Below are 210914 nucleotides of genomic sequence, written 5' to 3'. Positions count from 1 at the left end.
TTCCTGAGTCACAAGTTCAGCCAGAGAACACTTGTTTTGGAACAACTGAGATTGGAGTTTAAAACCAGACACATTTTTTTTCTAAGTAGGGGGGTGGGGCAGGGAGAGGACAGATAGGAGGGGAGAAAGATGAGAAGCATCAACTCATAGTTGCAGCACTTTAGTTGTTCACTGATTGCTTTCTCCTATGTGCCTTGACTGGGGGCTACAGCTGAGCCAATGACCCCTTGCTCAAGCCAGTGACCTTGGGCTCAAGCCAGCGACCTTTGGGCTCAAGCCAGATTAACCCACACTCAAGCCGGCAACCTTAGGATTTCAAACCTGGGTCCTCAGTGTCCCAAGATGGCACTCTATCCACTGTGACACCACATGGTCAGGCAAACTAGACACAATTTTAATAACCAAGAATATGGAGGAAGAGTTTAAGTTTGTTCAAGATGTCTTTAAAGGGTTTGATACCAAGTGCTGGTTAGTCACCTAAGGATCTCATTAAAACAAAATTTCCAATTCAGTTAGTCTGGGATGGGAGCAGAGATTCTGCATTTCTAATAAGCTCCCTGGGAATGCTGATGATTCCAGGACCACACTTTGACAAACAAGGAACAAACAAGTAGGGAAGGGAGTTTCAACACAGTGCTGTTGGTAGCAAGAAATAGAGAAAAATATTAGGTTGGAACACATGAAATATCCATTACATTTTCCCCCCATTGATTTGAAAAAGAGAGAAAGGAAAGGGGAGAGAAAAAGAGAGAGAAGCATCAATTTGCTGCTCTACTTTGTTGTGTACTCATTGGTTGCCTCTCATACGTGCCCTGACCAGGGATCAAACCCACGACCTCAGAGCACCAGGACAATGTTTTATACACTGAACCTCCTGGCCAGGGCCTGAAATATCCATTTTGTAAGTCAAAAACAGTTGAAAATTGGCAACTAAAAAAAGAAAACCTTTTGTTTGTATTCTATCAAATAAAAAAAATTCATAAAGTGGGAAACACAATATTAAAATTAAATAATGTCACTGTAAAAAAAAAATAGAAGACTGGATAGATGTGGCACATATACACTATGGTGTACTGCTCAGCCATAGGAAATGATGACATCGGATCATTTACAACGAAATGGTGGGATCTTGACAACATTATGCGGAGTGAAATAGGTGGGTCAGAGGGGGCCAAGAACTGCATGATTCCATACATTGGTGGGACATAAAAACAAGACTAAGAGACATGGACAGGAGTGTGGTGGTTGCTGGGGGGGGGGGGGAAGGAAGGAGTGGGGGGGAAGGGCACAAAGAAAACTAGATAGAAGGTGACGGAGGACAATCTGACTTTGGGTGATGGGTATGCAACATAATTGAATGACAAGATAACCTGGACATGTTTTCTTTGAATATATGTACTCTGATTTATTGATGTCACCCCATTAAAATTAATAAAAATTTATTTATAAAAAAATTAAATAATGCCTCTACATTCTAACAAATATTTATACCCTGCTTAAATGAGAATGTATAAATGAAATAACATAAGGAAGCAGTGACCTGTGTCAGCGGGCACAAGTACTTGCTAGACAAACTGTGTGTGTGTGTGTGTGCGCGTTTGAAAAAGGCTGGGCTAGAATCACAACCAGCCACCTCTAACATGCTGTATTTTAGGATTCTTATAAATGTTTAAGTCTTCATGAACTGTGCTTGTGGATAAAAACTTACTGCCACCTGGTGGATTTGAGTTAAGAGTTAAAAGAAAAATATGCATCTTTCAATTCAGATATCTTAAATACTATATATTAGTACTTCTTGTGTTCATTTTAATTTAAAAAATAGATAAATATATATTTACTAAAAATGAATTACATTTAGGGGGACTTTTTGCATTTGGTTACAGTTGGAAGGGAAAATAATGTTCATACTTATATGCATTAGATGGTATTAAAGTTACATTTAAGTTTATGATTATATGGCTTTTTCCTTTCATTTCCACAACTGTTTCATCTTGAATAGAAATTTATCCATTTGTTTGTTAAAGAAAACTTCAGGAGTTGGGCCAGTATAGGTAAGTATTTCTCTTATATGCATGCAGAATGCTAAAATAAAGACCATCATGTGCAACCCCCAACTTCCCGTCACAACTTTCTTTCTCTTTATCCCAAGATGTATATTTTCAAGAGCTCTTCTTTGCTATCTCAGAAGAAAGGGATCCTCCTAATTGTTTTCAAAGTTTGATCATTTGATTTTACTCTACCTGGTGAAATAAATTATGATTACCTTGCTCAAATCTGTATTTAACTGTCCTTCCACTCCATCCCTTTTCGCAGCCTCAATGATCCCCACCTACTGTCATGAGCAACAAAGAGCCTTGTCTTGACCCCATGTTAAACTGCCTCAATTCTCATCAATTCATTTTAGTAATCTAATCATTTAAACATTGAACAATATTAGATGCTGGATTTACCACCCTTTTCTCTAAAAATGATGTTCATTATTAAGTCAAGATAAAGCATCCTGCAGGTCTTCTGCAGTATCCTAATATTGCATGTTTTCTCATGATGAATTATTCTGTGATTACTATTAAAACATAAGTAAGTTTCATAATATATTTTTCTCACTTTTCCTGATTTAAAAACTTAACATGTCATAGTTTTATGATCCTATTGCTTAAATAGTACTTATTAATTTTCTAAATTAATAATTATAACTATTAAAACAATAATAAGTGGATATGTTTTTTATGTACTTTTTAGAATCTTTATATTGCATTGTTATATTGAGTGGTTAATTTTTCTAATTGGTAAGAAATGTCAAAGAAAAGGCATATTGTCATCAATTTAAGAATTTTCACTCAGGGTCCCTAAATAATAGACTTTAAATTAATTAACATAAATTAAATGAAATTTTATGGTTTCTTTTCATCATATGCATTCATAGGTCTTTCTTAGGAAAGGAATAAAGAACACAGAGGACTTGTAATATCAGTGTTTTTGTCTAACATGGGTCAGAAAAAGATAAGGCACAGAAATATATTCAGGGTTTATTATAAATTCTGGTTTTGTTGGAGGCGATTTCTGAAATATCTGAAAATTCTTGAAATGATATCTAAGCTATAATTCTAACATAAAACTGAAAAAAAATCTATAAATTTTTTGATCTCTGATTATAAAGGCAGTGACAAATAAACACTTTAAAGCTATTTATTAACTATTTCCCTCTATTTGGTATCATCATTATCACTGTTTGAACTATTAGTGTCATCATAAATAGAAGCATTTCTAATTGAAGATTCCATCACATCGACAATGCCTTTTTTGGGGTTTTCTTCCAAATCAGTCTGTACTGCTCCAACTTCTGCCAGCTTCCATTCAAGTTCTGCAATAAATAACCCATCATTAGATTAAAATCTTAGACAAATTCAAAGAAGAATTTCTCATCTATATGAAACAGAAGTTGACTCTAATAATATTAATGTAGAAAAGGTATATTTAAAACTAGATGACAATGAAAATTACTACAATATCAAAACACACACTGGATAAGTAACAAGTGAGTTGTATAGAGATTCAGTAGTGAATAGGAAGTTAGATTATGAATTGGTCCAAAATCATAGAATGGGATAAATGGAAACTAGAAGACCCACAAAGGAATAAGATGTAGAAGCAAGAATAAAGAAGAGTAGGGGCCCTGGCCGGTTGGCTCAGCGGTAGAGTGTCGGCCTGGCGTGCGGGGGACCTGGGTTTGATTCCCGGCCAGGGCACATAGGAGAAGCACCCATTTGCTTCTCCACCACCCCCTCCTTCCTCTCTGTCTCTCTCTTCCCCTCCCGCAGCCAAGGCTCCATTGGAGCAAGGATGGCCCGGGCGCTGGGGATGGCTCCTTGGCCTCTGCCCCAGGCGCTAGAGTGGCTCTGGTCGCAACAGAGCGACGCCCCGGAGGGGCAGAGCATCGCCCCCTGGTGGGCAGAGTGTCGCCTCTGGTGGGCGTGCCGGGTAGATCCCGGTCAGGCACATGCTGGAGTCTGTCTGACTGTCTCTCCCAGTTTCCAGCTTCAGAAAAATACAAAAAAAAAAAAAAAAAAAAAAGAAGAGTAGGGTATTTGGGCACGGGGAAAGAGTATGAAACAAAGTATAAAAGAACAAATGAGTGTGTCTGTGGGTAGTGGTTGAAGATCTGCCTGGCTGCAGCAGAAACTAGAAAACACTGAGAAATAGATACTGCCCACAAAAATTAGGGGATATTTCAAAATGAATATGAAGCAACAAAAAAAAAGTAGCCTTTGATTTTTTTTTTTATTAAACAAGAACATCAAAAAAGCAAAAGATAAGTCAAAGAAAGTTCAATTATGCCAGAGGTCGGGAACCTATGGCTCACGAGCCAGATGTGGCTCTTTTGATGGCTGCATCTGGCTCGCAGACAAATGTTTAATAAAAAAAAATAATAACGTTAAAAATATAAAACATTCTCATGTATTACAATCCATTCATTTCCTACTGCTCATGTTCATGGTTGCGGGTGGCTGGAGCCAATCACAGCTGTCCTCCGGGACAACATCAAATTTTTATTGGATAATGTGTAACGTACACGGGTCGTTGTATGGCTCTCACGGGATTACATTTTAAAATATGTGGCGTTCATGGCTCTCTCAGCCAAAAAAGGTTCCCAACCCCTGAATTATGCAAATGAAATGCAAAACCAACTTTTATTTCATTGGTGAAAATGCACTAAAGGCTGAAAGTACTGGAGTATCTGCACGTTCCTTGATCCCCTAATTGTTGTGAACAGTAGATAGATAAGTGGGTTGAAATTCTCACACAAAAGATTCTGAAATTTTGACTTATTTGAGACAAGGAACCAGTAAGTATTTAAACAAGCAGGTGTTATAGTAAGCATATTATTGTAGGAAATTAATCAAGAACCATTCAAAAAGAGAAAGGAAGAAAGAGGAAAAAAACCTTATATTTTATGGCAATAAAAACATCCATGATATTTGTTAATTTAGTGACTTTTTCACCTATGTTTTTATAAACAAGTTTTTAAAATAACATCATTACCTTCTAGCCTGAGATTTATCCCTCCACATTCTATAATTCCAATGAATTTGCCTTCTATCTGACCATTTTTATAAACAAAAATTGTTGGTAAACAATTGTCATGGTAGTGTTGAATACAGCTATTCACGATGGCTTTAACAAATTTAGTTTCTGGAAACTTTCTTGCTAGAAGATTAAGATGCTGGTTGACCAACAAACACATTGGTATGCTAAAAAGAGAAACAGTACATACAATATCTTTATAAAAAAACAAACTACTCATCTCAGACTAACAAAATAAGTGAAACATATCCATAAAAAATATATCTTTAAATATTCTTTTAATAATATCTAAGAACATATCAATTATCACCCTCTATTATTTTTAGTAACAAACTGTAGAATCCTCTGATTTTCATTACAAACACCATTATAGACTGGGAATAAAGCTTTGCTACCATGGCAATTTGATGACTAACTAGGGCTAATCACATCTGACTTAGCATTAATTTAATCAAGCCAATTCCTAGTTTATGGGACACATGAGGGAAAAAAATGACACTTTTAGGGAATTTGTGGCTGTTCAGAGTTGAAACAAAGGGATCCCAACTCTTATTACCATCACAGAGTTATTTTCACACAGGATTATCAAATCCAAAATTCATCTCAAACTTCCTTGAATTTCTTTCTAACAGATATCACCCACATTTTTCTTTGGCATCCCACTTTTTGGGCAAATAAGTTTGTAAAATTTGTGTTACTATATTTGATTTTGCTCACTTTTATTATTAAAAATGGCCGCTGCCCACATGATGGCGCTGCCAGGTGACTCTGCTAATTACCTTCCTGCTTGGGAAGAGGCTTGATTATGCTAATGTTTGCTGGAGGAGGGGTTTTTGCACCAAAAGTTTGAAGAAGAAGAAGAAAAAATAGAAGGAGACCATGTTTTTAAAGAGAAGCAGCCAAGATGGTGGGGTGCTGAAGGAAAAGCCAGTTTGTGCAGAGAGAAGGAGATGGGAACCAGAGGGGATTGAGCTAGTTAGGGCCTTTGATTCTAGGAAAACTGGGAGAAAGTCAGTGGCTTTGGGAGCCCTGAATGAAAAGGGAAGTGTATTCCCACTGTGTGTATTTACTCATCCACTGGTGCAAGGCTAGAATAAAGGCATGGCCCTCCAGTTCTCAACTCCGCTGTTTCTCTACCGTCTGTCTGAATCTAATGTGAACCTGCACAAGCCTGGTGGCTGTGATGGCCACGGTTACTGGCCTTACACCACTCCATGCCACACCCTGTTCCCCATAATCCACAACTACTCCTCATTAGAAATTTAAAATTGATTAAAAGTGTGACCAAACCGTGAAATTCTTCTTCCTGCTTTATAACTTAAATCCAATTACTTCCATTCTTCAATTTTTTTTTCTCCCAGCCTATCATTCACTCAGAGCTTTATTAAAATGTTTCAAAGCTAGTCCTCTACTTTATCCCATACTTTTTCCATTTCCTATGGGAATTTTCTCTGTTATTCTGCTTCCTTCTTTTCCTATTTTCTCAATCATTCCTTCTCCACTTTAAATAAATCCATTCAAGCTAATTAAGTTTTAAAAAGTCCCTTACTATCCTCTGTCCTCTTCTAATAACTACTCTCTCTCCTTCTGTTCATAGCCCAAATGAAAAAGAAAATGAAAATCTGTATGATCTGTTCACTTTCCTTTTTCAAAGCCCTCTTGTTTTGGATTCTTTAATAACTTTTCACTAACTTCTTTTTTACTGCTTTGACTGCCTTTTCCTATCTTTGCCTCCAGTGTATATGTTCCTTGTGATAGTGTCCTGGACCCTCTTCTTAGTCCCAAAGTCCAGACACATTCACTGGGCAATTTTATCCATTTTGATATAAACAGCTAATGAACTTCGACTCTCCTCCTCTCTCAAACCTATATATATATATAAATCTAATCTTTCTTTTGTGTTGTCTTTTCTTTAATAAACCTAAATTTGATAGTAGTTTTTCTTTGTCTTTATACTCATTTCCTCATCATTCATATGGTGCATATTTGAAATAGTGTTATGACAAAAGATTAGTGTGAACTGTGTTAATCAGGGAAAGCTTCCTTGAACACACAAAATTGTTATTTTCTGTTGTACTGCTTTGTATGTCTTTTGAAATATTTATTTATTTATCATTTTAACCAAGGAGGTGAAAGACCTATCTATGTATTGAAAACTATAAGACAATAATGAAAGAAATTAAAGAAAAAAGCAAATAATTAGAGAGCTATTCCATGCTCATGGATTGAAAGAATCAAAATTGTTGAAATGGCTGTACTACCCAAAGCAATCTACAGATTCAGTGCAATCCCTAGCAAAATCCCAATGGCTTTTTTTCAAAGAAATAAGAATAAATAATCTGAGAGCAGACCAAGATGGCTGACTTGGAGGATCGGGTGTCCAATGGGGAGAAGGTACCCATAGCTGCTAAATTCATCACTCATGCACCCCCAGGGGAACTTAATGAAGTATTCAATGATGTCTGGCTACTACCTAATAATGACAATCTCTTTGGGGAGGGAAAGCACATGCATTTTCCCAGTATAACATGGATTAGTTCATGCCTGTGAAGATAGAAGGATGTGAAGATTAGGTTTTAATTACAGAACTGGTGACCTGGGTAATGGCAGATTTTTAGATCCAAGAAACAAAATTTCCTTTAAGTTTGATCTCTTATGGAAAGAAGCAAGTAACCCCAGCCAGAGGAAGCAGATGGAGGTCTGAAGTCTTGGAGAGAATCATGCAACAGCGCTTTACGGGTCTACGTGAAAGACCATTATTCCAATGGCTTCTGTACTGTTTATGCTAAAATTATAGATGGCCAACAGGCCATTATTGCGTGTAGTGAAAGCCACCAGTTTCAGCCTAAAAATTTCTGGATTGGAGATCAGAATGGAAGTTCACCATCACTCCACCTACAGCCCAGGTGGTTGGAGTACTTAAAATTCAGGTACACTATTATGAAGATGGCAGTGTTCAGTTGGTTTGGTTAGTCATAAAGATGTACAGGATTCAGTAACTGTTCGAATGAAGTCCAAACTGCCAAGGGGTTTATTAAAATCATAGAGCATGCAGAAAATGAGCATCAGTCAGCAATTAGTGAAAACTATCAAACATTGTCAGACACCACATTCAAGGCCTTGCGCCGGCAGCTTCCAGTTACCCGCACCAAAATCGACTGGAACAGGATACTCAGCTACAAGATTGGCAAAGAAATGCAGAATGCTCCCTGGCCGGTTGGCTCAGCGGTAGAGCGTCGGCCTGGCGTGCGGGGGGACCCGGGTTCCATTCCCGGCCAGGGCACATAGGAGAAGCGCCCATTTGCTTCTCCACCCCCCCCCCCTCCTTCCTCTCTGTCTCTCTCTTCCCCTCCCGCAGCCAAGGCTCCATTGGAGCAAAGATGGCCCGGGAGCTGGGGATGGCTCCTTGGCCTCTGTCCCAGGCGCTAAAGTGGCTCTGGTCTCGGCAGAGCGACCCCCCGGAGGGGCAGAGCATTGCCCCCTGGTGGGCGTGCCGGGTGGATCTCGGTCGGGCGCATGCGGGAGTCTGTCTGACTGTCTCTCCCCGTTTCCACTTCAGAAAAAGACCAAAAAAAAAAAAGCAGAATGCTTAAAGGCTGAATGTAGGATTCTTCAGTACATGGTCTCAGCGTATGGTCATATGAGAAATATGTGATTTATAAACAAGAGTGATATTTTGCTAGGGTTTTCAAAGTTAACAGGTTTTCTAGTCTCATGGAATACTGTTGAACCTATAGCATTGTCTTGATACTTTTGTGCTCTCTGCCTTGTAATTTTGCTTTCACTTTATCTACTTGTAAATTTTTTTTTTTTTAATTCTGCCACATTTAATGATGGAGAGAGAGGTCTATCCTGGAGTCATTTTACTATTTAGGACATTTTCCTAGCCACAAAGCCCTGTCACTCATATGGACAGGTAATGTGTCCAGTGCTTCTCTCCCCCCGTCCCTAGAGTACTCCTGGTACTTCCGTGGTTTATCTGATCCACCGGCAGCTGCAGGGCTTTGCTACCAGCGATAGCCAGACGGGAGGCACATTCATCCTTCTCCCCTCGACTGCTTTGATCATCAATCACAGCATTCTGTAACTGTAGTTTTCAAAAGTTTAGATTGGGGCTTTTCAGGTTCTTTTTTTGGGCAAAGGAAGTTTTTCTGGAAATACCACTATAGCCAGCTTCTCTGGGGAAGTTGTCTTTACATTCAAAGACTTGAACCACACACATTCCCTGCACGTGAACATGTTTGCTTTCTTCCCTCCCTCACTGTCGGTCTCCTTCCCATCTAGGACCATTATAGTTGTAGACATCTGCATTTTTAGCAGAGTTTTACCCGTTTGTTTGTTTTTTTTTTAATATTCAAGAACTGCTGACATATGAGCGATGTAGCTGAGTATCAGACTTGAAACATGCAGATGAAGAAACAATAGGAATCTTGTGTTTTAATACATTGTGGCAGGATTGTACTATAAGCAAATGAATCAAACAACTCTGTAAATCACAGACAAAACCTAAAAACAAACCAAAGTGAAAAGGATAACTTCCAGGCAGTATCTTTCTATTGTAACCTATTGTTTGAGGGAGTACTAATGATTTGTTCTAAATAGGATGTAAAACTTGTTCCAAATTACTTTTCCTCAGTCTTACCTGCCAAGAACTTATGTAACTATGATATAGCAACCCTTCCCAGGTATATTGGCAGGCGTATGTGTGATCTCAGAATACACAGGTGACACAGATATGATATGACAACTGAAAAGGTGGATTCATTTACATTACACTTCTATGACCAGGTCTTAAAGGAAGGTCAGTTTTTAAAAAACTAAGTAGTGTCTTCCTACCTATCTCCATATAGTCAAAAAAGGAGGATGTGTGTGCTTCAGCTTTGTTTTTGTTCAGTAATACAGTCAAGCAAGAGTTTGTTGCCAAGTGACCTATTGAGCTTTGTAAGCATTTTTGTTTATTTTAAATAAAATATATTTGTATTATTTGTCATTCATACTATCCATCCATACCACACTATCCTTGTATCAGGTAGTCCAATAGAAATATACGTGTTTTAAAAGAAAAGAAAATTTAAAAAAAGAATAAATAATACTAAAATGTGTATAGAACTACACACAGAAAAGAAAGAAAAACCCTGAATAGCCAAAGTAACCTTGAGAAAGAACAAAGCAAGAGGCATCACACTCCCTTATTTAAAACTATACTACAAAGATACAGTACTGGTAATTAAAACAGTATGGTATTGGCATAGAAACAGACACATAGATCTGAGGAACAGAATGGAGAGCCCAGAAATGAACCCAGACATATATGGTCTATTATTTTATGACAAAAGAGCCCACCAAGAATATACAACAGGGAAAGAACAATCTGTTCAATAAATGGTATTGGTAAAGTTGGACAGCCACATGCAAAACAAGGACACGTGATCACTGTCTTAATCATAGGCAAAAAATTAACTCAAAATAGATAAAAAATTTGAACCTGAGACCTAAAACCACAGATATCCTAGAAGAAAACATAGGTGGTAAGCTTCTTGACATAGGCTTGGCAATGATTTTTTTGAATCTGAAACCAAAAGCAAAAGCAACAAAAACACAAATAAATAAATGGGACTACATCATACTAAAAAGCAAACAAATCATCCACAAAATGAAAAGGCAATTGACTGGAAGAAAATATTTGACAAACATATATCTGATAAGGGGTTAATATCCAAAATGTATTAAAAATAAAACCCATACAACTCAATAGCAAAAAAAAAAAAAAAAAACCCAAAAAACAATCAAACCAAAAAACAGGCAGAAGATCTAAATAGATATTTTTCCAAAGAAGACATGCTGATGGCCAACAAGTACATGAAAAGATGTTCCACATCATTAAACATCATGGCAATGCAAATCAAAACCATAATGAGTAATCATTTCATACCACCTAGAATGGCTGTTATAAAAAAGACAAGAAGTAACAAGTGTTGCCCTGGGCAGGTATCTCACTCAGTTGGTTAGACACTGCTCTGACATATGAGGATTGCAGGGGATCAATGGTGATTACTGAAGACTTGACTTGTGGCGTAGTGAACACACGATATGGTTTACAGAGATGGGTTGTAGAATTGGGCACCTGAAACCTGTATAATTATGTTAACCAGTGTCATCTCAGTAAAATTCAATTAAAAAGTAATAAAGCTAAAAAACGACAACAACTAATGAATGCATAAATGGGTGAAGCAATAAATTGATGTTTTTCTCTCTCTTCCTTTCTCCCTCTTTAAAATCAATCAATAAAGAAAAGAAAATAATAATAAAGGAATAACAAATCTTGGAGAAGATGTGGAGAAAAGGGAACCATGTTGGTAAGAGCAGTCACTATGGAAAACAGATCTAAGTTTCTCATAAACTAGAAACAGAACTATCATATGACCCTGAAATTCTACTTCTAGGTATTTATAGAGAGAAAATGATAACATTAACTTAAAAAAAAAAAACATATGTACCTCCATGTTCATTGCAACATTATTTACAATAGCTAAAATACTAAAACAACCTAAGTGCCTATCAATGGATGAATGGATAAAGAAATGTGTGTATATATAATGTAATAGTATTCAGCCATAAAAAAGAATGAAATTTATCCATTTGCAACAACATGGATAAACCTTGAGGACTTTATGCTATGTGAAAGAAAGACAAGTACCTAATGATCTCCTTAAATGTGGAATCTAAGAAAAACAAAAACTAAACAGAAAATAAGCTCATTGATACAAAAAACAGACTGGCAGTTGCCAGAGGTGGGGGGTGGGGGAGGGAGAAACAGGTGAAGGAGATCAAAAGGTGAAAAAAAAAAGTCAAAGCAGGGAATTACACCAAAACAAAATCTTTTTTTATCTTCAGCTGACATATATAAACATTCATTTACTAATCTTGATATTGGCCCATGCGCTGCTTGTTGGAGTTCTCCATAGTTTATCTCATCTAAAGTATACCATAATTCATTGTCTTCTGTATTTTCTTAGTCCTGCACTCAGGCCAAAAATCTCCCTTTCTTCTACAACAGCTAATCAGTAATAGAATATTGATTACATTGGTTTAGTGGATGGCCTACTAAAAGTATTATTAGAAAAGTATATACTGCCTAACTTAAATATCAATTATAAGTTTCAATTTTCTGGCCCTGGACAGTTGCCTCGGTGGTAGACTGTCAGCCTGGCGTGTGAATGTCTCAGGTTGAATTCCCAGTCAGAGGACACAGGAGAAGTGACCATCTGCTTCTCCACCCTTCCCCTCCCCCTTCTCTCTCTCACACTTTCTCTCTCTCTTCCCCTTCTACAGCCATGGCTCAATTGGTTAAAGCACATCAGCCCCAGCGCTGAGGACGGGTCTCCATGAAGCCTCTGCCTCAGGTGCTAAAAATAGCTCAGTTATGAGCATGGCCCCAGATGGGCAGAGCATCAGTCCCAGACTCAAGTGGCCGGGTGGATCCTGTTCAGGGTGCATGCGGAGTCTATCTCTCCTCCTCTCACTTGGAAAAAGAAGAAAAAAAAGTTTCGATTTTTCTCAAATAGGTGAACTGAATCCACTAATATCTAATGTAGATTCATATTAGTATTATGGTCAGAATGAGAGCTGAGTCAGTAGTACAACAGATACTTAAGAGGTGGGTGGTGTGAATGGCAGAAGGCAGTGGACATTGGTGGTGGCAGGGAGAAGTATGAAATTAAGAGGATATGATATAACAGATTGTGGTGCAAGGAGAAAGTAGTTGCTTGAAGACAGTTATGACAGCAAGTGGTAAGGGAACCAATTTGGATTTGGGGTTCAGGGACCCAAATAAAAGTTATAAAATATAAAGGACAGCTCTGATTTCAGAAAACAAGAGCCTAACCTGACCAGGTGGTGGCATAGTGGATAGAGCGTCAGACTGGGACCAGAGGAGCCATGTTTAAAGCCCTAAGGTCGCTGGCTTGTGCGCAGGCTCATCCAGCTTGAGCACAGGCTCACCAGCTTGAACACAGGGTCGCTGGCTTGAGTGTGAGATCATAGACATGACCTCATGGTCGCTGGCTTGAGCCCAAAGTCACTGGCTTGAGCAATGGGTCACTCAGTCTGCTGTAGCCCCCCTAGTCAAGGCACATATGAGAAAGCAATCAATGAGCAACTAAGGTGCCACAATGAAGAACTGATGCTTCTCATCTCTCTCCCTTCCTGTCTGCCTGTCCCTATCCATCCCTCTCTCTTACTCTCTCTGTCTCTATCACAAAAAAAAAATCAGTTGGGTGTAAAATAATGTAAAAGCACTATTCCTTCAAAATCAGAATTTGGGAACATGTATAATAAGATCGAATAAAAACAGAAACAAGCTGACCCTAAGCTCAGTCAGGGTTAGTTAGATCCCTCTAAGGTGCCCTAAATAGGCTGAGCCTTCACTTGGATGAAGAATGGGCCCAGTTCTGTAAATTTAGTGGCAAAGAAATATTAAAATTATAAAACTTAGGAACCTAGTATAAAAGCAAATTCTTACCCTCTCATAATTATAAAAGGCAGCTAGAAATACAAACTTAATAGTTATACTTCACTTTCCAATATGAAAATTTTAAGTAAATCCATTATTAAAACCTAAACTTTTATAAAATACAATTGTAACATAATTTTTTCTGTTTTTCAAATTTGATTATAATTTTCTTTTTTTTAAAGTTTATTTTTCTTTTTTTTTTTTTTAGATTTTTTATTTATTCATTTTAGAGAGGAGAGAGAGAGAAGTGGGGAGGAGCAGGAAGCATCAACTCCTGTATGTGCCTTGACCAGGTAAGCCCAGGGTTTCGAACCAGTGACCTCAGCATTCTAGGTCGAAGCTTTATCTACTGCATCACTACAGGCCAGGCAGATTAATTTTCTTAAAATGTATATTTAACACTGACACATGAATGCACTTTTTCCCTTCTTTTCCAAGAGAGAGGAGGGAAGGTAGACAGATTCCCGCATGCGCCCTGACCAGGATCCACTTAGCAAACCCTATCTAGAGCTGATACTCTGCCCATCTGGGCCATGCTCACAACAGAGCCATCCTCAGTGCCCAGGGCCAATGCACTTGAACCAATTAAACTATGACTGCTGGAAAGGAAGAGAGAGAGAGAGAGAGGGAAAGAAGAGGGGTGGAGAAGCAGATGGTTGCTTCTCCTGTGTGCCTTGACAGGGAATTGAACCCAGGACATCCATATGCCAGGCCAACACTCTATCACTGAGCCCAGCTGGCCAGGGCCAGATGAAAACATTTTCTTAATATCAAGAAAACTAATATTTTATATAACTTTCTTAGAATGCAGAAAAAATCCTTCTGAGTTCACAAATATTTAAAATATTATAAAAACAAATCCTTACTCTTTTAAGTTCATCAAAGCATGTGACAGTTTTTAAAACCATGAGACTGAAATGCATTCAACCTCTTCTATGAGCTTTTGAAAATTATTGGTCAAACGTAGTAATTTATCTAGTAATAACCATTAAAATAATTGTATACCAGGGTATGGTAATTCAGAACCAATATCTATTCTGCATATCCTAATGGGTCTCAGGAAAGACATCCAATGTATATAACACTTCGGTATATAACATTTATGACATACAAATCCTAGTATTATAAATGTTACTATTTCACATACTTACTATGAAGAACCAAAAGCAGTAAATCTCCAAGTTGATAGGAAAAACAGGAAATGATTATTTTTAAGACTTTAAACTACTAAAAAATTATTTACTAAGCATTTTAGTTATAGTAAAAATAATGTCTTCTTTTATGGGGTATGACTCCTATCAAAATTTGTCTGAGGAACCAATGAGCTGGTGGTAAACAGCAAGACTATCATTTGCATAAATTGCTCTGTACAGAATTTCTCTGAGGACCTGAAGAGAGAACGCATTTTTTATTCAAATAATGAAATAAAGACAATGAGGGCTTTTGTCATGGCCTCTATTCCTGGATTGGCTTGGAGCTCAGGCAGAGGGCCTGGGACCTAACACTAGAGGTACTGTCTCTATGAGAGATTTGTGAAACTATGGGAACTTGCAGCTTCTCTGTGGCACAGAGTTGGGGATAAAGTCCCTTCTTCTCAGTTATCATCATATCAGGCTGAGGAGGCAAGGGGACATATGGATTATACTTAGTACAGCTAAGCACTCTAAAATTAACTATTGGGAATAGTTAACTACCAGGGGAATGCAAGAGAATTGTACTGTAAAAAGAGATAAGAGATATGATATATCCAAATGCACTGCATGATTCTTGATTGGATCTTGTTAAAAAATATATGTATTTATTTAATTTAAAAAAAAATTATTAAATTTATTGGGGTGACATTGGTTAAAAATGTTATACAGGTTTCAGGTGTACAATTCTATAACACATCATCTGTATCTTGCATTGTGTGTTCACTACCCCAACAAAAATATAAGTACTTATAAAAGACATTTTGAAGTTAGTTGGGAAAATTTAAGTAAGAACAGGGTATTTGATGCTATTGAGAATTACTGTTAATTTGTTAGGTGAGAAAATGCTATTGTTACGTTAGAAAATGCTATTATGGTTATAGAAAAATGCACTTATGTTTTGAAAATATATACTGAAGTACTTAGGATAAAAGTGTCAAGCTGTGTGTAATTTACTTTGAAATGGTTCTGCAAATATACACACACACACAAATGATATAAATATGGCAAAATGATAACTATTGAATCTACCTAGCCAATATTTAGGGGGCTCATTTTATCCTTATTTCTACTTTAAAAATTTTCTGTAAGTTTTATTTAAATTAACTGCCAAAGCATGCTTACTTTTTTCTAAAAAGTGTGACAAGTTCTTTAAGTTAGAAAATATATTAATATACCTAATTTAACCCCTGGAGCCAATGACTCTATACTTGTATGTACATGTATATACATATATTTCCTTTTTGTGAGTACTCTTTGCTATATGCTTTATAAAACTAGAATATGTATCTTAAAACATTAGCATATTAATATTTTGCAAAAAAAAAAAAAAAAAAACCACAACGGTAATTGCCTTGATCTGTATAGATGAATTACAACCCATACATCTTTGTCTGCATTTGTGACTTCATTCACATACTGATTTCCAGAAATTTCTCTTAACTCTCCAAATTTTTGTTTTTTCTTAAGAGCTTTCCATTCCTGTAACCGCTTCTCTCTAAGTAAAAAAAAAATGAAATAAAATTACATAAGAAAATTATTATATTCTTAAGTTCATTCCCATACACAGTAATAATTTAGGGCAGTGAGTGTAATGCTAGTACATACCAAGCACTTTTGATTGAATTAAGGTCCTGGCCGGTTGGCTCAGTGGTAGAGCGTCAGCCTGGCGTGCAGGAGTCCCGGGTTCAATTTCCGGCCAGGGCACACAGGAGAAGCGCCCATCTGCTTCTCCACACCTCCCCCTCTCCTTCCTCTCTGTCTCTCTCTCCTCTTCCCACAGCCGAGGCTCCATTGGAGCAAAGTTTGCCTGGGCGCTGAGGATGGCTCTGTGGCCTCTGCCTCAGGCGCTAGAATGACTCTGATTGCTGCAGAGCGACGCCCCAGATGGGCAGAGCATCACCCCCTGGTGGTCATGTTGGGTGGATCCCGGTGGGGCGCATGCGGGAGTGGATCTGACTGCCTCCCCGTTTCCAACTTAAGAAAAATACAAAAAAAAAAAAAATAATGATTGAATTACTATTAATGATAAGATAATGCCAAGTTCTATGTTTATATGGGAATTTGTGTTATCATGGGTATTGCAAGTAATAGAAGTTAGCTACTGACTTAAATTTATTTTTATTTAATACTAGGTCTTCATCCTAGCTATAAAGGGTTTATTTAGACATTGAATCAACAAATTCTCATATACAGAATTCTTATATACTTAAGGGAGAATATATAATAATAATAATGGCTAACATTTACTGAGTGCTTATTATGTTGCCAGGCACTGTTATAAGTGCATTACATTAACTAGTCCTTGCAAAAGTTTTATAAAGTTAACACTATTATTATCCCCATTTACATGCTCTTAACTATCATGCTTACCTGACCTTCAGTCCAAGGCCTTTCTGAATATGTATAATTACTTGTTATAAAATTTATTGCAGGTAAAAAGGTGATAGAGAGGAATGAGAAGTTTGAACCCTAAGGGCAGACTAAACTGGGTTTAAACACCAGTTCCCATCTACTAGCAGCATGAACTTGGGCAAGTTATTTGATCTCTCTAAGCTTCAGTTTCCCCAGCTGCTATGGGAATAATACCAATACCTTCTTGCATAAGACTTTTGGGAATTAAATGAGATAATACATGTAAATTTCTGAGGATGGTGCCTAGCACACAGTAAGCATTTCATGTTACCTCTTCATCTATAGGGAGCCTTAACACTTTCTTAACTCTCCAAATTTACCTACTCTGATTCCATTGTTGAATGCTTGGATTCCTGAAGCAAATCCAAATGGTTTCTTATTCATGTGCTAGGTTCTTCAAAGTTACTAGTTCTATATCCCTAAGTTATATTGGAACTACTTCCCTTCTTTCTGTATATTAACTATATTTTTCTTATTTTCTATATTCTTGATGCTCTGGCTTTTGGGGCCTTGCTGATGCTGGACAGACTGCCCCTCCCAGGTCTAGCTGGTTCTGAAAGATAGCAACCTCTTGCTGGAGAGCAGATTCTTCAAATGCAAACCAACCAGTCCAGAGTCCAGTCCCTCAACCAACTCCTTATTAAACTGAACCATTATCCCTCTGCCCTAATTGTCCATGGGCCAGGTACCAGACAGCTGGAGACAGGAACTGTAGCTCACACCCTGCCAGAATTATTCAAACTAGCCAATCCTAAACCTGCTTGCCTGCTTTGCTTGCCTTTCCCATGAAAAACACATGAAGGCTGGTGCCCACGCTATCCCCTCACTCCTGCCTCTCGTCCAGTGTGAGTGCTTCTCCGTGTGGCCCTGCGTTGTGGTGCAGTGAGTAAAAAACTATCTTTTCAATGGAAATTATATCCTGATCTGTTGGCTTCACTATACCTAATACAAAATCCTGGGTATAATTTAAAACACTTTGTCCTTATTTCACATATTAGAAACATGTCAGGTGAAATCACTCTACAAAACAAGTAATCCAAGCAAAACTGAAGCCTAGAGGAAAATGCCAAGAATAACAATTCACGTCTAGGACTCGCCCTCTCACAATGTTCAAACTGAACTCCTTCAATTTTCCCTCTCCTGACCCAGATATTCAGAATTTACAGTTATTCCAAAGGTCTTCTAGGAGCCAGACTTTATTTGCAATGAGTATTTAGCACCATTATCACTAACTTTCCTCAATTTTATCTCACAGGCTTAATAGTTTTCAAAATTTTGAAGAAGTTTTTGTTCCAGTGATGTCACCATGCCCTACAGTACAACTATTAACTATATCTCTTCCTCCTCCCTTCTAATACCTTCCCTTTCTCATTTTTCTTTGTTACTTCAATGGAATTAGTAAAAGACCTGGGTTAGTTTTGCCATCAGCAAGTGACTAAGAGCTCAGTGGCTGCATTTTATACGCAACAATCATATCAGTTAGGATTAAGTTGAATGGACAGAACACCCTCTAACTATTTTAAGCAGCAACAAATTTAATCTACAGAATTAAGTGCTTTAAAAACTCAGTGGAAAGATGGAGGAGGCTCTAAGTTGGGCTACCAAGAATGGCTCAAAGCATGTTACAAAACTGGTCTGCCAAGGGAACAGGTTTTTCTGCTGCAATTCAGAAACTTGGGGAATATGGAACTACTGTTCCAATTGTGCCCTAGTATAAAACTCCTCTGAGGATCAGAAAACTGGTGTAACAATTGTTCTCTCTAGGAATCTATTTCCTTAGTAAAGATGGGGATAAAATAATTGCAAAAGACGTATCTGATCAAGAACTGTTATCCTTAATATATAAAAGCTCTAAAAACTCAACAGTAAGAACAAACAGTCTGATTAAAGAATGGGCCAACAACCTAACAGAAACCTCACCAAAGAAGATATACAGATGACAAATAATGCATTATATGAAAGGATGCTCCACATCTATGTCTTCAGGAAAATGCATATTAAAACAAGGGACTGCTACACACCTAAGATAATGGCCAAAATCTGGAACAGTGATGCCACCAAATGCCAGAGAGGATGTGAAATAACAGGAACTTCCATTCATTGGTGGTGGCAATGCAAAATGGTACAGCTTTTGGAAGATAGTTTGAATATTTCTTATAAACTAAACATACTTACCATAGGGTCCAGCTATTGCACTTCTTGGCATTTACACAAAAGAGTTGAAAATATATGTCCACATAAAAACCTCTGTACAGGTGTTTATAGCAGCGTTATTTATCACTGCCAAAACTGGAGGTAATCAAGATATCTTTCAGTAGGTGGATAGATAAATAAATTGTGGTACATCTAGATCATGGAATATTATTCAATACTAAAAAGAAATGACCTACCTATTAAAAGACATGGAGGAAACTTAAATGCATATTGTAAAAGAGTAAGTGAAAGAAAACCATCTGAGAAGGCTACTGTATGATCCCAACTATAAACCAATCTGGAAAAAAATCCCAAAAATATGGAGACACTAAAAAGATCAGGAGCTGGCAGAAGAGAAAGATAAATAAGCAAAATACAGAGGAGTTTTAGGGCAGTGAAAATACTCTGAATGACCCCATAATGATGGATACATGTCATCATGCATTTTCCCAAACCCACAGAAAGTACAAGACCAAGAATGAAGTGCAGTGTACATGATGAACTTTGGCTGATGATGATGTATTGATGTAGGTTAATCAATTATAACAAATATATCATTCTTGCAGGGGATGCTGATAATGGAAGAGCCTATGCATATGTAAGGGCAGGAAGCATATTAGAAATATCTATACCTTCAACTCAATGAACCTAAAACTTCATTTTTAACAAAGTCTTGAAAATTTTTTGTTGCTATTTTGTTGTGGCTTTAAATGAGAAATTCACTTTAATATTCAGTACTCTATCAAAATAAATACAGAAGTTTATCTTAAGAACAAGTAAAATTTTGACCTGACCAGGTGGTTGCGCTGTGGATAGGGCATCAAACTGGGATGCAGAGGACCCAGGTTCAAAACCCCAAGGTCACCAGCTTGAGCACAGGCTCATCTGGTTTGAGCACAGCTTACCAGCTTGAACCCAAGGTCACAGGCTTGAGCAAGGGGTCACTTGGTCTGCTGTAGCCCCCCAGTCAAAGCACATATGAGAAAGCAATCAATGAACAACTAAGATGCCAAAACAAAGGATTGATGCTTCTCGTCTCTCTACCTTCCTGTCTGTCCCTCTCTATGTTTCTCTCTCTCTCTCTATCTCTGTCACATACAAAAAAGAAAAGAACAAGTAAAATTTTGAAAGTTTTCTTTTTCCTTAGATCAAAATTTACAGCAGCTATATGAAAATGCCATAATTAGGTGGCAGAGTTGAATGTTTGATGTGAAAGATGCAGGTGAAATGACTTCTTGTATAGTATCACTTTTTTTTGTGACAGAGACAGAAACAGAGACATAGAGAGGGACAGATATATAAATATTTTGTTTTATATCTCTAAAAGATGAAGATAGTTCACAGATCAGGTATTAAACAAATAATCCTATTCTTTCCATTTAAAAAAATTTATTGTGGTAAAAAACAAAACATAAAATTTACCATGTTAACCATTTTTAAATGTATAATTCAGTGGCATTAAGTACTGTGTCCATTTTTTAAAATGTTTATTTAAATGAGGACCCTATTGGATTAATACAAGTGGCTGTTATATTTCCTAAATCTCATTTAATTCACAGATTCTTTACCATGTATTTTTAGCTCTAGAAAAATTTTTTTCTAGCAATTTCTTTGTTGAAAGAAAATTGCTTGTTCAAAGTTTTCCATAGTCTCAATTTTGCTGATTGCATATCTTGAAGTCAATTTACACAGAAATCTAAATTTTTAATAACAATGCTAAGCGATTATTTTGCAACAAATTTAAGAACCGTGGGACTGGAGATCTAAGATGACAGCAGAGTAGGTGGAAGCTACACTCACCTTCTCCCAGGAACAAACTGGAATTACAACTAAGTTATAGAACAATCATCCTGAATAACTAACTGAATACTAGCTGAAGAGAAGTCTTTTGACCAAGGATTTAAAGAAACCACATCCCACATGGCCAGTGGTGGTACAGTGATAAACTGTTGGCCTGGAGTGCCAAAGTCACCATGGTGTTCAAAGCCCGAGGTTTCCAGCTTGATCCTAGGATCACTGGCTTGATCCTGAAGTCACTGGTTCAATGCCCAGTCAAGGGACATATGAGAAACAATCAGTAGCTGCACAAATAAAGCAGAATGACAAGTTTGCTTCTCTCTCTCTCTATTCCTTACTTCTCTTTCTCTTTCCCTCTCTCCCTCAAAAGAAGAAGAAGAATATGACACATCCAGACTGTTAGGAAGAGCAGAGAGAAAAGGGCTGGCCACACTCCCATGGATGGTGGCTTACATTCTGAAGGGATATCTCAGCTGCAAGGGGTTCCCCCTTAGAAGCATAGATCTTAACCACAAGCTGGGCTCCCTAGCCCAGAACATCTTAGCTAGGAATAAGTGCCCACATAACATCCAGCCATAAAAATCAGTTGGATTTCTGTCCTTCAGGGGGATTGGGAGTCTGCTAGAGACACAGGTACCCTCTTAAAGAGTCAATGCACAAAATTTTGTTCACAGCCACTCATCCTGGGCTCCTGTAGAGAGAGGGCAGACTGGACTAGAGTCACATGAGGAGAGTCTGGGGTTTTTAGTTCTGGGGAGAAAGCTGAAGAGACAGCCACCAGAATCCTTGTGCTGACTCATTCTCCAATATTGCAGATGCCATCTTTCTTGTGTGGACTACTCTCCTCCATGTAGTATCAGTCTGGGGGAAAACAATTGCCCGACACTCTGGATTCCCCTGCACTCCACTCTGCAGAGTTTATGTCCTGCTATCAGCTGCCTGGGCCAAGGTATAGAGGTCTGGTCAAACTCAAGGGGTGTCACTGACTGAGTTGAGTGGATTTGGGACTGGTGCTACCCCCCCCCCATATTACCCTAGACCTCACTGATGCTTTAACCTCATGGGAAATCCAATAGAACCACCCTCCATCCTTCTGGCAGACCCACCTGCCCCATTCTTACTGGCTGTGACCTGCTAACATCAGGGCAAAACCCAAGACAGACTTAATTGTGGCTCTGAGGCAGAGGCCACACCTTCCACCTTCCCCAAAACCTGACCAGTACCTTCCCTTCACAGGACAACCACTCACCTCTATCTAGTAACTCATTGTGAACCTACCTCCTGCAATTTGAGTACTGCCTGAGGCTCTTTTAGCTACTGAGACTAATAGGCAGCTGGTAAGTGGGGGCAGGCAGAAGTGGATGTCAAGGTACCTTGGGACTTTTTGTAACCTGCCTCCAGGCCTAGGGCTGGTAAAAGCAAGCTTTAGTGTACAGATGGTCCTTAATGCATGTACTCACGCTCAGCAGAAACAGTTACAAACTGTGGGTTACTTGTAACTCCAAATTGGTTACCCAGGAGCAGTCACAGGCAACATCTGTCATTGGCCCACAGCAGAGTCCCTTCCATGAGACCCAGAATCAACACACCTAGTGGCAAGCTTCAGAAAACATCAGAGCAGGATTCAATAAGCTTCACAAGTGGCATCTCCAATGGGTGATCTCAGCAGACATCAGACCATTCTAAGGTGAATTCATGTGGTTAACACCTGCACAGCACCTCACATACTATGATTGGGGCTGGGCCTCACAGTCAGCCAGCCTAAGAGTTGATCCCAAGCACAAATGGGATGATAGCAATCAAAGCTCAATTACAATATGAGGGCCCACATAACACACATAAGGGACATTCATGGAGCACCCAGCTCAGGTGATCAAGTGATGCACCACTTGACCTACAGGACACCCACTACTTAAGGCCACTCCACAAAGACTGGGAGTTATAGCAGACCTATCTAATATATAGAAACAAAGAGAGAGGCAGACAGACAAAGAGAGAGGGCAGCATGAAAAATAACATAGAAACCATAAATAAGGGCCAATTAGAAATGAAGAATACAATATCTGAAATGAAAAATATGCTGGAAGGAAAAAAACAGTAGGTTGGATGAGGCAGAAGATTGAATTAGCAATTTGGAAGAAAAGGTAGAAAATAAAAACACCCAATCAGAGTAGAAAAAAATTTTTTTTTAAAGAATAAGGATAATTTTGGGACCTTTGGGATAACATGAAGCATAACAACATCTGTATCAAAGGGATACCAGAAGGAGCAGAGAGAGAGAGCAAGGGATCAAGAACTTATTTGAAGAAATAATAACCAAAAATGTCTCAAACCTGGCGAAGAAAAAAGACACAGAAATCCAGGAAGCACAGAAAGTTCTAAACAAGATGAATTCAAGGAGGCCCACAGCAAGGCATATCACAATTAAAATGGCAAAGGTTAAAAGACAAAGAGAAAAATCTTAAAAGCATCAAGAGAAAGACTGTCAGCTGATTTCTCAACAGAAACATTTAAGGCTAGAAGAGATTGGCATTCAAAGTGATGAAAAGAAAAGACCTACAACCAAGATTACTTTACCCAGCAAGGCTATCATTTTTAAATTGATAGCATCAATGACAATAGTCTGGGACCCAACACAACAAAGTAATTACTGATAAGGAAGGATTTCTGCAATTTAGTTACTTTCGGTATTTGTTATATACTTTTTGTTCCTCAATTCTTCCATTATTGCTTCTTTTTGTATTTAGCTAATTTTTTTAAATACCGTTTTTATTTCCTTCTTTTTTCTTTTTTGGTATTCTTTAAGTAGTTACTTTAAGGGTTAAAATTACTATCTTACAATAACCTACTGTGAAAAATATCAACTTAGTTTCAACAGCATACGCACACTCTGTTTCCTATATCTCTCCATCCCATCTCCTCCTTTATATTTTTGTTACAGACTACATTGTTATATATTATGTGTCCATTAACATAGATTTACAATTGTTGTTTAACTAATTTTTCTTTTAAATCATATAGAAAAAAATGAGCTAAAAATAAAAAGTACAGTAATATTGGTTTTTATAATTGCCTATGTAGTTACCTTTACCTATGTTATTTATTTCTTCATATGGCTTTGAGTTACTTTCTATAGTACCTTTTAATTTCAGTCTGAATGACTCCTGTAGCTAGTTTTTAGGACAATTCTATTTATTTATTTTTAAATTGAATTTATTGGGTGACATTGGTTAATAAAATTCTATAGGTTTCAGGGGTACAATTCTATAATACCTCATTTGCATATTATATTGTGTGTTCAATGTCCCAAGTCCAGTTTTCATCCATCACCATGTATCCCCCTTTATCCTCTTCGACCTCCCCCACTCCTCTTTCCTTCTGATAATCACCATATTGTTGTCTGTCTATGAGGTGTTTTTTTCTTAATCCCTTCACCTTAGCTTTTTACCTAGGAATGTTTTAATTTCTTCATTCTTATAGCAAAGCTTTGTCAAAGATTCTTGCTTGATAATTTTTTTTCTTGTGGCACTTCAACAATATCAACACAGTCTTCTGGCCTTCAAGATTTCTGATGAGAAACTGGCTGATAGTTTTATTAAGAGTCCCTTATATGTGACAAGTACCTTTTCTCTTGCTTATTTCAAGCTTCTATCTTTGTCATTCTACAGTTTATTATGATGTGTCTTTGTGTGGTTCTCTTTGAGTTTATCCTACTTGAAGTTCATTGAATATCTTGGATTTGTAGACTTATCTATTTCATCAAGTTTGGGAAGTTTTCAGCCATTATTTCATCAAATACTTTTTCTGCCACTTTCTCTTTTCATCTGCTGGGGTTCCTAAGTTACACATATTGGTTTACTTAATGGTATGCCACAAGGCCAATTAGGCTTTGTTCACTTGCCTTTTTTTCTTTCTATTCCTCAGACTTAATTTCTATTGTCCTGTCTTCAAATTTGCTGATTCTTTCTTCTTGTTGTTGAAATGTGCTTTTGAAGCCCTAGTGAATATTTTACTTCAAATATCTTACTTTTTTGTTTCAGAATATCCTTCTGGTTCCTTTTTATAATTTCTATCTCTTTATTAGTATTTCATTTTGTTCATACAATGTTTTCCTATCTTTGTCCATGTCTACTTTTAGCTCTTTGAGCATCTTTAACTAAGTAATCTTAAAGTCTTTTCCCAGTAAGTCTGACATCTGGGCTTTCATAGGTATATTTTGAATTGATTTATTGTATTCCTATGAATGGGCTGCACTTTATTCTTTCTTTGTGATTTTTCTTCTTGAAAATTGAACATTAATATAGATAATGTGATACCTCTGGAAATCAGATTCTCTTCCTTCCCTATGGTTTGTTTTATTATTATTTATTGTTATTATTTTTAATTATTATTATTGGAGCCTCTATGCCAGGGATCAGCTTAAGGTGAAACTATTAGGTTTTCTCTGAGCCTTCGTCTTTCCCAAGACTTTAAAATTTTTCCATATACATGGTTACATATATTTTTAATGTCCATAAAACAATAGATGTGGCTCCTTTAAATGCCCTGGAAGCCTCCTTAGCCAGTGGGGATTGACACAAAGATGACCAGGCTCTGTGTCTGTACCTCTACATCACAAGCAGCAATCCACAATCAGAACACAGAACTTTGATATTTAAGGACAAAGTCCTTATTGCCCACCCTACTAGAGTAGCCTTTATCAGAAATACAGGTTTCTGTCCAAACAGCTGCCTGCAGTGAAGCTAGAGGGTGAGAGATGGATAGCTGTTAGCAACTGAAATCAACCAATACTAATTGCAATTTAGCAGCCAAGTTTAATCCTGGAAGCTGAAAGTGTTAAATAGACTTCAGAGTTCCATAGCTGTCACTTCAGACAGTTTTAGCCAATATAATTGTTGTCTAGGTAAAGAGATGAATACCTGAAGTTTTCTATTTTGCCATCTTTCCTGATGTCAACCTGGTCTGTCTTTTTAAAAACCCTCAAATTTTGGTTTCTCTGATGTATTCTTATGATTATATTGAGGTTATGAAATATTAAAAAGTATGCCACAGGCCCTGGCCAGTTGGCTCAGCGGTAGAGTGTCGGCCCAGTGTGTAGAAGTCCCAGGTTCAATTCCCAGCCAGGGCACATAGGAGAAGCACCCATCTGCTTCTCCACCCTTCCCCCTCTCTTTTCCCTCTATCTCTCTCTTCCCCTCCTGAAACCAAAGCTCCATTGGAGCAAAGTTGGCCCCAGTTCTGAGGATGGGTCCATGGCCTCTACCTCAGGTGCTAGAATGGCTCCGATTGCAGTGGAGCAATGCCCCAAAGGAGCCGAGCATCACTCCCTGGTGGGCATGCCAGGTAGATCCAGGTTAGGTGCATGCGGGAGTCTGTCTGTCTGACTCCCCCCTGCTTCTCACTTTGGAAAAATGCAAAAATACAAAATGAAAATAAAAAGTATGCCACAGATGTGATATGTCTTCCTTAGCACATCATATCTGGAGTTATGTAATGTCAATATGTATCATTCATCATTTTAACCTTGGTCATTTTCCTAAGATCATATGCACCAAAACTCACACTGGTAACTTACTATTTCCTCCTTCATAATTACTAAATATTTGGAGGAGGAGATACTTTGAGATTATGTAAATACCATGCTTCTACTTAAAATTTCACCTACCCATTTTAGCATCTATCAGCAGATCTTGCCTATGGGGAATTATTGCTGTGATGTTCAGATGGTGATTTTTCTATTTTCTTCATTTTATGCTTACTCATTAATTGGAATTCTTTAATGAGAAAGAAATGAAATTTCTTCTGAATTTTTCTTCATGTATTCAGTTAATTATTTACATCTCATGGATATTTATTTTACAGTCCAATATTATATTAATTTTGTTGTTCCATCCTGGTCGTTGAGAGATGTTTTAGTTTAGCTCCTATGCCTTAAAAATTTTTTAGCACTTCTTTACTTGCTGGCACCATAAGATGCTTAAGACTCATACTGTACTTTCTCAATTCACATTGTAGAGTAAAGCAGTTTTCCAGGGTACACTGGTCTATTTTTACAAATGCTAGGTGTGCTCATTGCTGCTTGAGTATTTCTGCTTCTAACCCAATTCACTGATTTTTGTTTTGTTTTTTTGATTTTTAAATTTTTATTGATTTTAATTTATTGTGTTTACATAGATTCTAGTGTTGCCCTGAATGTATCCCCCTTCCCCAGGATTCTCCTCAACATCTCTCTTGCCCTCCTCCCTATTGCACCCTCCCCCTTTCCCTTCATGTTTTTTTTTTTTTTTTATGTTAAAACAATCTTGCATTCCAGGGATCAGTTTTACTTGTTCAGGGTGTATTATTCTTTTTTTAAACTGATAGACTTAATTTGTTAATATTTTGTTTAAAATGTTGTGCCTATATAGAAATACTTTTTTATAGTATACCATTTTTTACAATTTTTTTTAGATTTTATTTATTCATTTTTAAAGAGGGAGAAGAGAGAAAGAGAAGAAGAAGAAGAAGAAGAAGAGGAGGAGGAGGAGGAGGAAGGGGAGGGAGGAAGAAAAAGGAAGACAGAAGACGAAGGAGACGAAGAAGACGACGAAGAAGAAGATGAAGGAGAAGGAGAAGGAAAGAAAAAGGGGGGAAAAGCAGGAAGCATCAACTCCCATATATACCTTGACCAGGCAAACCCAGGGTTTTGAACCAGAGACCTCAGCATTCCAGGTTGATGCTTTATCCACTGCACCACCATAGGTCAGGTATTTTCACATTTTCTTTGTCTGGTTTTAGTATCAAAATAAGTTGAATTTTGAGAGAATTTGTAACTGGTAATTAATTATTAAATGATAGAAACCACTGACAGACATCATGCTAGAAAGTCATGGCCCTTTTTTAATCAATCATTTATTGATATTTCCACTTTACTCATGTGTCACTTGATAAAGTTCTATGGTACATTATTGGGTAGTTTTTAATTTAAGCAAAGGCATAAACATTTCTGGAAAAATTCCAACTTATATGAGTTAGTTTTAAAATCTTATTTAAAAATTAGTTTTGTTATATTTTAACCTATTCTGCAGACAAAATAGGGCTTTATTTTAATACATTCTTACAATACTTCATTCCAAAACTCATAAATTACCCCAATTAATTACAGTACCTATATGTTTCAATAGCTTTCATATCTTCTTCATCAAATTCATCTTCAGCTTCCTTCAACTGCGTAAGAGTCATTTTTTCATATGGTTTAACTAAAACAAAATAAATTATAGACCAATTTTATTTCAGAGTCACATATCTAGAAAAAATAATATATTAGATAAATGGAAATCAAGGCTATCTTTAGTGTCATTGTGTCTGCAATGTATAAAGCTATTTTGTGGCTGACTGCTTCAGGTTTGTTCAAAGTGTTATTACTTCTTCAGAGTTCACAGAACTACCAGGCTACATTTAAAAATAGATGTAAAAATCAATTTGACCTCATAAATTTAGATTTTCCCAAGTACCAGAAATTCTTGACAAAAACTACATACTACACAGAATGATCAAAATGAAAGGTAATCACAAGGTATAGAAATATGGTAGAGAGAAAAAAAATACTCACTAGGTTAGATACCAGGACATTTCAGCTCTGTTATTAACTAGCACGTGAATTTCAATACACGAATTAGGAATTTTTGGTATTAGCAAAAATATGGATGGGACATATTAAATGATTTCTTTCCTTTTTATTTAGACAATTAAATTTAACAGGGTGACATTGGTCAACCAGAGTACATAGATTTAGTGAAAATATCTCCACATCATTTGGACAGTCGATTATGTTGTATACCCATCACCCAAAGTCAAATCATCCTCTATCACCCTATATTTTGTTTCTTTTTATGCCCCTCCCTCTCCCCTCCCCCTGGTAACCACTTTCTTTCTCCTCCCTTCCCCTCCCCCTGGTAACCACTGCACTTTTATCTATGCCCAATGAGTCTCAATTTTGTGTCCCAATTATGTATGGAATCATACAGCTCTTAGCTTTTTCTGATCTACTTATTTCATTCAGTATAATGTTATCAAGGTCCATCTATGTTGTTGTAACTGATACTATGTCATCATTTCTTACGAGATACCACCTCATATCTGTTAGATTAGCTCTTATCAACAAGACAAGTAATAACAAGTGCTGGAGAGGCTGCGGAGAAAAAGGAACCCTCATTCACTGTTGGTGGGAATGTAAATTAGCACAACCATTATGGAAGAAAGTATGGTGGTTCTTCAAAATATTAAGAATAGAACTACCATATGACCCAGCAATCCCTCTACTGGGTATATATCCCCCAAACTTGAAAACATGGGTACATAAAGACACATGCAGCCCCATGTTCATCGCAGCATTGTTCATGGTGGTCAAGACATGGAAACAACCAAAATGCCCTTCAATAGAGAATTGAATAAAGAAGATGTGGTCATGTATACAATGGAATACTATTAAATGATTTCTAATATCTTCTCTCCACTGAAGTTCATGGAATACACTGTTACTACCATAACCATATTATCCCCTTCATTCAGCCCACCAAATGCACAACTATACCCAGTGCTTCTTTCTGTAAACGTAAAACCATTTCTTCAATTTCATCTTTTGGTTCTTCTTTTGGAGGAAGAATGCCAAAATCTCTTAAAATTTCATTCCATTCTGTATCTTCATTTGGATCCTGTATAGAAATAGAACATCTACTAACATAGTTGTGTATTTCATTATGTGTAAAATTTACATGTAGCATTTTTAACTATGCAATTGTTCGTGAACTCTACAGATAACTATACAATTAGTTTTAAAGAATAACACAAAGTGGCCTACTTTTTTCCCACTTCTCAGAACTAATGGGACTATATCTGATACACAGGATGCATTCTCTGCCCTCAAAATTACACTGAGATGTTTAACACAGAACAATTTAGAACAGATACAAAATATTAATGAAATAAACTCAGAGTCTTTAACACAGAACGATTTAGAACAGATATAAAGTATTAGTGAAGTAAACTCAGAGTCATGGCATATTCTCTGATGAATATAGTAGGCAAAACCAATTTACATAACAAACAAATACTATGTTGTTTCTATTTCTAATTATATAGATTCAAGACCTCCAGGTGAACTTGCTTCCCTTTTCAGCTATATAGCTTCATACGACCTATACTCCCAGGTTAAATCTGAGAAGAGGCCAAGTATCTTTTTATACTTCAATTTCTGTCTAATCTTTCTTTCTATGAAAGTTAGCCTTTATTTCCCTGTTACTTAGAATTTGACATTTTATTTTTCTGATTTTCCAGATCTTGTCTGTCATATAGTAAGCATTGTTTCTCTAGTTTGCTGTCCACTTTTTTTTCTGATGTTTCGAGAGGAAAGGGATGAATACTGTGACAAATAAAGTATAAAATGGCCTTGAATGAGCTCCACCACCGTCTGGTATCACATCCTTGAATAATCCCCTGTCCCTGATTATAGGTAGGAACTGTGCCATATTGTCAAGCAATAGAAAATAGCAAAAGTTAAGGAATGCCATTTCTATGATTGAATTCCCTAGATTGTAACTTTTCTTGCCAGCACTCTCTCTCTCACTTGCTGGCTTTGATAAAGCAAGCTGCCACATCACTAGTGGCCCTATGGAGAAAACTATGTGACAAGGAAAATACAGCAGAAAATTATCAAGCAACTGAGGTCTTCAGTCAAATAGCCCCAAAGTAAGGGAATACTGCCAACTACTACATAAGGGAACTTAGAAATGGGTCTTTTTTCTGTTGTAACTTCATATGAGACCCCAGTTCTGATGGACAATTTGATTGCAACTTTGTGGGAGACTCAGAAGCAGGGCCAAGCTAAGCAATGCCTGAATCCTTGACCCACAAAACTCTGAGATAATAAATGGCAGAAACCATGTTTTAAGCCACTAAGTTTATGGTAATGTGTTATAAAACAATGGCTAACTAATACAAGTATCCACTTATTTCTCCTCTTCATTCTATTCTGCAGCCAAAGTTTTGTTTTTCTATCCCAATGGGATCTTTTACTGGTCTCTCTATTCATGAGGTCCTACAATCCCCCTTCTTTCTTTATGTCTTATAACAACAACAAAAATTATCACCACCAGGAGTTCTGTACTTGGTAATGGCAGACTAGATCATTTGGATCAAGCCTCTTGCTGAGAACAGGTAGTAAAACTGGACAAAATATATAAAAATCTATTTGAAAACACTGGAGAATGAATAAGACAACAAAGAGGATTATGAGGAGAAGATCTGGATGAAAAGGAGACTCAAAAAGAGGAGCTCTACATTTGGGTCCATTCCTCTTGGATCAACTGCCAATTCTGGAAGAGGCCAGGAGGCTGAGAAATTGCATAAAGGTCCACAAATGTGAGCACAGTGACCAAATACAAAAATCAATAAGAAAATAATAACTAGAAGATCATCATATATTTAGAATTTTAGGGAAAGAAATTCTAAATAAACCATGGGTCAAAGAAAAATGACAATGGAAATTTTAAAACGTTAAGAATTGAATGATAGCAACAAAGCCACATATCAAACAAATGTGAGCTACAACTAAACAGTTCATAAAAGGAACTTTATACCCTTAATTTAACATACTAGAAAATGAAAATGGTTTCAAAATTAAGATATAAGCTGCCAACCTAAAAGGTTGGGAAAAGAACATCAAAATTAGCCAAAAGTAGAGGTAAGGAAATAATAAGTGTGAAAGTAAAAACTGATAAAATAAAAAAATGATTATAGAGATTTTAAAAGGCTAAAAAATAGTTCTTAGAGAAGACTAATGAAATCGATAAACACTTGCCAATACTGATTTTTTAAAAAGTGAGAAGGCACAAATAACCAATATTAGTAATGAAAAGAGGAACTCTTGACAAGTAATACAAATATTTAAAAAGAGGTTCCTCTCTATTATATTTTGCTCACCATTTTTATTCTTGTCTTTTTAAAAAGATTTTTATTTATTCATTTCTAGATAGAGAGAGAGAAGAAAGGGGGAGGAATGCGAAGCATCAACTCCCATATGTGCCTTGACCAGGTAAACCCAGGGATTTGAACCGGCAACCTCACTCAGTGTTCTAGGTCGATGCTTTATCCACTGCGACACTACAGGTCAGGCGGCTCATTTTTTTTTTTTTAAGGTAGATGCTTAGATTATTGACTATAAATCTTTCTTTTCTAATGTAACCCCTTAAGCTATAATTTTCCCTTTAACAAATTTCTTAGCTGCATCATAAACCTTTTAATATATTATATTAATTAAAATATTTCTAATCTCACTTATGATCATTTAAATGACATTTTTATTACTTGGGAAGCTACTGTTCAATTCTTTTTCTAATTTAATTCTGCTTGTCAGGAAATATACTTTAGTAAAATTCCAACTTTTAAAAATGTATTGGGTTGTTTTATGACCCAGCATATGATATATCTTAGTGAATGTTTGAAAATAATGTATATTTTGCCACTGGTGGATATATTTCTCTATAAATCATTGAATGGTTGACAGATTTGTTCATATCTTCTATATATGATATTTTGTTAGCAATGCTTGTATTTTAGTGTTCTATCAATTATTAAGAAGGATGTTAAAATCTCAAATTATGATTGTGAATTTGCTTATTTCTTCCTTAAATTCTGTCGGTTTTGTTTTATGTGTTTGAAACTTCATTATGCAAAAGTTATATTTATGATCTTTTTAAATTTTTATTTATAATAAATCATAGTTATGATGAATTTCTCCTTCTGTTATTAAAATGTTTCTTTTTATTTCTTTTTTTCCTTTAGTTATCTTTAAGTAGTAATCCTCATCTTGATATCTATTTTGTTTGGTACTAGTATAGTTTTTCTCTAGCATATTCTTAACCACTGTTCAAGTGCAATCTTTTTCAATCCTCTTATTTTCAACCTATCTGTGTCTTTGCATTTCAAGTGTGTATCTTTTAGCAATTGTATATAGTTGCATCTTGCTTTGTTGTCTATTCTGACATTCTCTACTTTTTAACTGAAGTGTTTAGTCTACTTACATTTAATGTAATTGTTAATACTGGATTTAGAACTATTATTTTCGATTTTGTATCTGTCTCACTTACTATTTTGTTCCTCTGTTCCTTTCTTGCCTACTTTAGGTTAATTAAATATTTTTTGGAATACCATATTTTGCAATTATCTTTTTGGGTATACATCTTAGCATTATTGTTTTAATACTTGCTCTAAAAATTACAATGGGTATTTTAAACGTATTACAGTCTACTTAGATTTAATTGTACTATTTTATATAAAATAAGGACTCTTGCCTAGTATATAGTCATGTGTTACTTAATGACAAAGATACATTCTGAAAAATCAACAAAGAATTTATAGCAATGTACTCTGAAGACCATCAGTCTAGATCTGAGAGGACTGTAGCAATGGGGAGATAGGCTCCTCCATGCTGAAATAGGTCAGTAGCTGAGTCGGATGTAATCTGAACACACAAAATTAGGCTGCTGTAAGTGAGAGGATATCGACTGCCAAGCTCCCAGATATTGTTCCCATCAGAGAAAAAAAAAATCCTCCAGAACCACATGTTTTTCCATTTCTTACAGGAAATTCATCTCCATTATATTATTATGGGACCACTGTTGTAGTCCTTTATGTAGTCCATTGTTGACACAAAAGTCCTTTTGTGGCACGTGACTATATTTGTTCTTTTGTGACTGGCTTATTTCACTTTACATAATGTTTTCAAAGATCATCTATGTTGAAGCATGTATCAGAATTTCCTTTTGTTTTAAGCCTGAATAATATTCCATTGTATGTTTACGCTATAGTTTGTTTCTTTATTCATCCAATGATGGACATTTGGGTTGTTTCCACCTTCAGGCTAATGTGAATAATGCTGCTATGAACATATGTGCACAAATATGTTTGAGTCCCTGCTTTCAATTCTTTTGAGAATATACCTAGCAGTGTAATTGCTGGATCATATAATGATTCTATGCATAATTTCAAAAGGAACTACCTAATTTTTTGCATTGTAGTTGTACCATTGTACAATCCAACCAACAATGCACAAGGGTTTCAATTTCTCCATATTCTCACCAACACTTGCCATTTTTTGTTTTTAATAATAGTTTTCCTAATGAGTGTGATCTCTCATTGTGATTTTGATTTACATTTCTCTAATGATTAATAATATTGAGCATCCTTTTTATGTGTGATTTTCCCATTGTATATCTTCTTTGGAGAGTTCTTTGCCCACTTTTTTATATTTTATTTTAAAACTTAAATTAAGATCATTTTTAGGGCAGTTTTAGGTTCACAGCAAAATTAAGGGGAGGGTACAGAGATTTCCTATATACCTTCTGTCCCCACAAATGCAGAGCCGCCTCCATTTTCAGCATTTGCCACCAGAGTGATATCTTTGTTTAAAGTAAATTCTTCATTTAAAGACAAAATAAAACACACACTTTTTATTAGGACATTTTGGTTTTAAGCAGTTATAGGTTCACAGCAAAATTGAGGGGAAGGTACAGAGATTTCCAGTATACCTCCTGCCCCTACACATGCGTAGCCTGTCTCATTATCAACATCCTCCAACAGAATGACGTTTGTTACAATTGATGAAGCTACATTGACACATCATAATCACCCCAAGTCCATATTGTACATTATACTTAACTCTTGGTGTACATTCTACATCAGGGGTCCCCAAACTTTTTACACAGGGGGCCAGTTCACCATCCCTCAGACTGTTGGAGGGCCGGACTACAAAAAAAACTATGAACAAATCCCTATGCACACTGCACATATCTTATTTTAAAGTAAAAAAACAAAACGGGAAGAAATACAATATTTAAAATAACAAACAAGTAAATTTAAATCAACAAACTGACCAGTATTTCAATGGGAACTATGCTCCTCCACTGACCACCTATGAAAGAGGTGCCCCTTCCAGAAGTGTGGCGGGGGCCAGATAAATGGCCTCAGGGGGCCGCATGTGGCCCGCGGGCCATAGTTTGGGGACCCCTGTTCTACATGTTTGGACAAAAATGCATGATGACAAGTATCCATCATTGTGATATAATACAGTGATTTCAGTGCCCTAAAGATCCTCTGTGCTTCGTCTATTCATCCCTTCCCCTCTCAACCCCTGGCAACCATTGACCTTTTTTTTTTTCCTTTGTCTCCATAGTTTTGCCTTTTCTGGAATGGCATATAGGTGGGATCATCTAGTATGCACCCTTCTCAGATTAGCTCCTTTCACTTAATAATATGCACTTAAGTTTTTCATGGCTTGATCATTTCTTTTTAGTGCTGAATAATATTTCACTGTCTCGATGTACCACAGTTGATCCATTCACATACTGAAGGACATCTTCTTACTCACTTCCAAGTTCTGGCAATTATGAATAAATCTGCCATAAACATCCATGCACAGGTTTTTGTGTGGATTTTAAGTTCTTAACTCCTTTGGGTAAATACCAAAAATGTGATTTCTAGATCAAATAGTAAGAATCTGTTAAGTTTTATAAGAAATGTCTTAACAGTTTTCCAAGGGCTGTACCATTTTTGCCTTCCCACCAGCAATGAATGAGAGTTCCTATAGCTTCCACATTCTCACTAGGTATTGTCAATGTTTCAGTTTTTGGCCATTCTAAAAGGTATGCAGTGGTCTCATTTTAATTTTCATTTCTTTGATGAATCAGATGTGGAACATCTTTATATATGCTTAATTTTTCATTGTTTTATATTTTTGGTGTTGAATTTTAGAAGTTCTTTATATATTCTGGATATTAACTTTTTATCAAATATATATATATTTTGAAAATATTTTCTCCCATTCTGTGGTTTTCATTTTAATTTTATCAATAGTGTCTTTTGATGCATAAAATTTTAAATTTTAATGAAGTCCAACTTATAATTTTCTTTCACTGCCTGTGTTTTTTTGTTGTCATAGCCAAGAAATCATTGCCAATCCAATATCATAGCAATTCCCCCTTATATTTTCTTGTGTTATATAGTTTTAATTCTCACTTCTAGATCTTTTATCCTTTTTCAGTTAGTATTTGTTTATAATGTGAGTTAGGAGTCCCACTTCATTCCATTGCATATGGACATCGTTTTCCTAATACCATTTATCAAAGAGGCTATTTTTCACTTAAATGGTCTTGGCACCTTGTGGAAAATCATTTGACTATACGTGAGAGTTTCTTCATGGGCATTCTATTCTATTCCATTGATCTATATGTTTACCAGTAACACACTATTTTGATTACTGTATCTTGCAATACATTTTGAAATCAGAAATTGTGTGCCCTCCATATTTGTTCAAGACTGTTTTGGCTATTTTGGGTCTCAAGATTTCATATGAGTTTTAGAAAAAAATGTTATATTTTTACAAAAATTTCATTGGGATTTTGATAAGGATTACACTAAATTTGTAGATTGCTTTGGGAAATATTGACATCTTAACAATATTAAGTCTTCTAATCTGCAAAGTGTGATGTTTTTCTGCTTATGTCTTCTTTAATTTCTTTCAGCATTGTTTTCAGTGTTCAGTGCACAAGTTTTTTGCCTCCTTAGTTTCACTTATTCCTAAGTATTTTATTTCTTTCTGATGTGATCATACATGAAATTGTCTTAATTTCCCTTTGGATTATTCATTACAGTAAATAAAATGTACTTGCTAGGAATCTATAATTAACACAAAAAAACTATTCATTAAAATTACATGTAGTTTATGCTAAAAATATTCTAATCAATAATACGTTATACAGGGTGGGGCAAAACTAGGTTACTGTTGGGAGTACACATAACTCCTTTATTGATTGTTATTATTTTCCATCCAAACAGTTGTAAACCTATTTTTGCCCCACTCTGTATATGAATACCAAAATTAAATATGTAAAACAAGAAAAATCACAGTGGTTTTACTTTGGCGAAAGGTGGGAAGAGGTGTTTCTCTGAGTCAGAAAGTGAGAATTTTACTCTGAAAATGAAACAAAAGCACAAGCTTCTGGTTAACAAGGGCTAGGATGAGGGTTAGCCTTCTAAAGAGTAAATGGAAGTGTAACAGCTTTTGTGGTCATGTAGGAGAAACTTCAGGGACAGTCTGGTCTTCCTCACAGTCGATGCAACTATTAGAATTTTCATTATGATTGCTTAACGTAGTGGGGGGTGATTTTTAAGTTGAATTACATTTGGGCAAAAGTTGCTGCTTTATTTAAGTCAGAAACAGTGCAGCAGTAAGATTTCCAAGATTCGAGAGTGAAACGCTTTCTCAAACAACTAACCTCAAGCGGCAAACCTTTAAAAACAGATGGCACTCTCCTAGAGTTAATGTGGATTTCTCTCAAATCTTGAGAAGCACGCAAAATTTAGCTTTTATAAAAAATAAATGTTAGAACCCAACCCCTGTGGGCCGCCCTCCCCATTTGCCCTCAGCTTCAGGTCCAGCCTGGGACACCGACCTGCATGATGTCAACCTCGACCTTCAGGGGACAGCCTCCTGGCTCCGAAGTCTCCTCACGGCGGGAAGAGAGCCCGCAGCAGGGCTGACGGTTTCCGCGGCCCACCCGCAGGGCAGGGAAGAACAGGGTCCTCCAGTGCACATGCGTCCAGCGTGGCTGTTGCCAGGCAACGCGGAGGCCTAAGGGTGTTTGTAGGTACTGACGCACTAGGTCCAGGGTTATTCATCCTAAGCGGTGCCTTTTCTAGTCAACATGTGGTATTGGTGCTGGCCTTTCTCCCAACCTTTCGTACATCGCCAAGTAATCAACACGTTTCCGAGCCATCGGACACTCTTCAATCCCTTAGTCCTGTCTTCAGGGAGTAATAACAAAATCCTAGGGAGAGGGCTCTTAAGAGAAGTTCTTAGGGGATTCCTACCCCCCCAGGCCCCAATTGTACACGTTATTTTTGTTGTATATGTACAATTTGGGGCCGGAGGGTGGCAGGAGTTAAGGACCACAGCTTTCATCAATCCTCAAATGGTTCTCCACCTCCATCTTAAAACAGCACTGCATTAGGAGACAGGAGCTAGGTAGGAAACCTAGATCTTTGGGTTCCTTGGTGTTTAAGTTAAGGAATGTTCAATAGGAGTTGCCAGAATCATTGAATAAACATTTGATGTTATTGCCAAATAAGCTTAAATACACATGGGCACAGAGATATACTGATAGGATTTGGAGGGAAAAAAATGTTTTTAAGGACACAATGTTAAACTTATCATTAGACCCCTCCCTCTGTAGTGCTCAGTTAATACTTAATACAAATCCTATATTCCCAGAAGACTATATGTTTTGTTGTGTTTGTGCATAAGATACCGTAAAATATAAAATATTTTAAAACATTTACAATTTTTGTAACCATATTTTGGTATTTATTATTTTAATATCATGTGAGTCCTAAAATATGCAAGTGGCCTAAATCGGTGGATTTCTGAAAGGCCCTGGGAACCGCTGCTTAAATTAGTATTCCACTCCATTTTCTTATTTGACAATCCAAAATTCATGCTAGTTGATTACTGTGCATAGCACTGCCTACTGTCACCCTGTGCATCTGTGGAATTAGATCAGGAGGCCCTCTCAGCTTTCAAGCCCCCATCTTGTCAAGCAATTCATTTTTCAAAAATGAACGTACTTTTTGTTCTATTCTGCTCTGTACTTTCCCTGTGTTCTTCACACAGGTTGAGAAGAAGTGAAATTCTGGGACTCTATCAGTATATGGCATAACTGAAGCTATAATCAGTGGTCAACATTAACAAGACAAAGATTTGTCAGATACTCTACGGTGAAGAATGTAAGACCTAATCCTATCCACTCAGAGAGCCACCCTTCTCCAAAAGCCAGTAACCAGCTTGGTGGAGTAGGCGGTTATATAAGAGTGGGGGTATCAGAAGGAAAACCCCAAGGGAACCCGAAAGAGGATAATGTCAACATCCATCTGAGGTTAATTCTGTGTCCGCCAAACACTGACCTGAAGTAAAAAGTTCTCCCAGTGTATTCAAGATCCTTTACTAGTAAGACTGTTTTCTTTTTGGTAATGGACAAAACTGGTGACCTTTCAGGTGTTGCAAGGTTAAACAACTTATTTTAAAATAAAGTGAATGCTACTGGTTGGTAGAAAAAGCTAGTCTCTTGATAGGTCTGTAGCAATCAGACATCAATTTTACAGAACGTAAATCGGAACTTGTTTATAGGACTATTGGATGTATCATGGCCAAATTCCCCAATGGATTTATAGTAGTTGATATTCCTCCAGCAGGTTTATTTGGTATTCACATTCTAAGACTGTTAGCTACTGGGCATTCTGTATTTATAAGAGCTGGTGATTTTGTCACTGACAAAAAATCCAAATAAGATAAACTAAAATAGCTCAGTAAAACTCAACTCTCTACTGAGTGCCTTTAATAAAAATAACAAAATACAATAGTACGTGTATCAGTGCTGTCAGACGCTGAAGGTTCCAAGGAATATCGCTATTGACAGCTTTGTTTTACACTATCTTTACAACACTAAGAAAAATACTTTAGGATGCTTTCTAAATTTTCAACAAATTAAACATTTACAATTTTAACAAACTTTTACTGAGAATGTTTACAACACTGGAATTTTCAAACATGTTAGCAAGGATTCTTCTTGAGAAGAAAACAAAATATCTGTATATTTTGTATTCCATGGCATTGCTTCTGTGGAAAATAGTTGGTATTCTGTAAAAAGAGAAAAGTTTAATTTAAATTCAAGTATAAGTGAGTATGTGAATGTGCATATAATGTTTGTATATAGACATTTCTATAAATATTTTGTCATGTGATAAAACTGACATTTGAGGTATTTCTCAGCTTTTATACAGTCTGTATATTTTTAGCTATTGTTTAATCTGCCTTTGATGGAATATTTACTCTATCTGTATGTTCTGAAATTTTACAGTATTTAACTATATAAAAGTGGTTCCCTAAAGCTAATTGATATCAACAAAATTTATGAATAAAATATTTCAAAAGTTGCAATTTTTCCTCATGTATTTATTCCCTTGTGTATTTGCAATTAAATCATACTATTATATTCGTAACCACTTTATATGCCATCAGGACAAAGTAAGACCTCAAATAATCAGATGAACAACTAAGCAATTAATAAATTTTTTTAATTGACAAAATAAAATGAAATCCTGACTGAATTGATCTATGTAGACCTTAATTTTGGAAACATCCAAATACATGTAGAGCTATTTTCTCAGCTTCGGAGAGAATTTTTTACGAAATTGTTCAAATTGTAGATTAAATTCTATTTCACATTTGTGAGCACTCTAATACTTAGTTTAATATTACAATCAGAGATGTTTCCCATTTAGTATCAAACTTCTTTTGTTTATATTATGTAAATGTCTCCACATTTGTAATATTATGAAAGATAGTTTCATTTCCATTAACTCCTTGTTCTTAATTCCTTGAACAAAGAAAAAAATAAGAATATGTTGGCTCATATTTCTGATATAGACGTAACAGGCCTTTTTTGAAACAGGAGTTAACACCAGAAATAGTTTGAAAATATAAGTTCCTAATTATGCCCCGTGTGTATGTTAAGTTTTTTCTCCACTTTTCTCATATTTGTATCTTTCATTTCTTTCTTGTTCAACTGAATTGGTTACGTAAGAACCACATTAAATAAAAGATAACAGAGCATCCTTGTTTTGTTCCTCACATTAATGAAAATGCTCTGAAGTGTTTTACTATCAAGTCTGTACTGACTTTGTTTGAAACCATTATATATGGCCCAGTGTGTGGATGACCTGGGTTTGAACCCCGGTCAGGGCTTACATGAGAAGCAACCATCTGCTTCTCTTTCCCTCCCTCTCCCTCTTCTCTTTCTCTTCCCCTCTTGCAGCAGTGGCTCAATTGGTTAGAATGTCGGCTCCAGACACTGAGGACAGTTTGGCTAGTCCAAGCATCAGCCCCAGATGGGGGTTGCCAGGTGAATACCTGTCCAGGCACATGTGGGATTCTGTCTCTCTATCTCCCCTCTTCTCACTTAAAAATAAATAAATGAAAAATAATTGAAAAAAGTAAATGAAACCATTAAGACCTGGCTGATTGGCTCAGTGGTAGAGCATCGGCTCAGTGTGTGGAAGTCGCGGGTTTGATTTCCAGCCAGGGCATAGAGGAGAAGCGCCCATCTGCTTCTCCACCCTTCCCCCCCCCTCCTTTCTCTCTGTCTCTCTTCCCCTCCTGCAGCCAAGGCTCCATTGGAACAAAGTTGGCCCAGGCGCTGAGTCTGGCTCCATGGCCTCCACCTCAGGTGCTAGAATGGCTCTGGTTGCAATGAAGCAAGGCCCCAGAGGGGCTGAGCATTGCCCCCTGGTGGGCATGCTGGGTGGATCCCGGTGGGGCGCATGTGGGAGTCTGTCTGCCGCCTCCCCCCATGTCCCCCTGCCCTCCCCACTTCTCACTTCAGAAAAATTAAATAAGTAAATAAATAAATAAAACCATTATATATATAATAATGTGAAGAAAAAAAATTCATCTTTCTTCTTTTAAAACATCAGAAATTGATGTAAAATTTTAGCAAGAGCATCAATTGAAATAATCATATAATTCTTTTAATTGTGAAAATGTTTTAATAGACTCATTAATGTTGAACCATTCTGATTTGCAGGAACACCACTCTTAGGGTCATGGAATTCTTTAAATATACTGCTGAATACAGTTTACTAATATTTCTTTTAAATTTTTACATTAAAATTTCTTTTTTTTTTCTTACAGAGACAGAGAGAGAGTCAGAGAAAGGGACAGATAGGGACAGACAGGAACAGAAAGAGGTGAGAAGCATCAATCATCAGTTTTTCATTGCGACACCTTAGTTCATTGATTGCTTTCTCATATGTGCCCTGACCTTGGGGCTACAGCAGACCGAACAACCCCTTGCTTGAGCCGGCGACCTTGGGTCCAAGCTGGTGAGCCTGCGCTCAAGCTAGTGACCTCGGGGTCTCGAACCTGGGTCCTCTGCATCCCAGTCTGATGCTCTATCCACTGCACCACCGCCTGGTCAGGCTGCATTAAAATTTATAAATAACTTTGACCTTCAGTTTCTTTTTTTTATTGTACTTTTGTAAGATTTGGGCATTCGCTTTAAAAAAATATGGCTGGCTTCATTCAAAATATTTTGAGATTCTTCTTCCTTCTCTGAGTTGGAAAAAATTAAAAATCTGTTGGTCTAGGACTTTTTGAAGGGAGAGTTTCTGGATAAAGTTTTCAACTTTTTCCCATAGCCATTAGTCTGTTTAGTTGTCTTTCTTCTAAAGTGAATCTTGGCAGCACCTACTTTACTAGACAATCCTCTATAAGTTTATAAATAAGTAGACACAGAGATTTTCAAAATACTCTTTATGTCCATTTCCTCCATATCTGTCTGTTTTATGCTCAAATACATTCAGCACAAAATCTCCATTTAGGAGTACGTAAAGCAGTAGAATATGCTTTTATTTCTGTGGTATAAATTTATCAATCTGTATTTGGGCTTAATTTCAAAATTCATAGCATAATAAGATACTAGGATTAACAAATTTATTAAACATGTAGGGCCATTCAGTAGCCACTAAGTGTCCACTGTAGCTCCAGCTTTGAAGTGGGAAAAAGTAGAAGTCATGTTCTCATGTCTTTTATACCTTCTTATTCTCTAGAAATGGTAAATAAAATTGTTATAAAGAATCTTTGACTATAAATCATTTGTAAGGCACGAATACATTCATTCTAAAAGTACAGACCTGTTACTGTGGACACTGATTACCAAAATAGGAACACAATCCTTTATATGTATTTGCACAACTAATGGTGGTGAGGTCAGTGTCTACAAAATCAATGATGATGACTACTGTGGCAAAGCCTGAGGAATACATGACATGGATAAAGCAAATCTGGCCCCAAAATACTGGCATTTTCCATCATATATAGTGGTACCTTGAGATACGAACAGACCAATATACTTTTTAAGATACAAGCTGCAACTCGGTCCATATTTTTGTTCAAGATCCGAGCGAAATTCCCAGATACGAGTTGTGATTCAGGAAGCTGCCGCTAGTTGGCACATTGGCACACGGGTCCAGTATCAGCAGTTTGATATTCGAGTTGATTGACTTATGAGCTCCGTTACAGAACAAATTAAATTCATATCTCAAGGTACCACTTGTAGCTCTCAAAGCTCCTATAATTATAGTATTTTTATAGAATATCAATGTATGCATGAAATCAAATAATGGAGATATAGTGAACATAGTTTAACTTGTGGTTATCTGAAAACAACAGTAACTTTCAAACTGGGCTAAGTTATGAAACACATACCATTTTAAATGTAACCTTCTGATCTTCTTCCATTGCGTGGCTGGAAAATAACAAATTAGTAATAAATCAGTGTAACTAAGGAGGGAAGTTAATTTGCATAGAAAGCAGCCTAATAATGATCTTACTGCATTGTATTGTTTCTTCCTCTATGTTAGCTTGCTCCTTCATTCAATTTATTCTCAAATTTGTTGTTAGGATTAGTTTCCAAAATGCGAATATTACCATATGGCTCTTTTTACCTCTACAATAATGTTGAAGTTCTTTAGGTAAATATTTCATTAGCTAATTCCCATTGATTCTTCAAACCCAGCCTTAAAAGCCTCGCTGTACCTGCCCCACTCCCCAACCTGCGTTATATGCCTTTCTTTTAGAAACCATAACCCCTGGAGTGAAGGTGCATTGAACATAGTATTTTGTATTTATTTATTTATCAATTTCCTGTATGAGGCTATAAACTCCTAGAACATAGGAATAGAATCCTATCTGGCTTTATATTCCCAGCTTTTGATACATTACTCAGTGCCCAGTAAAAATTCAACAAGTAGTTGTTGAATGAGTGAATGAAAAATTTCTGGTAATGTATTAGGGATACAAACATTTTAGAAGGCATAACTACTTAGAAAGAATTTCACATTTCATAGATAATTTGGACATACAAAATACTAAATACAATGACAAAATTTTGTTTACTTATAGCCTCTATTCTGGTTGATTCTTTTACTTTAAAGAGCTTATGAAAATAGTCATATTTTCAAATCTACTGAATAAAACATTTAGCAAATGATTCCTTAGAATTTAAGGAGTAATATACATCTTTAAGACATTCATTTCCTGCACATGAAATTTTATGGAACTAAACTGTGACATAAGTGAATGTTACTTGAGGTATTTACAAATGTGAGTAATGGATTAGAGAAGAGATCACGGATGCCCTGCTATTAAAGCAATAAGTTGGTGAAAGAAGTGAGTATCAGACTATGACACTTGATAGAAAATATCCATAAATAAACATCAAACCTCACTAAAATTTATGAGTTAATGTAAATAAATGCACAATAAAAGTATTTTTCTGTTTTGACATTGATTTTTTTAAAAAAATACAGTATGTACATACCCTGAATAAAAAGTATCTTCGACTTTGGCTTGCAACAGGACCTTGGAATTCTTCCTGGAAGAGAAAATGAGGGCATTACAATCAAATAAGAGTAAAAATAAATGCAAATTCTTCTTGAGAGTATAGTGAAGCTCAAAGTTATTTTCAACTATCATAAGTAAACAAAGGAGGAATCAAGGACTTGAGTATATAATTTATAACAACTGCTAATCTTTGTATTTAGACTTGAAAATTGTTCAACAACTAGCATTATCACCAGAATGTATTTTAAAATAATTTCCTTATTAATATAATTTTCAGGATGTTTGTCACAATGTATATTCATCAATAAGTACAAAGAGAAATGATAGACACTTTATAATTAACTATATTTAAATTTTCCTTTCAGTATTTTGTTAGAACAAAATAATTTCTTTAAAAAACACATTGTGGCCCTGGCCGGTTGGCTCAGCGGTAGAGCGTCGGCCTAGCGTGCGGAGGACCCGGGTTCGATTCCCGGCCAGGGCACACAGGAGAAGCGCCCATTTGCTTCTCCACCCCTCCGCCGCGCTTTCCTCTCTGTCTCTCTCTTCCCCTCCCGCAGCCAAGGCTCCATTGGAGCAAAAGATGGCCCGGGCGCTGGGGATGGCTCTGTGGCCTCTGCCTCAGGCGCTAGAGTGGCTCTGGTCGCAACATGGCGACGCCCAGGATGGGCAGAGCATCGCCCCCTGGTGGGCAGAGCGTCACCCCTGGTGGGCGTGCTGGGTGGATCCCGGTCGGGCGCATGCGGGAGTCTGTCTGACTGTCTCTCCCCATTTCCAGCTTCAGAAAAATGAAAAAAAAAAAAAAACAAAAAAAAAAAACACATTGTATGTGCTAACACACAACAGGGAAAAATATAAAATAAAATTGTGTCAGATCTAAAGTATACCCTATTTCTATAGGAATTTAAATAGAAATTGAGGGACAACTTTGGTAAACTATACTTATTCAATAAGACTTTAGAAGAGATTTTTCCCAAAATAATTATATTTATAGAAATGGTAATGAAAAAAAATACCAAATAAGAACAAACCAATTATTCATAATAGCTATATTTTGAAGTGTTTCTTTTCTTAAAACATTTCATTTTAAACTTAATGAAAAAAATATTTAACATTTTATGGTTTCCATAAAATTGGTTCTTATATCTTCCAATTTTCATCAACTACTTATAAAATCATCAGGATGTCAATCACTTTAAAGTTTGTTAACAAGACCTTTATCAATTATTCCATAGTTTAAGTAAAATTATATTTTTTAATTCTAAGAAATAGCTCTGACATCTATTAAAATTCTGAAATCCCTGCTTTGAAACCAATATATCTTAAATTTTCAATGTTTTATACCTAATTCTCATCTTGGTGATAAATCCACTCAAATTACTTAAAAGATTGAAATTTTTCATATTTAAAATGTACACACAACCTGACCAGGTGGTGGCGTAGTGGATAGAGCGTTGAATTGGGATGCAGAGAACACAGGTTCAAGACCCCGATGTTGCCAGTTTGAGTGTGGGCTCATCTAGTTTGAGCAAGGCTTACCAGCTTGAACCCAAGGTTGCTGGCTTGAGCAAGGGGTCACTTAGTCTGTTGTAGCCCCCCAGTCAATGCACATATGAGAAAGCAATCAATGAACAACTAAGGAGCCGCAACAAAGAATTGATGCTTCTCATCTCTCTCCCTTCCACTCTGTCTGTTTCTCTCTCTGTCTCTGTCACAAAATAAATTTTAAAAAGATGTACACACAGAAACTATACATTTATATGATTATATATGAAAAAAAGAAAGGCAGGACAAAAATGTAACTTAAAACATGTTAAAATTTAAAACTTTCAAATCTAAACATACAGGTTGTTTTAGTCATCACTGGAGAGAGAACAGTATGTAAAAGAACTTGAGAGGTAGAGGTAAAAGAGATGTGGGAATGGAAGTAAGGATGTCTAGTGAACAAAATTTAAGAAAAGTCTCGGAATGTTTTAAGAACCCAAAATACTTACTTCATTATCAAAAATATGATTTAACATTAGATCACTTAGGCCCACCAAAGCTAACATAAGTTTTTCTATCCCTGTTTTACAGTTTTCTTTCATAGGTTCCTTGGAAACTTGTCTTGCTGCAATATAGGACTTATATTTGTCCAACAGAATATACTATCAAGTCACAATTTATATGTTTAGCTAGTTCTCTGGAAATATAGTCTGAAATGATATAGGAAATTTGTTGATATATTTTAAGAAACTGAATTTTTAAATTGAAATCTTTTGCTATTCACAAGTCAAGCAAACTTCAGAGAGTAGAAGTTAATTCGACAAAGGATACATTACGTCTAGAAAGCTTGGTAACAACTGATTTGGTTCATTTCATACTGAAAATCCTATAATTTTACATGGGTCCTACAGTTCCTCTTACATATTCAAGCTGGCAGCAGATACTATCTTCTTTGATGAAAGTTTAGTTTAAGAATGTGAAGAATTCAGGGAAGAAATAGTGACTATAAGTATAAATTTTGAGGAATTTATCTGCCTAAACTGTATGCATTTTTTAAAAGTATTGGAAGGGCACACTTTTCCTTTCGATCACAGACTGAAGACTGCATCTCCCAGGCTGAGTTGAAACAGCGCAGATGTCTCACCAGAGCAGAGCAGAGCAGAGCAGAGCAAGATGACCTCTGAGGAGCAGAGCGGAGCTATCCAGCCAGAGAGGGGCCTGGCCCAGGGCTGTTCTACAGCTGTGCTGTTTGCACAGCTGTGTGTATCACGACTGAGCTGTTTCACACTCAATAAAGTTTCCTTCTTCATCGCACCCCAAATGAGGGATTCTTGTTGGCCTTGAATTGGTGCCAATAACCATTGATTTTCTTGTTGGCATTGAATTGGCACCAAGAACCATTGGTTGCCCCACCAAAGCCCTAACAACCAATTTATATAACAGGGGCCAGATGGTGTTGACTGCGTTATTTCAGAAAAGTATACTTCCAGTTCCTTGTAGAAGTCCCCACCTTTCCCCTCAACAACAAAAGTATTTGAAGACGTTTGGTAGTACATTAAGAGAAATAAAATTATCATGGTATTTAAATTAAGAGAAAATATAACAGTAAAATAATAGAAGTATCCAAGATTAGACTATAACATAAATGGCATAGTGAAAAAAAATTTTGGCAAGACTAGAAGTCAGAAGAATTACTGTAATTTCTAACTTCACATACTTAGAATGATCTTGGAAGCACCCTTAACTGCTCTGAGATGATTTCCCTTTAGTAAACTGAGGAAAACAATACTTGTATATGTACCAACAGAGTTGTCAAAATAATAAAATGAGATAATGTAAGACTGAAAACTATAATGCACTGTAACAATGTGAGGCATTACTTAAAAATAATACCTAGAAACTACTTTCATCATGGAAGGAATTAGCATCCTTTTTAAATAACAATATAAATGCCACAATTTCTCATTTAGAAAGCTGTTAACAAAGTTATATCTATCTTAAACATAGATACTGATTTTGGGCCATATTTTTGTTAATTGTGGGAAAACTATAACACCTTCAATTAGTTTCTAATATATTTACTTCTTAAGCCTAAAGTATTACTTTTACTAACACTTTAATAACTTGGATAGAAAGATTGCCACGCCAGCCATTTGCCTACCTGTGCACAGAGATTTTCTTGTATCTTTTCTCCTTTTCCTACCTAATGACCAGACATATTAGTTGGGTCCTTTCCTAAACTGAGAATATGTTTCCTCACTGGAAGGAGCATGATCCTTGGAAGGGAATCTAATCCCAGCTTTCCTCACTGCCCATAGCTTGGGATAGAAGGGACATACTGTGAGGTTGGGAAACAAATTTTTTCTTCCTGAGTGTGAAAACACCTTAGCAAACAGATGTTCTTAGGCTACCTGGATGTTTACGTGGGGTTTATCCTGAAGAAAAGTGTCTTATAAAAACACCAGAACTTGGAAATCACAGGAGGGCTGCCCCACACAGAGTGGCAAAGCAGGCATGCAGTTTGTGTTACATACGTCCACTTTGAATCTCTTCATTCTTCTCTCATGCAGTTGAGGAACGAGCTGCAGCAACGGATGCACGACAGACGACTGAGAGACACGAACACACACACGTGATGAGCACAGAGGCTTCTCAGCATTGGGCATAAAGACGGTTTTCTATTTGTTTGTTTTTACCCCACTATACTTGCTCCAGACAAAAAAGAACAAGAAAGATGTTATCTAAGACAGCCCTTAATGAGCATTCCAAAGAACTGTGGTGAATGCGTCAAGAGATGGAATAAAATGTGGTAGCTCTATGCTAGGATCTTGCCATTATGCTGACGAAGCACTTTCCTAAGGGCTTCAGTTCATCATCAGCTGTTTCAAAAGTATTATAAAATCCTCACCTGCGTCTTTAAACTGGCAAAAAACAGTGTCTGCCTCCAGTCTTACTCAAAATGACTTGGGACAGATGAAAACAATGCTGAGGGAATCAGTTTTTTTATTGGGGTTTTTTAAATTATGAAAATGTTTCTCTAGAAAATTATCCTGTACGCACATCTAATAATCGCCTTTATAAATTATATGTATGTTTGATTTAAAATTCAACATACGGAACAAGACGACAGGGGACAAAAAAAGTGACAAGGTGTTGTTGATAGAGGAAAATATGACTAAGATACATTTTCTCAAAATGTAAAGATGCCAAACAGAAGGAAATGAAAACACATCCAAGACATGTGGCTACCTGCTTCAGTTTCATTTTAAAGGCATGGCTGGAATTGAGCCTTCTCACAAATATAAAAATCACTTATCAAATGGATTACTTTAAGCCCCTATAGAGTGTTATTGTTAACCAATTCAACTTGTATTTGGTTTGTAAAGCCAGTATAACCTAACTTTCAACTCCTCATATGTAAGACTATTATGTGATTAAACATTTAAAATTGAGTTTAAGATTATCGTTCCCTTTCCACAGATACATACATGTTTAAAATAGACTGGGGTCCTCATTCCCTAAATTGGTCTATGGTAGTGAGTCACAAGCTTAGAAAGAATATTATAGTCAGGTTATTATTAAATTTTCTAATTGAAACACCAAAGTAGGTCCATTAGCATTTCTTAAATCGATACATAAAAAGAAAAAACTACCACTAAGCCACACAATTAGAAGTGAACTGAATTTAAGTTATTGGTTATTGGCTAATCTTAGTAAATTCTCCCAACTAGTTACAAATAAGGAGATCTTAGGAATATAAGTAGGTATTTTTAGTTATATTTAATTATATTTTTTGACAATTATCTTTAAAAATAATTCTATTCTCAATTGATTTTATTGGGGTGACATTGGTTAATATAATTATACAGGTTTCAGTTGCCTAACTCTATAACACATCACTATATACTGTACTGTGTTCACCTCCCCTAAAATAATACTTAAAATGCCTTTGGATAAAACAATTTTTTTTGTACTAATCGCTATCGAAAACAGTAAGTTTTTCTTAATTACACTTTTTTTTTGAGCATCTAGAATGTCAGTTCCATTAGAGCAGGATTTATTTTAAATTCTATTTACTGCTATATTTCTAGTACGTAAAATTGTGATTAGCACATAGCAGACACTCAGTAAGTGTTGAATGAGTGAATAATTTTAGTATACATGTAGTTATTGAGATATAAAATGAATTAAATGTATAATAAATATTGAATGCTATTTGTTAATGCATTTATATACTTTTAAAGTAAAAAAAACCATGAATTTGATTTAGCTCTATCAGATAAACTGAAAAAACAGGTTTAGAAAAAAATACTAGTGATTACTAGTAAGAATTAATCCTACAACTTACCACAACATTTGAATTGCCCAACTTCCGTGTCTTCGAATAATGAAATAAGAACTATTAAAAAAAAATAGTGAGCTTTACTATAGATGATTAATGGTTTCTTTTATTATTTTTTAATGTATATATTTATGAAAAACACCTTACCCTTTTGGTATTAACCTTTTCATCTGTTTTCTGTTGAAAAAAAGAGACACACTATCATTATATTATGCATAACAGAAAAATATAATGTAGGTTATATATATTATATAGTATAAAATTGGTAATATAAAATCCTCATGTAAGTTTTGAAAATGTGACACATATTACATGTAAAATATAAGATTGAACTTGGTTAAGCATATATTACTCTAAAATAAATGAGATATTAAAAACTGTTCATAAATAAAGTATGTACAAGATCTTTTCTACAATATTATTCATAAAAGTAAAAAATTGAGAACATCTACAAGTTCAACAGTGGTGGAATTAGAATGATATGATTACATATGGGATATTCAGAGAGATAGACAAGAAGGAATCACATTAAAATATTTGTAGCTATTATCACTAAATAATATTATGTTATTTTTGCTTTCTTCCATAAACTTTTTTATATACCTCTCTCCCATCAAAAATCTGTTCTAAGAATGAGTCATATCATTCTTTTTTGTTCTCATTTGCTTTTAATATAAAAGGAAACTCATGGATAAATATCATTATCATTTCTTTTATTTTAATTAAAAGAAAGTTTTAGAAAATGTTACCATGAAAAACACTAGGAAAAAATACAGTCATAAACAATTAGTTTCAGAAAACATTTATGCTTTCAAAATCAAGGGGTTTCTTATGAGTTATTGTATGTGATAGGCATAGCAGTGAGAATATATTAATGATCATGGTTTAATCAGAACTGCTAATGAAAAATATAATTCTAAACTTGAGGCTCTTATTCTTAATAAGGTAGTTTAAAAATAAGTGCATTTAGCCTGACCAGCCAGTAGCTCAGTGGATAGAGCGTCAGACTGGGATGCGGAGGACCCAGGTTCGAGATCCCGAGGTCGCCAGCTTGAGCATGGGCTCATCTGGTTTGAGCAAAAAGCTCACCAGCTTGGACCTAAGGTCACTAGCTTGAACAAGGGGTTACTCGTTCTGCTGAAGGCCCACATATGAGAAAGCAATCAATGAACAATTAAGGTGCCACAACAAAAAACTGATGATTGATGTTTCTCATCTCTCTTATTCCTGTCTGTCTGTCCCTATCTCTCCCTCTCTCTGACTCTCTGTCTCTGTAAAAACAACAACAACAACAACAGTGCATCTATAAAATACAGAATATAAAATAAGGTTTGGTGCATTATGCTATTTTTCAAGTTTCCATCTATTCTCACTTCAGGACAAAAAGTTCTCCCCAAAAAGCCGAGTAATTTTAATAAGAAACCAAGACATCACAGGAAGAATATAATTTTCATACTGACAATGATAATATACTATAGTTTGCTTTTTTTTGCATTCCAAATGTCTTGCTCTCCACAAAGAAGGATGCACCTGTTCTCCAACTGTAGTATGAGTTAGCAAGAGAAAAGAAGCCGAATGACTCCACTTTTCTCTCATCAGAGAAAGAACACATCCTTGAGGGGGACATTTAACTTTTTAATTAATGACTGTAAACTCCACTGATATGACCTTAAATTCCCAGACATCAGAGTAACCGAAGTATTTGTTTCTTCTCCGAAATCAGCTTATCCTCTTCAAGCTCCTCTTGGCTTACTTCCTAAATTGGGTATGTTTTCTTCTAGGAGGAATTCTAAGATACCACTGGGCACTTTTTTGCCTACAAATAACACACTACTTCAGTCGTACCTGAGGCTTCGGTCGAGTCCCCATAATTGTGAAGCAAAGCTCTTCCAATGCTTTGGATGCCTAATGGAAATGAGAAGATACACAGGCTATGCTTCTGTTTCAACAATATTTCCATAGAAGATATAACTGTAGAATATTTGGAACACAAGGATATTCCAACTACCCAGAATAGAATCCTTCTCTTGTGACCCACTATTGGAATCCCCTGATTTCACTCATGACAAAAAAAATTTGGCTTCTAAAAATAAAACTTTCAAGAAAATGTGTGGGAAAAAAAAGTTATGTACTGTATATATGCACTGATGAAGGAGTCCATTGTGGTCCAGATACATAGTTCTCAGTACTTGCTAAGATTTCACGGAATTCTATGCCTGACAGTAATTAGGGCAGTGCAAAAAGAGGGATGATTCTTCTCAGTTGGTAGCAAAGTCTGAATCTGCATGCCAAAGCTGTGAGCCTCGCTGAATGTTACTCATTATTGGATAATTTGAAAATCCTCAATTGCTCACAAACAATGGAAGCTGGAGAGGGAAAAGCCATGAATGGGGCACCTGATCTGAGTTACCACCCTCCTAGGCTGCTGACTGCACACCCCAGGATCAGGTTTTTCAAAGCGTCTGCGCGCAGAAGTAGGGCAGGGCTCCTTGTGGTTAGCAGCCAGCTGGGTGTGGTGAGGAGTAGCACAAATGGACAAGCAGGGGCGAAACCTATTTTGCACAGAATTTAGCACAGTAGTATCATGAACAATTGATTACTTAACAAATGCACATCGGAAAAAATAAGGATCTAGAACCATGAGGGTAATATAATTAGTGGTTAACAACATGGGCTACTGATTTGAGTAGCCTGCAACTCTCCAATTCCATTTCTACTCTTTATGAGCTGTGTTATCTGGGGCTGGTTACCTAACCTCTCTCAACTTCAGCTTCTTCAGCCATAAATCAAGGATTACAACATCACTGCAGAGGGTTCTTGGAAGGATTAAATGTAAGTAAAGTGCTTAGTATACTGCCAGGTACAGAGCAATTAGTTAACAATGGCAGCATTAAAAAATGTGTGACCTGTAAAGCTTGATTTGCAGCTATAGTTGCTCATAACTTAGATGTCAGAAAGGTTTGGGGCCACCAATATCCTCAGGTTTTAAACAACAGTGCTGCTTAATATGGTTGGTTTTAGTGAAGGATATAGTTGGAGTTACAAAACAGCTTCTCTGGGCATTCTTCCTAGTATCAGAGGTCAGCTTTGTTCCCTTCCATTTGTTTGACTGCCATGCAAATCATTGGAGACATTTACTAATAATATTAAGTGGCTCATACTATGTAGTACTTCAATAAATTACTAAACACTTTCACATTCTGTCCTTAAAACACAGTTCTGGGGTATACAGGACATGAACTGTTATTCTCATGTATAAAAGAAGCAAGATTCTAAGAGACTGTCACTTGCCCAAAACCACACATGGCCAGTAGTTGGTAGAGTGTGGCCTGGGAACAAGGTCTTCTGGCCCTTAGGTATTCCTGTGTCGCACTGGCATTGACTGTTACACCTGTAATTGGGAGTTGGATGAGAGAGATAGAGTGTGGACACTGATACATCCTTTCTCACTTTTTCTCTTCAGAGATAGGGACACAGGTCACCCCATAATAATCTGGAAATAAATCCCTGAAATTTCCTTTTATAACCCATCTAGCAATGCTGCAAAATGAAACAACAAAACTATCTAGTGATGTCATTTGTCAAAGAATTATCTCTTAATTTGAAGATGACTAAGTTCAGACTATGATTGTCTCCTTAGAAAACATATTCTAAGCTGGATGAGGCTTGGCAACAAGGTTGAACTTGGACAGAAAAAGTTTCAAAACAAATGACATTTTCTCCCGCAACTCTTTACATACAGAGATTATTTAATGAGCTACAACTATTTTTTTAAGGATTTATTTTATACTTAATTTTTAATATTTCATTGTTTAATTTTTGGACCTTAAAGATCTTTTATTTTCTATTTGGTAAAAATGTCTTGAAGCACTATTCAGATAATCACATTAAAAAGAAAATAATCAATTAATGATTTTTTAAAATGGTATCAGGTAATGTAAAAGATTCATAATAAATTTACCAACCTCTTCTCAAAATGTACACAGTATCCAAATCCAATAAAAGCTTAGTTTATCTTGATGGTCTTCAGATAAGTGCTTTAAAATTTGTCCGTTTAGTACTACATAAATACAAGTGATTTGGAGGGGGTGCCTAAATTTTAAATACAATGCAAAAGCTTGTATGCTGCATCCATCATATGTTGTATATCCATCAACACTCCTAAAGTACTCTGAATTTTTCATAAACAGGTTACCTGTTACAATTCTGGTCTTGCTTTACCATCTACAAGGGTCCCCAAACTTTTTACACAGGGGGCCAGTTCACTGTCCCTCAGACCGTTGGAGGGCCGCCACATACAGTGCTCCTCTCACTGACCACCAATGAAAGAGGTGCCCCTTCCAGAAGTGCGGCGGGGCCGGATAAATGGCCCCAGGGAGCCGCAGGTGGTCCGCGGGTCCGGTCGTAGTTTGGGGACGCCTGATCTAATGCCTCTAACTTCCTGCAAGTGATCCTGGGCAGACCGAGGAATGGCTTGAGGCAGAAGAAATACAGCATTATGCAATGCTGTCTGTCTCCACACCGGCCAGGATGACATTCTGGAAGGACTGCGAAGACCATGGAACCTTGGCCAGAATATGTAAGGGGTATGCCCAAGGCACACAGCTGATTGCTCTGACAAGGGCAAGCTAGACCTCTGCTGAGCCCTCTTCCCCATCCAGAAGGCTAGTGATACTGATTAAAAAAAAATTTCAAGACACTAAGACTAACTCTACTCTCCCTAACTCAGAGATAGAGCTGCAGGCAGAAGCAGTAGCGTCCAGTAAAGCTGGTGTAAGGAGGACACACGTATACCCCACTTCTCATGTTTCCACGTACAGGAGCTAGACTAACACTCTTCTCTCCCCACCCCTCTTTTTTTTTTTTTTTTTAAAGATTTTTATTTATTTTTATTCATTATAGAGAGGGGAGGGGGGGGAGAGAGAGAGAGAGAGAGAGAGAGAGAGAGAAAGAGAGAGAGAGAGAAGGGGGGGAGGAGCAGAAAGCATCAACTCCCATATGTGCCTTGACCAGGCAAGCCCAGGGTTTTGAACCGGCAACCTCAGCGTTTCCAGGTTAACGCTTTATCCACTGCGCCACCACAGGTCAGGCTCTCCCCACCCCTCTTAACTCTTTCCTATGGGAAGAGGAGGGAGTTATCAGAGAGATGACTGACAGGAGGAAATTGGGCATGCTCCACTCAGCCCTTTCCTCTTAGAAAGCCAGCTCTCTGGTCAGCTCTTCTTGTCAGGTCTCCGCCCTGTGACAGAAAACCTGATTCTGGCAGGAGGCCCCAAGTCACATCTAACCCAGTTTAATTTTAGGGATAGTTTTAGCAAACACACTCAACGGTTCTAAGGCCACATTCACAAATTGACTTTTCAGTTACAATGATACTTAATCTCTGTAAGTCAGATTCTATAAGTTTCTCTCCCTCTATGGCTTTCATACTCAATGTAGGGAAAGGATATTAGCCCCCAAATACAGCAGCAGACATATTATTTTTAACCTAACACAGAATTTGATTTTGAAATTAGCATTTTAATTTCCAAAACATGTGTATATTATCTGCAAATCTAATTTACTTAAAGTTCTAGCATTTTACAAGATAAACTCATAGCTCTGAATATTTCCTGCAGATGACGTAATAATTTCCAATATGTTGACATGTTTTAATAAGACCATAAAGTAATGACAAGGGATAGTATAGGAAAAAATAAAGGGAAAAGGAAGTATTCAGCACTACACAAATGTCTACATCATTACAAAATACCTCTAACAGGAATTACCTGACGCTGAGGACCAATGGACAGGAATGATGAACAAGCAGCATCTATCTGTAGGAAACAAAAATGCCGGTTTCATTTTGGAAGTAGACAGAAAATAGCAGAAAATGGAAAGCAGATTTGACAAAGTCAAGTTACCTATGTAACAGTAATCCAAGTTTTGTAACAGTTTAGGACTCTTGGATTTGGGACAGAGGAGCCTCTTAAATTTTCTAAATTAAGGCCCTGGCCGGTTGGCTCAGCGGTAGAGCGTCGGCCTGGCGTGCGGAAGTCCCGGGTTCGATTCCCGGCCAGGGCACACAGGAGAAGCGCCCATCTGATTCTCCACCCCTCCCCCTTTCCTTCCTCTCTATCTCTCTTTTCCCCTCCCACAGCCGAGGCTCCATTGGAGCAAAGATGGCCCGGGCGCTGGGGATGGCTCCTTGGCCTCTGCCTCAGGTGCTAGAATGGCTCTGGATGCAACTGAGTGATGCCCCAGAGGGGCAGAATATCACCCCCTGGTGGGCATGCTGGGTGGATCCCGGTCGGGCACATGCGGGAGTCTGTCTGCCTCCCCGTTTCCAGCTTTGGAAAAATGAAAATAAATAAATAAATAATTTTTTTTTTTTCTAAACTAGCCCTGGAATTGGGATTTCCCCCAAATTCACCCCCATACCCAGTGGGTATATGTTCCCAGAACAGTTCATAAGGGATCACCAGAGAAGCATAAAGATGATTCAAACATTGGGGGGAAGGGGCTTCCTGTGTTCTTCAGCCTCCGAAATGTGAGCGGTGACTAAAAAATGGACTCGGAATTAAGGAGCACCCCGTTATCATGTGCTCCTTTATTGCACATAAATCTAATCACACCATCTAAATTAAATAATAATGGCCTAAGTGTTAAATTGGCATGACAAATAAAATACAGTAAAAACTCTTACACAACAAAGGCAATCTACTAGTTTGCTACCAAGGAGCCAGCATTAGAAAAGGGATCCGTTTTACAACGTTTATTAAATTACAGTTGCAACTAGCTGTTCTCAACTTTTATCCTAAAGAGAAAACTTGAAAGATTTTAAACTGCAATATAAAAGATTTATATTAATCATTTTAAAAACTGTGTTGAGAAGCACTAAGCTGGATGTCTGAAGTTGTTTATGGCGTTTATTTCTTTGGTGGCCTTTTAAAATGGAACTAGAAAAAAATGGTACTGATTCTTGTCTGTCTGGGATCATTAGGTCAAGTCCCATTTAGGGCACATCTCAGAGACTCTTTTCTAGTCTCAGAATTCTTTGCTGAGCAGTTTCATTTCATGTCCATGCTCTCACCAAACTGATGGGGGATTATCATACTCTTCAGTCATAATTTCTCCATTTTCTTATTGCTTCCCAGTTGACCATATACTAAAATATAGGATTCTTTAATATAGAGAATAACAAAGGTGTTTAATATCAAAAGGCATAAGCTTATGCCGCTCTCCTGTTTATGTTCAAAGAACTGGTCGTTTTCTCCATCTATCGCAGACATTTGGGAATTGTTTCATTCCACTTGTCACTTGTCCCTTGTGCCAACCTGCTTGCTCCCTCTCCATGCCATGCAAACCCAGAATCAAGACTACAATCACACACACACACACACACACACACACACACACACACACACACACACACACTGCTAAACCTCTCGAGGGCAGGGGTTCTGCCATATCTTAGCTGCCAGAATAAGTGTTCAATGAAGTAGCTTGCCCAAGGTCTCCGCCAGCCAGCGGCACAGCTGGTAATATAAAAGCAGGTGTGTCTGCTATGGACCAGCAGATGCTACACCGAGTCCCAGGCTCTACCCACAGGATGCAGTATCTCCATGTGAAGCCCTTGCAGAGACTATATCACTCCTTGCTCCCACTGCACAACTTATAAAATCCCCAGATAAGAGAAGTGATATTTGTGAAGGGTTGGTTGAAGGAAATGAGCCCATCCATTTCTTTTGAAGCTAGAACTGAAGCCTCATCATCATCAGAACACTGCATGTTTGGAGCATATTATCTTGGCTGGTGACAAGATTGTTTTCCCTGGGTTCAATGTTCTGTCCTCAGTGCTTATTGAGGGATGAGTCAAGAAAACATTCCGTGAATCCCATAAACGTGTTTGCAATAGAGAAGTTTTAAGTGCACATTTTTACCTTGCCTCTCTCACTGTCCTCTTGATAAGATGAAGCTCCCACTGAGAGCTGTCCTTTAAAACCAAGTACTGTACTTGCTGAAACTTGACATTCCTTGAGATATATCCTTAGCATTTATTTTTTATTTTAATAACAATTGAATAGTGCTTACTTTGTGCCAGCCGCTGTTCTAAATGTTTTACTGATACTGGTACATTTGACTTGAGCCTCATAACATATCTATATAAAGAAGTTACCTCTAACCCTGGCCAGTTGGCTCAGCGGTAGAGCGTTAGCCAGGTGTGTGGAAGTCCCAGGTTTGATTCCTGGCCAGGGCACACAGGAGAAGCGTCCATCTGCTTCTTCATTCTTCCCCCTCTACTTTCTCTCTCTCTCTCCCCCTCCCACAGCCAAGGCTCCATTGGAGCAAAATTTGTCCGGGGCGCTGAGGACCGCTCCATGGCCCTGCCTCAGGTGCTAGAATGACTCCCGTTGCAGTGGAGCAACACCCCAGATGGGCTGAGCATCGCCCCTGGTGAGCATGCCCGGTGGATCCCGATTGGGCGCATGCGGGAGTCTGTCCCCCGTTTCTCACTTCATAAAAATACACACACACAAAAAGTTATCTCCACCATTCCCAGTTAATTTATGAGGAAACTGAAGCACAGAGTAATTACTTAATTTGCCCAGGGTTATACAGTTAGTATCTTTTTTCTTTCTTTCTTTCTTTTTTTTTACTTACAATATTCTCTTGCAAACAAACATGCTTTCTTTCTTACTGGGTTCTAGGAGGTTCAGAGGCAGAATTTTTACCCAGTTCTAGCCGTTCTATAAGATACTTTCACCTGTAAATATGCATTTTGTTTTCCTTGTAGTTCTGATATCACATTATATCTTTCATTTTCTTTGTTCCTCGATGAATAGATATAGAAATAAAAATAAGAATGGAGCCAATGACTAAGCTCTAGATAAAACAATTATGTACACAATTCCTAGATGAGAAGACAAGTACTTTGTAACATTAAATCATGGGAAACAAATGATTTCTGTATTTGATTAAAATTGTAAAATAAGTTCAAATTAAATTTTGAAACAAAAAAAAGAATAAGTGTTCAATAAATATTATTTAACTACATTTAATTGAACTTGTGAAGAAAAATATAAGAGAAGTCAGTTGAGAGGGGAAAGCCAAAAAGATAGTCTTTTAAGCTTTGAATTGGGACCAAATGTGTAATAAATATATCACCTCCAAATGATGTTTTGATTTAGCAAGGTAGGAGAAAGCGGTTCCTCCTGAAATCTTTGTGGCGCTTAGATATCTGAAGACGTTACAAGCTGAGGGCGGAAGCTGTCCACCCACGGACCAGGCTGCTCACCTCTGTGAGGTGGCTCGTGTCCAAGAGCAGAGAACTCTTGAACCACAAGATTAACTAATCGGTGCATCAACATTGCTCAAATAAAAATATCAGAGTTAGAAAAAACACCAATTAATTAAATTTGGAGAAAATTGCAAAGCTTTTCAGTCTTTGTTCTCGTTTCTTCTAAAAGGCACAGCAACATTGCTCACCCACTTTCCATTTGGACAAGCATTTTTAATTTTACTCAGATTCTGGCCCTAATGGTTTTAAGTGCCACTAATTGCTTTTCAGAACTCTGTAGAGTCCACTGATGAATCTGTTTGACAACATATTAAGATGTAAGGGGCATTTTTGTTTTTCACAGATAGATGCTGCTTGTTCATCTTTCCTGTCCATTACTTTACTGTATATGGGTTGAAAATATATTTCTGGTATTCTTAGCATCTTAACTTCTTGAAATATCTTTTTCTCTAAAAGAATTTTTAGGGCTTTTACATCTCTGAGTTTTCCCCAGCATTATCATCTCAAATATTATTTCAAAAATTTCCCACAGAAATATAAGTGATTTCAAGCTAAAATAAATATTTCTGTATTATTCATTAGCTGTTGTCTAAATTAGCCTGCATCTTGTTTATATTTTTCTAGTGTGTGCTTTGCTATACCAAAGTAACAATCCTTATAATAGACTTCGTGAATTTCTTTTTTTTTTTTTTCTTTTTTTAAATATTTTATTTATTGATTTTTTTAGAGAGAGAAGAGTGAGAGAGAGACAGAGAGAGAGAGAAGGGGGAGGAGCAGGAAGCATCAACTCCCATATGTGCCTTGACCAGGCAAGGCCAAGGTTTCAAACCGGCGACCTCAGTGTTCCAGGTCGACGCTTTATCCCACTGCGCCACCACAGGTCAGGCACTTCGTGAATTTCTATGTTATTAAAGACTATTTAGTACTTGGCATTCGATATCTATTTTGTCTTTTCCCTCGTATACATTGTTGGGGGTGGCTAGGTACAAAGGGTATTCTCCTCAGTTCACAGTTCACTATCATCATTGGACTCTCTTCATTTATTTCTTCTTTGTGTATTTCCATTTCCTACTCCTATTCTAACCTCCAATAAGCAACTTTTTCAACGCAGTTGATGTGGATTTTCCATTTGCTCCATTAGGTTCTATACAATCTTACTGTTGTTTGTTACACATATGTGGTATTTTCTTATTTTTTTTTTCCATTAACACTATACTTAGAGATGTATCCATGTTACTGGGTACTTCTAGTGTGCTGTTTCTAACTGCTGTGGAATACAATGTGCACTCACCACATGATGGACAGCGCGGGGCCCTCCAATCCTTCCATTGCCGCCTTGCATCTTTCCTCCATTTAATGGATGAATAGGAGAATCTCTTTGGGCTATGCACTCAGGAGAGGAAATGTTAGACCCTGGGGCTATCTAGGTTGCTTTCGGGATGGCTCCTGACTCAACACTCACATCTCCAATGAGTGATGCTTTGTACACCCCATATTCTTGTAACACTTGTCATCATCTAAGTTTCAGTTTTTTACCCAACTAATGAGTGAAAAGTGACACTTCGCTATTTTCTTCATTTTCATTTCATTTTTACTAATAAACTTGAGTATCACTTTAGATGCTTATTGGCCTTTAAGGTTTTGTCCTTATTTATTTATTTTTTAAGGTTTCATCTTAAATTGTTCTATCCTTTGATTAATTTTACTTTGGAATCCCATTTTTAATTGACTTGATAGCATTTCTTAGGTTATTCTAAAAATTAATCCTTTATCAGTTTTAGACATGTTAATATATCCTTTAAAAGGCTCTTACCTTTTTCTATAGAATCTTTTGTTTGAAAAAAAAACTACTATTAATGTAATTTACTTTTATTTATATTTTTTTGTATTTTTTCAAAGTGAGAAGTAGGGGGGCGGCAGACAGACTCCGGCATCTGCCCAACCGGGATCCACCCAGCATGCCCACCAGGGGGCGATGCTCTGCCCATCTGGGGCGTCACTCTGTTGCAACCAGAGCCATTCTAGCGCCTGAGGCAGAGGCCATAGAGCCATCCCCAGTGCCCGGGCCAACTTTGCTCCCATGGAGCCTTGGCTGTGGGAGGGGAAGAGAGAGAGAAAAAAGAGAGGGGGAAAGGTGGAGAAGAAGCAGATGGGCGCTTCTCCTGTGTGACCAGGCTGGGAATCAAACCAGGGACTTCCACATGCCAGGCTGACACTCTACCACTGAGCCAACCAGCCAGGGCCGTTAATGTAATTTAATTTATCATTTTTTGGCCCTATGATTTATATCAGAAGTTTCATTTAAGAAGTCTTTCCCGCCTGACTAGGCAGTGGCACAGTGGATACAGCGTCAGACTGGGATGCAGAGGAGCCAGGTTCGAGACCCTGAGGCTGCCAGCTTGAGCACGGGCTCATCTGGTTTGAACAAAAGTTCACCAGCTTGGACCCAAGGTCGCTGGCTTGAGCAAGGGGTTACTAGGTCTGCTGAAGGCCCACGGTCAAGGCATATTTGAGAAGGCAATCAATGAACAACTAACGTGTCAAAATGAAAAACTGATGATTGATGCTTCTCATCTCTCTCGTTCCTGTCTGTCTGTCCCTCTCTTTCCCTCTCTCTAACTTTCTCTGTCCCTTTAAAAAAAAAGAAAAAAAGACTAGAAGTCTTTCCCTACTCTAAGCTCACAAAGATATTTTCCTAATAGAAGATAGTTTCTATTAATCTAATAATTTTATACTTCATATTTATATATTTAATCCTTTGTTTAGGGTGTTAATTTTTACTTTCCTCCATATAGCAAGATAGATTCTCAACTCTCATTGACCAAACAATCTGCTCTTTTCCCCACTGAATTTTATTTTATTTTATTTATTTCTTTTAAGTGAGAGGAGGGAGGATAGAGAGACAGACTCCTGCATGTACTCTGACCAGGATCCATCTGGGAACACCCGTCTGGGGCCGATCCTCTGCCCATCTGGGACTATGCTTGCAACTAAGCTATTTTTAGCACCTGAAGCTGAGGCTCCGTGGAGCCATCCTAAGTGCCTGGGGCCAATGCATTGGAACCAATCCAGCCAGGGCTGCAGGAGGGGAAGAGAGAAAGAGAAGGGGAAAGGAGGGGGTAAGAAACAGATGGTCACCTCTCTTGTGTGCCCTGACTGGGAATCGAACGTGGGGCTTCCACACACCAGGTTGACGCTCTACCACTGAGCCAACTGCCCAGGGCCCCCACTGAATTTTAGTACTACTTTTACTGTAAGTTAAGTTTGTGTGTAAATGATTTTCTGTCCTAGGTTGGGTTCCCCCAGAAACAGGACTTGAGATAAGGATGCGAATATAAGAAGATTATGGGGAAGATGACCCAAGAAGCACTAACAGAAGAGTAGAGAAGTAAAACGGAAGAGAATGATCATTTTTCTTATTTTTACTAAACATGGTATTTCATGTGGATGATTCTTCTGTAGATATTAAGTTCTTTTTAAAAAGTTTTTATTTAACTTATCAGAGTGACATTGCTTAACAAAATTATATAGATTTCAGTTGTACACTTCTCAGAGAATAATAATAAAGGGAATATTATCCCTTATTGGATAATAAAAGGAATGTTATCAAGTAAATTACCACTGTGGGTAACTGGGGTCAATATGTCTGGGAAACTCTGGGAGCCAATGTAGAACTCGGAGTTATCCCAACTGAGCTGAGATACTTAGCCACCAACTTCCTTGGGTCACCAGTTGAGGACTGCTCTCAGTGGGGTGAATTAACTCCCAGGCATTTCTGGTCTTCTCTGAGCACAGGCCAGGCAGACAGAGTCACAGGGGCATGCGATTAGAATCAGCAACGGAATGGTGAATGACAAAGGGATATGAGTGTCTGCCAAATTCTCCAAGCTCTAGTCCCTGCTCCATTGGTTTATTTACCTGATCTGGTGCCATTACCTTCTTATTATTACAATTTTATAGTACTTCTTGATATCTGGTAGGGCAAGTTCTCATTCTTCACTCTTTATATTTAAAATCTCCTTAGCTATTTTGTAAATCTATACTTTTCCAGATCAACTGTAGGTTAGATTTATGAAGTTTCTGAAAAAAATTAAATGAAATTATAATTGGAATTACATTGATTTTTTAATGAAATTTACATTGATTAATTTGGAGTTAACATATTTTTATAACATTAATTGTTCCATCAAAGAGCAAAGAATGTCTTTCACATCATCTTCAATTTTCTTTATTAAAAATTTTTTTTAATAGTATTATGGATAAAGGTATTATGTACTCTTGATTGGGTTAATTCCTAAATACTTAACAGTTTTTGTTCCCATGGTGAATAATCTAATATTTTTAACTTTATTTTCATGTTGAAAAGAAATGTTAATTGATTCTTATATATTGGTATTATATTAAAAAATCTTCTCAATGCTTACCTTAGCTCTAATACTATAAGACCAAGAAATTTCTTAATGTAATTCATCATGATTCTAAAGGAGAAAAGACATATTGCTTACCTTGATATTGATGCAGATAAACTATCTGATGAAATTCAAAGCTGATTTATGATTAATAAAACTCTTAGCAAGATACTTCAAAAAAGAATTTCCTTGGCCCTGGCCAGTTGGTTCAGCAGTATAGCATCGGCCCGGCATGTGAAAGTCCCAGGTTCGATTCCTGGTCAGGGCACACAGGAGAGGCGCCCATCTGCTTCTCCACCCTTTCCCCTCTCTTTTCTCTCTATCTCTCTCTTCCCCTCCTGCAGCCAAGGCTCCATGAAAGCAAAGTTGGCCCAAGCGCTGAGAATGGCTCCATGGCCACCGCCTCAGGCACTAGAATGGCTCCAGTTGCAGCAGAGCAATGCCCCAGATGGGCAGAGCATCGGGCCCTGGTGGGCATGCTGGGTGGATCCCGGTTGAGCGCATGCCGGAGTCTGTCTGTCTGCTACCCCCGGCTTCTCACTTTGGATAAATAAATAAATAAGAATTTCCTTAATCGGATAAGGGCTACATAGCAAAATTCTAGAGCAAATTTATACTTTATGGAGAAGCATTAGAAACATTTACTGTGTAACAGTACTGGAGGCTGGAGGTTTTGGAGAAAAACAAAGGAAAAGAGAAATTGTTTCCTCAGTTCTTCTTGTGTTACTAATGAACCTTTTGGCATCAGTTAGTTTTCTATGAATTTATCCATTTCATCTAACTTTTCAAAATTACTACCATATATCTGTTCATAGTGCTTTTTTCTTGGTGACAACTTTATTAAGATATAATTCATATACTATACAATTCATCCATTTAAAATGTACAATTCAATGAGTTTTTTTATGTGTGTGTGCTCTTTACAGAATTGTGCAACCACTGTCAATTATCCATAATACTATTAAAAAATATTTTTAAATCTCCTTTTTCTTTTGGTGATCCACTCTTTTTCAGTCTATATCTTGTTTATCTTTATTTTCCCTCTCACCTTTAAAATCAGTACTGCCAGAGCTTACTAACATCCTGAAAGAACAAATATTTGGTTTTGTTTATACTGTTAATTTGTTCTCTTCCTTTGAATATTTATTCTGCTCTTATTATTATTATCTACTTTATTCCTGTTTCTTTGAATCATTCCTAGTGTTTCTTATTACCCACAGTTTTTTAGTTGACTGCTCGGCTTGTTTTTAAAGTTTCTTCCTAAAATTTTCTAACTACTGTTTTAGTTGTTGCCTATAAATTTTGACTTACAACATTTTTATGTCATTCAGTTCAAGTTTCTATTTTAGCCTAGGGTTATTTACCAAAATGATATTTATTTTCCAAATAGATGGAATATTCAAGTTATACTTTTGTTATTAATTTCTAGTTTTATTTCATTATGATTAGAAAATATTTAAAATGGACCTTTTCTAATTTATGGAAACACATGGTCTAGTGTTTGTCAATGTTCTAATTATATTCAAAAAGAATGTGTATACTATTTAGTGCAGGCTTTTAAAAATGTATATAATAGCTCAAATTTATTAATTGTATGATTAGGTCTTTGATAAATCTATGTGTTATCTGTTTTAACTATCAGTTTTGAGAAAGATGTATTATAGTCTCTAACTACAATTGTTCATTTACCTACATATTGTTCCCTGAAGTTCCTTCAATTGTTAAATAAATTTTGAGGTTGTTTGGTTAATATATATTAATGATGACTGTATATTTTTTATTGTTCTTTTACTAGCGTATGTTGTTTACTGGCTTGTTCATTTGAATTCTAATTTATCAGATTAAGATTGCTATTCTAATTTTCTTGCCATTCATATTTGTTGGTGCATAATTTTTCACCCTTTTTGCTTAGCTTTTTTTTAAGCATTTCTTTTTTCATTTTTCCATTGACTTGAGAGAAAGAGAGAGAGAGAAAAAGAGAGAGGAAAGAAGAGGGGAAGGAAGGGGAGGAGTTGACAGAGAGAGAGAAGCATCAACTTGTCATTCCATTTAATTGTTTTATTTAATTTTGCATTCTTTCGTTGCTTCTTGTGTGTGCCCTGGCCAGGGATTGAACTGTGATCTTGGCTATGCCGAATGATGCTCTATCCACTGAGTCACCCAGCCAGGGCTATGCTTAGCCTCCTTTTGTTTATTTTCTGTTTTAAGTGTGACTTTTATGGACAACATATGCAAAATCTTTTTTTAAAAATATAATCTGAGAACCTATATCTTTTAAGTGGTATAGTTTAGCATATTCACATTTATTGTAATTAATCTATTATGAGGACTTATTTCTGCCATCTTACTTTACAATTTACTTCTTTGTTTCTTTTTACTTTTCCTTTTTTTGTTTAATAAAAATTATAATTCTAAATACTGTAATATTAAAATGTTAGTAAAATCATGGTTGTCCCAAATCTCAATTATATTATTTTATTTCACTATGATAAGTTCTAAGGAGGGTAAAGTTTCCATTAATTTGTATGAGTATAATTCCTTACCTCATACCACAATTGCAGTTCTTGTTCGGGCCATAATTCTTGAGGTAATACTGGAGCACCTAAAAGTAAAGTTATACTCACATGTTAATTTTATAGTATTTCTTCTAAAATTAAACATTTATATATACATTTATTAGTTGCTTAACAGTGAGGATATGTTCTGATAAATATATTGTAGGCAATTTAGTCATTGTGCAAACACCATAGAGTGTACTTAACATGACCCTAGAAGGTTTAGCTTAATACATACCTAGGCTATCTAGTATAGCCAATAACTGTTCCTAAGTTATAAACCTGTACAGCAGGGGTCCCCAAACTTTTTATACAGAGGGCCAGTTCACTGTCTCTCAGACCGTTGGAGGGCTGGACTATAAAAAAAAAACTATGAACAAATCCCTATGCACACTGCACATATCTTATTTTAAAGTAAAAAAACAAAACAGGAACAAATACAATATTTAAAATAAAGAACAAGTAAATTTAAATCAACAAACTGACCAGTATTTCAATGGGAACTATGCTCCTCTCACTGACCACCAATGAAAGAGGTGCCCCTTCTGGAAGTGCGGCGGGGGCCGGATAAATGGCCTCAGGGGGCCGCATGTGGCCCGCGGGCCGTAGTGTGGGGACCCCTGCTGTACAGCATGTTACTGTATTGAATACTGTAGGCAATTGTAACACAGTGCTATTTGTGTATCTAAAAACATAGAAAAGGACAGTAAACATATGATATAAAAGATTTAAAATGCTACACCTGCATAGGGCACTTACCGTGAATGGAATCTGCAGAACTGGGCGCTGCTCTGGGTGAGTCAGTGAGTGAGCGGTGAGTGAATATGAAGGCCTACCACAGTGGTCAACAGAGCCAAATATCAATGGTACAACGATTGAAATTTCTTTATATGAGCCGCAGTTTGCCGACCAGGGGCCTAGGACATTACTGTGCATACTATGGACTTTATAAACACTATACAATTACACTACACTAAAGTTATATAAATTTTTATTCTTTCTTCAGTAATAAATTAACCATAGCTGACTGTAACCTTTTTACTTTATACTTTATAAACTTTTTGATTTTTTAGCTTTTGACTCTTGTAATACCACTTAGCTTAAAACATAAACCCATTTTACAGCTGTACAAAAAATATTTTCTTTCTTTATATCTTTGTTCTATAGCTTTTTTATATTAAATTTTTTTTAACTTTTAAAATTTTTTGTCATTAAACTGAAACACAAACACACACAACACACACATTAGCCAGGTCCTTTGGTATTATAGCCAGGTCTTTTGGTATCATTCATAGCTGCCTTCCAGAATTGTATCAGTGTCTTCTTAGTGTCTTCCTCAGTTGCAGCAATAACCTGCTCAAAGGTCCTCTTCATATAGTAGGCCTTGAAAAAGTGCTATAATTCCTTGATCCATTGGTTGGATCAAAGAAATAATGTTTGTCCTGACCAGGCGGTGGCACAGTAGATGGAGTATCGGCCTGGGATGCTGAGGACCCAGGATCAAAACACTGAGGACACTGTCTTGAGCACAGGCTCATCTGGCTTGAGCGCAGGCTCCCTAGTTTGAGTGCAGGGTCACTGGTTTGAGCTTGGGATCACAGACGTGACACCATGGTCACTGGCTTGAGTGTGGGATCATACACATGACCCCAAGGTCACTAGCTTTAGTACAAGGTTGCTGGTTTGAGCAAGGGGTCATTGACTTGGCTGGAGCCCCCAGTCAAGACACATATGATAAAGCAATCGAACAACTAAGGTGCTACAACAAAGAGTATCAACTCTTTGCATCTTTCTCCCTTCCTGTCAGTCTGTCCATCTCTCTCTCTCTCTCTCTCTCTCTCTCTCTCTCTCTCTCAAAGGAAGAAAAAATAAAGAAGTGATATTTGGAGGGAAAACACCACTTTGATATTGGGATGAAGATCACCAATAAAAGGAGGATGTCCGGGAGTATTAACAACCTTGAAAGGTACGTTACTCTCCAAACAGTATTTCATTTCACTGGCATAGCCACTCAGGAGGACGTCTTGAAAGAGAAGCTGGGTCATTCACACCTTATTGCTCCTGCTGTACACTGGCAGTGTGTGCTTATTGCTCTGCCTAAAAGTCCTGGTGTTCTCACGACACCAAGTTACAGTTTCAACTTGTAGCCTGCAACATTTCCCCTAGGTAAGACTGTTATCCTGTCCTTAAAAGCCTTGAAACCTGGCACTGACTTGGCTTCCTTATGGATGACAGTCCTTTCAGGCATCTGTTTCCAGGGCGTTTTATCCATATTGAATATTGGCTCCGGTGAGTAATGTTCCTCCACAATCAGCTTATCTAGAGATTCTAAAAATTCTTCAGCTGCCTTCACATCAGCACTTGCAGACACACCACTCACTTTCACATTATGTAATGAATAACAATTCTTGATTTGCTTCCACCACCCAGAGCTAGCATTAAATTCAACATTGTAGCCAGGTCCAGCTTTTTCTTTCAACAACGCAAATATACTTTTTGCTTTGGCCATGCTGAGAGGGATACACTTCTGTGTCTGGTCTTCAATCCGGGCCATTAGAAGTTTCTCCGTGTCTGTCCTAGGCCCTTCTCAAATTTTGTTAGTCTCTTTGTCTTTAATGAAGTAGATCCTTTAACACCTTCCATCACTTTGTTCTCATTCTTTAAGATTGTAGTGATGGTGGAATGGGACATGCCTGACTAGCAAGCAATAACCATCACTGATTTTCCACCTTTGCAATCAACCACTTTTAATTTTGTTTCCAGGTCAACTACTAAACACCTCTTACTGTCAATATTAGCAGTGAATTTTGTACGCTTAGGGGACAAGATGGACTAAACAACATGAGATTAAGTCAAGCGCAAGAGAAAATCAACAATCAAGAGATGCAGTAACATAAGATTCACGAGCCTGCTGCTGGTATAACACAGCATATAGTCTTACAGCAAAAAAAAAAAAATTCTTTATAAGTATAAAGAGTCTACTCTAAAATTAGCAATCAAAAGTATCATATAGTAAATACATAAGTCAATAACATAGTCATTTATTATCATTATCAAGTATCATGTACTATATACATAATGGTATATGCTATACTTTTATACAACAGGGAGCACAGTCACTTTGTTTACCCCAGGACCATGACAAATACACAAGCAATGTATTGCATTAAGACATTAGGATGGCTAAGATGTCACTAGGAAATAGAAAATTTTCAGCTGTATTATGATATTATGGAACCTCCCTCATTGACTGAAAGGTCATTATGCAGCACATGACTGTAGTTAATTTTGAGATAACATTTCTCATTTTTCACTCTACATCATTAACCTCCTATTTCTACTAGATATTTCAGCATTTGACTTAGTATAAGAAGACACAATTATTAAATAAACTTTACTAACACTATAAAGACATTACACTCAGAAAAGAATCACTTACATATCTACACAATAACTTGTATTATACATGCAGAGTAGTAGTATTCAGAAAAGCCAAAAGTAGAAAAAAATCCAAATGTCCATCATCAGGTGAATAGTTCAACAATGGTGATATGTCCACTCTATGGAATACTATTCGGCCACAAAAAGAGTAAAGTACAGATGCCCCCCAACTTATGATGTTTGGTTTCTCCCCAAACATCACAGCTTAGCCTAGCCTACATTAAATGTGCTCAGAACACACATTAGACTACAGCTGGGGAATCATTTTAATAATTGCCTTTGTCTTCTTTTCATCATAAGCAGGAGACACAGTGGGCATTTTGTGGCCTTGATGGGATACAAAACACAGTGTGTCAAAAATTATGGCACCCAGTACACTGCAGAGTGTCGATTGTTTACCCGCATCATCACAGGGCTGACTGGATGCTGTGGCTTGCTGCTGCTGCCCAGCCATCACAAGAGACTATCATACTGGTCTGTTGGCTCAGTGGTAGAGTGTTGACCTGGCATGTGGAAGTCTCAGGTCCTATTCCCAGTCAGGGCACCCAGGAGAAGCAAAGATCTGCTTCTCCACATTTTCCCCTCTACCCTCTCTCTCTTCTCCTTCTGCAGCCTGGCCCTAGGCATTGAGGATGGTTCCATGGCCTAGCCTCAGTCGCTAAGATGGCTTGGTTGCTGAGCAACAGAGCAGCTGCCTCAGATGGGCAGAGCATTGCCTGGTAGGGGGCTTGCCAGTGGGTCCCAGTCAGGGCACATGTGGGAGTGTGCCCTGCCTCCTTGCCTTTCACTTCACTAAAAAATAAAAAATAAAATAAAATAAAAGAGACTATCATACCACATAGTATTGCTATTCTGGGAAAAGATCAAAATTCAAAGTACAGTTTCTATAAAATGTATATTACTTTGTACCATCACAAAGTCAAAAAATAGTAAGTGGAGTCACTGTTAGTTGGGGACTCTTTGTACTGATATATACTACAACATAGCTGAATGTCAGACATATTAGGCTAAGTCAAATAAGACCAAATATTGTATGATTCCAATCATATGGAATTTCCAGAAAAGACAAATCTATAGTGATAGAAAGATTGGTGGTTTCTTGGAGCTGGGAGTAGGAATGAATTTTAATAATTCTTCAGCGAGTAGGGTGCTGACTAGACAAAGACACTTCTTAATTTAGTCTTGGGCACTTGATCACTTATTGTCACAGACCAAATCAGGTGATAGTTTGTTGCAGATATCCAAAATGTTTCCCTATTATAATAAGAAGTTTCCTCCTTTATTTTAACATTGGTCTCTGAATAGTAAACTGTTCCCATCCACAGACTCTGACTGGGGCTTTTTCTTCTCGTTGCTATTGCAAGCTCTGCTCACTCATTTTTGCCCAGGATGCTACACTTAAAATGACACAATTTTCTTTACCTCTGGCTTCATGACATCAGTTTTGTTGTTTTCAGATACAGCCAGTTGCATCTCCTGTAACTACTAATCTTGGTAGATTACCTCTCAGTTTTGTCTATGTTTGTTATGCTTCCTCTTCGGTGTCATCTTTAGAAATTTAGGATTAAAGCCAATCACACTGTATATTCACCATCTCCCCATCTCATCACAATAGCAAAGGGACAAAATCAGCTTTTAGTATCAAGAACAGGCATGAAGGGGAAAGGAGACACAGAAGTTAGTCTGGGAGGTGTCTGTGTAGTGGCAGATGTGTCTCCTCCCTTTGCTTGAGATATACTGGGGATATTTGAGTCAACTGGTCAGACAGCAGGTATGCTGTTTTAGAAATAAAGCCCAAGACTTGTCCTTCTTAGACACCAGCTGCTGCCTTCCATAGTTTCTGTTCAGTTACCAGCAGCCTGAAAATACCCCCCTCCCCAAAAAGCAGTTATCTCTCAATAATGCAAAAACCACCGCAAACATATAGCATGTAATCTGCATGGAGAGTACATTTGCCTTCAGAGAGAGAGAAAAAAAAAAACATTAAAAAAACTATGATCATCTGCTTCCTTAATAAGCTAAATAAAGATTACCTTCCTAATTTTACCAATAACAAACTGCAAATGGAAAAATACCACCACTGCTCTGTATTAGCCGTGTTGCATCACCACTGGCTATGTGATGGAGAAGGTTTAAGTCTCCTGGCTTCTGACTGCTTGCATTTCAAAGTCAAATTACCTTGTTTTTCAAGCAGGGAACCCCACCCCACTCACCACCAATTAAAGGACAGCAATACAAATAAATACTTTAGAAAAAGAAAAACCACTTCAGTTTCCCCCTTCTGAGAACTGGGCTCCATGCTCTGAAAGTTCTCTGCGGTTGTGATTTCAAGTCCCCAGTGTTCTGAACAACGATGAAAGTCTGCTCTTCTGACGGGAGAGAAGAGGAAGGCTAGGAGACCCTGCTGGGAAGTCCGGAAATTCACGGCCCTAGGCAGTGGCTGCCCTAAAGGATGGTCCCCACAGGGCACCTGGTGAAGTAACCTTGAGGGACCAGGTCAGTGATCTCTCCCCTGTGAGGTGGGCTCTGCTCTACCTTGTCTCCCAAGCTTCAGACTTCCCTCTTTGACCTCGTCTTTGTTTCTCCCACATCTTTCCTCTAATCCAAGTTCAGGAAGTCCCTACTGTTATCAAATCACATCTTCCTTCCCTGGCGTTAGCTGTAGCACTGATTGAAACTCCGGCTTATACACTTGCCTGTCCAACTATGATTTAAAAAAAAAAAAAAAAGTCTCTATTCCTATTTCTGGTGCCTGAAACCAATAAGACACAGAGAGCCCTCTTCTTTTATCTTCTAAACCGCTAGGATGGGACCTGTTTACTGCTCAGGATTATCTGAACAGAAGTGGAGCACTCTCCAAGTTTACCTCGCATGAGCAGGTGAAGTATCAAACTCTAGTTTTGATTCAATCACCAGTCCCTACAGTAATTGCAATCAAGGGGAAAGCATTTCAAGTCTCACTGTTTTAACTCTTGTTACCTATGGGCCACGGAGGCTGGACGTTCCGTGTGTGAGGGAGCCCTCCAAGTTTCCATCGGCACAGGCTGGCCCTGGCCCGCTGGGCGCCAGTGCGCCCGACCGGGGAACGCGCTCCAGCCGGACCGCTGGCACCTGCGGTCAAGAGCGAGAACCTGGAGAGCCCCGAGGTCAGAAGCCTCGAGTAGAGGGAAGGAAGGGAAGGAAGGAAGGGCAGGGAAGGGAAAGCAGGGAGCGCGGCGAGCGGCGCGCGCGCGGATGCGGGGCCGGCTTACCTCGGCAAGCGCCCGCGCAGCACGTGAGCAGCAGCAGCAGCACCCGGAGCCGGGACGCCGCGCCCCCCGGTCCCGGGGGCGGCCTGGGGCGGCGGCCCGCTGCGGGCAGCATCTTGGCGCGTGGGGCGGCTCGAGGGTCGGACACCTGCGCTGCCCCGCACGGTTCTCTGGCTTCAACTCTGCGTCCCTGGAGCGCCGCTCGCTGGGGCTTGGCCGCAGAACTGACCTCCCGTGCGCCGCCAACTTTTAAATCCCGCGAACACGTGGGCGAACGCGGCGCGGGCCCCGCGCGCGTCACCTGCAGCCCGCCGCCCCGGCCTCTGCGGCGTCACTCGGGTCGCGCTCCCCGCCCCCGCTCCGCCCCCTGCGGGACCCGCGCCCCCCGGCCAGGGCTCTGACTCAGGCTCCTACGCGTTTCGTTGTCCGCGCCCCAGGGGCTTTGGGAGAGGGAATAATGGAATTAACACAATGGACGTCCATTCGCTTCTTTGGAAGGGTTTGAGTGGGCTCGGAAAGGGCATGAAAACCAGGTGGTCCGAAGAGGCTGCGACTTTTTATTTGAATGTGGCTACGGTTTCTGTTACTTTCACCAGTCCGGGACGCCCCTTCTTCCTCACTCTCCTGGGAAGCCTGCCCAGCCCCACCCTACTGTGTGGGGCCTCCTCTTCCCGGGCTCCATAGCTCCTGTCCGTTCACTCGTTTGTCCCCATCTGGCAGCATATAGTGCCCGGCGCATATTGAAACAATAATGGTTCAACAGCGATGTTGATGTTCGCCAAATTCCTGCAAGGGTCTGAGACCATTTAGGAAAATCCAGTTGTGTGTTAACGAAGGTCAAGAAGAAAGGGCTGTGGGGCCTTGACCACATACGTTTCTAACACGTCTAGAAGGTCTCTGGCTGTTCTATGGGTGGGTTTCCAAGCCTAAGGGAACTCCTTTTCCTATGCATTTCTGTGGTTGTCACTACCTGGCTGTTGCATTCTGATTTCTAGGTTGACCTGACTTACCCCATCCCTTTCAATACCTCACTTCCTAAGTGAAGCTGTCCAGGAACAGGCTCTTCTAGGACACTGCCTGATAAGGTTTTAATTTCCTTCTACAGAAAGAGGGAAAACTGATCTTATTGAACCTCCTTTTGAAAGGCACCCTGAGGAGAGGGTAAAAAGGAAGTACATTAACATTTCTTAAGGGACATTTTTAAGTCAAGCAATTTCTCCTGCTATTTCATTTAATATTCATGGCATCTCTGGGATGCTGAGGTATTACCATTCTCATCTGATGATGCTTGGAGAGATTTATACAGTCTGTTCAAGGATATCAGCATGTAAGAGAGCCACTGGCCCGTTCTATTCTTCAAAGATGCTCCTCCCTCAAGTCAGGGTTTTTAATGTATCAGGTATGCATTAGGCAACCCACTATAGTCAAGAATACAACATTTCCAACAGTAGTACCTTTCCGAAAGGAATTTACATTTAGGTAAACAGCCCCAAACTCACACTCAAATAGCTGTATCACAATGGGATAGTGCTCTGTCAGAAATAGGCCAAAGTATAACCCTGACAGAAAAAGTGAAAAAAAAGGCTATCAGTGTGTGTGTGTGTGTGTGTGTGTGTGTGTGTGACAGAGGCAGAGAGAGAGAGAGGGACAGACAGGGACAGACAGACAGGAAGGGAGAGAGATGAGAAGCATCAATTCTTCTTTGCAGCTCCTTATTGATTGTTTTCCGATGTGCCTTGATTGGGGGGGGGGCTACATCAGAGCAAGTGACACCTTGCTCAAGCCAGTGACCTTGGGCTTCAAGCCAACGATTATGGGGTCATGTCTATGATCCCACGCTCAAGCCAGTGACCCTGCACTCAAGCTGGTGAGCCCACGCTCAAAATGGATGAGTCTGCACTCAAGCCAGATGAGCCCGCACTCAAGCCAGCGACCTTGGAGTTTTGAACCTGGGTCCTCTGCGTCCCAGTCCAACACTCTGTCCACCGCACCACCGCCTGGTCAGGCAAGGCTATCATTTTAAAATTCTTTATATACAAGAAACATGTGAGCAAGGCCAGATTATTGAGCTTAGACCAGATTCAAGGACAGATGGGAATAGACCCGATTCAAGATTGCATTGTGCCTGACCAGGCAGTGGCGCAGTGGATAGAGCATTGGACTGGGATGAAGGGGACTCAGGTTTGAAACCCAAAGGTCACCGGTTTGAGCACAGGGTCTCTGGCTTGAGCATTGGTTTGAAGCCCAAGGTCGCTGGCTCAAGGTCGCTGGCTTAAGTAAGGGATCACTGACTCAGTGAGAGCCCCCCCCCCTCAAGGCACATATGAGAAGCAATCAATAAACAACTAAGGTGCCACAATGAAGAATTGATACTTCTCAACTCTTTCCCTTTCTGCCTGTCCCTCTCTTAAAAAAAAAATTGCTTGGTATTTTGACTTATTCCCAGAGTAATAAAATAATAGTTCAAAAGATGTAAATAAAATAAGGATGTAGGCAGTTGGAGGTGGCTCTGGTTCCCCATTTCCTTCTTGTGTCTACTGAAGGTCAACGAAAGACCCTTAGTTTCAGTGGTCTACGTGGGGTGAGATGTCAGTGAAAACAGAGAAGCCTGAAAATAGTGGACTCAATGCTTTTTATACCCCCAGCAGATCAGCAAAAGAAACAACTCATTCTTTAGATATTTTTTCTGCACAAGTTTTTTTCCAGACTGTTCTGAATGTTCCTGTACATGTTCCTCGGTGTACACGTGGCAGAGTTTTCTAAGGAATATCCCTAGCAGTAGGGCTATTAAGTCATAGGGGATAATCTAGTTAAACTCCTCTTTAAATTATTTTCCAGTGTGTTGTACCAATTTACATTGCACTGCCATGCATGAAGTTTCCATTGCTGCACATTCTTGCAAAAAAATCTGTCAATCTAGTGGGTGTGGCATCTCATTGTGGATTTGCAATTCCCAGTACTAATGAGGTTGAATATCTTTTCACAAATGTATTTATACATTATTGTTTTCTCTTCAATGAGATATCCATTTATTTCTTTTGCTCATTTTTCCCCATTGGGTTGTTAGTTTTTTTCTTACCCACTATTATAGAAATGTATTCTGGAAATTTTGTTGGTTAAATGTGTGGCAAATTTTATTCCCTATTTACGGTTTTCCTTTACTCTGTATATCTGAGTTGTTATTTTTGAAGAAAAGACTTGCAGACTAATGGTCATGTCATTGTGTGACTTGGATGATAAAAGAAGATGGATGGGGGAAGATTGGCACTTTACCCAGAGGAAAAGATTGGGGATTCCACAAATGACCAAAGAGAAGGCAGCTGATTCTGAAGGTCCCCTTTTGTCCAGATATTTCAAAGAAGTTAGATTCCAGATCTCTGCAGTGGAGAATTAGCAATTTAGTTACAAACATTCCAATTTGTACCGAGAAGTTTGCATTAATTTAAATTGAGCTTGGACATTAATATATAATACCAGGTATAGTGTAAGATCTGAAGCATTCCCACTTACTCTGTAGACGACAGTTTGATTCTGGGTACCATACTGATTCCTCTCATCTCTTACCTCTTATATTCTTGACCACACATTAGCAACTAGACTTTTATTTCTGCTTACAACCTATAAGAATTAAGGGTCAGTTAGGTCATGGACCTCCAATTAGCAAGAGCTGCTAGCTTGTGATAGAAATATCCAGAAAAGTTATCATATAAAGCATTAGGAAGGGGAGGAGGGTTGAATGTCAAGAGAATGGAAGAGTTGGCAATAGACAAAAATCCACTGACATACTAGTTGGCAATAGCAAAGTCTAGAAATAGGTGAAAAACTTCAGCTTTAGAAACTACGAATTGGGCAAGAGCTAGAAGATTTAGAGTTCTAGGCAAGATAGTCAAGCTTTTCTTCAAATATTAATTGAGCACCATCTAGGTTCCAACCTAGAAGCTTGAGATACAGCAAAGACCAAGCCAGCTAACAACTCTGCTTTCATGGAGTTGGTAGATAATAACAAGTAAACAAAACAAAACAATTACAGATAGTAGTAATAACTGCTACAGAGAAATGAAAACAAGGTAATGAAATAATAGAAGGTGACTGGGAGTTGGGGGAAATTACTTAAGACAGGATTATCTAAGCTTGCCTCTCTGAGAAGATATTGAAGGCCAGAAAGATGAGAAGAAAACTGTCACAAGAAAAATTGTAAAAAAAAAAGCCCCAAAGAAACCATCAAGTGCAAAGGCCCTGAGGCGGAAGGTAATATGAACCATTTAAGAAGCAGAAGGAAGCCAGTGTAACAGGCATAGGGTAAGTGAGTGGAGTGTGGGAAGCTGAGGCTTGAGAAGTAGACAGAGAGAAGTCCTGATCATTGAAAGGTCTTGGAGGCCATGGCAAATAGTTCAAATTTTACTCAAAGTGAAATGGGAAGCCTTTGAAGAATTTTTTAGAAGATAATCTGATTGAACTTTGAAAAAGATTACTGTCTTTTCCAGGTTCTGGGGGACCCTAGAAGAAGCAAGTAGACAAAGTGGAAGGGCATTGCATAAGTCCACCGCCGAAGAGAGATGAAGTACTATATATACTACAACATGGCAGACCCTTGAAAATTTTATATTAAGCAAAAGAAACCAGACACAAATGGTTACATATATAATTCCATATATGCATAATATCCAGAACAGGCAACTCCTTGGAGACAGAAAATAGATTAAGTGGTTTCCAGGGCCTGGAGAGATAGAGGATGACTGCTAATAAGTATAGGAGTTGCCTTTTGATGTAATGAAAATGTTCTGGAATTAGACAGTTGTGATGGTTGCACAATCTTGTGAACATAATAAAAAAATAGCAAATTCTACACTTTAAAAGGATAAATTTTATGCTATGTGAATTAAATCTCAATATTAAAACAAGAAAGAAGTCTAGGCCATGTATGATGAAAACCTGTTGAATTGAGTGGTGACTGCAATTTAGTAAAAGAAAAGTTTGCCTAATTTTGGCATGAAATATACAAATTTTGCTTTTTAATCAATCCTTGGATGTTCTCAGTAACTATGAAATCCTCCTCTCCCACACTGTGAAGGCGTTCACCTGAGATATGTCTGCCTGAATGAACAAATGAACATGTTCAACAAATGAACATGACTGAATGACCATGGTATAGTCACCAGCTTTAATGTTTTCAGGGAAGAAAATACTTCATGAAAACCAGGTGGTGAACATTGGTCTTTATCATCACTTTGATATAACTCTTAACTATCTTAAATGATCAATTACCTATAACATGGAAAGTGGATACTATTTGTGAAATAATGTTATGTCTCAATGCCTAATAGGATGCTCATTCATTCATTTAGTAAGCATTTTTTAAGCCAGTGTCAGCGGTTAAGATTTATAGACTCACCAAATGCTGAAAACGGTCTGTTGTTTTATCTTCTCTAAGACCACCTGCACCTTGTTATACATCTTCCTGTGCAGGATGAGCCATTGAGAAATAACACCTTCATTTCAAATTTGAAATGCAGAGAAAAGTTTTTACTGAAGGGTAAAAGTTCTACTGAGGTTGCAGGAGTTCAAAGCAAATTACTGCAAAGATCCAGTTTAGCTGTGGCTCTAAGGAGAATGCTGGATAGAAACCATTTGTGGAGACTTCTTGAGTCAAGGCTTAAGAGGAGGTGGTCATTTGTGGCAATCATAGAAAAATGACCAAATGACTGGGGGTCTACCTGGTTCAGAAGATGGATATCCATTTAGTGACAAAGACACTTTTCAGCTCTTTTCACAAACATTTTTGGCATCTGGATAAAATTCCTATTTTATAACTGAGTTTGCCTTCTCTTCAAACATTAACATTTTATAAGTTTTACAGTAACTTCTATAAAATAATCATAATTATTTTTTTTCATCTATCTCTTCAACCTTTATGTCCCAGAAAACCTCTTGACTAGAAAGGACTTTTGAACGAACTACATTGTACTGAGAATCAATCCCAAAGAAACATTCCTGTAAAGGACAACAAATGAGCAATGAAAACAAAACAAACAAAAATGGAGGATCACAGACCAAATATCTCTTCATTTCTTAAGACTTCCTGTTGTAAGATAAATAATAACTTTGCCCTGATAATAACACAGCAGCTCACATAACTCTAAGAGATATGACATTTTTTACAGGAAAGAGAAACTTTTCTTGTTTTCTCTAACTACTTGAAAAAATTAGAAAGTTTACAAAAATAAAAAGCAACATTATTAAAATCCTTCCCCTTGAGGGTTATTTTCAGGTTCATTTAATGCACTTAGTGACTGTATGTGGGCTGATGGCAAATAAAAGATCTCTATGTCCAAGAGATGTTCCTGCACATGTTTTTGCAAAAGGAGCTGGGCTGGATCTCTTTAATCTCTTGAGGTCAAGAGGTGCTGTGAGTAGAGATAATGTCAGTGCATTTTCTAAGAACAGGCCAGGGAAGTTATGCAGTCTGATAGCAGCCTTTGGAGATAAATTCCTTTCGAGAAAACTAATAAAAAAAATTTTTTTTAAAACGAACTCAATAACGTTTGCATTTACTTCAACACCCACCAGGCTAGATTTTTTCATGTTGATAAATGTTCTGAGGGGGGCGCCATGATAGAAAAGCAACGCTGTGATTGCTAATTTGAAACATGACATTTAAAAAATTCCAATCTGTCAAAATCAGAATTTTTTCTTTGTTCCTTAAATTGCAATTAAAATATTAACACATATTCATACAAGATTTTTTAGATTTTCTTGACATATTTATGAATCACATCAGGGCAAAACTGGCAGAAAAACAGATACTTCCAGACATACAAGGTTTTAATAAAATGGAACCTAAAAATTAAATGATAGTTATAGAAATACAAGGACAGATCAAGTAAAAATCTCATTATTTCTACACAGTAAATAGTATAACCATTTTTTATAGCTAGACTTGTTTTTAATCTACTTAAAAATGAATCAAAACATTATATTTTCATCCCTGGCCAGGTGGTACAGTAGATAAAGCATTATCCCAGCGCACTGAGGTCACAGGTTCAATCCCTGGTCAGAGCACATACCAAAAGCAGTCAGCGAATGCACAACTGAGTGGAACAGCAAGGTGATGCTTCTCTCTCTCTCTCTCTCTCTCTCTCTCTCTCTCTCTCTCCCTTCCTCCACTCCACCTTCAAATCAATGGAAAAAAATTCTAAATAAAAAAATGTTTTAAAACATGATATTTTCTAAAGACATCTGGTATTTATGAAAAATTGCATAATTTCCTTACATAGACATGTTTAAATCAAAATTTTTATTGCATTTGGTCAAAAGAATTCAGAGGAAAAAAATTGGTACAACTTGGTCTTTTTTTAAAAAAATGCTAAAATAATCCAAAGAGACCTAGAATGAGTTTCTGAATATAAAAATAAGTGACATTTCAGTTAGTATCATAAAAGGAGTAATCATTACTCATTTTATCTCTTCAGCCTCAAATAATTTTAGCTGCTCTGATTTTTTCAAGTGGGCCATACAGATATGAAGTCTAAAAATTGTATATATATGTATGTTTTCTCTAAATTAAATACTGGTTGATATTATTTTAAGAAATTTCTGAGAAGAATAAAATTAGCAATGTTGAGTCTTTATTCATCTGTAAGGGAATCCATTTTTTTTTTTCTTAAAAATTAATCACAGGTCCTTGATGTTTTCACCCATTGGTATGATTTCGGATGTAAGCTGCTTTCAATCTTACTGACTTCCAACCCTAATTTAAGAATGTTTAAACAGCTTTAAGGAAAAAAAGCAGAAATAGGTAGGTTCATATGTTTATTTCTTAAAGCAAATTGAAAACTATAGTTAGGGCATTTATTGCCTTAACCAGGTAGGTTTCCAAGTGATTACCCCGGTGTTCTCTACCATGACATCTATATGTTTAATGTCTATTGGTTCAATTACCAACAATTGACTTGTGGCAACTGTAATCAATTAAAATCAATTTGAACTTCTTTTTCATGTCCTTCTATCTTCCTGTACTTTTATTCTCTGTAAAACTGTATCAAGGAATGGCCTCCAATTACTATCTCACCACATCATTACTCCACCTTATTATATGTAGTAGAGACTTTCAGGAATATTTAGCTAACTTTATATTAGAGAAAGCATTCCAGGAATTTAATATATTATCTTACTGATGGCATCTTCCTCCTGATAACTTGATAATAAATAGCACCCTTCTTCTTCTCAGCACTTTCTATTTCTGTTATATCATTTCATTTTTCCTCCTTAATACTTATTACCACCTGACATACCACATTAGATATCTTTATGTAGTTGTTGATTTATTTATTATTTTTCTCCCTTTACTAGAAAGAAAACTCCAAATCAGTTCTGTAATCTCTTGTATCATTTTAAGAACACTTATTTTATATTCACTTTCTATTTTATAATACTGTTCTATTATCACAAGTTCTTTGTGTTACAAGTACTTAATATGGAGTGGAAACTAAAAATATATATATACTATATATATATATATCTGGGCTCTTTTTCATAATTTTTCTTGTGATAGGGAAATTAATAATATGATTTCTAAAACTTTTATTTCTAATAGCATACAACCTTTAAGCATATATCTGCTGCATAAAGTGCTATACCCTTAAACTATATGGGAAAGATGAAATTATCTTTCACTGCATAACACATGCTTAGAATATCCTTGGATTTTATTTCTCATTCTGTTCTACTCTGTTTAGGAAACTTCAGAACCTGGAACTAATAAAAAAAAGAGTCAATAAGCATATGGTAGAAAACTAAAATAGATGTAGAAATATAGTTAGGAAGTGAGATTATATAACTAGGAGAGCAAGAACTTTTGGAGGCAGTATGACCTCAGGATTAAGAACTTGAGCACGGAGCTGGCCACCTCAATTTGAATCATGGCAACAGCACCCACTAGCTGGAAAACTTTGGGATAATAATTGACCTATGAAAGATTCAGTTTTTATTATTTCTAAAATGGGAATGTATAGCTTTTCTGCTTGCACAACATTTCTTCTTTCTGAAAACCAATTCTTCCCTCTTCTGTAAGAATCTCACACAGTTCAACGATCAATGCCTGGATCTGTGCAGGGGCTGTGGCAAAGACTTTCTCTCTCTCTCCAAGTCTGATATATACAAACCATGTGTTACATGAAGAGATGCTGTCTTAGAGTGACACCAAGTAGTGATGAGAAAAGGAGAGGGAAGAGACTGAAATCAGTATACATCCTAACATTCAGGCATGCTGGAAGCCAGGTCTGTCTTTTGGAGTTCAGAATTAGGTAAACCAAAATTTTCCGTTTTTATTTTGTTTAAGTTAGGTTTCTGAAATTTGCAAGTGATTAGCACAAAATAAATGCATAATAAGTTTTACTATGTTGATGATGGAGGAAGAAGAAAAGGCTTCAAGTAGAAGAGAGGGTTTTGAAAACTTCTAAAGTTTTACTTTTTTTATTTTGTATTTCATAATGAGGAGTGGCAATGTCTAGAACAGGAAGAACAGACATAAAAAGAGGAGAATTAATTTTCTTCCATAAAACTGTCAATATCTAGACCTACCAGTTCTTCAGGAAAGCAGAAGGAGAGGATGGGACAAATTAATGGAATAATCTTTTAACCATCCAGACTTCTCAGTAAACACATAACCCAAGCTCTTACAAACTTTTAAAACTTTATATTTTGAAATAATTATAGATTCACAAGAATTTGCCCCCAAAATGTACGGAGATGTCCTATGTGTCCTTTGCTTAGTTTCTCCCAAGGCTAACATCTTACATAATTATAGCACAATATCAAAATCAGACAAATGATGTTGGTACAATCCATAGAGCTTATTCAGGTCTCACAAGTTTTACAGGTACAGGTACCTTGAGATACAAATTTAATTTGTTCTGTAAGTCAGTCAACTCGTATCTCAAACTGCCGATACTGGACCTGTGTGCCAACGCGCCAACTAGCGCAGCTTCCCAAATCATGACTTGTATCTCGGAATTTCACTCGGATCTCGAACAAAAATACACCGAGTTGCAGCTCATATCTTAAAAAAAGTATGTTGGTATGTTCGTATCTCAGGGAACCACTGTACTTGTGTGTGTATGTGTGTGTGTGTAGTTATGTGAAATTTTGTCAAATGCACCTATTCTTATAACTACCACCACCACCACAATCAAGACATAGAGCAATTCTCCTGTAAGGATGTCTACAATTAAATTTGTTTTTCTCTTGTTAAAAAAGAGACATGGAACAATTCCATCACCATGAGATGCCTTTATGCTACTCTTTTATAGCCGTACCCACTCCCTTCTCCTCATCCCTAACCTTAGCAATCATCTGATCTTCTCTATTATCTTGTTATTTTAACAATGAGATATATATATATATATAGATATATATATATATAGATATAGATATAGATATGGAATCTTATACTATGTTATATTTGGAGAATGGCTTTTTTCACTCAGCATAATTCCCTTGAGATCCATCCAAGTTATATATATCAATAGTTCATCATCTCTTTTTATTATATTCTGTTTAACCATTCATCTGTTAAAGGGCATCCAATTTTTAGCTATTATGAATAAAGCGGCTATGAATATTTGTGTACAGGTGTTTGTGTTGACATAAGTTTTCTCTTCTCTGGGATAAATGCCCAAGAGTGTAAATGCTGGCTCATTTGGTTAATGTTTATTTAATTTTATAAAAGATTGAAAAATGATTTTAGAGTGGCTGTACTGTATTACTTTCCAATCAGCAATGAATGATGCAGTTTCACTGTATCTTTTCTAGCACTTGGTATTATCGTTATGTTTTAGTGTAGCCATTCCAATGGGTATATGTATACTGATATCTTATTTTGGTTTTAATGTGCATTTCTCTAACAGCTATTGATTTGAGGTATTTTTTCTCTTGCCATTGTCCTTTTTAATGAAATGCATGGTCATGTCTTTTGCCCACTTTCTAATTAATTTTTTTTACTACTGAGTTCTTTGATGTGTTCTGAGAGTTCTTTAGATATTCTAAATACAAGGTCTTACATTGAATAGGCATTCACAAATATTTTCTTCTAGTTTATGGTTTATCCTTTCAACCCCTTCACTGCCGGGGTCCAGCCCCGGGGGGGGGGATCCAGGGGTCCCACAGGAGGAGACGGCGTCGGCGAAAATCGAGTGAGAGAGCCGAATTCTTTTCTTTCTCTTTATTCTCTAGTTAGCATTTACTGCCAGGCATCTCTCTCAAATGCTGGTCTAGCTTTCTTTTTATGCACACACACTAAGTTACAATCACATGGTATTTTGTTTCACTATGGTTACATATTTCCAGATAACAGTTAATTCATATCTATAAGCTATAAATCAGGTGGTAAGTTATTCAAAGTACAGTTATACAATAGCAATAACAATATTGGTACAAACTTCTAAAAGATTAGTACTAATTAATAACTCTACTGTTGTTGTGAGTCAAGGGCGCAGAGAGAGATTAGCAGACGAAATCATTGACTAGCAAAGGACCACCGCTTGCTTAGGCAAATAGCCTTGAGTTCATGCAGTCTCCTAATTTTTCTCACAAGACTTCAAAAGGCTTGCTTATTAAGAAATTGTCATAACATCAAGAGTAACTTTTGCTTAAAGATATATAGAGTGCACCTGCAAGATAGCTTAGTAGCAACATAATATCAGAAGGCATTAATTGCTATTGCTTCTATGGATTCTTCCATATTCCTCTTTATTATCTGAACGAAAAACCTTGGGAAAGTATATAAATCTCATGAGAATGTCTCACTGAGAAAGCCCAGTAACTGCCTTTAGTCATAAAACAAGTCTCTTAGCAAAACATTCTTTTCTTGCTGACTGCATTCCCATCCCAGGCCACGCAACAGGCCATTCTATTACTCCTTTCCTAAGATTCTATTGTCTAGTCAAATTTTATTTATTTACTATATTCACACACTAGTAAAGTTCTAACTATATTCTTCTTAGAGTGTTCCACTATTTGCAGATCAAATAAGCAAGAAGATAGGAAAGTTTCTCTACTCTATCACATGAAAAGGCTAGGGAGGAAAAATGATGAATTAAGTGAAGGCCGAAAGGTACTTTGCGCACAGCCACTGCCTTCTACCCATTCACAAGTCACAATCTATTCTTTCTAACATGATTAAGAAGAAATTCTCCTACAAACTTAACCCTTTACGAGGGATATCATAGCCAGCCTCTTATGTTTATGAGCCCAGTTCAAGGGGCTTACAGGCTTTTCTGTGGAACTTACACCTTCTGTCTCATTTCCAAAGAAATTACTACGAATCTACAGGGAAAGCACGGTACTATTATTCCTGTGCCATAAATAATAGCACACACCCAGAAAAGGGGGGAATATAAGGCCAGATTAATTCAAAAGATTAAAGGGGGAAGTATCGTTGTGCCTTTCCTTTGCAGTGACTTTGTCAACCCGCAGCTGTTGGTCTTTACTGCGGTGACTCTATCTTCTTTTGCTGTGACTTTGTCAACCAGCAGTTGTGGATCTTCTCCTGCTGTGACCTAGTTAGCCAGCATTAGTAAATTGGCTCCCGACACTTCACTCTGTCACAGAGCAAAGGTTTTAAATTTGATGAGGTTCAACTAATCATATTTTTTCCTTTCTAGATCGCACTTTTGGTGTCATGCCTAAAAGTTTTTCACCTTACCCTAGGTTCTGAAGATTTTCTTCAGTTTCTTTCCTAAAAGTTCTATAGTTTATATTTAAATCTGTGATTATTTTTAAGTTAATGTTTACATAAGGTGAGAAGTTTAAGTCAGGGTTTTTCCTGTGGATTTTTAATTGCTCCCAAACTGTGTGTGTGGGGGGGAGGGGACAAACAGGGACAGACAGACAGAAAGGGAGAGAAATGAGAAGCATCAACTAGTTGTGGCATTTTGGTTGTTTATTGATTGCTTTCTTATACCAGGGGGCTCCAGCTGAGCCAGTGACCCTAATTATTGCTTAGATATGAACATGCTAGAAGAGTAGCATCAGATAGCATGCTTACAATTTCAAAATTCAGTATGGTTGCATTACTAAGATTACTACAAATCTTAGCAATATATGCCTGGAGAATGAGAATAATAATAATTCTTATTTTTAACAAACACACCAAAATGGTAATCGTGGTTGTTCTTGTTTTATTTTTGTCTTATTTTTACATGTTTTACCATGTGGTCAAATTAGTTTTCTAGTTATAAATATATATTCATACTTAAAAGATTGCTGAGCTATACACCAAACACTTGCATTTTATTAGTGCAAACTATTTCTCAATAAAGTTTCAAAAAACAGGGTAAATAAATTGCATGTACAAAACACACACTACTTATAAGTCAATTTTATTATTTTTCTTAAGGAAAAAAGCTCTTCAGAGCCGGACCTGTGGTGGTGTAGTGGATAAAGCGTCGACCTGGAATGCTGTGGTCGCCTGTTTGAAACTCTGGCCTTGCCCAGTCAAGACACACGCAAGAAGCAACTGCTATGAATTGATGCTTCCTGTTCCCGCACCCCTTCTCTCTCTTTCTCTCCTATCTCTAAAATCAACAAAGTAAAATCTTTTAAAAAATCTTCAGAGACATACCAATTAAGGGCAATGTGTGGAATATATTTAGATACTAATTCAAACAAATCAATGATATATAAATTTTAGTCAATTCAGAATTGGATATTTGATAGTATTAAGAAATTACTGATATGTATTTGTACACAATAAAATGAACAGATTTTAAGTGTTCTGTGTGACAAGTTTTAACAATTGTATCCCATTTAACAATCCAGATAATAGTCGATAAAAACAAGACTTAGATACAGATGTAGCTGTAAATATAGAGCATTTCCATCACCACAGAAAGTTCCCTCCTATTTCTTTCCAGTCACTAATGCACCCCCACTCTTAATGCAGGACAACTAATTTCTGGTTGCTAGTGCCAGAGATCACTTTTGCCTGTTCTGGGACTTCATATAAAAGGAATCATACACTAATGTACCCTTTAAATTCACCCATTCTAAGTGTACAATCGAATGACTTTTAGTAAGTCTGTCAAGATGTGCAACCATCATATAATCCAGTGTTAGAGTATTTACTTTTTTTTTTTTTTTTTTTCATTTTTCTGAAGCTGGAAACAGGGAGAGACAGTCAGACAGACTCCCGCATGCGCCCCACCGGGATCCACCCGGCATGCCCACCAGGGGCGACGCTCTGCCCACCAGGGGGCGATGCTCTGCCCATCCTGGGCATCGCCATGTTGCGACCAGAGCCACTCTAGCGCCTGAGGCAGAGGCCACAGAGCCATCCCCAGCGCCCGGGCCATCTTTGCTCCAATGGAGCCTTGGCTGCGGGAGGGGAAGAGAGAGACAGAGAGGAAAGCGCAGCGGAGGGGTGGAGAAGCAAATGGGTGCTTCTCCTGTGTGCCCTGGCCGGGAATCGAACCCGGGTCCTCCGCACACTAGGCCGACGCTCTACCGCTGAGCCAACCGGCCAGGGCGGTTACTTATTTTTTGTTTGTTGTATTTTTTATTATTTTTTTTGTATTTTTTTATTTAGATAATTAAATTTAATAGGGTGACACTGGTCAACCAGAGTACATAGATATAGAGAAAACAACTCCACATCATTTAGACAGTCGACTATGCTGTATACCCATCACCCGAAGTTAAATCATCTTCTGTCACCCTATATTTTGTTTCTCTTTAAGCCCACCTCTCCCCTCTTGCCCCTCCCTCTTCATCCTTCCCTTCCCCCCAGTAACCACTGCACTCATATATGTCCATGATTCTTAATTTTGTGTCCCACCTATGTATGGAATCATACAGTTCTTAGCTTTTTCTGATTTACTTATTTCACTCAGTATAATGTTATCAAGATATATTAGAGTTTTTTTGTTTTGTTTTGTTTTGTTTTTGTATTTTTCTGAAGCTGGAAACGAGGAGAGACAGTCAGACAGACTCCCGCATGCACCCTACCGGGATCCACCCGGCACGCCCACCAGGGGCGATGCTCTGCCCACCAGGGGGCAATGCTCTGCCCCTCCGGGGCGTCGCTCTGTTGCGACCAGAGCCACTCTAGCGCCTGGGGCAGAGGCCAAGGAGCCATCCCCAGCGCCCGGGCCATCTTTGCTCCAATGGAGCCTCGGCTGCAGGAGGGGAAGAGAGAGACAGAGAGGAAGGAGAGGGGGAGGGGTGGAGAAGCAGATGGGTGCTTCTCCTGTGTGCCCTGGCCGGGAATCAAACCTGGCACTCCTGCACACCAGGCCGACGCTCTACCACTGAGCCTACTGGCCAGGGCCAAGATATATTAGAGTATTTTAATCACTCCAATAAGATTCCCTCATGTTCATTTTCAGGTAATCCTCATTCCCATAGCCAATCCAGGCAACTACCAATCTGCTTTCTGTCTCCACACTTTTTGCTTTTTTGGACAATTCTTGTAAACTGAGTCATACAATATGTTGCCTTAGTGTCTGTCTTCTACTTAGCATATTTTTGAAGTCCATCCATGTGGTAGCATAGATCTGTACTTCCTTCCCTTTGATTAGCTGAATTTTTCATAGTATTAATATACCATACTTTGTCTATCCATTCATCTTTTGATGAGCATTTCAGGTTATTTTTTTTGGCTTGTATGAAAAATGCTGCTATGAACATGCATATGTGAGACTTTGTGCTCACATGTGTTTTTATTTATCTTGAGTAGATAAGTAGGAGATAAATTATTGGGTCATATGGCACATTCATGTTAAGCTTTTTAAGAAAGAGTCAAACTATTTTCTAAAGTGGCCACATCATTTTACATTCTTGCCAGCATTGTTATGAGGGTTTTAGTCTTTCCATATCCTTGCCAACATCTGTTACTGTCTTCCTGATGACAGCTATTCTCATGGGTATAAATCAAGATAACATTTTTGAGATCTAGTCATGTTGTTGCATATATTAGCAGTTCGTTCCTATTTTTTGCTCAGTAACATTCAATTGTATGAATATATCACTTTTTAAAAACTCCATTCTCCTGTTCATGAACACTGAGGTGGTTTCCAGTTTAGGCTCTTATGAATAAAACATTATAAACATACTTGCACAAGATTTTTTGTGCTTGTATGTGTTGTTATTCTTTGGGGATAAATTCCTAGAAATAAAATTGCCAGTTGCTAGATAAATATTTAACTTTATAAGAAGCTTCAAAGTAATTGTGCTATTTCATTCTCCCAACAGTAATGAATGAGTTCCGGTTGCTCCATATGGCTTACCAATTTGATGTCAATCTTCTTTTAATTTTAGTTTTCCTGTTATTACTGTTTAAGGTAATGATAGCATAGGAGGAGCTACATGTTTTTTAAAGTGTCCTTATATTTTAGAGATAATGCTGGCATTTTTACAAGTGAAATTGAATGCTGAGGGGGAGGGGCAGGGAGTGAGGTTGATTTAGATGAAACAAGAGGCCATGAGTTGCTGGTTTTGAAGCTGGGGAATGAATGCTTGGAGGTTCATTGAACTTTTCTCTCTAATCCTGTGAGTTTGAAATCTTCATAATAAAATGTTTTAAAAATATATGTATGTGTTTTTGAAATGAACTATTTAAACTGTTGAACCAGACATAATATTTCATTCTGGGCCATCCATAATCTGCTCTTTGGGTGTTACTTAGCAATAAGTGCCTCAGAGTGTCAAAAGTTATAAAGTATCAATACCTACACACAGTTTCTCCTTAAAAACTACCCTTCTTAGAGAAGAGAATATTATTTTTACATTCAGTAATATAACAGCTTTATTGTCACATGATTTGATTATTACAGAGAGAAATAAGTTTTAATAAGGAAATGTTATCATTTAGAGTTTTTCTGACTAATTTCTTGTGAAATCCTGATGGTATCAGTTGTACCATCTAAGAAAAATGGAGAATGTATTCGAGAAAAAAATAGAATTCATAAATAACTGAACTTTTTTTTCTGAACACTTGATTACCCCAGGAACATAGAAAACTACTTAAAGTCGTTATAATTAAATTTTATTAAATCATTAGCATTATTTTCAATATCTTGAAATGAAATAACTTGCTTAGATAATAGATGAATAAATGAGAAAGAAACATTATCTTTTGATAGAGATTTCTAATGTATTATTTTTGTTCTTACTTGTTAGAAATTAATTTTTATATTAATATCAAAACTGCCAAACATTAGCATTCTGATGTATAATGGTTGCTATTTTTTTAAACAATAAGGACACCCAAAAAGACACTGTCTAGACCCAGTCATACAAGATAACTGATCATTCTTATGACAAAGTACAGTGCAGAGAAAACAGTTCATTCTATACATCATCCCTAAGAATGATTAACATTCTTTTGAGACAGAGATGAGATGACTCCCATTGTCCATCAGCAGCTCTGACAGCCAGACTTTCATTTGCAAGCACACGTAGCACTCACTTAAAACTTTTAATAATATCAAGTGGATAATGTCTCTTTTCTTCTCAAGGTTTGATTGATGATTTAATTCTGTCACTTTCTACTCTCTGAGAATATGATTTCATGAGAGTCCTTTCAATTCCCTAAGCCTGAGATAGAACTAAAGTGTTGCTTTTTTTGGTTAACTGTAAAATTTTGAAATTCATTTGACTCACTTTTGAATCTTCTACACCAAAAAATGACATCGTGCTGCAGGCATCCCGAATTATTTAACTTTATCCTGTACAGTTCTAGATCCATGAACTAAACAGAAGCTCGGCTGGATTACAAGTGATTATGGTAAATGTAAATGGCTCTAGACAGTCCCCAAATCCTACATCTCCTCAAGTCAAGGATTCTTAAACATTACAGTAGTACCTGAAAATTTTACAACCATCATGAATTATACAAAAATTACATCGTGGCATGTCTGTTTACAAGTGCCTTTTTTGGGGTACAGAAGTATAAGTAACTTAAAAGCGAAAATTTAAAGTTATATTATAAAAGTTTGTTTGATAAATGAACTGCCTGAGAATTCAAGCATTTAAAGTTCCCTTGTTTGGCAGCCATTATCTAAAATTTATGTACAATTTTCCCACAAACTCTTGGAGGAATTTCAAGTTCAAATTATTGAGTTACTGTATATAAATAACTATTTTTTTCAACACCTTCCACATACTTTTTTTTTTGTCAAGTAGAGGACTTCAAAAGCATTTTCTTTCATGACACCAAAGCCCAAGCTAAACCTCATATTTTATTTTCATATTTGGATGTTTCTCGTGGATGTGTCATTCCCCAAGCAAGAGTTAGCTGCATATAAGGAACAAAGTTTGTCTCCAATAAGTGACTAAGAGATCCTGCGTGTGAGGCAACAAAACAAACCTATATTTTGTTCCAAGAATTCTGAACTCTGATACACATCAAGCTCCAAGTGTTTTAGACAAGGAATTATAGACCTGAGTAATAATAATAACCATAATAACAATGATAGTAAAAGCTGAGTCCTCTAGTTTTATTTCATCTTTTTGGTTTTTACAAAATAATTTCATAGGTATTTTATTGTATTTGTTATCATAATGTGAATACTTAGCTTTTTTGAATAAGCTTGACCTTATTATCTATATATCTAGAGGGAAGAAAAAACATGACTAACCCCTTAAATTCATGAAGTCTCTTGGTCAAATGTAGGCTTGACATCAAACCATCAAGCTGAGTTTTAACTTCTTAAATAAGAAATTAATTCAAGTCAGAAATGGAAAATGCTGTTGTGTGCGTGTGTGTGCGTGCATCTTTTTTCCTGAACTTTCCTTAAATCTAAGTTTCTCTGGTGATTTTATTTAAAAAGAAATAGTATTAAATTTTTACTTAGTTATCTTAATATATAATTAGATTACTTCAATAAATTAAAGACCTTAGTGACCAGTCCCAGGAAACAGAATTCCAGCAGATAGTAAGAAAATGACAGGGTATAAGTCTCATATAAGCATAAAAAGTGTTCCTTTGTCTCATAGGTTACGGATGACCAGTTGTACATATTTAATCAAGATATTTCTTGCCTGACCAGGTGGTGGTGCAGTGGATAGAGCGTTGGACTGGGATGTGAAGGACCCAGGTTCGAGACCCTGAGGTCGCCAGCTTGAGCGTGGGCTCATCTGGTTTGAGCAAGGCTCACCAGCTTGAGCCCAAAGTCGCCAGCTTGAGCAAGGGGTCACTCAGTCTGCTGTAGTCCCCCGGTCAAGGCACATATGAGAAATCAATCAATGAACAGCTAAGGAACCGCAACAAGGAGTTGATATTTTTCATCTCTCTCCCTTCCTGTCTGTCTGTTCCTATCTGTCCCTCTCTCTGACTCTCTCTGTCTCTGCCACAGAAAAAAGGTATTTCTTTACTCTCTAAAAAGTTTTAAATTTAAATCAAGTTTTCTAATATTAATTGTTTTCTATATCAGTAGTTTTTAACCTTCTCTTTCTGCCTCAAAACACAGAGGGGACAAAGCATATTCCCTTCAATATAAACAATTATAAAAATAAATTATTTGTACCAGCAGCAACCATTGTCATGTCTGAGGCCCAACAGAACCAGTGTATCAATTGGAATTTTAATAACCATCTAACACATTTTATACTCTTCCTTTTACATGTTCTAGATCAGGGGTCGGGAAACTTTTTGGCTGAGAGAGCCATGAACACCACATATTTTAAAATGTAATTTCATGAGAGCCATACAACAACCCGTGTACGTTATGCATTATCCAATAAAAATTTGTTGTTGTCTGGAGGACAGCTGTGATTGGTTCCAGCTACCCGCAACCATGAACATGAGCGGTAGGAAATGAATGGATTGTAATACATGAGAATGTTTTATATTTTTAATATTATTTTTTTTTATTAAAGATTTGTCTGCGAGCCAGATGCAGCCATCAAAAGAGCCACATCTGGCTCGCAAGCCATAGGTTCCTGACCCCTGTTCTAGATGCTCACTTTCTATAGCTTGCCCTTTGCTAGCCTAGGTTGTAGGCCTAGGAAGAGGGAATCTAGAGTGCACGACAGAGGAGGTAGATAATATCAGCTCTATCCTTGAAACTGTAACTTGTTCCATTAACTTTCCTTAATTGGGCCCTTTTGTAGAGATTATGGTCAGCCACCATCATGAGGGCTTTGGATTGGACTTAACGTAGGACAAAAGTAGATCTTGTGGTGCAAGAAATGGACTGTAAGAAGCATCCTTATGCTCAGCCTCACATGATCTCAGCCCGTCTTTTGCTCCAGCCATTACCATGGCAACCAGCTTTGCACAGCTCTGACAACACCTTACTTCCAGAAGACAGATATTTTATAGCTCTTCCGAATGTCCCCAGGCATCAAGCCATAGGCACTTACAATAATGATTTTATTTCCTTCTTTTTTGTTATTTCTTCTGTTACCTAGATCACCTTCCAAATATATATACTACCTCATGAGGAGACCCAGAATTAATCTTCCCTTTTACATGTTTTCTCAAGGATTTCTAAGACTACACTTAGGTTTGATGATTTGAAAGGACTCACAGAACTCAGAAAAAACTGTTATTCTTATGACTATGGTTTATTACTGTGAAAGGATACAGATGAAAATTAACAAATGGAAGAGGTACTTTGGACAAAGTCCAGGAGAAATAAGGTGCAAGCTTTTAGGTGTTCCCTCCTAATGGCATTGCATGGGGGATGCACTTCAGTCTCCAGGCAACAACATGTAAAGTATTGCCAGCTGGGGAAGCTCATGGAGAATTGGTGTCCAAGGTTATCATTGCAGGTCAGTCACAGAGGTTTACTCTACCCATATGACTGACTGTGACTACTCAGGCTCCAGCTCCCCAGAAGTCAAACTAATACAATACGGTTCAGAGCCTCAGGTACACAAAACACACCTTTATCCAGTAGGATACACCAAGGGCTCAGAAGTTCCCTTCCAGGAACTAGCCAAGGGCCAGCCGTCTAAAGCCAGGCTTTCTTTGAAATGTACAGGGTTTGAGTAACGCAGGCCTGCTGAGTGAACCATTTACTGCACACATGTATTGGTCTTATTTCCCTAACTAGAGCACATAAGAACTCAAAGAAAAGGATCATATATTTATACAGGTCTCCCCAAGTGAACATGTACTTGGATGTCCCTTTGCTAGAGTCAGAGTAAATCAGCATTCCTGAACTTCGGACCCTAGTTTTCTCCCAAGAACATTTTTCAGTACTATGTTTTGAAAAGTATTCTGGATCTGCACTATAAAAATGATTTGACATTCATATAATTATTATTCATCTCTATGGAAGGCTCAAGGATTTCACCGGTTGTTGACTCTCTACTCCACATCGGGACCTGGGTCAAGGGCAACGTTATGTTATTGGATCACAGAGCTGAGGAGAAATTTCTCTGTTAACACAAAGGGTTGAAAAGTCCAAGGACTCCCAGAATCATCTGTTTTTTTTATCCCTTTTTTTAAAAATAATTTTATTTTTTTAATGGGCGACATCAATAAATCAGGATACATATATTCAAAGATAACAAGTCCAGGTTATCTTGTCCTTCAATTATGTTGCATACCCATCACCCAAAGTCAGATTGTCCTCTGTCGCCTTCTGTCTAGTTTTCTTTGTGCCCCTCCCCCTCCCCCTTTCCCTCTCCCTCTCCCCCCTCCCCCCGTAACCACCACACTCTTATCAATGTCTCTTAGTCTCACTTTTATGTCCCACCTATGTATGGAATAATGCAGTTCCTGGTTTTTTCTGATTTACTTATTTCACTTCGTATAATGTTATCAAGATCCCTTATCCCCCCCCCCTTTTTTTTGTCTCTCTTCCACCCTTCAATCCAAAACCAATGAAATCAGAACATCTGGAGGTGGGTACCAGAACCCTAGGTGATTGTAATGTGCAACTAGGGCAGAGAACAAGTTGAGCAGAGGGCCAAGATTCAGGTGAGAACTTAGGTAGGCAGAAACAGATGAATGCCTTTGACCTCCTTAGACTGATTATGGCTTAAGCCTTAATCAGAGTGTGGTCTATGGACTAGCAGCATTGATTTCATCTGGGAGCTTCTTAGAAATATAGAATCTCTCACCTGACTAGATGGTGGCACAGTGGATAGAATGTCATCCTGGGATGTAGAGAACACAGGTTCAAAACCACAAGGTCTCTGGCTTGAGCCCGGGCTCACCTGGCTTGAGTGAGGGCTCACCAACTAGAGTGTGGGGTCACTGGCTCGAGTGATGGATCATAGACATGACCCCATGGTCACTGGCTTGAGCCCAAAGTTCACTGACTTGAAGCCCAAGGTCACTGGCTTGAGCAAAGGGTCACTGGCTCAGCTGCAGTCTCCCCACCCCCATCAAGGCACATATGAGAAAGAAATCAATGAACAACTAAGGTGCTGCAATGAAGAATTGATGCTTCACATTTCTGCCTATCTGTTCCTATCTGTTCCTCTCTCTGTCTGTCTCTCTTGCTAAAAAGAAGAAGAAGGAGGAGGAGGAGGAGGAGGAGGAGAAAGAGGAGGAGGAGGAGGAGAAGAAAAAGAAGAAGGAGAAATAATGCAGAATCTCAGGCCTTATCCAGATGCATTGACTCAGAATCACATTTTAACAGGATATTTAGGTGACTTATTTGTGTATTAAAGTTTCAGAAGTAGTGACTTAGGCAACAGGAGTCCTACTTGTACCCCAGGGCTCCATGTTGGGGTTAGAGAACAAATAAATCTCCAGCTGCTAAGTGTTCCTTGGCCTGGTACATTTATTTCTCTCTTACAAATGGTTGGTGAAGGATGAAATCTGATTCCTGCCATTTCCATTTCACTCAGTGTATCCTCTTAACTCTCTGCATAGTTATTTGCAGGAGGTAAAGAGGGGAACAGAAAGATACCAGAATTTATTCCATCAATGACATCAAGTTATATAAGAAGATAAACTAACAGTGGGCTTTTACTATAAGTAAAAGGCTTGTTTTCTTACAAAATACAAAAAATACAGTTTCATGGAATTGGATAAAAATCTTCTGACACTTTTAAAAATGAAATTTAGGGAAAGAGGTCATTAATTAATATCCCATGATCATTATACTTGGACACTAAGCTACTAAGTGACAATCCTATGCCAGGTCTATAATAAAAAGTTAGGTGAATACCAAAGGTATTTTAAAAATATGATGTATTATTCAAAAAAGCAAACATATTTCAGACCAGCATGCACATGATATCAATAGTGCACACACACACACACACACACACAAGACAAGGATATGTACTGACGTTATCTATCGATAGATATGAGCACAATCAATGGTAGACAGTCTTCTACCATTGTTTTAAAGAAACCAGAAAATGACCCAGCAGTTAACTGTGAGCATGAAACATCTTAAGAGTCAAGTTCATTATGTCTTATTGAGAAAGTTGAGTTCACCTCTTCCGCTTGCCTCCAGGTGGATGAATCAGTGAAAAGGATAAAAATCAGGACAGAAACAGTGTAGCAAGCAGTGTGGTCCTGCAGTGCTTCTCTGAAAAAAGTTACAATTACTTTAAACTATGAATATAAAAGTTAAATAAAAACATCAGTTCACTTCTCTCTTTTCATGCCTCATTTGTTTCCAGAAACTTGAAAGTCAAGTTCTAATTCAAAAGTGTTATGGGTGCCTAGAACCCACATTCATTGTTTTGAATCTGCAGTTTCATAAGCTGTCTGGATCAGAACCTTAATAGCTTTTTACTCCACAGTCTCCATTGTCTCTCAAGATTTCATACCAGATTCAACTGGGACATTTATAATCAGAACTGGAAGCTTCAGGGATAAGGTTCTTCTAGAAGGAAACTCAGCAACCCTTTGTACAAACAAAGCCATGTGAACCTTCTCTCTCTGCTGGGCCACTTCCTGGTTGCTCACTGAAGGCTCTACAAACAGCTTCATAGACAGTAGAGCAGAGGCTCCTCGGAGTCAGACACACTAGACCAGGGGTCGGGAACCTATGGCTGGCTCGCGAGCCAGATGTGGCTCTTTTGATGGCTGCATCTGGCTCTCAGACAAATCTTTAATAAAAAAAATAACAACATTAAAAATATAAAACATTCTCATGTATTACAATTCATTCACTTCCTACCACTCATGTTCATGGTTGTGGGTGGCTGGAGCCAATCACAGCTGTCCTCCGGGACAACACCAAATTTTTATTGGAAACGCAAACGTACACGGGTCGTTGTATGGCTCTCATGGAATTACATTTTAAAATATGTGGCGTTCATGGCTCTCTCAGCCAAAAGTTTCCCGACCCCTGCACTAGACAGACACTACTCCAAATTATTATCCTAGAACTTACTGCCAGTTTGGTGCTTCTTTTTTCTCCTAGATTTTAACACCAAGAATACTCTCTGGTGCCTTGGCTGTTGAAGAACTTATCCTAACTCCTTCAGCACCTCCACTGAAGGACAGCTCTATGAGGCTCTGGCCTTGGTTGAAGAGAGAGAGCTTTTTCAGCGGACAAAATTCTTAGTTGCATAAGGCTAGGTGACATTGCACCATACTAGCCTCCTACCTATTCTTCGACTTGAGCAGGTGCCTGCCAGGAATGCCTTTCAGTGATCTCTGAACTCAGATGTAGGGAAACTTAACAAAGCCATAAATTCTTCTTTATATGAGCTGTTTTGAGAGCAGAGGGTATGCTATAATAACAATAGCATATATTCAGCATCTGCTGCCTAGGTTCTGAGGCACTGTTCTAAGAGGTTTACACAAATAAACTTATTCATGTAAGTACTCTTCTAGATTGCTGCATAAAATATTGTTATAAAAATAATATTTATTAATATAAAATAATGTTCCCTTCATTGTATAGATGAGGAATCAGAAGGACGAAAGACTTAAGAATTTAGTATGTAAAAGCACTCAGAACTGTGCCAGGCACTTAGTAGACTCAATAAATGTTAGTTATTTTTATCACATGATTAGTAAGCAGCAGGGTTGGGATTCAAATAATGGCACCCCCATGCTTAACCACTTAGCTTTTACTGCCCATTCTGTGTAAACTGAGCTCCAAAAATAATCTAAAGTATCCCATAGTTACTTTGTGTATATCTAGAAAAAAGATTTTCCAATACAGAGAACTAATTGTGTTACTCCTTTGTTGAGTAACCTTTAATGTCTCACTGTCACTTGCAGGAAGAGGCCAACTCCCATTAGCATGGCAGTTGAAGCCTCTCACCCGTTCATCCCAGTCACTGCTTCCCAAAGACACATGCTGCTGCTCATTGTCCCCTTCACATGGCAGTATTCACGGCTTGTTCATCTCTCTCTTTCTCTCATCATGCTCTTCCTTTTTTCGTGTGACAGAGACAGAGAGAGAGACAGAGAGAAGAACAGATAGGGAAAGACAGGCAGGAAGGGGGATGAGAAGCATCAATTCTTCATCGCAGATCCTTAGTTGTTCATTGATTGCTTTCTCATATGTGACTTGGCTGGGGCGGGGGGCAGCGGCAGCAGAGCGAGTGACCCCTTACTCAAGCTAGTGACCTTGGGCTCAAGCCAGCGACCATGGGGTCATGTCTATGATCCCTTGCTCAAGCTAGTGACCCCCTGCTCAAGCTGGTGAACCTGTGCTCAACCCAGTGTACTCGGGGCTTTGAATGTGGGTCTTCCACATCCCAGTCCGATGTTCTATCCACTGCACCACTGCCTGGTCAGGCTCTCATGCTCTTCCTTTTGAAATGTTCTTTACTGACTTCCCTATCTAATGTCATCCCATCAATAAAACTTTCCCTGTAACCCTGAGGTGAATTAAGGCCCCAGGCACAAAAGAAAATATTGGGCCCCTTAAAAAAGAGAGAGAGAGAGGGAAAATAAAAATACAAGTTAACCATATTCTTAAATAAATAAATAATATGTACTATTAATGTTAAAATTGCACATATGAAGCCCAACTTGGTATCATTAGAAGAAAGTGTAAAGTTGGGGTTTTGTGGGGCCCTACAGAAGCTGGGGCCCAGGATGCGCACCCAGTGTGCCCACCATTAAATCTGCCTCTGCTGAATCCCATCTTCACCCCAACCTCATCCTGATGAACTGTCAGTTTACCCTTTCTCTCAGGAAATCCCTCACACTTCCCTTATAGCACTAACCACAGTGTAGTAAGGTCTCCTGGTTTATACGTCAACCTCTCCCACTGGATTTTCACTCTTTGAGAGGGAGAACACACATGAAAATATTTTTTAAAAGCATTCATAAAACAGTTATTACGGACCAGAAACTATGTCCATTATAGTTCATTAACTTCTGGATGTTGATTTGATTCGTCCTATAGCTAGGAAGTTTCCTCTTCTCCACTACATCACACCTTAGTTTGAGGTCAGAAGCAAACCCCAAGAAAGAGATTCAAGGGCAAGCAGTTTATCTGTGAGGTGCAGAAAGCACTGGTATGGAAGGAGGTGGCGAGCCAGGGAAAGGAAGGAAGCAGTGAGGGTGTTATCAAGCCAGTGAGCACTGTGGGCAACGGGAGCCTAGTGCAGCCAGGAACTTGGATACACCGTGTAGTACACACCTCAGAGCCATCCACCCTAAAGGAAAGGATGCTGGGTATTTGTGCCCCGCGTTCCACCAGGCCTAGGTTGAGAGTACTCAGCAATCCTCTTCATTCTCTCCTTTCAGTCTGCCCCTTTGTATCTGGGCAGAGACCATGGCTGGGCTCTCAGGCAAACACGTGCAGATACTAGCAGATGGAAGAGGCAAGCAGTCTGGGGGAGGCCCTGTCAGCATCTGCTACGGGGCCACTCTGGAATTCCCCAGGGTTGTGGAGAAGGGATGTAAGTTAGAATTTGGGGAAGTTTGCAGTCATTCTCACCTGATAGCACAGTTTCTCAACTCCTAGAGTACAGCACAAACTTCCTACCTTTGGAACTAAAGAATCTAGATGCTTGGGAGCCTGAAAGTAATATCAGACTGAACCAGTGCATAAAACCTAATATAAATTGGTACCGGTATTACTTTTGCATTATAGATGAGGTTATAAATTCAAGGAATAGGTGAATATCCAGCATAAACCAAGAAAGATTTTTTTTTTAAGTTTTAATCAAAGCAAGAGCACCAAGTGCTTATGGAGAGCGTGGCCTTTAGTCATGGATAAAAGCCAAATAAATATAAGGACATTTAAAGACCAAGTTAATAAAGAAGTCAGTGGGTAGGACCTGGGAGAGCACATCCCAGAGGAGAAAAGGTATTAAGAACCTGAATAGCCATCTGACACAACTGTATCTGTGGTCTTCATAAGGGAAGTCCCTTCTGGGTTTTTATAAGGGAGTTTTATGGAGAACAAAGCAATATAGGAGCAAAATATAAATGGCTGGAATGCAGATAACGGCTTATGTGGAATAGTGTTATTCCTTCCATCGTCCCCAGCAGTGTTTTTACAGCTATCTTAGTAAGCAAAATGCAAGTTTAAAAAATAACTTTTTCATGGAGCTGTCTGATTAACCCCATTCAGAGCAAGTCAGACCTGTGTGGGCAGTACAGTATAGGCAGGGAGAGGGGGTGAGAAAATGGCTTGATTGAAAATAAATAAGCGAATATGCAGAAGTAGCCAAATTTTAAAAAATAAATATATAAATAAGGATTCTCATCCCCAAACAGGAAGAGAGAATTTATCTGTGTGACAACATCATCTCTTAATAAGAATATTGCAGTACGACAGAGTGGTCTACATGAATATATGGAAATGGGGACCAGGACAAATAAAGTTGACAGTGTCCACTTAACACTGTCTAGGAAGGAAATATTGACTGCAAGGAAATTACACATGCTTATTAAAGGGCAATTCCCTGCTCTGAGTTAGAAAGGACTCATTCAGCTTCCTGAGATATCCGGCCATCTATAAACCTCCCTCTGCTCTGACATCATGCTTAAAGAGCAACCAACTGATTTATATCCACACTGCCTTTAAGATATTTTGAAACTGGGAAAAGCTTTCCAGTGTGTAGATATAAACATGTCAACGTAAAAGAATAGCCTCATCATAAATGGATAATTCAGTCAGTTATTAGTTTGAATAGGATCACTTGGGTTAGATGGCATTTTTGGTGGGCTGAGAAAGGGAAGTGCCAGGGTCACAAAGCTAAGAACCAGATTAGGGAGCCCGCTGATTTCACCAACGTATGAGGTCTTGCCTGGAACACCACCAGCCTAGCAACCCCCACCAAGATGGCCTCTGCTCCTCCAAACTAGACAGTCTTATCCAGTAATATTGTCCAGTAAATGCAGAAAAACACATACGAAAGAAACCTTTTTGAAAACACACAGGCAGGAAGCGCCAGTACCATATGAAGGGCCCAAACTTCTCAAAGCTAGCATGAATAAACCTTTCCCCTCCTCTGAAGATTTTCCTTCCTTCCTGGATGGTCTTTTTTCCCACAGCATGTGTTAATGCCTTCTTACAGCAATTGCATGTGACAGCCCCACCATATTCTTATCTTCTGCAGAGCAAGAACGGGGTCCATTCTTCTCTAGAGCCACCAACTCTCTGCCTTGTGCAAAACAGGTGCTCAGTGGAGGTTTGTTAAACCAAAGAGTATGGTATGCATGCCTCTACATAGGAAACTTTCTGAAAATAGACTAAAAAATATTTTAGCCTTTTCGTTTCCCAAACTAGAAACTAGCAACTACTTGGCATCCTTGTTGGGATCTGGACCTGCTACTCCTACAGAAGGGACCGGTACCCTGTGCATTAGATCATTCAGACGCTCCTTTCAAAAGGAGACAAAATGACTCAAAGCATGAAAGGTTATGTCATGATAAGGGTCTTTTCAGTAGCAATAATATCTGTGGGTGCACAGCAGTTCCACTAGTGTGAACTTGGTCATGTCAGGGACTAGTGAAGGCTCCCCAAGGCCAAAGACAGGTCATTCATTTTCCTTGCATGACAATGCCAACCCAAGTCTTACTGCATAGTGGATGCTCAATGGTAGACTATAAACTAATGCTATGTTATATAAGAAATGCCATAGTGACTGAGCATAAAACAAATAATAGTTTTTATCATTTTCATTGGTGAAAAGTATTATAAAAATGTTATTTTCTATTATGGAGTCTTTTTTTTAAATTTATGATTTTAATCTGTGTTTACATAGGTTCAAGTGTCCCACCGAATATATCTCCTATGGAGCCTTTATATGCAAGTTACTGTGTTCTCCAATTTCCTGAAATCCCAACTCTTTCATCTGATTGTTTTTATTTAAAACTCTAATTGGAAGACACGGGATTGGGGGAAGACATTTTATGTGTGTGCTATAAGCAGTGGAATTCATTAAGATTTTACAAAGGCATTTCTAGATGCCTACTTCTCTGTCTTTTCTGTTTTATTTAAATTGATGCATCTCAATCTCAACATTTCTCTATATTTGATCTTGACATTTTATGTATCTTTTATGTTCCAGAAACAACAAAGTCTCTGCCTTGATAGAGTTCATTTCTTAGGGTTGGAATATAGAGAAGCAAATAAAAATACCTACAATAATATCACATGTTATAAAAATTGCAATGTTCAGTATTATGTAAAGTGTAAGGGAACAGAGAGAATGATTATTTCTGCTTTAGAGGGGGCAGCCCAGGTGGCAAAGTAAAAGAGAAATTCCAGGCACATAGAAAAGCAGGACAGACGGAACAGAGGGAGGATGGTGTGCAGAGTCTACAGGGAAAAGACAGTGGGAAATCTGTGGGGGGAAATGAATGGAGGCAAATCTGGAGAGATGAGCTCAGCAGGACTGTGAAGGGGCTTTGTTTATTGTGCTAAGATGTATTCATAGAGTGATAATAAGCTATCAAGAATTTCAAGTGGAAAAAAAAAAAGAATTTCAAGTGGGTAGATGCCATGGTAAAATCTGTGTTTTAGAAAGATCTCTCTAATGCAATGTGGGAGGCTAAATGGGAGGAGAGCAAGCCAGAATTCAGGGCTATTGTGCACATTCAGGACTGATTAAAGCAGTGGGCATGAAGAGGAGATGGTTTTTACTAGCGGCCTTACGATTCAAAGGATGATGGCGACAGAGTGGAAGAGAAACAGGATAGGACGTAGGAGTGTGTGCTTATTTGCCCATCCCTGTACTCAAACTCAGTTTATTTATTCCTTATTCCTTCAGCATAGCACCTAAGAAACGGCAGATTAGGAATTATATTTTACTTGCCTATGTTTTGTGATTACTCATTATGTTAGACTGGTTCAGAATTTGTAATAAGGGCCATTGCTGGGTGTAAGTTAACTTGGCTTCATCTATTTTAAAAGGAAGGAAAGACCCACAGAAACTCTGAGATAATAAATTCATGTTATTTAAAGCCAAAAAATAAATAAAAAATAAAAGGAGGGTGGGGGAAAAATAGGAAGGAAAACTTACTAAGTAAATTAAAATTATAAATTAGATTGCAAACAAAAATTCTTCTGAAGATATCAGTTTTGAGGCTTTAAGAAGCACCGGGCCCTGGCTGGACAGCTTGGTTGGTTAGAGCATCGTCCCAAAGCACCGAGGCTGTCAGTTCAATCCCCAGTCAGGGCACACACAAGAAAGACTGATGTTCCTCTCTCTCTCTCTCTCTCTCTCTCTCTCGCTAACATCTATAAAATAAACAACAACACACACAAAGGCACTGAAGTCCACAGAAATGTGGCCCCCAGTCCACAGAGGGGCCACACCACTAAGCTCCACCCTCTGCTCCTCACCCAAATATCTCTTCTGTGGTTGCTAAAGAGCCAGTGGGAATAACCCTAGAGATATTAGAAAACCTTTGGGGTTGGGAGGGGAGGAAAAAATGGAGTAGCAAGAAGCAGCGACAGGGTGATAAACTGCCAGCCAGGCAGTCTGCAAAATCTCATCTCCTTCTCCCTCACTACCCAGGTCTTTGACATTTGCTTTGAAACCTAGACAGAAATACTATGAAATAGCAGCTGCTTTGGGTTTACCAATATCCTGTTTAAAAATTCAAATACTTTAAGGATTTTGTGTGTGTGTGTGTGTGTGTGTGTGTGTGACAGTGACAGAGAGACAGAGAGAGGGACAGATAGAGACAGAAAGACAGGAAGGGAGAGAGATGAGAAGCATCAATTCTTCGTTGCAGCTTCTTAGTCTCCTTAGTTGTTCATTGACTGCTTTCTCATGTGTGCCTTGACCAGGGGGCTACAGCAGAATGAGTGACCCCTTGCTCAAGCCAGTGACCTTTGGGATCAAGCCAGCAACCATGGGGTCATGTCTATGATCCCATGTTCAAGCTAGTTAGCCCACGCTCAAGCTAGAAAGCCCGCGCTCAAGCTGGCAACCTTGGAGTTTTGAACCTGGGTCACTCGCATCCCAGTCCAACACTCTATCCACTGCACCACCACCTGGTTATGTTACTTTAAGGATTTTAAAAGTCGGGTTAACCTGACCAGGCAGTGGCGCAGTGGATAGAGCATCGGACTGGGATGCGGAAGACCCAGGTTCGAGGCCCTGAAGTCACCAGCTTAAGCGGAGGCTCATCTGCCTTGAGCAAAAACCTCATCAGCTTGGAACCAAGGCCCTTGGCTCAAGCAAGGGGTTACTCGGTCTGCTGAAGGCCGCAGTCAAGGCACATATGAGAAAGCAATCAATGAACAACTAAGGTGTCGCAACAAAAAACTGATGATTGATGCTTCTCATCTCTTTCTGTTCCTTCTGTCTGTCCCTATTTATCCTTCTATCTGACTCTCTCTCTCTCCCCGTAAAAAAAAAAAAGAAGAAGTCGGGTTAGTAGTTCTCACTAAGAAAGGCAAGCATTTCAGCTCAGACACTTTAATGGAGCAGAAGTAGAATACAGTAAAACCAGAGAAGAGACACATTAGGAAATAGGAGAAAGGCATAGGAGGGGTCAGAACTTTGCAATTCATTGCTTAAATAAAAGACAGAAGCCCTGGCCGGTTGGTTCAGCAGTAGAGCATCGGCCTGGCGTGCGGGGGACCCGGGTTCGATTCCCGGCCAGGGCACACAGGAGAAGCGCCCATTTGCTTCTCCACCCCCACCCCCTCCTTCCTCTCTGTCTCTCTCTTCCCCTCCTGCAGCCGAGGCTCCATTGGAGCAAAGATGGCCCGGGCGCTGGGGATGGCTCCTTGGCCTCTGCCCCAGGCGCTAGAGTGGCTCTGGTCGCAACAGCGATGCCCCGGAGGGGCAGAACGTCGCCCCCTGGTGGGCAGAGCGTCGCCCCTGGTGGACGTGCCGGGTGGATCCCGGTCGGGCGCATGCGGGAGTCTGTCCGTCTGTCTCTCCCCGTTTCCAGCTTCAGAAAAATATTAAAAAAAAAAAAAAAGACAGAAAACACTTTTTTCTCCTTACTTCCATATCTCTTCACTGTTCTCAGAATTAAAACTGGAATGAGTCCTATTATACCAATTTGCACACGTCACAAACAATTTAAATATGCTGTTGTAATCCAGAGTTATGAATTCCATCTTAAATTCCACTTCTTAACCATTTATTGCAGAGTTGACTTATGAGCATATTTTGAACCACAACTCACTATTGGGAAATTTTCATTAATTTCTATCCACTCACTAAAGGTCTCCAGAGTCTTGTACCTAACTCCTACCATTCTGGGCACTTAAAAGCATTTTTGGTTAAATTAAGATGATCTTTTCTCCATTAGACTGAATTATTTGGGTGATGTTTTGCTATCCCTAATTGATACTAATTACAATAATAGTAGATGCTTGCATCAAAGCATCTCAGTATTGCATCAGAGTTAAGTGTTATTTTTGACATTGTTAAAAATTAACTTGTAATTGTATTATTTAAACCAAGAATATGCATTTGAAGTTATTTAATTTGAATTTGATGTTTCTAACTCTTTTAGGTAGTTAGGTAAAAAATAATTATTCCTAAGTAGCTTAAAAGTTCTTTGAATCACACAAAGCACTTGGCAAATATAAACTATATACTGTTTTGACACATCATCATCATCAATGTGTATAATTTATTTCTGCATTTGTTACATGACAGGCACCAAGGACATATTTTCAAATGATATGTCAAGTGTGCAGCCTATAACCTTGCTGTGACATTAGTTATAATAGAGTAGAATTGAATACAGAGCAGACCTGATTTCAAGCCTCTCTAAGAAATGGCATTTTCCTAATGGGAGCTTCCATATAATTGTAATAGGGCATTGAGAATAGCATAATAAAAGAATAACACTGAAAATAATAATATGGCCACATTCCAGAACGTTGCATTGTTTTTCTAGAATGGACTCCAGGACCAACATCACTTCCTTGGAGTTAGCTAATTGGTTAAGGATATGAATGAACTCCTCCAGACCACTGGGTACCAATTAATGCTAATTTGGGCTGTAATGAAGAATGGGCTGACACAAGCCTAAAGACATTTAATGGGATAAATGTAAAGTCATATTCCTAGGAACAAGAAATTTAAGAAAATTAATATTGATTACCCTTTCATTATTTTGGAAAGCCCAAGAAATAGTACTGTGTGCTGAACCAATTCAGAAATAGGACAGTGACCTAAGACAGAGCTATCGCCTTATTAGTGATAAAGTTAATGATGAAGAAACCGGCTTAATCTGCAGGAAAGTGGGCCTCCAACTACAGACCCCATTGGACTATTGCAGGCCTCCTTGGGAGCTCAACCCCCTTGAAAACTCATAGCACAGGGAGAGGTCAGAGCATATGCTTTCTGTGTGCCACTTGCTCCCAAAGACAGACAAGAAAGGGCACTGAGCTATGGATGCCCATTTTCTCCTCCCAAACTCATCCATCAGATTGAATCACTCCTCTGGGAAGACTGAGTGAGGGGAATGAAGAGAGCCCATGACCGGTTCAGGAACGAGGTTCCCACCACACGGAAGGAAACATTAGGTGTGGGGAAAGACGTTTCCTCTCTGTAAAGCATGGAAGCCCAGAGAGACAGTGTGACCTCTCCAAGATTATGTTGCTAATTGGTGGCAGTGTCAGGGGTGATGCCCAGAACTATTTTATTTATCAATGTTAAAAGCAAACAAATAATGCAGCAAAACATAATGAGAGAGACCTCCTAATTTACTAGCATAGCGCCTGAAAAGGCTAGGGGTTGAATAGTTTAGTAGACTATGGACTTATTAAGAAACATTTGGTGATGATTGTGTTCAAGGACAGTGTTCAGATTACAGAAAATAATATATTTGTTCTCCAAAACTTTCTGGAGGATTGTATTCAACTTTGCAAGCCATCTTTTTTAAAGAACCTAGGTATATATAAAGTACAGAAAGGTATGATGTGGATATAAGAAGCTGATACCGAACTGGAGTTTAGAAAGCCTTCATTGAGAAGAACACTTGTTTCTGTAGAGCTCCCAAAGAGCAAGACCAGTGAAGGAAACTCGTATGGGGGCAGCTTTAAGTCAATAGAACACCTTATGCACACACACACACACCTAGCAGAGAGTGGGATACAAATTTGATAATGTTACCCCTTATAAAAATTGCTGGATGGTTCCCCAGTGCTCTGAGAATAAAGTCCAAGCTCCCGAGTAGGTTTTACAAGGCCCTTGTGGGTGGGCCCTGTTGCTGGTATGCAGCCCCAGCTGGCACCCACTTTCCCTTACTCAGCTGGCTCCAGCCATGCCAACCTAGCCTTCTTTCAGGCCCTGGTGCACAATAGGCTTCTTCCCATCTTCCGTCTTGATCATGCAGGTCCTTCTGCCTGGGTGGTCTTTCTTCTTTTCTATACCAAACCCACTCCTACTCATCTCAGGGTCCCTATCTCCATGGAGTCTTCCTGACCTCCTAAGAAGAGGCCATGTCATCCTTTGTGCACTTATCAGAGTCCTGCCTTTTCTTTTCTGTAGTTACTTACACCCTTTAAGTAATGTTTGTCTCCTCTATTAATCTGTAAAACCCATGAAGGCCAGGAACGTATTTTGACTTGAAATATCCCAGAGCCTACACATAGTAAGAACTCAACATTTATCTACTAAAGTAGGGAGGGAAGGGGAAGAAGGAAGGAAAGAGGAAGGGAGAGAGTCCCTGGGACTGGAAAGGTGCAGGCAAGGGATATGAAGGACCACCTTTCGGGAAAGTGATTGAAATATGCCTGCCCTGGGAGGAAAGAGTGAGCCAGATAAAGCTATTCAGCAAATGTCTGCTAAGTACATACTCCTCTCCCGGGGCTCGGTGCAGAGGACAAGTGCTTGATTGGTCCCTGCACTGATGTATGAGGTACCTTTCAATTTGAAGAGCTAGTGATTAAATGCAGCAAATCCATTTAGCACCATAAAACAGAAAAAGCAACAAAAAATGAAAATGTATGGCATTCTGGACCAAGTTTCCATCCCAAACTGCACTCATATCTAATTTCACTAAATACTTATTATTGACTTTGCATATTAGAATTACTTACTTTTGGTGAGCCACGGCTGTAATACACAGTGAGTGGGAGAGGGAGAATTAAGTTAATAGCTTGTGGAAAGCAACTGCAAGAACAAAATTAAGGAACCAGTCTCATGATTCAGATGAGCATTTCTCAATAATCACCGAGTACACACTAAACAAAGCCCAGTTGAATTTGTTTCCACTAAGTCCTTCCAAAGGGTTCCAATAAGACAGAATGAGAAAAATTCTAATACCCCTTTACCAAGACGCCACCTGCCATAAAAACCTCTACTTAGATTCCATTGTTTTCAAGAATTTAACTTTTGTATTCTAAAGCCATGCACCTCTGATGAAAGAATGGAGTCAGACTTGCAGAATTTTCTGTCAGGAAAGGTAGCCAGAAGGAATGGAACGACCAGAAGGATCAGGAAGGAAAAAGCCAGAGCTAATTCTGGGCTTAAAGAGGACAAAATAAACCTTTTGCCAATATTGCTCTGCACGACTTCTTATTTGTTTTTTACTCGCTGGCCTATTCAAATGTTGCTTGGGAGACTCATCTATTATTATTAAAGATTTCTGCTTTCATTTAACCTGGAGGCTGCTGCCCAGAGGTGGCCAGGTAAGAAGCAGCTTGAAGGCAAATTAGTGCCGCAGTTCATGGCCTCTGTCCTTGGGACATTCAGCAGCCGCTGCTCTCTCTGTCCACATTGTCTTAACACCTAGGGCGTGTATTCTTTTCCTCTTCTTGTGCATCTGCAAGAGTTTTGTGCCGGGAAAGAGTTATGTGATATTTGAAGATAAGGAACATCATCAGATCACACTAGTCCACAAAACCATAAAAAGAACATGGAGAGAGACTGAAGATACTATTGGAGGAAAAGATAATTAATGGAGCAAGATTATGGAGGAGGTCGAGGGGTGGAGCAAATGCCCACTCATCTGAAACGTCTCTTGAGCTCCAAGGGGCCACTGGAAAAGCTCCAAGGTCTCTAACTTGGAAACTAGGCAACTTTACAAGTTCTCTGTTGTTAATATGTCTATTCATATCAAAGTAATATAGTAAAATGATAATAATTCAAGGAAGTTTTGCTGTTTAGCCCTCAGAACATAGCCATTCATAATGCAAATTTAAACTAGACTGGCTGCCTTGCATCAAAAACGTTTGAGTTCCTATTATTAAGGCCTAGGTTGGTTAGTAGATTTAAGAATCACATTTGTAAATGTAGTCTTAGACACTCTGATATAATAGACTAAGCATGATATAAATAATTTTCTGTTCCATCATAGCCAGTGGGCAAATACCTGGACACATTTGTGTCAAGGCTCGATAGTAAAAAAAAATTGTGGAAAGTGTCAAATTAATGGTGAAAGCTAACAGGAAGATGACTTCTGTGACCATCAGAATCTTAAGATTCATTGTCTCACTCTATTTTTTGAATCAATTCAATGACCTAATGCTGAGGAAATATGATATTTACTAGTCATTTGAGAGTGGCTAATTTAGTGTATGTATCTTTGTACTTTTTAAAAATTTTTGTATTATGGAAAGCTGCAAATATATACAAAAAAGAGGCACGTATAGTGAAACTTCATGTACCCATCACTCAGCTTCAACAATCTTGTTTCCTCTACACCCCTACTTATTTCCCCTCCAAATTATTTTGAAGTGAAGCTCAGATATCATTTTATGTCACCTATGTCTATGTATTACAATTTTTACTATTATTTCCAGCACTTACCTCCTGGGATTAAATTACTTACCAGTCATCAAAGATACATAATAAGAACAACAGCAAGTTTCTCAATAAATGTTTGTTGAAAGAATGAATGATCAAAAGCCTAATATTTATTGAGCACTTACTGTGTGTGAGGCCCTATACCAAATGCCTCATGTGTACAGCTCAATTAATCCTGAAACCATAAATGTTATTATCTTCACATTTCAGATGAGCAAAAGAAATGTAAAGGGATTAAGGGATTATCCCAAAGATAAAACACAAATTAAATGAATATTAAATAAAATGAAATCATAGTGTAGATAAAGAATAAAAGCAAAGCAGGAATGACACTGGATATTTTAAGGTTCACAATTTAGGCCTTTGAGAATGAAAGAAAGTAAATGTGGCCAAACATTAAAAATTGGTGGATCTGGGTAAAGTTATATGGGAGCTTTTTATACTATTATTGCAACTTTGTTTTAAATTATTTCCAAATAACAAGTTAAAAATTTAAAGTAGGGCCATTTTTCCATTTTTTTCCTCAATAAACAAAGTTCAAAGAAGATTCTGAGTGATATTTTTCATTACAGGCAAGGATTTCTCTTCTTTTGTTCCCTTTGAAATGAGAGCCTGCGTCAGATTTAGGTTTAGGTCAGAGTTTGGGGGGACTGGGCAGAGGAAAAGTGAGTTCAGGAAACAGAAGTGAGGAAAGGGGAAGAATGGCAGAGGAAAGGACCAAGACAACCCAGGAATGCATTGTCAGTTGATCTCTCATTGCAGGGACCTAGGGCTAATCCTGTTGAGGATCTGTGGTATCAGTCTCCAAGATGGCCCTTACTGCCACCTGTGAGTAGTGTCTGTCCTCCTACACTCTACCAGGGTTGGTCTATATGACAAAAACACCACAAGTGATGGAATGTCACTTTTGTTAGGTCATAAAAAAGACGACTTCCATTTGGGGCACTGGCCTTCTCTCTTTTCGACCACTCACCCTGGGGGAAGCCATATAGCGAGGAGCCATAGAAAGGGGTCGACGTGGTAAGCCTCCTGCCAACAGCCTCCCGAGGGAGTTGGAAGTGGATCATTCAGACAGTCACATCTCAGGTGACTGCAGCCTTGTGAGAGATTCCGGGCCAGAACCATTCAGCCAAGCTGCTCCCTGATTCCTGAACCTATAGAAACTGTGAAACAAGAAGTGTATTATTTTAAACTACCAACTTTGAAGCGATTTGTTCCAAGCAACAAGGAACGAACACAGGAGCCCTGAGGAACTGTGTTGGCTACACCTCAGAAACCTTCCATCAAAGATTGGGAGGCTGAGGCATTTATTTACCCACAAACATCCCAAAATCTGGAGGTATGATACTGTCGCCATGCCGGACCTAGCCTCGCTGAAACCGGGTGTGGGCTGCAGGTCTGTGAGGTGGGCGCCCACTGGCTTCCACTCAAGTAGCTCATGACAGCACCATTCACACTCCACCAGGACGAGGTGCAGGCTTCATATAATGGGACGCTCTCATCAAGAGCTTTCTTCTCTTTTTTTTTACTGTGTTAATCTTTCAAAATCTGTAAACTTCATTTCACAGAAACATTACTTAGGCAGAACTGAAATTTTTAAGACTTTTTTTTTAAGTTAAAAAATACCCCAAAAATAAAAGTTTATGACACAAAAAAACTGCATCATTCACAGAGCACCACTGATAAAATTTTGCCATTGACTATGCCGTACAAATGCTTATACCTTTTATTGAAGTCGTATTAGTCATAGTTTTATGAACTGCTTTTATCAATAACAAGTACGTTGAGAAAAATTTCCAATGTGAAATGACACCACTTTACTAACTACAACTTAAACACACCATTCAAGGACAAACAACAATATATCTTATCAAGTTTATTATGCCTTCTAGTATGAGGAAGTTACCAGCTAGAGCTCTGAGTAAGTTAGGGTGTGGCATTGTTAATTTAAGCAGTAAGTAAACCCCATGCCCTGACCTCTACGGAGGCAGTTCTAAGTGCATATTAAAGTAAACTTCCAACTGTGTTTTTCAGTCTCCTTTCAGATTTTTCATTCAAAATAAAAATGAGCTGAGCCAGCAGGTCGGTTTCCTATCTTCAGCCACTGAGGCAAGATTCTGGCCTTGTACTCATTCCGCACCTTTTGCTCGACCAGGTACGCCCTAATGGCCTCCTCTGTGGGATACGCACCCACCAGCTCTAACACAGTTCCCCTGGATTCAGTGCTGGCTTCTGTTAGAAACAAGCTTTGGGGAATAAAAATACATTCCACTCCTTCACTAATCTAAAAGAGAGAATAAACATGTTTACTTATTTCTTGTTGTTTAATTCACGAGGAAAATGTAGTTGAGGGTCAAACATGGATAGGAAAGAGTTAATGCGCCCCTCAACCCCACCCAAGGGCCTAATCAATCAACATGGATGTTGGGAAGATAAAATATATTATGCTCACTTTGTTAAAGATGGCGCTGCCCACATGGAAGCTGTTGCCTAGGTGATATTAATGTGTGTTGGGGGCGGGCTGTGGGCAGGCAAGATGCCTGTAGCCTGGGGCTTGGTTTTCGGACTAAGCCTTTCCCACCCTTTTTGATGTGGGGTGGTACAATCCAATTATGCCTCAGATAAGTGACTTTGTATTAGAGATTTCCCTATTTTGTATATTGGATTAAAGGTTTTGATTTCTGCACTATAAAGTGGGGCAGAGGCCCTGGCCGGTTGGCTCAGCGGTAGAGCGTCGGCCTAGCGTGCGGAGGACCCGGGTTCGATTCCCGGCCAGGGCACACAGGAGAAGCGCCCATTTGCTTCTCCACCGCTCCGCTGCGCTTTCCTCTCTGTCTCTCTCTTCCCCTCCCGCAGCCAAGGCGCTGGGGATGGCTCTGTGGCCTCTGCCTCAGGCGCTAGAGTGGCTCTGGTCGCAATATGGCGACGCCCAGGATGGGCAGAGCATCGCCCCCTGGTGGGCAGAGCGTCGCCCCTGGTGGGCGTGCCGGGTGGATCCCCGTCGGGCGCATGAGGGAGTCTGTCTGACTGTCTCTCCCCGTTTCCAGCTTCAGAAAAATGAAAAAATGGGGAAAAAAAAAAAAAAAAAGTGGGGCAGAACAAGACCTTGCTCTCTTGGTTCCTGAGATTAACATTAGAACAGAGAGCAGAGAGGAGAGCAGAGAAAGGCCACGTGGAGGAGGCCAGGAGAAGCTGCCAAGATGGTGGAGTGTTGAGTGAGAGGCCAGTTTGTGCAGAGTTTGTGCAGGGAGAAGGAAGGAGATGGGGAACAGAGGTGAATAAGTCTGGTGAGCTAGAAACCTTTGATCCTAGGAAACTTGGATAAGTCAGTAGCTTTGTGAGCACTGAATGAGTGGGTTTTGGAGCCCAGTGTGTGTTTTACTTGCCTGCTGGGTGCAAGCTAGGATGAAAGATGATGGCCCACCAGTTCTTGGCTCCATTGTTTCTATACCAACTGTCCGAATCCAATGTAAACCTGCATGGGCCAGGAGGCTGTGATGGTGGCCCTGGCTACTGGCTTTACAGTGGATGTGCTGTGCACAGGAGGAGCTGCTGACTGGTCTACCCAATCTGGGAACCAGTATAGTAACTGTGAAAGTCATTTGGGTCCATGTAGTCCTGATGTCCCTCCTGATCAAAACCTAGGGATTCTGTATAAGGAGTATAAAAAGATTAGTTAAGAAAATACCAACACGAAATGGAATAAATTATGCACAGTTTATATGTAAGACAGGTAATTATTTAACACTTTTCAGGTAGCACCTAGTGTGGGTTTGATGCTCCCTGTTCTCTCTCTCAGTAAGACATAGTGTTCTGTGTCTCTGTTCTGGTCCTAGTCCAGATCTTCCTCCTCTTCTGTTGGGCCAGGTTCACTGCCTCTGACCTCTACTACACACTTGCACATTTTAAATGGATCCCTAAGTGCCAGGGTTAGAGTTGTGAACAAGAGGCTGTTCACTTTCTCACATTTGACTTCATTCTCTCTTCAATTAGTCAAAATTTTCTATTTCTCCCAAGTTTCAGCAGGGCTATTCTTTTGGTTTTGCAATTTGTGTTCTTTTAAAAATTGCTATTGCCCGATGCCAAGGTATCAGACATTAGGGCCTCCTACACAGTTTCTATGGCAGGATGGGAGTGAATTAGAATCCTTAGATTTTGAAAGAGAAAAACAGAATATTCTGGGTTGGATATGGCGGAAACACAGTCTCTTATTATTTAAGTGACTTTTCTTCCAGAGTTGTCCCACTGCAATGGCCTGCTCAAGAAGGCGGAGGCTGGCCTCAGGCCAAACAGCCCTGCAGGCAAATTCTGCATGGATTCTACAGGCAAGGCTCTGGCTGGCAGCTGCAAAAACTTCCTTGAATAAACACTCTTACTTTATATTATTTCAAAACTTGTGAATCTCAAAAAGTGGGAGAAAAGCCTGAGTCATTTTATGGTTTCAGTTAACAAGGCATAAATCCTGACATGAAAAATGGCAGGCATTTGCTTTTGGGAAAAATAAAAACAATGAGACCAAATAAAATTACAAGGCAAATTTAAAAAATTTAATGCTATTTAAAATTTTCCAGTATCTCTGTACCTGAAGTTTATGATTCTCATGAGGTCATCCCCCTCTTTGGATTTCTGCATGGTGGGATGCTGCTAGAAACAGTTGTCTGTGAGCCCCTGTGTGCCAGCCGGGTAAACTTAGTGTATGACTTCTCTAAGAATGATTCAGGGACCTTTTGGGGAAAAGGCCATGCTCTTACCAGGTATAAATGAAGATTACACGAATAGTCCAATGTTTCTGCCAAGCCCTAAAATTGTAAAAGAACCTCAATCACTAAAAATAAAAAGTACCACTTGATCAATTAAATGAGGCAAGAGACAAGAACAGTCAAGTCAGAAACATGGGTTTTTAAAATTAATTCTACTGTAGCAGTGGACCTACCTACACATGGTTCTCCAGGAGTAAAATAAAATGGGAATCTAAACAATATTTACAGGATTCGAAATAAATATATATTAAGCTGAGACTCATATTCATAAGGAATGAGCCACACCACCAATTAAAACAACCTATCCAAGGCACATAATCTATTTTTGTTAAGCTTTAAGAAATTTTCCTAACAACAAAAATGAAGATTAGCACTTTTGGGGACAGTAGGACTTGAGCTGGGACTTGTAGGACAAAATAGTCTGTTCAAGAGAGCAAATTAATAGTTGTTTAGACCAGTAATTTTCCACCATTTTTATCTCATGGCACACATAAACTAATTACTAAAATTCTGTGACACACCAAAAATACATTCTTTTGCCAATCTGATTAAAATAAAAAAGGTATAATTCTTATTCATTTACACCAGACTGTTGTGTTGGTTGTTGTCATTTTTTTATTTGACACAATAAGGGAAAGAAGGTCAGCTCCCCTGACTAAATAAATAGTCAGGTAGTGCATGTTTTAAAATTCTTGCAGCACACCGGTGTGCCCCTTGTGGCACATCAGTTGAAAGTCACCAGTCTGACTCTAGACCATAAAAAAACACTTAAAATGATTCTTTTAATTATATATTTGCAAAATAAAAAATTAAATACAATATATATTAAACTTCTAATAGTAGGCTCTGAGAAGAATGAAATTTAATCTTCCACCTCATTCCTCCAGAGCTCACCAAAAATGGCGTCAGTGTAAAAAGCCAGATAATGTGAGGCCAAATGAGCTGTGTTTCTGATTCTTCCCCTAAGCCCCATCCATAGAGACACTGCACAGTGACCACACGCAAAGGCCGTGATCAGCCCTCTTCCTTCCCTGACTCACCTGGAGTTCTACAAATAAAGCCATTTCTTCTTTTTAAGAACACAGTTCACAAAAATTAGGGGATATTTTATCACTTCATATTCATTTTGAAATATCCTCTTATTTTTGTTAGCAGTATATATAGTAAATGATAATCCATAAAAGTCACTGAAAAGTATTATACACATGCCTAATGGAAATAATTAGATCCAGGGACTATCTATTTAAAGCAGTGGTCCCCAACCTTTTTTGGGCCACGGACCAGTTTAATGCCAGAAAATATTTTCACGGACCGGCCTTTAGGGTGAGAGAGATAAAATTATCACGTGTCCGAGACAAGCGTTAAGAGTGAGTCTTACTATACATCGAAAACCCCAAAGAATCCACAAAAAGACTACTAGAAACAATAAACCAATACAGTAAGGTCGCAGGATACAAAATTAACATACAGAAGTCAATAGCCTTTCTATATGCCAACAATGAAACATTTGGGAACGAACTCAAAAGAATAATCCCCTTCACGATTGCAACAACAAAAAAAATACCTAGGAATAAACATAACAAAGAATGTAAAGGACTTATATAATGAAAACTATAAACCATTGTTAAGGGAAATCGAAAAAGATATAATGAGATGAAAGAATATTCCTTGTTCTTGGTTAGGAAGAATAAATATAATCAAGATGGCCATATTACCCAAAGCAATATACAAATTTAATGCAATTCCCATCAAAATTCCAATAAGATTTTTTAAAGAAATGGAGCAAAAAATCATCAGATTTATATGGAACTATAAAAAAAAAACCTGAATAGCCAAAGCAATCCTAAAGAAAAAGAATGAAGCTGGGGCATTACAATACCTGACTTCAAATTATATTATAGGGTCACGACAATCAAAACAGCATGGTATTGGCAGAAAAGTAGACACTCAGACCAATGGAACAGAATAGAAAGTCCAGAAATAAAACCACATATATATAGTCAAATAATTTTTGGTAAAGGGGCCAACAACACACAATGGAGAAAAGAAAGCCTCTTCAATAAATGGTGCTGGAAAAACTGGAAATCCACATGCAAAAGAATGAAACTGGACTACAGTTTGTCCCCCTGTACTAAAATTAACTCAAAATGAATCAAAGATCTAAACATAAGACCTGAAACAATTAAGTACATAGAAGAAGACATAGGTACTAAACTCATGGACCTGGGTTTTAAAGAGCATTTTATGAATTTGACTCCACAGGCAAGAGAAATGAAGGCAAAAATTAATGAATGGGACTACATCAGACTAAGAAGTTTTTGCTCAGCAAGAGAAACTGATAACAAAATAAACAGACAGCCAACTAAATGGGAAATGATATTTTCAAACAACTGCTCAGATAAGGGCCTAATATCCAAAATATACAAAGAATTTATAAAACTCAACAACAAACAAACAATCCAATAAAAAAATGGAAAGAGGACATGAACAGACACTTCTCCCAGGAAGAAATACAAATGGCCAACAGATATATGAAAAGATGCTCATCTTCCTTAGTTATTAGAAAAATGCAAATCAAAACTGCAATGAGATACCACCTCACACCTGTTAGATTAGCTATTATTAGCAAGACAGGTAATAGCAAATGTTGGAGAAGCTGTGGAGAAAAAGGAACCCTCATCCACTGTTGGTGGGAATGTAAAGTAGTACAACCATTATGGAAGAAAGTATGGTGGTTCCTCAAAAAACTGAAAATAGAACTACCTTATGACCCAGCAATCCCTCTACTGGGTATATACCCCAAAACCTCAGAAACATTGATATGTAAAGACACATGCAGCCCCATGTTCATTGCAGCATTGTTCACAGTGGCCAGGACATGGAAACAACCAACAACCAAAAAGCCCGTCAATAGATGACTGGATAAAGAAGATGTGGCACATATACACTATGGAATACTACTCAGCCATAAGAAATGATGACATCGGATCATTTACGCAAAATGGTGGGATCTTGATAACATTATATGGAGTGAAATAAGTAAATCAGAAAAAACCAGGAACTGCATTATTCCATACGTAGGTGGGACATAAAAGTGAGACTAAGAGATATTGATAAGAGTGTGGTGGTTACGGGGGGAGGGGGGAGAGGGAGAGGGAAAGGGGAAGGGGGAGGAGCACAAAGAAAACTAGTTAGAAGGTGACAGAGGACAATCTGACTTTGGGTGATGGGTATGCAACATAATTGAACGACAAGATAACCTGGACATGTTATCTTTGAATATATGTATCCTGATTTATTGATGTCACCCCATTAAAAAATAAAATTATTAAAAAAAAAGTGAGTCTTAGACAGATGTAACAGAGGGAATCTGGTCATTTTTAAAAAATAAAACATCATTCAGACTTAAATATAAATAAAACGGAAATAATGTAAGTTATTTATTCTTTCTCTGCAGACCAGTACCAAATGGCCCACAGACCAGTACCGGTCCGCGGCCGGGGGGTTGGGGACCACTGATTTAAAGTGTGTGAGAGACTCAGAAAAATAAATCAGATGTGACCTTGGTCTTTGAGAAACCTGAGTCTTCTTTGGGATACAAGGCCTGCTCTTTGAATTGATCTAGTTGTATTCTGAAAAAAACAAGAATCTATATTTTATAAAGTAAACTAAATTCACTTAAGGAGGGTACTGACAAGTTTTGAATACCTAATATGAGCCAGGCACTGGGCATATATTTTCTCACTTAATCTTCAGCAATGCTATGGAGTGGATGAGGCTCACAGGTGAGGGGACTTGGATAAAGTCACATAGATAGGGAATGACAGCCCCAAGAAGCCAATGCAGGCCGCTATCCCTGGGTTCAATGTCTTTGCTACATTCATTACTACTGAGATGCCCACAGGAAAAACAAGAAGGAAAAAAATCATTGTGAGATAAGACTTTGAAGAAAAAATTTGCAAATGTTTGTAATTTCTGGGATATTGACATTAATATCAAGGCTTTATTAAGAAAATGATATGGATCTTGATTGAATTTTAATGAACTCTTTCATAAATGAGATAAGGCAGGAGCATCAACTAACAGAAACCCAATTAAACATGTTGGACGAATCAGATTAGTTTTATCCACCTATTTAAAAAGACTCAATCATTTAAATACATGTATTATTGTCCTCTTATGTAATGTTTTTAATGTTAATAGTTTTAAATTTAGAAAGCCAAACTGTGTAGAGGAAAAGAGCATTAAGATAAAATATCTGAATTTGATTTTTAGCCCCCTAATAACTGTGGTAAAATCTTGGGCAGTTCATTTAATCACTTTTCATCTTGTAGGATTATTAATACCTCTCCTACCCCAACCAGCCATCTACTCACCCAACCACCATCTACCTGTTCATTCATCCATCCACCCACTCAACCACCCATTTATTCATTTACCCCTTCAATATATATTTATTAAGCTCCTACTAAGTGCCAGTCACTGGAGGCATGTTAGAGTTAAACTAGACTCAGACTCTGTGCTCAAGGAGCCCACAGTCGAGAAAGAGAGACAGACATGAATATAAAGCAATGTAGTAAATGCGGCATGTGCTGTAAAGAAAACCTGTCCTGGCCACAGTGGGCAGAAAGGAGAGGGCACATCTACCTGGAGACAGGTGGAGGGGAAGGACATCTCACAGACACCGCGGGAGAGAGAGGTCAGGCACCATGGAAAAGGGGACACTTCAGCTAAGTCATGGTAAAGTATGGGTAATTCTTCCCAGTGAATCTGGGGTGTGATGTTGGGAAGGGTGTTCCAGCCAGAAGAAACTGCATAATAAATACTCAAAGGCATGCCATGGTGTGGTATCCAGCAGACTCTATGCAGTGTGAGTTGGCTGAGATGTAGGGTGGGGGGAAGATGACACAAGAGACAAAGCTAGAGAGGATGATTTGCCATTATGAGGAGGTTTAATTTTATTCTATGGGCCTTGGGAAATTATTGAAACCCCTTAAATTACAGCAAAACGACCAGACTTGCATTTGAGAAAGGCTACCACTGTAGGAAATCAGTATGAGATTGTAAGAAAACACATGAGACCATTATGAACTGCAAATCACTATATAAATGTTTGCTTTAATTTTAATTCAATATAAGTCACAATTAGTTATATTATAGACCAGTGTTTTTCAACCACCGGTCTGCAGACTGGTGTAGTCCATGAAAGAGCTAACCACCCTGATGATTGGGTCTATAATCTCCATACAACATCAGGATGGTTATCTCTTTCATGGACCGGCATGAAATTTCTGGTGGACCAACACTGGTCCATAGACTGGGAGTTGAAAACCACTGTCATAAACCACGTGTGATAGAGAAAACACAAGTTCTATGTAACTCTATGTACTTATTTAAATAAATCTACCTATTAAAATTAAAATATAAACAAATTGCAACAATAAACTAAGAAAACTTACAAAAACTTCACCTTGTTCCAGAGTTCTTATGTCAATAAAACATGTTGCTGGTGAAGATCCCTAAAAAGAATACATCGAAGTATTAATGATCTTTGAAAATAACAGGTGTTAGTAAGGATGTGGAGAAACCGGAACCCTTGTGCAACCTTGATGGGAATTTACAATGGTACAGCCACTATGGAAAAAAGAATTACCATGTGATCCAACAATTCCATTTATGGCTACACATCCAAAAAATGTGAACACAGGGTCTCGTGGTGATATTATTTGTATAGCCATGTTCATAGCAGCATTATTCACAATAGTCAAAGAGTAGAAGTAATCAAAGTGTCCATTGATGGATGAACGGATAAACAAAATGTGATGTATATACAAATAATGAAATATTATTCATTTCCTTAAAGAAAAGAAAAATCTGATACATGCTACTACATGAAAAAATCTTGAGGATAATACACTAAATGAAAAAAGCCAGTCATGAAAAGAAAAATACTCTATGAATCCACTTATGTGAAGTGCCTAGAATAGTCAAATTCACAGAAACAGAAAGTAGAATGATGGTTGTCAGAGCCTGAGGGGAGGGAGAAATGGGGAGTTGTTGTTTAATGGGGACAGTTTCAGTTTGGGATGATCAAAATGTTCTGAAGATTGGTTGATAAATATTGTAAATACATTTAATGCTACTGAACTGTACACTTAAAAATGGTTAAGATGGTAGTTTTATGCTTTGTGTATTTATTACAATTAAAGATATAATAGCCTGACCAGGTTCAAAATCCCGAGGTCACCGGCTTGAGCATGGGCTCATTTGGCTTGAGTGAGGGATCATAGACATGACCCCATGATCACTGGCTTGAGCCCATGGGGGTCACTGGCTCAGCTAGAGCCCCCTGGTCAAGGCACATATGAGAAAGCAATCAATGAACAACAGAGATGTCACAGCTATAGGTTGATGCTTCTCATCTATCTTCCTTCCTGTCTGTCTGTCTCTCTCTCGCTAAAAGGAAAAAACAGATATGTTGATAATATTTATATAATAGATTAAAATTCATTGAAGGGATGTATGAACAATGATCATTAAATAAAAAAGTTTTAAAACATTTATAGTATGAGGGATTTATTTTTTATTGTTTTTTGTTTTGTGTGGTAGGAGAGGTAGTAGTTTACAGTCAGAGAAATTTTTACACACTACATCTCCATTTGACACTAAACTAAGTAAGTATATACTTTTGGAACATTAATAAGGGAATCACATGATTTTGTCTATTACTTTTAAATTAAATAGCAGCTTAAAGTAAGCAGAAATACCACAAATCATGTGTTTTCACAATAAGTCAAAAATAAATTCAAAAACAGAAACTAGGGAGGAAGATACTGAAATGAAGTTACTGTAAGAATTCTCCACTATAAGGCAGATGACTTGGTGAAGTGCATTTTGTTTTTAGCATGATGATATCAGATTCGCCCCTACTAAGTTGTGTTGGTCTATCTTGACTCTTCACTTTCAGCAGGATAATTAATTATTTCCAACTCACTAGTGTGGTGGTTTTCAAACCTGAGTTCTAAGACTCATCTGGAGAATTTATGAAACTTGCAGATCAATGAGCACCATCTCTTTCCACCAAATTCTGATTCAGTAGGTCTGGGGTGAAGTCAAGGAATTTGCATTTTAGCCTCACATACAAAGAGGGTGGGATTCTGATGCTTGAGGTTCACAGATTTGCTGCATCTCAACTGATTAAGTAAAAACAACCTGTCCCACATGTAGCTTGCATGTCCAGATGCAGCTGATAAATGATCAATTCTAACTGAAAGGTTCTTTTTAATATCAAAAGGTGGACTCATATCATGGGATGCTTATCCTTTGAACAAGATCTCTAACAAGTTGACTGTGATCCACAAGTCAGACTTCAAGTCCAAGATGCTGTTACTGTGACACGAACCTGCAGAAATTCTCAGCAGGCAGGGTGGTGCCTATCATCTCTTCTGTTGGAAACTTCTCTGATCTCCCCAAACTGAAACAGATTGTTTTAGGAAGTTTAAACTAGTTTGAGGATACTTACTGGTATCTTCTGAAATGGAAACAAAGAAGATGGAAGAAAGAAGGGAGACCTGTCAATGAATACTGAAAACACGTATGCAGTGGTTTGTGTCTGCTTGGCAATAGAAAGGGGGGGTATTTTTTTCTGGCTGTGCAATCTCTTAACTTAATGGGTTGTTCTGAGGCACATCATATTCTGGCTTAATGTTTATTTAGTAATAACACTGTTTTCTTTACTATCTCTGTGGAGAAGTTCTCTGGGTTGGAGACTTTGTTTTTAATTATATTTCCCCAACACCTCTGAGGGGCCATCAGAGAAGGAACCTGTAATCCTCTAGCTCCTGGCTGAAAAGGTACGACAACAAAGTAGACTCTAAATTGTACAGCCGCCTCCACACATGCACACATTCAACCGCGAAGTTAAAGGCTGGCTTAAGTACAACCTTAACCAACTTTGTTCTTCTTTTTCAAGACTGTTTTCCTTATTCTGAGTCCTCTGAATTTCTAAAGATTTGGAACACAACTTAAGCAAAACACCTCTTATGGGATAGTTTTATAACCAGCCTAACAAAGCATTAGTCAATGCCACAATCTGTATGGTAAATTTCAAAATACTTTTAAAAACTACATGCTCTCCTTGTGAATGAGAAAAGCACTTACTCTCCCAGGAGGCTCTCTTTTTATCACTGCCTTTCCAAACCTTTTCCTTTCGTTAAGGTTCAGTTTTCATTCTATCAGACCACTCCAGGTCACGTTACTGCCCTTCCCTAACTGGCTACCTACCTACCCTGTTCATAAGACAACAGAGCACTTATTTACATACAGTTTACTCTCAAATTGTAGCAGCAAAGCTGTAAACCCCTCAAGGATAAAGACAATATTGTGTGTGTGTGTATGTGTGTGTGTGTGTGTATATATATTTTTAATTCCTGCCTGTTATAGCTTGAAACTTAAATCTGCATTTGTTAGACTGAATGCTACTCCTTAGAGGTTTTTTCAAATTGTGAATTATTATATCTTAAATAAATAAAAAATATATTTCTTAATTAGACAAGCTAGCATAACTTTGGGCACAATAATACACAACTGATATCTTTGTTCAATTTAATCAGAAGATAAGGGGATGCAACTAACATAATCAACATTTTTCTCCATGACAGGCGATGATCTTGGTGCATAAATGATTTTATTTAATTAAAAGGAGTAAACTGAAAGTCACATGTAAACATTATTATACATTTAGGATGTACAAAGAAGATGTATTGTTTTTATCAACTTAAAAAGTCTGGTTAAATTAATTTACCTACTCAAGAGCTCGTTCCTCAGAATCCCAAATTTCTGACTCACTATATGAAAAGTGAAACTTAAAATAGTCAGTATACTTTATAACATATTTAAGCATACTCTCCAATAATTTATAGCAATACTCATGTTTTTAACGAAAAAATATAATTGTTCTAAAAATTATAATTGTTCATGCTTACGAAAATTATAACTGTTCTAAAAATCTTTTCACTTTATGCATGTGAATTATGCCACGGAGTAAATAATGCCCAGCAGAGGCAGATTTACTGGGAAATAATGAGCCGTCAGCTTTAAAGCCCCTCTCCTGCACAGGCCCCTTCCAAGGTCTAGGAGAGGCTCCCGGAGCATAGCCACATGTACTTACATTTCTGTCAATTTTGCAAAAGTTACATATTTTAATTACAATTGTTTAAGATAGCTTCTTTCTTTCTACTACTACTTTCCCTCCATCATATTTTTCTATCTTGTTGGATGGCACTGGAGTGGCCAGAAGTATTTGAAGATCCTGGTAAGGGGAAGTTGAGTTGGAGACACCATTAGCTTGTAGGTAGTGGGATGTAGTGTATCCTAGGATACACTTTCTTCCACAAGTACTTCAAGTGCCAATTCAGTGACTCATCTGGCATCATAATATGAAGATGAGGGATACTGGCTATATTATGTTATGACCATGGAGAGAGACAGAGCCAGAAGCTGATCTATGGAGAATTCTTCCAACAATCAGACACGTGAAATGGTAAGTGGAAGATTTGACCTCACTGTCTCCTAACCAAAATGAAATTTCTGTTTTGTCAAAAATAAGCTCTATACATGCCCTGGCCCATTGGCTCAGTTGTAGAGCATCGGTCCAGGGTGTGGATGTCCCAGGTTCGAGTCCTGGTCAGGGCACACAGGAGAAGTGACCATCTGTTTTTCCATCCCTCATCTCTCTCTCTCTCTTTCTCTCTCTCTCTCTCTCTCTCTCTCTCTCTCTTTTTCTCTCTCTCTCTCTCTCTCCCCCTCCTGCAGCCATGGCTCAATTGGTTCAAGCAAAATTGGCCCCAGGTGCTGAGGATGGCTCTGTGGCCTCTGCCTCAGATACTAAGAAAATGGCCTCCAGTCCTGAGCAATGGAGCAACAGCTCCAGATGGGCAGAGCATCGCCCCCTAGTGGGCTTGCTGGGTGGATCCCAGTAGGGGTGCTTGCGGGAGTCTGTCTCTCTGCCGCCCCTCCTCTCACTAAAATAAAAAAAAAATAATAAGCTCTATATTGCAATGTATACAATTATAAACATGTCACATGTATTTTTTTATGGGACTCCTACAAAATAAAAAATTTCACAATTTCTATAAGTATAAATTTACAGCAACACAGTGTGTGCTTCTGAGAGAAAACTTGCATATCTATGCATCTCAACACATCAGATCACAACTTGGCATATCTGATGCATCTTGAAATGCAGCGAATTCAGATGAAATGGCTCCAGATGAAATCACTTTTCTTTTTTTTTTCATTTTTCCGAAGCTGGAAACGGGGAGGCAGTCAGACAGACTCCCACATGCGCCCGAGCGGGATCCACCCGGCATGCCCACCAAGGGGCGATGCTCTGCCCCTCTGGGGCGTCACTCTGTTGCATCCAGAGCCATTCTAGCACCTGAGGCAGAGGCCACAGAGCCATCCTCAGTGCCCGGGCCATCTTTGCTCCAATGGAGCCTTGGCTGCGGGAGGGGAAGAGAGAGACAGAGAGGAAGGAGAGGGGGAGGGGTGGAGAAGCAGATGGGCGCTTCTCCTGTGTGCCCTGGCCGGGAATCAAACCTGGGACTCCTACACGCCAGGCTGACGCTCTACCGCTGAGCCAACCGGCCAGGGCCTGAAATCACTTTTCTTTAAAGTGATCCTCCCCTCAAAAAAGTGATCCCATAAGCATTAGGTCCCACGAAACCTAGAATTGTCCCTAACAAGCAATCTTGCTTAGATTATTCTCATACAGGGAATCATAAGAGATGATAATATTGACTTTAAATAACATGTAGTCTGGCGGGGGGGGGGGGGGTTCATATATATCACTGAGGAACAAATTTTTTTTCATTTTCTGTTGCATGAGGTTTTAGAACTGTTTCTATATATTTCTGCATCGCTGATTCCAAATATGAAATCCATTTTTTGGTGCATGCTCTAGTTTTTATGCAATTTTAATTTCTTTTTGTTATAGTTAATGACATGCATTGGTTTTTAAATTGGAGTTAAAGGGCAACGGCTCTTGGATTGAACATAACCACAAGGCAATTAATGTTTTACAAACATCACTTTTACATAATTGTAGTTGTTTTTAAATGTACAAAATTATTATCTTATAAAAACACCCTCTTATTTTGTTTTAAGATTGAATTATGGCTTCTTCGAGTAGGTGTAAATGTAAGAATAGTCCTGACACCTTCTGTTATATATGTGGCTGTTATACACTTCAACGTCAAAGGCGCAATATTTCATCATTTGTGACACGTACATATATTGCCTATTTTCAAGTTCCCCTTGGCAATCAAAACAAGAATTTGGATCCTCATATTGTGTGTCAGAATTGTGAGGAAATGCTTCGTGGCTGGACAAAAAAAAAAATGCAAAGGAATGCCTTTTGGTATTCCCATGGTTTGGCATGAACCTAAGGACCACAGCAGAGACTGTTATTTCTGTCTGATCCATACAAAGGGCATTGGCAAGGAAAAACAGCATATAATTGCATATCCTAATATTCCTTCAGCAATACAACCTATCCCACACTCTGAGACACTCCCGGTTCCAGTTTTCAATGGTTTTATTTCTTCTAAGGACAAAGAAAGTGAACATGGTGATCAAGTGTATTTTTATAAGATGCATAAGGAAATGGTTGTAGAATCTGAAGGGTCTTCTTCTGATGTTTAGCAGTCATTAATCCCTCAGCAGTTTAGCCAACCCGAATTGAATGACTTAGTAAGAGATTTGGGCCTATCAAAGAGAGTAGCTGAGTTATTAGCCTCTAGGCTTCAAGAAAAGAATGTACTTCACTGGTCAGCGAAAGCAGTGGTCCCCAACCTTTTTTGGGCCACGGACCAGTTTAATGTCAGAAAATATTTTCACGGACCGGCCTTTAGGGCGGGATGGATAAATGTATCACGTGACCGAAACAAGTGTCAAGAGTGAGTCTTAGATGGATGTAACAGAAGGAATCTGGTCATTTTTAAAAAATAAAACATCGTTCAGACTTAAATATAAATAAAACAGAAATAATGTAATTTACTAATTATGTTATTAATAAATAACAGAAATAATGTTATTTATTCTTTCTCTGTGGACCAGTAAAATGGCCCACAGACTGGAACCAGTCCACGGCCTGGGGTTTGGGGGCCACTGAGCTAAAGTGTCCCATTTCAGGAAGCATGAACAAGTTTTTGTGAACCTTTTTTCCAAAGACAAACACTTTGTTTTCTTGATATCAGTCATGATATCAGTAGTCTTCTCAGCCAGCTAAGTGTTACCACTTACAGTCCAACAGAATAGTGGCTATTTCTTGACAGCTCTAAACGGAGTCTGAAATGTGTTCTCCTACACAATGGTAATGTTTATGCAGCAGTTCCAACTGGTTATCCAACTCATCTGCAGGAAGATTATAATGACATAAAAATTGTCCTCAACTTTCTGAAGTATGAGGAGCATAACTGGATCATTTATGTGGATCTTAAAATGATAAATTTCCTGCTAGGACAACAGAGAGGTTTCACAAAGTATCCTTGCTTTCTGTGTTTGTGGGACAACCGAGCTCGGGAGAAACACTGGACACAGAAGGAGTGGCCGAAACGTGAAGCTCTGGAAGTAGAGATGCAAAATATTGTGAATGAACCTGTAGTTAATCGAGACAGGATCATTTTCCCCCCACTTCACATCAAACTTGGCTTCAGGCTTTGAATAGAGAAAGTGAATGCTTTCAACATATTATTTCTGCTTTTCCTGCCTTGTCTTTTGAGAAGATAAAAGCAGGTGTATTCAATGGACTTCAAATTTGAACCCTCATACGTGACGAAGAATTTGCACGAAGATGAATAAGGAGGAGAAAGCAGCATGGCAGTCTTTTGTGGCAGTTACAAAGAACTTCCTTGGCAACAAAAAAGCAGAAAACTATGAACTTATGGTTCAAAGGATGCTGTTGGCTTTCCATGACATCAGATGTAATATCAGCATTAAGATTCACTTCCTGAACAGTCACCTTGATAAGTTTCCCAAAAATCTTGAAGCTGTTAGTGATGAGCAGACTACTGCTGCAGCATCAAACGAGATTGTCCTCAACAAGTACACAAATGCAAGAGCTACAAATTTTTGCCTGAATAGAATTTAAATAAGTTTTGTGCAAATTTTATGATTAAAATAAGTGTTTTAATATGTTCTATTTTGAAATTGTAGACAAATTTTGATACAATCATATTTTTACTGTATTTACTGCATTATATAAATTATTATATTTTCATAAAGATGATGCCCAAGAAGACATTCTACTTCATTATGTTAAACTAAATGTTGAAAATTTTACAATAAGATGAAAACCTAAAATCTTGAATTGCAAAAAAAACTGTAGCTTACAGAGAAAAATTAATGTCAGATTTGAGATCAGCACACTTGAATTAGGTAAGAACAAGTGTTTTTGTGGATGCAACAAAAATTTTGTTCCCCAGTGTATTTTTGTAAGTTTCAAGACCTTTTTTTTTCAAATAAAAGTTTATTAAATGCAGTCAAAAGTTTTAGTTGGTGATACTATGAGAAAATTAGAGAATAATGAGCTCAATCAGAAATAAAGAAGAAAGAATAAGTTAAACTTTAAAAGTTAGTGTGAACTCATAACCTTAAAAAAATACAGCCTCACCTCTGTCTCTGTGAAAAGTAGTCTACTATTCAAAACTCTGGGGTAAACAACAATTTCTTAGACAGGACACAAAAGACATTAATCCTTAAAAAAATAAAGTGCATCATCAAATTTAAAAACATTTATTCATCAGATGACATTGTTATTAAAGTAAAAAGGCAAGTCACAGACTAATAATAGAAAAAATAAAGAACAAATCAGTAACAGAATTTTTTTAAATGAGTGAAAGACTGGAACAGTCACTTCATAAAAGAAGATATCCAGATATTCCAAAAGCATACTGAAGAGGTACTCCACATCTTTAGTCGTTGTGAAAATGCAAATTAAAGCTTCAATAAGATGCCACCACATAACCCATCAGAGTAGCTAAAGTTAAAAGATTAAATTAACACTAGCTAATGTTGGCAAGGATATGGAGCAGCAGGAATGCTTATATGTTGCTGGTGGGAGTATAAAACTTTGCAACCACTTTGAAAACTGCTTGACAATTTCTTTGATAGTCTTAGGCAAATGTCTGCCTGCCCTATGACTCAGGTATAGAATTCCACCATATACATAAATATTCAAGAGAAATACATGCTATGTCCACAAAATGAGAGAAAAATGTTGGTAGCAGTTTTATTAATAATAGCCTCAAAATAGAAACAGCACAAATGTCCATCAAAGAAAAACAGAAAAACAAATTGTGGGATATTAATACAATGAAAGTCTATTGTGACTGATAAAAAAAAAGAACTACTGGTAGAACAATACTAATCGATCTCACAGGAGCTAATTTAAAAGACTTCCCACAGGTCCAGCTATCATAATTTAAGTGTCAATGAAAATAATTATTAATTAAATTAACATGAATAATACTAATTAGTAATTACTAACATTAGTAATAACCATTACTCATCATTTTGGTTAATTGATGAAATCTATAAAAGAGACAAATTCATAACAATACTTCAAAAAAAAGAGTTAATAGAACACTGTGAGCCTGACCAGGTGGTGGCGCAGTAGACAGAGCGTCGGACTGGGATGCGGAGGACCCAGGTTCGAGACCCCAAGGTCGCCAGCTTGAGCCCGAGCTCATCTGGTTTGAGCAAGGCTCACCAGCTTGAGCCCAAGGTCACTGGCTTGAGCAAGGGGTCACTCCATCTGCTGTAGCCCCCCCACACATCAAGGCACATATGAGAAATCAATCAATGAACAATTAAGGAATCGCAACAAAGAATTTATGTTTCTCATCTCTCTCCCTTCCTGTCTGTCTGTCCCCATCTGTCCCTCTCTCTGACTCTTTCTGTCTCTGCCACAATAAAAAAAAAAGAACACAGTGACTTTCAAGCTTTTTTTTCAAGGTCAACAGTTAGAAACATACTATATATGACCCAGTACACACACACACACACGTCTTAAATACTACATAATATATTTCTTACCCATGTTATATAAAATGAACTCTGGTTGTTTCTATTTTATTCTCTCTTTTAATCAACTTTTTAAAATATATTGCATAAACAACCAATTGGTTACAATCTATAATTTATAAAACACTAAAAAATTTACCAAAAATAGTTAAAACTAGATAAAGCTAGTTTTTACTAATTTTGAGGTTTTACTAAGTAGGAACATTCTTATTTGTGGGTATTTTGCTTCATTGATCACATTGATTGCTTATATGAACATAAAATGTATACTTCTATTCATGTATGCATTGAAGAACAAACACAGAGAACCTGAAGTAAACTAAACAGTCCTGGGAAAATAAGAATTGCACCAAAAAGAGAAAGAGTTGTCCAGGATGGGTAATCAAACATTATAACCAGGTTCAAAGGGGATCCAACAATATGTTTCCTAATGATAAATTAACCAAATGTCCTAAAAGCAAAAGCTAAATATGTGTACTCAATCTCTCATATCCAGGGGTTAAAACTTACTCAACTAACTATAATAGTAAATGCTAATAAAGAATACTTAGTTTTAATTAATTTTAACCTTATTTAATCTTTGAAAAGATGTTTACATGGCTCCAATTTTAATACAAAATTATAAAACATTAAGATGTATCTATAATATTAAATATTAAATTATGTGGCCTTTTAAAGTCTCTCTCTCTTCCTTTCTTTCTCTCCTGTGTCTCCCTTTCTCCCATCTGCTTAGTTGCTACTCTCTCAGAAGCCATCTCCCAATCCAGGTAACCATTTATAAGTGTTACATGTCTCCTTATAGAATGTCTTTGTGCATAATCAAGAAATTATAAATTATTTGCCCCCATTTAAAAAACTTTTATTCTCTTCTCAGAGGATATTTTAATTGAAACATAAGTCATATACCATAAAATTTACATTTAAAGGGTTCAATTATGTGATTTTAGTGTATTTTAATAGGTTTTAGGTTGTACAACCATCACACTAGGTAATCAAAGGACTTTTCAATTACTCCAAATAAAATGCTAATGCCCATTAGGTATCATACCCCCAACTCCCATTCTTCTATCCCTGGGCAAACATTAACCTACTTTCTGACTCTGTAGATTTGCTTACTCTGGACATTTCACATACATGGAATCAAACAATAATGTTATAGTATGTGTCAGCACATCATTCCTTTCTGTGGTTGAATATTTCATTTTATGAATATAAAATAAATTTTTATTAATTTAATTATTAATTATATTAATGGAGTTTTAAACATATTTTATGTATTTGCCAGTTGATAGACATTTGGGTTGTTTTCACTCTTTTTGGCTAATATGAGTAACACTGCCATGAACAGCCCAGCCATATGTAAGTTTTTATTCCCGTGGGATATACTGGGAATTGCTGGGTCACGTGATAACTGTCTCATAGTTTTGAGAAACTGCCAACTACCTTCCAATGGGGTTACATCATGTTTCTTTCCCACTAACTATGTATGTGAGTTCCAATTTCTCCACATCCTCACCAACAGCTGTTACTGGTGATTACTTCCTTTTATAACTCAAAGGGAAGGAAGCACCCCACATGCACTGCTGCTTATTTTGCTTCTCCCACATAATATATTGGAGATCTTTCCCTACCAGCAAAACAGACAGAGATAACCCGTTTGGGGGAAGCATCTGGTACAGAGGAAGAGGGAGCAGGAGGAGTCCTGGACAAACAGACACATACACATACCTAAATCTTTTACTTCACGGTTTTCTTTTATCACAAGAAACACACACACGTGCCCCTAAGGGCTCCCAGCACCCTCTGAAAATGATTTGTCTGTCTGGTTCACCTTCCACTTGACGGATGAGTAAAACAAAGTCCAGAGAGATCCTGCGACCTTCCTAGGTATACTGGATTGTTAGGGCTGCTCTTAACAAAGTACCGCAAACTGAGTGGCTTAAACAGTGGAAATTTGTCTCACAATTCTTGAGGCTGACAGCCCCAAATCAAGTGTTCAGCAGGACTGTTGCTTCTAAGGGCCTTGAGAATCTGCTCCAAGCCTCTCTCTGTGTCTCATGGTCTGTGTCCCCTGGCTTGTAAAAGCATCACCTTGAACTCTGCCTTTATCATCACTTGGCTTTCTCCCTGGGTGTGTCCAAATTTCCCCTTTTCTAAGGAAAACAGTCATACTGGATTAGGACCCAGTCTAATGACCTCATCTTAAATAATTACATCTGCAACAGCCTATTTTCAAATAAGGTCACATTCTGCGGTACTGGGGGTTAGGACTTCAGTGTGCAAATTTTGGGGGAACACAAGTCAACCCTAACTCTAGGATCATCACCCCTAGTGAAACTTTATAGATTTCCCAAATATCCTAGAATTTCCTAAGTGTCTTTCATAACAAGGAACCAAATTAATAAAATATTATCATTACTAACATGTCCATTTAAAGATAAATATCTGAATTCAACAAGCAAACACCTGAGATTCAACATCAATTTAAAGAGATAGTTATTTATCTAAAGTATCTAACCACATAGTGGGCATTAATGAGGAATAAAGCCTCATACATGCTGTGGCTCTGTGGGAAGGGTTGTGGGCTAGAGATCAGGACATTCAAAGTCAAGTCCCAGTTCTGACACTCAGCATGGGGACATCTGGATGGACACTGTCTCTTCTGATGCAGCTGATATAATCTCTATATTCCCAAGGGTTCTTTCATTTCTATTCCATTTTGTTACGCTCTGTTTTATGCTATTCTTTTCTATCCACACACAAATAGATGAGTAATGGAGGGACAGATGACACAAATAGACAAGCAAATTTATAATACCTGTTCACAGACTCAAAAGATTTTTAGAAACAAAAAACTTCCATCTCCTACCCTTACTTAATACACACAAAAAAATGGAAGCCAGGCCCTGGCCGGTTGGCTCAGTGGTAGAGCGTCAGCCTGGTGTGCAGAGGTCCTGGGTTCAATTCCCGGCCAGGGCACACAGGAGATGCACCCATCTGCTTCTCCACCCCTCCCCCTCTCCTTTCTCTCTGTCTCTCTCTTCTCCTCCCGCAGCCGAGGCTCCATTGGAGCAAAGATGGCCCAGGCGCTGGGGGTGGCTCCTTGGCCTCTCCCCCAGGCACTAGAGTGGCTCTGGTCACAACAGAGCGACGCCCCGGAGGGGCAGAACATCGCCCCCTGGTGGGCAGAGCGTCACCCCCTGGTGGGCATGCCGGGTGGATCCCGGTCGGGCGCATGCGGGAGTCTGTCTGACTATCTCTCCCCGTTTCCAGCTTCAGAAAAATACAAAAAATAAAAATAAAAAAATAAAAAAATGGAAGCCTAGGGAGGTTAAGTGACCAGTTCTAAAACACACACATCATTCCTTGCTTGGATAACTTCAAAGATGGAAAGCTTTAGCCCTGCAATTAAGTTCTCAGACCTATGGGCTGTCGTGGATGAATTTAGGGGCCTGTGTACCTCCGGAGAGTTTGTGTGCAGAAACTAGTATGAATATGCATGTGTACATTTTATTTTTTTCTGTTGGAAGGAGCTCCCAGTTTATACCAAATTCTCAAAAGGAACTATTTTTGCTCACATAAATCCTTAGCTCCAATGCCTAAATGTCTGGCATAAAAAAGATACTCAGTAAACATTAGTTGATTTATTTATATTAAATTCTTAACCAAGAAAAGTTAATAACCACTAAAACAGTATAATAAAATACATTCTCTAGAAAATAATCATCACTATTGCCTGCTCCCAGAATGCTCTACCTATATGAAGGCTTTCATCATTCTGTAGTTCTAAATCCTGGCTGAATTACACAGTGCTGTATGTATCTATTAAACCAATTAAAACTGATGTTTAAATGACAATTTCATCTCCTTTAGGAAATTATCCACCTATTTATTTAACTTTACCACTCTTTAATTAACAAGAGTTTCATGACAGTTAATAAATGATACATAAATTAATTTAGGGAATTACTTTGTCCTTCTTTAAGTAATTTAAATTTTTTGTGCTTGTAATTTTCCTTAGTTCCATCAAGTAAGTCATAACACATTCAATTAAACCTGAGTTACCTTATTTTCATATTAATCCAAGTACCAGGGAAAACCTCTAGTGTATCCAGGACAGGCACTGGAACAATTACCAAAACTGTGACTTTTACAAAGGCAGGAAATGCCTTGGGCCCAAGATATATGGTATCAGAAGCAGAGAGCAGCAGCACCATAGAATACGTGCTCAAGAAATATTTGAAGATTTATGGCAGCATTGTTCACAATAGCGAAGATCTGGAAACAGCCCAAGTGTCCGTCAGTGGACCAGTGGATTAAAAAGCTTTGGTACATATATACTATGGAATACTACTCAGCCATAAGAAATGATGACATCGGATCATTTACAACAACATGGATGGACCTTGATAACATTATACGGAGTGAAATAAGTAAATCAGAAAAAAACTAAGAACTATATGAATCTATACATAGATGGGACATAAAAATGAGACTCAGAGACATGGACAAGAATGTGTGATGGTAACAGGGGGTGGGGAGGGGGCGAGGAAGGAGAGAGAGGGGGTGAGGGTAGGGGAGGGGCACAAAGAAAACCAGATAGAAGGTGATGGAAGACAATCTGACTTTGGGTGAGGGGTATGCAACATAATCAAATGTCAGAATAATCTGGAGATGTTTTCTCCGAACATATGTACCCTGATTTATCAATGTCGCTGCATTAAAATGAATAAAAATAAGATTAAAAAAAGAAATATTTGAAGAATCGGTGAAAGAAAAAGTAGGTAATGATGCGAGGAGGATAGTAAACCCTTTTTGAGAAGGGAGCCATTTTCCTTAGAACTGCTGATAGGACATCCCTCAATGGAGGGTGATGTACGGTTAGATCCTTGCCTGAAAGCAAATGTATTTTTTTGTTTATTTGTTTGTTTTTAAGTGAGAGGAGGGGAGACAGAGAGACAGATTCACACATGCGCCCTGACCAGGATCCACTTGGCAAGCCCCCTACAGGGCGATTCTTTGCCCATCTCTGGCCATGCTCAGCAACCAAGCTATTTTTATCACCTAAGGCAAAAGCTGCACAAAGCCATCCTCAGCATGGGAACCAATGCACTAGAACCAATTGAGCCATGGCTGTGGGAGGGGAAGAGAGAGAGAGAGAAAACTGGAAGAGGGAGAGGTGGAGAAGCAAAGGGTCACTTCTGAGTGCCCTGACCAGGAATCAAACCTGGGACAACTATACACCGGGCCAACACTCTACCACTAAGCCAACCAGCCAGGGCCATGAATGTGTTTTTATACCACATTAAGGGATGGCATCAAACTGATAATTATCAACATAGACACTAAATACAATTGCCTGTAGTTATTAAACATCTCTTTTTGGTAAGTTGTTACTGAGGGCTTGCAAATACAGAAGAAACCCAAATATCCAGGAATGGGTCTTCAAGACAAAAGAAGTATAATAACTTCAAGAAGCAGGTAAGGCCATGTTTGCCATAGATGTGTATAAGAATTAATTACATTTGTAAAAAAATAAACACCCACAAATGTTATTTACAGTAAGTTGTACTCTTCAGAAGCATTTACAAATAATTTACTTTGCCAACGAAAATTTAAAGCTCACTTCCTTACAAGATTGGGTCTTCCTGTGAATGTATACTAATAAATTAAGTATAATCAAAAGCTTTATTAAATATAATCAAGGAAAATCCCACAAAATCTAGCTATTTATCTCATCTAGCTTGCTAGACTACCCTAAATCACAGAGAAAGTATGGATTTCTCATCCTAAAAACTTCCTGAAAGAATAAGTGATCAGTTTGACATCTAGTCACCACCTAAGACTTAAAGAAATGAACACAGGAATTTTGGGTGCTCCCTTGGGTAGTGACAAGTCAACAGGGATTTTCCTATGTCTTTACTCTGCAACGTCCAGAACAAAGATCTTTGATATTTTAGAGAAAAAAGAACCTAAGATTCAGATCTTCAACAACACATCAAATTTAAAGCATTGATCTTCCTTGGAGTAGAGGTTTCTTTGTGTCTAGTGTTTTTTTCCTACCAGCTGAGAATGAAGTCTTGGGAGAAACTGTGGATGCTTAAATAAAAAATAGATATTTTGTTGTAAATTCTATTTTAATGTATTCACATTATAATTCGTTCATTAGGTGTAATTCTAGGCACTTTTTAAAAATGGTGTTGTAGAAGCATATTTAATGAAAGGAAATGCTTGTTTTAATTTTTCCTTCTTTTTTTTTGTGTGTGTGTGTATTTTTCTGAAGTTGGAAATGGGGAGGCAGTCAGACTCCCGCATGTGCCCAACCGGGATCCACCCGGCATGCCCACCAGGGGCGATGCTCTGCCATCTGGGGCATTGCTTTGTTGCAACCAGGGCCATTCTAGCGCCTGAGGCAGAGGCCATGGAGCCATCCTCAGCGCCCAGGCCAACTTTGCTCCAATGGAACCTTGGCTGTGGGAGGAGAAGAGAGAGACAGAGAGGAAGGAGAGGGGGAGGGGTGGAGAAGCAGATGGGCGCTTCTCCTGTGTGCCCTGGCCGGGAATTGAACCTGGGACTCCTGCACGCCAGGCCGATGCTCTACCACTGAGCCAACCGTCCAGGGCCTAATTTTCCTTTTTTTTAATGGTATACTAAAAACTATTTCATGTAATTAATAAAAATAAAAATACTGTGGCAGATATGGACCCAAAATTGGTAGAGTGCAACTCAGAAATTAAATCTGATGTTTGTACAACATTATTAGACGGAAACAGTCTTACTTCCTAAACACTTACAGTTACATCAAGAGTCCCTTTTGGTGGAAGAACAATGCGGACATTTTTCAGGGTGGAAGAACCTGTTTTCATTACACAGGAACATACAGCTATTTCCTCATAGTTCACCTGAGCAATTACCCAACAAAGACCCTGAGAAAAGACTGTGAATAATAAGTAGGAAAGAAACTTGGAGTTCTTAAATGCATCATCTTCTATATTAACATATAAAGATTATTTAACTTAAACTTCAAAAAAGAGTCGATATTACTGAACTACTAATGTCACTAGGCAATCTGCGGTCAGGTTCAACTTAGACCCATAGCTCTAGAGCTGATCACAAATACAAAAGTCATTCAGAGGACATAATCATTGGTTGTCACTTCCAGCTAGAATTTTAACTGAAAAAGTTAATCTTCTATTGCAGGGGTAGTCAACCTTTTTATACCTACTGCCCACTTTTGTATCTCTGTTAGTAGTAAAATTTTCTAACCGCCCACCAGTTCCACAGTAATGGTGATTTATAAAGTAGGGAAGTAACTTTACTTTATAAAATTTATAAAGCAGAGTTACAGTAAGTTAAAGCATATAATAATAATTACTTACCAAGCACTTTATGTCGGATTTTTGCTAAGTTTTGCAGAATAAATCTTTATAAAACAACTTACTATAGTTAAATCTATCTTTTTGTTTATACTTTGGTTGCTCCGCTACTGCCCACCATGAAAGCTGGAACGCCCACTAGTGGGCGGTAAGGACCAGGTTGACTACCACTGCTCTATTGTGTACTTACAGATATGATGAATACAAGAAAGTAGTTTAAGTTGTCAGAGATAATGGTTGTGCCAGCCCTGAAAGAAAGGGTGTGTGTTGAGGGGTGGAATTCAGAGACCACTGAGGATATCTATTCATACAAAAATACTCACGTAGACTATTATGTGCTAGGCTAAAGATGAAATGAGCAAAACAGAGACAGTCCCTTGCTGCATGGAGTTTTGTGTATTTTTCCAGGCACAAGTAATTCTTGAACATCAGTGTGCCGATGTTGTGGGTGTGAGGGGAGCGGACAGCCCACAGTGCCTAGCACTGAAGAGCAACAATCTGTTCTGTGTGTGCTCTCTCCGGAGATATTGAGCAAATGCTCCATAAACAAAAATGGGAGGAGATACCATTTAAGTAGATGTGCAGTGACATAGGCAGAATAATTCGGGGTAATATTATTAAGCAGATAAAGCTTGACTGCAGTGCTCAACTCATGTTTATATATATCCCATTTCCTTTCATTGGGTATCTCTGAGGCTCCCGGGCATCTTCCTAAGGGCTCCCCGTTGATATCCCCCATGCACGGCCGCAGAGCTAGACCAAGGCCAAATAACTAATCTCTGCTAATTTGGTAAACTAATTCTGGTCTAGAATTATTCTCCTAAATAAAAGATACAAATTTTAATTTCAGCCTTGTAGAGATACCTGGAATAACAACAGCGCTTTATATTATCATGTGCTGTTAATTTATTTACAAACATCAGTGCAAATTTCCATATGTTAAGTAGTAAGAGATTATAAAGTTGAAGCAGACGTTAACTTTGTCCATAAGGGGCCTTAGCAGCTAGTAATGGGGGGAGATCAATACATGAGCCCTTTAGTCAGTGAACAGGGGGGCAGAGTGGGCATGAGTGCCCAGAGAGGGCCACGCACTCACCCCATGCCCGCTGCCATTTATGCACTCTGAAGTTCTGAAATACAGCGTGCTTGATGGTAATGGTTTCTTGCAACTTAATCTGCTATCAAGCTCCCTTAATGAGCCCAGACAGGAGAGACAGAGAAGGGCGAGCCCAGCCGAAACAGGAGCAGGGGCAATTAGTGAGACCCCCAAGGGAAAGATGAATCTCTAGAAAGAGGAGGGAGGGGTCTGAGGTCCAGCCACCCACACCCACGTGAAAAATCTCTCTCCTTTCATTATCTTGGAGGGTCTAGGTCTGATTTTCCAGACAGCTGGCAGATTTCCTATATATACATACAGATTTTCAGGGATCAAGGAGGCTGATAAAAGGTTACTGTCCCATCCTACCAGACGGAAAGACTTCTTTCTGAATGAGTTTGATCTTTGTGGTTTAACCCAGTAATGATAGATACTGGCAAATCCAGGTCAGGCTGGAGGAGGACAGTACCTTGGCAGAGCTATAGCAGACACTGTGGACAACTAGTCCATTTAATCACTTCTCAAGTCATACCCAGCGTTAGACTCTTACACCAAGAAGATACATCACAAGACTGATTTACAGGAGTCAATGCATTTTCAAGTCTTCTGGATCCTTCCCTGTTTATGTTTTCACCTCTGTGACATTAGATCACACCCTCGAGGTTACAACAACAACCTCTTTTGTCTCCAGTAGATCTGATGGCAACGACTCCTCTCTCAACAAGGTAAAAAGAATAACCCTTATACACAATTGTATTGTGTCGTTTCCACAGGCAAAGGTCGTTTCGTCCTCACATCTTTGAGGCTGTCTAAAACATTGAAAGCGTCCACCTACCTCTCCTCTCCTAAGTTAATTTCTTCCTCCTTCTATACTATATACACTGTCCACTCTAGCCGAGGGCCACACTCCATCAGAGCTTGCAGTGACACCATCTGGGCTATTTCCATTTCTGGACTCTCCATCAATCCAAGTCACTCAAAAGCTGGCTTCAAACTTATTTTTTTCTAGGAAACCTCTGATCACTGACATGCACTATTCATATCTCAAGGTGACACTTCTATAACTAACTTGTATTAATGTTGAGTTGCCTGTTAACTGGCTTCCTTTGCTTTGTCCTCCTCTACATGTGTCATTCTGTTGTTTCATATGTTAGGTTCTAACTTCCTAAGGAGACTTCAATCTCCTATATTCAGAAAACATACCTCCAGTTTCCTTTTTTCAACTCTCTTCATTCCATCTCCTCAATCTCTAAACAGTATAAAATAAGCTATAGACTTCTATCCATGAGCAGAGCATGAAATCAGATTTGTAAGTCTCTTCCCAACATCTTTAAAAGAAATAGAATAGAACCTGAGAGAACTGAAAACATCAGAGTGCCTCACCCATGGTGAGGGCAAGGAGCTTCCTAAAACCCCGACACAGTGAAGGCTGTGGGTGACTGAGTGTTAGGCTATGACTCAAAATATGTTTCTTACTAAGTTGTGATCAGAAAACCTTGAGAAACATGGTCAGAGATTTACTATTTGTCCTACGCAAGACAGTTGCCTTTGCAAATTTATTTGGATCCCTCTAGCAGGTGCTCCTGGGTCCCGACTTGCTTCCTTTTAGCTTTTAATGTCACCCTTGTTTGCTCCAAGCATCACCTGATGACTTCCTAGATAGACCCTGTCTGCCCCGTGGTGCACAGGCTGGCCCCGATGCTGCTGTCCACACCAACCCTGCGTGCCCTCCAGCCGCATGTTGTAATAGATGCACCTGGCCCCTCCTGCCAAAAAAAAAAAAAAAGCCCAAAGACAATGGTGGCAAAGCTCCTCATATACATAAATGTATATACCCAGCCCTTTGGGTGAGCAGGAGCTAAGAACCTCTTTCTAGGTTAACATCACTGACTTTATTATGTAATAATAAAAAAAAGACTCAGGAAATTAACATTTCCTGGGGCTGGCTGGGAGTAAAACTCTAATTCATGAAGGAGCACTTAGACCCATGATTTTAAATTAGCAATTTAGTTGAATTTTAAAAAATTAAGCAGCAAAAAATTCAGCATTTTTGAAGAAATAAGTACTGTGAAAAAAATTCTAATAATGTTACCACCTGATATGATAGTTGTTACAATAAAATACTATTTAAAAGGCCAATTACAGTGAAAATTATGCTTCAGTTATAGTTTTTCTGATTCTTGATTTATACCTAAAGATATACATCAAAATTAGAGTAAATCTTATAATTTAAAAAAAATGTTCCTAATGCAAATGCTTTGCTTCATAAATGGCTTCGAAGGGATTTCCCTCTACAATTATTTTGGTCAAAATATAGTGATTCAAGGGCAATCTGTAGCTTTTTGCATTGCCCTGGTCATAAGCTACACTTTTACATATTGATACAGTCATAACATTCCATCTGTACTCTGCCCTGGGGCCATAAATGACTCTGTTGGTGCCATCAGTTGCTCTTACAACATTTAGAAAATGATGATCATTTCCTTATCTTATTTGCTGCCATTTAGCCAATGTTGAAAGAACAACATATAAATGAGGCTTCCTTTACAGAGGCAGCTATAACTTGATAGAATACTGCCAGGGGTTCGTTTTACTACATAGTATATTTTAAGTACTCACCAGGGGGATAGAAATTCCCTGGGAAACTGAGGGATACCTGCTCTCCCCAGCATAATTATATGAATGGTCTTACAATTTTACCATGTAAGCCCTTAAACCTTGACAAAGGCTAGAGGAAGAGCTAACAAGATATCCACGGAGTTAGAAAGTCCTTTTGTGTTAGCACAATTGACAATATGCTGTTACCTAACATCTAGCAACAAACAGTAGTAAGTGGGGGCAAGAATATTCATATCAAACCTCTAGTGATGTTTTGAAGCCTGTCTCTGAATGCTTCCCAGGTTTGAACTGGTCTTTAAGCCCCAGCTGTGTCCCAATTCAGTTCTGCATTCCAGGACAGCAGGGACTGTCTAGCATGGGGGACATAGCAAGTAGCCAATAAATGTTTGTGACGGTTGACTTCACCTTATAGTCCCATACTTCCTTTCCTTTCATTACCATCTTCTCATTTATTTTATGTTTTTTTTTATCCCCTTTGTGGAACAAAGAGGGTTATAAATAAATTCTACATGATGGTGAATTAAATGATGTGGAGAGTAAAAAGAATAAGTGAGTGCCACAAAGAACTTATAAACCAACATGCTATGGGGTTTCAAAGGATGGAGAAGTCACCTATGGACAGTGGAGCCAAGTCAGGTCTCATGAAAGAGGGGATTTTGATATGATTATAAGCAACAGGTAGCAGTGTGACTAACAGAGAGGATTCTTAAACATGAAGAGATTAAGTCTTCTAATTCATTTAATAAATTTTACTCAAATAGCGATTTACTGATTCTAAAAGAGAAGGTTAGGATACAAAATATGTATAACAACATAACCTGTAGTATCAGCGTAAAGAACAGTGAACCAGAAAGTCTACCTTTTCTTTTGACCAGGAAAAGAATAATGGGAGATTCCTGTTGAGAGAGGAAAAACAAATTTATCGGAATTTAGAAGGCTACTTCAGGCTATTATTTGAATATTTAAAAGCAGCTGTAATTTCAAGTACTTACTCTATGATGGTCTTAGTCCACTCCGGCTGCTCTAACAGAATATCATAGACTGGGTGGCTCATAAACAACAGAAATTTATTCCTCCCAGTTCTGGAGGCTGGAAAAGTCCAAGATCAAGGTGCCACCGGGTTCGGTGTAGGCGAGAGCCCACTCCCTGGCTCACAGAGGTTGTTTTTGCTGTGTCCTCACATAGTGGAAGGAGAGAACTCGTATCTCTTTAGCCCCTTACAAGGGCACCAAGCCCATTACGAGGGGGTCTAACCTCATGATGGCCTCTCTACACTATCACATTGGGAATTAGGTTTCAACGTATGAATTTGTGGGGGAGGGGACACAAGTCTATAGGAATGATCAAAGTCAAAATTCATGACTTCCCGGTCTAACAGTCCCCACTCTAGGCGCAGTAATCATTTCCTTACATCTCACACCCATTCCACCTGCCTGCGCTATCCTCACCTGCGCGTACTGTCCACCTCTGGGCATTCTCCAAGACTACAGGGGACTGAGGCTCCTTGTGGGAAGGCTCTCCTGTGCTTAATACTCATTTTTCAAGTCCTCTGAGATCCTCCTTTCCCTTAGGGAGATCTGGTACATAATTATACCAACCATGACCCTGAAAAACTAAATAGGGTGAGGAGATCCTGACATACTATTTACATAACCTCTCTGAATCCAAAAGCCCTGCTTCCTAGCCTTGTCCTGCAGACCTTTTGCGTAAGAGAACATGAATTCTGGCAGCAGACAGTGTTAGACTAAAACAATGTTTCTAAAACTTGCTGAGTCATAAAAAGTCATCAGGTGCACTTGAGAAAAATACAAAATCCCAAACCCTTCTCCTGGAAGTTATGGTTCAGGACATCTATGGTAAGGTGACAATGTGTTTTTAGCAAATGTCCTAGATGATTCCCAGGACTTTTTGACATTTAAGGAATACTGAATTTATTTTCTGTGACTTCTTAGACCTGATAATTTAGACTTCTAGCCCATTTCTTGAGGGGCAGAGTTAACCCTTTTCCCCCAGTTCATTTCCCCTTGTTCCAACAGCAGCCAGGCTCAATCCTGCCCTTCTTTCTTCCATGTTCCCAGCATGTCTTATTGTAAGATCACCCTAAGCATGACACCATCAACCCAGAGGACCTCCTCAACTTACGATTCTGTCACACACTTCACAGAGAATGATCCCTACCCCAGAATTCCTACCCCCGCATCCCAATTCCCTGGGATTGCTTTCCTTGGACAGTATTGCAGGCCCATATCAGACTGGAATTTTCCACACGCCATGGGCATGGTGACTTTCATCTCTGGACCTTCCTGAGAGGGCAACAGCTCATTATGACCATTAGTAACTTCCTCTCTGCTGGACAGTCTATGGTGTTAGCAGCCTATATATGATATTTCTTGCACTTTAAAATAATATATAAATAGATTTACCACACAACCATTCATATGCAAATATTCCCAAGTAATTTTTTCTATTTGTCTAATGTATATAAGATTTATCTTTCCAGTTTAACAACAAACCTAGTAATCACATTCAAAATCTAATCTCTTAGTTAATATACTTATTTATGCAAGCCATTTTATATGTAAAATATATTTTATACATATAATAAAATACATTTTCAATACACTTTAGATATATTTTCTCCCTGAGAATAGAGCCTATAGCCTCAACTCCCTTTCTGACTCTTACTCATCTTTCACAGCACTAGAAAGCACAGACACACAGTAAGTGATCAATAACTGACTGCAATAATAATAAAAATAAACGAGGGATTTAAGGTATACAACAACTGAGTGATCGTGAAAACTCATCACCAACCTCAAAGACTAGAATGCTTAGAAACCACCTGTCAAAGGAATTTAATATATCGACCATGGAATGTCAAGGAATAAGAAAGTTCTGCAGGCCTGACCTGTGGTGGTGCAGTGGATAAAGTGTCGACCTGGAAATGCTGAGGTCGCTGGTTCGAAACCCTGGGCTTGCCTGGTCAAGGCACATATGGGAGTTGATGCTTCCAGCTCCTCCCTCCTTCTCTCTCTCTGTCTCTCTCCTCTCTCTCCCTCTCTGTCTCTCTCTCCTCTTTAAAAATGAATAAATAAAATAAAAATTAAAAAAAAAAGAAAGTTCTGCATCTTTAGCTTTTTGGGTCACCTTAGATATTGAAGAGGCCAATATATCCATCTATTTGACAATAAAATAGAACAAACAAAAACACAACCAAACTCAAACTTCCCCATCTGACTGCAAATAATATATGTGAAGGTTGGTGGAAATCTAGAGAGCGGTGTTTTCATGTTCGTGTTGGTAGAGATTCTGTGTGGACATAACTGTCTGACTTAGGGTAGTAAGCTAATAAATACAGGGAGGATTTAGCTCTGCCCAGGAGTTTTGCTTCTATAGACTCCTCGCAAGACCTCTTGCGTAAGAGAACTTGAATTCTGGCACCAGGCAATGTTAGACTAAAACAGTGCTTTCGAAACTTGCTGAGTCATAAAACGTCATCAGGTGCACTTGTGAAAAATACAGAATACCAAGCCTTCTCCCCATAAAATATCACGATGGTTTTCTCTGAAAATGGTTCCTTTTGCATGAATTGCATTGTTAAAAATAGAAACCCTAACAGAAAAAGGATGAGATGGATGTGAGTTAATAAGGGAACAGTCATGCACAAAATAGTCAGTGCTTCCCAAGCTCCGTGCCCAGTGCCCCATGCACACACTATCTCAGTCAGCCCAGCAGCACCTTACACACGAGAAAACTGAAGCTCTGGGAAATGAAGTAACTTTCCCAGGTCACCCAATGGCAGAGCAAAGCTCCTGACCACAGCTGGTCTGACTCTAGAGACAAAGTTCTTTTCCCAACATCAAATTGCCAATTCAGCCCTGGCCGGTGGCTCAGTGAATAGAGTGATGGCCCAGTGTATCAACGTCCCAGGTTCAAATCCCGGTCAGAGCATACAGGAGAAGTGACCCTCTGCTACTTCCCCCTCTATTTCCCTCTTCTCTCCCTTTCCCCCTCCCATAGCCAGTGGCTCAATTGGTTCCAGCATGGCCCTGGGAGCTGAGGATAGATCTATTAGAGCACATCAGCCTCAGGTGCTAAAAGTAGCTCGGTACTCAAGTCTTGGTTCCAGATGGGGTTGCCAGGTGTATCCCACTTGGTGTGCATGCAGGAGTCTGTCTCACTATCTCCCCTCCTCTTACTTAAAAAAAGTGCCAATTTGACACAACAAAAGTTATTGGGCACTTCTGTCAAACGCTGTTTTAGCTTCAGGGACACAACACGAAAGACACCAAACCATGCCTTCAAGTGGTTCTTATGCTTGAGATTCCCAAATGTCTGGTGAGACACGGAGAAAGGAATGATGATGCTATGAGTCCTAAATCAGTAAGAACCCCATGCAGAAATATTTGGCGTTTATTTTTATAAAGTTCAGTAGAACAAAAACAATTTTTTTCTTTATTTGAAATTCAGTGAAAGGCAGAGAAGATATGCAGGCACTGAATGACATTAGAAAGGCATTAGAATGACATTAATGTCTTATAAATGTTAATTTCATGATTCCTCTCCTTCTACTACTATTCCACAATGTCAAACTATATTATATATCATTATATACCAGGTCCACTTGGTAATTATTTATTGTATCATATTTAATTTTAAAAAGTCATTTTCTCCATTGCACACAGGCAATCCATGTGGCTGCAATTACAATTTCATTCTGGCCTTCCCTTGACCTCAAAAGTTCCAAAGGCTTAGCAGAAGAGTTTAGAGTAGCTAGCATTATAAAGAAAATTGAATTTAGCAAGCTACTACCAAGAATCTCCAAAGTTTATTTATATAAACAAGCAATGTAGAATCATTTTTGAATACCAATCAGAAATCTTCTGCATCCACAACTTTTTTTCCCTTTTAAGAATAGCATTCAAATCAACTGGCGATCACTGTCTTGAGATTTGGTATCATACTGACCTAAAGAATCAGGTAAGCCTCAATCCCAAAACAACTCTGGGAAAAGCTACTTTGACCCCTGTAGTACCAAGAGGTCTTGCACTGGAATGAGAAAATTAGCAATTTTGAGTGTGACCTGTTTTTTGACCAAGATTAATGTCACAAGAAACATTACCATCCTATTTCTTGTTTATTCCAGTCCCTTCCCAGGTGCCCCCTTCTGAAAGGCAGATATATCTAGGCATCTAGGGCAACTGTAAGTAACTCTGCTGTCCACAGGAATAATTCAGAGGTTTAAATTTTGAAGAGCATACCCGCAGTAAAATATTAATACAGACAAATTCTCCTCTCTGTCTCACCTACCTCTGCTCATTAGGATTCTTCTAACACCCCATCCTCTTTCCAGAAATACACAGAAGTGCACACAGACCATCACTATAAATGGAAGTGACTGGCCTGGTTTTGGGTTTTGTGGAAATAATGAGGAGATTATATTATACACAAGAAATAGAAGACAGTAGGAAAGAGAGAAGCAGAGGGCTGTCAGGTATTATAAAGGAGCATAGGAGATTGGCAGAAACTGAACAAACAGGAGAGAAGACACTGACATAAAATGAAACATTATTTAGGAAATATTATTGAAAAATTCCTATGGATTATTACAAACCTTCCTTTTTTCCTAAAGGATTTAGTGTCACTGCCTGATGCAAGTACTCAAAGAACTTGCATTCTGGCCTGTAAAGAAAGAAAGAGAAAGAAAAGGAAGAAAAAGGAAGGAAGGAAGGAAGGAAGGAAGGAAGGAAGGAAGGAAGGAAGGAAGGAAGGAAGGGGAAAGAGAAAAAAAGGAAAGAAAGAAAAGGAGGGAAGGAGGAAGAGAGAGAGGAAACTCTTCTTATACACAATCAATTCTTTCCATTGATTTAAAAAATAATTATTTAAAATATTTCAAGGCTCACAGGAAATTGTGTAAGTAGTACAGAATTCCCTTGGCCCTTCATCCCGGCTTCCCCCAATAATAATACGTTACATTGCCTTCGCACATTGTTAAAACTAGGATGTTGATGTTGTTCAATATTATTAAGTCAAGTACAGACCTTATTCAAATTTTCACATAAATTTTTTTCTCTTTTTTTTTCATTTTTCATCTATTTTTCTATGAAGTTTTACTACATGTGTAGGTTCAAGTAACAAAGACCTCAACCAGGATATAGAAGTGTTCCATCACTCCGAAGAAACTGTGGTGTTGTGTCCCCAGCACTAGCCTGTGCGACCACTGGTCTGTTCTCTTCTACTATAACTTTGTCAGTTGGAGACTGTTATATTATCACACGGTGAGTAACTCTGAAATTGGCTTGTTGAGCTTTTCCATAAGATCCATCCTTTACAATGATTTTTTTTAAGTTCCCATAAAGCAAACTTTAAAATAAAACCAATACCAACTTAGCATCAAAACTTATCTGTTTTCTACATGCAGTATGCATAGAAAAAAAAGCACTCAAAATTCTTTAAAGAAAGAGAATGCTTGCATGTGCAATTTGGAATAAACTGAAGAGCTGTTGATGGAGTTACTTCTGATTGGAGATGAAAAAGAAATGGCTTTGGCAAGTTGAAGCATCTTCTTTTGGCTTCCCTAAAGCTATGACGTCAGGGTCTCTGGGACCATAGCATTTTTGGTTTACTGCTCAAGTAGTTATTGCTGTTTTGTGAAAAATAGATTAAAGTTTTGGAGATAAAATTTTCATTAAGAACTTGATCAAATACCAATTTCTATAACATTTCTATATTCGTGATTAGGAACACCATCTATGAAAATAGCAATATTCACAACCATTTCTACCATTCAGAAAGTGGCACATGAACACTCTATTGAACAATGTTTATAACTTAGCTCAGGATTTTAAATGCTTGAATTTTAAGCATTTAACATAAAAGCTGATGAGGCTACACTTTAACAAAACAGTGAATACTTCACAGCAAAAAAAGAAAAAAAGCCTTTATGATTATACAGGGCACATAATACAATACACAGATCATGTAGCATAGAAATGTAGACTTGAAACCTCTGAGAGCCTATTAACCTATGTCACTCTAATATATTTAATTTTTGTAAAGCAAGAAAAAATAATTCAGATAAACAGACTTTCTAAAGGGCTCCTTTTTGCATAAAAACAGTTTCAGACATACAGGCATAGGCAAAAGTAGGTTTACAGTTATCTGTATGGAAAAAGACACACAAGTTATGATGATTACAATTGCTTTATTAACTCTGGGCTTCATGTGCTCACAAGTGTACACCTACCTTTGCCCACCCCTATAGAGTACAAAGTTGTCTCCAGAAAGTATTGAATTGGTTTTTAACATAGGTAAACAAGAAGGTACCGCTAAACCATGCTAGTAACAGCAACCTCTCTCCCAGTGGGCCGCTTTCCAGTTCTACGGGCTCCAGGCTCCTGAAACGCACTTCGTCAGTGCATTTGGCCTTGGGCCTGAGCCACCTGCTCTGAAGACAAACAACTCTAAGCTCTTTACTGTCTTCTATTGATCACCTCACCTTAATGACTTCCTATCACAGCCTCTTCAATGCTTCTCCTCAAGGTGGGGTCCTGCCTTCAAAGGACCAAGACTGTCTCTTTTTCTTTTCTTTTTTTCATTCTAATTTCACTTTTGCATTGGTTTCAAGTGTCCCACAATGAACACTATCTACACGCCGCACCGTGTCTCCCCATGCCCCGTACCACGTCTCTTTCCACCCACTGCCCCCTTATCCTCCTCTGCTACCTCCACCCCCATGCAAGGACCCAGGTGCAACCCCCCAGAGGCAGCTTTGTGGCCCCTCAAGCTGTAACAGCAGAGGCCAGCTGCCTCTGTCAGGAGAGACTATTTCTCAAGTCCAATTTAAAAATCAAAAGGGACTAAACTAGGAAAAAAGAAACTTACAGACACTACAACAGTGTGGGGATTACAGGAGGGATAAGGGGGTGGGGGAGGAAGAGGAGGGTAGAGGGGGTAGATGGTGATGGAGCAAGACTTGACTTGGGGTGGGGAACACACAATGCAGTGTACAGATGATGTGCTGTAGAACTGTGCACCTGAAATAGTTAACCAACGTCACCCTAATACAATAAAAAAAATTTTAGTAAAATTAGAAGTCCCAATTATTCTGTACACACCCAAATGACAAATACATGTTCTGCACGTTGTAGCTAGACAGCTGTTCCTAAATCATCAGGCCCAGGGATTTAAAGGAGGCCTTCACACTAGGGCAGGTTAGCCCAGCAGCAGGAATGGCGATCCCACCGGGGCAAACGGAGTGGAGCGTGTGCCCAGAGTGCACGCTGTTAGGGACAGTAGCCACTGCAGAAAGCAGGCAGGCCACTGGCCACAGAGAGACAGCAAGCCACATCGTCAGCTGGTTGTCCCAGAGCACAGAGCACGGGGCAAGGAGCAACTGGCAGCAGCAAGGAGTGGAGACCAGGCGGAGGCCAGCATAAGGAAAGTGTGGGAGATTAGCACGGCAGGTGTAAGGCTCAGGGGAGCACAGCCGCGTCCCCGTTACCGGCACTGGAGTACACATTCCGAGCTGGAGCACAGGACTAAGGTAAGGAGGACAAAGGAAAGGGCACTGAAATCGATGGGCTTTAAACATGTGATCTTATTTGATTCCCAAAACAACCATGCAAAGTAGGTACTATCCTCAACACACAGTAGAGAAAACTGAGGTTCAAAGAGGCTCTCCTGCTTTATCATCATTATACAGGTAACAAGTAGGGTAGTCAGAATTTGAACTTGGGACAGGGTAACTTCAAAGATACAATGTTGCTCTAGTCACACTGTCATTTGTCATAATTCTGGTTATTAAATGCCAAGTCTTTGAGAACACAGATCCCGGTGCATATTTCTCCTCGTGTCACTTATCCCCCCCCCTTATTTATATTGTGCCACAAATTATAGAGTCTTTGTTGAAGACGTTCAATGCATTTCCAGTGGCTATTGGATTGGGAATAGAGTCAAACCTATCTGGGAAAGGTGTCTGGAGGCAATCAAGAGAAAAGCAGGGTCCCGGGTGAAAAAGCCAGACCTCAGTTTCTGGGGGATCACCAGAGAATGGAGGTGTACCAAAAGCAGAAGCCAAAATGTGAGAATGGGGCCAGGGTGTGTTTAGTGAGCTCAGGGTGAATGCAGAAACCTGACTCCTTCAGTGAACTTTTCTCAGCATCCCATGGTGGGGACTGATGGCTCTAACAGGGGACCAGTTTCAACCCTAAGAAACTAGGAAAGGGATATGTAAAAACATAGATTTTTCTCTTGATTTTTCACATTTCTACTTTATAAAGTATAAAGACAATTTTTTAAAACTGAAAAGAATAAAATGTAAATGTCTCCAATTTTCCTCTTAAATTACATCCTTCATAAAAAATATTTTAGATAATTATATAATATGTATTTTCTTTTTTTTTTTTTTTTTTTTTTTTTTTTTTTTTTTTTTTTTTTTTCATTTTTCTGAAGCTGGAAACAGGGAGAGACAGTCAGACAGACTCCCGCATGCGCCCGACCGGGATCCACCCCGCACGCCCACCAGGGGCGGTGCTCTGCCCACCAGGGGGCGATGCTCTGCCCATCCTGGGCGTCGCCCTATTGCGACCAGAGCCACTCTAGCACCTGGGGCAGCGGCCAAGGAGCCATCCCCAGTGCCCGGGCCATCTTTGCTCCAATGGAGCCTTGGCTGCGGGAGGGGAAGAGAGAGACAGAGAGGAAAGCGCGGCGGAGGGGTGGAGAAGCAAACGGGCGCTTCTCCTGTGTGCCCTGGCCGGGAATCGAACCCGGGTCCTCCGCACGCTAGGAATATGTATTTTCAAATAAAGAGTAGTCAGGTATGTTTCCTTTCCAGTTCTGATAATCGTCAATACTAGAAGGTTCAGGCAATGTAATTTTTTTAGATTAAGGATTTAGAGTTATTTGGTATTCCAGAGCACCATCTGGTGGATCAATGAACAATAACAGTTCAAAACAAAAGTGAATCTTAACATTGGTTTTCAAAGGTGATGGAACCCTATTAAAGGGTAAGATGCTCATCTTTCTTTTGTTTTCCCCTCTCCTTTAGTTCTCCGTTATTCTTTCCTTTCTCTCTCTTTCTTTTCATTCCCTATTCAGCCATTTCTCTCCTGCCTTTGTTTATACCTTAGACTTGTCCACGCCACCACCAATCAGCATTGTGTAGTCCTCAGAGTGGCTAAGGAGCATGCTTACTCATGTCTCATTTAATGAAATCTATGATGTTTCTAAATACCACGTAGAAAGGCAAATACTTTTTCATTGATTTCAGAGAGAGAGGAGGGGAGGGTAAGAGGGGAGAGAAGGAGAGAAGGGGGAGGAAAGGGAGAAACATCAACCTGTTGCTCCATCCATCCATTCATTCATTGGTCGATTCCTGTTTGTGCCTTGCCCAGGGATTGAACCCACAACCTTGGTGTATTGGGATGATATTACAACCAACTGAGTACCTGGTCAGGGCAGCAAATACTACTTTTAGTTGCAAAATTCTATTTTCTTCCAGAGACTGTATCTTTTTGCCCATGGATGGGTTTGTGCTTACCCAAGGTGGAGTTTTTGTCTGTTTTACACATTAAAAATCATTCTAATAGAAACTTTCTTTCATATTTTATTTGTGAATAATGACGAAAGTTGACTGATTTACAGCCTGTTGTTCTGATACAGCTCCACAATGGCTTTTGAGAAAAAGAAGGTTGATTTAGAGCAATCTCCTTAAAGGTTTGATATTAAATGAACCACAGGTAATATGAATGAGTGGAATGGGACAGGTAAAAGGCATTATGGAGTGGTGGAGACTGGGGACCTAGACACTTGTTCCAAGGGGTATACCTCATTCTGAGCCACGGCTCTTCACCTTTCTTTTTTTTTTTTTTTTTTTTTTTGTATTTTTCCGAAGCTGGAAACGGGGAGAGACAGTCAAACAGACTCCCGCATGCGCCCCACCGGGATCCACCTGGCACGCCCACCAGGGGCGACGCTCTGCCCCTCCGGGGCGTTGCTCCGTTGTGACCAGAGCCACTCTAGCGCCTGGGGCAGAGGCCAAGGAGCCATCCCCAGTGCCCAGGCCATTTTTGCTCCAATGGAGCCTCACTGCGGGAGGGGAAGAGAGAGACAGAGAGGAAGGAGAGGGGGAGGGGTGGAGAAGCAGATGGGCGCTTCTCCTGTGTGCCCTGGCCGGGAATAGAACCCGGGACCCGTGCACGCCAGGCCGACGCTCTACCACTGAGCCAACCGACCAGGGCCTCTTCACCTTTCTTAAAGAGAAGCCAAAAAGCTTGTTTTGTGTGAAAGAACTTTTTTTTTTTTTTTTTTGCATTTTTTTTCTGAAGCTGGAAACAGGGAGAGACAGTCAGACAGACTCCCGCATGCGCCCGATCGGGACCCACCCGGCACGCCCACCATGGGGCGATGCTCTGCCCACCAGGGGGCGATGCTCTGCCCATCCTGTGCGTCGCCATGTTGCGACCAGAGCCACTCTAGCACCTGGGGCAGAGGCCAAGGAGCCATCCCCAGCGCCCGGGCCATCTTTGCTCCAATGGAGCCTTGGCTGCGGGAGGGGAAGAGAGAGACAGAGAGGAAGGTGCGGCGGAGGGGTGGAGAAGTAAATGGGCGCTTCTTCTGTGTGCCCTGGCCGGGAATCGAACCCGGGTCCTCTGCACGGTAGGCCGACGCTCTACCGCTGAGCCAACCGGCCAGGGCTGAAAGAACTTTTAACTGTTTAAATGTTAGCAAAATTTTTTAAAATCTTGCAGGCCAGAAGTGGCCCATAGGCCAGTCTCTAATTCAGGGGTCCCCAAACTTTTTACACAGGGGGCCAGTTCACTGTCCCTCAGACCATTGGAGGGCCGGACTATAAAAAAAACTATGAACAAATCCCTATGCACACTGCACTTATCTTATTTTAAAGTAAAAAAAAGGGGGGGAACAAATACAATATTTAAAATAAAGAACAAGTAAATTTAAATAAACAAACTGACCAGTATTTCAATGGGAACTATGCTCCTCTCACTGACCACCAATGAAAGAGGTGCCCCTTCTGGAAGTGCGGCGGGGGCCGGATAAATGGCCTCAGGGGTCCGCAGTTTGGGGACCCCTGCTCTAATTAAAAGTTGTAAGAATTTGGACTTTGTTCACTGGATGATAGAACATGAATAAGTGAACAATCTATGGCTAAAATTCACTCCAGGTTCTGATCAAATCACTTTTACTGCCCAAGGACCCCTACCCACCTCTCCTGGTCAGCAAGTCTATGTTATATACCCCGTTTTTTTTTTTTTAATTTTCAATTCTACCCTCTTTATTTTTTGTTTTTTCTTATCTTATTTTTATTAATTTTAATGCAGTGACATTAATAAATCAGGGTACATATGTTCAGAGAAAACATCTCCAGATTATTCTGACATTTGATTACGTTGCATACCCCTCACCCAAAGTCAAATTGTCTTCCATCACCTTCTATCTGGTTTTCTTTGTGCCCCTCCCCCCACCCCCTCTCTCTCCTCCCCCCTCCCCACCCCCCACCCCACCCCCGTTACCATCACATTCTTGTCCATGTCTCTGAGTCTCATTTTTATGTCCCATCTATGTATGGATTTATATAGTTCTTAGTTTTTTCTGATTTACTCATTTCACTCCGTATAATGTTATCAAGGTCCATCCATGTTATTGTAAATGATCTGATGTCATAATTCCATATGGCTGAGTAGTATTCCGTAGTATATATGTACCAAAGCTTTTTAATCCACTTGTCCACTGACGGACACTTGGGCTGTTTCCAGATCTTCGCTATTGTGAACAATGCTGCCATAAACATGGTGCATTTCTCCTTTTGAAACAGTTCTATATTCCTAGGGTATATTCCTAAAAAGTAGAATTAGCTGTGTCAAAAGGCAGTTCGATTTTTAATTTTTTGAGGAATCTCCAAACTGTTTTCCACAGAGGCTGCACCAGTCTGCATTCCCACCAGCAGTGCAGGAGGGTTCCCTTTTCTCCACATCCTCGCCAGCACTTATTCTGTGTTGTTTTGTTGATGAGCGCCATTCTGACTGGTGTGAGGTGATATCTCATTGGGTTTTAACTTGCATTTCTCTGATGATTAGTGATGTTGAGCATTTTTTCATATGCCTATTGGCCATCTGTATGTCCTCTTTGGAGAAGTGTCTATTCATTTCTTTTTCCCATTTTTTGATTGGACTGTTTGTCTTCCTGGTGTTGAGATTTACAAGTTCTTTATAAATTTTGGTTATTAACTCCTTATCAGACGTATTGTCAAATATGTTCTCCTATTGTGTAGTTTGTCTTTTTTTTTTTTTTTTTTTACAGAGACAGAGAGTCAGAGTGAGGGATAGACAGGGACAGACAGACAGGAACGGAGAGATGAGAAGCATCAATCATTAGTTTTTCGTTGCACACTGCGACACCTTAGTTGTTCATTGATTGCTTTCTCATATGTGCCTTGACCATGGGTCTTCAGCGGACCGAGTAACCCCTTGCTTGAGCCAGCGACCTTGGGTCCAAGCTAGTAAATTTTTGCTCAAACCAGATGAGCCTGCGCTCAAACTGGCGACCTTGGGGTCTCGAACCTGGGTCTTCCGCATCCCAGTCTGACGCTCTATCCACTGCACCACCGCCTGGTCAGGCTAGTTTGTCTTTTTATTCTGTTCTTATTGTCTTTGGCTGTACAAAAGCTTTTTAGTTTAATATAGCCCCATTTGTTTATCCTGTCTTTTATTTCACTTGCCCGTGGAGATAAATCAGCAAATATATAGCTGCGAGAGATATTGGAGAGCTTACTGCCTATGTTTTCTTCTAAGATGCTTACGGTTTCACGGCTTACATTTAAGTCTTTTAAGCATTTTGAGTTTATTTTTGTGAATGATGTAAGTTGGTGATCTAGTTTCCTTTTTTTGCAGGTAGCTGTCCAATTTTCCCAACACCATTTATTAAAGAGGTGGTCTTTACTCCATTGTATGCCCTTACCTCCTTTGTCAAATATCAGTTGTCCATAGAGCTGTGGGTTCATTTCTGAGTTCTCTGTTCTGTTCCATTGATCTATATGCCTGTTCTTATGCCAGTACCAAGCTGTTTTGAGTAAAATGGCCTTGTAATATAACTAGATATCAGGAAGTGTGATACCTCCCACTTTATTCTTCTTTTTTTAAGATTGCTGAGGCTATTCGTGTTCTTTTTTGGTTCCATATAAATTTTTGGAATATGTGATCTATATCTTTAAGGTATGTCATTGGTATTTTAATTGGTATCTCATTGAATTTATAAATTGCTTTGGGTAATATAGACATTTTAATGATGTTTATTCTTCCTAACCATGAGCACGGTATATGCTTCCACTTGTTTGTATCTTCCTTGATTTCTTTTATCAATGTTTTATAATTTTCCGAGTACAGTCTTTAGTCTCCTTGGTTAAATGTACTCCTAGGTACTTTATTTTTTTGGTTGTAATAGTGAAGGGGATTGTTTCCTTAATTTCTCTTTCTGACTGTTCATTGTTAGTGTATAAAAATGCCTCTGATTTCTGAGTATTAATTTTATATCCTGTCACTTTGCTGAATTCATTTATCAGGTCCAGTAGTTTTTGACTAAGACTTTAGGGTTTTCTATATACAGTATGATATCATCTGCAAATAATGATAGTTTTACTTCTTCTTTTCCAACTTGAATGCCTTTTATTTCTTCTTCTTGTCTGATTGCTGTGGCTAGGACTTCCAGGACTATGTTGAATAAGAGTGGTGAAAGGGGGCACTCCTGCCTTGTTCCTGATCTTAAGGGGATTGCTTTTAATTTTTGCTGATTGAGTATGATGTTGGCTGTGGGTTTGTCATAGATAGCTTTTATCATGTTGAGGTATGTTCCCTGTATTCCCACTTTGTTGAGAGTTTTGATCATGAATGGGTGCTGGATTTTATCAAATGCTTTTTCTGCATCTATTGAAATTATCATGTGGTTTATCTTCTTCCTTTTGTTTATGTGATGAATCACATTGGTTTGCGAATATTATACCAGCCTTGCCTTCCCAGAATAAATCCCACTTAATCATGGTGTATGATTTTTTCCATATATTGTTGGATCCAGTTTGCTAATATTTTGTTGAGGATTTTAGCATCTATTATTCATCAGGGATATTGGCCTATAATTTTCTTTCTTTGTGTTGTCTTTGCCTGGTTTTGGAATCAGAATTATGCTCGCCTCATAAAAGGAGCTTGGAAGTCTTCCTTCCTCTTGAATTTTTTGAAATAGCTGAGAAGGATAGGAGTTAGTTCTTCTTTGAATATTTGGTAGAATTCACTTGTGAAGTCATCAGGCCCAGGACTTTTTCTTTGTTGGGAGTTTTTTGATAACTGTTATGATCTCATTTGGTGTAATCAGTCTGTTTAGGTTTTCTGATTCTTCCAGATTGATTTTTGGAAGATTGTATGTTTCAAGGAATTTGTCCATTTCATCTAGGTTGTCTAGTTTTTTGGCATACAGTTCTTCATAGTATTTTCTTACAATATTTTGTATTTCTGTTGTGTCAGTTGTTATTTCTCCACTCTTATTTCTAATTTTATTTATTTGAGTCCTTCTCTCTTTTTTTCTTGGTGAGTCTAGTTAAAGGTTCATGGATCTTGTTTACCTTTTCAAAGAACCAGCCCCTAGTTTCATTGATCCTTTGTATTGTTTCTTTAGCCTCTATGTCATTTATTTCTGCTCTGATCTTTATTATTTCCTTCCTTCTACTACATTTGGGCTTTACTTGCTGTTCTTTTTCTAGTTCTTTTAGATGCAGGGTCAAGTTGTTTATTTGAGCTTTTTCGAGCTTCTTAAAGTGTGCCTGTAGTGCTATGAACTTCCCTCTCAGTACTTGCCCTGTTTCTTGACAGTCATATGACAGGATCATTGCTTGTTGAGATGTCCTGGCAATGGCCTTTTATCTCTGTGACTGTCCACGTGCCTTAAAATAATTCCAGGCTCAGGTTTTCGCTCCAATAAGAAACACTTAGCACAGCTGAGAAAAGTAGCCATGGCGCCTATGGGCTTGAGATTTGCATTGCATTTCCAAACAGATAAATTAATATGTAACTTCAAAAATATTTTTAAGTTACAAAAACAACTTAACTCCAAATTCGGTCATCACTCCCTAATAAAGTCTCCTCATCCATATACCTACTGGGGCAACCAGAAGCGTTTTACCTCTGACTTAAAAAAGATGTTGACACCATTTACACATTTTAACATACGAACGTTCATGTACATCCTCGTGCTTCTTGATCATGCAGAGTACAATCGTACAAAAATTTTTATTTTAAAAAAGTATAAGGTAACATTAAAAAAGGGCAAATATATGCTCTCTTGTTTCCATAAATTGGTTATCAAACAAACATGATTTTAAGTTAATAAAACTGTAACTGGGACAAATTTCATTTTTTGGGAAAGAAAACCTCACTCCTAGGGATCAGCAAGCACAAAAAAAACCTTACTACTCAAAGGGTTAAAGAGAAATATGTTAGCTTCCTCACTCAGTGTTCTCTGGGAAATAGTGCAGGGTTTTATTTCTTTGTTTGTTTTCTGTTTCGGCCTGGGAATAACTCATAGAGAACACAACAATAATATCTGGATAACAAAACTCATGACAAAAAAAAAAAAAAAAAAGATTTGAAGGATGTCATCGTCTACTCAGTCTGCCATAATAAAATATATAGCATAGATTAGGTCACGTAAACAACAGAAATTTATTAGCCTTGTTTTTTAAAATGTTTCCGCGTCTTACCTTACAGTTCTGGAGACTAGAAATACAAGATGAAGGTGCTAGCTAAATAGGTTCCTGGAGAGGGTTCTACTCCTGGCCTGCAGGTGGCCCCCTTCTCACCATGTCCTCACAGGGCCTTTCCTCAGTGCACGAGTGTGGAGAGAGGATGTACGAGTGACCTCTCTGGTGTCTTTTCTTATAAGGACACGAATCTTATCAGATCAGGGTCCCATCTTTATGACCTCACTTAACTTTAATTACTATCTAAGTGGCCCCATCTCCAAATTCAGCCATACTGAGGTATCAGGGCTTCAACACATGAATTTGCAAGAGGAGACAAACATTCAGCCAATAACAAAGGAACTCCACTATACTTTATCATTTGCAGAATGCCTCTTGAAACTAAAATAACTAAAAGCATCTCCTTTTTTAAAAAGTACAACGTTTAAATGCTGGATTTTTTTTTATCTAAGCCCAATTAATTTACACCCCTTTTCCCTCCAGTAAGTCTTTTTCTATTCTAATAAGCACACCTGGTACTTATTTTTATACGTTTATCTTTCCCAATGTTTCAACTTAATCTCTGAAACAATTCTTCCTTTATTGCTAAATAATTTCCAGGTTTTAGCTTCCATGGAACTTTAAGGCATTACTTATAATGTAAGCACTCAGGCTAGTTTTTTCTCAGAATTTGCTTTAAAACCCTGAGAAGCCATTAATTTATAATTCCTACTAGGAGAATGGGCTTAATAACACTCTACAGCTGTTGATATTATCTTTGTCCTTTGAGAGATGAGGTACCTGACTAAACAAATCTGATTATAGATAATAACAATTTGTAATATTTTCCATTATTTTGATTTTTTATGTTTTTTTCCCTTTTTACTGAATTTATTGGGGTGACACTGGTTAATAAATTTATACAAGTTTCAGGCGCACAATTCTATAACACATCATAGGCACACTGTACTGTGTGTTCACCATCCCGAGTCAAGTCTCTGTCCATCACTGTTTATCCCCTAACCCTCCTTTACCTCCCCTATCCAGTTATTATGATTTTTTTAATGGAATCCCTTTAATTACTTTTTTGAAAGAAGACTGTGAAATGGCCTTGAGTTCTGGACATTAGGCAACGGTCCTGCTCTTCCCACTTTCCCTCTAGAAGCCCAGAAGCCATGTTTGTTCTAGCCTCTGGCTACAGCGGATAAGTGGACAGCTGACCCAAGGCTGCACTGGCCTAATCAGATTTTGTTTCTCACACAAATTTGGAAGAGGGACATAGAAAGCCTCCAGCCATAAAATATGGAAGCTGAATTCTTGTCAGCCAAGGGTACCATCGTGGGCAACTCGGATAAATCATGAACAAGACAGCAAAGGAAGCCAGTCCTCAGAAAGCATGCGGAATGAAGCAGGTGTGTGGAGCAAAGCAAAGACAAGAGGCCCCACAGACTGCGCGGGCTTCCGGCGCGGGCTTCCGGCGCGGGCTTCCGGCGCGGGCTTCCGGCGCGGGCTTCCGGCGCGGGCTTCCGGCGCGGCCCCCAGTTCCCATCCTTCCGAGCCTGCACTGCATGTGAGCCGATGCAGGGTAAAGCCAGCGCTCCCCTGTTTTAAAATAGAGTATATTAACAAAAAATCTGAAGTTTAGTGAGGCCTACAGATCAGGAGACATAACTGAGCTATCAGAACACTGCTATAGCAAAACCAAAAATAAAAAAAAATTTAAAAAATCAACTGAGCTGCTTTTAAACTATACGGCTCTCGGCTTCTTGGTGATTATTAGCCTTGTTTTTTAAAATGTTTCTGCTTCTTATCTTACAGTCTCATTTAATTCATGCATTTATTCTTAGGTAATGTAATATATGACTAATTCGTGTGGTAAGTACATGAATCATACAAAATTAAAAACATAAAGATACATTTGCCTTATCTGATGCTTTTGTGTTATGTGCAAACACACACACACACACACACACACTATGCTACTGGCTTCTGACAGGTGACTACACTGCTCAGATAGGCTGTATTTCAGGAATAGACAGAGCAGTAGAAGAGAATAAAATGTCCAGAAATAGATGCAAACTCATAGGCTTTATATGGCTGTTTTACTATTTTTACGTATGCTAATCATTTATTCAAGCATTTATTTGTTTAATAAATATTATTGAATATGTATTAAGTCTCAGGCACTGTTCTAGGTATCCTAATAGACACAAAGGTTAAAAAATCTGTTTTATTTCATCTACAACATGAAGGAATATACTATTTTGCCCATTTTATACATAAAAAAACCTGAGGCTATAAGAGGTATATTAACTTACCCAGATCATAACTAATAAGTGATAACATTAAGATTCAGATCCAGGTGCATGCTCACCAGCTTGAGCACGGGGTCGCTGGCTTAAGATTGGGATCACAGACATGACCTCATGGTCTCTGGCTTGAGCCCAAGGTCACTGGCTTGAAAAGAGGTCACTGGCTCAGCTGGAGCCCCACAGTCAAGGCACAGATGAGAAAGCAATTAATGAACAACTAAGGTGCCGTAACTATGAGTTGATGCTTCTCATCTCTTGCTTCCTGTCTGCCTGTCTGTCTCTCCCCTCCCCTCTAAAAAAAAAATTTAAAAAGATTCATGTGCAGGTTGTATGTCTTCAAGGCCCATGTACTTTTCAATACATCCTGCTGCCTTTCACCACAATAGACATTTATAGGAGATAACCCTGAATTTCTAATAAATAATATCAAATATCAATGACTTTCTTCTAAAACTGCATAAATTATATACAGGAAATGCATATGCATACCTTAGAAAGCTGTATGTTTCTTGATATTGTTCTTGTACTATCTGTGCAATATTACAGAAAAAAATCTAAAGTAAAAAATATTTTCTCTCTCTGCACAGAAATACATATATAAAACATACATATATGAAAGACTATATACCCACATACAAATGAAGCAACCTTGGAAAGTCATTGATTCTATTCTTCCCTGGTCAAGTCACATGATTAATTTTTTTTAATCCTGTATACCTCTGATTTACAAAATCAGACTTGTTTAAAAAAGGGTCGTTTCACGAAATAAATTTCAATGGCAGTAATATTTTTAAAGCATTCTTTTTTTCACTTAAAAACAAACTAAATGCATGATAGTTTCAGAAATTATTTTTTTCAAAAAAAATAAACCTTAGTAAATTTTTTCTTAATTTTTAAATTGCATGATTTTTATTATATAAACTGTGGTGATATTACTAACTGTCCTTCAAACAAGCTATTCTCTTTCATAGATATTTTCCAACAAACTTTATAATACTACATAAAAAGATAATGGAGCACAAATATAGAAAGTAGTTTTTTTTTAAGGCAATTGTCAATTTGCCCATGTCCCCTAGCATTAATATAAAACCAGATGTGTGCACTGAAGGTAAGAAATGGGTAAAAATAAACGTACTGTATCACACCTTCTGCACAGTGGGATGTGTATATGCTGGTTAAAACCTGAGCTGCTAATGAACAAACCACAAGATATGGAGAAAAATAAAAGATACAAAACTGAGCAAAAAAAAAAAAAAAAAAAAAGCAGCTTTCTCTTCTGTTTAAACTGAAACCAAGGATTTTTTTCCTAAATGTTTCCATCTTGGTTACTGATAGTAGCATTATGTTTCACAGCTGAGTGCTAATTTCCAGAAACATCCTGGACTTCCAAGGTTTAACTCTGTATCAGTCAGCCTGGGCTAGGCTATTCTGCAGTATCAAACAACCTGAAAACTCTCAGCAGTTTAAAACAATGTTTTCTTTCTCACTCATGTACATATCCATCTTGGATCAGCAATGGGCTTTGCCTGCTCAGAGAAGGTGCCAGAAACCTAAGCTGACAGAAGCTCCATCTTGACAAAAACAGGGGCAGGGAAGAGAGATACAGAACCCTGTGCTGGCTTTTCAGGCTTCTGCCCAGAAATGCACCCAAGTCTACTCACATGTTATTGGCCAAAGCAAGTCACCTGACCAAGCCTGGTTATCAATAGGGTGGGAATGAACAATCTTTCCACAGGGAGAGATGGTCTTCCAAAAGCCCTAAAAGTACCCCACACCTAGGACTATAGTTTACAACAGTGGTCCCCAACCCCTGGGCCACAGACCGGTACCAGTCTGTGGACCATTTGGTACCAGTCGCAGAGAAAGAATAAATAACTTACATTATTTCCGTTTTATTTACATTTAAGTCTGAACGATGTTTTATTTTTTAAAAATGACCAGATTCCCTCTGTTACATCTAAGACTCACTCTTGATGCTTGTCTCATAAGTTTGACAGTTATATTTAAAAATACCAGTTTTTACACCGGTCGCATGATTTTATTTTGTGCATTTATCCTTCTCACCCTAAAGGCTGGTCCATGAAAATATTTTCTGACATTAAACCGGTCCGTGGCCCAAAAAAGGTTGGGGACCACTGGTTTACAAAACAGACTCATCTGTGTCAGCTCATCTGATCCTGTTAACATCTCACACTGCGAGATAGGGGTATCGCTGAACATTCCAGTAGGACTAACTCATTGGTGTTAACTGCTTCTGTTATTTCTCCTCGTCCACATCGGCCAGTCAGACTGGTAGCAAAGGGTGGGACAAGCCACGCCAAATCCCCTCCCAAGCTGCTTTCCCGCCCATCAGCATCATCACCCTACTTCCTGTCTTCAGGGTGATCCCAGCTTTTTGTACTTTCTTATAGTCCCAGGAATGGTGTGGGTGGGGCCAGAGAGGTGATGATTGGCAGGACAGGGATGTAGTAAGACAGAATCTTGCTGATCTGACCTGAGGACATGGAGCCATGCAAGCATGCAGCTGTTTCCTTGAATAGGGATGGAAATGCTACATAATGAGAAGCAGGTGACTGCTCCAGGTGAACCCTGACGGATAAATACTGATAAATAACATGAGCTTCCTAGTTGATAAAACTCAGCTGGGGCTTTCAGGGGAGTTAGGGCCCTCTGAGCTCCAGCAGGGGCCCAGGTGGCTTCAAAGACTGTTCCTGACCCAGAGGTCAGTGATGCTCACGGCTTGTCAGTCAGAGGTAAACTGTGAGGGTTACATGAGTTCAGGTAGAAAGCATTTATTATAGTAGAAGAACTGCCAAAAGCCCTCAGTTATGTAGCTAATGTTATGTTAATCACGATGAGGAGGACGACTGCTTCACAGCAGGGCAGAAGGCCCCACTCCCCTGGGCCAGGGACCACTGAGCGCTGCTGGACAGTCTCCCCTGTGCCCTCCCAGGAAAGTGGTTCTTGCACGCTCTCCCTAAGCCAGCAGATTAAAAAAAAGAAAAAAGAAGAAAAAAAAAAAAAGCAGCATGTTTTCTCCCTGGGGTCTCCTTTCTTGCTTCTCTCAGAAGCAAAAAGTACAGTGCCTTCCATTCCCCCTCCACTGGTACCTTTCATCCGTGAACCTGGGGCTGCAGTGCCTCCTGGCCAACCCCTGGCTCCAGACGTACTCTTTATATCTGACCTTCCACCTTTGCAAAGCCCGCTCCTCTGGAGTCTCAGACTCTCCAGAAGATGCCTGGTACCTGCACAAGGTGGTGTGCAGGAGGCAAATGAACACCCAGCTGACGGCCGATACACTGTAATGTGAAAAAACAAAATTAGCTTACAAATGTTTAGAAAATAGCATCTACCAAATTAAGGAGCTCACAAAATCCAAGTCATCTCAACTCTCGAATTCTAAAGTTCCATTAAACTTGTTTTCTTCTCAGAGCGTTCTGCCCACTGCCCATTATTCCTATCGAGCAAATGTACAGCAAATTAATTTGTTTGTCATCTTTTGGCAGGTTTCACAGTATTAGAGCAAAATAGAAAGCATTTTATTGATTCGATGGTGAATCTGAAAGGCTTTCAGATCTATCCTAAAGTCAATGAGTGTTCTAATGATCATCAAAAAATAAAATAAAAGGCTAAAAACAATGAAGAAAAGGAAAAGGTGCCATCGCCCTGGCATACTCTAGAAAGCAAACCTGAATGCCGGGGGGAGGGGGGATGGCAAAGTGGGGGAAATGAAGGTGGAAAGAGACTTTGTATGGGGCCTGGGGTAACGATGCGGTGTGGAGGGAGTATTATACTGAGTGGGATCCTTGAAACCATGTTAACACAGTAAATTAAAAATTAAAATTAAAAACTTGAATGCTAAAGCTACCAATGAATTTATAGCACAATATAATGTAGTGTAAATAGTCCTAGAGTGGGAAGGAATTTGTTGTGTTCAAGGAAAAGAGAGAAGGCCCCATAGAGCCAGAGCATTGTCATAAGGAGGTAACTGGTGTGAGTGGTGTGGTAAATTCAGTCACCAGCCCCAATCTCTGTCTCTCTCTCTTACACACACACACACACACACACACACACACACACACACACATCCATGTCCATTGCCAAGTCACTTTGTAATTTCTCTCATGAAAGAAGAAATATATTTCTCCACTCTGGGGCTTTGCCATGAACCTTTCTATGGTTAATGAGACGTCAGCAGACGTGACCCAAGTGTGTCCAGATGCATGGGCGTGCCCTCTCGTGCTCTTCCACGGCCTGTCGGTAACTGGTCCCAAGAGGAGCACGCCCACTTGCGACGTGAAGCAGAGCTGCCCTGTCCACAGAGCCCGGGTCAGGCAGCCCACAGCCATCGCAGGCATGAGTGTAAGCCAGCCATTAGCACATGCAGGAAGAACAGAGCTGTTTTTTTTGTTTGTTTTGTTTTCTTTCTGAAGCTGGAAACGGGGAGAGACAGACAGACTCCCGCATGCGCCCGACCGGGATCCACCCGGCACGCCCACCAGGGGCGACGGTCTGCCCACCAGGGGGCGATGCTCTGCCCCGACCAGAGCCACTCTAGCGCTGGGGGCAGAGGCCAAGGAGCCATCCCCAGCGCCCGGGCCATCCCTGCTCCAATGGAGCCCCAGCTGCGGGAGGGGAAGAGAGAGACAAAAAGGAAGGAGGGGGTGGGGGTGGAGAAGCAAATGGGCGCTTCTCCTGTGTGCCCTGGCCGGGAATCGAACCCGGGTCCCCCGCACGCCAGGCTGACGCTCTACCGCTGAGCCAACTGGCCAGGGCCAAAACAGCTGTTTTAAGCCAGAGTTTGTAGGGTGGTTTGTTCCTCAGTATCATTGCGGCCATATCTGACTAATACTTATCTTTTTCTTTGCCAGAATAGGAGCATGTACTCTATTCCTGGGAGAGGTTTTTAGAGAGTTCAGTGACGTTGTGTGATTTACAGTGTGTGTGGCACGACACCATTGCAGCTATCCCGAAAAAAAGAGGCTGGGACTACAGACAGGATTAAAGGAGAAAAGAAGTGGGTGGACTCAAGAAGATCTGTCGTTACAGGAGCAGAGAAATGAAGTGGGCTGGGGAAACGTGAAGGGAAGGGAAGGCTTCGTCTATTCAAGAAATAAAATCAAACCACGTCTGCAAGCTGAAGGGACGGATGCAGGAGCGCGGGAGGCAAGGCCGTGTGAGGCAGCTCATGCAGACAGACCCTCACTGTGAGCCTCGCCCTGGCCTAAGCCTTTCACTGAGCTCACTCCTTTTATCTGCACAGCTGCGAGGTAGATTACATTAACACCCACACCTTACAGAGGGGCAACAGGGCATAGGTGCCCCCGCAAGCAGTTGGACTCCAGGGCCTGAGTACTCAGCCACCAAACCGCTGCTGGAGCCATGCCCCCAAGCAGTGAGAGGGGACGGGACTGGGCACAAGAGGAGAGGCTGCTGTTCAAAACACGCAGGGATGCTTCATTCCCAGAAATAGGAGTGAAGTGGTTACAAGTCTGAGGGAATGGTGAGAAAAGGATGAGAGGGCTCCCGCTTCGTTGCCTATTTTCCTTAACCCTTTGAGTAGTGAGGTTTTTTTTCATGCTCACTGACCCCCAGGAGTGAGTTGGGGTTTTTTTTTCCAAAAATGAAATTAGTTCCAGTTCCAGTTTTATTATCTTAAAATCATGTTTGTTTGATAACCAATTTATGGAAACAAGAATAACATACATTTGCCTTTTTTTAATGTTGCCTTACACATTTTTAAAAGAAAACTTTTTGTTATCTGGATGGTCAGGAGGCACGAGGACGTACATGAACTTCGTACTGCTCAAAGGGTTAATTAAGCATGACATAAGGCAAGATCATCAGGTCAACACACGTAGGGAGAAGAGTTTAGGAGAGAAGAAAAGAAGTAAAAGTCACTTAGGGGAAGGGAAAAACTAAAATACTAAGGAAGTCCCATAGAGTTATGGTGTAAGTGACTACAAATTTAAAGAGAATCTAGCTAGCATGCCTGGGTGTTGTTTCTCCACATTATTTAGCTGTTCAGGTTCCGGTATGAGGGGGGTAGGGAGGGATCAATAGATTAAAGGTCCCAATGGGTTTCAAGACTGCTAGGATTTGAGGAATACTGGAAGCACAGAGGTTACTGGTCAAGAGATGAATCACTGAAGTAAAGAATTTTGGAGGTAGTCCAGTTATTGGCAACAGAAAGGTCGAAGTTGGTGGCTGAGGTAGAGAAGACCAGTCCAAGATCAAAGAAGCCAAGGTGCTGGGTGCAAATCTCCAAGAACGATGACAAGACCAGCGACAGGAAGACGGGGAGGCATTATGGGCTGCAGTGAATGAGGAGGATCTAGGCGTGCAGACAGCAAGCAGCATCAGGGAGGGCTGGCACAGTCCAAAGGCATGAGATTCAAAGAAGCTGGGTGTTTAAAGGAAGAGATATGGCCTGAAGCATCAACAGGATGCTAGGAGGACACTCACCCTGCCCTCCAAGGCCTGTGGTACTGGCACTGTAAGAAATACTATTTTTATTTTTTTATTGATTTTAATTTATTGTGTTTACATAGATTCTAGTGTCCCCCAGAATGCATCCCCCCATCCCCTGTAAAATTAAAGAATAATAATAAGGGCTTCAATAATAAACCGTCTTCCCTGTAGAGGGCTGCCAGAGAGGTCAGGGAAGAGCAGAAAATCGGGTCTGATGAGTGGAGGTGGAGAATGGTAACAGAGGTTACGATGCAGAAGCCCTGTGCGGGGACTCGGCCTTCTGGTGGGAGATGAAGCATAACAGGATAGGGTCCAATAAGGCTTTGAGGAGAACGGGTGCCCAGGCCAAGTTGAACAGGATGGGGCCACTGAGCAACAATCCTTTCCTGCTGACCTCAGTAGTGTGGTGGCCCAAGTAGGGAGCCAGCGTCCAACAGCCTCCTTCATCGGCCTGTAAACAGGGAGGGGCTGGCACTGTAGGCACAACAGAGCAGAAAGGAAGAAAGAGACATTCATCCCAGCTCTCCTTCTATTGTACAACAAAGAATAATCATGTCCCTGCTTAAGTAGGACAGCAGTTAAAGACATTCGTTATTAGAAAGTCTTGAACCAGTCTGGTTCTTGTTATAAACTATAAGATTGCAAATGTCAAAGCATGATTTTGAAATGAACTTAGGCTCTTACCTACACTTGAACATTAATGACCGATGAACCCAGAATTAAAACACACAAAGGATATACTTAGCTGAAAATAAGCATAAGCAAGAGCCTTCCGAAGGGTTCTTTTTGGCTATAATTAGCGTTACCAGAACAGAAAAGTATCAGACTTGATTCTGCTGAAAAATGCTTTGTGGCATTGGCAGGCATTCAGTTATTTATGACAGATAATCTTGTGATACATTGTTTCTAAATATAATTTTCACAATTAAAATGTCCATGAGTCCATGACTAGTTGATAATATTATAATAAATCTATATAATATGCCATATAATATACCTGTTTAGAAATAAGGTCTACCTATATATACCAATAATGTTTAAGGGGAAAAAAGAAGATATATAACATACAGAATGACCGTGCATGCGTGCTTGCGCACACGTGCATGTGTATACAGGCGGACAGAGGGAAAGTGCATACATGATAAAGAAAGTTATATATGCTAGATAATTTTTCAGGAGTTACTTCTTGAGAATAGAAATAGGGAATGTTCCATTTTTAAGTTTCTGCAGTCTTCATATCTTTTTTAAGGTGTTCTATTAGCACAGAGGAATGAGGGAATAAAGAAGGTTCTATTTATCACAGCCAGCAGAGAATCTCAAAGGTCACTCAGAATGTATTAATGTTCCTTGGATGAATCCTGTCTGCCAGTTAAACTTGTCTGAAAACTCTCTTACTGCACTGACTAGTGTACTTACATTTCCTGTTTTTCCAGTAAAACTGCATTTGCAGCAGGGTGTCCTGTGCCCAACTAGATCGTGGTTTGCAGAATTGGTGGCCTAGTGACCCTTACAGAAATCAGTCAGTGTGAGTTGATAATCAAAGAGGATCATTTTTCTGACTGAGGAAGAAGCAGTTCTTTTCTGGCAGGGAAGACGAGATTAATAAGATGGGATGGAGTCTGTTCTCTTCACATACCAAGGCTCTAGTTTTGAATCATGATGGTTTAATCATGAAACTGAAGGGCATGGGAAAGAAGCCCACCCCATCCCACAATAGATCAAAAGACCATAGTGTAGAATTGGCACAGTGTCTAGAGACATTCCCAGAGCAGCAGAAGGAGTTTAGTGAGGAGGGAAGAACAAAAGAATTTGAGTGGATAAGTTTCTGAGCAAAAGCAGACACCACCTTGTGGATGCATGAAATAAGGAGGAACATTTCCGGTAGGAGACAATATGGCGGCCAAGATTTACCGTGATTTGGGCAATAATGTCAGTAGGTCTGCATTTGCACTGGGGTGGTTATATGGGACTTACATGTACCCTGTCAAACAAAGCATCAGGAATTAGTCAGCCTATCCAAAAATAAAGGTCCATATATGTCCTTCCCTGGTAAGGGGTCTATTATATATTCCATATCTATTATATTTTCATGATTTGGTCCCCTACAAAAATAAGGTCTACAGAACTACATTTGAATTTAGCTCCTAACTTCTTTAACTACTGCTGAAGACTGCCAAAATACCAGGTTTTTCCTTTCAAACTCAAATTATTCTGTGATAATATCATAAAAATTCATGGAATCTTCAATTGCCTTGGAGTTGTGACCTAATTTTTATGACACAGCTTTACTTGACATTGTGATGAAAATCGTCCTCTTTGAACATTTAATCAAATACTAATCACATAAGGGTTCATTTTTCAAAGAACGGCCCCATGAACTCAGAATCTGTGAAAATGTATTTGATTTTAAATTGAATCACTGACTATTCCTAAAGAATAGTAAGGTTTAAAAAAAATAGAGACTCGATGTCCTTTGCCACATGCCTCCAATCTGGTACTGGGCTGGACCTTTAACAAAGCTAAGCCTTTTAAGAATGTGCCATAGACTCCATGGGAAGGGACATAAATAATGGAAACTGGAGACTGGAAAATGGCAAGCTGGCTCAACCTCTTGGAGCATCATTTGTGAGATCCAGCTACAAAAGCTAGAAGTTATAAAAAATGCATGCAGGATTTCTTTCTAAGCATTAACACACCACTACTTTAGTGTTGGTTCTGACTGAGAAATTCCTCTCTGCAGGTGCTTTTTACCCACCCCCACCCCCACCCGGTAACCTCAGCAAGCTGCCCAGGCCTCAGGAGACTGAACAAATTGCTAACTTAAAAATTCATTATAGTATTCGCTGCCTTTCCAAGACATAAAATGTACTCTATAATTTGCTTTTCTGAACCCCCAGGGACCTTAATCTTCAAAGCCCCATGTGTTTACATGACGCCATTTTTTTGTCCATTATTAATAGACCAGATAGAGTTTTTTAAAAAAAAGGATCACGCCCAGAAGTACTAAATTGGGAAGTAAAAATGTCACTAGCAAGCACATTAATTTCCCTGAAGTAAGCCATGTCAGAAGTGATGACAAAGGTGATCTCAACCCCCTTGATTCCTGGAAAGGAAGTATGAAGTGTAAAATCATAGTTTTCATTTGCCAAAAGATGGTGGCAAATGGATGATGAGGTCCAGGGGCAGGAAATCACTGTTCACAGTCTGTGAACACAAAAAATGCAATTCTGCAAAGCTATGAAATATCATATAAAATTATCAGGGATATAATATAAAATTATGGAGTTTAAGTAGATATTATTTTGAAAATATCAAGACCAGCCACCTGGGAAAAGGCCCAGAAGTACAGATAAAGCAGATTATCATAAAAAGGGCACATAAACCCAAGTTGGTTATAATGTGACTAGACCTAGTCAAGACACTGCTGTCTAGAGTGGGCCCATGGGGAAAGAGAGCCTCCCAAACAGGGGAACCGAGCCAGCCACAGGACAAAGCTGATGAAAGAGTGAAAAAATGATATCATAGATATTATTTCAAAATAAACCCTCCAAGTCTAGGTCATGATTAAGAACCAGATTTTCTTTCTCTGAAAGCTTGGGTCTGAAAGTAGTTCAAAGCACTTCTCTAAAATTTAGTTAATAGGCAAACACAGTAGAAATAGATTAAATGGATGCAAGACTGGAAAGACCTAACCAAAAAGAAAAAAACTTCATGGATTATTTAAGAATAATATTTCTACTCAAAAGAAATATGGTACTCTTTAAATGCACTGGTAGACAGGGAGAAGCAAACAGAGCAATCTGATTAGACACAGGTACAACTAAAGTCCTAGACCTCTAAGGGTTTGGCCAGTAATTATAACCCATTCCGGATGACATCAGAGATAAGCAAAGTCACTTTAAAGAGATGGAATGGCTAAGAGTAAGGTCTGACTGTAACTCAATCTTGAAGACATTAGCATATATCCATATTATGAGGGAATGGTCACTCAGCACAGTAATCAGCCTAGAAACATAGCAGATTGAGATGGGGTGGGGATGGGGATGGGGGTGGGGGTGGGGATGGGGGTGGGGGTGGGGGTGGGGGTGGGGGTGGGGGTGGGGATGGGGGTGGGGTGGGGGTGGGGGGTGGGGGTGGGGGTGGGGGTGGGGGTGGGGGTAGGGGTGGGGATGGGGATGGGGATGGGGATGGGGATGGGGATGCGGATGCGGATGCAGAAACAGAAGAGCTGGCAGTAAGTGCCCATCTCTGGTGAGACACAGAATCTGGGCAATGTGACTGGTCCACCCTAGAGGTGCTCTCAGCTATAAGGCTTGCATTTATCCCAGGGGCCTCCTTGGCCTGGATAAAAGATCCCTCGAGACCATGTATATAACTTGACTTTACTTAGCATCCCTCTGACTGACTTCAGCCTTTCAGGCCACCCTGATACAGGAAGGATTCATTAAATGACATACATTCTAGTGACTGGAAAGGGATGTTCAACATCAAAATTAATAAATCAACATTAGGATTTACACCATTCTCTTGTAAATCAACACAAGTCTGTCTTCTCCTCTTGTCTCAGGAGGCATCTCAGGAATTCCTGGTATATAAACTTCTGGAACTGAAACTGTAACCTCAGACCCAGACAGCAGGAATGTCACCACCCTGTGGGGCAGCTCGGCCACCAGTCGGCTAGACCCTGTAATTGGCTCTATCCCCTGATGTTACAAAAAAAGAAACATGTGGGAATACATAATCCACTTACTGTCCTGGTAATTTAGCACTAGATGATTATGTGAATCAGAAATCAATTGTATAAATCAATAACCAATATTAAACTCATCAGATTGTAAAAGAACATACCTCATATCTATTTTATTTGTGGTGTGCCCTAACATAGTACCTGACATATATTAGGAGCTCAAGAAATTGTTTTTTTAATAGCATCTAGCAGCCTTTTTTTTTTTTAAGATTTTTTATTTATTCCTTTTTAGAGAGAGAGACAGGAGAGAGAGAGAGAGAGAGAGAGAGAGAGAGAGAGAGAGATAGGAGGGTGAAGAGCAGGAAGCATCAACTCCCATATGTGCCTTGACCAGGCAAGCCCAGGGTTTCAAACCGGTAACCTCAGTGTTCCAGGTCAATGCTTTATCTACTGCACCACCACAGGTCAAGCTGAAATTGTTGTTTTTTTTTAATAAATACAAATTTAAGAAATGAAAGGCAAGTCTAACCAGGCAGTGGCACAGTAGACAGAGCATCAGGTTGGGATGCTGAGGACCCAGGTTTGAAACCCCAAGGTTGCCTGCTTAAACGGAGACTCATCTGGCTTGAGTGCAGACTCACCAGCTCGAGAGCAGGGTCAACAGCTTGAGGTGGAATCATAGACATGACCTCATGGTCGCTGGCTTGAGCCCAAAGGTTGCTGGCTTGAAGCCCAAAGTCGCTGCTTGAGTAAGGGATCACTCGCTCTGCTATAACGCCCCCCTCCTGCTGCTCAAGGCACTAATGAGAAAGCAGTCAATTAACAACTAGAATGCCACAACAAAGAATTGATGCTTCTCATCTCTCTCCCTTCCTGTCTGTCTCTCTGTCTCTGTCTCTCTTAAAACAAAAGAAATGAAGGACAATAAGGGGGAAAAAAGAAGGAATTCAGGTTATTTCCAGAACATTAAGCTGCCAGTGAGATATAACTTTTTCTATGACTGTTATAGATTTCCATCTTTCTGAGCAGCTATTCATAAAAATTTTTGGAGGACAGAGAGAACTATGAAACTAGATCAGTCATATAACTGGTCATTATAGTACAAGGCTATGAAGACAAAAATTGTTCCCATTTTCATATAAATAACAACAGAGATTATTTTGCAAACTATCCAGCTTGGGGATAGATGACATCTGAAAGTCTACTGGATTTGTATATTATATGACTCAAATATAAAGGTCTACTGGAAAGTTCTGTCCATTTTTGGAATAAAACAAACTACAAATTTTTCTTACCGTCAATAAACTTTATTAAGTAATATAATTGCCATTATTATTAATGATTTCTTGCCAGCGTGAGGGCAATTTGTATATCCCATTTTTGAAAAATGTTTTATCTTTTGATGTGAAAAATTGAACCAGCACTTGTTTGATATCTTCTTCATTATTGAATTTTTTGCCCTTCAAAAAATTTTGTAAGGACAAAAACAAGTGATAGTCAGTATTATTCCTTCACCAAACACTTTCAATAAATTTCTACATGCTTCTGTAGCATTTATTCCTTGTTGAAATTCGTAAAAATTACAGTGGCGTCAATGAACTTTATCAGTAGCCATGGGTACACTATCGCTTCACACATAAGACTAATGTGAATCAACTTTGTTTTAGTTAATTTGCTACGTCAGTATGTATACATTAAGTGATAAAAATAGGCACACATGCGCCAAATAAACATGTGCTTACATGTCGAAACTTGTTGTGATAGAAATGGACAGAACTTTCTGGTAGACCTTATACATAGTCTTTAGTGCTAAGTTTCAACAAAACTTATGATGAAAAGAAAATAGAGAATAACAACCCATAAAAAAATGGATAGTTACCTTTTTGTTTTAATTAAGGGCAACATAAATCTGAGGGAGCAGAGTACTCCTTTAGAATGAGTTGTTTCTACTAAACAAGTTGCAAATAAAGGTAAGACTGGAAACTATAGGTACACCAGAAATAACCAGGTAAAACACATTTAAAAATCATTCCTTAGTACTTGTTGGTGACAAGTTTTTGCAAAATCTGGACCTCCAATGAACAATCAGCAGCACACTGGTGAAGAGATTTAAAATTTATTCTCAAAAAAAAATTTATTTCTCAGGGATTAGACCTCCCTTTTCTAGGATTCCAGATACAATAAATCTTGAAATGGTTTTGATGTATTAAGTTTCTGAGCAAACAACAAAGAAACAAAACAAAAGCAGTAAGAGAAAACTATAAATTGTAACGCCCACTACAACCTCCTTAGGCAATCCCACCAAGAACTGCTGACAACCATCCACTGCATTTTAGGTACAACTGCTCACGCATGGGTTCACACACAAAATGAGGACTTTAACTTGCAAATCTGTCTGCCACAGTATCTGTTTCCATATGAGATCACTCCATGGCCTGGCTAGAACCAACTACTAGCCAGCTCTAGATATACAAGCATGAAACTCTTTTCCAAAACACAGGGCAGTTACAGACTTCTGAGGCTTGCTAATGTCCTGAGATAAACTCCCACTGCTCAGGAGAGGAGCTGGCTGCCAAATCCCGGGTGGCACAGCTGGGCCTAGTGAATACTTCTCAGCACCCAGCTTTACCTTTCATTATGGGAAATTTGAAATATAGCAAGTAAGCACTTGGGTAAGTAAACAATTCAACCAGATGGTAAGGACAGAGTGCACAAATCTCTAATTAAGAAGGCAAGTCATGAAGCAGCAAGATGGCGATGAAGTAGGCGGACATACCAACTTCCACCTCCCAGAACCAAAGTGGACTACAACTTAATTTTAAGAACCATCATCTGGAAAAACCAACTTTGGACTAAATTAAGAGGACTCTTCAACCAAGGAACACTGAAGAAGCCACACTGAGACTGGTAGGAAAAGTGGAAACGCAGAGAGGGCTGCCCAGCTCCCAGGAGCAAACGGCAGCTGGGAGAGATACGTGTGGCAGGAAGTTAGTTTAGCAGAGAGGGGAGGATCCTGAGCCCCAGGAACAAAGACTCAGCCTGCAGCCCCAGAGCCTAGAAGAAGCTTATGGACAGTATTTAGCTGTGAAACAAGTCAGAATACTGTTTCTGAGAAAGACACAGATTTCTCGGAGCCAGGATTCTTCTTAAAGGGACCGCACAGAAAACCTCTCTCACAATCACCCACCTAGGGTTCCAGGGGACGGGGAGAGAGGAGAGGACCAGAGTAGCAGGAAGAGAGTGTAATCTAGGAGGCACAGGGAAAAACACTTTGAGGGACAGCCACTCTAACCCTGGACTGAGTCACTCCCCAAATCTGAAGTAAATATTTCCCCTGGAACCAGCAACACCAGCAAAGGGAAGCAGGTCACCATCCAAACAAGCTCTCCCATGGCACTCAGAGCAGAGTTGCTTAGAAGGAAGGAGTCATCAGGAATACAGTATAAAGTGCTAAAGTCTGAGCTGCAGTGCCCCCACCCACACTGCTGAGGGCTCACCAGAGGGCAGGCAGTGGCAGGATGTGGAAGCGCGGTCCCGTCAGCAGGGCCGGAAGCAGGGCCAGCCATGACTGAGGCCTGCTGTGAGCTCAGTCTTGCCTGACGGGGTTGGAGGAGACACACGAAAGTGGTCCAGCCAGGCTGTGGGCCCACCTGCAATCCTGCCCACAGGGGAAAGGCAAAAGCCCAGGAACAGGCAGAGACCCACAGCTAAGCATAGGTGTGCAGCCCCACCTGTGGGGGTGGGGTGCAGGCCAAGGCAGGCCAGGGCTTGTAGCCCCCGCACGTGAACACAGCCTCTCCTGTGGAGGAAAGGCAGAAACCGCAATGACAGCTGCAGTGGGCTGGCGCTGGCAATGCCCATACCTGAACACCCAAGGCAATGGCAGAGGGGGTGGGGGGCCTGCAGACAGACCACACCTATGGAACACAGAGGCCACACCCATTGGAATCCAGTGGCCACACCCTTCTTATACACAGATAAAATGGGAGGGCAGAGAAATGCAACCCAAATGAATCAAGAGAAATCCCCAGAAAAGGACTTGAATGAGTCATATATAACCAAATTACTGGATGAAGAGTTTAAAATAATGATTGTTAGGATACTCAAAGATCTTAGAACAACAATAGCTGGTCATTACAAACACCTTAATAAAGAGATAGCAAGTATAAAAATGGACATTGAAATAATAAAAAAGAATCAGTCAGAGCCTGACCTGTGGTGGCGCAGTGGATAAAGCGTCGACCTGGAAATGCTGAGGTTGCCGGTTCGAAACCCTGGGCTTGCCTGTCAAGGCACATATGGGAGTTGATGCTTCCAGCTCCTCCCCACTTCTCTCTCTCTGTCTCTCTCTCCTCTCTAAAAAAAAAAAAAAAAAAAAAAAAAAAAAAAAAAATGAATAAAAAGAATCAGTCAGAAATGACAAATATAATATCAGAAATGAAGACCATAATGGAAGGAATTAAAAGCAGGATGGATGAAGCTGAGGATCGAATCAGCAAGGTAGAGGACAAGATAAACGAAGGCACAGAAGAAGAGCAGAAAAAAGAAAAGAGACTCAAAAAGTCTGAGGAAATTCTAAGAGAGCTCTGTGACAACATGAAGAGAAATAACATCCGCATCATAGGGGTTCCTGAAGAAGAAAAGAAAAAACAAGGGATAGAGACTTTGTTCAATCAAATCATAGTTGAAAATTTCCCTAAATTGATGCAGATTATAGGCACACAGTTCAAGAAGCCCAGAGAATTCCATTAAAGAGAAACCCAAAGAAATCTACACCAAGACACATCATAATTAAAATACCAAAGCTAAGTGATAAAGAGAAAATATTAAAAGCTGCTAGAGAAAAAAAGGCTATCACCTACAAAAGAGCCCACATAAGGATGACATCCAACTTCTCAACAGAAACACTTGAGGCCAGAAGGGAATGGCAAGAAATATTAAAAGTAATGAAGAACAAGAACCTACAACCAAGATTACTTTATCCAGCAAGGCTATCATTTAAAATTGAAGGAGAAATAAAAAGCTTCCCAGACAAAAAAAAAAAAACTCAAGGAATTCATTACAACCAAACCAATGCAGCAAGAAATGTTAAGGGGCCTGTTATAAACAGATCTAAGGGGGAAAAGAATATAGCAAAAGAGGAATACAACTTTAAAGAATAAAATGGCAATAAACAACTACATATCAATAATAACCTTAAATGTAAATGGATTAAATAATCCAATCAAAAGACATAGGGTAGCTGTGTGGATAAGAAAACCAGACCCAGACATATGCTGTCTAGAAGAGACACACCTTAAAACAAAAGATGCACATAGACTGAAGGTAAAAGGATGGAAAAAATTATTTCATGCAAATGGAAATGAAAGAAAAAGCTGGGGTAGCAATGCTTATATCAGACAAAATGGACTTTAAAACATAGACTATAGGAAGAGATAAAGAAGGTCACTATATAATGATAAAGGGAACAATCCAACAGGAAGATATAACAATTATAAATATCTATGCACCTAATATAGGAGCACCTAAATATATAAAGCAGACTTTGATGGATATAAAGGGTGAGATCAACAGTAATACTATAATAGTAGGGGATTTCAATACCCCACTAACATCACTGGATAAATCCTCAAGAAAAAAAATGAACAAAGAAACAACAGACTTAAAGGACACACTAGATCAACACAATTTAATAGATATCTTCAGAACCTTTCACCCTAAAGCAGCAGAATATACATACATTCTTTTCAAGTGCTCATGGTACATTCTCCAGAATAGAACACATGTTAGGGCACAAAAGCGGTCTCAACAAATTTAAGAAGATTGAAATCATATCAAGCATTTTCTCTGATCACATTGGCATGAAACTAGAAATCAACCACAATAGAAAAACTGAAAAATACTCAAATACTTGGAAACTAAATAGCATGTTATTAAATAACAAATGGGTTAACAATGAGATCAAAGAAGAAATAAAAAAATTCTTAGAAACAAATGATAATGAACATACAACAACTCAAAACTTATGGGACACAGGAAAAGCAGTACTGAGAGGGAAGTTCATAACATTACAGGCATACCTTAAGAAGCTAGAAAAAGCTCAAATAAACAACTTAACCCTGCACCTAAAAGAACTAGAAAAAGAACAATAAGTAAAGCCCAGAGGTAGTAGAAGGAAGGAAATAATAAAGATCAGAGCGGAAATAAATGACAAAGAGGCCAAAGACACAATACAGAGGATCAATGAAACCAGGAGGTGGTTCTTTGCAAGGATAAACAAGATCGATGAACCTTTAATCAGACTAACCAAGAAAAAATGGAAAGGACTCAAATAGAATTAGAAATGAGAGTGGAGCAACAACAAATGATACAACAGAAATACAAAATTTTAAGAAAATACTATGAAGAACTGTATGCCAAAAAATTAGACAACCTAGATGAAATGAACAAATTCCTTGAAACATATAATATTTTAAAAAACAATCTGGAAGAATCAGAAAACCTAAACAGACCTATTACAACAAATGATATCAAAACAGTTATCAAAAAACTCCCAACAAAGAAAAGCCCTGGGCCCGATGACTTCACAAAATGAATTCTACCAAATATTCAAAGAACCAACTCCTATCCCTCTCAAGATATTTCAAAAAATTCAAGAGGAAGGAAAACTTCCAAGCTCCTTTTATGAGGCGAGCATAATTCTGATTCCAAAACCAGGCAAAAACAACACAAAGAAAGAAAATTATAGGCCAATATCCCTGATGAATTTAGATGCTAAAATCCTCAACCAAATATTTGTCAACCGGATCCAGCAATACATGAAAAAAATCATACATCATGATCAAGTGGGATTTATTCTGGGGAAGCAAGAATGGTAAAACATTCATAAATCAATCAATATGATTCACCACATAAACAAAAGGAAGGAGAAAAACCACATGATAATTTCAATAGATGCAGAAAAAGCATTTGATAAAATCCAGCACCCATTCATGATCAAAACTCTCAACAAATTGGGAATAAGGGAACATACCTCAACATGATAAAGACCATCTATGACAAACCCACAGCCAACATCATACTCAATGGGAAAAAATTAAAAGCAATCCCCTTAAGATCAGGAACAAAGCAGGGGTGCCCCCTTTCACCACTCTTATTCAAGATACTACTGGAAGTCCTAGCTACAGCAATCAGACAATAAGAATAAATAAAAGGCATCCAAATTGGTAAAGAAGAAGTAAAATTATCATTATTTACAGATGATATGATACTGTATATAGGAAACCTTAAAAGTCTCAGTCAAAAAAACTACTGGACCTGATAAATGAATTCAGCAATATGGCAGGATATAAATTAACACACAGAAATCAGAGGCATTTTAATACACCAACAATGAATTGTCAGAAAGAGAAATTAAGGAAACAATTCCCTTCACCATTGCAACCAAAAAAATAAAGTACCTAGGAGTAAATTTAACCAAGGAGGTTAAAGACTTGTACTCGGAAAATTATAAAACATTGATAAAAGAAATCAAGGAAGACACAAACAAGTGGAAGCAAACTGTGTTCATGGTTAGGAAGAATAAACATCATTAAAATGTCTATATTACCCAAAGCAATTTATAAATTCAATGCAATACCAATTAAAATACCAATGATATACTGCAAAAATATAGAACACATATTTCAAAAATTTATATGGAACCAAAAAAGAACATGAATAGCCTCAACAATCTTGAAAAGGAAAAATAAAGCGGGAGGTATCACACTTCCTGTTATCAACTTATATTACAAGGCCATTGTACTAAAAAAGCTTGGTACTGGCATAAGAATAGGCATATAGATCAATGGAACAAAACAGAGAATCCAGAAATAAACCCACACCTTTATGAACAACTGATATTTGACAAAGGAGGTAAGAGCATACAATGGAGTAAGGACAGCCTCTTCAACAAATGGTGTTGGGAAAATTGGACAGCTACCTGCAAATAAATGAAACTAGACCACCAACTTACACCATTCACAAAAATAAACTCAAAATGTATAAAAGACTTAAATGTAAGCTGTGAAACCATAAGCTTCTTAGAAGAAAACACAGGCAGTAAGCTCTCCGACATCTCTCGCGGCAATATACTTGCTGATTTATCTCCACGGGTAAGTAAAATAAAAGACAGGATAAACAAATAGGACTATATCAAACTAAAAAGCTTTTGCACAGCTAAAGACAATAAGAACAGAATAAAAAGACAAACTACACAATGGGAGAACATATTTGACAATACGTCTGATAAGGGGTTAATAACCAAAATTTATAAAGAACTTGTAAAACTCAACACCAGGAAGAAAAACAACCCAATTAAAAATGGGCAAAAGAAATGAATAGACACTTCTCCAAAGAGGATATACAGATGGCCAATAGGCATATGAAAAAATGCTCAACATCACTAATCATTAGAGAAATGTAAATTAAGACCACAGTGAGATATCACCTCACACCAGTCAGAATGGCGCTCATCAACACAACAATGCAGAATAAGTGCTGGCCAGGATGTGGAGAAAAGGGAACCCTTCTGCACTGCTGGTGGGAATGCAGACTGGTGCAGCCTCTGTGGAAAACAATATGGAGATTCCTCAAAAAATTTAAAATCGAACTGCCTTTTGACCCAGTTATCCCACTTTTAGGAATATACCCCCAGAACACCGTAGCACTGTTTCAAAAGGAGAAATGCACCCCCATGTTTATGGCAGCATTGTTCACAATAGCAAAGATCTGGTAACAGCCCAAGTGTCCATCAGTGGACAGTGGACGAGTGGATTAAAAAGCAGTGGTAGGCCCTGGCCAGTTGGCTCAGCAGTAGAGCATCGACCTGGTGTGCGGGAGTCCCAGGTTCGATTCCCGGCCAGGGCACACAGGAGAAGTGCCCATCTGCTTCTCCATCCCTCCCCTTCTCCTTCCTCTTTGTCTCTCTCTTCCCCTCCCACAGCCGAGGCTCCACTGGAGCAAAATGGCCCGGGTGCTGGGGATGGCTCTGTGGCCTCCGCCTCAGGCACTGGAATGGCTCTGGATGCAACAGAGAGACACCCCAGAGGGGCAGAGCATCGTCCCCTGGTGGGCATATCTGGTGGATCCTGGTCAGGCTCATGCGGGAGTCTGTCTGACTGCCTCCCGTTTCCAGCTTCGGAAAAATGAAAAAAAATAAAATAAAAGCAGTGGTACATATATACAATGGAATACTATGGGGCCATGAAAAAGAGGGAACTCTTACCTTTTGTGACAACATGGATAGACCTGGAAACTATTATGTGAAGTGAAATAAGCCAGGCAGAGAAAGAAAAATATCATATGACCTCACTCTTTTGAGGAATCCAATGAACAATGTGAACTAAGAAACAGAACTGAGACAGAGGAGGGATCAAAAGGACCAGAGGAAAAGACGACAGAGGGATAGGGGATGATAGGATGAGATAAACCTGAAGGGAAGGGGGGAGGGTGCTATCGGGAGGGGGGCGATGGAGATGTTGAGGGGAATACAGGGGAGGGAGATGCATTCGGGGCAACACTAGAATCTATGTAAACATAATAAATTAAAATCAATAGAAAATAAAAATTAAAAAAAAAGAAGGCAAGTCATGCCACACAGCTGGTAATATGCTGTGGTGGCTGGCATATTATTCAGGGGTCCCAAACTTTTTACACAGGGGGCCAGTTCACTGTCCCTCAGACCGTTGGAGGGCCGGACTATAAAAAAACTATGAACAAATCCCTATGCACACTGCACATATCTTATTTTAAAGTAAAAAAACAAACAAAAAAAACAAGAACAAATACAATATTTAAAATAAAGAACAAGTAAATTTAAATCAACTAACTGACCAGTATTTCAATGGGAACTATGGGCCTGCTTTTGGCTAACGAGATGATCAATATGCTCCTCTCACTGACCACCAATGAAAGAGGTGCCCCTTCCGGAAGTGCGGTGGGGGCCGAATAAATGGCCTCAGGGGTCCGCATGCAGCCTGTGGGCCGTAGTTTGAGACCCCTGTTATTGGTTATAGGATGGGCCACTATACAGTACATCTTGGCACAAATGAATAAAGAGGCCTTTTTATTATCCAGGAAGCCAGGAAATATCACAAGTATTTCTCCAAGCTTCCCACTGAAGTCTTCTGGAACTTTACAAAAGGCCTATATCTTTCATTGCACCTGTCCCTTTGAATAACTCTGCAGACAGGGAACCTCAGTGGTTAAGAGTGGGAATTTTAGAGCCAGGTTTTCTGGGTGTGAATCTACTGCTTATTAATCCTGGGCCCTTGAACAATGTGTTCAAGATCTGTTTCCTGTCTTCAATCTGTGAAAAAGAAATAAGAATAGTAGCTAATAGAGTTACTGTGAAAATGAAATGAGATACAGCAAGTAAAATACACAAATCTGTTTGTTTTTTTATAAGAAGGTGTTCAGTAAGTGCAGTGCTTGATAACTGAGTTACAAGTGTGTCAGTTCCTTTCATCTCTGTCATTAGGTCTCAGCTCTATTCATGGCCTTTTTCCTGGCAGCTATCCCCCTGGGGGCCCCCAGTAGCTCATGGTCACGGTCACCTCATTCATTGTCCTGCTAGTACATCCTGGGAGTCTACGGATGGCCAAGTAAATTGTATCACCAAAGCAGCCCGAAGTCAGAGTACAGTACAGTCATGCTGGCCTGAAGTGGAACATGAAGGTTTGATGTAAGAAATGGAAGTTCCAAAGTTAATCAGCTATTCTATTTCTATCTAACCCCAACCCCAAATATTGGTGAGATTATTTTTAAGCACAAAATCAATGTGTCTTCTATGCCAGCCGCTGTTTTAAGAATTTTAGATTCATTAACTTATTAGTCACAGCACCTCTATGAATTGATACTTCGTATTTGCTGTTTACATAGATGGGAAACTGAGGCTCTGAACATTTAAATAATTGGCCAGTGCTCACTACGTCAGCACTGGAATTTGAATTCTGTTGCCTGATTCACAGCTCAGGCTCTTAAGGACTAAGCAATGCTATTTTAATAGACAATATAAAACAAAGAATAGCAAACCAGCAGTTCAGAGGCAGCAGTTCCTAACACTGAGGTCTGAGCCCTCATAAAGACAAAATAGTTTGACCATGTACACCAGTTTCCAGATCGAGGAATTTCCTGCATCAGTTCAACTTTTGTTTTTCAATATGATGTACAGCTGACCACCTCTTTTTGTTTGTGTGTGCCAAGTAAGAACATTAAAATAACAACTACTAGGGATTGTCGATATCATTTCATGAAATAAATGACACATCAGTACCAAAAAAAAAACATAGAGGATCTTGTTTTAAAATTTGGAATAAATTCAGCTTTGCAAAAAATGAACAGAGTCCTTATCTTTCTTATTTGCCTCTAACAAGTGAAGAAAAGTCAGGGAATGTCAATGGTGCATGAACTTGCATTTGAGAACCACTGCCAACCTCCTTTTGGGGTCTCTGTGACTCCAGAACAGCAAGGACCAAAAGCAGAATTGAGACTCCATCTTTCTCTGGGCTGGATCCTGGGAAGGTCTCAGAATTAAGTCCTTTAAAAACCAGAATATAGCCCTGGCCGGTTGGCTCAGCGGTAGAGCGTCGGCCTGGCGTGCGGGGGACCCAGGTTTGATTCCTGGCCAGGGCACATAGGATAAGCGCCCATTTGCTTCTCCATCCCCACCCCCTCCTTCCTCTCTGTCTCTCTCTTCCCCTCCCGCAGCCAAGGCTCCATTGGAGCAAAGACGGCCCAGGCGCTGGGGATGGCTCCTTGGCCTCTGCCCCAGGCGCTAGAGTGGCTCTGGTCGCGGCAGAGCGACACCCCGGAGGGGCAGAGCATCACCCCCTGGTGGGCAGAGCGTCGCCCCTGGTGGGCGTGCCGGGTGGATCCCGGTCGGGTGCATGCGGGAGTCTGTCTGACTGTCTCTCCCCGTTTCCAGCTTCAGAAAAGTACAAAAAAAAAAAAAATTAAAAAAAATTAAAAAACCAGAATATGTGATCACATCAGAAATTATAGGCCTGGCCCTGGCTGGTGATTCAGTGGATAGAGCATTGAGCCAGCATATGGATGTCCCAGGTTCAATTCCCAGTCAGGGTACATATGGGAAGAAACCAACTGCTTTCCTCCCTCCCTCTCCCCCTTCTCTCCCTTTTCCCCTCCCACAGCAGGTGGCTCAATTGGTTTGAGCATTGGCCCAGGCGCTTAGAATAGCTCCATTGGAGTGCAACAGCCTAAAGTGCTAAAAATAGCTTGGTACTCCAGCATCGGCCCCAGATGAGGTTGCAGGGTGGATCCTGGTCAGGGCACATGCTGGAATCTGTCTATCTCCCCTCCTATCACTTAATAACTAACTAAATAAATAAATAAACAGGCCTGTGAGCAGTAGCCAGAGTAGGAGGACTCAGTTTTTGCATGAGAGGCACAAAGCCCTCAGCAACATGAGCACATCACTGCAATCTGTGAGATATACCACCATGACACATGTACAACAAGGCTATAATTTGTCTTGAATAAAACTGAACTCCCTACCTTTTATTTAATTAATTAATTTATTTATTTATTTATTTAGTGTGTATGGGGGGGCAGAGACAGAGAGAGGGACAGATAGAGACAGAGACGAGAAACATCAATTCTTCGTTGCGGTCCTTAGTTGTTCATTGATTGCTTTCTCATATGTGCCTTGACCAGGGGCTACCACAGACCGAGTAACCCTTTGCTCACACCAGCGACCTTGGGCTCAAGCTGGTGAGCCTTGCTCAAATCAGATGAGTCTGCGCTCAATCTGGCAACCTCAGGGTCTCGAACCTGCGTCCTCTGCATCCCAGCCCAACGCTCTATCCACTGCACCACTGCCTGGTCAGGCTGAATTCCCTACCTTTTAAAAGAACATAATATAATAAAGAAAATGCATGATTAACACCAGGAACATTATTAGATTTTCCTGACACTACTGCATTGGCAGCATTTTCCTATCTTGTTTGGTAAAGAATTTGAGTTGCTTATCAATTTATGCTGAAAGCCACTGGATGCTTTCCGAGGCTGAAGCCAGCAACTCCACTTGTTTGGGGAGTTGTATTTATAATACCTACTGTTCCTCTGTTTCCATTAGAATGCACTTACCCTGCTTGGGAAAAAATAAAGGTCACTGGGTTAATGGAGCTCACCTTTCTTTCTTAGCCCATAAATAATAAATGAAATATAATATTTAAAAAGAAAACCACATCCTGTATATCACTGTATTTCTGAGGCTTTTTTACAGGACATTTGCGTACATGGCACTTACTATGGCCATATCTCTGCAGTCTGTCAAGTTCCTACGGCACTGGTTCAGCCAAGAAGTGCACGGCGTGCGTCTATTATATTGACAGTCATCAGCAGTCAAACGTTCAAGAAATTTCCCATGATGTTTTCAAAGTACACTGTGATACATTCTACTCTGACTTTAAGAAGCAACTCAGAGAATTATTTATCCCAGCAAATATACAGAAAATCTCATGAGTTCTATCAAAGTAGTGGCAAAGATATGCATTTTAAAAATTCTAAACGAATACAGATGCAAGCAGATTCTTTTGAAGAGTGGCTTACCAACAGTACTTGTAAGAGGACAGCAGACAGTCCGTATTACCACGCCAATAATGATAAATACCTCCAGGCAAGACTCTGCTGCCACTAGTTTTCCTAATGAGAAAACGGACCTTCCTGCCAGCTAAGTAGCCAAACAGGGCTCTCAGCCCAAAAGAGCCTAATCAATGTTTTCACTTCAGGCTTCCCAAGGGAACAACTAAGCAATCGCTCCGGTACCTGGCACATCAAGATTTATAAAGCAGAATAGGAACACATGGCCTAAATAGCTTCAGAAAGCCATTTGTCTAGAGTAATAAAAAAATAAATAAAATAGAAACTTAGAGCAGCTGCTCTTATATCACCATTGGCCTGAAAATAAGGCTACGTGTCTCATGAGATTTATCTAAGAAATATTTTTAAAATAAAAAGGGAATGATAGGACACCCCCAAGCCTGCTATAAGAATGGTTAAACACTTGTACATCACTCCCCCAAAATAATGAAATGAAAAAGTCCACTTTTCACTTGACACAGGCTTGTGTGACAAATTGCACCGCGACTGCCGGACAGCAGACCCACACACGGCTTCGGCCCCTCTTGAAGAATTTCAGCTGCATCCCAGCGCACCTCCCTGGGAAGAGGCCTTTTAACGTCGAATTATAAACCTAGCAATGAACCAGACAACTGTTTCTGTGAACAACACAGCAATGATACAATTTTTTTCACAAGTTTATTTGAGGGCCATGCATTTGTCATCGACAAGCATGCCATTAGTTCTTTTTATCATAACTAATAGCAACAAAAGTCATAACTACCATTTACTACTGAGTGTTGTCCTGCCAGGCACTGATCTAATAGTTTTATGTGGGTTATCTAACTTAATCCTTGAAAAAAACCCTATGGTCTGTGAAGATAGCAGAATATACCACCCCCAAAGTATGTCACTTTGGCATAAGGATTATTTTGAGCAACAGGCACCAAAAAACAGTGCATGCAAGAACATTCAAATCTCCTCTTTTCTTCCGGAAAACAGATTACAAATTCCCATATGAAAGACACCCTCCCAGTACCAGGAGAAAAGAAACATTCTTTAATAAAGACTCAAAGCCAAGAGAATTCTAAAAAGACAGACTTTATTAAAATAATTCTTATCTTCCTTTAGCCTCCTCATATATTTTAGTTACTTTCCCACAATTGCCTCTCTTTGTTCAACATATTATTAAATATTTGGATTCTGCCACTTCTTTCGGTCTTCATTTCCTTATGAGGGTTCCTGTGTCACATAAAATTTAGCTAGATTTGAGCCCTGGACAGTTGGCTCAGCAGTAGAGCATCATGGGCATGTGGATGTCCCAGGTTCAATTACCAGTCAGGGAGCACAAGAGAAGCACCCATCTACTTCTCCACCCCTCCCCCTCCCATTTCTCTCTCTCTCCCTCTCTCTTCTCCTCCCCTCCTGCAGCCATGGCTTTATTAGAGTGGGTTGGCCCCAGGCGCTGAGGATGGCTCCATAGCCTCCACCTCAGGCACTAAAAAATGGCTTTGGTTGCAACAGAGCAAGGGCCCCAGATGGGCAGAGCATCGCTCCCTAGTGGGTTTGCTGGTTGGGGCGCACACAGAAGTCTGTCTCTGCCTCCCCTCCTCTCACTAAAAAAAAAAAAAGAAAAAAAAATTACCTAGATTTGTAAGCTTTCATCCTCTTGATCAGTTTTATGTCAGTTTAATTCCCAGGAACAGCCAAAATACCCTATGAGGGTAAAGGTAAAATTCTGCCTCCCCTACATCTGTGATGATTTGTTATCTAATTAAGACTACAGATCCATCAGCACAAAGCATACACATTCAACATTTAAATATCAACATTTATTTTCCTTAGTATTCATTCTCACTGTAAATATTTTTGGCTTTGAAATGTATCTGAGCTCCCCCAAAAGGTTTCATTGATGTATTAATCATTTTAACGAACATCATCATTTACTTACTTCTTTACTTACTACAAGAACTTTTACATCTGTTTTACGTAAAATCGAAGCAGGCCGATTGGCATTAGTTAAAAGGCAGGTTTCCTGAAAAATCAAAACAAACGGATCTCTGCTGGAACTGTTTCGGCTCTGACATTAATATTACAGTGAAACTCTGGGACCGTATGAAATTATAAGTATGCTCCATGTTAAGCAAGTAATTTTTAAAAAATAAATTTGATCTTATAGAATCGATAAAAAAAAAAAAAGACTGGTCTGGTCTTACTTCCACATAATCCATCAGTCCCCACAGCATTAAAACGTACGGAGTATTTTCTAAAAGCATCACTGGGTTGAGTGAGTCTTTATTCTTAAATACTTGATGTATTGAACAACAGCATGCTGCAAGCACACACAATACTGTATCCTAACTCCATTTAACACTTCATTACTAAGAAAAAATGGTGCTTTGTCCTAAAGATGGCAAACATAGAGTGGAGAGACTGACCTAGACCCATGATGCTCAGTGAGGGGACGGTGTTAGTATAACCATATACAAAATTATAACAACTTTTTATGCTTATAATATTGAAAAAGATGTAGCAATATGGAATCAAGGTGAAATTGTCTTATTGAAGGGACAGTGACACGAGTATAACAAGCTCTCTTCGCCTGAGATGGGACACCTATCTTATCCAGCCCTTGGACATCAGCACTCCTGGTTCTCAGGCCCTCAGAGCTGGACCAGGCCTTACACTATCAGCTCCTCAATTCTCGGGCCTTTGGACTTCGATGGGAATTTACACCATCTATCCCCCTGGTTCTCAGCCCTTTGGACTTGGACTGAATTATGCCGGTGGTTTTCCTGGGTGTCCAGCTTCCAGACATTGTGGGACTTCTCGGTCTTCATAATATCATGAGTCAGTTCCTAAGGAAAATCTCCTCTAACATATATCTGTATATATCCTATTGGTTCTGTTTCCCTGGAGAAATCTATAATGATTATGGCTGAGAAATACCAGTTCTATGGTCTCTGAGCCTCTTCTGTTTAAGTGGAAAATCAATGGCTCTGTTTGATCTGCACACAGTTGAGGGAGCACAGCAGAGTGAACATGGCACTACATTCAGGATTCTACTCCCATTTCTGCCACTAACTAGCTGTGTCAAGATGAGCAATCCAGTTAACTGCCCTGGTTCTCCATTCACTAAGGTGTAAAGTAAGGCTCTACCTAACACTAAGTCACTGATCCTGGGGAAGATCTTGATGTCCACAAAGGGTCATAAGGTTGTAGAGTGCTTCCTAAGTGCTTCTAGCATTAGAACATCTCGCCAGTCACAGGCTGGCCAGCGCCTTAACCAATCATCAATCTATCAAGAAATTTTTGACCCACCAATAATGATCCATATCTAACAAAGGGAATGCCATGGGAAAATAAGCTTTGATTCTTACTGAAAATTGTTAGGAATACATCTCTCTCCTTTGCCTTTCTCATTGGATTTGTACAAATAAAATATCTTGAATGTACCTCTTAATTTGTTAGCCCCACAGCCAGTGCCTTGGTCCAGAGTGGGGTCATCAATCTCCCCCCACCCCGTTCTCCAATTCCATGTTGTCCTTTCTCTGCTAACACAGCCCTACCTACATGAACATTTACAATAGATAGATGACTCATCACACTAGTCATCTATCTAAATGTTATTCTGATTCATCTTGCTCCTACTTAAAAACCCTCAATGAACTTGACTACTTGTAGAATTAAAGTCCAGACTCCTTAGCATTACTTTCAATACCATATCTGACCTCAACTGACATTTTTAAAATAAACACCAGCATCTGTTCTCATTTCCCAAGACCTCTACACATAGGGACTTTTGGATCCAAGGATTTCCAAATCCAATCTGCCCTCAACTAAATATATAAATAAAGCAAGTTTTATTCCTACACACAAGCTGCATTCTTATTCTAAATCTTATCCCTTTTGCATAAAGTCTTTTGTAAACATAGACTTTCTTTAAAGAATCAAAAAGATTTCCTCGATTCAGTAACTGTTTTGGTACATTTTATTTTAAATAGCACCCTGCCTCCAATGCTACATGGTTTGAAATCATTCATTTAACTGGTCAATCATTCATATAAAAATCACTTACGAATCTTGTGGGTCCTATATGTTGACAAACTATAGATCAGAAGGTATGTTGGCTCTACGCTGCTAAGGAAAAAAATATTTTTTCTAAGCATTTCAATTACTGAAATATTTAATAATACTTAAGGACAATGAATGCTATAGTATACTGTTATTTTAATACGATGACACATAACTTTAAAAAGATTTTAAAGTTTTTATTAAAAAGATTTTTAATAAAATAAGAAGAGACTGAGAAATTAAGACAATATTTACCCCTATGAAGTCACCTTTTTCTAACTCACTTAAGATTTCAGAGTTGGTATTTTTGCTCATGCTTGTATTGCTTGACATGACCTTTAAATGTCCAGCAAGAATCAAGTAGCGTTCAAGTGGTACATGTCCTTGTCTTAGAAGCATGCTTTCAGCTTCAAATCTGGGAAGAAAGAATATTAAAAACATTTCTTCTGCAAAATGGCAAGTTTGAAGTCATTGGTAACAGACAAAATTCTGTCATATTCATCTGTAAAGAATTTTACCTTTTGTAAAAGGCCAATTATATTCTTCAGGTATGACCTTGAAAGGTAAGGACTGTAGCCAGCTTGTCCACTGCTATAGCATCGGTGTCTAGAATGGTGCTTGGCTCAGAAACTAGGCACTCAATGAACATATACTGAGTAGATATATGAATAGGCAGAAGAAAGTGTTGCATAATCACAGAACAGAACATCTCCATACAAATGAATTCCTTATATGAGCCCTGCTATTTCACAAAATACAGGCAGTTTTTAAAACGCTACTGCTGAATTCACAATATAAGGCAAGATTTTTGGATTTCTGAGAGACAAATTTGTTGATTTGCATTCCTCTTATCAAGACTTTTTAAAAGTATAGTAAGTCCTCACTTAACATTGTCAAAAAGGTCTTGGAACTGCAGCAAAACAACTTTTAACAAAACCACTTTTACCAAAAGCTAATAGATATTAACAAGAGTTAAGTTCCTATGGCACCTCATCAATGTTATAACATATGGCACTGAACAAAACAATGTTATTTGAAGAACTGCTATATTATATTCACAATCAGTTTTGTAAACGTGCTACTTTCCCCTATTTATAGGTATTTATGGGTAGCGTGTTTACCCCAAGTTTACAGAGAAAACTCAACCCTGATAGTAATGCATAGTAAACTCAATGAACAGCAAAAATCACCTCTGACATTTGATAAAAGTTCAAGATTCCTTTGTATCTTGGAAACCTGATTTGGTAGATCTGGGGTGGAGCCTTGGCATTTGTATTCTTAAAAGGATCTCCAGGTTATTTTTATAAGAACCACACTGAAGCCTGACTAAGCAGTGGCGCAGTAGATAGGGCGTCAGCCTGGGATGCTGAAGACCCAGGTTAGAAACCCAAAGGTTGCCGGCTTGAGCAAGGGCTCACCAGCTTGAGTGCGAGGTTGCAGGCTTGAGCATGGGATCACAGACATGATCCCATGGTCACTGGCTTGAGCCCAAAGGTTGTTGACTGGAAGCCCAAGGTCACTGCCTTAAGCCCAAGGTCGCTGGCTTAAACCCAAGGTTGCTGGCTTGGTCGAGTCACTGGCTTGGCTGGAGTCCCCCAGTCAAAGCACATATGAGAAAGAGAAAGCAATCAATGAACAACTAAGGAGACAAAGAAGCCACAACCAAGAATTGATGCTTTCATCTCTCCCTTCCTGTCTGTTTGTCCCTATCTGCTCCTGCCCCACTCTCACTTAAAAAAAAAAACAAAGAAAAAAAAAAAACCACACTGAGAAACACTATATTTCAGGCTATGACTAAACATTGTTTGTTTTATTTTTCTTATATGAATAATTTTTGTGAAGACTGGAATAGGACATAACCTATGAAATATTGGGAAGTCTGAATAGTTTTAGAGTTTCAGTTAATAATTACACTACCCAGAACTCATTCTTCCTGGAATAATAGCAGTTATAATGTCTATATTCTAAATTAGGGCAGCTGTCACTTGAGAATGTTAGTGAAGAAGATGACAGTATTATATATTAAAGATGCTCCCCTCCCTGTGTTACCAGTGAGAGGGCCTGACTTCCAGCACCTGGTATGCTATGAATTAATTAAATCATCTTGAGAAAATCACTTAACTTCCACTTCCAATTATTTATTTATAAAGTGGGAATATACCTTATACACTACATACTTCATAATAATGTTTTAGAAAAAATAGGCTATATTTAAATTACTCAAAACAAAGATATTTTATAAATAAAGTATTAGGATTTTGCTCTGCTTCAAAAAGTTTGACAGTGTGAAGGAGACTTAGAAGCAGCACAACTTCCACTCAAATAACTATATAAATTAATTAGTCTGCCATAGTTTCACTGATGTTCCTATGACAGAAGACATGAAACTCTTGAGTCAGAGACTTTATGAGTTGCAGCGAAAGGAATAACAAGTATCAGCATGGTTGCACCAGTACCCAAGTCCCACAGGCAATATGGAGGGCCCGGTGGAACCCGCATGCGCAGTGGGGTGAGTCACGACGAGGAATCTGAGCTTAGGGAATACACTGCTTTTACAATGAGCAGTAAGCAACCCGTTTGTCTGAAAGGTGACTGGGTACAGTGCAGGAACTGCAATGCATTATCTTTTCAGGATTTCCAGCTGCACGTACAATCCTGAGAAATGGCCAGGGTAAGGGAACAGTCACAGCTTTGGGATTTGGGTACATTCAGCAAGACATGTAGGAATGCAAAAGGCCCTTCACAGACTATATCTCAAAATACTGAGCCTATTAATGCAAATGAATAAACTTTAAAATAAAGTTCTATGATTATGTAAAGAAATATAATTCTAGTTCCAAAGGAAGAATGTGCAAAAAGGAAATTTAACAATACTGCCTCTGGGAAGAGAATCACAAGATTAAAATGTGATGACTTCTGACTTTCCACTATTTATAGTAACAGATACCAATTTCTCAAAACCACTATTTTAACTCTGTAGACTCAAGAAATAATTAAAAACTGCTGAAGTGCCTGACTAGGCAGTAGTGCAGTGGATAGGAGTGTCAACTTGGACACTGAGGACCCTGGATCAAAGCCCTGAGGTCACTGGCTTGAGCCTGGGATCACAGGCATGACCCCATGGCCACTGCCTTGAGCACAAGGTCACTGGCTTGAGTAAGGGCTCACTGGCTCAGCTGGAGCCCCCTGGTCAACGCACGCACGTATGAGAAAGCAATCAGTGAACAACTAAAGTGCCACAACTACCAATTGATGCTTCTCATCTCTCCACCTTCCTATCGGTCTATCCTGTCTGCCCCCAACACCCATTCACTAAAAAAAAGAAAAAAAATTTTGCTGAAGTAGCTGCCACATCATAGAAATATCGTCAAGATAATGGTTGGTATCTACGAATTAAGAATAGGAGAATAGTCAATAGAACCAATAAGGCCAATAATAAGCATGTGATGGGAAAAGGAAGGAAGAGAAGCATGAGGAATGGAGAAGTTACAGAGAAGAGATGGATGACAGGTGCTATAATGGACAAAAGTCTAGTATTCAAGACTCGTTCAGATTTAATGCATCACAGAAAGAGCAGGATGATTCTGTTTTCTCTTCTTCATATTGTAGAAGTGGGTGGGGGCCAGTCATTCGCAGCCAGGTTTTGAAGTGCACCATTTGGCTGCCAGATGCCCATTATACTAATTGGATCACCAGCCTCCTCTATAACTCATTGAGATAAGAATTCCGGGGCTACCCATTTCTTTTACAGCATTAAAATTTAAGAATATCACCCATACAATAAACCATAAAATATTCACATGAACCTGTACTCTACTTTTGTATTAAATTGCACACTTGAGTGATGAAGGAATGCCAATACTAAATAGGCTTCTCCTGCTGAAACATTTAATTTTATGCTTCCGGAGCACTTGAAGCTCTTGTGAATATTTAAAGTTTGATTAAAATCATCTTCCTTAAGAATTATTTTCTTTTTAAGCCTATAGCTACAACTGCTTCAACCTAACACATGTAGAAATCAGAGTATTTCTTTTAAGAATAGAAAAAGCACCCTGGCCGGTTGGCTCAGCAGTAGAGCGTCGGCCTACCGTGCGGAGGACCCGGGTTCGATTCCCGGCCAGGGCACACAGGAGAAGCGCCCATTTGCTTCTCCACCCCTCCGCCGCGCTTTCCTCTCTGTCTCTCTCTTCCCCTCCCGCAGCCAAGGCTCCATTGGAGCAAAGATGGCCCGGGCGCTGGGGATGGCTCTGTGGCCTCTGCCCCAGGCGCTAGAGTGGCTCTGGTCGCAACATGGCGATGCCCAGGATGGGCAGAGCATCGCCCCCTGGTGGGCAGAGCGTCGCCCCTGGTGGGCGTGCCGGGTGGATCTCGGTCGGGGGCATGCGGGAGTCTGTCTGACTGTCTCTCCCTGTTTCCAGCTTCAGAAAATTGGAAAAAAAAAAAAAAAAAAGAATAGAAAAAGCAAGATTTAATACCATCACATTCGGACATTAAAATGTATATTGAACTCTACGAAGAGCTTCTGAACGTTATCAATTACTATAGATACACTGATTCATTTTTGGTTTTTATTCTCCATATAAAAGCGTGTTATGGATTCAGGCAACAGATTCCATCATGATTGGTTTAAGAAAGAATGTGTTCTGGAATTGTGCACCTGAAAACTGTAATAACTTTGTTAACCAGTGTCACTCTAATAAATTCAATTTAAAAAAGCAGAAACAAAAGGATTTACTATGAGTATTAAAAAGCTTATAGAATCTTTGGAAGGGTTAGTGAAATAGTTTCCAGGCCAAACTACCAGGAATAACTCTGGTGAAGGTACTGGGCAGACCCCAGAACCACACTGTCTCCATCACAGTCAGGAAATGGGGCCACCATATCTGAAAAAAATCACACAATCATTGCTAATACCTATACCAGCAAAATGGATGGCCCGTGTCCTACCTCTTCTCCCCAATATATTAACTTTACCTCAAATGTCATGAAGAGATATCTGTCAGAATCTAAATCATATACCTATATCCTAAAAGAAAGGGGAGACAGAAAAAGGTAGGTGTTTGTACTGTTGTTTTGTTTTGCTAGTATTCTCATTAAGATGGTAGAGTTTACATTTTGGGGTACCATAAAAATATAAACTTTATTCAAAAGTCCATGGGCAAACCCTGGCTGCAAATGTCAACTTCAAACCTTTATCATAAAATTCAGGATATTTTACCTAATACATTTTGCATGTCTTCCTCTTTCTAGATAAATAAGTCCAATAACTTTTTTCTTATTTTGACATTTTGCTTAGAATAAGCCTTGATCTTCATCCTATTTTCAATTCTAGTTTCCTTCAGGTTGATTTCAAAATTCATCATTCTACTACAGAGTTCAAAGTACAAATATCCCAAACTATTTCATATATCTTCTGGTCAACATTCAATTTGTAACATGTTTTTGTCTTTGAGTTTGGTTAAACTTGAGTCACCATCTACTTTTCTTAGGGAACTGCCAAGCCCCAATGGGATATTTTTGTATCACTTACTCTTGATAGATTGCAGTCTGGCAAAGTTTGAGTTGTATTTCATTTGGCAAACTGTGAAATGACCTATTCTTCTTTAGATGTAGTTGAATCTTTAAAAGAAAAAATAAAGGAAAGAACAGCTTAGGAAAAGGCTAACAGAAAATGACTGGGTTGCTCTGTTACTAGCTCAGACCTGTTCAACATCTCTGATAACCAAAACAAGAGTAGATTTTATGTGTTCTCCAAACTCCAGTCATTTCTTATGTGGTAGATGTTGATAATTAGAATATCCATATCTGTGCCTGACCTGTGGTGGTGTAGTGGATAAAGCATGGACCTGGAATGCTGAGGTTGCTGGTTCAAAACCCCAGGCTTGCCTGGTCAAGGCACATATGCTGAGGTCCCTGGTTTGAAACCTTGCCTTTCTCTCTCTCTTTCTCTATAAAAATCAGTAAATAAAATCTTAAAAATATATATCTGTATCTGGATTCATGATAATGTGGTATGATCCTAATACAGCAAAAGGCAGTGATACAATGAGGAGACGATCTTTCCCAGCATTCATGAAGTTCCATGGTGTCAGTTGCCCACCTCTGTGAAGATGTTGTTAAGGAAGAACCTAGCTTGTCCATCAAAACATTTAGTAAAAACCAAGGACATAAAAATAAAATCCAAGAGTCCTTCATTGAAAGACATTAGAGGTAAGATGGTGTATCCAGGAGTCCTTCATTGAAAGACATTAGAAGTAAGATGGTGTATCCAGGAGTCCTTCATTGAAAGACATTAGAGGTAAGATGGTGTATCCAGGAGTCCTTCATTGAAAGACATTAGAGATAAGATGTTCAAATGTGACGTTTTTTCCCCCCAAGTATTTGGTTTTGCTATGCATTAATATTGTATTTCCTTGGTATCTTTCTGTAATGTTATTACTAAGTCTTTGAAATGTTTGTATTTTTAAAAGATCTAAAAACAGCCTGACCAGGCGGTGGCGCAGTGGATAAGAGCATCGGACTGGGATGCGGAAGGACCCAGGTTCGAGACCCCGGGGTTGCCAGCTTGAGCGCAGGCTCATCTGGCTTGAGCAAAAAGCTCACTAGCATGGACCCAAGGTCACTGGCTCGAGCAGGGGGTTGCTCAGTCTGCTGAAGGCCCACCAGTCATGGCACATATGAGAAAGCAATCAATGAACAACTATGGTGTCGCAATGAAAAACTGATGATTGATGCTTCTCATCTCTCTCCGTTCCTGTCTGTCTCTCCCTAACTATCCCTCTATCTGACTCTCTCTCTGTCCCTGTAAATAAATAAATTAAAAAAAAAAAAAGATCTAAAAACAAAAATATGCTTACAAGCCCTACCTCATACCATAGACAAAGATGAACTCAAAATGGATTGTGATCTAAATATAAGACCTTAAAACTATTAAACCAGAAAACAAAGGATTAAACCTTCATCACCTTGGATCTGGTAATGGATTCTTAGATAGGATGCCAAAAGTACAAGCAGTGAAAGAAAAAATAAATCGGACTTTATTAAACCTAAAACCTTTTTGCCTTAGAGGAGAGTATCAGGGAAGTGAAAAGACTAGTCATAGCATGGGAGAAAATATTTGTAAATCATATATTTACAAGGGTATAATAGCCAGAATATACAATGAATGCCTACAACTCCAAAACAAGAAGACAGACAAAACGATTAAAAAATGGGCAGAGGGCCTGACCTGTGGTGGCGCAGTGGTTAAAGTGTCAACCTGGAAACACTGAGGTTGCCGGTTCGGAACCCTGGGCTTGCCTGGTCAAGGCACATGTGGGAGTTGATGCTTCCTGCTCCTCCCCCCTTCTCTCTCTCTCCATAATGAATAAATAAAATCTTTAAAAAGAAATGGGCAGAGGACTTGAATAAACATTTCTCCAAGGAAGATAGAGAAATGGCCAATAAGTACATGAAAAGATGCTTAACTTCTTTTCTTACTTGGGAAATGCAAAGCAAAACCACAATAGATACCACTTCACACCCTCGGGTGTTGCTGGTGCAGTTTGGCAGTTACTCAAAAAGTTATAGAATTATCATACTGCCCAGCAATCCCCTTCCTAGGTAACCTCTTCCCAGAATTCCAGTTCTGACAACCACTTTCTTTCTCTATAGTGCTGCCTTCCACAATGTCATATAAATATAATAGTATAATACACTACTTTTCACTTCTGACTTAGCAAAATGCATTGAGAGTCATCTTGTCTCCTGGGCATGAGCAGTTTGTTCCTTTCTATTGCCCATTTGTATATATTTCATTGTACAGATGTATCAACTTTCCTATTCTGTTCACCTGTTGAAATACACTTATAAAAATCATCTTTAAATTTTCCTTTTCATTACTAAAAACAAATTTTAATTCCACTTCATTCCTAAATGAGTATAGTTTTGTGTTAATTTTTATTTTAGTTCTTTGAAGTTTGGTGTTTGTGATGTACAGACTTAATTTACTATTTATAAGAAGGCTTGACTAAATAAAAGGCCTCATTTTCTGAACTGCTAGATGAGTTTTTTGCAATGGCTACTAAATTTAAAAGCTTGAAACTTTAAGGGTGCTTAAAACCTTCAGTAACAGTTTATACATGTCATGAGCATAATTTTTAATAAATTTTATGCCATTATAACCATTTTTAAGTGTACAGTAGATTGGCATTAATTATATTCACACTATTGTGCACCCATCACCACCATCTATTTCCAAATCTTTTCTATCACCCATATATAAACTCTGACCATTAATTAATAATTTTCTCTACCCCCTTCCACCAGCCCCTGGCAACCACTGTTCTGTACTCTGCCTCTGTGAGTTTGACTATTTTATATATCTAATATAAATGGAATCATGAAGTATTTGTTGTTATGTAACTGGCTTACTTCATTTAATATAACATCTTCAAGGTTCATCTGTACTGTTTCATGTATCAAAAATTCATTCCTTTTGAAGGCTGTGTTTTGTTTTGTTTTTTTTATAATAGTCCTAACAGGTGTAAGTTGATTTTTTTTGTGGCTTTGATCTGCAGTTCCCTGACAATTAGTTACCTTAAGTATCTTTTCATATACCTCTTGGCAATTTGTATATCTTCTTTGGAGAAATGTCTAGTCAGTTTCTTTGCCCATTTTTAAGTTTAGTCATGTGGGTTTGGCTATTTAGCTATAGCAGTTTCTTATATATAAATATTTGTATATCAATTCTTATCAGATAAATGGTTTGCAAATATTTTCTCTCATTCCACATGTTGTCTTTTTATTTTGTTGATTGTTTTATTTGCTGTGCTGAAGCTTTTTAGTTTGATGTAGTCCCTTGTCTATTTTTGCTTTTGTTGCCTGTGGTTTTGGTGTCATATCCATGAAACAATTGCCAAGATCAATGTTGTTATGGAATACATCCCATTTACCATAGCATCAAAAAGAATAAAATACTTACGAATAAACAACTAAGGAGGTAAAAAGCTGTACAGTGAAAACTATCAAACATTGATGAAAGAAATTAAAGGAGATATAAACAAATGGGAAGATATCTCATGTTCATGGACTGAGAGACTTAACATTGTTAAAGTGCCTGTGCTACTAAAGCATTTCACAGAGTCAATGCAATCGTTATCAAAATCCTAACGGCGTTCTTTAGAGAAACAGAAAAAACATGCCTGACCAGGCGGTGGTACAGTGGATAGAACGTCTCACTGGGATGCAGAGGACCCAGATTCAAAACTCTGAAGGTGCTGGCTTGAGCATGGGCTCATGCAGCTTGAGTATGGGGTTGCTGGATTGAGTATAGGATCATGTCCATGGTTGCTGGTTTGAGCCCAAGGTCACTGGCTTGAGCAAGGGGTCACTTGCTGGAGCTCCCTCTCTCCCTGTCAAGATACATATGAGAAAGCAATCAATGAACAACTAAGGAGACTAAGGAGCTGCAACAAAGAATTGATGCTTCTCGTCTCTCTCCCTTTCTGTCTGTCTGTCCCTATCTCTCTCTCTCTCTCTCTCTCTCTGTCTCTGTCACACACACAAAAAAAAACTCTAAAATTTGTGTGAAATCACAAAGGATCCAGGATAGCCAAAACAATCCTGAGAAAAAAAAAAGAAAAAAGCTGGAGGCACCACACCTCCTGATTTGAAAATATATTACAAAGCTACAGTAATGACAGTATGGCATTGATATAAAGACAGACACATACATCAATGCAACAGAATAGAGAGCCCAGAGATAAATTTACACATATGCAGTCAACTGGTCTTCAACAAGGGTGCCAAGAATTCATAGTGGGGAATGACAGTCTCAACAAATAGTATTGGGGAAACTGGAAAGCCACATGCAAAAGAATGAAACTGGACCCTTATCTTACACCACACACAAAAATCAATTCAAGAAATGAATTACACACTTACATGTAAGACCTGAAACTGTAAAATGCCTAGAAGGAAAAATGTAGAGGGACAGTTTCATGATATTGGTCTTGGCAATGATTTGAAACAGTGAGGCTAAAGACAAAACACTGCCTTCAAGTTAGTAAATACGTATCTCACAGGGTCAGGTTAACAATTCTGAAACTACTTCACATATATATTAGAGTTTAACAAATAATATATTATAGATAATGACAGCCAGGTTTGTGGGAGAAAGAAGCTACAAATAAACAAAGGGGGAATGCTAGAATAAAGCCTACCATATGAACTGGAGTTGGAGATGTCAGTATGAACTAATGATTAATATATATACAGATGGATACAAAAATGAAAATATATACATGGATTAGTATACATACAAACATTTACTGATTCTATACACTAAGAAGGCATATTAGTAATGATTCTCAAGTTGCAATAAAAACAATTATAGGCCAGATTTTGGTTTCTAAATCACATTCTAATCTTTTTCTGTAATAAAAGGCTCCATGCTTCTCAAAGAAATGGCTGATTCTTGGGCTAGGGTACGAAAGAGACCAGATAAACTTAGAGCATCTTACAATGCCAGGATGTAAGTTAGAGCTAAACAAAAAAAATTAAAAAAAAAAAAGATGTGATTTTGTTAAAAGAACACAGGCACCAACTCTTAAAGAGTTCCTGCTGGCTAGAGTTGGAAAATTTGAGCAATATAATGAACAATGATAGTAATTAACTATAACTCAAATAATAAAATAAATATCTATAAGTCAGTAAATATCCATGAGACTATACTAATAGAATGGGTCTCAATCCCAGATGACTGAAGCCAAAACAGCAACAAACAAATAAGCAGTAACCAGTTATTACTGTTTACCTGTGCATTTCGAATGTCCAAGTTTCCCAAACTAATACCTCCCAAAAGTTTGGCTGAGGAAGTTGTATGATTGTTTCTCTGAGTTGGCCCTATTTCAGCACACCCAATGGCAGACCCTGGCGAGGATTCCAGAGAATGAGCCTTCAGTTCAATCCCTTTCTCCCTTAGGCTACTGCATCATGGATCTAGGTTAGCATTAGGGAGTGGTCTGACCGTTGGGGAAAGCTGAGGCGAGGCAAAGCAAATGGAAGTGGGTGGTAATTGGCACTTTGCAGAAAGACTGATGAAGCATAAAGAACATAGTTTTCCACCCAGTGCTTTCTCTTAACCTAAAATGCATATTTCATTGAAATAAGCATCTATCTCTAATACAATGAAGAAAAAATTCTCTGGCTAACAGTAATTTTATTCCCTGAAATGACTGTTGTTCCTAACTGATTAGACACAAAACTATCATCCCTCCCAGTCTCTTTTGACAAAATCCAGAACAGGGATTTCTAATCTGTCACCTCTAGAACTCCTTGAAGAAATAAAAGGGGGCCTGGGTGTAGGAAGGAACTTTTGAATTTTTAATATTTGAAAAGTTTAATGAGATCATTAATTTACCTGGAATAATGTCACTCAGAATAATGTATAACTTATCTGCTTCAGCTGGAATCACATTAGCTCAACATAAACAAAAGTGTTGATTGACAGTAACATATATCTTTAATTTTAGAAATCAAGCAGATAAATTAACTATTAATAAATTACCTTAGTTAGAAGGCAAAGATCTTTCAAACATGGGGTTCAAGGGGAGGCAATGGGGCTAGGACCCAATGTGCTACTTACTGCATAAGATACCGTGCCCTCAGCTCTTGACTCTGAAAGTCACCCCCTCCCCCATCAGAATCCTCAGCTTGCACACCCAGTACTTCTTCTGACCCTGGAATACCTTCTGACCCTGGAATAAATTCCAAGTGCTTGGTAATTTAATGCCATTTTCATTGCCTTATGTATACTCAAGAAAGCCTAATGCTTCATAGAATGCATATGATTCATAAAAAGTTGAATAAACATGATGTCTACGTTTATACCTTCTGGAACATAGTCCTCTACTTAAAATAGATTCTATAAGAAAGATAAATGTAACTTAAATTTGTTTATACCATTTTTTCCAACTTGTAACTTTACTGTTGAGGACTGTCTGGATCCACACAAGAATTTCAGCTTATAGTAACAAGAACTTATATGGCTATGATATTTAAGATATAGGTAGATTCGAGATAGTATCCCAGGCACAAAAAACATTGACTTTTAGAAGTGTCTGATGCCAAAGATAATGACTACTTGTAATACAACACTTTATTTTTTAGGATACTCTGAAATGCTTTATATCTTAAAATGTTTAAAAATCAATACCTCTTTTTACTTTATAGCTGGTATACAAAAAATTCTTTAGAGGCTAAAAAACAAATGTGCGTCCAATTTACCTAGTACTACATTAAAATTTTAACAGAAGCAGAGAAGGTCCACCTAATCTCTTAGGGATAGAAATCCATATCTACATAATGAGTTGCTAAAGTTCATTCAAAGATCAGTAAATTAAAATTATGAAAAACATTTTAATAGGCTTAAATAGAATTGATTTACATTCAAAATCAATTACTTGTCTCAAATATATACCTTAAACAAATATAACACATAGTAGGAACTCAATGATTAGTATTTCTTTAATCAATGTATGAAATAAATGAAAGAACAGCTTCAGTAGACACACACATAAAAATATATAAATATTCCAGCCTGACCAGGTGGTGGCACAATGGATAGAGCCTGGGATGTGGAGGACCCAAGCTTGAAACCCCAAGGTCACCAGCTTGAGCATGGGCTCACCAGCTCGAGTGCTGGGTTACCAGCTTGAGTGTGGGATCATAGACATGATCCTATGGTAGCTGGCTTGAATCCAAAGGTCGCTGGCTTGAAGCCCAAGGTGACTGATGTGAGCCTGAGGTTGCTGGCTTGAAAAGGGGTCACTGGCTCAGCTGGAGCCCCCTAGTCAAGGCACATATGAGCATGCAATCAAAGAACAACTAAAGTGCCATAACCACGAGTTAATACTTCTCATCTCTCTCCCTATCTGTCTGTCTCTCTTGATATATATATACATACACATGTGTGTGTATGTGTGTGTGTGTGTATATATATATATATTCCAGTCATCTTTACTTAATCCCTTTTTTTTCTAAAACCCTAAAATTAAAATAAATATTGAAGAGTAGAAATATAATAAAATAATTTGGCATAATGTTTTATAGTGTTAACCTGTAATTGCTTTAAATAATAGATGAAAAGCATAATTGATTAGAATAATCATGTTTTAGAAAAAAAATTTTATTTATTTACCTCTCTGAGATTTTCTTGGCTTCTTTGCTTAGGTTGAATAGACAACGTTTTCAGCTTTTCAAAATCTTTGCTCGGTAAAACAAAATATGTATACTTATATTGACTGCATCCTACCTTCCCCATTGACACAATTTCTTCTAAAAAATTGGACAGGATTTATAGCCTGGGGAACATTCAGTGTTATGTTTATGTAATATTGACTTTTAACTTTACACATTAACTCTGTTGAAATTACTTGCAGAAACAGATTTACTTAAAACAATTGAAGCACCAAGTATAGAATTCACTTGTCATAGATAGACATGTTTGATTATAACTAAGACAATAAGACCATTGTAGCAAGTTGAGAGTTTGTGTGATAAAAAGCTATTTCTTGGCCCTGGCCAGTTGGCTCAGTGGTAGAGCGTTGGCCTGGCGTGCAGAAGTCCTGGGTTCGATTCCCGGCCAGGGCACACAGGAGAGGCGCCCATCTGCTTCTCCACCCTCCCCTTCTCCTTCCTCTCTGTCTCTCTCTTCCCCTCCCGCAGCCGAGGCTCCATTGGAGCAAAAGATGGCCCAGGCGCTGGGGATGGCTCCATGGCCAATGCCCCAGGCGCTAGAGTGGCTCTGGTCGCAACAGAGCAACGCCCCAGATGGGCAGAGCATCGCCCCCTGGTGGGCATGCCGGGTGGATCCCGATTGGGCGCATGCGGGAGTCTGTCTGACTGCCTCCCAGTTTCCAGCTTCAGAAAAATACAAAAAAACAAAACAAAAGCTATTTCTTCAGTTAATGGGTATGAGTAACCCCATGAATATCGTTCAATTTCATGTCAACCCAGTTGAATGGCGATCACATTCACCAGACTCACTGAACGTAAACAAGAGTGTCAACAGTAGTTGTCTCCTTTTTACCTAGGGAATTAAGTTTCAAAATAGTGTTACTCACTGAGGGCAATGCTATAAAGTGAAATATAAAGTGAACTACAACTAAGTTGAATTTATCTCAATACAGTATCTTTCTTTAACTTTTTATTCCAGGTGTCAGGCTTTAACATAAAAAAGTATACCTCCATTCTATATCTTGATATCAATTTACTCTTCACATCCCATAACTGATAAGAATCTAAATATAGATCCAAAATACTCCTGACTTATTCTGATAACTTGTTTGATCCTAATAATAATTTATTGAGCCTTTAGTATGCATGAGACAGTATCCCAGGCACTTTACATGTATTAATTCATGAAAGCAATTTATACTTATTGACTTCCTATATAAGGAAGAAACTCTCCTGGCTACTTAAAATGCCTATGAATGATACAGGAATATGCTGACTTTATTCTGCTGGGTTTTAGCAGCTATTTAAAAAAAAAAAAAAAAAAAAGAATGAATGCCAGCACTACCATACTTTACCAACGCGATATAGCAGAGATGATGCAACATATAATCTTTAAGTCAAGGCACTTGACTGCCCTCTCCCCCTGCCTACATTGAGGACCACACTGTATATACAGTGTGAAGCAAATTAACACTCTCATCATGGCTGGCCCTGTTCTATTGGAATCTAGTAACATGATTCAAAACAGCTCATGAAAAATGAACTTGTACCCAATTTAACCCTATAATCTACTCAAATGACAAGAAAAAAATTATCAGTGACAATTAACATACAGCAATTTAATTGTACCAAATATTTTTTTAAAAAAAGGAAAGTGAGTGTTTGCTTTGGCAGCACATATACTAAAAAAAGGAAAGTGAATTGTTTTACTTCAAGTCAATATCCTCCCCAAATATATAACTCTATTAAGCATAATAAACTTTAATTTTCAGAGTTTACTCTGTGATGGCATATCTATGAATAAGCTCAAGTTATTTTTAATATTAAATCCTATAATTTCAAAGTGATCTATAAAATACATGCCATTACAAAAAGAGCTAATACATTCATATGCATATAAAGAATGGAAGAAAGTACCCCAAAATGTTACAACTGATTATCTGATCGTGGAGATGGAATTTTTAGGCATTTTAATTTTCTTCTTTATCACCTTTCTATAATTTCAAAATTTCCTACATTTAACCTGTATTACTTTTATTTTATTTCAAATTTTAAAGAATAGATACAATTTTTTATGATGATGAAAAAAACATATTTACATTTAAAAGTGAAAATCCATTGAAATTCTACCAACCATAATCACTGATATATTTTGAGACGCTTAATCTCTATCTCTGTCTTTCCTCATATGTGTTTGTATATGTTTATATACACATATGTGTACACATGTAGAAACATACAACTTTACAAAAATAAAATTACACTATTATGTTTAGTGACCTGATTTTTTTCTTTGATAATATACTATTGATATTTACTTCCTTCCACTTGTACATCATTTTTAATAGGTTCATCATACTCTGCCACATATTTCATAATAGATATTTAGCCCAACTCCCTCAGCATTCAGTGTAGATATCACTTCCTCCAAGAACCTTTCACTGCCTCCCTAATCCTGGGTTCAGCTACCCTCATATGTGCTTCAACGACAGTCTATACCATCAGGATCTCACTAAACAAATATTTAGTTGACTGTCTTCTTTCCTAGACTCTAAGCTATATGAGGGCAGGAAACCAACTAAATCTGATTAACTGTTATAACCCTGTAACTACTACAGTGCTCAGCAACACCAAATAAATAGTTGTTGAAATATAAATTGTTTCCTTTCTTTAAATTACAAACAATAAGATAAACATTCTTGCACAAGCAAACTTTGCATTTATCCAATCATTCTCATGGGGTAAATTTTAAAAACTGGAATTCCAGAGACAAAGGTATGCACATTTTGAATTTTAATACATATTGTCAAATTGTCCTCCAAAATTCCTGTAGAAATCTACATTCCCACCATCAATGGATGGATGAAAGTGTTCATTTTCCCATATCCTCGAAACACTGAGTATCATCACCCATTTTTAAAACCTTTTCCCAAAATATTATTATTATTCATCACTTTATAATTTAAAAAGATATTACACATTTAGCCAATCTTAAAACTAGGTAGCTATTAATTAAGATGCAGACAAAAATATTAACCAAGTTCTATTTAGAATAACTACTCATTCCCAATAATAGTTCATTAGCTGAATGATTCTTTATGCTCAAGTAAAATAGTGCCCATTCTTTTGCTTGACTCTTTTCAATGTACATGAAAGAGAGATAAAAATATAGAAACATAAAAGTAGTTATTTGATAGAGAAAATGTGCAAAAAATAAGATAATATGGAAATAAATTAGCTGGAGTAGAACATACAGAAGTTAACATGTAATTTAGTATCTGGGGGAAAATCTAAGGTATAGATTCAAAACACAAGTGAAATTTGCAACTGACTGTGGACGTAGTTATATTTTTCTCTGAAAAATGAAGTTGGAAAATGTTTTGTCTTGATGATCTAGAATTGCATTTCCTGAAGCCTATTATTACTGTCCATAGAATTGCCTACTAGTACTCCAAACTAAATGTAAAAATAACACTCATATTATTCCTCTTCTCCCTACAGAACACTTAGTTTTAACGTTTGATCCTGGCCGTGATGTTCTATCTAGATCTGTACCATCCAATAGTACATAGAGCTACTATAAACTGAGTATGCTGTAAGTGTAAAATACCCACTGCATTTCAGAGACTACAATGAAAACAGAATGTAAAACATCTCACTAATAATTTTATATAAATTATTTATTGAAATGATATTTTGGAGATATTGAGTTGAAAATATTAAAAATAATTTTACCTGTTTCTCCCCATCTCAACCTTTTTTAATGTGTGTACTAGAAATTTTTTAAATTATTGATGTGGCTCACATATATTTCTGTTGGACAGCAATGAGAAGAGCTAGATTATCAAGTTAACTATCAGCAATTGTGCCCTAAGAATCCTCCAAGAGCAAAGGGGAAGAGAAAAGAAGTGAGAGGGGAAAGGAGTTAGGGAATCCTGTGAACTGGGTTCGGCCTGGACTTTTGAGGAGTCAATGAAGGAGATTTCCAAGCATGGGAGACAGTGTAGAAGCTGAGCAGGACCATAAATCAAAGAGGAGAAAACTGTTCTAAACACCAGATTATCTTGAATAATAGTTCTCATTGTGTTATCACTCCATTGCTTTTGCCAGAACCTTAAAAAATGCCTCTGAACATTCTAACCATGACTGAGCTGCACTATAAGATAGCAACTTGAGCTAAAGGGTTAAAATGAGGAGGTGTGACCTCCATAGCCAGGAGTGACCAATAAGAAAACCAAGGGGATGCTGAACTTGATGGACAGAGTGGGCTGCCCCACCCACCAGAAGGCTCCCTTTCCCATGTCAGTCGTGGTGTTCTGGATGATGGTGGTGAGTTTTGTTGTATGTTTTTATTTTGGTTGTGAATTTTAAGGATGGCATCACTCCCTCAGGGCGTCCTTTAACCTGTAACAAAACTCCACACTGCCTCAAGTCCAAATGTTGCCGGAATTGCCACATGCTCTGGAATCTGTGCCTTGGATACCAAAGTTCTCCTCATACTCCAGCTGTGTATCCATCTCCGTTCCCATGAGCAGATGGCAGCCTGGCCCCAATAATTTCAACTCCCCTCATGGTCTTACTCATGGAAATCCCCAAGTGTGTTGAGCTCAAGCATGCTCAACCGCTGGGTGACTGCAGCTCATCATCTCTAAAGTCTTTTTCAACCTTATGTTACTATAACATAACAGGTGCAGCAAAGGGGCTGAGGAAACTTTTAGGAGTGATGGATATTTTCAGAATTTTTATTGTAGTGATGGTTTACAGGAATATATATATACTACATCAACTTATCAAAATGTACACTTTTGCTATATCAGTTATACCTCCATAAAGCTATTTAAAACAGTATACGCATACCTCATTTTATTGCTCTTCACTTTGTTCCATTTCGCAGATGTGTTTTTTTACCTGTTGAAGGCAAGACCCACCACTGGCTTTATTTCAGTACTTCCTTTATTGCAGAGGCCTGAAACTGAACTTGGCATAGGTTGGAGCTATGCCTGTGTTAACATGTATCCTTCTCATAATCAGTTTCATCAATCAAGAAATCAATGAACAAATACTTATCACTCACTCTGGCTAACTTCCTCCCTGCCAGAAATTGAGTTTCTTGGCCGAACAGCACTTCAGAAAAGTCATTCTATCATATCCAGGACACAAATAATGCAGTATTTTAGCAGCATAGCTTCCATATATATTTCATTGTGTCGATCAGAAGAAAAAGTCATCTGATATATGTTTGAATGTAGTGCATTGTTTGTCTTTCCATAGAAAGAAATTATCTCTAGTCAAAGAATAAAGTTCGGAAAACGTCACAGCCCAATATAGCAGAGTAGGTATCTTGGGTTGTGTTTTGTAGAAGCAGAGACTGAGATGAAGACGCCTGAGCGATTTAAGGCTCTCACGTGAAAGCTGTAAGGAAATAAGGGAAGCAGGACAAGGAAAGGGGAGAAGCAAGGCAAAAATGGGGGTCCAGCTGCAGCCCACCCCTCTAAGGTTGGGCAGAACCCCCATATCAGTGATCCTTTAGCTACAAACCACACCTGAGTATCTTTGGGTGTAAACTTCTGGGCATTTTCTGACAAGACACCTTCCACCAGCAAGGACAATTTTTGAGAGCATCTGCAGCTGTGAGCTGTTGGCAGCCTATCCTCACAGCAGCTGAGAATGGGGGCACCTGCCTACCTGAAAACATCTTTCCATTTCCTCGCCTGCAAGGTGGTACTAATGACAGCAGCTAGTTCATATGCTTGTCAAAACTAAATAATGGATTAAAGCATCCAGAATAGCACTTTACATTAAACAGTATATAATTAGAATCACACATAAAGCATATAGTAAATGCTCGTTAAATACTATATATTTTATTGTTGTTGTTATTATTGTGTCCTCAGAGGTCCCATACCAGGTGTCTCATTGTCCAAGCGCTATCCAGGTGCCCTACACAGCTGGACACCCAGGAGCGAGGTTTTTGCCCCAGCATTAATTAAGAGTAACCTAAAGATTCCACATCTAGGTGACTGCCTAGATAGGTACATATCTTTCTCATATGGCATTTCCCCCAAGTTCACAATCAGGCAAAGTCAAGCTTTTCTGTGTTTCTCTGCATCAGCTGTGGGAGACCCTGAACAGATGGATTATTCATCTAGCTCCTGGTCAGAAAACCAAAACCAAAAATAAAGCCCCTCCCTCTTCTATGCTGCGTGGCCCAATCATGAAACCAGAGCCTTCCTGAAGCAACAGTGCCCAGTTACAACCCATACTCGGAGCAAAACTTAAAATCAAAGTCCCAGGGTCCAACTCTCCGATTTTTGCCTTCTCCAGAGGCAAACATGGAATATGTAGACTTTTCCTCCGGTTGTCGCCTAGTTCTGGAAACCAAACTGACAATTTGTCACAGGTGACTAAAGAGGGGCGGGGGGGGGGGGGGGTCAGTGGAGACCAGACTCGGTTCCCAGGAGAAGTAAGGGAGTGATTTTCCTGCTCAAGGAATGACAGCAAATTCGAGGAGGGAACAGGCCTCGCTGAGACGGCGGGTTCACCTTGGGTCCCGCCTAGGGAGCTGCATGGTGCGGCTGCTTTTCGGAACCTGCACTCCGAAGGCAGTACCGGCGGAAGCGGCGGCCCTGGCCGCGGCGGGTCCGCGCCCGGGTGGCTGTTACCTTTTCATGAGCAGGGTCAGTCCGCACACGTGCGCCACGGTCCCCGCGGCCCGCGGAAGCTTCTCCTTCGCCCCCGCCCGGCGCGGCGCGAAGGAGCCCGGGGCTTGGGACGGAGGAGCCCGGGGTTTGGGCCAGGGGCCATGACCGCCCGAATGCAGTCTCGGGACTCCCTGTCGGAGCACCAAGTACTCTGCTCTCTCCGCGGAGGCGGTCGAAGGGCGGGCTCCGAGGAGGACACGCCTCTGGCTCAGCCTCTTGGACTCCGCGAGCCTCTGCGTCCCCCAGAACCGTCCCCACCTAGCAGGGAGTGGGAGCTGGGGAGGGGGAGCAAGCTTGGCAGTGTAGCTGGAAGGGCAGGAGGCGTGCGTGGAGGTGCCTTTATATTGAACTTTATATTGAAACTAATACACTTAAGTTGCGGAGGTAGATGTAACATTTACATTCGTTCTTAAAATAATGAGTAACTCTGAAATAAATCTAGTGGGGCGTGAGAGAGACCCTCATGTAGCGACCTGTAGAGATGTGCTTTTGCGTGCAAGTTTGAGAGACGCTGTTAGGTACTGGGATGCTTCTTAATAAAGACCAGTTACTGCCCGGGACCCCGCTGAGCTCTGGATCCAGGAGGCGTCCTGATCTGCGCAGAGCGCGCAACCTGTCAGGATCCAAGGTGGGAAGAGGACCGCGGACCCTGTCCCCAAAGTCCTTTACCAAGAAAGCATATCGCTTGCATGTGGGCCTCATGGAGAAAACTGAAAGAAGGTGGGATAAAAAGCCCTAAGTAGAACTTTAAGGAGCTGGCTGGTGAAAGCCAACAGCTCTACGTTGCTGCTAGAATAAACAGTACTTTCAGCCCAAAGGGCCCTGTAAGTTCTTATGCTAGGCTGATTTTCAAGTTACAGATGTTTTGGGTGGGGAAACAACAATAGCTCTGTTTACTTTGTTTCCTGAGAAAGGTAGCTAAGTACACGTTCCTTATTTTTAAGTACTTACAATGTTATCAAGCAAAGGCCACTCATTGAACTGGACTTCAGTTTTCTCAGGTTCCTTCTCTTTAGAAAGTCTTTCAAAATAGAATTATGCCAGAAATATATGGAATCACCATGGCAATATGCGCAGTTGGCAGAAAATACAAATGTAGAAGGAGGTTGCCTTTTTGTTTTCTTGGAAGGAAAAGATGCACAGTTGACCCAGTGGAGCCCAAGCTTTCAGGGACATGGATCAGGCGTCCCTCCCTGATTTGACTTCCCGGTGCAGTGGGACACTCCTGCTTATCAGCAGGCTGGCAGCCTCTTCGAGACTACTCTTGAGGTGGCTATGAGGATTCTACTTATCGGTGCCGACACTAACTGCCACTGGAGGAAAAACACGAGACCGACACACAAGTTAGTTGCAAGAATCACACAGGCAATTTATTACAAATCCTTTTGGTGTGCCTGGGTACAACTTAAAGGGCCCCCCTCGGCATGCTCCTCTCAGCTGTCTTTCGTGAGAGCTCAGAGCAGCGTGGAGACAGTCCACGTTTATGTTGGAATCAGGCGACTATCTCAGCAGGGGGCCCCTTAGCTTTAGTACCTTTTCTGGCCTATACCTTCTAACAAATGCTAATCTACACAGTGGTCCCCAACCCCTGGGCCGCGGACCATTACCGGTCTGTGGGCCGTTTGGTACCAGTCCGCAGAGAAAGAA

The 210914-nt window shown here is 38.9% G+C and overlaps 2 protein-coding genes, 3 non-coding genes and 1 pseudogene across 7 annotated transcripts; 2 read left to right on the top strand and 4 right to left on the bottom strand.

The window, feature by feature from the left end:
* Positions 1-3203: 3203 nt before the first annotated feature.
* On the bottom strand, positions 3204-29792 carry PDCL2 (phosducin like 2). The gene is made up of 5 exons (XM_066232876.1): positions 29762-29792; positions 28337-28427; positions 16139-16282; positions 5041-5249; positions 3204-3361 (listed from the first exon to the last, which is right to left on the bottom strand). The coding sequence occupies exons 1-5, from the start codon at positions 29790-29792 to the stop codon at positions 3204-3206; spliced, it is 633 nt and encodes a 210-aa protein (XP_066088973.1).
* Positions 7438-9169, top strand: LOC136338061 (F-actin-capping protein subunit alpha-1-like; annotated as a pseudogene).
* Positions 29793-34661: 4869 nt separating the features above from the next.
* On the bottom strand, positions 34662-209423 carry NMU (neuromedin U). Of its 3 annotated transcripts, XM_066279338.1 has the most exons (12): positions 209229-209423; positions 115260-115307; positions 111482-111671; positions 66740-66798; positions 56276-56323; positions 52353-52412; positions 50655-50684; positions 50514-50564; positions 48700-48774; positions 44658-44711; positions 43544-43583; positions 34662-39916 (listed from the first exon to the last, which is right to left on the bottom strand). In XM_066279338.1, the coding sequence occupies exons 3-11, from the start codon at positions 111573-111575 to the stop codon at positions 43548-43550; spliced, it is 507 nt and encodes a 168-aa protein (XP_066135435.1). In that variant the 5' UTR covers positions 111576-111671; positions 115260-115307; positions 209229-209423; the 3' UTR covers positions 34662-39916; positions 43544-43547. The 3 variants fall into 3 exon arrangements, with proteins under 3 accessions (XP_066135435.1, XP_066135436.1, XP_066135434.1); XM_066279339.1 differs by lacking the exon at positions 115260-115307; XM_066279337.1 differs by lacking the exons at positions 111482-111671; positions 115260-115307; positions 209229-209423 and adding an exon at positions 73444-73756.
* Positions 87887-87962, bottom strand: TRNAT-AGU (transfer RNA threonine (anticodon AGU)). The gene has a single exon. It is a non-coding gene; the product is annotated as a tRNA-Thr (tRNA).
* Positions 153065-153140, bottom strand: TRNAG-ACC (transfer RNA glycine (anticodon ACC)). Its single transcript has one exon. It is a non-coding gene; the product is annotated as a tRNA-Gly (tRNA).
* On the top strand, positions 193398-193473 carry TRNAG-ACC (transfer RNA glycine (anticodon ACC)). Its single transcript has one exon. It is a non-coding gene; the product is annotated as a tRNA-Gly (tRNA).
* Positions 209424-210914: the final 1491 nt, after the last annotated feature.

Source organism: Saccopteryx bilineata, chromosome 5, assembly GCF_036850765.1.
Source record: "Saccopteryx bilineata isolate mSacBil1 chromosome 5, mSacBil1_pri_phased_curated, whole genome shotgun sequence".
NCBI lineage: Eukaryota > Metazoa > Chordata > Mammalia > Chiroptera > Emballonuridae > Saccopteryx > Saccopteryx bilineata.
The sequence above is the reverse complement of the archived record's forward strand: the minus strand, read 5'-3'. Positions and strand labels throughout refer to the sequence as shown.

Coding starts and splice junctions, on each gene's coding strand:
- PDCL2 (XM_066232876.1), bottom strand. CDS start 29,792: ATGGTTTTACGTTTACAGAAAGAAGCACTGG. Junction 16,283..28,336: donor AAAGCTATTGAAACATATAG/GTACTGTAATTA, acceptor TTTTTTACTTAG/AGAGAAGCGGTTACAGGAAT. Junction 3,362..5,040: donor GATAAATCTCAGGCTAGAAG/GTAATGATGTTA, acceptor TATTTATTGCAG/AACTTGAATGGAAGCTGGCA.
- NMU (XM_066279337.1), bottom strand. CDS start 73,555: ATGCTGCCCGCAGCGGGCCGCCGCCCCAGGCCGCCCCCGGGACCGGGG. Junction 52,413..56,275: donor CCATTGGTCCTCAGCGTCAG/GTAATTCCTGTT, acceptor CATTTCCATTAG/GCATCCAAAGCATTGGAAGA. Junction 48,775..50,513: donor TGGGCAATTCAAATGTTGTG/GTAAGTTGTAGG, acceptor CGTGTCTCTCAG/TCGTCTGTCGTGCATCCGTT.